The sequence below is a fragment of the Tiliqua scincoides genome, chromosome 5 (assembly GCF_035046505.1).
Source record: "Tiliqua scincoides isolate rTilSci1 chromosome 5, rTilSci1.hap2, whole genome shotgun sequence".
In the NCBI taxonomy this organism is placed as follows: Eukaryota; Metazoa; Chordata; class Lepidosauria; order Squamata; family Scincidae; genus Tiliqua; species Tiliqua scincoides.
This window is the reverse complement of record NC_089825.1, coordinates 78,689,029-78,965,940: the sequence shown is the minus strand read 5'-3', so window position 1 is coordinate 78,965,940 and position 276,912 is coordinate 78,689,029. Positions and strand designations below refer to the sequence as shown.

Genomic DNA, 276,912 nt, shown 5'->3' with positions numbered 1-276,912 from the left:
GATGCTGCAAAGTTTGCAGAAAAGATGCATCTTGGCCACCACCTACAGGCAGTCAGGGAGGAGCATGTCAAATCTCCCTGGGAGAGGATGTTCTAAAGCTGTGATGCTACCACCAAAAAGTCCCTCCTCTCCTAACCACCAAATGAAATCCGGCCGGCAGAGGCAGCACCACAAGCAGGGTGCCTAAGGTCCGTACTTTTCAGCTCTAGCAGACTCCTATGAAGAACTGAGAAGAAAAGAGAAAGATTGAGATAAACAGTCACTTTCTAGGAGGGTCAGTGTGTTAATTTGTTGCAGCAAAAACAAGGGCTTTGTAGCACCTTGGAAAAGAACAAATTTATTTCAGCATAGACTTTTGTGGACTATGGTCCTTTTGATTCATCAGAAGGAATCATTGAGCTAGAGAGAGAGAGAGAGAGAGAGAGAGGGAAACAGACAAATATATAGAGACCAGCAGATATAATATGTTTAAAAAGAAGAAACATTGCAGGTTTAATCCCATGAAAAGACTGAAGACTACTGATATAAGTGATGACAAAAGGAATATAGAAAGTCTAATTGTTTTCAAAAAATATTGTCCACAATGCATATTGTCTTAATCGCCATCTAATTGCTACAAGGGCCAGAGGCAGCTTTTAAACAAAACGTTGGAGCTCAAACTTTTCCAGGAGCCATCCTTTCTATTTGAGTATCCCTGCCCCTTAGTTGGAAGTGTGATTCTGGCACCAAACGTATTCAGCAGTTGAAATCTCACGTGTATGCCCCTTTTATCATACAACCAGAACGTGCTGTTTTGCCCGTTAGATGACGGTCAACACAGGTTTGCCACTTGATGTAATACTGGGGGCGTGCTATCGTCCTCCAGACCAGAAATCGGATGGGGACCTTGAAATGAGGAAACAGATCAGGGAGGTGACAAGGAGGGACAGGGTTGTAATCATGGGGGACTTCAATTATCCTCATATTGACTGGGTCAATTTGTGTTCTGGTCACGATAAGGAAACCGGATTTCTTGACGTGCTAAATGACTGTGGCTTAGATCAGCTAGTCACGGAGCCCACCAGAGGACAGGTGACTCTGGATTTAATATTGTGCGGTACGCAGGACCTGGTTAGAGATGTAAACGTTACTGAGCCATTGGGGAACAGTGATCATGCTGCGATCCGTTTTGACGTGCACGTTGGGGGAAGAATACCAGGCAAATCTCTAACAAAAACCCTTGACTTCTGACGAGCGGACTTCCCTCAAATGAGGAGGCTGGTTAGAAGGAGGTTGAAAGGGAGGGTAAAAAGAGTCCAATCTCTCCAGAGTGCATGGAGGCTGCTTAAAACAACAGTAATAGAGGCCCAGCAGAGGTGTATACCGCAAAGAAAGAAGGGTTCCACTAAATCCAGGAGGGTGCCCGCATGGCTAACCAGCCAAGTTAGAGAGGCTGTGAAGGGCAAGGAAGCTTCCTTCCGTAAATGGAAGTCTTGCCCTAATGAGGAGAATAAAAAGGAACATAAACTGTGGCAAAAGAAATGTAAGAAGGTGATATGGGAGGCCAAGAGAGACTATGAGGAATGCATGGCCAGCAACATTAAGGGGAATAATAAAAGCTTCTTCAAATATGTTAGAAGCAGGAAACCCGCCAGAGAAGCGGTTGGCCCTCTGGATGGTGAGGGAGGGTAAGGGGAGATAAAAGGAGACTTAGAGATGGCAGAGAAATTAAATGAGTTCTTTGCATCTGTCTTCACGGCAGAAGACCTCGGGCAGATACCGCTGCCCGAACGGCCCCTCCTGACCGAGGAGTTAAGTCAGATAGAGGTTAAAAGAGAAGATGTTTCAGACCTCATCGATAAATTAAAGATCAATAAGTCACCGGGCCCTGATGGCATCCACCCAAGGGTTATTAAGGAATTGAAGAATGAAGTTGCAGATCTCTTGACTAAGGTATGCAACTTGTCCCTCAAAACAGCCACGGTGCCAGAAGATTGGAGGATAGCAAATGTCACGCCTATTTTTAAAAAGGGAAAGAGGGGGGACCCGGGAAACTATAGGCCGGTCAGCCTAACATCCATACCGGGTAAGATGGTGGAATGCCTCATCAAAGATAGGATCTCAAAACACATAGACGAACAGGTCTTGCTGAGGGAGAGTCAGCATGGCTTCTGTAAGGGTAAGTCTTGCCTCACGAACCTTATAGAATTCTTTGAAAAGGTCAACAGGCATGGGGATGCGGGAGAACCCGTGGACATTATATATCTGGACATTCAGAAGGCGTTTGACACGGTCCCTCACCAAAGGCTACTGAAAAAACTCCACAATCAGGGAATTAGAGGACAGGTCCTCTCGTGGATTGAGAACTGGTTGGAAGCCAGGAAGCAGAGAGTGGGTGTCAATGGGCAATTTTCACAATGGAGAGAGGTGAAAAGCGGTGTGCCCCAAGGATCTGTCCTGGGACCGGTGCTTTTCAACCTCTTCATAAATGACCTGGAGACAGGGTTGAGCAGTGAAGTGGCTAAGTTTGCAGACGACACCAAACTTTTCCGAGTGGTGAAGACCAGAAGTGATTGTGCGGAGCTCCAGAAGGATCTCTCCAGACTGGCAGAATGGGCAGCAAAATGGCAGATGCGCTTCAATGTCAGTAAGTGTAAAGTCCTGCACATTGGGGCAAAAAATCAAAACTTTAGATATAGGCTGATGGGTTCTGAGCTGTCTGTGACAGATCAGGAGAGAGATCTTGGGGTGGTGGTGGACAGGTCGATGAAAGTGTCGACCCAATGTGCGGCGGCAGTGAAGAAGGCCAATTCTATGCTTGGGATCATTAGGAAGGGTATTGAGAACAAAATGGCTAGTATTATAATGCCGTTGTACAAATCTATGGTAAGGCCACACCTGGAGTATTGTGTCCAGTTCTGGTCGTCGCATCTCAAAAAAGACATAGTGGAAATGGAAAAGGTGCAAAAGAGAGCGACTAAGATGATTACGGGACTGGGGCACCTTCCTTATGAGGAAAGGCTACGGCGTTTGGGCCTCTTCAGCCTAGAAAAGAGACGCTTGAGGGGGGACATGATTGAGACATACAAAATTATGCAGGGAATGGACAGAGTGGATAGGGAGATGCTCTTTACACTCTCACATAATACCAGAACCAGGGGACATCCACTAAAATTGAGTGTTGGGTGGGTTAGGACAGACAAAAGAAAATATTTCTTTACTCAGCGTGTGGTCGGTCTGTGGAACTCCTTGCCACAGGATGTGGTGCTGGCGTCTAGCCTAGACGCCTTTAAAAGGGGATTGGACAAGTTTCTGGAGGAAAAATCCATTATGGGGTACAAGCCATGATGTGTATGCGCAACCTCCTGATTTTAGCAATGGGTTAAGTCAGAATGCCAGATGTAGGGGAGAGCACTAGGATGAGGTCTCTTGTTATCTGGTGTGCTCCCTGGGGGGCATTTGGTGGGCCGCTGTGAGATACAGGAAGCTGGACTAGATGGGCCTATGGCCTGATCCAGTGGGGCTGTTCTTATGTTCTTATGTTCTTATGATGGCTGCAGAGAAAAGGCCTAACCAATCCCAGCTCTCTGCATGTACCACTCTTTGCACACAGCCAGAAATGTTCACAGGCTGCATGCCACACATTATCGTTTTATTGTCTTTCTGTAGAGCAGGGGTGCCCAAACCCCAGACCTGGGGCCACATGCGGCCCTCAAGGCCTCTCAATGTGGCCCTCAGGGATACCCCAGTCTCCAATGAGACTCTGGCCCTCCAGAGATTTGTTGGAACCCACACTGGCCCAACGCAACTGCTCTCAGCGTGAGGGCGACTGTTTGACCTCTCATGTGAGCTGTGTGATGAGGGCTTCCTCCACTGCTTGCTGTTTCACGTCTGTGATGCAGTAGCAGCAGCAGCAAAGGAAAGGTCAGTCTTGCTTTGTGCAAGGCCTTTTATAGGCCTTGAGCTATTGCAAGACCTTCATTCATTCATTCATATAAGTTCATCTTTAATATATTCATTTATGTATACTTATGTAAATTTATTCAAATTTTATTTTATGTATACTTATGTAAATTTACTCAAATTTTAAATGTAAATTAATTCTTTTTTTCCCTCCCCCCCCCCCCCGACAAAGTGTCAGAGAGATGATGTGGCCAAAAACTTTGGACACCCCTGCTATAGATGTTCAGGACAAGGTAGCTGCAGGTTCTGTTTTCAGATGTGCTTCTTCTCTAGATCAGAGCAAAAGGGTCATTGTAGAAGGAGGTAGGCATGGGAGAAGGTTTTGGGTTCTGTATTTTGCAGATCACATCATTAACCTTTCAGAATAAAACACACACTGGAAAGATGAATCCTTGTGGCACACTAATATATTTGTTCAGAATTTGTTGTTGTCCAAGTGTCACAAAACTCTTTGTTATTTAAGCTGCAGATAGTGGCACCTACTGACCAAAGGCAGCATTACACCTCTTAAGGTTCAGACAGCTTGAGCAAGTAAGAGCCTTTCAAACTACAGCTTCCTTCCAAATCCTTGCTGGTGGCAAGGCAAGGCAAATTCTCCTGTTATGTAGTGAATACTATACACACAGGGCTGCCTCCTCATTTTTTCCATACCTCTGGTATCTCAGCTGAATGCCTTTTCCTTTGAGCAGAAGTTTTCAATACAAGGATCTACAGGGTAAAATGATTCTAAGCAATTGCAGAGTGCCTTTCCCTTCCAACAGAGACTTTAAAAAAGGTAGCTTTCAACATGTGTAATGGGATCCTCCCCCTCCCTTTAAAGACATCTTCTAATAAGCAGGGAAATTAAACACACGCTGGATAACCACCTGTCAGTGGGTTGGACTAGATGACCTCCAAGTTCCCTTCCAGCTCTTAACGTTCTATGAACTCACACACTTTTTCTAGTCTTACATCCTTCTGTTCTGGCAGCTGGCCAGGAGGGCGAAATTCTGGACAGACTAGAAAGAATTTTTAGCAGAATCATAACCCAGAAAGGATCACATGAAAGGAACAAAGGAGTAAAAAAAAAATGAGGTTAGTGGGGATGCTCAAAATCCTATTAAGAGTCATTTTCTCCCATGCAAGTTTTGAAACAAATTATCAGACAGAACATGGATGACCAAACGTAATCCAAATAGCAAAAGTGTTCTTGGTCATGAGGATCTAGGGATAGGAATATGGGATTGTAGTCCCCCTGGATGCCCAGGTAGCAGCTGTGACCAGGAGGCATTCCTCATAGTTCATGTTAGTGGCACTTGAAGAAAGCAGACCTGGCCAGGGACACATGAGACTGCATTCAAGCTATATTAGGCTGCTTCTGAAAAAGTGTTTGGAAACTGCCACTGGAACAGCTGATGCATCAGCCGATGCTGTGATTGGAGCTAGATTTGGGGAGCATGAAACATTTTGCTCTTGTCCCAACTCCAATATACAGGGTGTCTACAAACAAACAAACAAACAAAACCATACACACATTTTAACGTGCCCCAATTTATACATACTTCATTGTAGAAAACCTGCAACATTGGAATATCTAAAGGAAGAAATTAAAAGACATGTGCAGAACCAACCCGGTACAAACATTGGCAGTTGTTTGCAGATCCATTAGTCAATTATGTCAATGGTGTACAGATGTCAACAGGGAACATTTTGAGCACTCGGACTAATTAATTTACTTACTTACTTACTTACTTACTGGGTCAAGCAACTACTTCCGTCTACACCATATTATTTATTTATTTTTCACATTTTCATACCCCCCCTCCTCCAAGGAGCTCAGGGTGGTGTGGATGATTCTTTTTTTCCTTTTGTTTTCACAACAGCCCTGTGAGGTAGGTGAGGCTGAGAGAGTGATTGGCCCAACGTCACCCAGGAAGCTTTATGGCTCAGCGGGGACTTGAACATCTTCCATGTCTAAGTCCAACACCACAAACACTGCTACACCATCCTGGCTCTCATAAGCAGTATATGGGTGAAGTATAGCACAAAAATTTGGCACGATAAAGTTTGTGTACATTTTCCTGCGATGCCTTGTATAAAGAACATGCAATCTGAGGAAGAATCCAGTATTGCTTAAAAGTCTGCTTCTGATATTGGGAAATAGGTACTGTACATATTACAGTTCTTAAGTCTCTGCTACCACCTGGTGGCAGGAATAAATAATTGCTACCCACTCCATCCCCCACTGGGGGGGCAAAAACATTGCTGGGTCATTGCTGTACATTGAAGTGTACAGTTCACTCAATGATACCCATTTAATGCAGGCCATTTGCAGTTCTTTGTTTTACAAACCTCCTTGATGAACTGTCTTGATTGAACAGGCTAACTAGTGTATTGCAGGCTTGCTGCCTCACCACCCCTGTCTTTTTTGGGATTTTTACTCCAGTTTTCTTCCTTTTAGAAAAACGAACTGTGTAGACATCCACCTGCTCACATCTATTCATTGAATATAATTTTTTTAAGTTAGCTTTCTTTCCCTCATGACTTGGTCATCCTTCACAAAGCTGTTTTCTCAAGCAAAACACCTCTGCAAAAATCAGGGCTACTAAATAAATAAATGACTGGTCCAGTGTCACCCAGGAAGCTTCATGGCTGAGCAGGGATTTGAACCTGGGTCTTCCAGGTATAAGTCCAACTTCACAATCACTACACTATCGTGGTGTAGCACAACAAATTTGGCACGATAATAAAAAATAATAAAGTATTATTAACCCCATATTACAGATGGAGAAGACTGAGGTTGAGAGGGCAGTGGGTTACATAAGGCTCCCTAGTGAGAATACATGGCAGAGGCAAGATTTGAACCAGGGAGGTCTTGATTCACAGCTCAGTCTATATAAGGATGTCTGTAGGGTTGATCACCAAATTATGTCTAAAGCAGTGTTTCTCACACATTTAGCTCCGGGACCCACTTTTTAGAATGAGAATCTGTCAGGACCCACCAGAAGTGATGTCATCATGGCCTGAAATGACATCATCAAGCAGGAAAATTTTTAACAATTCTAGGCTGTTATCCTACCCACACTTACCCAGGAGTAAGTTCCATTTACTATTATTGTTAAAAGAATATACATAGTAGCTTGTTAAAAGTACAGGTCTGTAACATTTCCCCAAATGCAGTCATATACCATGGGAGCATCAAGTCAAAAAGCATCAATTTTACAATATTAAAAGTAAAATATTGAAATGAATGGGGACCCACCTGAAATTGGCTCGCAACCCACCTAATGGGTCCTGACCCACAGTTTGAGAAACACTGGTCTAAAGAATTAATATAAAAAACTGGTAGGGATCCATTAATTTTGAATTCCCAAACTCTAGGCAGACATACCAGAATCCACATTGCTTTTTGAAGGAATCATTCTACATACATCCAAGATGTGATTTCCTGCTTTCAGTTCCAAGGCAATCAGCATAATGTATTAGTCATTGCAATAGTCTGCATGAAAAATTACTGTTTATGAATTCTCAGGAATTTTTTTTTAAACGATCAGGAGATAACATAGGTGAGTGATATACTTAACTGTGGAAACTCAAACTAATAACTATTTCTGTTGTTTTATACTTAACTGTGGAAACTCAAACTAATAACTATTTCTGTTGTTTTAAGACGACAAAACTAGGAAATTCCACAATGCAGTACAACTGTGAATAAAATACACATCAGTAAGAAATGTTTGTTTCCAGTGAATTAGATAGTTTTACAGCCTCAGGCTGCAATCCTAAACACACTTTCCTGGGAGTAAGTCTCATTGAACACAGTGCGGCTTACTTGTGAGCAGACATGCATAGGATTGCGATGTAAGTCTTACAGAACACAATTGGCTTACTTCTGAGTAAAGTAAATAACACTGTCTTCAAACATATGAAGCACCGTTTTCTACACGAGTTAAAACAGACAGGGTTTGTAACTGAAGCAATAAATTGCTAGTGTCATAGCAACATGGCAACGTAAATAGGATCAGACGGAAACTGAAAGAGCAGGCAGATTTCCTTCAGAAATCCAATGCTGTAGGCCAGGAAAAATCTGGCAGCGCTCCAGGGGGCTTCACACCTCCCTGAGTGTGGGTGCGTACTTGCATATGTGTGTATGTGGGGGGGGGGGACCACCTCCTACACATGGGCATGAGAAGGTCAAGAAGGTTCCACAAATTCCAAAGCATTATATTTGACATTACATTTCATATGACACTGGTGGATTTCCAGAGGATGCTGGCCATTATTTTCTTTCTGTTTTCTTCATGAAAGCTAGAGCAGTGTCATCACCCTTGGGCATTTGGTGGGCCACTGTGAGATACAGGACTAGATGAGCCTATGGCCTGATCCAGTGGGGATGTTCTTATATTCAACAGGCAAGACCTCGGTGCATGTTTTTTTTTGTGTGTGTTTTTTTTAAAGGTCAAGGATTTGCGACTTTGGCTGCACACTCAGTACCTGTATCTCTTTTATGTGCATTTCAGTGTATTCTAGTAGTCACTTTGAGAGACAGGACATGTTGCAAGGGAAACAGGGAGCTCTGTGCTTCCTTCACAAACACCAACGCCGGAGGCAGAGGGCAACTGCAGCAGGGAAATCGATAGTGTTTAATAACCAGTGGTCGAATTATGGGGGAAAGGGATGAGAGGGGCCTTAATGAGACCCACAAGTCCTACCCCCCAACTCCCCTTCTGAAAAAGATAGTAACTGGGGAGACCATTATACTAGGTAGGGGGGCTGCCTGGGCCCCTTGACTCCCCTGTAATTCAAGTACTAGCCTAAGAAAGGCCAGTGCTTGAATTAGAGGGGAATCAAGGGGTCCAAGCAGCCCCCCAACCTAGTATGTTATCTCTGTGGCATACACATTCATTCTTTTCAGAAGCCCCTACCCCAGGGCTTACTTTTGGTCTGGTAGTCGGGTTGAGGTGGAGAAAAGCTTTGTCCACCTCAACCCGACTCCAAGACCTGGGGTAGGGGCTGCTGGAAAGAACAGATGGGCTTTAGCCTTTAACCGTCCCCCACTTTCTTCCACAGCTGGGCCAGAAGGCAGCCTAACAGGAGGGGATGAGCAAACAAGAGACCTAAGGTCAATATTTCGGGCTGCTCTTTTGGCGCCCTTTTGAAGGTTTTGTGACTTGATTTTGCAACCAGGTTTGCGCCACCGTGGGAACAAGAATGAGCTCCTCCTGCTTCCTACTGCTGGTGCCCGGCTCAGGGAGGACTCTTTCTTTCACACAGTGGAAACCTTGCCTCCCAGGGCAGGTGGCAGGCAACTGGCCCAGGAAAGACTACATGTCCCAGCATACCATGCTCTCCCCTCAGTCACTGTGGCCACATACTGCACAAGGAATTAAAAGCTACCACAAGGTGGCGTGCCAGCACCTCGATTCCCTTGGGCTGGGGAGAAAAAGTCATAGGTGGTCTGTGTTGGCAAGATTCAAAATATCGCCAAGTCAACACTGTGGGCTGCTACTGCCGCTCCCTAGTGCTAAATTCCTAGAAAAAGAAAATAGGTTGGCACTCAAGTGCATCTGGAGACACATCTGGATTTGAATGCGCCTGCCTTTGCCTCTGTGATTAGGAAAGAAATTCACTTTGTACTTTTTCAGGGGCACTTTGTTCCATCTGTTCTCCATCCAATCCAGGTTCGGCATTGGCACTGGAAACAGAGGTTGGGTTTGAGGCCTGGCACAGATTAAGTCCTGCCTGCTGCTACCCCCTCCTGTGGCCCAGCACCCTCACCTTTAAGTGATCACACTTGGGGTGTATGCAATTCGTCAAGAGACATATTTGCTGGCACCATGAGTGAGGAGAGTGTGTACAGACAAACACGTGTTCATTCACCTGTAGGTGGACCAGCACCCAGATGGCTGATCGAAACACATCACAGCAGAAACTGGCCCCATCCATTCAGAGGTCATGGCTCCCAATCCACATGGGACCCCAAGGAGGAGCAGCCTTCGTTCCTCTTTCTTTGCAGCCAAGTCACCAAACTGTTTTCCTTCCCCCAGTCCATGGCTTTTCCTCCCCCCAGTCCATGGCAACCCAGCCTTTGGGTTGTTTTCATCAGCTCTGAAAAAGAGCCATCGTGGGTGGTATAATCATGAACAGAGTGTTCTCCTTCAGCCAGGAAGGTATTGGTCAAGTTTCCACTCAGCCACAGAGTTTAGTGGGTGGCTTTGGGCAAGCTGTGCTCTCTCTACCTTAACTATTTTACAAGGTTATTGTGACCTCCCTACCATGACCTCCAACCTCCTTGGAAAAGTGTACACCTATGAAGTTACTCTGAGCAAGTGTAGCTTCGCTGAAGGATCCATATCCTACCAGTGTTAGGATGTAGGGATTTTTGGCAATTGTCCCTGCTCTGTAAGGTCTCACGGGCCACAGGTCTATTGACTTTTTTTTTTTACTGTGTGCCAGACTAGGGTGGCTGCTTACTAGGGTGGCTGTGTCCCAATATCCCTTTTTAAAGAAATGGCAGTGCTTTTAATTTTCACCTATGCAAAAGTGAGAAGAATGGATTTCAGCTTGACAAACACCCAGTAAAGAGTGACAGGAAGAAGTGGAAACCTGAATAACTGGAGGACCCAGGTTGGAAGAGGCCCTGTTAGCCAAATATCTCTATGCTCTGGAATTCCACAGAAATGGGTGACTTTTTCACAGAAGCAACAAAGCCATCTATAGAAATCACAAGGCCATCATGACAGCCAGGATGGTGTAGCAGTTTGGGAGCTGGGCTTAGACATGGAAGATCCAAGTTCAAATCCCCATTCAGCCATGAACTTTCCTGGGTGAAATTGGGCCAGTCATTATCTCTCAGCCTCACATACCTTACAGGGTTGTTGTGAGAACAAACAAGGTGTCATGACCCCAAATGGGGTTGTGAAGCCTCAGTTGTGGGGTCATGGCAACTTACGGGAATGGAAAAAGTTGAAGACCACTGGCCTAGGGCACCACCAGGTAAAGGGGGAGGCATCTGGTATATCCCTTCAGGGACCAGGAGATTGTGTCCCAGTCCTGCTCAGGTTCTTAGCAATTGTGCTAAAATGGCTTTCACTACTGCCAGGCTTTATTATAACTTTTTCTGCTCTCTCTAACATTGTGCTTCTCAACCAGTGGTACAAGTAGCACTGGTGGTACTTGAGGTGGGTATCTGGTAGTACTCAGAGGACCCCCCCCCCCGGCCACTACCACCTAGCAGTGAGGCCAGTAACACAACATGACGAACAGTGGTAACAAGCTCAGCTCAGCATGCAGAGCTCCAGCATGTACTTTCTGAATGCTCAGAAAAGCCCTCCCCTCTGCCATGAGCCTCTTACCAGTGTTTGTTGAGTCATATCTGGTCTCCCAATCTGGAAGGAACTGGCAATGACATCATCGTCAGTTACTTCAGTTGGTACTTCCAATAGGTGAACCATGTGAAGTAGTATGGCAGGGACACACGTTGAGAAAGGCTGCTCTAGCAAGAATGTTTGTCTACAGCAGGGGCGTCCAGACTTTTTGGCAGGAGGGCCACATCATCTCTCTGACAATGTGCTGAGGGCCGGGGGGGGGGGATTAATTTACATTTAAAATTTGAATAAATTTACATAAATAAATATATTAGACATTGAACATATGAATGAAAGAAGGTCTTGCAATAGCACTAGGGCTATAAAAGGCCTTGCACAAAGCAAGGCTGGCCTTTCCTTTGCTGCCACTGCTGCATCACAGACATGAAACAGCAAGCAGTGGAGGGAACCCTCATCCCACAGCTCATGCCAGAGGTCAAACAGCTGTCCTCATGCTGAGAGCAGTTGTGTTGGGCCAGGCCAGGCTCCAGAAAGTCTCTGGAGCGCCAAAGTCTCATTGGAGACTGGGGGCTCCCCACGGGCCAGATTGGGAGTCTCCGAGGGCCGCAAGTGGCCCCCGGGCCGGAGTTTGGGCACCCCTGGCCTACAGTGAACATTATGCCCTGGGAGGGCATAATGGGGGCAGGGGGTGGGCAGATAGGTCCCAGGAGGGGGTGAGATTGATGGTACATCCTTAGTCTCATACTTGATTTATTTATTGGGGTCATGTCACAAAAAGGTTGACTGCTCTAGGTCACCAACCAGTAAGACTGGGAGAATGTTCCCACCGGGCAATCAGACAACACCATTATCTCAGCAAATACCTCTTTCCGGCTTAGATAACAAGGAGACACCTGCAGGAAAAATGGGAGTGGTGTATAGCACCTCTCCAGCCAACAAATTTTTCCTTGCAAATACCCTCCTCCCATTCCCTCTGCAGGGCTTGCTTCAGGTTTTGGAGTCCAGCTGTTTATTTAAAACAGCCTGAGAAGATGGCTGCAGTTGCTTTTCTCCTAGGTTTAGTTCTGCTCTAAGATTGTCATCTTTTGTACCATCCTTTGCTCCTGTGCCTTTAAACCACACTTTCATCTGTAGGTGATTATGTTTATCTCCATGCCATAAAAAGCTTCACCTGCTTGCTTCTGCAATTCAGGGAGCTGTTAGGGCAGGAGAGCAAGCCAAGCCAGTTTTTCTGGTGAGTTGGCAATCCTGCCTCCACGTGCACAAAGCCCATCCATAGAGATGGCATCTGTACAGGGCCCCATGTGATTACAGAAAATGTCCCCTGTTCACCCAACTGGGAGGGGACCCAGATACACATGAGGTCAGGTTGGGGCTAGAAATATCTGAACTGGCCCTGTGTGTCGGGGCTTAACTAGTTACAGGATCAGAATTCAATGAGTGAATTTCACAATGCCTTTTTCTTTGGTTAAAAGCAGCTGTGGAGTCCCCTCCTTTAGGATTCTGACATGGGGAGAGGTTTTAGACTTAAATGGCTCCCCAGTGCTGGTGCAAAATTGCTGATAGTCCCAAGATAAAGCCATACACTGCCCCCCATAGCATCACTGCCCGTCCCTTGATGGCATACCACTATCACTGGAAACTGAGCGTTTGGGGGTCACTGGTGGGTCTGGGCCCTCAGCCAGAGCCTCTGATGCCATTCAGCCCCCTATTAGTTGGGGAATGGAAAAGACATGCTCCCAGTAACCTGCATCTCCACCCCATGGGCTCCCAGCAGAGAGCCCATTAAGCCTGGGAAGTGGTAGGAGGGGAAGCAGTCAGCCATCCCTATCAGCACTTTGGGCCTTATCCAAACTCCCCCCCCCCCACCCCTGCATTTAATTTTAAAGACAGAAAAAGATGTCTGGAAATCTCATCCCAGATCTCCCACCTCACCTCTAGTCTAGCTTTCAAGGCTTCTGTCCAAAACCTTAGGAGAAAACAAGGCTGGCAATAAGAACTTGAAAGTGTTACTCTTGTTCTGAATCTCATCAAGTTCCTCCTTACCCCCACAACTATCCCTGGGAGACCACAGCAAATACTCAACCCCGTTTCCCGACTTCCACCAGAGTTTGAAGAGCATGTGACCTCCAGGAACAGCCTGGACCTGGTGAGACCTTGAGTGATTGCACTGGAGGGAAAAGGAGGGGCTGTTCATTAAGAGAGATTCCCCTCCTTGCCCAGATGTGTCATGGTAGAGAAGCAAGCAAGCAAGCTTGGCAATTTGCCTCATTTGAACCAGGCGTGTTTCTGCCCCAGAACCTGTCCGATGGGACACTTCAGTCGATCCACATGGATGTTTTCTGCTAAGCAAAGCCACTTTCCAAAGCTTTCAAGTAAGAGAGGCCTGAGTTTCAACCCAGTGTGGAAATCACACCCTTTTGCTTGCATTGACTGGCCCTGGGCAAACTGTCTTCTCTTTATCTGAATCATCCCCTGTAAAATGGGAAAGGGGGGTGGCCTACCTTCTAGGGTTGTTGTAGTGTTTTCCATCTCACAGCACTCTGACAAGGTGCTAAAATGGTCAAGGCACACCATCGGTTTCTGATAATTGACAAGGCACATTGTATTGCTGGTGACAGGGACTCACATCCCCCAACGGTCCCACTGCTGAATGACCCTCCCCCAAACTCCTGCAGACAGGGCTGGTCTTAGGAGCTGTAGGACCCAATGGAAAACATTTTTTGAGGGGCCCCAGGTTGTAGATTCTACAATTTTATAACAATTAATTAACATATAATTTAAGTACAGAACAACAAATCAAAATATAAACAGTACTATATAAACAAACACTACTGACTTTTTTAAGAATTCAGAAGAAAATTAAAATCATTGCTATTCTCTGTAAAACCTGCAATGCGGTGTTAGGTGTCTGTTGCAATGTGGTGTTGGTGTTGTGGGTATTTGAAAAGACTAGAGCAGATTATCCTAGCATGGGGTCTTCTTAGGCGCAGGGCCCAATTGGTCCAATTAACTTAAAGCCAGCCCTGTCCATGGCATAGTGAGTGAAAATCACTGTCCTAAGTGTTCTGTCCTCAATTGCCTCCAAATCTCCTGCTCTCTTGAACAAGCCTGCCCATTTTCCCTTGCTGCCCCATGTGCCTAGAACGTCCTCTCTGAACACCTAAGTGGGACCACCTCTCTCCCTCCCCCTGCCCTTTCAAATCCCTTCTCAAAACTCCCCTAACCCCATGGTGCCACAACCAAAACAATAGCAAAGTACTGTACATGCAAACTGCATTTGCTCACACCCAGTCCTTGTGACGTTGGCCTTTTCTTATCCTCCACTCTCTGCAAAATTCTTTTTTTTTTAATAAGGTGAAGAGATGCTTTTATATTTCAAAACATTCAGTTATAGAAGTAAGAAAACTTCTACAAATTTAAAATTGACAGCATCTTTGCCATTACGCTGATAAAAATGGCAGTGTTACGATAATTTTGTACCCACATCACTATTGCAGGCACACAACATACTGACATAAAATGTGCATATGGAGTTCTTTCTTCCACAAAAATCCATATCAGAGCCTGCATGACACTATGCATTAAATACTTTTTGAACTCATACAATTTTGCAGCAGTAGGAAGGAGGCGGTGGCTGAGCAAACAAACATTTCTCAACATTGACTAGTCCAGGATGTAACCAATTGCGATTCATTTTTACCTCTCTCATTAAAGCTCTAATTTCACATAGTGTTTAAGAAGCCCGACACAGCAATAGTTACAATACAGGATTTAATAAGTCAACATTTACACACTGACACTGCATTATGCGCTAAACAATGAGGGGCAACGTGATCAATGAAGAATGAGAACGTCTTCCCAAGGAGACATCATCTGTTAATATATACAGTGCCAGAAGCAACAACTAACCCCCTATTGTCCAAGAATGGCCATTTTTACATAGTCTTTAATTTATGCACTCGGAGAGATAATGGAATCTCTCTTTTACATCTAAAAGTGGTCCTTTTGGCACAACTTAGTCCAAAAAAGTTCCCATCAGTCTCTTCATTATTCTTGTCACTGCTTTGCCTTTTTCACTATGGTGCCAACTGCAGAAATTACTGTTGTTTTAGAGCCGCTTGCACTGGTGGTAACTGTGACAACGGCGGGTAGCGTCGCAGTGGTAGTGAGAATGGTGGGTTGAGCTATTGTTGTCACAGGAATGGCAGAATCCCACTTGCTTTTCCTCTTCTGTGCATCTCCACCTGCAGTGCTGGCTGTTGTAGTTGTTGTAGATGGAGCATTTGTAGTCCCCTTCTTAGTTCCTGTCACAAACTCAATCTTAGTTCGCTCCTTTTTGGCCTTTTCCAGCTTGTCCATTTCAATTTTCTGTGCTTTTGCTAGTGCCTCATAATACGAGTCCTCAGACCATCCATGAGGGTCAAACATGTCCTTGGGGTAATTTGTGCCAAGTTCATCAATTGCACAAAACTGGATCAGCTTCTCATAGATACTGGGATTGCGGAACTCTTTCTTCCTTTGGATGATAAAGTTCATGTCCATTCCTTCTTTTATCTTTCTCTCATACAGCTTTTGTATCTTGTCCTGTAAGTGGTTGGAACATCTACCTGGTGGTTCTGGAGGAATTTTTATCTCATCAGGTGACATGTTTCTTACTCGCTCAGAGAAGGAAGCAACTAGTTCCTGAGGATCTCTCTTCTCCAGCTCTGAAAAGTGCTTTAGGTCATCAGCCTCGGGTTTTTCAGCCTCTGAATCGTCGTCTTCCGACTGTCTGCTGTCTTCATCACCTTCTTCATCATAGCCATCCTCTTCTCCCTCCACCTTACTGAAATCATCTTCTCCGTAGCCCTCTGATACCAAGCCACCTTTTTCTTCCGCGCCCGCTCCTCGCTCGCTGCCCGCCCCGCCGGCCTCGCTGCCGGACTCGGACTCTGGCTCGGAGTCTTCGGCATAAACCGCCAAGGAGGACAGGACGCTCTTCTTCGCCGCCGCCATTGTCCCACTTCCCACAACCGCAGCCCGCTTCCGGCGCGGGGGAGCGACGCGTGCCGACGAGGGCCCAGCGGTCGCCATAGCGACCACTCTTCCTTTTCCCCCCCACCCACTCGGAAGCCCGCACGGGACTGAGGCTGAAGAGGGGGAGGGGCGAAGAGAGACCAAGGGAGCGGCTGAAGAAACAGAAAGCCCACTCTCTGCAAAATTCTTAGTGCAGCTCTTCATCAAGTCAAATCTGAGAAAATCTATTCTAGCCAGATCCCTTTAACATTTTTGACATTAAGCAGTACACAAAGTATTAGACACCAGTGGGAAACTAAAGGCCGCCAAGTATAAAATATAGTTACAAAAGGAAGTAAAATTCAGTTGGAAAGAGGCGTTTGGGCCTCTTCAGCATAGAAAAGAGACGCTTGAGGGGGGACATGATTGAGACATACAAAATTATGCAGGGGATGGACAGAGTGGATAGGGAGATGCTCTTTACACTCTCACATAATACCAGAACCAGGGGACATCCACTAAAATTGAGTGTTGGGCGGGTTAGGACAGACAAAAGAAAATATTTCTTTACTCAGCGCGTGGTCGGTCTGTGGAACTCCTTGCCACAGGATGTGGTGCTGGCATCTAGCCTAGACGCCTTTAAAAGGGGATTGGACGAGTTTCTGGAGGAAAAATCCATTATGGGGTACAAGCCATGATGTGTATGCGCAACCTCCTGATTTTAGGAATGGGTTAAGTCAGAATGCCAGATGTAGGGGAGAGCACCAGGACGAGGTCTCTTGTTATCTGGTGTGCTCCCTGGGGCATTTGGTGGGCCGCTGTGAGATACAGGAAGCTGGACTAGATGGGCCTATGGCCTGATCCAGTGGGGCTGTTCTTATGTTCTTATGTTCTTATTCATGCGTTATTGGTTACCCAAGGAACCACTGTGTACACTGCTTGATGACCTTAGAGACGCAGTCATAAGAACATAAGAACAGCCCCACTGGATCAGGCCATAGGCCCATCTAGTCCAGCTTCCTGTATATCACAGCGGCCCACCAAATGCCACCACTGTGCACACCAGATAACAAGAAGTGCATTTTCATGTGACATGGAATGTATCCACAGCACCAATTCTGGCAACCAGGTTTGCTGAACATGAATGAGCAGCTGCCTAAAACATGGAATATGGCTGCTGTGACAAAAACAGCTGAGGCCGCAATCCTATACACACTTCCCTGGGAGTAGGCTCCTCCTTTAATACTCCTTTACTTACTTCTGAGTAATAGAAGCACAAAGAATTGTGCCATATGTCAGATTGTGTGATGTCAACAGTTGGAAATGCCTGAAAAGAACTGGGTCTTTTGTGGCATATATGACTGCCCATTTCAATTTGAATATTCAAGGCTGGGAATTCCCCCTCCCCATCTTAATGATGACTTAAGAATATTAACTTGAAGGGGGGTGGAGAACGTACCACAAGGATAGTAGCTCAAGCATCCTAAGGCCTGATCAGCAATGAGTTGGGGGAGAACCATTTTGAAAAGTGAGCAAGGGTGCTGGGTCAGCATACCAACCCTTCTCTCGCCTAACATGGCTTGCTGATGACTTCTATGGTCACACTGTCCTCACTTCTTTTGTCTCCAGTGTGGCAATCGGGGAGGTGACGGATTGTACCATGTAACAGACCAGAATTGGCCCACGAAGCTCAAGTTGCTGCTACTATAAAGCCACACAACCCAATATGTCAACCAAGAAGGGCTTAACTAAATACAGACCAGATATCTTGCCTGGGCCAGTACAATGTATGAGACATCACCACATTGGAAACATAGATGACCTTACACTGATTCTGGCAATGGTAGTTCTCCCAGTTGTGCAACATCACAGGAGAGGATTCCGGGTCTGGGTGATGGCTGGAGTGCACAGGAATGCCCCCGTCTGATTTGTTGATCTGCCATGGGAGTGTGTGAAGCAACTTGCAATTCCCTTATTAATAAGAAAAGCACCCGATGATGCCCCATTTGAATGACAATACTTATTATTAATGTTCTGGTGGATACACATGATTTTCTTTTTGTGTGTGTGTGACGCACCGTGGGCTTAAAGCTGTACACAGGGAAACATCAGTTCTCCCCAGTGACAACAATTACAGGTCATGCCTCGTTATCCACTGGGGGTCTGTTCAGGAACCCTCAATGGATTAAAAAAAAATCAGTGGATACCAAATCAGTGGGAAAATAGCTTTAAAGACCCACTTCCAGGTTTTTTCCTCCTCTATTGTCACCCCAGAATGCATTGATATAGACCAGTGGTTCTCACACATTTAGCACCAGGACCCACTTTTCAGAATGAGAATCTGTTAGAATCCACCTAAAATGATGTCATGACCAGAAGTGACATCATCAAGCAGGAAAATTTTTCACAATCCTAGGCTGCAATCCCACCCACACTTACCCAGGAGTAAGTCCCATTTTTTATCATTGTTAAAAGAATATACATAGTAGCTTGTTAAAAGTACACGGTCTGTAACATTTCCCCAAATGCAGTCACATACCATGGTAGCATTAAGTCAAATATATTAAAAATAAAATATTGAAATGAATAGTGACCCACCTGAAATAGACTCGCGACCCACCTAGTGGGTCCTGACCCATAGTTTGAGAAACACTGGTATAGACACTATATCGCATTCAGCCACTAGATGGAGTGAATAATGGAATCCAATGGAATGAAATTATAATTATTTAACAGTACGAAAGTGAGAAATTGGATTTGAGGGCTTTTCCCCTTGTTACAAGGCATTTATAGGTGAACTCTGGAATCAGTGGTGAGTTAAATCAGTGGCTACCAAATCAGTGGATAATGAGGTGCTTCCTGTAGTCAGTGACTATACGGAACAGCTAGCTAAGGTCTCAAATCCTGGCACATTTCCTACTAGGGCCTACCTGCTCCCACATTAAAGGAGTAGAGAGCATGGTATTCTTCTGGCATCATGAAATCTGATATTTGAACATCCATTATGAGGGCCTGCTGAACTATCACCAAAATGGGAAGTGTCTTGCATTCCCTGCGGGATTGAGTGCAAATCCCCATTCAAACACAAGAATCACAGCGAGGGTTTGGGCGTGTCTCTTGTTCAGCCTCAGTTTTCCCCATAAATAAAATGGGGGGGATGCACAATCTGATCAGGGACAACTTGAGTGTGAGAGACTTAATTTGCAACCACTTTTGTAGCCTCTGTTTCTGCCCTCACAACAAAGAATCAGCATCCCGTTGGTATAAAAAGTGAGACAGGCTGCGAATCTGAGCAAAGCCTTTACCACAGTGGCTTCTCACACTTTGGTATCAATTATGTTCTGTGTCACTCACTATGGCCTGTCCTAGCAAATATTCCAGATGTCCTGTAAAACCTTTTTTAAACATGCAATTGTTAGGTTGTGATATGATTCGGTGTTAAACTTCTCATTATCATACATTTCAAGTGGCTATTGTTTGGGGGCATGTGCACACCCAATTTTTTTTTTTTTTAAGACACATTATAAGTTAAGAAGGAGCGAGGCAAGGGAGAAGTTGTGAGGCTGTTGCTTATCATGAAGCACACACGAAGATCACGGTCAATAGTGAAATTTAGTGGTAGCGTGGAAGTGTCATTGTATGGTGTAAGCTTTAGAACCGCCTTTGTTTAAAAAACAAAATCCCAGACTATATTCTCCGAATGCTGTTAAGGAAGACTGGAGCAGTACTTAGGGCCCAATCTTATCCAACTTTCCAGCACAGGATGCAGCGCATGCCCTGTTGGTACAGCTGCAGCAGTGCTGGAAAGCTAGATAGGATTGGTTCCTTCATTTATTAAAAGAAAAATTGCTGGGGCTTAGACCTGTAACAGAGCCATCAACCTTGTTTCTTAATTCTAAATGGGGGGAGGACAGACTCAGTGGTGAGGTGAAGGCAGTCTGTAAATGCTTAGAGGTACTTTTCTTTATTAGATAATTCTTCCACTGAATCTGGGGATGCGGGCAACAAAGGAAGAGGGTGGCTGTATGCTGGCACAGGGTTGAAAAGGGGAAGGAATGGGGCTACACAAACAAGACCATTATATTCTTTTCTACTACCACTGATCCCTGTGAGTGAAGACATGGAGACTTTTGTCTCCAACATAGCTAGCTTCTGCATGCTTGCTAGATACTGTACAGCCAATCAGCTTGCAAAAATCTGCCTGCAAATGGATTGCAATTGCTGGATTTGGACACAAAAAATGCAAGAATTAAGGGAGGCCATGGTTCTAGGTGGAGCTGATGGCATCTGCTTCTAGCAACACATAGCTGATCAAATCATGTGAAAACCGGCTAGTGTATTCATAGGTTTTGCATCCACCATGTTCATTAAAATGGTATGTAAACATCTTGACTTAGAACAACAAAAACGAAAGGACGGTCCTCCAGATTGTGATTCATTTCCAGTTCTTTCCTCAGAGCTAAACAGTCTCTCGCAAGGCTGTGTCTCTTGCCCTCTTGAAACGGGGGCAGGCATCCCACAAGCAGTGTTGCAGGCCCTCCCCTTCCGGTTTCATCAATGTTTCCATTGTGTGAACTCCCCATATTCCCCCACACTGGCAGAATCTCAAGCCACTAAGATTGGCAGCGAGTTGCAACTTGGCACACCCACAGCCAGGGCTGAGTCCAGCAGGAGAGTCCCTTGACAATCATCACAACTGACAACACAGGGCTTTTCCAGATATTATTTGTATTGCCAAAAGAAAAAGGAAAAATGCAGCCATGGTTAATTTGTTTCAGGGATCCCAAACCGGACCTCTTTTTTTATTTTGGCAAGGTGGCACTTTTGTGGCAAAGGTCTTGGCCCTGCAGCTCGGCTGCAAAATTTCCTAAAGAAAAGTGCCCCACTCTTCCAACAACAGAGCAGTTACCAAATTAAAAACAACAGACAAAAAGACATAAAAATGCAACAGATCAGCAAGAACAATAGCCAAGACCTGAGCAAATACCTCTGCCAAAAACACATCTAAGGACGCAGCAAGCACCCCAAGGAAAAGTATTCCAGGATTAAGGGGTCACGAATGAAAAGGCCCTGTCCTGGCTTCTCATCCATCTTAGGGTGGGGGAATCCAAAGGCAGCCTGATTTGTGCAGGAAAAAGTAATTTAATGCAGCCAAATCTCAAGCTAGTTAAGATTTTAAAGGTTAAAATCAACACTTTGAATCAAGACTGGAAAAAGAGCCTGTGCTGTTAAGACGGTGAGGTGTGTCCTGGGCACCCCACCCCTGTTAGTAATCTAACCGCTGCATTCTGTCCAAGTTCCAAGCTGTTTTCCAGGCTAGCATCCCATTCCACTGCCTTCCATGAGGGCTGCGTGGAGTGTGGCTACGTACATGTCAGTACACTGGAGAGTGCCTGTGCCATTACTAAATGACTCAGGTTGCCACCTTTTTCCCCCTAATCCTGCTCCAGTGCCTTTAAAGAGCAAGATCATGCCCAAACATTTAGCAAGTGAATTTTTTTTTTCCTATCACCTTCTCCATGCCACAAAACACTTCATTTGCTCAATTTTCTGCAGGGCAAACTGCTGTTAAAGGCACAGGAGGCTTAATCTAAAACAAAACAAAGGAAGCATTACATAAAACAGCTCAGATCATTGGTCCATGGGGCCCAACAGTGGGGGGGGGGTCGTGGGATCTTAGATGGGGATCCTTTTCGCTCTGGCTGGTGGCAACCAGGTGGGTGGGTGAGGGGCTTTCTTAGCCTTGTTGCCTGCGTTCCTTTAGCTGGGGTTGGAATTGGGCCTGAGGTTATTAGCTAGGATCTTACGACCTGAACTACTTACCTTCATTTTGTGTATTAATGCCTTTATTATATTATGTGGATATAATATATATTACCATGATCCTTGAAAGCTGAGCCCCTCCTCCAGTCCATTCTGTCTCACTCATGGGGAGTGGGGGGCATCTTCTCTCAAAGCATCTTTTCAAAGAAAAGAGGAAAGTGGGGAGGGGAAACCTATAGATATACCAAGTATATCTATAGGCTTCCCCTCCCCATATTTTTCTTTCTCTCCCCACTATATACAACCACCTTCCCTCCTCCCCAGCAGGCCTCCTCTGTACCTTCTGCAGAGAAGAAGAAACCCCATCAGTACCCCCCACCAGTGCCCCCCCCACCATGCAGTCAAGGTGACAGCTAACCTGTTGAATTTCTGCCTGCCATAGCAGCTGGCAAAGGTGGAGCTGTGCTGGGTGGGAACACACACTAAGGTAGCAGATTTGTGTGTTGCAAGAAGATGCAGGCATCTAATGGCTGTAAAGCCCAAACCCAGCTTGCAAAGGTGAAAAGCCCCCAACCCCAAAGCTCCACACCTCCCCCCACTCCACTCCCAACATGGCAGACAGATCTTGCTTTCTCTCTGCACCCTGTTCCCAACATGCAGCTTAGGCATGAGCTCAATGCGAGGCAATGCATGCTGGGATATGTAGTTTTCCCATCTCATTCAGCAGTCTGCCCATGACACACACAGGCTCAAGGGAGGCAATTGCGCGTGCGCGCCCACAGTGTCCTCTTGTGTATGCCTGCAGAGGAGCAAGTGCTATTGACTTCAGTAGGATTTTGCTCCTACTGACTTGTGCTTGCAGTATTGTGGCTTGAAGGTGACAACTGTGGCTTCAAGGTCTCCAAAGGAAGCTCCAGTCTCTGTATAGAGGTTTTGCCTGTGGACCTTGCAGAATGGAAAAGGCAACAGAGTGGAAGGGAACTCAGGCTTGAGTTGATGCAAGGCTCTGCCATATTAGGGGGACCAGACACAAAGGGGACAGAGTGCCTATGCCTGTAACCATTGTATAGAAGGGGGAATTTGGGCAGCTCAACACGAAAGGGTTTAAAAAGTGGCACTGGCAAAAATGCCCTCTTCTATACAATGGTTAAAGGCAGTGATTCCCAAACTGTGAGCCATGGCTGCCTTGCGAGCTGTGAACCAGCCAGGGTAGCCATGGAAAACCCACAACCCTATACAATGTATAGGATTGTAGCCCTAATGGGAAGCCTCAGCCAGTGGCCCAGTAGGTCAAGGGGGAGCCACCAGTTGAAAAACTTTTGGAACCACTGGGTTAAAGGTATAGCTACACTGTTCCCCTTTGGTAACCCCATATAATAACCCCAGACCTGACCAAAGCATTGTTTGAAGTGCTAAATGTTTTGTGGATTATTAGCTCATCTTCACATTCTCAGAAAATTTTAAAGGCCCTTACACCTTGTTGTTATCAGGATTGGTTTTTTAAATGATGATGATGATGATGATACCTGTGTTTATGTTGATGATGATGATGATACCTGTGTTTATAGCAAAAGTTTTAGAGACCTTTCACATATTTGCACAGTGTGAATACCTTCCCTTTGAGTTGCTCTTCTATCGATAAGGTACAATACCACACTTGCCCACTCACACAAAGCATAACATTTTGCACCTCCGAAAGCGTTAGGGCCTCATGCTGATGTGGTGGTAAACTTGTGTCTGGGCTGTACAGTGGCAGGCAAAGGCTCATATAACTGAATACATTAAGACCCCAAGATGTGTACTGGTTTCATTCTGGAGTCTGTCTAGAAATTGGAATGTATGTAGGTCAAAACAGCTAGTTCTTGCTGGACCAGCACTAGCATGCCACGACAAAAGCACGAACACAGCCATGCATAACTTGGCCGCCCGTAACTCAGCTGCCCATAACTTGAGGACCCAGTGTTCTTCTCCATACCAAATCTTTTCTGCATGTAAGCAACTAGCTATGAAGGAGCAGGTTCTACTCTAGCCTGATCCCTGGCATGCTAGTTTTCTGTGTGCAGGGAATTCTTTGTATGGGGTTGCAGTCTACAGTTTGTGCTCCACATCTGCAGCAGCATAATGCTGATCCCCTAGTGAGCTGTGGGCCTTTTGCACAAATTGTTATTGTTTTGGCACTTGCCATGTGGAGTGCAGTTGTGTGCCAATTACAAATACTGTACCTATTGCATATTCTATGTTGCCACTGTTAAGGATGCACAATGCAATCTGCTCCCCCGTCCATTTTTCCTAATCTGAAATTATTGTTTGATGGCTATGTAGTTCCCTACTACGCAACCTTCACAATGGAGCATGCAACCAATATTATTCTGAAAGTTGTGAAAGAGCAAGTAGGGCAGCAAAAGAGTTGGAAATGTTTGATCTTGTAGGAGAGTCAAAGCTAAGTGGGGTAGACTTGTTCAGATCCTCAGAAATGACCTCAGTGAGCCCCCTTGTAAGCAGCTCTGAGCTTCTGAAAAGGAAGCGTGGGATGGGATACAAGGACAGAGATAAGCAGCAGTTCATTGAGCTGCCATTTTGCTGGCCTGTTACTCATTCCAGATTTGCTTTGTTAAAAGCTCCTGTTATTTATTTATAACTATTCATTCAATTGCAGCCTTCTCCATGACAAACCTCTTCACCCTGACAATCATTCATCTTCATTTTATTCCTGACTACATTGAACAGGAGTTGGACTAAATGACCTCCAATGCACCTTCAAACTCTAATATTCAAGCCACTTATAAAAACCTTCAAACATGATTTACACTTAAAAATACAAAGGGGACGCAAAACAAAGCAAGCTACTGTAACTAGACCAGTGTTTCTCAATATTTGCCCCTGCTGTACTACTTCACATCATCCACCTATTGGAAGTACCACTGGAAGTAACTGGTGATGTCATCATTGCCAGTTAGTTCCAGAGTGGGAGGCTAGATGCAATACAACAAACATTGGAAAAAGGCTCAGGAGAGGAGGAATTTTCTGAGCGCACAAAAAGTGCATGCTGAATCTCTGCGTCCCGAGCTGAGCCTCCTACCACTGCTTGTTGCATTGTGTTGCAAGTCTCACTGCCAGGCAGCTGGTATCTGGAGGTCCTGCAAAAATGAGTACCACTGGTTGAGAAACACTGAACTAGATCATAGTGCAGCAACAGGCATAAGAGCATACAACTTATCAGATAAATCATGTCACCCAGTGGCATAGCATGGGTGGGGCAGGGAGGTTTAATTGCCCCAGGTACAACACTTAGGGGAGTGTCAAGAGACCTCCCAGATGTGACCGGAAGTATCTTCCAATCACATCTGGGAGGTGTTCTGAAGTTCGGGGTGGCCGTGCACAGCCTTCCCAAGCCTCAGAAGGCCACCTGGAGGCCTCAGAAAGGCATTTCTGGTTTTCGGTGAAAATCACAAGTGCCTTTCTAAGGCCTCTCTGAAAAGTACTTCCAGTTTTTGCTGAAAACCAGAAGTGCCTTTCTTAGTTTGGGGGTAGAGTATGGGGGGATATTAAAAAAAAATTGGCCCCTGGTGCCTGACATTGCCACCCAAATTAGATAGCTGATAGAGTAAGAGGGTGATAATTTTTCTGGAAACTGAAAGTGTGAGGGCCAAGCAGAACTCCATTAGGATGGCGCTCCAGCATCTTGGTGCCAGTACTGAAAACAACCTGTCATATTTCACAGTAGCAAGGCATAGAGCAAAGCCTCCAATGATTAACCCATAGGCCAGCTCATATGGGAGAAGGTAGTCCTTAAGATACCCTGGTCCCAAATAGTGTAGGGCTTTAAGTGAGTGTCTAGAACAGGAGTGCCCAAACCCCGACCCTGGGGCCACTTGCCTGTGAGGACTCCCAATGTGGCCCTCAGGGACACCCCAGTCTCTAGCGAGCCTCTGGCCCTCCAGAGATTTGCTGAAGCCCACACTGGCCCAACACAACTGCTCTCAGCGTGAGGGCGACTGTTTGACCTCTTGTATGAGCTGTGGGGTGAGAGCTCCCTCCACTGCTTGCTGTTTCACATCTGTGATGCAGTAGCAGCAGCAAAGGAAAGACCAGCCTTGCTTTGTGCAAGGCCTTTTATAGGTCTCGAGCTATTGCAAGACCTTCATTCATTCATATAAGTTCATCTTTAATATATTCATTTATGTAAACTTATGTAAATTTATTCAAATTTGAAATGTAAATTAATTCTTTTTTTCCCTGGCCCCCCCCCCCCCGACATAGTGTCAGAGAGATGATGTGGCCCTCCTGCCAGAAACTTTGGACACCCCCTGGTCTAGAACATTGGATGGAGCTCATATAGGCACACACACTCAAGAGCACTGGGTTGATTCCACAGGGAGCCCAACTCACCCAGAGTCACACATCTGGAGGAGGCTCATGGAAAACAGGAGTCTCCACTACCAGCTGCCTTGAAGAGGAATGGTAAATGTCTTGACTGGTGCCTCACTCAGACATTCAGCCAGGATTAGTTCTCAGACCCTTTAACCAACAGGCAAGGCTGCCCCCACATGCTCCCCAACTGAAGCTGTCACCTTAGGCAGCAGATTGGTGTGGGCACCCTTCTCTGTCCTCCTACTTGCCTCCACTGCTTCCTTTCCTCCTTCCACTTCCTGGATTGGAAAAGGAAGAAGGGGACAGAGAGAAAGACGAAATGGAGAGGGGAGGTGAGTGCTGAGCCAGAACACTGCAGAATGGGAGGAGCAGAGGCTGGCAAATCATCTAGTGAGGAGGGCAGCATTTGGCCTGCTGCCTTAGTTGTCAGGAGGTCCTGGACCAGCCCTGGTCAGAGGTCCTGTTGGCTTTGCAGCTAGGAACCCCAGCTGGGTTGCCCTGGGAATAGTGCTCTTGAACGTTCGGTTCTGATCAAGAGATAAGCAATAAAGGTTGCAATCCTACAGATGCATACTGTACCTGGGAGTGGTAAACCTCACTGAACACAGTGGGACTTCTGAATAGATATGCCTAAGATAGTATTGTAAGGCTGCAATCCCATACCTGCTTACCTGGCAGTAAGCCTCATAGACTCCAATAAGATTTATTGCTGAACAGGAATAGACATGCAGAGGACTGCACTGTAAGCCAATCTATGTGGCAGGCTTTTGTAACTCTTGGATTTGGAGTCAGTGTTACACTAGATAGGGTGGTTGCCAGGGTGGTCGCCCTAGAGCAGAGGTGGGCAAACTCTTTGGTCCTGGGGCCACATGGGGGTGTGGAAAATATATGGAGGGCTACAGTACATATTTCTTCCAATGACTACCATCCCTTGGATCACTGCTCTGTAAATACATATTTTGCATTTAATTCTGTTTGTTGAATACATAACATTCGCTGCCCACCAGTGTGGGTATTTTGCTTATTTCCAGCATTTCTGAATTAAAGAAATTCTGGCAAGAAAAACTAGGATATATATCTCTCTCTCTCTCGTTTACAACCAGGTTCATTCAGACCTGCGCTGCGCTCGGAGAGAACACAAGCTAGTCCATGCTCAGTTCCAGCATGATCAGTTGTTCAGAAGATCCAGCCCCCAGGCCTTCCTTTTTGCCCATCTCTGCCCTCAAACTTTAAAGTCCCAGTAATGAATAACATCCTGCACCATGCACAGAGGGAGCTGAAGCTTGGACATTGGACTTTGTGCAAGCAACTAATTAACCGGCAGGCCACCGTCCATAACATCAACCACTGCTTATAACTGAGGTTGACACTTCTCTCAGGCCATCCAGCAAGGATTTAAACTTTCAGATAGATGACTCTAATGCAGCAGTTTCCAGCCTTTTTCATCTCATGGCACACTGACAAGGTGCTAAAATTGTCAAGGCATACCATCAGTTTTTGAACAATTGACAAGGCACAACACGTTGCTGGTGGGGGACTCAAACCTCCCCAAAAGACTCATAAATGACTCCCTCCCATCTTCTTCTACAGATGAGGCTGCCTGTTGCATCTCTGCATGAGTTACTGCTCAGTCTTGTTTGCTTCCTGTCAATCTGTGCCAGGGTGGTTTATTCTGCTGTGTGATTGGAGCAGTTCCTTCCAGTCCAAAAGTACATCAGGAGAAACTACTTGTGCTGAAGACACATGTGATGGCTCTTTTCAGAGGGATCGTTTTTACTCTAGCAAGCAAATAAACTTTTGGAGTGTAAAGCAGAAGGTGATTCACAACTTGAGTGTATCAGAAGATACATGTGCTGACGGTTCCAGAAGTTTGGAAAACACTAAAGGTGCATGAGCACTGTCTGCAAGCGTAGCTGCCTTGGGTGCCCTTCGGGGAGAATGGCTGAATATAAATCTAAAAAATAAATAAAATAAATTATGTTATAAAAGTCACACAGCAGATGCAAGGAAAATGTCAAGCCTCCAGTTAGAAACTGAAAGAGTTAGCAGGCCTTTCCTTCCCTGAGTCAGACAATGGAATCAAAAAGGCTCTGCTTTCAGATACTATTGCCCAACCACTGATCAGAAGTAACCAAGGGGGGGGGAAAGGCAAAGTACTCAAGCAAACTGAAGGGCCTCTTCTTCTTCAGGACCAGGCTACATGTGACAAGAGAGATCCATGAGAAGCTTTCCAGGCAGGGCTGGCCCAAGGTCTCCTGTCACCTAAGGAGTGTGCCCCCCCCATCCAGTGATGTACCAGCCTCTGCTCTTCCCACTCTCCCATGCTGTAGTTCAGCACACCCCTCCCCTCCGCATTTTTCTTTCCTCTCTTGTCTCCCTGTTTCTTTTTCAATCCAGAGACTGGAAAGGAGGAGCAGTGGAGACAAGCAGGCGGACAGAGATGGGTGCCTCCACCAGTCTGCTGCCTGATGCAACCTCTTCGGTTGCATGTGTGTGTGTGCGCATGTTAATTTGACACAGAAAGCGATGCTGAGAGAGCAGGGTTTTTTTTAGACTTCTCCATGTCATTTCCCTGGTTGAAATTGCCCCACTGAAGCCCTGCTGGGAAGAAAAGCCAGGCACATACATGTTCCTATGTTTTTATTTCTTTGTGGAGCGAATAGAAATATCAGGGTTGAGGAGGAATTTTGGTGGAGGAAGGGGGGGGAGTTTAACCCCTTCTCCCCTGAGTCACTTCCCTAGTTAAATTAGCAGCTCATTGTGGTTGCTTTGAAGTAAGACTAAAGAAAAAAAAAAAGGCATCAGGAGATTCCACCACAGATCTCTCTGGCATCACACTTCCTTTGGCCTTTGCACTTCAAGGGTGCAGCCTATTTGGCCTCAATGAGAGCATCAGCAAGGAAAGCAGATGAAAAGCAAAACCAGAAGTGGCAATCCTGAAACTCGAGATGCTTCTCAGGTAGGAACTAAAGTGCTGCAGCTCCACCAGCCCGCCGGGAATGCAATCCGTCAGGAACAGGCCACGTCTGCTGTGTTAAAAGGTGCAAGGAGTCAAGAGCCGAGAGTTGACATCTGAGCGCACAAGCTAGTTGCATGGCTCGCTTTTGATTTCTTCACTGGAGCGCTGTGAACCTTCAAGCAGTCAAATTCCCAGAAATATTTGCAAAGCCAGGGAGGGGGAAATGAAGCACACCTGTTTCCATTCCTTTCGGAGGAGGGTGGTGAATACCAGAAAAATGCTAGTGCGCATAGAGCTTCTATGAGACATAAGGCTGGGAATGGCACCTTTGAGATGGGCTCCTTAAAGGAATTTGTGCCACGTGAAAAAGGTGGGTATGAAGCAAAAACTAGGGGCTGCACCCTTTACTGGAGTTGACACAAGCCTCTTAGAAAACTAACCACACCATCTTTAGAGTTCTGCAACAGAGGCTAGGTCATTTCAGGACTCCCCGGGATAGATAGTTCCTAGGAAGAGTAGTCCAAAAACTGGCTGTTCTACACTCCCAACCAGTGGACCAAGCATCACTGATTGATGTGAACTCTCTTACTACATGCCTAGCCTCCTAACCACAAGGAAGTGCTACTGTATGGCACAAGCATAGCTCCCTTGGAAAAGATTTTCACTGGACACTTTCATTTCAAGAGCATTTCAAAGAGCATAGCCCAGGTATAAAGCAGAGCTGGCCAAACTGTGTTTCACAAGCCACATGGGGAGGTAGAGAGAGAAGGTGTCATAAGAACATAAGAACAGCCCCACTGGATCAGGCCATAGACCCATCTAGTCCAGCTTCCTGTATCTCACAGCGGCCCACCAAATGCCCCAGGGAGCACACCAGATAACAAGAGACCTCATCCTGGTGCCCTCCCTTAAATCTGGCATTCTGACATAACCCATCTCTAAAATCAGGAGGTTGCGCATATGCATCATGGCTTGTACCCCATAATGGATTTTTCCTCCAGAAACTTGTCCAATCCCCTTTTAAAGGCGTCTAGGCTAGACGCCATCACCACATCCTGTGGCAAGGAGTTCCACAGACCGACCACACGCTGAGTAAAGAAATATTTTCTTTTGTCTGTCCTAACCCGCCCAACACTCAATTTTAGTGGATGTCCCCTGGTCCTGGTATTATGTGAGAGTGTAAAGAGCATCTCTCTATCCACTCTGTCCATCCCCTACATAATTTTGTATGTCTCAATCATGTCCCCCCTCAGGTGTCTCTTTTCTAGGCTGAAGAGGCCCAAACGCCGTAGCCTTTCCTCATAAGGAAGGTGCCCCAGCCCCGAAATCATCTTAGTCGCTTTCTTTTGCACCTTTTCCATTTCCACTATGTCTTTTTTGAGATGCGACGACCAGAACTGGACACAATACTCCAGGTGTGGCCTTACCATAGATTTGTACAACGGCATTATAATACTAGCCGTTTTGTTCTCAATACCCTTCCTAATGATCCCAAGCATAGAATTGGCCTTCTTCACTGCCGCCGCACATTGGGTCGACACTTTCATCGACCTGTCCACCACCACCCCAAGATCTCTCTCCTGATCTGTCACAGACAGCTCAGAACCCATCAGCCTATATCTAAAGTTTTGATTTTTTGCCCCAATGTGCATGACTTTACACTTACTGACATTCAAGCGCATCTGCCATTTTGCTGCCCATTCTGCCAGTCTGGAGAGATCCTTCTGGAGCTCCTCACAATCACTTCTGGTCTTTACCACTCGGAAAAGTTTGGTGTCGTCTGCAAACTTAGCCACTTCACTGCTCAACCCTGTCTCCAGGTCATTTATGAAGAGGTTGAAAAGCACCAGTCCCAGGACAGATCCTTGGGGCACACCGCTTTTCACCTCTCTCCATTGTGAAAATTGCCCATTGACACCCACTCTCTGCTTCCTGGCCTCCAACCAGTTCTCAATCCACGAGAGGACCTGTCCTCTAATTCCCTGACTGTGGAGTTTTTTCAGTAGCCTTTGGTGAGGGACCGTGTCAAATGCCTTCTGAAAGTCCAGATATATAATGTCCACGGGTTCTCCCGCATCCACATGCCTGTTGACCTTTTCAAAGAATTCTATAAGGTTTGTGAGGCAAGACTTACCCTTACAGAAGCCAAGCTGACTCTCCCTCAGCAAGGCCTGTTCGTCTATGTGTTTTGAGATTCTATCTTTGATGAGGCATTCCACCATCTTACCCGGTATGGATGTTAGGCTGACCGGCCTATAGTTTCCCGGGTCCCCCCTCTTTCCCTTTTTAAAAATAGGCGTGACATTTGCTATCCTCCAATCTTCTGGCACCATGGCTGTTTTGAGGGACAAGTTGCATACCTTAGTCAAGAGATCTGCAACTTCATTCTTCAATTCCTTAATAACTCTTGGGTGGATGCCATCAGGGCCTGGTGACTTATTGATCTTTAATCTATCAATGAGGTCTGAAACATCTTCTCTTTTAACCTCTATCTGACTTAACTCCTCGGTTAGGAGGGGCCGTTCGGGCAGCGGTATCTGCCCGAGGTCTTCTGCCGTGAAGACAGATGCAAAGAACTCATTTAATTTCTCTGCCATCTCTAAGTCTCCTTTTATCTCCCCTTTCCCTCCCTCACCATCCAGAGGGCCAACCGCTGACCGCGTGTCAGGGAAGAGAGAAGACAGATAAAGCATAGTAGAGCCTAGTGGGTAGCATCTAGAATGCAGCCTCCTGGTTTCCAGTACCCACTCCCTTTACTGGGAAAATGGGTAGTGAGTAGCTGTCACCACCCAATGAAAAAGCCCCTCTCCCAGTTGAGCAGGGAATCCCAAAAGCCTGGGGATTTCCTTTTGAAAACCCCACAGTAAATGTAAGATGCAAGAGAGTATGGGTATCTTGTTGACTTGTGTGCTCCCTGAGGCATCTGGCAGGCAACTGTGAGAGACAGGACTAAATTGGCCTTTGGCCTGATCCAGCAGGGCTCTTCTTATGTTCTGAAATAGTAGTTAAACGGAGTGTGAGGCCCACCTCTCCTGAATAAAGGGGTACCAGGCAAAATAAAAAGAGTACAAATAGAAGGGGTTTATTTAAAAGCTTTGGAATTACTGTTAACAATAACAACAGATTTACCAATTAAACTGAACTTGCAAGGTGGGAGCGGTGGGGCAGGTACTAAGATGAGATCCTGTCCCTCTTTAACAAGAGGCAGTTCATATAGCTGAAGCTGGAGGGCCCCCTTTCAACACACACTTCCAAATCATCAAGAAGGCAGGGGAGTTGATGGAGCTGATGGGCTGGAAAGCCCGAGCAGTGGCAGTGATGGGATGGAGAGCCAGAGAAAGTGGAGCCACCAGATGGAGTGTTGCAGCGGGAAGTCCTGCACTTCTGGCTTTAAAGAAATTGCACGGGAAGCCAAGGTTAAGGAGGCAGATGATCAGCTTCTCGCATGGGCAAATGGAAAGCAGGGCATTGCGGCTGGAGAGAATTAGCATCTGACTCAGGTGAAGCACACCCCAAATCTGCTGCTTCCTCAGACCCAATGCAGTCTGCCACCAGCGCAGTTTGCTTTGTCTCACTTCATGGTTGGTGCTCTCCAACTTGCAGGGCCTCTCCCACCAGCATCAGGGTCTCTCCCACCACACACCAGGAGGTGTGTGGGGTGCTAAGCCTGGTGGATTCAGGGGCTGCCATTTGTTATGTGCAGAGCAGCTTTGTGTCCATCTGTCAGCTCTTGCCTGGGGATGTGGTCAAAGCACTGCCTGATTCCAAGTGTGATCTCGTACCTTCCCTAAAGGTGGAGTTGCATTTCAAGTTTAAGGCCTAGGCAGGAAATTGGGCAGTGGAGATGCACTCCAAAACCCATTATCCTTGGGGAACATATGCACCTTTTTGGGCCAGCAAAGGCTGGGGAGGGCACTCAGAAGCCTGGGGCACAGGCTCAAGCAGGGAACATGTGCTTGAGCAAGTTGCAGGCCGAGAGGCACCACTCACAGCAGGAAGGGGAGAGCAGTGCTTTGTTTCTCTTCCACCCTTTCTGGCAGGAAAGGCGTCCACCCAGCTGAAGAAGAGGCGTCGGCTGGAGGCAGGAGGTGCCAGCCAAGGAAGAGGGGACTTCTCACCCAAGGACCTGGAGAAAGGGAAACAGCTTGTTCACCAGTTACAATGCTCTAGAAGCTGCACCCCCTTTTTGGGTGATGTCTTCTCTGGGAAAGCACTTTTCCTTTCTTCCTGCCCCTCTACCCATATTCATGGACACATGGTATGGAGTAACTGAATGATACTGGAGGGCAGCACATGGCCAAGGGGGGAGATGTCTGGGGCTCCATGGTTCCCTCCTTCTAGAATGTCCAACTATAATTTCTGCAATACAACTCCCCATCCTCACCACCAGAGGACTGAAGGGAATGCCAGCTCACTGCTAGTTGTCCCTTCAGAGGCCTGGACACTGATGCTGTGCTTAGAACCACCTTACCTACATGTTCCAAGATGCCTTTAGGGGCCATGTGCTAGCTCACATTACAGCCTGTTTTGAATTTGCACTTGTGATAGCAGCGCCCAAGTGATACACTCACAAAACGAAACACACTTTTTCTGTGCAACAGGCTCAGTCCATGTGTCAGTTCTGTTTTGAAACTGCACATGGCCTATTGGCTCCCAACTGCAACCAAATCCCTGAGTATGTGTATTGTGTTTTGAATGCTCTTGAATCTGTTTTGAATATTTTTTTTCTAGTACTTTCTCAATAACATCATTTACCTACCTAAGTGTATTGCTTCTCTAGATGAAAGCTTGCAGAAGAAAGCCAGGATGGTGTAGTGGTTCTGATGTTGGACTTAGACCTGAAAGATCCAAATTCAAATCCCCACTCAGCCAAGAAGCTTCCTGGGTGACCTTGGGCTAGTCACTCTCTCTCAGCCTCACCCACCTCACAGGGCTGTGGTGAGGAAACCAGGCGAGAAGGAACCATGTTGCCTTGAGCTCCTTAGACAAAGGGCAGTATAAAAATGTGAAAAATAAATAACTTTGCATTATTGCTTTAGCCGCCCTCAACACCAATCTAGCAGGGCAATGTGGTGAAAACTCCTGAAGGGAGTTCAGCTGTGTCATTCAAAGCCAGCGGTCACATTTGCCCTATCATGGTGTTTATTGTTCAAGTGTCATCCTGTCCCTCAGCTAACCTGTAGACAAATAACTCAGCTTTTGGGTTAGTTCAGGGGACCAGAGGAAGCCCATCTGATTCCCAAAAGTAGAGAATTCGGAAGCCCTGGTGGCATCCCTCCTGAACCCTTTCCCACAAGTGAAACCTGTACACCCACAGGTTAGAAAAAGTGGATCACACATTCCTCTGAGCCCAGCTGCATCATCGGCTGCTTTGGGTGCTTCTTTGGGGCTCAACCTTTTACCTTGCTGCAAGTGTTGGTACTAAGATCTAGGACGGCATCAGTAGGGTAGAGATCCTGCTTGGTCAGTTACATGAAGGTTTTTACATGTTTTCCACCTACTGTTTAGCATTCTTGCCAATCTTTGTTGCACTACACCATTTATTATTTTGCTAGGTTGATCAGTGTCTTTTTTTTATCCTTTGTTTTTCCCCTTCATCATTTTTTAAAGCCTTTTAATAAACTTTCTACTTTTGCTGGTTACCTGTCTGGTCTCTTTAGCTGTTGCCCTCACCACAATCATGTACTACCACTGGTTGGTTTTAAGAGGGCCCCACTGGATCTTGAGGTTGTCTTCTCCCAAAAGGGAGGCTTTCCCCAAGGTGGCCTCCTTTGACAACCTAGTTGTAGTTCATTCAGTTTCCCCAGTAAAGAAAGGGAGCAGAGTGCCAGTCACTACCCACTAGGTGCTCTGCTCTTCACCTTCCCATACACACACCCTAACTTGGCACAATTGAGGCTACCATTTATGGCTGTTAACCCAGAGACAGACAGACGACCTTTATTAGGCATAGAACCTGGCAGCTGCCTGAACAACTTACACAGTTGGTTGCATTCAAACAGGTCATCATAACAGAAATAAATGTAAATTCAGATTAAAATTTCCCTCCGTTTTACGTTTAGTTAAAATGTCATATAAAAAGTCTGCCATTGGTTTTACCATTTTCTCATTTGTAAGTAATATCTGTAATTTCAATTCATCACGGTTAAACCAGAGTTAAGGTATAAAAATGCAAGTGTACTTCCAACTATTGCCGTCCACAGGAGGGGCAATAGTTTGCAGCAAAATGGCACTTTTCTGCTTGGTGATGAATGAAAAATCTCCTGCTCAAGGGACCGGAGAATTGTGCATCAGGAAACTTTCACTGCTTTGCAAGAGGGAGACTCTGATTCTTTGAGCAAGTGCAGCTGAGTTCGCCAAAATAATACAAATGGCATTCATTATGCAGATTTAGAGCATTTTGGATTTCTGATGTTTCTATAGTTGCCCACAGAGCCTGTGAAGTTTTCTCAGTCTCCTTGTCAGGAAACACTGCTATGATTTTCCATGTCAGGCTGTTACTAAGGCACAGAAGTAGAGTCAGGAAGTTGGCAACCTTAGCTTTGAGGGTTGCCAACCCATAAGGTTGACTATTAAGAGCTTAATTATTGTGTTGAAGTGGGTGACTGTTTTGTTATGGGAGTAGACATGACTGTTAGGAATTGGGTATGGAGGTAGGAGTATGCGTATGGGAGGAGGGTTTCAACATATCCGTATGAGCAGTGATTTTCAAACTTTTTCATCTCATGGCACACTGACATGGCACTAAAATTGTCAATGCATACTATCCATTTTTTGACAAGGCACACTGCACTGCTGGTGGGGGGCTCGCACCCCCCAATGGCCCTACTAATAAATTACCCTCCCCCAAATTTCTTTGGCACAGCTGCAGCCCATTCATGGCACACCAATGTGCCATGGAACATTGGTTGAAAATTGCTGCATTAGTGTATGACCATGTAATCTTTTAACCTATGTATTGTGTATGTGCAGGGAAGGAAGTAGAATTTAAGCTGGGGCTAAGCTCCCTAGCCCTCAGCTTTGTTTTATTATATATGATTTTTAATTAAATGTTGCGAAGTTAGCTTGAACTTTCATTTGGAGAACAGGATATGAATCTGAAAATAAATGAATCAGGCTGCATGGGCAGCTAGCACACCCTTCCTCCAAGGACTTCAGATGGGTATTTATGAGTCCCACCCACCACTTTACCATCCCAAGAAACCTGTGAGGTGATTAGGCCCAGAGAAAATTTCTGGCCCAAGATCACCATGCCTGAGAGATGATTTGAACTCAGGCCAACCTGGCTTGACTTGAGAACAAGTATGGGGGGGGGAGAATTACTTTGTTTTCTTTGGGCAAGGAAGCTATGCTGTGGGAAGCAGGGTTAAAAGTGGAGATGGTAGCTAATTTTTAAAAATTTGACTAGATATGACAGTGCAGGAGGGAGAACCATGTAAGTCTTGTTTTTAAATAAAAAAGAGATGGTAGGGAAAGAGCTCTGCCACTTATTTGATATGTTGCGAGTGTGTCACACAGGTATCCATGAAGGTTGAACAGCCTTATAACAATAGCCCTGGATGCACTCCCTCTGGGTAGGTCAGTGATTTCCAATCATTTTCACCTCAGGGCACACTGACATGGTCAAGGCACACCATCAGTGTTTCGACAAGGCGCACTGCACTGCTGGTAAGGGGCTCCAATCCCCAAATGGCCTATCAATAAATCACCCTCCCCCAAATGCCCACAGCACAACTGCTGACCATTCGTGGCACACCAATGTGCCATGGCACAGTGGTTGAAAATGGCTGGGTAGATGTATAACATTTCTGCCAAAATTTTTCTGCTTTTAGTGCACAGAAACCACACTATCCCTACCTGAAGAATAATATGAAGATGCAAGCACAGAGCAGGCACAGACTGCAAAATGATTGCACAAGCATGCACAAAGTGCAAAATGATTGCATTTTACTGTATGCAAACACACACACACACACACACACACACACACACACACACACACACACACACACAGTGAGTTGCTAGAGCAGCTTTGAGGGTCAAACTGAGAAAAACAGATATAAAACTGAGAAATTAACAAGTTGTATTTGAGCTTGCCTTTCCCAAGAATAACCACTTTTGACCTACAATCAACACTTTGTCTCCACCCTCTCAGCGGTGCTTTTTTTTTTTTGAATCCTTCCTTTCCGTTATAAAAAGGCGCATACACGAAAGGGAGTGGAAGGCCAGTTCCCACATGCCTGGACAAGACTGGATCTCTTCTTATCTGCCGACACAAGGCTGAAGGTGTGAACTAAGCCACTCCAATGCTAAGCAATGGCTGAGTTCTCCATGTGGTGGGTGACTCATTGATACATGCATGGCTGGCATCATGTGACACTGCTTTCAGGGAGTAACAGAACATGCTTTCCAGAAGGAGGGCTCAGAGGAGACTTTGTGCTGAACGTTCCAGCTCATATTCAACTAGAGCAGCTGCTCTCAAACTTTCCAATCTCTGGAGCCCTTTACAATCCTAAAAGGAGCCTCAGGGAGCCCCACCTGTGCATGGGCAGAATCTTAGGGAGCACCAGTACACGTGTGGTGCAGCACTGAGCCCAATGCTGAATACTGGCAAAGAGCCACAAACAGAAGAGGCAGCCGAGTTCTGCTTCACCCAGGCATTGCCCAGCTTGGCACCCTTATCACAGCGCTGATGTGCAGGAAGAGAGCCAATAGCTTTAAGATGGCTGGAATTTGTTTTGGACCCAGCCCCTTCCATGGGAATGCCACCTCCTAAAATGAGCTGACTTCTTCAAGGTGTTTGAGGACTGTTACTTTACTCAGACATAAGCCCCTTGTGCATACTGTTCCTAGTGGTTATGCAGAAACCACATAAGTCAGTCATAATTCTATTGCCATTTATTTTGTTTGTATGTTTTGTGGTTATTGTTGTGTATATATATATATATATACACACACACACACACACACACACACACACACACGTGTGTGTGTGTGTGTGTGTGTGTGTGTGTGTGTGTGTGTGTGTGTGTGTGTGTGTGTGTGTGTGTGTGTGTGTGTGTGTGTGTGTGTGTGTGTGTGTTGACTGTTTTATGCCAATAAAGCTTCTCCTCCATAAGCCCATTGTGTTCAGCCAGGCTTATAGCCTACCTTATAGCTAGGCTATAGCTAGGCTTATGCTGGCTTACCACTGGTGCACACCATCACAAATGTGCCATAAAGTATGTTTGCAAGGGTTAGCAGCAGCTGAGCACCAGAGCTGGCTCATCTTGAGGCCATGCTGGGCCAGCACCTGTGGGAGAGCAGCAGGCTGCTGTCTGGCAGTCACTCAGACTACCGGGCAGTGGAGTGGTGAGTGGGTGGGGAGGGAGTGGGGCAGGAGGAGCTGGGCTCCACCAGATCATGAGCCCCAATTTGGGTCACGTGGGCCAACATGGGACTTGCCAATTCTGTGGCAGCTCAAGAGCCGCCACAGAATTGAGTAACCCCATTGTGGGACTACTTCCCTTACGTAGGGGAAGGGGACTTTCATCCCCTTCCCCTGTAGAGCTGCCACAGGCTGCCCAGTTGCGCTCAGGATGCCACAGTAGCCATTTTGGCACCACAGCAGCCCCGTACTCCAGTCAGCTCAAGATTGGGCTACTTCTCACCAGAAATTAACACCTCTACTTATTAGGCCTTTGTAATAAAGCAGACTGAAACAACCTATTTTCTCTACTGCTGGCATCTTGATGTAGTCTTTCGATAACCCAAATTGTAAGTGACACCTGCACACCCTATATTGAAACACCAATGTCACTACTTGTCTTGAAAGAAAGATGCCCATCAATAGGGAAGAGCCCATCCACCCCACTGGTGTCTGAAGAGCTCTGCCCCATCTTACAAGATATTTCTACACATTTATATGATTTATACGTGCTATTGTTATTGACCCACTGCCCATCTCAGGCTGCGATAAGCCCAGAGCTGGTTCGCATTGCATAGGATGGGAGTGGTAGCATTCTGGATTGTACCACTTCATTTTGCCAACTGGGGAGCAAACATACTCCCTACATATAGTAAACTACCATATTAGAGTGAGAACACTCTGATCAGCCTCTTCCTTTCTCCCCCCACCCACCCCATGCTGATTTACTACATGCAAGGAGATTTTAAAACAGAACAGTTAACTTTTGCTTAAAAAAAAAAATAGCCCACCTTACCACAGAGAATACTCAAGGCAACTTACATCACTACATAACAGAATACATGCACAAACCCCCAAACCAACAGTGGTCCGGATAGCAAGAGATCATAGCATCATGAACCAACAGCTATCTTCCTTTAGCACCCAAGTGGTAACAGATAGGCAACAAATATTTCTGCAGCATGTACAGAACAAATCACATGCCAGTGGGCAAAAATAGGGTGGTAGAAACATAATCACTGCAGGTGCATTGCAGGGCCCCGTGCAGTGATCTCAGTGAATGGGCAGGTCCATGTAGGAGAAGACAGTCCTTCAGATGCAAGTGATTCAGAGCTTCATAGGTCAAATACAGTACTGTAGTTTGAATTGCACTGAGAAAAGCTGGAAACCAATGCAGATCTCCCAAGACCAGCAAAATGTGTGCAATATTACAGCTCACTGATAATTATAACTTGGCCAACATATCCAAAAAGGTGGGGTGTCAGAGGTCACCCCACCTTTAATGCAGTACAATAGTGTTCTTAAACTGCGGGTAACAACCCCACTGGACTTCATTTGGGGGAGGGTTGCTACAGGCTTTCAAAGTCTGTGCCATTTGGCTCCATCAAATAATGGAACTGCCTTCTCAAAACTGAGTTCTTGATATAATCCTGCAGTCTCTTCTCACTTTTTTGCCCTGCAGCTGGCCCTGCTCAGGCTGCTACCTCACAGGGTTGTTGTGAAGATCCAAGAGGAAATGGGGCAGGCAGGGCGAGCAGATCAGATCCCTGGAGGGGGACAGGAATGAGGTGGTTCCCTGTCTCAATTTATTTTTGAGGGTCTTGGCACAAAAAAGGTTGAAAACCAGTACAGTAATCTAATGTGGACATGATCCATATATGGATTAATGGTGGCAAGGTCATCCTTTTTCAAAAGGAACATAGCCAATTCACCAACTTTGATGAAAGGCATTTTTGTGCTACAGGGAATTCACACTGAAGATCAGAAGAAGCTTTCTGACATCCAGTGCTACCAACTAGAAATCTTCCACCATGTTTTTGCATGAATCTACAGCTCTGTTCTCTTCCACCTTCCTTTAAGATTTATGGAAACGGGATTAAGGGATAAGCTCCCCCACTCTACATCTATTTGCTTATTAAGAAATAAATCAAATTGCTTCAAATCACTCTACTTTCCATTTCAACAGATTAGAATTTTTTTTCAAACAGGCATATGTAAAGAGTTTGCCTGGGCTCCCTTGAATTCACATAATCGAGGCTTCAGGGAAACAGGTTCAAGATTGCCCTCCCTCCATTTCAAATGATGGCTTATTGGATTTTTTAAAGGGTTTGGTATGCTACTTCAGACTCCTCTGCATTCATACAAACCTCCCAAAGTGGTCAAAGACGGTCAAGTGAGATACCAGTTGACTGCTGAAGCGAGACCAGCTCCTGTTCCATTTCTTCTTTCGGGAATTCTTCAGAGTGGCACTCCATCCTGTAGGCTCACTGTTACCAAGGTGAAAGTCTCTTTTTCATGAAGCCCTTTAGGCTACAGGTTGCTGACAACATGGTCTCCAGCCAAGCTGATTTCCGATTCTCATGCTTGTAGCTGAACTTGTTTTTACTGCATTTTCTGATTTTATTGTGTAATCTACCTAGCTTTGCAAGTAAGTGCTCAAAAAGTCACTGAATTATTTTTCCACACATATCTATTAGTGCTGTGTGGCACTGAAGACCTACGAGAGAAGGGAGATCCTACTCTTCTTCCCCCCTCCCCATTTACAAAAACTTCCCTGCCTGGTTGTCTGGAAGCAATTGCTGCCTACCGTAGGCGAGCAGACAAATTTAGGCTTGTAAATAAGCACTTTTCACATTGGCATCCCTACTGGCCTCCAGGGAATTCATGGTGGCTTCTAGGGGGTTGGTCCATTTCATCACTCTTATAACTGTGTGGGGTAGGTTAACTGGCCCCAAGCCACTCACTGAGCCTCACTGTACTTGTCCATGACACCACACTCATTCTTGCTTTATGAACCACAGGGGAGGGGGTTTATGGTCCAAATAACCACCAACATCCCAACAAGTTCACTATGTTTTAGAAGTATGCAACTGTTACACCAAGTGCTCAGAAAGCATTAAGTCCTTCAATATAAGAGGACCATACAAGGAATTTAAGAGCAGCATACCACATACGCCTAAATCAAATTGCTCAAGTTGCATTGGGCACTTCTAATTAAACTGCATGATCAAAGCCAAATCTCTCCTCCCTGAACTTAGTAAGGAAATGCCACTTTGTGAGTTTGAGCTACACAAGATGAAGTTAACGAATGTTGAAGAGTTCTGTGTAACTCATGGACTTGCAGAGCTGACAGTAACTTATACAGTATATTTTTGCTTATATACTCTCTCACTAAATATCACCTTTTGCTGAAGGGCATAGACAATAAAAGCAAGATGCTCTCAAGGATCCTGTATAAACAGTTCTTGCCATGTGCCAGCAGGAAACACCCGATACTGCTATACTGGCTTCCACTTAACCTAGAAGCAAGCAAGATTTAGGATTACACAGCACTCTTCAACATCTCCAACTGAAAAGGACACACGTGCATCCTCCACCAGCCCAGATTGATAGAACAAAAATGTTGTCATTTCCAACACTTTTGGCTCCTGTTAGCAATTAATGGGAATAAGGAATTCAGGAATGCATATAGGTCCTTGTGCCTGAATGAGGTATGGAATTACCCCTGCCCAAGCCCCCTTGAAATAGAGCACACAAATGGGCATTCAAGCCACACCACAACCACCTCATCAAGCAGCCCCAGAATTCTGGGCACCCTATGAGCAAGAGAGGGACAAACACCACCCTCTCCCCAAAAAATATCTTCAGGATTTACAGGAAAAAGTTCAGACAGCTCTCTTGCATCGGCTTCTCAACTGCAACTCCCCACTTTTACATTACCGGTATTTTCTTTCTCCAAGACAGGGAACGCCACCTGTCTCCAAGACCCATCGCCACCAAGCCACTTCTGGCCCACCTGCTGCAAGATGATTTTGTCTTGAAGGACTGTGCATTCTGGGCAGCCCCAGTATGGAGACGTTCTTCCCTCTTCTTGTGAGAACCACCTTTACTCTGGAAGCCAGTACAGGCAGGCTGTGGGTGCAGCTGCTGGAGAGCCCCTTCCCATTATCAGCCTGCCCCTTGTCCTCCAAGAACAGACTCCCAGGCACCTCTCTCACCAAAGCAGCCTGCTACAAATGGCCCTTTGTTCACCTCTGCCTGCAATTGCTCTTCCCACGAATAGAGAAGTGGGTAAGTATGCTCCCAGAGTCTCCTCACAAGGCCTTAGTCTGCGTCAAGAGAGAAGCACCTGCAGCCAGGAGACAGGTGCTGCTGGTGAAGAAAGTGAGGCATGTGGCAGCAATGTCAAATGAGCACTGAGCAAGCAAACCGTAGGATGCTTCCATTGCCACCACCATCTGCAATGGCAGCTGGAAGGGGGAATCCTCCCTCCCTAGGTTTGCACAGGTGAATGCGGGATTGGCTACACAGTCTCCTTTTCCCAAGGCCAGCATAAGCATCAATCCCAGAGAAAAATGCATCTGGTGCAACTCTTAATTTGTACATATCCACAGTACAAATTGCCACGGTTTCCTCTATAAGATCCTGGAGAAATCCATGTTCACAAGCTATTAAAAATTCTGAATGATCTCTGGGCCTTCCCATTTCCAAAACAATGCTTATCAGGATTTCACTGGGGGGGGGGGAAGAAGGGAACTGATTTTAAGGGTATTTTCAGTCTGTAGTGCAGAAGCTTAGCCTATGGTAACCCCCAAGTGTGCAGACCGGATCCAGCACCCAAAAACAGCATTCCACCGTTTACGGGGCTTACTGTTCTACAGGGCAGCCTCATATCTTTGTCTCCAATGGGCGACTGCTACTGCTGCCCATTGCCTCTGCAGGCTCTGCACCCCGATTTCTGGGCAGATGTGGCTGCCTGGCACAAGAATCATCTGGGAGATCAGAGACAAAAATGAGGTTGCTCCACAGAACAATAAACTCCATTTGTGCTGGCGGCAGGTTTTCTGTAGTTAGTGGTCCATGGTTGGAGACCACTGGTCTATGGGAACAAGGTAGCTTCCTGAGTGACCTTGGGCCAATCACTGTCTCTCAACCTAATCTACCTCACAGGGTTGTTGTGAGGACTAAAGGAGGGGAGGAACTATGTACACCACCCTAATCTCCTTGGAGGAAGGGCGATATAAAAATGTGAAAAATATCAAAGACACTTGTCTCATTTGTTTAAATGTCACCAGGTCCAAACTGTGGTTAAGGTGTACCTTGTGGACCTGTACGCTCCTTCCCTTGCTCCCACATGGATTTCCTGCTTCCTTTCATTTTCAGAGCTAACCACAATACGCTTAGGCTACATCAGCATTTTCACTATGCACTCTGCAACCCTGCTTCTGCCCACTGTTGTAACCTACAGTCTGCAGCTAACCATGGTTAGCAAACTAGCCCTGTCATGGTTGGCTCCAGAATGAAGGTGTGGAGAATTTGTGTTAAAGAAGAATGGGGGGGGGGGAGATGTTGGCAAATCCACATGGATCTCCCAGTTTTCTGACAGAAGTATGTGTGCACCAAACCTCAGCTTGTGTCTTTGATAGCTGGGCAACAGAGCTTAAAAGAAAACAAAGCCTTACAAAAAATGTAGACAGAGAGAACAAACAAAATTATTCATAATGTGCTATTTCTAGACAGATTAGGACATTCTACCCAAAATCTTCTTAATTTGAGTGGAGAACCTGTTCTTGCAAAATTAACACAAAACTCAGAGAACAAAAGAATTCCAGCACCTACTCTGGAGATGTTGCTGTTGATACACAGTTCGCACACAAACAGCAAAAGTGAAAGGGGATCTGCGGCACAAACCCATTTACAAAGCAAGGATCACCAAACTGAAAGGGACTTGCTCCCAAGCACATGCACACAGGATTACAGCCACAGCATCATTTATTCCCCACATACACACCTCTCTAGCAGCATTATTATGAGCAGCACACAGCACATGAGAGAAGTGGGTGTCCTGTTAAAACAGAGGCCAATGCCCATCCATTCAGTTAAATGGCATCTAAATGGCTCAAGTAAGCAAGCCAAGCTACAAACACATATCAACTGAGTAGTCATTGTCCCTACCCCAAAGACCACTTGGCCACCCCAAAGGCCACTGGCAAGACTGGCTGGGGGGGAATACTTTTCAGTTGTTGCAGTGTACAGCAAAGGGCTCCTGTCAAAACTGCCTCCACCCAGTTTGTGATCACAAAAGATAGAAGGCATCTTTCCATTTCAGGACCTGGATTCTTCATCTCTCCTCCCTTCATAAAAGACTATTTATGTTTCGCTCCCACTCTGCTAAAGAGAGAGAAAGAAATTGTATGCAATTTCCTCAAGATCATATCATATCCTGTCACATGACCATTAATAAAATTGCAGAATGTTAGCTATACTGTATTTATGTAAACAGCATTCATATTAAACATTTTGCAGTAGATAAAAACATTGGTGTTAGAAATTCAAAGTTACACTCGCCTTTCCTCTCATATGTTAACGGGGTGAAGTAGTGTTCTACCCCGCAGGGTTGTTAGACAAAACACAGTAAGAGAACATAATCTGTTTTGAAAACACATGCTAAGAACAATGATTGTTAAGGCGCAAAAAAAAATTAAGGTTGGTATAATATTAAACCAATAGCTTCTTCTATGAGGAAGTTGACAAAATGGCTCAAAAGTGTCTGTTCTGATGTTTTTCAGTGAAAATCTAACTCATTAGACACCCAAAAGCCACCTGGAAAAATTATTCACAATATTCTCCAGGAGAAAATATTTTGAATTATTTTTCTAGAAATCACACCAGAATAATTCCACTGACATGTCCTTGTATTTATTAGAACTCTTAGTGTGAATCTTTAGTATCATCTTTTCAGAATGCGACTTTTACAACTTTTAGTCCCTTGCCTGGCTGCCCCCCTGCCCACCCCATCCCTGGGTAGTCTCTCCTTTAGAAGGAACACAAAACGCAAGTCTTGACAAGTCAGATGTACTTAAAAAAATACCTCCCACAAATGCTAAATATTCTATTCTGTTTTAAAAAGGAAAGAAAAGAAGAAAAGCAGCACCCCACAGAAAGTTCCCTTGATTACACATTAAAAAACACACACAATGTTATAGCTATATCTTCAAAAACAATACGAGGTTTTGAATTTATTCTGATTAAGTCACGAAAAGGTCCATTGCCTTTATATATATATATATATATATTATATATACACACTCGCACACACCCCCACCCACAATATGGATATAGCCTCTTGCATTCTCATCTTGGGAAGGAGGTTCATCTCATCCCACTGAAGTCCTCAAAACAATCCCCCTCCCAGCTTCACTCTCCCAACTTGCAAAGAGGTTTCTCTTCTTGTCTGTTGAGTTCCTTCTCTTGCAAGAGTTTCTGGTTCTCAGCTCTCAACCTGTCCAGTTCCTGCTCTAACTGCCTTACCCTGGGGTCCTCCACTGAGTCCCCTGCAAATTTCTTGTTCTCCACCCGGAGTCTGTTGTTCTCTTCCTCCATCCTGGAAAGACACTTCTCCAGCTCCAGGTACTCAGTGATCAACTCCTGCTTGCTCATGTTTTGCAGGCTCTCCACGTGATACCTCTCGTAGGTCTCCGAGAAGTCCTTCTGAAGAAACTCGCTGCCATCTCCCCCCATGCCATCGCTACCGCCATCCTCGTCTTCCATGAAGTCTTCTTCGCTGGTGTCGTCTGACTTGGGGGCCGACCTCTTGGGATAGAGGCCCGTTTTCAAGTCTGGCTCCTCTTGGTCATGGTCCTCCATCAGGAACTGCGTAGTGTTGTATGGTGCAACCGGCTGCCCTTTGGCAAACATCTCAGCCCGCAGCCTGGAAGCACGCTGGCTCTGCTTCTCATCAAACTTCTTCTTCTCTTCCCAGGTGAGCTTGTAGTAAGGCTTCCAGTGCCTCTTCTTCTTGGACGGACGTCTCCTATGCTTCTTCTTGCCCAGCTGCCTTTCCTCCTCTTCCCCAGTCTGGGGCCTGCAATATTCTGGACGCTGTGGGTTCTCCTGTGGTCCCATCTGCTCTCCACTGCCTGCACTGTGAAGGTCTGGAGCTGCACCATAGTTCTGCCCCTCAGCCTTGCCCACAGCTCCTTCTGGGGCACCCAAACCTTGGACTCCCCCAACAGGCCACGGAGGAGTTGCACATTCCTCACCTGGACAGGCACCTTCTCCATATCCTGGGCTGCCACCCCGCTGCTGGTTGGCCTCTCTCCTCTGCCATCTACTGTCCACTTCTTCCCTTTGGAGCAGCTCCTGGTTGGTGGGTGGAGACACCACAAGAGGTCCTCCTCCACTGCCGTCTCCACCACCTGCATGCCTGTAGGGGGAGATGGGAGAAGTTTTGCCATTCGGTTGCTGCTGATTGGCAGAGAGGGCAGGGTCGGCCATTGCTGGTTTGTTTAGCAATTTCCTCTGCAAGCCTGGATCTTCTGTGTTGCTATTCAAGTCCAAGGGGTGGGTTCCCTCTTCTTAAGAGGGGGGCAAAGGTCTTGCGAACCTGCAATGCCTTTAACCCCAGAAGTCCTGCAGGTGCTGCCAGCGTTCAACCTTGCAGTTTGCAGAAATCCAGCAGCTTTGGGTACTGCTCTTCACTCTGGGTCCCCCACAGTCCTCTCCGCACAAGTCCTTCCAAGCTTCTGTTCCTTTTCCCGTCACCTTTGGGTGCCCGAGAGCCCAGACACCACTAAACACAACTACAGCAACAGGAACTCAACAGCTGTCTTCCCCCGCCAAGAGACTCCAAAGTTGCACCAACCCTTGCAAGTGCAGAGCAGGAGCTGAAAAAAAATCAGAAGTTTCCAGTCTCAACTTTTCCTCCTCCTCGTCACACCAGCTGCTGCAGCTGCCTGGAGAGTCTGCACAGCTGGAAATTCAAAGTGGGGGTGTGGATAAAAAAATCCAGCTGTTTAGACATAGGTGCAAGTCAAGGCAACAGAGTCCATGTTCTTCCCCCCCCCCCCAAAAAAAGTTGCAAATAATTAAAAATAAATTGACAGGTTAAAAATAATCCAAGAGATGGAAAGACCACAAAGGGTTAAGTTGCAGGCACCCTCTGCAGTGCAGGCCACAAGGGGTTAAACTCACAGTCCAGGCACCTAGGGGTTAAAGTGGCTCCAGTCCAGACACCAAAGGGTTAAGGGCTGCCCCAGCAGTGGCTCCTTCCCGCTGTCCAGGTCCAGTAGTCACACCAGGAGGGAAAGTCTCCTCCAGCTCAGGCTCCAAAGGGTTAAAAAAAACTCCCGCGATCCGGCACCTAAAGGGTTAACAGCGCTCCTCCGCCCGGGCAGCAGCGGGTTAATATCCACGCACGCCCAACGTTCGAGCGCCCACCCCCTAGCGGAGCTGGGGCCGCCCCTCCCGCAACCTCCTTTCTCCCTCACCCAAGCGCCGCCAGTTCTCAACTGCTGCTCCCTGCCCGCAGCCTCGTCTTTTATAAACGAGCCAACCCCTACTCCTCAGTGCGCAGGCGCCCCTCAGCCCTCTTGTCCCGAGGCATGTCGGGATTTGTGGTTTCCCTCCCCGATCGATTACCCGGCTTGCGCTCAACGCGGCGACTACAATGACCAGAATCGCGGCAGGGCCACGCGCTTCGGCTAATCAAAGCTCGAGGGGGGCGGGACGAAAAACGAAGCGCTCGCTGATAGGGCTCTAAAACAACTAAATTATGAATGGCTGCGGGGAGTGCCTTTCATTCGTGGCTCAACCAATGAGAGGACGGAAGCAGAAGGCGGTTGCGAAGGTGGGAACTTGGACCGTACCATCAGTTCCCGCGGGGGTTGAAATCTCTCGTGGACGCCGCACGGTTGAAAGGTGTCCTCACACATCACATAAAAAGACCATTGTCGTTCCCTGCGCGCACGTTATCTCTCGTAATGGGGGTGACGGCGAGTATCTCAGTGTTCCTCCCCGTGAGAAAAAATGGTAGCGCCCAAAAAGTAGTCCCTGGGCGCCTCTGAGGATTCACAGGCTTTCGAAACGATTCCCTCGTTTGTCGTCCCGGAGTTTCAACAGCAGTTGGAACAGTGAGGCGGAGAAGGGCTGTCATCCGGTGTCGAAAAGGATTTGGGTGAGAGAGGCGGGTGGGTGGCGGAAGGATATAGTACAGTGTGTCTAAATGTGTTGCTGCATCTATGACGGTGACTGATCCGCGTGGAGGGAGTTGTAAACAAACCGAGGGAAGAAAGTAGTTCCGCCTTAAAGGGACAGCGCCTGCTTTCCCCTCTAGCTGAAGTGGTATGTAATAGAAGGCCTGGGGAAGGGCACTGCGGACTAGTGGTTAGAGACAGAACGCTTCGACTCTTCTGCTGCCTCCTCTGGGAAAGATGCATTTGGGCTACAAGGATGGAAGCAGAAGGCGTGGATTAGCCCTGGTCTTCTCTGCACGGAGGCACTGGAGATGCAATGGCAGCAGAGGGTCAAGCCTCCTTGGATGACCAGGAGGCCCCTCCCCCAACGCCAGCACATTTCCTTCAATGGTGAAGTAAATGCACTTTGCACACGCTCAGAGGCCCACTCGTATTCAGATTTGAATGGGGGGTTTGTTTTTAAACAGAAGATGACTAGGAGGCCCCTCCCCCAATTCCAGATGCTTAAAGAACACTTCAGTAGTGAAGTTAATGCACTTTGCACATGCTCAGAGGCCCACTCATATTCAGATTTGTATGGGGGGTTGTTGGTTTTTAAACAGAAGATGACCAGGAGGCCCCTTCCCCCAATTCCAAATGCTTAAAGAACATTTTCTTCATCTTCACTCAATGGTGAAGCAAATGCACTTTGGACATGCTCCAAGGCCCACTCTTATTCCAATTTTGGGGGGCATCGTTTGTTTTTAAACACAAGACCTTTTTTTTTTAACCCTGCAGTGGAAACAGCAAAGGGAGGCCAGACAGGACCCTTTTTGTATGCACATCAGCTGCTCAATATCCCTTCCCAGTATCCTGGCTTGTGAAGCCAAATAAAGAGAGGAGCTGTGCCAATGTCTGTCTTGCTGCTCACATTGCAGGACAGGTGCGATAAGAGCCCTTTGCTTGTCTCCCAATTTCTCTCCCACCCTTCCTGGGACTGAAGTGTCTCACAGGAAAATGTCATCCGGTGTATCATCCTTAGTATCACTACCTAGTGCACCGTCTACAATTAACTGCTAGTTTCACTAATATGATCAATGACTGTGTCTCTCTTTATTTTTGCCCTCTGCGTGCCTTGCAAGGGGCCCGTGTGCTTCCATTAATTTTGGAGACAGCCCCAAGTAATAACTAGATTTTGGTTTTGCTCAGAATGGGGTTGAGGAAAACACTATTGTTTCTTTGTCCCAGAAGCCCAGAGTGCATCCTGAAATCAGTGTTTAGCACCTGGTGAGGTTCATCTAATTGAGGCTGCAGCATTCCTACTGTACTTCCTTTTAGGGCTGTTAAATGGAATACTTTGGGGATCCTACAACATGCTCAACTTCCCCCATTTTGGGGGGGATGACGAGGACTCAAAAGCTTGCTGCTCACAACTTCTTGCGTTTTGGTGAGTCCTAATAAAGATTTTATCTCACCAACCTGTGGCTTTTGGATCCTTGGGATCATAGGTTGGCTGTGCTTGGGGGACATGTGCAAACGCTTTGGAGGCTGAAACTGACCACTGAATAGGATTTATTTATTAGGGTTCGATTTAGGTTGCAATCCTGTGCATCTCTGTTCAAGGAGTAAGCCCAGCTAAATTCAGTGAGCGTCACTCCCATGTAAATGTGATTAGGATTGCTGCCCTACAGCACAATCCTATGCATATTTTCTTAGACATAAGACTCATTGAGTTCAATGCGGCTAATTCCCATGGATATATAGGACTGAAGCCTTAGTTTTTTTGTCCTTGAATTTTTTAACTTCATTGCACAGTTTTGAAGCAAGTTCTACCCTTGTGTGTAGTCTACATACTGATATCGTAAGCTTAGACTGATTCCTTACTCTGCTGTGCATCATTTTTTTCTGCTGTGAAATTGTCTCCTTGAGAGAGATGTAAAAGATGTGAAAAATGTTTAATAAAATATGGGGCATTAATGAAATATTGCATAGATCACAAAAGTAGCAATGCATTGCTAAAAGAGCCCTGATGTAGTCAAGGTTTTGTTTCAAGCTAGAATCATTTTAAAAACACCTTTCACATGCCAACATCAATTACTTGTTTCTTTGCAAACAAAGGAAAAGCACTGTTGAAAAGCGTGATACAAATAATACTAATATTAGTAATAAAGTTCTATGAGTATGTTCTGGATATCACATTAAAAATCAATTTTAAACAATGGGGGACTGAAGCAGAAAGAAAGTTACTGGGGCAATTGAATATTTCCTGCTTAGCTTTCTGGCAAACCATGCCAGCATGTTGTAACACCTTGGACCAGTGATTTTCAACCTTTTTTTGTCTCATGGCACACTGACAAGGTACTAAAATTGTCAAGGCACATCATCCGTTTTTTGACAATTGACAAGGCACGCCATGCTGTTGGTGGGGGGCTCACATCCCCATTGGCCCTATTAACAAATCACCTTTCGCCAAACTCTCGCGGCACACCGGCAGACCATTCGTGGCACATCAGTGTGCCATGGCACAGTGGTTGAAATTGACTGCCTTAGACATAAACAGCCCAGGAGGTTAGGTTCAGCAGGATTTATTTTACAGCCCAATTCTAAACTGCACTGGCACTGTCAGGTTGTGTGGCTTGCGCTGCACCTAATGCAGCTTAGGAGCCAGCTGGAGGTGTTCGTGGGGTAAGGGAATATATTTCCCCTTACCCCCTGTTGAGCCCCAGCCTTCTCTATGGGGCTTCTCAGATCCATAGCTGCTATATAGCTGGTGCAAATCCAGGAAGTCCGGTGCAACACTGGGTGGGCTGGGAGGGGTCACCTGTCCTGGCCCAATCTGCCCCATTCCACCCTCCCCCTGCCCCAAAACATCCCCTTTCCCACCTCCCAAACACCCTCCAGCCTCCCTCTCCATGCCTCACATCAGCCGGCAGGAACTTACCTGTGCTTGCCACTGCAGGGTTCGCATCTGGTGCTGCTGGACCAGGGTGGGCCCTTGCATAGCCCAGCCAGCTCCCAAATGTGCCTTTCGGAACAGCTGCAACACTGAGCTTGCATGGGGACAGCAGCAACAGCTCAACTGAAGAATTGGATTGTGCTGTTAATGTACTAGTAAAAGAGCTGAAGTTTTGTGCCTCTTCACTCTAAGTTCAATTTTTCCAGGCTTAGTTTAATTGCTTACAGAAAAGCTGAGGTCTAACACAGTGCTGTTCTTTTAGTGTGGTTGCTACAGTTCTTGCAAAAGCTTACCTTGACTGCCAAAAAACTCTTGCTTATGCATCCTCAGTGAAGCTTATCAGAAGAAAGGAGAAAAAAGGCAATCACATTCCAGAGGTGATCAGCCTGTGAAAGCAGTGCATTTTAGTGTCCATGTTACTGATGAGAAAACGGTAACTTGCCCAAGGCTATCGGATAATGGCACCACAGCAGAAGCAGGTCAGATTCCATCTCTGTGTTACAGGGCCACACATATCTTCCACACACCCAACACAGCAATCCATCAGGCTCTGTGAGTCATTCCAAAGTGAATCTAAACAGGGGGGGGGGGGGGGGAGCTACTGCATCATGTGGCATAGTGTGAAATTAAATAAAGAAACCCATTTTTGAGCAAGATTTTGTGGGTCAGAACACATCGTTTAACATGTCTTCTCTGGAAGAGGCAACTCTGATTCTGGGCCCTGAGAGTTAGATTTAAATCTGGGAGACTTGAATTCAAGTCTTACCACTGCCACAGACAATAAAGCAGCCTCACTTCTCTTCCTGTATAATAGAATAACGTGGGAATAATAAATACCCCTCCTGTGGACATTGTGAGAATGCAATTGCCCCACAAAAGCTAAGCAATCATCTTCCGTATCATGTGTTGAGAATTTTTTTTTCTTTCAAATGTTTGTTTCGGATGTGAAACAACAGCAAAATCACAACTCAGTTTTTTGTTTTTTTTTTCAGGGCTGGCTCTCGCTCCCAGGCAATCCCTCTGGGTCTCATGTTTTCCAGAGTATTGGTATCTCTGACAGCAGAACAGAGAGTCTTTTCCTAATAGGCCTCTCATTCTGGCTTGCTGAAGTTTGGCTGGCCTCCTGTTTGGACAGGCTGTTCCCCCTTCACAGCAGGAAAGAATGCCAACCAGACAGCTGAACTCCACTAGAGAACCGTCCTTGTAAGCGTCCCCCTGGCAAAGCTGCCAGGTTTTTTTTTTCTTTGCTGCCAGATCTTTTGTTTGTGGTAGAGAATCTGGGGTCTTCTCCATGCTGTGACCTTACAAAGCCTCTGGCCCCCTTTCTTTTTCCAAGGTACTCGTTTTGGCATTGCATGAAGCCATCCCTGTCAAAGGCTCTTCAGTTTAGCACAGATGCAAGGTGAACCAGGTGACCCGCTTAGGGCAAAGGGGCTCAGTGTAGATCAGGATCCACGCAATGCTGGCATGGCCACTGTGACTCATTGCCGTGTATTTGGGGCCTCCCCACAACCTTTGGCTGAAACTGTGACTTCAGCTACGTTGCCCAGAAAAAAAAAACAAAAAACACCAGCCTTGGCCTGCTTGTTCCTGACAGAAGAAAAGCTGATGTGCAGAAATCAGCTGGTGAGACTTTTCACAGCGTGAAGCAGATAAATGAGCTGCCAATGTGCTGCACATTGAGCTGCTTGCAAAGGCACAGCTACTGTGGCTGTTAGAAAAAGGTGGCAACCCTCATTTCGGCTGGATTCGTTCATTCTGACCCAGTGGCAGCAAAGCGTGCATAAGTGGATTTCAGTGTATAGCTGCTCAGCAAGAAGATGCAAAATTCCACCCATTGCTCCACTCTTTGGATCCCAAAGCAGCAGTCTGGTTCTGGATAGCTGGAAGGGCAATGCTGGAAGCATCCACTCTGGGTGTGGTGCCCTGGAGGAGGGCGCCATGTGGAATGAATTGTCATCAACTCTAGATCTCAGTGTGACCGGCTGTAGGTCTCAACCTACAAGGTTTCCCACCTCTCTATCCACTTCCTATTCCTGGGTTCTCTCAGTATCTATCAGGGCTGAGGAGCACAGCACTAGGCTGTGTGGACAGATGGTATTTTTTTTATTATTACTTTTAAAAACTCGCTCTTGAGCCAAATAAAGCACAGCAGCATGCGTGGTTCTTTCTCTCTCTCCAGTCTTGTGGCTTAAGCTAGGCCAGCATTTCTCAAAGGAGCCCTGGGGCTCCTTGGGTCCCTTGCACCATAAGTGGCTGTCGTCTGCCCCAAGCCCAGTTTGCTCTTCTGTCCTTCCCTCTTCCCTTGCTCATGGCGTTCCTCATTCCTCTCCTGTTCTGGCTCTTTGGCCAGTATTTGGTGATGGGCTTGGTGCTGTGCCACTCCACCCATGAGCCGGAGCTTTGGAACTCCCCAAGACTCTGAGCATGCTCTAGTGAGGCTCCCTGAGACTCCTTTTAGGAAGTGTGAAGGGCTCTGGAGACTGAAAAGTTTGAGAACTGCTGAGCTAGACTGAGAGAGAATGACAGGTAAGGTCGGTGACAGAGTGGGGATTTGAACCCAAGTCTTTTAGTGGTGTAAGTCCAGAACTCTAACCATGACAGCACACTGTCTCTACGTAGCCAGTCATCCATTATTAATGACTCCCTCTGAATTCTATGGGACAAAATACACCAGGAGAAACTTGGGACAAAACTGAGAAACTAAAACTTGTCACTTGCTCATAACACTGGGGTAATTAGGGGCAGGTTTAGACTCAGGAGGGGAAGGTAGTGGGAGAACTGGAAGCATAAATGGTTTGGAGGGGAGAAATTGGGGGTGGGGAAGCAGGAGGGATGGATTCAGTAGCAGTGGCACACACAGGATTCTATTGCCTCAATTTTTAACCTCCCAGCCCTTTTTTTCTCCTAAGCCATATGCCATCAAAAGAGCATGTCTCTTATATGTCTGAGGATGTCTGAGGAGGTGGCATATGTCTGAGGAGACCCGCAAGCAGCTCTATGGATTACATAGAGATAAGGAAAAATAATCTTTACTTACTGTACTTTTGTACTTTTTGTAGCTGCGTGGCCTGCCATGCGATCAATCCGAGAAGTCACCAGCCAGATCCAGGATCTGCAGCTGAGAGCCCACCCGTTTGACTCCATAGTACTTCCAGCTTTTTGCTATGCCACAGAAACATGGGCCGATAACAAGACCATAGTTACTGCCATGGGATGGAGCACCAGAATCACACACTGCATCCCATACCATGTCAGAAGAACCCCCGGCTGACCAGCTGTTCGCTGGTCAGATACCTTTTCCAGGTCATTTAAACAACAGGGACTGCCGCACTGGACAACAGTCGCACTAGACCAAAAAACGTGGAGCGAGTGTGGGCCACATTGGAAAGATTGCCAATGAGGACGGATCATCAATGTATGTACTGTACTTCGCATTTACCCTTGGGTCACCCCCCACCATTGGATGCAGCGTGCATCTTTTAAGCATGACTACATCAGTGCTGGTGGCAGGGTATAGGATTGGTGCCCCAGTTATCTTGAAGTGCTGAGTTTATTTCTTGAAGATTATTCGCATCTGCCATGAATGAGAGAGTCAGCTGTAGTCTTTCCCCAAGCCAAAAGGTCAGGAATTTTTGTGTGTGTGGAAAGGGAAAAAAGGGGTGGCAAAGAATGCTTCTCTCTACAGGTGCAGCGTTGCTAACTTGCCCAAGCCTTGTGGCAAGACTGTCCGGCCTGAGAAGTCCCTGCTTCTGCTTCCTTGGGGCCTGGATTGTGTCAGGGATGTGTAATGTGGGTGTGGCAGGTGAAGCAGAACCACCCCATCATAGTCCATGGAGAACTACCACAACCGCCCTGCCCACATACACCTGAGGAGGCTCTCCTTACACCTGAGAAAGCTGTTGAAAGGAGAGCCTCATAAGAACAGCCCCACTCGATCAGGCCATAGGCCCATCTAGTCCTGCTTCCTGTATCTCATGCCTCCTCAGGTGTAAGGACAGGCTCCTTGAGTGTAAGCAGGCAGGGCAGCTGTGGTGCTTTTCCATGGACTACAGTGGGGTGGTTCTGCCTCACCAGCCACACCTGCACCACACATCCCTGGATTGTGTGGCTTGTCTTGTGGAGAATTGGTGGGTGAGGAGCCTTCCCGATTGGGAGGCTCTGAGAGTCAGGTTGGTGTAATGATTTAAAAGTTAGACCTGGATGATCCAGGTTCAAATCCCTGCTCAGCCATGAAGCTTCCTGGGTGACTATCTCTCAGCCTCACTTACCTACCTCATAGGGTTGTTGTGAGGCCAAAAAGAGGGAACTATGTATACCGCCCCGAGCTCCTTGGGGGAAGGGTGGTGTAGAAATATGAAAAATAAATTTGTTGAGAGGGAGAGACAGGCAAAACCCATCAGTTTTACACCGGAATTACTCTTTTCCCCACAGCTTGGAAGAACTAAAGAGCCTGTATGTGTTTGTTTTAAATGTAAAATACTGTATGTACATTGCCTAGAAATTAAAAAAAATACATTTAAAATATGTAAATAAAATATACATACTACCACACTTCTCTACTGAGACATGTCAGCCAGTCAATCAGTGGGAAGGCTGTTCATACTATTTGTTCATTACTCCCATGGGCCTGGTTGGCCCACAACAAATTCCCTTTACGCAAGCATTCCAAAATTGTCCTGCAGTGGAGGGGACGTAGCATGAAACAGATGCAACCAGCAATGGCTAAGCCACCTTTCATCATTTGGTTAATCAACTATTAAGCGTGGGCTGATTCTGACACAGGAGTACAAACTGCACTTGGTGAGGGCTGAGCATTAATGATACCTTTCTTCGAGGGGAAATGTTCCTTTTGTAGGGTCGAGAGGGCTGTTACGTAGCTTTGTTTTCTCTGTTATAAATAAAAGTTTAAAATATAGAAGGCAAGCAAGGGCAGGTTGAGGGGGGCAAGTGGAGAGGGAGGCTACAGATGTCAACAGCTGAGAAAGCAGCATTATTAACAACCATGTTATTTCAAAAATTTCATGTAAATTAGGTTCCTGTATTCTGCACAAGTGTGCTATTTCAAAAATATATAAATCAAACCGGTGTAAAGCAAGAGGTGCCTGTATGTTAAAGATGGCCCTTTCCCTTCCAATCATGACTTGTCATTTTTCTTTATGAGCGAGTTAAGAGTTATCACACTTCAACACCTCAGCGTTTTAAAAATGTACTCTTTCCCATTTGTACCCCATTTTTCAGTCTGTGAACCACAAGGCAAGCATGTGTTGGAGCTTTGGCAACATGCACACGTATTGCTGATTTATTATGTTGCTTCAAAGACACAGTGAATCAACAAAGGTACGGGGCATAATCAACAGCGGAGCTACCTGTGAGCTTCCTGGTGGCATCTGGCTGGCCACCGCTGGAGAAAAGGGTACCAGAATCGTTGGACTCGCTCCAATAAGGCAGCTGGTATGCTTTATGTGGAAGCCACACCTATTCTTCTCAAAGTACACAAGCAGGCAACAATAATTCAGTGTGGAGAGAAGGGTTCCTACATCCATGCGCACTGAGACTCACTCCTCTGTCTTGCTTGTGTGACATGCGAAGAACTGCATAACATGGGAGATGCACCACTCTCTCTCTCTCTCTTGCAGCAGCAGTGGATTCTGGGAGCCTGAAAGTGGCAACCTTGTACATGTTGTATGATGGCATCTGTTCAGTGGCACTATATGATGACCACTTTCAGCCCACACAGGTGACAAGCTTTGCCAAAGAGCTCCATTTCTGGATTACACCCAGTTGTGACAAGAGACAGAGGGCATGCAGGAGGTGGGGACCTCTGTTTGTCAGCTTCATGGCCATCAGGCCTTTTGGAATAATCAGGCACAATAAACCGGTACTGCAGTTCCTTTATTGTTGTCAAACTCTTTCTGCCGGCTTGAATGGTGTTGATACCCTGAGACTCCAAAAGTAAAAGGAACCACCTTCAACTCCAATATTCAACCCCCTTCTTGGGAAGTGAAGGAGTTGTAGTCAGAAAACTGGCCACTTCTTGGATTAGCCAAGGAGAGTCTTGCCTCCCCACCTCCCCGTTCACAGTTTTTGCAAAGCTAAGTGCTCTATTGTGCAATGTGTGTCATTGTGTGTGTGCAATGTGCCAGGGCAAACCCTGTCCTCTGAAGCCTCAATCTGTCTGTACATCATCATTAATGCTGAGCAAGCCCTCCTACTCCCACCCTCTGCACTCACTTCCCACCCATCCCCTCTATTTGGTATAACTTTGATTAGAAATCTTGCTTCCCCAGCCAAGGATTGCAGTGTAGCTGTTAAAGATCAATGCGTGCTGTCCTGGGCAAGTAGCAGCACTGGCAGGAGTCCAGAGTTAAACCATCTGATTGTTTTTTTTCAGCCATTTCCAGGAGGTTTTTTTCTGATGCAGTTAAGAAGAAACTCGACAGGTAACAGTTCACCTCTTCCGGCTCTGAAAGCGCCAAAGGAGCCACTGGACAACAAAAGGCCAAGCCATCAAGAACAAGAAGGTGCGAGGAGAAAGTTGTACGGGCCAACCTGGCAGTGCCTGTGAAGCAAGAAAGGATGGCAGGAGAGATTGGAAGGGAGAAAAAGCATTAGCGGAAGAACAGCACCCCCTGCTGGTTGCTCGCAGTTCCACACCAAAGAGATTTGGGTTTCTGCAACTGGCACACAGGATTCCAGTTTAAGATTTAGATAAGGATGCAAGCTGGAATTGACTGTTACGTGCAGCGAATCAACCGACACTTTACTCATTGAGCAACAATTCCCAGCCACTCAGGGAACTGCTTCCTAGTGACAGACAAGTTTTTTATGTATGCTTGGAAGCAGGCTTTCTTTTATCTTTTGCTTCTGAGGCTGAGCCCTAGCATTCAAAATAGCATCCAGGGCCTCAAACGAAATGGAGTCAATCTAAGCCCACCTCAATATTAGCGGCCAGTATCCCCCCCCCCCACTTTACATGCTTGGTTATCAATGAGCATTTAGAATATTGGCCACAATGGGTCACCATACCTTCCCGTCATGCAATGCTGTTGGCCGACAGGGATTCGAGATGGATGCGTCACCCTGAAAGACACAAAAAGCCATAGTGTCATCTATCATTTCTCATACCTTCAATCAACTTTCATACTATATATGCTGGACCCCTGTGCACTATTCACCCTGTGTTCTGTTTTGTCACTGATTCAATGGTCTTTCGCTAGCACCAAAGCAGCCTTAAAAAAATTGAATCCTTGACTGTTTTCCACAAAGTTTTATAACACCTTCTATACACCTGTAGCCTTGCCTACCCTTTTCAACATTATTATCGCTTTTTCTAAATTTAAAATAAAAATATGTTGGTGTATCCTCCTGTTTACCAGTACGCACCAATCCTATCCAACTTCCCAGTGCTGATGCAGCTGCAATGCAGCCCTGAGGTAAGGGAACAAACATTCCCTTATCTTGAGGAGGCCTCTGCGACTGCTCCCTCCACCGCAGGATGCAGCACATGCCCCACTGACATGGCTGCATCAGTGCTGGAAAGTTGGATAGGACTGGGCCCTAAGAGACCTCTTTTTTAAATCTTTATATCCAATTTTGCAAAGTTCCAACTAATTTGTATGCAGTTGCTTATAAACATTTTTTCTTTCTCCCCCCCCCCCCCCACTTATTTCAGCTAACTGTCCTTCCGGAGCAGACTGAAAACAGTGGCCTCAGGCAGCAGGAGGATGGGTGCCCTTTGATGCTACTTGCCTCCACTGCTCCTCCTTCTCTCATTTCCAGGATTGGTAAAAGAAGAGGGGAGTGGAGCAGAAGAGGATGTGTGGAGGACACTGGAAGGCTAGAGTGTTGATGCTCAAACGCTCCCCCCTTCCTCTATACTTCTTCCATTCTTCCTTTTCCAAACCAAGAAGTGAGAGGAACAGAGTCTGACACATCACCTAGCAAGGGGGAGTAGTATTTGGCACATTGCCTTGGATGTGGGAAGGTCCTGGGCCAGCCCTCGAACCCCCGCCCCCAATTCAGCAATAATGAAATTGTACACCTCTGGTTACAAATTGAGTAGTATAATGAAAGCAACAGTGTGATGAGATTAACAAAATCACATCCCAAAAGAGATGAAAATAAATGGACATATGAAAACTTTGTTCCCACGCATTGAAAAATGTATATCTTCCATTGTTCTTATCTCTATGGGATTTTTATACCACCTTTCTCAAGATGTTTTTATTCGCAGGGGCAGGCTCTTATAATCATTGTTCTGAGGACAATTAATAGAATGGCCGGTTCTCAGATTTTATCTGTCTTTTGTCAGCTGACTCCACCACATTCCACACACTTCACAATCCTCTGTGAGCTCTGTCAGCGACTACCAGTCTCCCATCCAAAGCCAATTCAAGGCTGATCCTACTTAGCATCTTCAGGCAGAACAATAGCTCCAGACCAGGGGTGTCCAAAGTTTTTGGCAGGAGGGCCACATCATTGTTTCGGGGGGCCAGGGGGAAAAAAAGAATGAATTTGCATTTCAAATTTGAATAAATTTACATAAATGAATGTATTTGAGATGGAACTTGTATGAATGAGTGAAGGTCTTGCAATAGCTCAAGGACTATAAAAGGCCTTCCACAAAGCAAGGCTGGCCTTTCGTTCGCTGCCACTGCTGCATCACAGCAAGCAGTGGAGGGAGCCCTTGTCCCATAGCTCACACGAGAGGTCGAACATTGTGTCGGGCCAGCACAGGCTCCAGGAAGTCTCCAGAGGGCCAGAGGCTCATTGGAGACTGGGGGCTCCCTGAGGGCCGGATTGGGAGTCCGAGGGCCGCAAGTGGCCCCGGGGCCGGGGTTTGGGCACCCCTGCGCCAGACCATACCTCCTGCTCACACAACTATGGTGCTAAAATGATGTTATCAGATACAGAAGGAACAATGGTACTCAGGTTCATTGAGTCCCCTATCTGCAAAACCCTATCTGGTTAACTAATTCCATGAGATAAAAAAGGGAATGACATTAAATTTGCCCTCATCCCTTGAAACTTTGAGCTGGTGAAAACGTTTCTCCATGAACAAAAGACCCCAGATTTTGCAGAACCAACTCTGCCCTCCAGAGATGGCTGCCAATGACAAAAACATTAGCAATTTTTGGCAAATCTTCAGTGCTCACGTTCCCAGTATGAATGCAAGAGCACTAGTAGAAGACCAATGGAGTTTTGTTTTGTAATATCTCTGATTGGCTTTTGATGTGCATCCTAGTACCCTGTCAAGTGAGACAATCCATCACGTGTATGTTGTAATACAGAATACTCCTTTTTTCCCTAGGTTGCCTGGTGAGCTTCTTCAGTTGAAAGTGATCAACAAATAAATGAAATAAGTAACTTCCTTTCTGCCCCCTGCTTCAGAATGAGTAACATGCCTGCAGGGCTGCCAATGATTCCAGGTAACTGAGTCTCTCCATCACTTTCTTCATGTCCTCCTGCAAGGCTCGGATGGTGTTTGCCATCTGCAGGTCCACTTTTTGCCACTTCAAAGCACCCGCCGGGCTCTCCTCGATGACTTCAGGGCTGCTGCTAAAGCCCCTCTCACTTGGGGCCATCTGCAGGTCTGTGTTGCGACAAGAAGACAGATCAAACATGGCCTGCAGCAGGAAATACTTAGGGATATTACTAACAAGCAGAGATGTGAACAGGGAACAGTGTTCAAATATAACCCTGGAGGTGGCAGTCAGATTTCTGAAAAGGGAATTCCCAGGACTTAAATCTGCAACTGAAGTCAAACTGACCCCAACATAATTTAGGGGTCATAACTGGCTCTCTTATTGGCAGCCCCTTCCTCTGATCCCAAGCCTCCTCAGAGGCTGCAAGAGTCCCTTGAATTTCAGGAATTTCCAGCACATCAGAACTAGTCAAGAGCAAGTTTTAATTTCTAAAATGAGAGGAGGGGTGTTTAAGACCAGTCTGCATATTCCATCTTCTGATACAAAAGCCCTTGTCCCCAGTCCCTGATGTTTGGAGGATGCCATAGGTGATCCTACTTTCCATGCAGGATATTGAAGGTTCAGTCCCTGCTACTTCCAGCTAAAGCAGTGGTTCCCAACCTTTAAGAGCCTGCAGACCATTGCCTCAAAAATTGGCATCATTATGGACTACATTCAACCCCCAACCCCTACCCCGCACACAAAAAATACAATTAAATTTGTAATAATTAGAGATTTATTATTTGAGAAGATTTGTCAGTTGCTGCTTTGTTACCGACTATGGGCAGTCTGTTCTCAGTCTTCTCTGGTGGTCCGTGGTGAAGCGTCTCCTGAGCGAATGCTTCCCCACAGATTACCTGAGAGGATTTCAAACAGACTGCCCACAGCTTTGGTTGACACTTCAGTGCCAGCTGCAGCTGTGGGTGGTCTGTTCTCTTTCCTCTCTGGTGGTCTGTGGGGGAGTGCTCACTCGGCAAGATGCCTGAAGTGATAGAAGGCAATCTTTTTTTCTCTGAGACCTCATGGACCACTTCTCAGGGTCTCAGGGATGATCTGTGGTCCATGGACTACGGCTTGGGAACCAGTGTGCTATAGCATCTCTGCCTCGAGAACTAGAGGAGCTACTTAGGGCAGATCATCAGACTGATCATCTGTTCCATCCATTTCAGTCAGCAACTGCATATGCTAATTTTTACAAAGATGTCCCACTGTGGTCAGAAGGTGTTCCAATTTCCCTGCACAGGTGTGCGTCGCTTAATGATGAGGATGCGTTCCCGCACCCTTGTCATCAAGTGACACAGACCATTAACATAAGAACATAAGAACAGCCCCACTGGATCAGGCCATAGGCCCATCTAGTCCAGCTTCCTGTATCTCACAGCGGCCCACCAAATGCCCCAGGGAGCACACCAGATAACAAGAGACCATTAAACAACGTTGCCTCTGAAGCTGAGAGGAGTCATGCTCCCCTCACCTCTGGAGGCCTTTCTGAGCCCTCAGAGGCAGTGTGCATCTGCGCGCTGTCTCTGCGAGGCAGAGGCTGTCCTCTGCGAGGACTCTTTGGCTGAAAAATTGCAACTTCCAGTTTCCTCAGGAAAGTGGAAGCAACATTTTTTTTGCCTTATAAGACATTCTGACACCCGGGGAAGCCCCTGAAGGAAACTGGAAGGAAACCAAGGAAACTGGAAGTTTCCCCGAGCAAATAGTAGTTGCTATTTTTCAACTGAAAAACCCATTCTGAGCCTTGCAGAGGCAGTGCATGAACGCACACAGCCTCTTCGGGGCTCAGAAAGTTCTCTGGAGGTGAGGGGAGCACAGCTCCCCTCAGCTCCGGAGGCTTGGCGGGGGCAGTGATCGGCAACAGGCGTCATGTATACAACCCATTGCTGGTCGGAATGTTGCTAAGGGCGCAATCCTAACCCCTTATGTCAGTGCTTTCCAGCACTGACTTAAGGGCAAAGCAGCTCAGGGGAAGGGAACAAACATTCCCTTACTTTGAGGAGGGCTCCCTGAGTGCCCCACAACTACAGGATGCAGCACATGTTCCATTGGCACCGCTATGCCAGTGCTGGAAAGTAGTGATATAAGGGGTTAGGACTGTGTACTAAATGATGTTCACCTGTATTCTCTTGAGGGTTTCTAACAGCACAATTCTATGTGTTCCTACTGTGAAATAAGTCCTGCTGTGTCCTATAGGGCTTGCTCCCAGGAAAATGTGCATAGGATTGCAGGTTTAGCTCCTTCTTCCTTAGAGACATCAGGAATTGCTCCACTAGGGACAAGACAATGGGTGGTATAAGAATTGTACCCATCCCCAGTTTCTCTGACACCCAAGATCTGAATGCTCCCCGTGGTTTCAAATTCAGCTTGAAGTGTGGAGTATAAAGGGCCAAGTTAAGTGGCATGAAGTCCCACTGGAAAAATCAGGCCAAGGATGAATAAGGAGCATAGCAGGAGAAGGACAAAACAGAGGAATTGCAAAATGGAGAGAAGGAAGAGATGTGACTGGGCCATGCTGACAGCCCTGTCTTCATAGCTTTGTTGCTCATCAATCTCCCTCAAGGCCAATAAGTCCAAATTGATCAAAAGAATACTCTTAACACAAGAGGGTGATCCTGTGTTGAGGACAGTGAAGGGAGGGGTTGGAAAACTCAAGAGGCCTGTCTGTTATCAGGCCAGCCTGATTGTGGTGTGGGGCTGAAGGCCGTGTTGCCCGTCGCAGACAATGGCATTCTGCAATGCAAATTTTGGATAAATGTGGCCTTATAAAGCTGCCTCCAAGTCCATTTCATCTGCGAGGAAGTTAGCAGAGGAACAATGAAATGGACTCTCAGTGCCCTCGCGGTTGCTAAAATACTTTTATTAAAGTATTGGAAGGATAAGAAACCTCCTGTCATAACTCAGTGGTTTGAGGACCTGTCAATATTATCAGCTTTTGAACAAATAGCTTATAGATGACAAATGAACATATTTGTGGAGATTTGGAAGCCATTTCTAAATATATATGCATAATTTATTTAGTGCAGTGCTTCCCAAACTTTTTAGCACTACAACCCAATTTTTCGAACAACCATCTATCGCAACCCACATGTTGTGGCTGGCACAAGGCCCAAGATTCACCACCAGCTGCCGCTATTGTCACCATCTGAACCTTTGCTTGGCTGTCTTTGGCCAGCTTTGGGCCTCGTCACGTCATGTTTTTGTAGCTCATCAGCAAGAGCGGCAGCTAATGGGGAGTCCTGAACCTCGCGATGGCTGAAGCAATGAGAACACAACACGACGAGGCCCAGAGTGGGCTGAAGACAGCCGTGGTGGTGGTGGTGGTGGTGGTGGTGGTGAGGGCAGCAGCCAGTGGTGAGTCCCAGGCCTTCGTGACCCACCAAAAACTGGTTCTAGAAAATTTTTGGATCAGAGGCAGTTCTCCTGCCCCAATCCATTTTAGACTTGGCATGGTAATCCCTTTCAGTACCAGAATGAACAAAATGAACTCTGTTTTGCCAATATCCCCAGTTTGCTCTAGGAGGGATGGAAATGAAAATTGTTTCACAGGACAATATTACGTTATTTCTCTGTACCCTTAAGGTGGAAGTAGAGGTGCCCCATACCTGTCCTTTCCCTGTCACCTTTTTCCACTGTACATCTCTTCCCTCCAGAAGGTTATGTTTCTGTTGCAAGGGACAATGGGACAACCCAGATTTTCTAGCAGATCTGTTTTTGGTTTTCTGTATAGTATATATGCCAGCAAACTTGGCTACATGGTCACACTCAGTTATTTCAGAATCAAACTGAATTAATTACACGCAGACTTGTTTCTACCTGCCAATGAAATATGCCCTATCCATGCCAACACTATGTGCCTGCTCTAGGACCTGCTCTAGACCTATCTCTCTTCATGCTGGGCCCTGTTTCCTGAGGCAAACAGCACATGACTTTGAAGCTCGTCCTTACCTTTCTCTCCCGTTTCAAAACTGTGAGGACTGGTCAGGGAGGAGTTTTGCTTAGCTGATGACCTCCTGGCCTGTTGGGGGGGGGGGGGGAAGGAGAAAATAGAAAAGGAGTAAGAACGTACCTAGACTACAAACTTATTCCAGTTTCATAAGACAGTAAGGCAGTGGTTTTGAAACTGTGCACTGCAGTGCCTGAGGGAGCTGTTCCCGGCATCCTCTTCTTCCTGGCTCTCCTGGGCGCTGCCATCTTGGACTGTGCAAGATCTCTTGCGATCAAAGATGGCAGCACCTGGAATAGCCAGGTAGAAGAGGCCACTGCAAAAGAAGGGCACTGTGACCACAGTAAGTTAGGGAACTGCTGCAATCAGTGTTATGGCTCCCCCAGCAACTCCTGGGAACTGTAGTTCGACAAAGCACCAATTATTCTCTGTCAGAGAACTGTCTCGCCCAGTAGCATAGCTAAGGGGGAGGGTACAGAACTAAGTTTTGCTGGGCACATCAACGTGCCATGTAAGCTGCCCCTCCCCCTTGCCAGAGCCATTCCACTTTGTTCTTGCCACTGGGAATGGCTTTGATGGTGAGATGGAGAGGCAGCTTACACAGCATGTTGGGACGCCCTGCAAAACTTGATGCTGTGCCCCCTGCAGCTATGCTACTGGTCTAGCCCTACCTTCTCAGGGCTGCCTGAGCAGAGGGAATGACATTCTGTATGAAGATGCGGCTTGAGATATTGCAAAGGTTGTACTCCTGATACAGATATCATGGCATAATTACAGGGATGTTCTAACTCAAGTTGTGGAGGCAAGAGAGGCCCCATAGGGAGGATTGTTGCTCCTCCCTGATACAGCAGGTCAGTAAGGTGTTTAAACACCTTTAAAGCAATCTGTTTACAGCAAAAGCAAAACTATGAGGCAACAGATTAGAGCATACCAAAAAAGTTGGGAGAGGTGAACTAACAACTCGACTTTTTAGTGAGGACGCTCTCAGGTACCTCGTAACCAAGTAGTAACTGGGTCCCTTATTGAAGTAAGAGCTTTCAAGACTAGGCCTAAGATGCTCTAAAGAGAACTGCTTTTGTTGCCTCCACTCCACTCCATGTGTTTGTCACCTGATCAGGCTCCATTTGTTCCAGGCTATCACAGAACACCTCACTCTCTGAGTCACTGGCCGTGTGCTTATTTTTGACAACTTCATCTTCATGGCTTGGCTCTGCAACAGGAAAAGTTGTGGCTCAGAAACGGAGAACAATGGAAGTACAGACAGCATTCTCTCTCTCTCTCTCTCTCTCTCTCTCTCTCTCTCTCTGTGTGTGTGTGTGTGTGTGTGTAAGTGAGAGCTGTCAATTATCTGAAAAATCCATATGTGGGAGATTTTAAGCTCCCTCCCCTTGCATCAAGAGTCTCCACCCCCTGATTTCAGTACTTGATCTATGATAAAGATTAAAAGTCAAGAAAACAAGCCATATGTACATTTTTATATGTGTTAATTCAGATCATATTTCAAAATGCGTGCTAAAAGCAAAAAAATAAGGGTGCCTCATTTTGCTGGAATGCTGCACTCTAGATTTCAATCTATTTGACCTCTAGCTGGCTCTGAACATTTTCATCTGAACATTAGGCATTCTGAACATTCTGAGCATTAGGCATCTTTGACAGGGACAGCATGGAAGATCTCAGCTAAGCAGCAACTGAGATTTCACAGTACTTTATCTGATTTGCAAAAAAGCAGAAGCACAAGCTTTGATTCTGCTGCTCAGGTTATACACCGCTCATTGAGGTCCAAGAACCGAGCTGTGTTTCAGTCCTTGCATAAGCAAAGCTGTATTGCAAAGTTACCTGCCATTATCTGTTCGGCTCGATCATTGAGCAATCCCAGCAAAAAGTACAACTGTTTAGCAAACCGGTGAAACTTGCCAGAATAAAGACACACACATGCTGGATGTTGGGTTTTAGGAAGGGAGGGAGTCTCTTTCACTTTTCAACCCTGATCAGGCACTTGCTGCTCAGAATGGGAATGTCAGCAGACTGAGCAAAATACTGCATTTGGGAAGACTTCTGCAGTGAGGAAAAATCCTGTTCTCCACCCTGACACTGAGTGGCCTCGCCCTTGCTGACAGGGGTTCTACAAGGTTATGCAATTGTGTCTCTGTGTGCAGAGACACGCGCTTCAGACCCACCACAAAGTCATTACACAAGCAAACCTTCCCTTTATACACTCCCTGCCACTCAGAATTACTGGCATTTTGATAGTACAACATTCATATCTAAAAAGCTTGCCTGTTCGCTTGTGCTCTCCAGATGGTGGATTTCCAGCAAGTCCACTCAAAGGGCCATTGCAGAGGGAGGCTGGCATGGAGTCCGACTGAACTACAAAGAGCAGGAAAAGTATTTCAAAACTGCCTGTAAGAGTCTTGGGGGAGGGTTGGTTCCCCCCTACTAATATGCATGCCCATTCATAAGCTTGGACGCAGCCTTTGCTTATATAACGTAGACATGAGAGCATCACACCCTAAAGTTCAGGGGCTACAAGGCAAATAACAGCACCCAAACTGGACATGGGTATTTTCTAATCCTAGGAATTCCAAGACAATCTCACAATTTTTGGAAGACAATCACCGCAAAGTTGGGTAGTTACTGTAGAGATGTACCAAAATGGCTCTTCAACCCTTCTTCCAGCATGATAGAGAAATTTTGGTTGGGCTCTCTCTGCTTATTGCGTACTTTAGCTGCTCACTCCTATTTGCATGTGATCTTGGAGCTTGGAAGAGAACTTTCCCAAGACACAGTTAAGCTTCAGCACTTTGGAGTTGGTTGCAAAGCATCAGAGGAAAACCAGAGGTTTAAAAGTCTTTCTGCATGTTTCCCAAGGGCTGTCACATGGAAAAGGGACAAATGTGTCACATGGAAAAGGGACAAATAACCCCTGCTAATTGGGTAAGAGGCACTTTTTCAAGTGGGTGCTCCTTTTTTTAGCAGGGGGAGAGTAACTGGCCCACCTCACCCCAGCACTGTCTGTTCTAGTGGCTGTCTGCTGGTATTCCTTTGCATCTTTTTAGATTGTAAGCCCTTTTGGGACAGGGAGCCATTTAGTTATTTGATTTTTCTCTGTAAACCGCTTTGTGAACTTTTAGTTGAAAAGCGGTATATAAATACTGTTAATAATGTTAATAAAAATGTGTTCTTAACTGTTTCTGAAAGTAGAACTAGATCCAACGGGTACAAACTGCAAGAGAAGAGATTCTGACTGGATATCAGAAGAAAATGGGGGTGGTGAAGATCTCCTTCACTGGAGATCTTCAAGCAGAGGCTCAACAAGATGCTGTTGCTCTAGGAGGATTTCCTGCTACAGGCAGGGGGGTTGGACTAGAAGGCAGGGGGCTGGACTGGAAGGTCCCTTCCAACTCTATGATTCTGATTCTCTGACACACCCCCAGTGCCCCCCTGAATTAATGTTTGAGACATCACACACTTTTTACAGCCTTAAAAAAATTACATTTTCTAGAGCACATAAAAGTAAGAACTGCTTGACCTCAGTCAAGCCCATCCATTGAGTTTCAGAATGATTCACTGTTTGGGGTACATCTGCCCCTGGACTGGAAATAATAATAATAATAATAATAATAATAATAATAATAATAATAATAAACTTTATTTTTATCCCACCCTTCTCCCAAAAGGGACCCAGGGCGGCTTACAACATATTAAAAAACAACAACAAACAGATTAAAACATAATTTAACAGATAAAAACATATTAAAAACACATTAAGAGAAACCATAAAAACAGTAATCAGATAAAAGTCAGAATAAAAAGAGCATAAAACAGCAGTTCAAAGAGGAGTCACGCCTGTAAAAAACTAAAAGATGTATAAAGGATGTTAAAAAGGCCATAGAGTCAGAAGGCTTGTGTAAACAACAAGGTCTTCAGGCCTCGCCGAAAGATCTCGAAGGAGGGAGCCATTCTCAAGTCAAGGGGAAGGGAGTTCCATAACATTGGTGCCACTACTGAGAAGGCCCTATTTCTTGCCACTGCCCCACATACCTCCTTAGGCGGCGGCACATGAAAAAAGGCCTTCTCTGATGACCTGAGAGGACGAGCCGGATTGTACGGGAGTAGGCGATCTCTAAGATAGCCTGGCCCAGAGCAGTATAAGGCTTTAAAGGTCAAGACCAGCACCTTGAATTGGGCCCGGAAACGAATGGGCAGCCAATGTAGCCCCCGGAGAAGCGGATTGACAGAGTCAAACCACCTAGCTCCAGTGACCACACGGGCCACCGCATTCTGCACTAATTGCAGTTTCCGAACCGTCTTCAGGGGCAGCCCCACATAAAGCGCGTTACAATAATTTAACCTCGATGTCACCGTAGCATGGATCACCGTGGCCAGGTCTGCACGATCCAAGTACGGCCGCAGCTGGCGCACCAGCTGAAGCTGCGCGAAGGCCCCCCTGGCCACAGCCGCCACCTGGGAGTCCAGGAGCAGCTGCGAGTCCAGGTGGACCCCCAAGCTGCGGACCTGCTCCTTCAGAGGGAGTGCAACCCCATTCAGCGCAAGCCGATAGTCCAACACCTGCATCGAGGATTTCCGAACCAGGAGAGCCTCTGTCTTATCCGGAAATTGCCTCTGTCTCTGCATGAGAAGTGGTTAAACAATTCAGTGACTTTGACCACCCCCCCCCCAGCAGAAGCAAATTTGAAGGACAGAAGGCCCAAGCAGTGACTCATTCAGAGGCAGAGCCTCTTCGTAGGTGAGCACTGGGAGCATCTCAGTGAGCACTTTAAAAAGCTCTGATTCTTTAACAGTGACCGACGGTTTGGGAATTAGGCTGCAATCCTATACATAATCTGTTGAGCAGTGTGGAACTTACCATACTTTTGAGAAACACACATAGGATTGTAGCCTGTCCTTTGAGCCACTTCCAAGTGTTTGCCTGGCTGCTTTCCAAGGCAGGCCAGGCCGTTCTTTGCAACCATGTCTCACTAACAAGAGGCAACTGTAACCAAGACCATGTGCATGAGAGAGGAAAGCCCCATACCACCCTTGCACTCCCATGGGGTGTGTACACACAGGCATACCATGCAGTTTCTAAGGGTCTTATCAAGGGTATGGCATTGACTAATGTGGGGGGGGGGCAGGGGAATGCAATTACACATAGAGCTGCCACCACCTCCCCCAGCCACTATCTTATCTTCTCTCTTTAACCAATAGTTTTGGACTTTGCAGCAGATGATCACGATCAATTTTCCACATGAAAAAAAACTGAAGTCCAGGAAAAACTAGATCAACTTCCATTGGAAGCTTGTTGACCAAGCTGCAGTGGGGGTTTTCAGATGTTTGCTGCTGCTCCTAAATAGTGAAATCTACCACCAAATGCTGTGCTAGGCTCTGTACACAAAGCCCAAACAGACATAGGCAGCTTTGCTATGAGATAAGATGAGGAAACTGCCCCAGATCTGTGGGAGATCTGTGGTGTGATTAAGGGCAGCAGAGAGACCAGATGCATAGGGCAAACTTCACTGGGAAGTAAGTGCTTCTGCACAAGTGTTGCTGAAATGAATCATCATCAAGTATCATCTGTTTGTTGGCATCCTTCAGTCTCGGAAGACTATGGTGTCGCGCTCTGAATGGTTCCAGAACAGAGTGTCCTCTCCAGTTCGCGAAGCCTGGGTAAAGTAGGTATTGAGGATAGGCTGTTACCTATGCAGCAAATCCCCCTTCTCCACGTCGCTGAAATGGTCCAATGGAAAGGCAGAAGCCAATGCAGTTGGTTCTCAAATCAAGTATCATCAAATCTTTATTATAGTCACAGATCAGCTGAAATGAATGGGAACTGTGCAAGAGCAAGCTAATCATTTCTATCTCCAACAGTGCCATGCAGCACAACCAGAGGAATGTTTACTCAGAAGTAAGTCCCATTTTGTTCAGTGGAGCTTACTCCCAGGTAAGCGCACTTAGGATTGCAGCCTCAGCTCCCCAAAGAGTTTTCTTGTTTCATACTTTACAGGGTCAAGCCACCTGTTAAATTTTCAGTGCATACTTTGAGCGTTGCATGCTTGGTTTTTCAATGAAAGGGCATGTGTGGGGAGCCTCCCCCCATTCCAGTTGGAACTGTAGTACAGAACAGTGAAATGCGAACACTTTCCCCTCCATGATCCCAATCCCCACTCACCCTGCATGCTGTTTATCCCATAACACAAGGCAATGAGAGTGGGAAGATCGGGATCACATATTTTTTGGGCAAGGTACTCTGAACACCAAGATTTTGAAACAAAATGAAAAAGAAAGGGGGGGGGGGCTTCTGCTTTTCATTTCACTCTATTCAGCCTGCAATCCAAACCTCCTCCACTCTCCAAGTCCCATGTTTTCCCCTTCTCCCGGAGTGGCCGATGGGGAAGTTATTCAGAGAAGCAAACCCACCATCCCTGAACTGCAGATTTCTTTCTTGCTCCTGACTCTCCCTGCTAAAGTATGGGGGAGGGGGAGGCAAAGAACAGCCTACTTTGCCAAAACCCCAAACAAGTCCAAGCAGGTCAGACGACTCCACTCCAAGTCAATCAATGCAAATTGCCATGCGTGCCATTTCAGGGAGGGACATGTAACCTTAATTTTGGGTGCTGCTTTCCCTAGAACGATGCTGTTGTGGGGATGAGCTGAAAGCTGGGCCCCTCTTTCCTAGAGGACAGATGCTCCATACTCATAACCATAACAATAAATGTGTCTGACATTAGCAAGCACCATCAGTTTCCAAGAAAGAGGTACTGTACGGTCAACTCTTGCTATCAGTTAGGAGTTGTTTCTGGAAACCCGCTAGGGAAAGTGAATCTGCAGATAGGGAGTCATTAATCCTATGGAATCAATAGGGTTAGGGGGAAGGTTAGCTTACCTGCCAGCAGTAGAGACCCTCAGAAATGCAGCAGAGACCCTCAGACATATGAGTATAGAGCAGGGGTGCCCAAACCCCGGCCTGGGGGCCACTTGCGGCCCTCAGAGACTCCCAATTAGGCCCTCAGGGAGCCCTCAGTCTGCAATGAGCCTCTGGCCCTCCAGAGACTTGCTGGAGCCTGTGCTGGCCCGACACAACTGTTCTCAGCAAGTGGACGACCGTTTGACCTCTCACCTGAGCTGTGGGACGAGGGCCCTCTCCACTACTTGCTGTTTCATGTCTGTGATGCAGCAGTGGCAGCGAAGGAAAGGCTGGCCTTGCTTTGTGCAAGGCTTTTTATAGGCTTTGAGCTACTGCAAGACCTTCATTCAGTCATATAAGTTCCATCTCTAATATATTCATTTATGTAAATTTATTCAAATTCTAAATGGTAAATTAATTCTTTTTTTCCCCTGGCCCCCGACAGTGTCAGAGAGATGATGTGGCCCTCCTGCCAAAATGTTTGAACACCCCTGGTCTAGAGTCATATATGAGTCAGATATACGAGTCTAGAGTCAGTCTAGTAAAGAGGCCTGAGGGGGGGACATGATTGAGACATACAAAATCATGCAGGGGGTGGACAGAGTAGATAGAGAGACGCTCTTTTCCCTCTCCAGAACATAAACACCAGAACCAAGGGACATCCACGAAAGCTGAGGGGGGAGTTAGGACAGACAGAAGAAAATATTTCTTTACCCAGCATGTAATTAGTTTGTGGAACTTTTTGCCACAGGAAGTGATGGCATCTTGCCTGGATGCCTTTAAGAGGGGATTGGACAAATTTCTGGAGGAAATCACAGGTTGCAAGTCATAGTAGCTATGTGCAAGCTCTTGGTTTTAGAAGCAGGCTGCCTCTGATTGCCAGATGCAGGGGAGGGCACTGGGACGCAGATTGTGTCTGTGGTCTTGTGTGCTCCCTGGGGCATTTGGTGGGCCACTGTGAGATATAGGAAGCTGGACTAGATGGGCCTTTGGCCTGATCCAGCAGGGCTCTTCTAATGTTCTTATAGTGGAGGCCTTCAAAATGGTGCCCGTGACTAGTGCTGAGAGCTTTAAAAGCTATTTGCAGGCTACATTTTAGATACCTCAGATTACCACGGATTGCTTCAGAATGGCCATGGATGGCATGGAGACTGTGGATAGCCAAGAACATCCCACAAATGGAGCAAGGTAAGTGGCAATCCTGCTTCTGCACCAATAAGCAAATCCATGGGTAGCGAGGAGTGACTGTATTTTATCAGCTAGATTAGATGGAAGCTTCCACTCAAGCTTGCAGAGAGAAGATTTGAAAACCACTGATCCAAATTTGAGGCTGCAGATCTCCATGGCAAAAAAATGGTGCGCCATTACAACAGCCAGAGAAATTGTCCTGAACATCACCCTGCCGAACCCGCACCCCCAGACTATGATTGCAAATGGCCATACCTGATTTCTTTTTGAAGAAGTACTCGGGAGGCCTGGGCATATCGTGAATCGTCTCGTAGAGGGGCTCGAAGTAGGCAAACATGTCTTCCGACGACTTGTTCATTGGCACGGTGTCGATGACCTGCCAGAAAGTTCTAGAAGGGATGCTAGGTGGTACAAGGCCATTCACCGGTTCCCAGTGAATGGTCTGAGAGCATCTGATGCCACAGCATTGTTGAAGATAAGATCTCAGCCTGATCTGCTCCCGAAAGGGAGATCAGAGTCCTATGCAAGCCATCCTCATCTTTTTAAAGATAGCAGAGCAGCAGGATACAGGTAAACTAACTAATAACATTGCTAGCTGCAGCATAAGTATCAATCTTTTCCCGTCTCATAACTGAATCTATGAAAGATTGCAATTTAGGCCTCTTTTTTCTCCTCCTTGCAATATAGAAAATATTTGCAGAATTACTGATAATTTTCAGCAAGGTTACCCGTAAAGTGGGAAAGGAGGCAAAAGTATAGTAAAACTTGACTGGAGGTCATGAAGGAAGTTCCATCTCATAAGTAGTGGCAATGTTGATCTACAAGGCCTAAAATTCAGAGTATTTTTTGTTAAAGTGTTCTTCAAAACTCAAATTTCAGAAACAAAATCTTGTGCTGAATCTCAAAATAGCTGAGGAATTTTCAACCAATCCCTAACTGTGCTTCTGTTTTACTCAGAGCCTGCTGGATTCCTTCAGATGCGAGTATCCTCATCTGAGGGCACAATCCTAACCAGGTCTACTCAAAAGTAAGTCCTATTTTGTTCAATGGGGAAAGCGTGGTTAGGATTGCAGCCTGAGAGTCAGGATTCCAGCCCCAACCCATGAACTGTTCAAGCCCAACCTGCCTTCCCTGCCATTGCTTTCTCCTGCATTCTCTGCCATGCATTCCTCAGCAGGTCTCAGGGCTGTGCTGCAGCCTACCCACTTCACTGTAGTGTAATGACTTTCCAAGAGAGCCTCATAAGCCAAGCCTGAGTGAGAGCGCATTTCCTACCTTCTGGGCTGCCTTCTTCATCTCTGCGATGTAAGCGGCCATAGCTTCCTCTTTGGTCATCTTTCCCAAGCGATTCCACGCATCCCTGCCAAGTCCAAACAGCTCTCTCTTAGATTAGCTTAATTTTTGAAAAAGAGAGAAGACGGGGCTCAAACCGCCTAGAAGTCATGCCCTTTGTACCGGAAGCAGTTTTCAAATGTGAGCTGCGGTTATCCCTTGACGCGCCGCCGGCCCAACCATGCAGTGAGCAGAAGTAGGTTGAATCAGCAGCAGATTGTAAGGGGACCAAGGGGGTAGTGGATGTGGTCTGCCACCTCCAACTGCCTCCCTCCAGCCCATGGGTGCACATGGACCTGCACCAGCTATTTGGTTATCGCAGATCCGAATAGACTCCCCCCATCCACACCATGGAAGCTTATCTCTGGGTAAGGGAACATTATTCCCTTACCTAGAGGAGACCCCCACCCCCACGATAGGATGTGGTGGTTGCCATTTTGTCGCAGCTGCAATGACGGGGGTGGTGGTGTTAGCGAGTAGGTTTGAGCTATCAAGTTCTAGCTTAGAACGGGCTCAAACTAAGTCTCATGGAAGGCAATGTTTCACGTGGAACTAAGATAAGTTAGTTTTTCTTACCATTTATACCTTCCAATGGGGTCCCAAAACCCTGGCCTGGGAATCTGGCATTGCCCCACTGTTGCTTGCTTGTAATAACCGTAGAAGCGCAGCATTTCTTCGTAGGATGGACGGTAGGCACCTGGGAGAAAGAGGAGAAGTGGTGAGTACTGCATATGGGACAAATATTGAAAATTCCAAGTTGCTTGCCAAACAAGTTGTATGATGGCCAGGCAAGCAAGTGCTTGATCTGTTTCCTGGTAGAGCTTTAGAGACAATAAATATTTCAGCTGATTAGACTGAGAAGGAAGATACTGACCCATAACACTGTTTACTCCAATAAATCCAATTGGGCAGTGTTTCTCAAAGTGGATCGGGACCCACTAAGTGGGTCGTGAGCCAATTTCAAGTGGGTCCCCATTCATTTCAATATTTTATTTTTAGTATATTAGACTTGATGCTCCCACTTGACTGCATTTGCGGAAATGTTACAGACCTGCACTTTTAACAAGTTACTATGTATAATCTTTTAGCAATGATAGTAAATGGATACACTCCTGGTAAGCGTGGGTAGAATTGCAGCCTAGGATTGTTAAAAATTTTCCTGCTTGATGATGTAACTTCCGGTCATGACATCATTTCCAGTGGGTCCTGACAGATTCTCATTCTAAAGAGTGGGTCCCGATGCTAAATGTGTGAGAACCACTGCCATAGGGAGAATGTTAGAATGTTCAAGAATGAGTGCCCAATGTAGTGGCTTTCACCCTATAGCTTTAAAAAAGAAAAGAAAGCCTGGTAAGGCACAAGAAATAGTCTTGACTGCTACAGTACATCCAGTCATACCTTTGTTGGTGATATCACGTCCATCCCTGAATTTAGTTGCATTCCACAAATCTGTGAGGAAACCACACAAGCTTAAAATTAAGTACACCACATTCAAATATTTGAGAATTAACGGGTTTTTTCTTTTTGTTTTAAAACACTTTAAAAAAAAAGTTTAATGGCTGTGTGGCTAAGCCTGGGGCATGTGTTTGATGTCAGCTGTGGATGTCCTCAACTTGAAGATACTACCAAACTGACTCTCACCATTCCTGGGCAGGCCTTGGATGACACGGACAGCTGCTTCAAACTGCTTCTGATAATCTGGCTCCTCCGCTGTCACCCCCATCTATAGCAGGATCTGGAAGGGAAGCAGAAGTGCCATCTAATAGTGTGGGTTCTGGCAGCAAAGTGGTGCAGAGATTGAATTCAGGTTCTTGAGAGGAAATATGGAAGGACTGCAAAGAGAGGAAACCCAAACAATTCTCCCAAAGTTCAACATTTAGCCTTCCTGTATAGTATTTTCCAGGTACAGATAACACCTCCTTTTAGACAGTCCGCTCTTTTGACGCATTTCAATTATAGCTGGAAATCAGACATTTGAAGCATGCTCCACTCTTTCAACCTGTTTTTGTCATGTTTGCAAAAAATCACCATCATTCATATATATATTCATGGTCCACATATGCAAGAATAAAAATATTTAAAGGTTAGCTTTTGTTCATTGTACTGTACTTTTGTATATATAGTGTGTTATTTAGGCTTTCACACACATTCGCAAGTGATATTTACACTTTTCGGCAGCTGTTTTGCATTTGCAAGCTGAAAAAGACTGGTTCCGTTTATTTATGATTTCCAGCTTTCAATAGTGCTCTGGTCCCTAACCCGTAAAATAAGCAGTGGATGTCTGTAATGAAGAACCTTGTCCTAAGGACATGCTTGCCCCTTTATGTTATCTTCCTTGTTTTTATTCAGAACATACAGGTTAACACCTACATAGCAAAACTGGTTCATAGTGTATTTACTGGTTTATCCCAACAAAATCTTGTGAAATCAGTCTTCAGGTTCTTATTTTACAGGTGGGGATTAAGGGAATGAGGTTGAGAGTCACACCTGTCCCTACAGTCCTACACTGGTTTCCTGAATGCTCCTTGGTTCCACCCAAGCTGCTGGTACTTACTTTCAAAGCTCTCCATACCTGTCTGTTCTCATATTCTGCTACAATCCTGCCTGTGACCTTTGCTTCTCCAACTCCACCACCATCCTCAGCCACCAGAAGAACTCCTGCTTCCTCAGACAACTTTGCTCTTCCTCCTTTGGTGTCTGTTATGCCTGGAACTTCCTTCTGGATCACCTGCATGATACCTCCTCCCTTACTTCCTTCAGATCCCTCCTCAAGATCCACCTTTTCCTACTGCAACTAAGTCAGAATATATGTACATAAAATGACATATTCTTCCCCCATTTACCCTGGCACCACTTCCCTTCCTGTCCTCTTTTTGTGGTTTTTTTTGTTACTGTGAGCCCCTTGGGGCAGGGAACTGTCCTCTTTTCCATTGTAAAGCATCATGCATATTGATGATGTCACAATATGAATAAAGAGAGTTGCTCTGATGCCAAATTCCCTGAGTTCCTTGGTGGTAAGGAGATAACCAAATGTAAACAAACAAAAGTAAGGAACCAAATCACTCTCTCATGAAGGAGTATTTCTCAGTCCCGCTTTTCACCCCTTCATCCTTAGTGAAAGGTGAAGGGTTTGAATGGCCACCACTGCAATCCCGATTACCCCGAAGTCCATGACTCTATTGCATTCTCACTACCCTTCTGTCAACCAGGTTCACCTGCCTTCAGTCATGCTGAAATGGCACTTTCTACACCCCTGAAATGCATACCATTCTGGGGAGACCTGGTTTCTACCCCCAGTTGATGCTCCTTGTCCATCTGTTGTCTCACACAGTGTGTGATTCTGTTGTCTCATCTCTAGTGTTTTATAATAATCCTTGTTGTCCTCTGTCTATAAGAAGCCTCTGCCCCCACTTTGCCCAATACCCTTTGTTTCCCACACTCTGCCCCAGTGCCAGCCTTGGTGCCCTTCTTTGCCCTCCTCAACCAACTTAGAGCTACTACCAGCCTATTCCCTAATCTCCTGTTCTTTGCTGCCCCACTGCATGAAGTGCAAAGAATCTTTCCTTCTACTCCTTCCCCATGCCACTTTACCCCTACTATCACCCACCCTTCTGCCAGCCTGGTAACAAACCAGCCCTCCACTGCTACCATTTAATGAGATCCCCCTCCCCTGTCTTTGCACAGGGTCCTCCACCATGTTTAGGTGTCTCCTTGCCCTTGCCCCAGTCTTGTTTCTCCATCTCCCTGCCCATGGGCTCTTAAGCTTGGGCCAGTCTTTTCTCTTTTCTCACCTCTTTGCCTCCTCGATGACCGTGTGGGTGCCAGAGAGGTTCCCTTCTCTACTGCCACCTTGTCGCCCTGGGATCTTTACAAAGGTCCGTTTGGGTATTCTTGCCTCCTGTGCCGGAGTCCAGAGGTCACTCCTTTCTGGAAATAAGAGTGCTGGAGAAGAATCTAAGCCCGATGGATCTACTGTCCCAAAGTCCACCTACACCACTTACTCCACCTTCCTTGCACAAGAGATCTCTTCCATTCCTTGCTTGCACACAGACCACTTCCCATGCACTCTTCACTCTTGCACAGGGGCTCCACTCACTCTGCTCTTTGCCCGGGCACCGGCTCAGCCAACCTCTTGTTTATTTTTGCTGCCAGCAGCTGCTTCACTTTTGACCTTCCAAAACCAGCCCACGTTTGCCCGGGAGGGAAGCGCGTCTCAGCCAATGGACGCGCCGCTTCAAGTTTCACGCCTCTTTCCTGGCCAATCGGCAACAGCGACCCCACACTGTATGCAAATAAGAGCCTTTATTTTTTTTCACCCTTTCTTTGAACTAACACAGTGTACAGAATCAGGCTTGTACGCCAGCGCCACCTACAGAACAAGGAATTAAATGCACCCGGGTAACCATTGTGTAATTGCGCCACCTTCGGGTTGAAAGCCGACATGGCCTGCAGCGCCTTCATTGATGATGTCATCCTTCATATTTCTAGGCTCCTGAAACAATTTGGAATGAGTTGTGCAGTACTGTAATTAATTTGTGATGGGACTCAGAGTATGTTTCTTTCAATCCCTTCAGTGCTTGCCTCACGAACCTTATAGAATTCTTTGAAAAGGTCAACAGGCATGTGGATGCGGGAGAACCCGTGGACATTATATATCTGGACTTTCAGAAGGCGTTTGACACGGTCCCTCACCAAAGGCTACTGAAAAAACTCCACAATCAGGGAATTAGAGGACAGGTCCTCTCGTGGATTGAGAACTGGTTGGAGGCCAGGAAGCAGAGAGTGGGTGTCAATGTGCAATTTTCACAATGGAGAGAGGTGAAAAGCGGTGTGCCCCAAGGATCTGTCCTGGGACCGGTGCTTTTCAACCTCTTCATAAATGACCTGGAGACAGGGTTGAGCAGTGAAGTGGCTAAGTTTGCAGACGACACCAAACTTTTCCGAGTGGTGAAGACCAGAAGTGATTGTGAGGAGCTCCAGAAGGATCTCTCCAGACTGGCAGAATGGGCAGCAAAATGGCAGATGCGCTTCAATGTCAGTAAGTGTAAAGTCATGCACATTGGGGCAAAAAATCAAAACTTTAGATATAGGCTGATGGGTTCTGAGCTGTCTGTGACAGATCAGGAGAGAGATCTTGGAGTGGTGGTGGACAGGTCGATGAAAGTGTCGACCCAATGTGCGGCGGCAGTGAAGAAGGCCAATTCTATGCTTGGGATCATTAGGAAGGGTATTGAGAACAAAACGGCTAGTATTATAATGCCGTTGTACAAATCTATGGTAAGGCCACACCTGGAGTATTTTGTCCAGTTCTGGTTGCCGCATCTCAAAAAAGACATAGCGGAAATGGAAAAGGTGCAAAAGAGAGCAACTAAGATGATTACGGGGCTGAGGCACCTTCCTTATGAGGAAAGGCTACGGCGTTTGGGCCTCTTCAGCCTAGAAAAGAGACGCTTGAGGGGGGACATGATTGAGACATACAAAATTATGCAGGGAATGGACAGAGTGGATAGGGAGATGCTGTTTACACTCTCACATAATACCAGAACCAGGGGACATCCACTAAAATTGAGTGTTGGGCAGGTTAGGACAGACAAAAGAAAATATTTCTTTACTCAGCGTGTGGTCGGTCTGTGGAACTCCTTGCCACAGGATGTGGTGCTGGCGTCTAGCCTAGACGCCTTTAAAAGGGGATTGGACAAGTTTCTGGAGGAAAAATCCATTATGGGGTACAAACCATGATGTGTATGCGCAACCTCCTGATTTTAGAAATGGGTTAAGTCAGAATGCCAGATGTAGGGGAGGGCACCAGGATGAGGTCTCTTGTTATGTGGTGTGCTCCCTGGGGCATTTGGTGGGCCGCTGTGAGATACAGGAAGCTGGACTAGATGGGCCTATGGCCTGATCCAGTGGGGCTGTTCTTATGTTCTTATGTTCACTGCAACCAGCTGCAAACTCACGTAGAGAAGCATTCCTGGTGCCTACAGAGGGATGGAGGTGACATCATTAAGCAGGGAGTGACATCACTAAGCAGATGATGACCAGAAATAAGCACTTTGTTCTCACATAGAAATTCATTAGCTGCAAATGAGAGAAGAGAAAATGTGCACATCTTGGTGAAATTGTCAAGCTGTGAGAGATGATCATTATCATGCTGGGAAATCATTATCATGCTCATTATCATGCTGGGAAAACCCAAGTATAACAGGAGCCAGATAAATGGCTTCCAGGGGCCACATCTGGCCAGTGGGCCTTATGTTTGACACCCCTGAACTATTCATTTTCCATCTTGGTAAGGGTGTGGGTAGAATTGCATGCTTGACTCTTGAGATTTGAAGGCAATTTTCAAATTAGAAACAACAACTCTGCAATACAGTACAAATATAGAAAATCTGAAATGGGTTGTCATTTCTAGCACCAGGAAAGGGAGCAGGAAGGGCATGTAATGATTGTCATTCTGTGACAAACATCTTTTCTTGTTGCTGCTCCTAAAAGAAACTGATGAGCTTTTTCCCCTTAAGACTGATAACACAGGCCTACGAAATTGAGGGTCAGAAAAGTTTTTCCCAGACTTTATGGTGGTTTGATATGAATTTGGGGTGCTGATTCCAAAAATGGCATCCTTTTTGCCCTATCATGTCTAGTTTTGGAGATATAGTATAGCCTCATTAGTGAATGGTTCAAGCAGCTTCCTCATGAGGAAGCCATGGTGTAAGCTTCCTCATGAGGAAGCTGCTTGAATCATTCACCAAAGAGGCTATGCTGTGTCTCCAAACCTGACGTGATAGGGCAAAACGGATGCCATTTTTGGAATCAGCACCCCAAATATACCCAGGAATTGGTGGAACGTTTAAGGAAGCAAAATGTGTTTTGGCCTGTGTAATAAGCAACACAAAGTTATGTCTCAGTATAGACATCTGAATTACTAAATTTTAATCCATTTTTGATAATCAGTTGATAAAATAGAGCTGATCAATAGATCAGAGGATGAGGTTGTGGTTAGGTAGCAGATCCTGAGAAGGACTAATATGTGTTTTTATGTGTTCCATAAAAAAACAAGCAGGGATGTGCAGAAGTCACTGAGCCCAAGTTGCAAGTGACCTCACCTCGTGATGCAACTCATGCGTCATAGTGCGCAGACGTCATGGCTCAAGAAAAAGATTTGGGACTTTTGAGTCCTGAGAGTCCTGAGTCATAGTCATTTCAAGAAATGAGTCAAGTTGTGAGTCAAGGACTTCCCTGAGCAAAACTTCACAGAAAAAAGGGAGGTGGTGTGTGTGTGCATGTGAGTTGTCATTTAACACCCCCCTGATGTTCCCATCCCAACTACACTCCATTCAGCTATGTGCAAAGAACTGTCTCCCCCCCCCCCTCATTTTGCCTGCCTTCTTTCACCCCTCCCTGGTTTGTACAGGAAAAAAAAATCAGCCGTTTGTTCCTATCATAAGAATCCCCTTCTCCCATCCTTTGGGTGCCTCCTTCTCTCCCCCTTCCGTCACCAAGAAAAAATATTAAACCATGCATTCTTGTATATCTTGAAGAGCCCCTCTCCAGTGGTGTCACTAGAGGAATGCAGGAGGTGTGGGCCGCACAGGGTGACATGCACAGAGGGGGATGGCACCACTATTGGCCAAAATTTTTAAAATCTTGGTGCTTTTGAATAATACCATCATGTTATATATTATCAATGCATAATATATCGATGTGTAATTTTATGCAGAATGCAATGAAATAAACTGCATTGAAATATCTCTATTCTATCAAATGTTATAGCCAAAAAAAACAGTGGGGCAGGCAATGGTGCATCACCACGCCCACTGCCCAGGGCATTGCTCCACCTAATGCATGGGAGGAGGTTCATCATCAGGATGACATGCTAGCTACCTGCACCCGGCAATGCAAACCCTAGCGATGCCACTGCTCCTTCCCCCATGTTCTGGCTGCCCCTGCCTTCTGTTCCCCCATAGACTCATGTAGCCCCCCCAAAACCTTTAAGCTTTCCTCCTCCCCTCAATCCCTTCAGCCTCCACCTCCTGGAACCTACCTTCCCACCACATCTGCTGCTGTCATTCAGAATGCCTGCCTTCCATTTGCCCACAAGCTCTTTCAGCGCATTGTGGAAGCGGTGAAGAAAAAAAAGGTAAGCAAGAATGCACACACACTAAAGAGATAGGGACTTGAGTCATTTTGAGTCCAGACTCTTTTTTCGAGTCACTGGCCCCGAATGAGAGTTGAGTCAAGGTCAGTGACGTCAACTCGAGTCATCAAAAACAGTCGCTTAGCATGTCTCAAGTTGAGTCAACCCAAGTCGAGTGCCCATCTCTGAAAATGAGACACTGTCAGGTTTTCCTACTCCCAGAGCATTTAGATTTTGGAAATAGTAGCTAATCCAGTGAATGAAATATACTAGCCATGTTCCATTACACCTGATGCAACGCTCTGTTTTTTGAAAGATGTTGAACCCAACCCTAAAGGTATTTAGGAACGTTTATTATGTTGGAGCAGAGCCTAGGAGAGGGGGGTAATTTGCACCCAGGCGCAGGGCCAGAAAAAGGGCACAGGAGCCAAAGATGGGGTCCCAGAAATTTCCTGGGATCTTATATTTTCCAGTCTCACCCAGACTGATGTGGGAGGCACTACTGTGGGCACATGGTGGTGCTTACTGCTACAAGTCATGCATACCAGACCCAGGAATTCATACGTTCCTTAACAGTGTCACATCTGGGAGGAAACCGACTTACTACAGTAGCTCTTTGGCTTCTGGATCTCCTTACCATGAAGGAGTGTAGAAGAGCTCAGGGACTCACTGCGGGACTACAGCTGTTGCAGAAGCAAATTTTGGTATTCACAGGACACTTCCCATTCTAGTGTGAGCCTAAATATCATGATGCTAATTTGCTGTATGATTTTCTATACTTAAAAGATTTTAGAGAGACTTAGGGCACAATCTTAATCAGGTCTACTCAGAAGTAAGTCCTATTTTGTTCAATGGGGCTTACTCTCAGGAAAGTGTGGTTAGGATTGCAGCCTTACGAGTGTGTTTGGTTATTATTGTACCTAGCTGCCAATGCCAGACAGGCAGGAATACCTGAGTTCTGCATTGGGAAGTCAAGTAGACCTGGGCTCAAAGACTATTCCAGCTGTTACCACTTTCCTCCTGTCTGTTTTGCTCCCATTCTGCCCACCCCATTGCCACCCCCACTCTGTCTCACCCCTCCCTCTTTGGGAAGGGCCCAAAAGAAATTTTTGTACCCCCTGATAAAATTCCTCTGAGAGACCCTGTGTTGGAGAGTGGATACAGTGACACCTGTGGGACATGGGGAGGGGCTACCCTGAGGACTAAGAAGTTACATGTCCCAGACCTTTACTTTGTTCCTCTTGTCATGTCTCTACCTGGTTTCCTCTCTCTCTCTCTCTCTCTCTCTCTCCCAAGCATGCAGACCTCTCTCCACAAGCTCTGACTAACCACCAGGAGTTCACCATCCCATGAGGTCTCACACACCTATGCAAAGGGAATAGGTTAGAACCTGTGTGGCCAAGAAAGATGTGCATGCTTGTGAACTGTGAGTCAAGTTTTTTTGTCCTCTGAAATCCTTTTTTTCTTCCTCTGCATCAAGGGTGTCAAACTCATTTCATACAGAGGGTGGAATAGCATTCATGATTCCAGCTGAGGGCCGAAAGTGATGTCATTAGGCAGGAAGTGATGGCCAAAAATAAGCACTTTTTCTCAGTTGGGAACTCATTCGCTGCAAATGACAGAAGAGAAAATATACAAATCTTGGTCATATTTCAAGATATGGGAGAGCTCAATTTTAAAGTGGGCTGCCCTTTCAGCAGTAACAACTCAGCATGGCTCAGCAGCTGAGCGCCTGAGAGCCTGATAAAAAGCTTCTGTGGGCCACATCCTGCTCCTGGGCCTTATGTTTGACACCCCTACTCTGCATAATATCTTCTACTTTATAACTCTGATTCATATAAATGTCTAGGCCCTCTTTTCCCCATCACTGTATACCTCCTGAGACTTTGCATAATCTCTGCAACATAATTTGCATAATCTTTGCCTAATCTCTGTTGCATAATCTCTGCAACAACCAAGAACAAATGGTTAAGAAAATAAGGTTGATTGTTGCATTATCTGCATGTTTAAAAACCAAGCACTAAGTTTCAGAAAGTGTGCTGCTTGAAAATCAATAACACAAGCCTGCAAAAAAAAACACAACAAAACCCCTTTTTTTTAGTTGCCAAGGATGTCTGAAAGTATTTAGGATATTTTGGGGGTGCTGAATTGAAAAATGACATCGGTTTTACTGGATTGGCTGGAATTTGGGGAGTACAGCATAGCCACCTTATATGCTGATTCAAGCAGCTTCCTCTTGATACACAGGGTGCACCTTGTATCTGCAGAGCACATATCCAACCAGAGCACATATCCACATATCTAATTAGGTTTCAGTTAATCCTAATCAAGACAACTACTAATTTGCTTTGTTAAACTCCTTGAAATTTTGATAGATAAGACTTTTTAAAAGTTGTGGTTATCCAAAATTCATGATACTAGGTAAACTTTAGTAATAAAGTATATTTGCAATGACACCACCATCCCTTGGTTACAACATACAGTGAGCATTGAAGATGCCTCATTTGGACCCCTAGATGGTGCTGTTCTTCTGTATTGGCAAAATCTTTCTGCTAAAAACATGTGAATTAAATTCTTAGGCTGGGCTGACTAGGGCAGTGGTTCTCAAACTTTTAGCAACGGGACCCACTTTTTAGAATGAGAATCTGTCAGGACCCATTGGAACTGATGTCATGACTGAAGGTGACATCATCAAGCAGGAAGAGTTTCAACAATCTTAGGCTGCAATCCTACCCACACTTACCTAGGAGGAAGTCCCATTTACTATCATTGTTAAAAGCATACACATAGTAGCCTGTTAAAAGTACAGATGTGTAACATCTCCCCAAATACAGTCACCTACCTTGGTAGCATCAAGTCTAATACATTAAAAATAAAATATTGAAATGAATGGGGACCCACCTGAAATTATCTCGTGACCCACCTAGTGAGTTTCGACCCACATTTTGAGAAACACTGGACTAGGACTTGAATGCACAGCCTCTTTCAGAAGGCCCAACTCAACCCTGGAGTATATTAATAGCAAAGAAGTTGAGTTCCCCCATAAGCACGTGCAAAATGCATTGTATCCCAACTGCAGAGGCACTGGCAACCTTTGGGGCATTGATTTCCTCTACTTCCACAAATGAGTTGCAAGATAGGTTTCAAGATTGCAGGGAAGGCATCAAATTGCAGAGACAAAGGAAGAAAGGACATGGATATACTATTGTTAAAAGTGTCGCACTGGTAGCTGGGAGGAGAAGACAATACTAGCAGGAGGAGAGTACACCAATCCTGCCCTGCTAGGTCCTCTCCCCTCATAATGACCAGATTTTGAAATTTCACCAGATATTGTTAAAATATTTCGAGTCTTTTTCTTTGTGACCTATGAGGCGTCTTAACTTGCAATAACAGTGAATCAAAAGTTGTTCACAAAATGGTTTACACAGCAAAATAGAAAAATAATTTTTCCATTCTTCCGGGGGTCCCCACACTTTTGACAGGCAGTAAAGATCTGGCTTTTAGGGTAAGACAGGGCTACCCTGATGTTGGCTGCTGCTGGATTGTGCGTGGTTTTAGGAATTGTACTTTGCTTGTTTTGTAGATGTTGATTTTATGCCACCCTTATTGCTTTTCATGTGGTTTTAAAATAGATAAAAATTGGTCTAAGCTGTCTTAAGGGCCATATGGACCAAAAGCGTGGAACACCGTCCAGCTGTCATAAATTGGGAGATAGGATTGGGGAATAATGCTGCACTTTCCTGAGAGTAAGTCCCATTGAATTCATACACTTAAGTCTGACAATGCATAGGATTGTGCTGTGAATGCAGAAATGCCTAGTTTAAGAGAAACTTTAATTGGTGGTGTTACTTTCAGAAACAAGAGCATTAACAAGGCTTTCAGTGCAGGTCAAATACCTAGCAGTGGTTGTGTTAAGGGTCAAAACAGACATGCCATTAAAAATGAATTCTTTCTTTCTTTCTTTCTTTCTTTCTTTCTTTCTTTCTTTCTTTCTTTCTTTCTTTCTTTCTTTCTTTCTTTCTTTCTTTCTTTCTTTCTTTCTTTCTTTCTTTCTTTCTTTCTTTCTTTCTTTCTTTCTTTCTTTCTTTCTTTCTTTCTTTCTTTCTTTCTTTCTTTCTTTCTTTCTTTCTTTCTTTCTTTCTTTCTTTCTTTCTTTCTTTCTTTCTTTCTTTCACAAGCCCCATACTGCCCTCAGTATCAGGTTCCCTGCAATCATGGATCACTATTACCTATCCATTACATTGCTCTTTAACTACATGAAGACCTCTACTTAAATACAGGTTTGATTCCAGGAGTCTGTACTTAAGTCGAAACATCCAGTTCTGGCTGGCCCAGCTCTTGCCTGTGGGCAAAACTATGACTCTTGGGTGTCATCATAATCACAGCCCAGCAAGCAATTACAACACAGAAGGCTGCTGTCATAAGAAGTTTCCTTTGTTCTTACTTTTAGTCACACAGATCATAATTAAATCATAAGATTTAGACCCCTCTTTATTTAATTTTGTCCCCTCTTTATTTAATTTATTCATTAACAACCTTGCCCCTTTTTTGTTAGAGACTGATTCCCACTGCCCAAGTCTCAATCAACACCCTATTTTCCTTTTACTTTACGCTGATGACATGGCGTTACTCTTGCGAATGCAAGTCGGGCTAAGGCGCTTGATTTCTAGGTGCATCCAATATTTCTCAGACAATGCTCTACAGCTAAATTACTCGAAATCTAAAATTTTAGTCTTTGAAAGGCGATGGAAACAGCCCTCTTGGGTCTTTAACAGCAAGGCTATTCAACAGGTCAAAACCTTCAAATATTTGGGTTTGACCTTTCATCATACTCTGTCCTGGGTTCGGCAGCACAGAGCTGCCCTCAAATCTGCTAGACTATCTTTACAGGGCATTTTATGCTTTTTCTACACAAGGGGAAATTCCTACATTTCTGCAGCCCTGCGTATTTTTAAAGCCAAAGTCGTGGCCCAATTATTCTATGGGATACCAATTTGGATTGCTGTTTTTAATAAGGAAATAGAAAGAGTACTTTCAATTTTTCTTTATAAGATTTTTGGTTTACCCCATTGTATCCCGTACACCGCACTCTGTTTAGAAGCAGGACAACAAAGACTTGAATGTACAGCTTGGCGTAGATTCATTAGTTTTTGGTTAAGTATTTGGTTAAGTAAGATGAGGTGGAATAGCTAACTGATTCAGGATTTGCTTTCTGATTCTTGGACTTACTCTGGCTATATTTGCCTTTTTAGTAAGCTACAATTGATTGGTGTACTGGAGGACTTGGTGGGTAATGACTGATGTGGGCCAGAAAGATCATAATCTCTAGATTGAAAGATATTGAATACCAGGGACTCCTTGCTGAGGCAAAGAAAACCCATTCACCTTTGCATTTTCAGATTTTTCCCTCTTCTGGCCAGTGTTCTAGATTTTAATATATTTTAGATAATCCTTTACCTCGTCGTGCTTTTACGCTCGCCAGATGTAATGTGTTCCCTTCCCGGGAACTGGATCTGAAATTTAACAAAACTACGCAACAGCAATTGACATGTTCTTGTGAGTTGGGATCCAGGGAGTCTCTGATCCACACAGTGCTCCACTGCCTGCTTTACAAGGAGTCTAGATCTATGTATTTGGACTCGTTTTTTGTCAATCACTCCGACTGTCATGACGAACTGAAATTACAGATATTACTTACAAATGAGAAAATGGTAGAACCCATGGCGGATTTTTTATATGAGATTTTAACTAAAAGTAAAATGGAGGGAAATTTTATCTGAATCTATACTTATTTCTGTTCTGATGACCTGCTGGAATGCAACCTTTTGTGTAAGTTGCTTAGGCAACTGCTAAGTTTTATGCCTAATAAAGGTCATCTGTCTGTCTGTCATAAGATTTAGACTGTAAGGTTTTCTCTTATTTGCCTTTTAAAGAGAGGAGATGGCAGCTATAGGAAGCCTTCATCAAATTCAGCTTTAACCCTCCCCTCCCTCCTTTCCTAACTCAGTGTGATAAAAGATGGCTGTTGTTTTATATTCTGTTGTTCAAGTCATCTCCATTCAGAGCCCACTTTTTCTGTGATAGTATTAGCTCTCCCTTTGTCCAATCAGCCTTGACCAGGTTGACCGCTTTCTTTGCCCTCTCCTACCCCCAGGAATTCCCAGATTTTCAATGTTATTCAGTGTAATTAAGCTATTGTTTTTCCCACTGGCCACAGCAAGGAGCTGCTATTTTCAAAATTATTGAGCTGCTCAGGTTGTCTCCAAACATCTTTCCTGGCTCAATGACAACCTTTTTGAGAGGCAAGGGGGGGATGGACACAAAAGTAAACACAGTCTTCATGTGCAGCTGCGCCACAGATTCATATCAGGACATGAGGATACCGACCATTTTGTTTTCTGTCCCTTTCCTCATAACGCTTTCTGGGAGGTTCCCTTTTCCATAGCAGTTGTGCACTGAGTTGATGTTGTTTTCTCTGAGTTGTCCCCATGCCCTCAAAATCTCTCTCCTAGAGAGACACCACCCACTCAGACCCATCAGTGAATAAATGAAGGTACAATCTTTTTGCTCTACCAAGCATCACTTCATACATTGAACCTTCCCCCCCCAACCTTGTTACTCATTCACCCAGTTTGGAGAGAACATTCTGGAGTTCATGACTGTTCAATTTTTCACCAAGCTGATGAATTTAATGTCACCTGCATACTTGGCTACACCACTGGCGGACCTAGAGGGGGGCAAATGGGGCAAATGCCCCAAGCACCAACCCTCCAGGGGCGCCTCTCAGACACTCGCCCTGGCCCTGGCCCCTGCCCCCACCCCACGGAAGAGTACCCAGGAGCGCTGCGGAGAAGCAGCTTGCTGTCTCTCCATCAGCACCTCGGTGCCGACTGAGCCACCCCCCCTTCATAGGAGGATAGGAGACAGGCGCCCTAGAGAGGCACTGACGCTCTAGGGTGCCCATCTCATCTCCTCCTATAAAGGAGGGGGGGTGGCCCAGTCAGCACTGAAACGCTGCCTGAGAGGCAGCTTCCTACTGCCTCCCAGGAGTGCTTCTGGGCACCCCCGCTCCGCCTCTGAGGGTGTCCCTCAGAGGCAGAGCAGAAGTGGCGCATACCTCCTCCAATTTAGGAGGAGACGTGTGCCGCTTCCTGGGCTCCAGAGGAGCCTTCCGCACCAATTGTGAGTGGCACGGAGGTCTCCTTTGGAGCAGTCTGGGGCTGCTGGAAACCCGCCTCTCTGGGGCGCTGCTTCCAGCAGCCCCAGAGCACTCCAGTGGAGACCTCCAGTGGAGTCCACCACTCCAATGGACAGATCTCTGCGGCATCCCTCAGAGGCGGAGCGGAAGAGGTTGTACGCCTCCTCCGATTTCTCGGAGGTCTCCTTTGGAATGGTATGGGGCTGCTGGAAGCCCATCTGTCTGGGGTGCTGCTTCCAGCAGCCCCAGACCACTCCAGAGGAGACATCTGCATGGAACCCTCCACCGGGGCGCCCCTCCTCTGCCTCTGAAGGTGTCCCTCAGAGGTGGAGGGGAAGTGGCATGCACCCTCTCTGTTTGGAGGAGACGCATGCCGCTTCCCAGGCCCCCACAGAGCCTTCCATGCCGCTTGCAAGCGATGCAGAAGGCTCCATGGGGGCCTCGGCTGCCTCCTCCATTCCCCCTTATTTTCAAAGGGGGAACGGAGGAGGCAGCTGCATGGAAGTAATTGCGGTGACAATGACATCACTGCAATTACTTCCGGGTCAGGTGCAGGGGGTGGAGAAAAACTGGGGGTTGCCCCGGGCGCGGGGACCCCAAGGAACACCTCTGTGTGTACCAGTTATTTAGCTGGTGCAAGTCTGAGAAGCCCCGTGTAGGATATGGTGGAGGCGTCCTCCACTGATTCTGCCCCTCTCTTGGGCCTGTCTGACACCTGTTCTGCTTTTCCCCCACCCAGAAACACTCCCTTTCCACCTTCAGTCCACCCTTCCTTTGCTCTGGTGCCACTCAGCACAGCACTTACCTCTGCTGGTGGCTGCAGGTGAGGAGACTGCACCGGCACTGCTTACACGAAAGTTGTTGCAAATGTGCTTTATGACACTCTTTTGTATATGCTGTAACTGACAGCAAAATCCTGTACTTTGCTATTGCCAGCACAATCTTTTGTGCGCTGGCAATAGTGAAGAACAAGAATTTGCTGTCAGTTACAGCCAATCCTATGTTCTCATTGCATTGGCAGAAGAAGTGTTCTACCAGTGTTACCTGCTCTGTTTATCTTAAAACATTTTTATCTCACTTTTCTTGCCTTGAAGGCAATGCATCCTTCTGAAATTAAAGGTTGATCTCATTGCAGTTTGTGGACAACTTCTCTTCTTTCCAATGAACTCCATGATTAACTGTTTTAAAGAACACACCCCATCCTTTTTCTGCACTAGAAGAGGTTCCTGGGAAGATAAATGGATGCGGAAACATATTCTGCCCCAACCTGCAGATTTCCAAAACAATGGCTACTAATGTAGCTTCTTTAACCCTTTTAACACTTTGTAAGGTTTGAATTTAGAGTTAGAGAAAGAAAGCCATAACATAAAAGTAATTGGAAATCACAGGACTGTATGTTCTTGTACATTATCACCAACTTCATCATTAAAACAAACATACATGCAACAGGAACCAATTATCAACAAATTTCTTGTTTCTTCTTGTTTCTCTCTCTCATTTCTCTCCCTTCTTTCAGCCACCTATATCCAACTGGTCAATTTGCTTCTTAGTAGTTTATTACAGAAAGTACAAAGTCTGAAAAACAGCAATTTATAATGATAAGTGCTCTGTGAGTAGAATTAGCAAGCTAGCCCAATATCCTGAGCAATAATCATAAGCGGCCTGAAACATGAGCATATGTGCACATGTCAGTGTATATGTGGGTGAACACCCTCAACACCTGTTCTGGGCCAGCCCAACCATAGAGGCAAACAAGGCAAAGACCTGGGGCATCAACAGGACTGGCCCTTCCATGAGACCAAATGAAGCAGCTGCATTGGGCAGCAGATTGGTGGGGGTGCCTGCCTCTGTCACCTCCTTGCTTCCATGCTTCCTTCTCCTTCCAGTCCCTGGATTGGAAAAAGGAAGAGGGGGACAGAGAGAGAGGAAATGTGATGGGGAGGAGAGTGTGGAGTTGGAACAGTGGAGAGTAGGAGAAGCAGATCATTGGTACATCATTGGGTGGGGGGCAGCATGTGGTTTGCTGCTCTGTTTTCAGGAGGTCTTGGGCCCCCGGTACCAAGGTCCTAGAGTAGCCATTTTCAACCAGTGTGCCTCGGCACCTTGGTGTGCTGCCAATGGTCCCCAGGTGTGCCACGGGAATTTGGGAGAGGGTCATTTATCACAAGGACCACTGGGGGATGTGAGGCCCCCATTGACAGCACAGTGTGCCTTGTCAGTTCTCAAAAAACAGATGGTGTGCCTTTTTAGTGCCTTGCCAGCCTTCTGTGAGATGAAAAGGCTGAAAATCAATCAATGCCCTAGAGGCATCTGCTTGCCCTAAGCAGAAGAACCTTCCACTTTTTGAGGAGGTACAGAGAGGCACCTTAGCAGCTCTGGACAGGGTGACATCCCCTTCCTCCCAGGGGATGCTGTCAAGAGTCTTGGGATTTCCGTTTTAAAGGAAGTTTTCCCCTGGGCAGTGTACAGTAGTCCCCTGGTTAGCTACTGATTCTTTCATGTTGGGCTGCTCTCAGATGTGTTAAGACTGAAATGGGGGAGAGGGGGAGTGACAGATCTTGGGCTGGCCCTTCTGACCATGACCAGGGCACTTGGCATGGTCTCTGAAGCACCACGTGTCCCATGAAGCCTGTGGGTGGGGGCAAGAGAAGAAGGCAGGTTCCTTCCGGGGTTTGTGAGCCTCCTTGCCGATGAACCTGGAAGAGACACACACACACCCAGGCCCAGACCCATCCCTCCCTCCCTCCTTCCTTGCAGGCGGGGGAGAGAGGGCGAGAAAGGGTTAAGCCCCTTTGCCTGCGTCGCTGAAATGTGAGAGCCTCTCTGCTGCTGCTTCTCCAATCTGTGCAACGCCCAGCTGCGCGCAGGAGACCGAATCCGCCCCCGGAGGCATCGCACAGGGCGGGCTGCGCACTTCTTGCCCCCCAGAGTGGACTAGCGGTGCAGGCAAAGGACTTCTTGGGGGCGAGATCGGGCACGATCCGTGGGAAGCTGGACCATGATCTGTGGCAAAAGGAAGAAGTCCCGCTTGGAGAACCAGCAGCAGCAACAGCAAGTTTTCGTCCAGCCTTGCAGCGGAGTTGCCAAGCTCTCGGGGCACCGCGCCTTCAAGAAGCTGGGTGAGTGGCTGGCTGGCTGGCGGGCAGGGAGAGGGCGAGCCTCCTCCGAGCTCTTCCCCTGAACCACCCCGGGCATCTCCACCTTGGCACTCTTCCCTTCCAAGTGCGTGTGATCCGCTCCAGAACTTTTTGTTGGCTGTGAGTCCGCAGGCAGCTCCAGCAAGGGTTCAGTCCCGGGGCTCCAGCCTGCTCCTGAGCATGTGTAGAGTGCATCACCCCCTCCCCGTTCCTTCAATGGCGAGATTCGCCCACAGTTCAGAGAAAGTGGCAGCGCCAGGAAAAGTTTGCTGAATGGGGGGAGGGGCAGAGGAGTCAAAATGAATGGGGGGAGGGCATTTGATCACTTGTTCAGATTTCGGAAAGAAAAAGCTCTATCGTTCCTATTGATGTCCCCCATCCTAAACAGAAATGGAAGTGACCCCACCACTGCTCTCTGTAGCTTTTGATGCCTTTTATATGCATTGATTGATGATCGTGAAGAAAAGCACTTTGAGCATGTGAAAAGTGCTGATCCTTCAACATAGGTAGCAATATGGGGACGAGCCACTTGTTGGGGGGGGGCGCTTGCCCCCCTCTCCCCCCTTTTTGGTACCACCTATAGGGCATAATAGATGGTGGGGGGCAGAAGGGTTTCTCCAGAGCAGAGCTGTGGTGTTTGCAGACAAACCTGAACTCATCACCTTTATTATTAGAAACTAACCCCCTCCCCCCAGTTTTAGGCTGAAGGCTGGGTCTGTGATCTGGAGGAAGGGGATGCCATTCAAGGGGCTCTGCAGGGCTTAACTGGCATCACAGCTCAGCCCTGGGAGACAGCCTTGTTTGCCATGCCAGTTTTTGCCCTTAAGACATGGGAGGTAATTAATAGCTAAGTGCCTTATTACTAACATCAGTGCCATTTGTAGTTCTGCTCAGATCATAGCTGAATAATGATTACCAAAACAGTGTTTGTTTCCTGGCCTTTAAGCATCATTCAGTTGATTGTGTTATCTAAAACGAAGTCAACAGTGTCATATAAAAATGAATGATATGAGGTTTCCGTGATTCAGCTCTTGGTTGTTTGATTGGCTAGGATTTATTACGCTAGTGGAAAAATTGATTATGGCTACAGTCTTGTGTACACTTACTTGTAACTAAGTACTATAGAACACAGTGTGACTTAAAGCCCAATCCTATACCTGTCTACTTGGAAGTAAGTCTCATTATAGTCAATGGAACTTTCTCCCAGGAAAGTGTGGATAGTATTGCAGCCTTAGGAGTAAACACAAATGTGGGATTGTGTTGGTGCACTAAACAGGACAAATGAAGGCGATGGAACTTGGCATTCCTCTTTGACTTCTGCAGAACGAATTATACAGCACAGAGTTGAGCTGGGCTTAGACACAACAGTTCCAATTTGGGAAACAACCTGTGGTTGGGAACAAGTTTTGGCAGGCAGGTCTGTGGTTATTGACTGGTATGGATTAGCAGAGGCATAGCTGTCAGCTTTTCAGGTTTCGAACAATGTTTACCTTTCTTTGTGAAACAGTTTCTTTATGAGTTGGGCAGGGCATGGCACAGTGTTTGCTGAACAGTGCTTGGAGTTTGAAATAGAATAATTCAAATTATATTTAACATAATATAGTTGAATTACTATATTTGAGTTACATTCAGGGGTGTAATTGAGTGGGGGCAAGTTGGAGGATTGGGGTTCTGGGGCTTTTCTTACAGCTTGAGCAGTGATGTCATCAGCAGGAGTGCTTGGGTGCTGCCTTTGAAACTGTTTTCAAAGCCAGGAAGAACAATCAGGCTTAGAAAGAGGCAAGCTGAGAAATTTGCCTAGGGTTATGTTAATGTATAGCAGCAACTGTTACCCTGCACATGCCCGATCTTGTCTGATTGCGGAAGCTAAGTAGGGTCAGGTCTGGTTAGTACTTAGATGGGAGACCACTTGGGAATACCGGGTGCTTTAGGCTTATACCATAGTCTTTTGAGACTGAAGGTTGCCGCCCAGCCTAGTCAATTGTCTTTGTCAAGGGCTACCTGAGATTATTAATGTCCCCCATTAAAAAAAATATTTGATTTATTAATAGGAGTTATCCGAGTGTTTCTCAAACTGTGGGTGGGTCGCCGGCCAATTTCAGGTGGGTCCGCATTCATTTCAGCGTTTTATTTTTTAAGATATTGGACTAGATGCTACCATGGTATGTGATTGCATTTAGGGAAATGTAACAGATCTATATCTTTAACACCTTTAACATTTATATCTTTAATACTTCGACTGATCTAAGTCGACCAACCTTTTAATCAAATAATCAATTATTTTATTACAGCTAAATAATTTAATTTATTTTTTTAAATTTAACCCCTTTTTGCCCCATCCACCAGTGTACACATTTGGTTCCTGTTGCGTATATGCAACATTGAGCATATACTCTCCTCCTTGAAAATGCTCAAGGCAATGTACCATAACCCCATCTTTACTGAATTAATAATCAAAATAAATGTGTGTATTGTTTGGGTAAAAAGGGGAGGGTGGCTTTTTGAGGCTGTTGAAAGAAATGTGAGATAATTTACAGTACAAGAAACAAAAGCTACCACTCCATATGGGGGCTACCACTTGCCTCCATATCATAGAAATGGGTTATAGATCAAACCCAGGATCTGAAGTTTTAGGTAAGCATGGCAGCTCTTTTGAAAGACCAAATTTCCAAATGAATGCAAATTCCAAACCCATTTCTGCTCTTAACAGATTTTAAAAATACTAGGATATGTTTTGTCTTACTGCAACCCTTTTTGTACCATATCACCCCCACTAATTCCTGTAATCTTGATTAACCACAATAGCATCTGTTTATGTAGTCTTAAGACTACACCATCCATCATTCAGAGTAACTGCGAGGAAAACATGCATGCTCAAAAATATTCATGGTCAAGCAATGGATGATTCTACAGAAATGGCGATGGGAACAGACCTGACTGGACAGGTTTCCCACAGAAAGAGGTTTGATAATATGATTTCTTCTTGCAAAACATGCAATCCCCAACAGTACTGCTTTTTTTGATAGGAGAAAAATATCCTCCCAAAATAGCAGGTGGCCTTCCACTGATGGTGTCTGGTCTATAATTAATCATGTGCATTGGTCTTTTCAGTGTGCACAGTCAACATAGGGTCTGATGCAGGAGATTACAGTTGAGCAGTGGGAAAATCAGGTTCATTCCACTGTTTGGCTATGAGACATGGGGTAGCTGCAGGCAAGTCATATTCTTGCAGCTTTGCCGACCACACAGGCTTTGTGGAGGGTGAAAGAGGTTGCATACTTATAAACCTAACGTATAAGAAGTGTAAAAGTCTTGCAGCTGTGGGAACAACCCTCACTTGGCTCAAGATGGAGTACAGGTAGTTGTGTGTATTTGTGATTTATACTGTCATGTGCCAGACACCAGTAATTTTTTTTCCCCAGAGTTGTCGGTTTGTGGCATGGACACACTCATTCTACTTTCACTTGTGGTAATAAGATGTTTGCCTTGCTTTAAAGAACTGTACAGTACATTCAGTTTGACCAAGGTTGAGTATGGGACAAAATAAATGTGTCTGTATTCCATTGCTGGAAATGAGACCAATTTCAAACCACTTTCAGTTCCATTATCATCTGAAGACGATCGTCTCCAGACCCCTGTCATGTCTCAGAGTGGCCAGGGAAGTGGTTTTTCTCAGCTTTGATAGCTAGAGATGGCTGAAGGCAAGATGGATGCTGGCTGGTACATCTAAGATCATTGCGCCTGGGAAGGTTCGAGGGATAGTTTTTGACTCCAAAGTGTGACTTCCTGTCTGCTTGGTGGGATATGTGGAGCTTGGCTTTCTATCAGGGATTGCCCTGTAAAGGGTGTCGGACTCAAATGGATTGTGGCATTGCGTCGGTCACCCAGCAGTAGAGTGGGGCCATGTCCATAGATGTTGCAAATGTCCATTTTATCTGCATTCAGCATGAAATCAGCTGTTCTAGACATTGTGGTATGCTAACATTGGAACAAGGAGAGATTTATTAATGCAGCCCTGGTGATTGACCTAATCCCAAACATAGAATGAGTACGGTGAGTAAGGCTGCCATCCTGTACACACTTATCTGGGAGTAAGTTCCATTGAATTCAGTGGGACTTAGTTGTGATGAGTAGATATGCCTAGGTACATGCTGTAAATGTTATTACAGTCAATTCTCATTGGAAACTGGAAAACTCCATGCTTACAGAAACTGCGGTTATGGAATCATTGATCCTACGCGGAAAGTAGGGTCAGGTTCCTATGGACCCTCTACACCAGGGGTGTCCAAACATTTTGGCAGGAGGGCCACATCATCTCTCTGACACTGTGTCACGGGCCGGGAAAGAATTAATTTACCATTTAATATTTGAATAAATTTACATAAATGAATATATTAGAGACGGCACTTATATGAATGAATGAAGGTCTTGGACTAGCTCAAGGCCTATAAAAGGCCTTGCACAAAGCAAGGTCAGCCTTTCCTTCACTACCACTGCTGCATCACAGATATGAATCAGCAAGTAGTGGAGGGAGCCCTCTTCCCACAGCTCAGAGGAGTTCAACCTCTCAACAGTTGTCCTCATGCTGAGAGCAGTTGTTTTGGGCCAGCACAGGCTCCAGCAAGTCTCTGGAGGGCCAGAGGCTCATTGGAGACTGGGGGCTCACTGAGGGCCTGATTGGGGGCTTCTGAGGGCAAGTGGCCCCTGGGCCGGGGTTTGGGCACCCCTGCTCTACACTGTATGATCTTTATGAACCTGAATCTTACCTTGAACTCTGTGGGTTGGGTGATAGTGAGGCTAGTTCAACAAGTTTGTAGTTTCATTAGTACAATGCTTTACTGCCATTGTTGATACACCATAAATCAGTTAGCACTTCATGTAGCACTTAGCACTTAACTGTGACCTGTTAAGCTGGCAGGGAGAACCCCTGAGAACATGTGGAGACTTGTTAAGCCGCGAGAACAACAGAAGTTGGGAGAACTGCCTGAGGCCTCTCAGACTTCTTTGGGCAACTGCGAATGGGCACGAAAAGACTTCATATGTGACAACATAGGTTACACTTTTATTGCTGCGGATAAGCAAATCCACAGGAATGGAGTCCACAGATAATGAGGACCGACTGTATGTATAAACACATTTGCCTTGCTGTCTCCTAGAGGCCCCAGAACAAGCAGTCCCATCTGCCAGTTATTCAAACAGGGGCTGAAACTCACATGTGGCTGTAACTGTGGCATATCATAGCAGCTATTATTGAGTCAATGTGACTTGAAGAGTGCCACATGTGTGGCACTGTCTCTATTTTTAATTAATTCTTTTAAAAAGAAAGAAAGATGATGGGGGTGGGGAATGGACACAGACTGGCCAGATAGGAAGTCTGGACTTCTGTATCTCTGCACAGGCACAAGACAGAATTTTTGCTAGGTGCAACCTGTCATACTGAAATAAGAAACAGGCACCTTCCATAATTCCTGCTCCTTCGTAAATGCTGCAGTTCGTGGCAGGGTTGGCTGAAGCTGTTGGGCTGCCTGAGGCAGCTCATAGCTCTGCCTCTGCCTCCTAGACCTGGCTTCTTCTTTTGTACAGACTCTTCAATCAGAGCTGGGAAATTGCTCCCAGAGTGCTCTACCTTTACTCTTTTGTTTAAAGGAGGAAAGAGTGAAGAAGATCCTTCTCTCACTGTGCTCTTTTACAGTGCCTGGTGGAGGAAGGTGAGGGAGCCAGATCACTGCACCCCAAGTATTGGAATGCAGCAATCTCACTCCTTCTTCAACACGGGCAAAGCAGAGAATACAGGGCACAATGGGAGTGCACCCGGCATTTCTTGTTTTGATTAGAGAGCAACGCAGAGGAAGCGACTGGTAAAGATTCTAGCTTTTCTATCCATGGTGGCAGAGTGCGGGGAGGTGGCAGGTGTCTGTTCACTGCCCTTCTGCTTGGGCCCCAATCTGCCACCTAATGCGAATGGGCTCATTCGCATCATGGATGGGCTGGCCCTTGGTATAGAAGTGCTATGTTCCTTTACAATCTGGAATGAGAAGAACAAAGGCAGACACAGAAGATAAACAATTACAATGGGATCCCCTTATTGCCAGTTGGGATTAAAAGTAAGTCCCTGGTGTGAAAAGGTGAAACACTGGTGTGTTCGCCGATATCTCCAGACGGTAGAAAAACATCCCCAGGCAGGTGTGTTTTGGCAGTCCCAGATACCCAAAGTGTATTGCCAGCAGGACAAGCCTGAACCTGCCAGTTTTATTCTTCTGCTCCCTGGAGATCACACTGTTAGTAGCCAAACCCTCCTAGAAAAGTGCAGCCAAGTGTGTTGTGGGGATCTTGATGCTTGAGGCTTTCTACTAGATTAGATTATGAATAAATAGATTTTGAATAAATTAAGGCAAGTCTGACCCTGGAGATAACATCACACAGTGAGTCCAATCTAGCATGTTGGGATCAGTCTACACATCTAGCAGAATGAGGTTGAAGAACCCTGGGGTGGTAGAATGGATGGACGAACCTTAGATGGCAGGTAGGTGCTGCTGTTTTTGAATGCCGTTCTGCTTCAAAGATTCCCTGCAGGTAGAAAACTAGCATACCAGGTTGCAGAGTGATCTCAAAACTCTTCTCTCTCATGTGTTGGTTTTCTAGTTGCAGGAAGCTTTCTGTTGAGGGCTGAGGCATTCAGAAAACGACATCCCCCACCATAAGTTGTACAGTTCTTTTCCTGTCACTTTGTATCTATGGCCATAATTCTATACATACATATACATAATTCAATACATATACATAGGCCCTCTTGAAATCAGTGACGCTTACTTCCTCTTCCTCGATGTAACTAAGCTACTATGTATCATTGAAACAATTGCCTATGTTTCCCCTGTTTACCACTGCCTCCATCCCCTTCCTTCCATCTGTGGTATCAATTTCTAGATTGTAAGCTCCTCAGGGCAGGGTTCTGTCTTTTTGTTCTGTGTAAAACTCCATTCACATTGGTCGTGTACATATATGCACAGTGCATACATTGGGTCCTCGGTATCTGCAGGAGATCTGTTCCAGGATCCCCCGCAGAAAGCAATGTCAGCTGATAAATCCATGGAAGGGTCTCAAAGGACCTCCCAGACACAACTGAAAATGCCTTTGGTCACATTCAGTAGGCCTTCTGTGGCATGGGGAGGCCTCCAGACATGACTGGAAGTCTCTGGTGCAAACCAGAAGGAACGCTGGAGACTTCTGGTCATGTCCAGCAGCTTTCTGAAACTGAAATTGATGGATGCCAAGCCTTTGGGTAAGGAGGACCCACTGTAGCGTATAGCAGACATGCACAAGATTAGTCTGGAATTGCCCCACTGCTGTCTGTGGGATTTAACATGGTAGCAACCAAGCCCCATTCTTTGTTTGTTTGTTTGTTTGTTTGTTTGCCTGCCACATGCAGAGGGTTCAAAGCAAGTAACCATATGTTGATCAATGGAGCACAGTTTTCAACTGTCTTTTTCTGGATTGTGCTCTCCTGTGTTTTGTTTCTTTTCAGTAACTGAAATAGTATAATTGCCAGCTCTTCCACCCAAGGCCATAGTTAGCATCATCACCCAGTGCTTACACCAGTCTCCATCAACTATGAGCATTAAATTCACCTTCTCCTGGCTGGGACCATCAGTTATACCCCCTTGGAAGTCTCTCCAGGGACCAGTCCACTTGGTCCTGGTGCAATTTCATTATTAAGCAATATGAAAGAGTTGGTGCCTCGGTCTTGCTGTTTGGCTCTTCTTGTACACAGTGGTGTATCAAGGCAGGAGGGCAGTCTGCTGTGGGTGTCAAATATGCCACTGAACAGTCAATAGGCCTGGCCTGCCCCAGGGATCTCAAGGTAGACGCCAGGTCTACCCTTCATCTCAAGTGGCTGGTAGTCCTGGCCTCTACTAGGGGATCTCAAGGTCAGGTCTACCCGTGGCTTTCAGCAGACCACCCCAGGTGCCAAGTACTGTAGGCACACCACTGCTCATTCCTTTTTCCTTTTGTATAGCATCTGTTAAGCTGTGAGCTGTGACTATAAAGTGTCAACTAGCTCTTGTGCCAGTCTCTAAGATACAGATTGGACCCCTTCCAAATAAGGGGCAAGTAGTGGAAAGTGTTGTTGTTGGAAAGGCATTTCTTGCACTCGACACACGGTACTATCTCTGTTTGCTTATGATAAGGTTTTGTCCTGCTTATAGATACTAAGCTCGCTTTCCACCAATAAAAGGGGTCCCTATAAAAACTGTGTGTACTGTAGATTCTAGGTATGTAGGTTTGATATTGGAAGAGAAGAATCAGGAAATGAACACGCCGAAAAGGGCCTGAAAAACCATCCGTGAATAATGTGTGGATGCAAGCTTGCGCATGTGCATTCAAATAGCTTATGCTGCAAAATTCCTTGAGAATTGCTGGCAAAAACAGCCCCTTGCCCTGGCACGAAAGGGGAGAGTACTTGATGGAACAAAACAGTGTCCGATTTCCTGCATCTGTAGGAGGTATGTGTGATCTAGGGCTGATTCTCCTTGAAAATACCTGTTTCAGTTTTGCTGCAGTTAGGATGCTTCCTAGTCTAGTGACTAAGGGGAGAAATATAATATTGAGAGCCAGGATGTGGTGTGGGAGTTGGATTTAGACCTGGAAGACTCGGGTTCAAATCCCCGCTCAGCCATGAAACTTCCTGGATGGCCTTGGGCCAGTTACTATTCCTCAGCCTCACCTACCTCACAGCGTTGTTGTGAGGACAGAAGGAGAGAAGGAACTATGTACATCACCCTGTTGTACTTGGAGGAAGGACGGTATAGAAATGTAAAAAATAATAACAATATCAGGAAGGAACTGCTTAACTTTTCACCTTTTGCCAGTTTTTCTCTGCAAAAGCTTCCTTGTGTTAGCATTATAAGAGAAACATGGGTTTGGGAACTCTGAATTTGTCTTGTGTAACACTAGAATTTTCTGAAAACCAGCTTAAACCTGTTCTATAGGCATCTATAAGGAAATCTGAAGGAAAGGGCAAGCTGTTTGTCAGCTGATGAGGGCCCTAGAGGCAGGTGAGGATGTGTATTTAAGGACTAAGGTCAGATCTTTCTCAGACCACATGCATGAAACTTGGCATGACTTCTGTTCTCAGGATGCAACTGGGGCAGGAATGTAGCCTGTGGATTTCAGCACAGGGTGTGAGGCAAAGCTCAAAATTCTTCTCCTGCTGGACAGGGCTGTTTGGCAAAAGGTTTGTTGCTGTTTTCAGGCCAGAGGGAGAAGTGGAGTTTTGTTTTTGAGAGCTGATGGGAAGCTCTCTGTTCAAAAGGGGCACAGGTCAAATGCTGGCATTTGACTTTATGGGCTTGGTAGGTATTTTCAAGAACAGATAGGGTTTGTCAGAACCCTGTTTAAAAACAGTTCTTTTTTTATGTGCTTTGGATTGTTGTTTTCTGAGATCCACCCAACAGTCAGCAATAAAAAGTGTGCCCCCCCCAATATGTTTGGTGAGGATCCAAGTTCAAGTCCCTGCTCAGCCATGAAGCTTCCAGGGTGACCTTGGGCTAGTCACTTTCTCTCAGCCTCACCTATCTCACAGGGCTGTTGAGAGGTCAAAAGGAGGGAATCTCCTTGGAGGAAGGTTGGTATAAAAATGTGAAAAATAAATAACACCCCCTAGCCTGATTTCTAGCTTATAAGAGGTCTTCTTGAAGAGTGTGGTGAGTTGTAGGAGAGCCATGAGCTGCATTAGGGATCCCTAAAGAGCCTGATACGGGTTTTCTGTTTGACGCTTCAGCTTACAGCAGTGCTATTCAAACTGGGGCGTCGCGACACCCCAGCCTGAAGGCCCTGGTCTCTGCCCCCTTAGGGGCGGGGGCAGCCTAGAGGCGGGGGGAAGGCAGTGGCGCGATCCCCAGGATCACACCGCTCAGGGGGCTGCAGGGGCTAGGGTGCACTTACCCAAGCCTCCTGCAGCCTCCCTGGGGTGCGGGGAGCCCGGCGCGACTTCTGGCAGGGCTCCCCGCAGCAGGGAAAGTGGATGCGGAGCGATCGCGCGGGAGCCCTGCCAGAAGTCGCGCCGGGCTCCCCGCAACCCAGGGAGGCTGCAGGAGGCTTGGGTAAGTGCACCCAAGCCCCTGCAGCCCCTTGAGCAGTGCGATCCTGGGGATGGCGCCGCTGCCTTCCCCCCGCCCCCGCTGCCTCCTCTGCCCGCCCCTGCAAAGACTTACTGGCTCTCAAACTTTCCCAGAGAGTTTGAGAACCACTGGTCTACAGTCACAAGCCAGATTTCAAGTCTTATAGGCTAAAAGAGAAAGCAATCACAGTTATTGGCCAGCTGACTGAAAAGGCTCTCCTGACTCAGAGCTGGTGTAGTACAGTAGTTAAAAGACTGAGGGCTAAATGACACTGTATATTCAACATGTCATTAATTGGATCGAAAGTGATCCTTTTTTTTTTTTGTATAAATAAATACAGCTGTAGGGGGCTTGGGACTGCAGTGTGCAGTGGGAAGAGAGTTAAAACCTGTCCCTCTCCACTGTTTTCCTAACTCTCCCTAAATGGTTATAGCCACAAACAGCTGTTACAGATATCTGCTTCTTGTGCAGGGGGGAAATTTAAACCCCCTCTATACAATGCTGTATGCTTCTGATCTACTTTCTGTGTTAAGCCTGTCAGTTAATACTGAATGTAACAAATCACTATAATTTGACTCTTAACTATGAACCAAGAAGTCCTTCGTTCAAATCTTGCCTTTGTCATGAATCCACTAGGGCTGAAATCCTATACAGTACAAATTTTCATGGGAGGAAGTCCCACTTGTCATGAATATGTACAGTTTAGGCCTAGGAGCATGTAAAGCCTGAACCAGTTACCCAGTAACAGAGAAGTGGCTTGCAGTCCTAGCTGCAAGGAATTTACAACTCAATGGAAGGTGATGTGTAGCACCTAAACAGACAGAGAGGCGCCCATGGATCTCCAGTGGGGAGGGGAAAGACTAGCATCCAGCCTCACTTCGGGAAGATTCTGGCCCCAAGGGTCTCTGATTGGACAGTTTAAATGAGTACGGGGTCACCCCATCCTGTTAGCAAGAGAAGGATAAGAACAAAGGCCAAAGGGGTGTCTTGGTCTTTTTGTCTTTGTCTTTTGGCATGGGTGCAACACCCTGCAGGCAGAGAGCCTGCCAGGGCCATGTGGCCTCATAGGTAACTGGGAGGAAAGATCTACAAAAGAAGCTTACCCAGGTGAGAGTTAGGGAATAATAGAGATAGCCAGTTAGCTTTGTTATTTTAATGCTGATATGTTTCCTAGAAGTTTTATGCCTCTAGCATTTGCTGCCTTTTGTAACTTTATGTAACCCTATGTACTTAATAAAGTAAAAATCCTTTTACTAAGTTGTTTCATTGTCTGTTGGGGACAAAGGTTCAGAATCCTGCCTAGCTGTTCAGCAAGCTACCAAATCCTCATTGAGGACTAGTAACTTGAGGACTGAGGCTTTAAGTAAAGAGAGTGCTCAGTGCCTGCAAGGGATAGAATTAAGCCTAGAGGGACTCAGTGTCCCTGGACTGAGACACTGGCACATACAGGGTGGTGGCAGTATTGCCGAACAGGGGTCCTTGAGGGCTCTAGGGTTCAAGAACCAAGAACTCTGAGCACCCCAAAACCCTGGGAGTTTACGACACCACTGAACTCAATAGGACTTATTTCTGAGTAGATACACGTTGGATTGTGCTGTAGGTGACTTTAGGCATGCTGTTCTTGATCTGCCTCACTCTTCTCCATCTGCAATGTGGGGATAACAAAACTGACCTACTTTTAGGATGTTCCTGTCTTGTCACAGCAAGGTAATGTATATCAGTGGTTCCCAAACTGTGGGTCTGTTCCCACTGTTGGGTTGCGACCTGATTTTTGGTGGGTTGCCAAAGGATTATGGAATAGATCTGAGATAATAGATCTGACCTAAAAATAGGGAGATACATCTAAAAATGTCTAAAAGATACATTATCTTGCTGTGACAAGACAGGAACATCCTAAAAGTAGGTCAGTTTTGTTATCCACAATAGGGATAATAGATCCCTATTGCAAGCATGTGTACAAGCTACAGTACTGATTTTAAAAAAAGATTTAAAAAAAATGGGTCCTGGTGCTAAAAAGTGTGGGAAGCACTGATGCATGTGAAGTGCTTTGAGCATGGAAAAGTTCTCTGTAAATTCTCATTCTTATTAATAATGATTTTGTTCATTATTACCTTAGGTCATCTTCAAATGACAGATTTTTTTTTTGTCCACAGTCCCTGTGATTTTACAGCAGATTGAAAGGGCTTAAACTTCTGCTCAGATAGCTCAGAACACTGGAGAGCTTAATCTTCCACTCATGAAAAGGTCAGCATTGCAAATCCTATATAAGGAGTCGCATTAAAGGGCCCAATCCTATCCAACTTTCTAGTACTAATGCAGCCACAATGCAGCCCCGAGGTAAGGAAGCAAACATTCCCCTACCTTGAGGAAGCCTCCATGACTGCCCTCCCACCACAGGATGCAGCACATGCCCCATTGGCATGGCTGCATCAGTGCTAGAAAGTTGGATAGGGTTGGCTCGAAGTTTCAGAACAAGCCAGAAGTGAGAAAGAACCAGCAACTTCTGCTTCCTCTTCCGCCCTTTAAGAGAAGTCTGGGAAGAAGCCATGCAGTTTGGGAGTGAGGGAGTACAAGGCAGTTACATGGCCTGCTTCCCAGACATCTCTTAAAGGGTGGAAGTGGAAGCAGAAGTTGCTGGTTCTTTCTCACTCCTGACTTGTTCTGAAACTTTGATGTGACTTCTTTTATAGCACTGGGATTCATCCTTTTTGGTGCCACAACCCAGACAGATAAAGTATGTGACTGGGGACTTACCAATAATCTTACCCCCCTCCCAAGACCCAATCCACCCACCCCATTTCACCCTACCTCTTGTGTCTTCACAAAAACCCTGTGAGCAGGGCCAGCCTTCGGAGCTGTGGGGCAAGACAGCGAGAAGAGGCTGTGCAGGATTATATCAAGAATTCAGTTTTGATAAGGCAATACCATTATTGGATTGGATCCAAGCCCTCTGTTGCACAGGCTTTGAAAGGTTGCCGTGACCGCCCAAAGGAGGCTTCGCGACTCCATTGGGGTTACAACTCACAGGTTGCAGAATAGTATTCTATAGGATTTGCAATGCTGCCGTTGTCATGAGCAGAATATTAAGTTCTCCTGAGTTCCTCGCTCCTAACCACCTCACTAGAATCCTTTCCGGTGTGGCGTTCAGGAATGAGGCCTTGCCTTCTTCCTCCATCCATCATACTCAGGCTGATGACAGTTGGCTGCTACAGGTGCAGGTCTTGCAGTCCGTCTGTGCCAACATTCCAGGGTTGCAAAACATTCCAATGCTAAGAGACGGTTCCCTTTCTCATTAACCTCAGGAGGCCCAAAGCCCAGCAACAGGGAACTTCCAGAACCTGCCTGCCTGATTGTTGACTCTGTACAAGGGAAATAGAAAAGTCATCTGTGAGCTCTGTGCATCAAAATCACGTTGAGTTATAGGAATGGAAATTTGTGATCCTGCCTCCTCAGCTAAAACTCAATATATCAAACTGTATGCTGAGACACACTAGTGTGCGGTGAGGGATTAACTCGGGGTTGGCCCATTCATGAAGCTGATGATGTGGCTTTTGTCAATAGGTGGGTGGCAGGAGGAGAAGCAGGGTGGCCCTTGCCCTGAGTCGGCCACCACCTCTTCCAGCTCATCATGGATATAAATAAATTAATTGCATGTAAAAGGTGGTTTGATCACAGATACCACAGACTTCTACCTGTTGCTTTTAACAGTACCCCAAGCTGCAAAACCAAACTTTCACCCACCTATGGGCGAGTATGGTGGACTCACAGGCACCCTTAAATTTATCCATGGACCGCTCAACCAGATCTACCACCTGATGCCACCCTGATCTGCATGCTGCCTCTCCCCTAAAGTATGGGAAATGAGAGGTGTTTTGTATTGGTGCTAGAAAGGCACTCTGCATATGCATAGACGCACTCTTGTTTATTTTTTTCACATTTGTATTCTACCTTTTCTCCAGTTGCCAGTGTGGCTTACAACTCATTTTAACCTCATGTCAGTCCTATGAGGTAGGTTGAGGCAAGTTTTATGCTGAGAGACAGCAGCTTTTATGTTGAGAGACTATCCAGTGAGGTTCAAGACTTGGTAGGGATTTGAACACAAGTCTCTATGGTTCACATTCAACACCAATTTTCAGTTGGAAGGTTGAGACCCAGAAGAGAGTCATGTTCCCATCAATGGCAGGTGATGACATCATTTTGTGTTGTGCTGTCATCATCATGTTTGTTTATACATTTATATATTTATACTTTTTTTTTTTAGAGAGAAAGAAGAAAGAGGGAGGAGAAAAATACAGAGACAAGTGGAGAGTGGGAAAAAGATGGGGTCATGAATGAAAAGTGGTTGGACTATTACAGGTTGGGGTTAAAGGTGGGACTTGAAAGACTAGAGGCAACTGTATCACATATATGCCAGACAGATGCAGGGAAAAACACATTGGCATTGCATCCGGGGATATAAGAAGAATATATATGACAAGGCATATAAACAAAGATGCAAGCAGTATCAATGAAAGAGGATGAAATATGAGTGGAATGTCTTGCAGAACTCATTCCATTTCTGGGCTCAAGGGCTCGAAGAGTTACGTAAGGATAGCAATTCAAATATAGACAGTGAAGGACCTCTTATGCAACAGGCACTGAGCTGTGAGCAATGCAGAATTAGCAGAGGTTCCTTCAAATTCAGAGGCAGCTGTGACGTTTTTACTTGTCAGGATCACTGTAGCCTTGGTGAACTGGCTTGGTGACGCTTCTCGGAGGCTGTGCCTCTCATTGTTCTCTTGAAGCAGGAAACAGAAAGAAGGTTGGATTGAACCTATGACCTACGGGTGGGGTTCTGTGCAACAACTGAGGGATCTTCCCTCTTGTTCTAGAAGGGCTTCTGTGTGGTTAACAAATGATGTGACAGGCAGACATTCAGCAGGTGTGATTGTCCAACCACAGCAGATGTAGTTGTCCACCCAGAGGTTCTCAAAGTATGCACTGTGGCTCCCCAGGGTCCCATGGCACACTCATGGGGTGTTGAACAGTCTTTTCCTCTTGCTGCCAGGCTGACATAGTGAAATCTTGCGCCTTTCATCCGAGATTTTGTTCAATGTCAGCCTGGCGAGCCAGGAAGAAGAGATGGCACAGCACCACGTAGTACCCCTGTGAGTGTGAAGGGCTCCACGGATCTGGTGAATTTGGGAACCACTGCTCAAAACCAACACTAGTGCACCTCTATAAAAACTGCTGGTTGCATTTCTGCCTGTCGTGCAGTAGTGAAAGACATAGGAGCACTGTCAAAAGAGAAGGGTGGTGACTTCAGTGTCCCGCTCCTAGCCAGTTCAAAGGTATCTGATGCAATACTTCTTTTCTAGAAAAAGATATGCTGGGATTCAGCTGTGTCTGAAAACGCCACCCCTGTGGTGAGAGAACCCTTCCTTGATGTTTACCAAACCACTGAGTTCCTACAGAGAATCTCCATGCCTTCCAGCCCTGGCATACTTGTTTTCTGCATATGGGGATATTTTTGTTTTCATGGAGGATCATTTGTCCACGAAAGCCTCCACCTGCATTCCAAAGTTGTGTAGTTCCGACCCGACTGTATCCGTTCAGAGGGATGTATCCATTCAGATGATTATCTGAGTGCCCCTCTTAAGCAAGAAGGGAAAGAGCATAACTGACACATAACAGGGGACTCTGGATTTAATATTGTGCGGTACTCAGGACCTGGTTAGAGATGTCAATGTTACGGAGCCATTTGGGAACAGTGATCATGCTGCGATCCGTTTCGACATGCACGTTGGGGGAAGAATACCGGGCAAATCTCTCACAAAAACCCTTGACTTCCGATGAGCAGACTTCCCTCAAATGAGGAGTCTGGTCAGAAAGAGGTTGAAAGGGAAGGTAAAAAGAGTCCAATCTCTCCAGAGTGCATGGAGGCTGCTTAAAACAACAGTAGTAGAGGCCCAACTCTAATAGAGTTAGAGAGGCTGTAAAGGGCAAGGAAGCTTCCTTCCGTAAATGGAAGTCTTGCCCTAATGAGGAGAAGGAACATAAACTGTGGCAAAAGAAATGTAAGAAGGTGATACGGGAGGCCAAGTGAGACTATGAGGAATGCATGGCCAGCAATATTAAGGGGAATAGTAAAAGCTTCTTCAAATATGTTGGAAGCAGGAAACCTGCCAGAGAAGCGGTTGGCCCTCTAGATGGTGAGGGAGGGAAAGGGGAGATAAAAGGAGACTTAGAGATGGCAGAGAAATTAAATGAGTTCTTTGCATCTGTCTTCACGGCAGAAGACCTCGGGCAGATACCGCTGCCCGAACGGCCCCTCCTGACCAATGAATTAAGTCAGATAGAGGTTAAAAGAGAGGATGCTTCAGACCTCATTGATAAATTAAAGATCAGTAAGTCACTGGGCCCTGATGGCATCCACCCAAGAGTTATTAAGGAATTGAAGAATGAAGTTGCAGATCTCTTGACTAAAATATGCAACTTCTCCCTCAAAACGGCCACGGTGCCAGAAGATTGGAGGATAGCAAATGTCACACCTATTTTTAAAAAGGGAAAGAGGGGGGACCCGGGAAACTATAGGTCGGTCAGCCTAACATCTATACCGGGTAAGATGGTGGAATGCCTCATCAAAGATAGAATCTCAAAACACATAGACGAACAGGCCTTGCTGAGGGAGAATCAGCATGGCTTCTGTAAGGGTAAGTCTTGCCTCACGAGCCTTATAGAATTATTTGAAAAGGTCAACAGGCATGTGGATGCGGGAGAACCTGTAGACATTATATATCTGGACTTTCAGAAGGCGTTCGACACGGTCCCTCACCAAAATTCCACAGTCAGGGAATTAGAGGACAGGTCCTCTCATGGATTGAGAACTGGTTGAAAACCAGGAAGCAGAGAGTGGGTGTCAATGGGCAGTTTTCACAATGGAGAGAGGTGAAAAGCGGTGTGCCCCAAGGATCTGTCTTGGGACCGGTGCTTTTCAACTTCTTCATAAATGACCTGGAGACAGGGTTGAGCAGTGAGGTGGCAAAGTTTGCAGATGACACCAAATGTTTCCGAGTGGTGAAGACCAGAAGTGATTGTGAGGAGCTCCAGAAGGATCTCTCCAGACCGGCAGAATGGGCAACAAAATGGCAGATGCGCTTGAATGTCAGTAAGTGTAAAGTCATGCACATTGGGGCAAAAAATCAAAACTTTAGATATAGGCTGATGGGTTCTGAGCTGTCTGTGACAGATCAGGAGAGAGATCTTGGAGTGGTGGTGGACAGGTCGATGAAAGTGTCGTCCCAATGTGCGGCGGCAGTTAAGAAGGCCAATTCTATGCTTGGGATCATTAGGAAAGGTATTGAGAACAAAACGGCTAATATTATAATGCTGTTGTACAAATCGATGGTAAGGCCACACCTGGAGTATTGTGTCCAGTTCTGGTCGCCGCATCTCAAAAAAGACATAGTGGAAATGGAAAAGGTGCAAAAGAGAGCAACTAAGATGATTACGGGGCTGGGGCACCTTCCTTATGAGGAAAGGTTACAGCGTTTGGGCCTCTTCAGCCTAGAGAAGAGGCGCCTGAGGGGGGACATGATTGAGACATACAAAATTATGCAGGGAATGGACAGAGCGGATAGAGAGATGCTCTTTACACTCTCACATAACACCAGAACCAGGGGACATCCACTCAAATTGAATGTTGGGAGAGTTAGAACGGACAAAAGAAAATATTTCTTTACTCAGCGTGTGGTTGGTCTGTGGAACTCCTTGCCACAGGATGTGGTGATGGCGTCTGGCCTGGACGCCTTTAAAAGGGGATTGGACAAGTTTCTGGAGGAAAAATCCATTATGGGTTACAAGCCATGATGTGCATGTGCAACCTCCTGATTTTAGAAATGGGCTATGTCAGAAGGCCAGATGCAAGGGAGGGCACCAGAATGAGGTCTCTTGTTATCTGGTGTGATCCCTGGGGCATTTGGTGGGCTGCTGTGAGATACAGGAAGCTGGACTAGATGGGCCTATGGCCTGATCCAGTGGGGCTGTTCTTATGTTCTTATAACTCCCACCCCCCCCATACCTAATCACATGGCTGGAGTTTTAAAATAGTATTTAATTAGCAAGTTGACAGGCTGTTAATCTGAACCAGCCCCACGCAAATATAACACTGAGACCAGTCTGCATGGAGGAAAAGGATGCTCCTTCTGTCCTCCCCCTTGTATTGAAGAGGGCCAGTTGGAGCTGAGCGATGGACTGGATGTGGGTGAACACGTTGAGGCTTGATCCAGGCAAAACAGTTGCTGACTAGGAGGGAAGCTGAACTGGATGTGGGTACACTGTCTTTTCCACATGAGGTGTTGCTCCTCTTGAAGGATCAGGTTTGCAGTCTGAGAGTGCTCCTGGATCCAACTTTGTTCCTGGGTGGTAGCAGCCATGGACAGGAGTACCTTTGCACAGCCTCAGCTGGTGTGCCACTGACTGCCCTCCTTCCTGGGGAAAGCAGATCTGGCCATTGTAACATATGCTTTAGGGCCCAATCCTATCAGCTTTTCAGCGCTGATGCAGCAGTGCCAATGGGGCATGTGCTGCATCGTGCAGCGGGGGGAAGAGTCATGGAGGCCTCCTTAAAGTAAAGGAATGGGGGCTGCATTGAGGCTGCATTGGCACTGTAAAGTTGAATAGGTTTGGGCCTTAGCTGCGCTGAAATTACATGACAGGCAGCACAATCCTAACTTGTACAGGAACTGGGAGGATGGCATGCCTGCCCTGTATCCAGCGTGAGTTTGTGGTTGAAAGTGACTCAGCCTGGGTCAAGGGGAATCGCTGGGACGAACTGCTACAGCCCCAGTGGGTCTTCTTGGATCTGTGCCACCTAAAGAGGTGACCTCACCTCCTGCTCTCCTGTCACCAATTCACCTGCCCGTCCCTGCCGCCCACCCTCCCCATCCCAAAACGCCTCCTCCCCACTTCCCCATGCCCCCCCCCCAGACCCCTGCACCGGCTGAGCTCAGCCAGCGTGAACCTACCTCCTTCCGTCAGCGAGGAGGCTGGATGTAGCTTCTGCGGGCCAGCGCACGCCCTTGCGCCGGCCCAGCTGACACTCAAGGTTTATGGCATGTATGCGACCCTCTCAAGCTGGCAATGTTCTACTCACCATGCTGTCCTCATGACGCATTGACATGGACAATTCCATGCTGGAGGGTCAGCTACAGATCGAGGTGCTGGCTGTGAGTGCTTCTCTTGCTGCCCAAGTGTGGGGCCCCTCCAGGTGTAAGGCCCAATTTGGCCGAATTGGTCACATTGCCCCAAGGTCAGCCCTGTCTGGGGTATAATTAAGTGTAATTCCATCATTGACTGCGAGTCAAATGTGACAGTCACTTATTATTTGGGGCAACTAAACTCGCCAGTTCTCATGGAAGTGATTTATTCTCTCCTTTGATTTAGTGATTCTCTCCTGTGATAAAGTGATTTATTCAGTACCTGTCCCTCTCCATCTCCCCCAGTTAAATGCTGGAGGGAGTGCAGTGATGATTAGAAGTGCACAGTTTGTGGTCCCATTAAGTGTTTCTGTGAAATCCATGGCTGACCCTTTTAGTGGTTTCTGCATATCCTCCTGACCTTTTAAAACTCAGCTGGCTGTAAACAAAAAATTTTTGAAGCACAAATGGCCAAGCTGCGTGGTGGCTGGCAGATGCAGAATGAGGGGGAAGGATAGAAATTGGAAAGATAACCTCAAAACCATTGCAAAGCTGTCCAGATTACAGCGCTGGGTCAAAGCCAAACCAATTTATTTTTTTTTAAATACTGATGATGTGGTTGTTTCTTGTTAAAGGATCAGTTAAAATCCCTAGCTGATGGTCAAAGAGAAGGAATAACAAAAAAAGGGATATTGGCTGTTCTTTTTCAGAGCAGCTGGAAAAACAATAGCACAGGGAATGAGCCTTTGTTGTGTTCAGCATGCAACTGTGATGATTAAGGTAACACAACTGTGGTTATTTACTTGCAGAGTTGGGGGTGGGGGAGAACTTCATAAGCTTAGTTTTTTTTTCTTTTGCACCAATGACACTCCCATCTCCCCTTCTCCACCCTGTCACATTCCAGCACCCCAAGGTTAAGCACCTCTAAGGGTTGCACCACTCCTGCCTTCTCTATCCATCTTGGCTTGCTTATTTTATTTTATTTTTTTAAATTTCCTTGGAACATACAATAGTAACTTCTGTGCACCAGTGAGAGGCCTCCTGGGTCAAGAGGTATTTCTCCCCACCCCCAAATTTGAAATGGCTGTGCCTCAAGTGCAGAAAATAATATTGATTGCAGCCTTCTGTGACTCACCTCCCTTTCCTGGTGTAGTCGGAAAACTCCCAGTGTGAACCAAAGCCTTGCGGAGGGCCTGGCTTGCAGAGGACAAGGAAAAAGTGAGCCTTTTGGCCAGCTGCTATCTATTCTGTGTTTGGAATTTTATTGTTTTGCCTTTTTTCTGATTTGGGTTGTGGGAGTGGAGAGATTTAGGGATTTTCCATTGGCTTCCTCCCCCCCACCTTTTCCCCCTCTGAATTGCCTCTGCTTTCTCCAGGGATTCTATGATGATCAAGTTTTAACCTTGACCTTAGTCGAGAACAAGGACTGAGCAGGGGTATACACTCTGAATGTGCTCAGAAGAATGCTTGCCATTGTGATGGGCAGTGGGGTGCATGGAGGGAAGGAAGGAGGTGATGCACAGCCTTCCTGCCTCCTTTTCCTTTTGCCCAAATCACTGTGGGTGGATGTGCGATATCCACAAATGGCAGTCGTGGCTTCAGGGAAAGGCTTTGCAAATACAGGCATACCCTAGTATTTGCAGATTTGGTATCTCTGGTTCTGCAGACACCAGGGATGCTCTTTAAAAAGGTTTAGAAAGTGAAGGAGAAGGTGGTATCTGCAGGGGTGAGGTCCAGAATGGAATCACCACTGACATCAGGGCATGCCTGTGGTCAGACCCCAGCATTGCTCCTTATCTGCAGAACTGTAGAGGGGAACCGGAGAGAAGGCGGTTCACCCTGTTTTTTTGCCCCTTAGTGCTTCAAGTGTCTTCTTCAAGCCTCTGGGGTTGCCTCTTAGTTTGACAAGGCAAGTCAGCTCTAGAGAGTTGCTTAGAGAGCCTCTGGCATCCATTGGTCATTCTTCATTGTGGCAAGACGCAGAAATTCCATGGTGCCATTTGCATCTTTAAAAGCCGCACATTCCCAGGCAGGGCTTTTCCTGCCTTGAACTCCATAAGCTTCTTTCCTCCCACAGTGGTTCCTTCAGTACAATTGAACTGACACTGTTTATTCAGAGCAGCACCAAATTTGGTTCTCCTTCAGTACGGAGAATACACATTGCCTGTAAAAGAAACAGGAGAACGGCTGAGTTGTATTCCGCTTCAATCTGCTGTTGACCACCCAGACAGGCAGCGCCTCCTCTGAGCAACATTTTTCCCCCCTCAAGGAGGACTGTTGCACAACACTGACACTTAATCCTTGTCCAGAAAATCAAATTACAGGCTGCTCCCAAAAAAAGCTGAAGCCACAAGGAGAAACAGCCGGATAAATATAACCACAATTTCTGAAGGAACACATCACTGAGAGAGCTAGCTTATGTTGAGCATACTGCCACAAATCCCGTAGGTATATTGCCCTCTCTCAGAAGAATGTGACTTGGCTGCCTTGCTTGAGCCACCTAAATGCATGCATCTGTACAAATGTTGCAAACATGAAACAATGAACAAATTTTATTCATATCTTTTATCTGTCGCAGCTTATTATCATATTATGCTGCCTTGGGTGCCCTTTGGGTAGAAAGGCGGAATACAAATCAAATAAATAAATAAATAAATAAATAAAATAAATTGTGATCTCCGAACTATCTAATGCCAATTTTTAAATATATCAAAATATAAAAATTCAAAGTCTTGCACCATCTTAAAAACAAACACATTTATTGAAGTATAAACTTCCATGGATTGCATCCCATGGAACCTTATACATCTATTATACATTATTAGCCTTTAAGGTGCCACAAGATATTCTGTTGCTTTTGCTGCAACAGACTAATACCACTACTTCACTAGACATTGTTACAAATGAATGTATTTTCCTAATAATTATTTTGGTAGGTTAATTTCATCATTCTTGCCCTGATTTTGGATAACTCAGATCTCCGTATACTTCTGGTCATTGTTTTCATTTTTCTTCCAGCTGTACACTCAGATTGCCACTTTGTGATTTAAAAAAAAATTCTGGCACCTAGGACAGAGCACCTCTGAGCATGCACGGAATGCCTTTCTCATCTGACAATACGCCTTGAAATAAAAAACCCACATAACTCCTGCTCTTCCTTGATTGCAAGTAATAGTAATAAGTATCATTCTGCTGGACAGACGGTAGAGCAGGATTTTCAGCCCCGTTTTTTGTTGAGGAGTACCTGTACCTATTATAGCATAGCTTAGCATAGCATACGCATTTCTTTTCTGCCATCAAAGCATTGAAACTGAGCAAGGAGTAAATGAGCTGGGACTTGGAAGGGGCAGGCAGTAACCGGATAAGAAATATAAAGCAGAGTTCAACACAATTGCTGAGACAGCCACTGAGCTTAACAGCAAATAACAGACACTGATGGCGATAATCCTTCTAGCTCCAGCTTCCTGCCCTTTTGTGGATGACATAGCTGGGGAACAATTGAGGATCTTATTCATTGGCTTTTCTCCTCAAGCTACTCATATATTATGGTGCATGTCTGCAGTTAATTGATCACATCAGTTCTAGCAGAAAATACCATTTCTTTCCTTGCATTTTTCACTTTCCCCCTCTGTCTTGCTCCCCCCCATAGGAAAGGCTGCACCAAATCACAGTGCAAAAATAATAGTGAATGACTAAGGGCCCAATCCTATCCAATTTTCCAGTGCCGGTGCAGCCGTGCTAATGGGGCATGCACTGCATCCTGTGGTGGGCAGTCACAGAGGCCTCCTCAAGGTAGGGGAACATTTGTTCCCTTACCTTGGGGCTACATTATGGCAGCACTGGTGCTGGAAAGTTGGATAGGATTGGGGCCTAAACCAGCAATTTATTGGTGTGCTGTGAATGGTCCACAGGTGTGCCGTGGGAGTTTGGGGACAATTGCTTATTAGTAGGGACATGAGAGATGTGAGTACCCAGTTGGCAGTGTGGTGTGCCTTGTCCATTGTCAAAAACTGATGGTGTGCCTTGACGATTTTAGCACCTTCTCAGAGTGCCATGAGATGAAAACGGCTGAAAAACAGTGGACTAAACAAAACAAAACATCAAACGCCTGGATTCTACCAGTGCTTCAAAACTTCCACTAGCATCTTCTGGTAAACAGAAAGTCCCTGACTTACATCTTGGTTCCAGAAGTTGGAACCAACAAAAGTCGCAACAGCGCTATCACCAGGCTTGAATATACAAGGTTGGATCGACTGCAATTGTGTGAAAGTGCCAATTCGCTTCTGTAAGTCCAGACATCCATAAGTTGGATGTCTGTAACTCGGGACTATCTGTACTTGTATAAGGTTCAGTGATGCTCATCTAGAATTAAGGGCCTGATCAGGCCTGCTCATTTTCTGACTTAAACCAAAATGAATTGAAGCAAGATTACTGGTGCCTGATTTTAAAAGAGGTGGCAGAGCAGCATTTAAACTGATCACTGTGGGAAAGTTGATGGGACTAGGGCAGCGCTGAATTTGGGCCAAAGCATTCCTAGCAGGTGAAAGTGTAATGTTCTAGAATAGATTGGTGTTTCTTGAAGTGTGCTCTTAGGAGCTGTGGGGCTTCCTGAGATCCCTTCAGCGGCTGCCATCTGCTTGGTGCTGAGCATGCACTGGCACTCTGGGGCTCCCCAAGACTCCCTACATGCACCAGTGAGATACATGCACCTCCTTGAGATTCAGTTTAGCAGTGTAAAGTGTTCTGGAGACTGAAAAATTTGAGAACCGCTGATCTAGAAAATCATTCAGAAGGGGATAGAGTGCAATTTTGAAATGAGGATAAAGTAGGATGGGTTAGCTTACTCAAACAGAGTAAAACACTGCAGGGGGAAAAGCATATGCCGACAACATTTGGAAGAGGACACAATATATAAGTGTTTATTTGCACAGGCCAGAAGACTTGAGCCAAGATGGAGGAACTGGAGAGCTTGGTTGCATGGTAAACATAGATATTGTGAGAGAACAGAAATCTGGTGGAATGGAGAGAACCAGTGAAAGTACAATACAAATTCCAGAATACAAACAATAAAGGACAGCGAGGGGCACTACTCAAATATGTGCTGGTAGGATGCAACAAACTAGAAAGCTTAGGGAGTCCAGACTCTTCCACAGAATCATTTTGGGTGGTAATACCAGGCCCAGATATTATTTTAGTAATGAGAATATGCTATTGCCCTCCCAGTCAAAATGTTGGGAGTAATCTTGACTTGGAGAAAGAAATTAGGGAAGCATCCAAAGGAGAGAGGGTTGTAGTAATGGGTGACTCAAACTGTTCTCACATAGACTAGGTAAATTTATGTTCGGACTATGGCAGAGAATGACCATTTCTAGATGTACTAAAGCTGCAATCCTATAGACCATGGCTGGGCAAACTTTCAACTTTGGCGATCCTGGACCTTTAACAATTGTATAGAAGAGGGAATTTCAGCAGGTGTAATTTGTCATCTCACAGATGAGATGACAATAGACCAGACCTGCTATTGACCGGAAGTTCCCAACTTTGTGCCAGCACAAACCATCCACTTCCAAGTCCTCCATGCTTATGTTCTCTGTTGCACTGGAAAGCATTACTAGGAGCCACTGGAGGTCACTTCTGGGTTACGCTGGACCTGCAACCCATTCAGTTGGCTTCAGTGGGCCCAGAATGCCTTGCAGAAGTTGTGGAAGGAAACTGGAAGTACCTTCTGGTCACTTCCGCAAGGCATTCTGGGACAAGTGGAGGCCAATGGAGTGGGTTGCGGTTCCAGTGCAACCCAGAAACAGCCTCCAGTGGCTCCCAGTAATTCTTTCCAGCTCAGGATTGGGCTGTTAATGACTGTTCTGGGCAAAGTGACAACAAGCATAATTAAAAATAAAATTTTTAAGCGTATAGAGATGAATGAGCTGTGCAGAAAGAGAAGCAGCGTGGTTTCTGCAAAGGTGAATCCTGCCTTTTATTGTTCTTTGAGAGTATTGTCAGGCATGTAGAACTGAAAGCTGGCTTTAAGAGAACAAATCTCTTAGGAGGACATCTCTCAGTGGCTAGTCATTATGATGTCTATACGTATGCTAGTCTAGATTCAGTGGTCACATGCTTTTGAATACTAGTTGCAAGGAAGCAATACCAGGAAAAGGGTATGTCCTGATCTTCTGTTTATGTTCTATCCAGAGACATCTGGCTGATTTTCGTAGGAAACAGTATGCTGAATTGATGGGACTTTGGGCCTGATCCAGCAGGGCTTTCTTATGCTAGAAATCCCTGCTTAGCTATGAAGCTTCCTGGGTAACCTTGGACCAGTCACTCTCAGCTTCACCTACTTCACAGGGTTGTTGTGAGGACAAAAGGAGGGAATCATGCACACTATCCTGAGCTCCTTGGAAGAAGGGCAGTATAAAAATGTGAATAAATGTTCTTCTGACACACCAAGCCGAATGTTGCTCTCCATCTCCAGCTGGGGCTCCATAAGCTTCCTGTTGCTGCTTGCCTATGATTAGGCAAGAGAAGGTGCCAGTTACCTGGCAGGTCACAAAACATGGCTGATGGGCTGAATTTGGTTTGGTGGGCCATAAGTTGTGCAGTTCTGGAGATGAGAATGGGATTCCCTTAGGGCAGTGGTTCTCACACAGGTGGGTCGTGACCCACCAGTTCATGTAACACTTCCCCCATCCCTTTAAGGGGCGGGGGAGGGGAGGGAGGCAGCCATGCGATCCCCAGGATGGTGTCGCGAAGGGGGGGCGAGGGGGGGTGCTTGTGCTTCACTTTGCATGATGCTGGGCTGCAGCAGGCTGCAGGAGGTGCAGGCAACCCTGCACAGTGCTCCCTGACGCTTGGAACCTGTAAAAGAAGCGGGTGCAAAGCAGTTCTGTTTTGCAGGAGGTGCTTTGCACCCACTTTTTTTGCAGGTTCCAAGCATCAGGGAGTGCTGTGAAGGGCTGCCTGCACCTCCTGCAGCCTGCTGCAGCCCAGCGTCATGCAAAATGAGGCACAAGCACCCCCCTCGCCCCCCTTCGCGACGCGATCCTGGGGATCGTGTTGCTGCCCTAGTGCCTCCCACACAAGAACTTACTGAGGGAGTAAAGCTCCCTCAAAGTTTGAGAACCACTGCCTTAGGGGGAAGAATCTCTCCAACCTTCACAACCTGATGGACTCGCGCTATTGCCAAAGTGAATATTGAATTGTGGGTGACTTTCAAAATACAACCCGAAGCAAGGAGTGGGGGTGGATGGGGAAGAATTCTGCAAACCTCATTAATAAGTTACGTGACTGGACCATCTTATCCCAGCAGATAGTGGCTAGTTGTGATTACTTGGGAAGAACGCATTGCACATGTTCAGAGGCACTCTTGTTCATGCTGATGTTTTGCATGTTCCAGGGTATTCAAAATGAATTTCTAGAACTGAGTTGTGGCTTAAATTAAAGCAGTGGTGATCAGAAGGTGACTCTGCTCTTTTCTTCCAAGCTGTGCCCAAATACCGTGCTGTTTTTACCTGCTACCTATCTGTTTGTTTTTTTCTCCCTGCAGGTCTCACAGATGATGAAGATATTAAGATGATGCTGAAGGGGTCCCTCTTCTGGAAAATCAAGGGCCCTCGGCAGCAGAAGCAAAGGCTGTATCGGCTTCAGGAGGATGGGATGACGATCTGGTTTGAAACCCGCTTTAAAAGGGCTCACTCTAAACATGTCTGTAAGTCTCCCATGAGCGTTTGTGTGTCTCTAACCCTTGCTGAGCATGTTCAGTTCCAGTCTAGAATCTCTTTATGACATATAGAACTGGACTGCCCCCCTGTTGAAACCCCTAGAACAGTGTTTCTGAATGTGTGCCCCTGGGAGCCGTGGGGCTCCTTGAGACCCCATAAGTGCAGCATTTTTCAAACTGAGGGTTAGGACCCACTAGTTGTAAGCCAGTTTCTAGTGGGTCATGTAGCATCGAGTTCAGATGCCATTGAAAATACAGAGCTGAAAATGCAAGATACAGAGCTGCTGTTCAGGGTGGGCTCCTGGCGGGAAAAAGGCCTGGTGCTTTGCCCTGAATAGGTGTGAAGATGGGAAGCTGGAAAAGGGGGAAGGGCTGTGTGGTTGGAGAAGGATCCAAATCTACGTTCCGCATTGACTTCTGACCTGGACTGTTTGAATTTTGAGCTATGCAAAATAACAGTACAAGCGCACTGAGTAATGGCACCTTTGGCTGATTGCGGCTTAGGTTTGAAATTTAAATTGATGATGCCACTTCTGACCATGACATCACTTTCAGGTTAATGACATCACTTCTGGTAGGTCCTGACATTCTAAAAAGTGGGTGGTTCCAAGCTAAAATGTTTGAGAACCAGTGCTTTAGGGGCTCCACTGGCACATCGGAAGTGGCTGCCATCTGTTCATTGCTGTGACACTTAGCACATGGGCCAGAGCTTTGGGGCTTCCCCAAACTCCACACACACAGCAGCAGAGCTCCCCGAGTGTCTGTTTGGGAGTGTAAAGGGCTCCTGAGACCAAAAGTTTAACTGCTACCTTACAAATGGTACTCTTACTTCAAGACCTGTTTGCTTTCCTTTCTTATCTTAGAAGACCCAAGATTAAAGTGCCTAAAGGGTAAAACTGAAGTAGTGCACAGGGAAAGACAAAATGACTCATAAACTTGGCTGGGGTTAGAATGCTCAAGTGGAAGAAAGGACAAGTTGCATAAGTTTTTGTGGTTTCTTACCATTTTTCTTTTGGTGTTTATTCAGGGTCAGGAAGCAAAGAATATTTCTCTCCACCTGACACTGATAAGCCAAATATTTTTTTTAAAGAAGGGGGGGGGGGAGAATGTTCAAATCCCATTTAGAAGTCACGCTGGGTGGTTCTCCCTCTAAACTCACCCCATGAGCACCAGAAGGTGGCTCAGTGATGGGATCAGACATTAGCCTGCCTGGAGTTGTACCTAATTCAGGTTTCCTCAACTCAGGACCATGAAAGCCCCTAAGTGAACACATTTTAGCAAGATAGAAGAAATGTGGCTGCAGTTCTGATCACTTGTGACTGTTTGGACAGCTGCTGCTTTGCCATTTCACAATACTTGTCCCCCGCATGCTGGAACAACATATGAGACTTTGTCTCGCCTAGGATTAAAGTGATTAAATACATAACGGGCATTAGATCATCCTCCGCAAGCTTTTATTGCACGCATCTTCCACCTGCCCGCTATTTGGGCTTCAAATTCCAGTTTGTTCAGTCTCACTCAGACATGAAATCTGTATTCAGATACAAAAGAATGGAGCTCAAAAGCTCAGGATTTTGTGCTGCTTTCGCAAGAGGGTCATTGTTTCCACCCAGGGGCAGGCTATGACAAGAAACAGTAGTTTCAAAAACAGGGAGGTAGAATCCTATACAATCTCATTGTAATTTTTGAGATTCTGTGCAGGGTACAAGAGGACAGCATCCATACCATCCTGAACTAAACACCTCTGGGTCTGGTATTTCCTCTCTTTTCTTTTCACTTTGTTTCCATAGAATCATACAATGTTAGAATTGGAAGGTGCCTTAGAGGTCATCAAATCCAACCCACTCCTCAGGGCTGCCATCTGCTACAGCATCCCTGACATGTGGCCATCCAGCCTGTACCTGAAATCCTCCAATGAGAGAAAATCTATAACTATATAAGGCATGTTCAGTAGTTTTCCAAGTTATTTTGTGCAACAGTCATGTCCCTTATTGTCCCAACAATCATGTCCCAACAATCATGTCCCGAGCTAAACAAACGCATCGGTAAAGCAGCTACCACGTTTTCCAGACTCACAAAGAGAGTCTGGTCCAATAAGAAGCTGACGGAACATACCAAGGTCCAGATCTACAGAGCTTGCGTCCTGAGTACACTTCTGTACTGCAGCGAGTCATGGACTCTCTGCTCACAACAGGAGAGGAAACAGAACGCTTTCCACGTGCGCTGCCTCCGACGCATCCTCGGCATCACCTGGCAGGACAAAGTTCCTAACAACACAGTCCTGGAACGTGCTGGAATCCCTAGCATGTCTGCACTGCTGAAACAGAGATGCCTGCGTTGGCTCGGTCATGTTGTGAGAATGGATGATGGCCGGATCCCAAAGGATCTCCTCTATGGAGAACTCGTGCAAGGAAAGCGCCCTACAGGTAGACCACAGCTGCGATACAAGGACATCTGCAAGAGGGATCTGAAGGCCTTAGGAGTGGACCTTAACAAGTGGGAAACCCTGGCCTCTGAGCGGCCCGCTTGGAGGCAGGCTGTGCAGCATGGCCTTTCCCAATTTGAAGAGACACTTGGCCAACAATCTGAGGCTAAGAGGCAAAGAAGGAAGGCCCATAGCCAGGGAGACAGACCAGGGACAGACTGCACTTGCTCCCAGTGTGGAAGGGATTGTCACTCCCAAATTGGCCTTTTTAGCCACACTAGCCGCTGTTCCAGAACCACCATTCAGAGCGCGATACCATAGTCTTTCGAGACTGAAGGTTGCCAACAAGTACATGTTCCTTAAATTTCAGCATGGGACAAGAAAAGAAAAAACAGAAAAATTAACCACAGGATTCAAAGAAAGATTGGAAGAGAGTGATTGTAGGAAATGCCACCAAAATACCACCACACAGACAGCAGCTTAATAATGTAAACATATGACATCATTTCATGGATAAGGTTTAAGCCAGCGGTTCCCAAACTTGACATGGTCACAGCACCCTTCTTTCATGGCAGCCTCTTCCCAGTTCTCCTGGGCACTGCCATCTTGGATTGCATTTCTGGAGGAAAAATCCATTATGGGGTACAAGCCATGATGTGTATGCGCAACTTCCTGATTTTAGAAATGGGTTATGTCAGAATGCCAGATGCAAGGGAGGGCACCAGGATGAGGTCTCTTGTTATCTGGTGTGCTCCCTGGGGCATTTGGTGGGCCGCTGTGAGATACAGGAAGCTGGACTAGATGGGCCTATGGCCTGATCCAGTGGGGCTGTTCTTATGTTCTTATGTTCTTATGCATACATACACATGCAGTTTTATGCACAAGCCCTTAAAATGGAGGTTTGCAAATTCCTTTTTCAAGCCTCGCTCTGAAACTGGTGGCTAGATGTCACATTCCACTTCTGCAAAGTCTGTGCCTATCCCTATTGACTCTGCAGGAAAAAAAAAATCCCCAGGAAAACAAACCAACACTTTCCCCTGAACCACAGGCTAGTTGAATTGGATGAACCTTGACTAATTGCGAGTTTATGTTGGTTCAAGATATGCCCTGTTTCAGACAATTCTGATGAAGAGCAGGAAGTTCAAAATCATTCCTTGACCATGAATTCACTCAAGGTGGCTGTAGTCAAGCCACTCTTCCTCAGCTTTACTCCAAGGGTTGGAAGATGGAGACGATAACCTACTTTGCAAGGTTGATGTAAGGATTTCTGAGATAATATATGTGAGCCTTGGTATCAATGCAAGGTCATATTATGAATGTCTTGATATAGTCATATTATGAATGTCTTCAGGCTCCCATGCCATGCAACTGTTTAAAGGCACAGAATCTCCATCTATACCAGGGGTGCCCAAACCCCAGCCTGGGAGCCACATCAGGCCCTCGGGGGCTCCCAATAAGGCCCTCGGGGAGCCCCTAATCAGACCCTTGGGGAGTCTCCAATCAGCCTCTGGCCCTCCAGAGACTTGCTGGAGCCTGTGCTGGCCCGACGTAACTGTTCTCAGCAAGGGGACAACTGTTTGACCTCTCATCTGAGCTAGTCAAATGAGGGACGAGTCAAATGAGTCAAGTGGGATGAGGGCTCCCTCCACTACTTGCTGTTTCACGTTTGTGATGCAGCAGTGGCAGCGAAGGAAAGGCTGGCCTTGCTTTGTGCAAGGCTTTTTATAGGCCTTGAGCTACTGCAAGACCTTCATTCAGTCATATAATTTCCATCTCTAATATATTCATTTATGTAAATATATTCAGATTTTAATTGTAAATTAATTCTTTTTTCCCCGGCCCCCAACACAGTGTCAGAGAGATGATGTGGCCCTCCTGCCAAAATGTTTGTACACCCCTGATCTATACAAAAACTTGACAACCTTATTTGCATAGACAAGATGGGGAGCAGAGTAAAGGCTAAGAATTTGGATTGGTCGCCAAGCACAACTGAAGGTGATTTAGGATTATTGCTACCTATTACAGTTCTGATGCTACTTTTTTACTTGTCACATCAGGAGACACTCATAAAGAGTGTCTTACAATAGATGCAGTTCTTGGAATACCATATTTGATCTTAAAATGCCTGGGTGTGCATATAATGGGTGTATATCCAGAACAACTCCTCAATGATAGAATGATTTTTGTATAATAGAGTATCCATCAGTTTTGCTAGTATTTATTTCAATTTTCTGCTCTGAAGTGAGGGCAATTAGGAGCTTGGTTTGCAAGATGTGCTGAAAATTAAGCAACTTTGTGAAGATCAGTGTAAAGGATATTTTTCCATTATTTGGCTTTACAGAAGTTCTTAAAAAAAAAAAAAAGTCAGGTGCCTGCCCTCAAGGAGATCACAATCTAAAATTAGCAGTCCGGAAGACAACAGAGAGAAGGATAGCATAGGGGGGAGGTGAGCAAATGCAGCATACAAACTTAAGCTTGGTCATAGTTGGGAATCGGGATTAAGGACTTTCACTAAAAGCCTTGCAGGAAGGATGGTGAGGGGGCTGGACACCAAGTCCTATGGGCATGTTTAGTAGGGGGAAGAAATGGTTAAGTGGTGACAGGATTACTATCTACAACTATCTGAAGGGTTGGCATGTAGAAGGTGGGCTACATCATCTCGCTGACGTTGTGTTGGGGGCTGGCAAAAATTAATTTACATTTCAAATTTGAATAAAATTACATAAATTTACACAAATGAATATATTATAGATGAAAATTATATGAATGAATGAAGGGCTTACAATAGCTCAAGGCCTTTAAAAGGCCTTACACAAAACAAAGCCGACCTTTCCTTCACTGCCACTGCTGCATCACAGACGTGAAACAGCAAGTAGTGGAGGGAGCCTTCGGCCCGCAGCTCATATGCAAGAGTTCGAGCAGTCACCCTTGCGCTGAGAGCAGTTGCGTCGGACCAGCATGGGATCCAACAAGTCTCCAGAGAGCCAGAGGCTTATTGGAGACTGGGGGTTCCCTGTGGGCCTGATTGGGAGTTCCTGAGGGCCGCAAATGGCCCCAGGGCCGGCGTTTGGGCACCCCTGTTTTAGAGGGTAGGACCCTGGCAAGTGGGTTTAAATTACAAGGGAGTTTCTGTTTAAACATCAGGAATAACTTTGTGTTGGTAGGAACTGTTTGGCAGTGAAACTACCTGCTTTGGCAGGTCATAGATCCTCAGTAACTGGAGATCTTTAAGCTTTGGCGGCATAGCCATCTCTTGGGGGGGGGCCATAGGCGTGGACTGCCTGCATTGGCAGGGGCTTGATGATCTTGTAAGTCCCTTCCAATTCAATGATTCTAGGAAAAAAATGGTTTCGAGGAGGGATTTAAAGGCACCATGAGCTGTTGCATGCATAGGTGGTACAAAGGGAGAATGTGTTGAGTCAGATGTGTTGAGAATGTAGAAGCCAGGATGGTTTAGTGGTTCTGTTTTTGGCTTAGGCCTGGAAGATTCAGGCCCGTATCCCTACTAAGCCATGAGACTTCCTGGGTCACTATCTCACAGCCTCACCTAACCTCATAAGATTGTTGTGAGGACAAAAGGAGGGAAGCAACCATGCACACCTCCCTGAGCAACTTGGAGGAAGGGTGCTATAAAAATGTGAAAGATAAAAATAAATAAATATTGGAGAGCAAGAGACCTGCAAGTGCCTGAAAGCTGATACTAGTGACGTGTAGCCTAGGATTGATGTTTTCAATATATGAAATTCAACCACCTGCCCACCTCCCTGACCACATCTTTAATCCCTCCATGCTTTTGCCCACAATATTCCTCTTCCCTGAGCTTTGTTACTTCTCTGTTCCCTGCTCTCCACCCGCATACAGCTTCTCCTGAGTGAGATTCCTACCCCCCACCATCACATTCTTTCCTTCTCAGTCCCCCTACTGCCACTCTGGCATACTGGACCTCAGGCCTGCAGCTTTCATTGTTGCTCCATTTCCTTCCTTCTACCAGTAAGTAAGGGATCTTACAAAACCATTAAGGATTACTGAGATAATATACATAAAGTGCACTGAGCATATAAGAAAAGAACTGCATTAAATGCAGCCAGGGCCAACTCACGTCCTCTGACATTCTAGCCCTCTGCTCTCCTCTCTTTCATGCTTCTGCTCTGTCCCCCGCTTTTCCCATCCAGGGAATGGAAGGAGGAGAAGCAGTGGTGGCAGACAGAAATGGGCTCTCTATCAATCTGCTGCCTGAAGCAACTGCTTCAGTCAGCCTCATGGATGGGCCAGCCTGAATGCAACGCATCCTGACCCTTTGTGAAGTTTTTCCTCAGCTTCCCTTTCTCTTTGTTCCCTATCCACAGCTCCCTGCCTGTTCTGCTTTTGTTCCCCTCAAGCCACTATCAAGTTCTTTCTTTTAGCCTTCTGTCCACTCTTTTCCTGTCGCTCCCCTGAGTCTAATCTATCTTATCACTCTGCTACCGAGCTCTCACTATGACAGTCTAACAATGGCAGTCTAACATGTTTTCTTTGGGAAGTCCCTTTGCCTTTTGATCTTGACCACTCTTTCTTATGCCAGTCATGCGCTCCATCTGCGAAATCCCTGTGTTCCTCTTCTGTCTTTCAGTCTCCATCCTGCACATTGAAAGTGTACGTGAAGGTTGTCATTCTGAGGGGCTTCGGAAATTTGGTGGCTCTTTTCCCGAGGCCCAGTGCTTCACTATTGTCTTCAGGGGCAAGCGGAAAAACCTGGATCTCGCTGCTCGGTGTGTGGATGAGGCTCAGTGCTGGGTGAGGGGGCTCACCAAACTAATGGCCAGAGCTGAAGCTATGAGCCAGCGCGAAAAGCTGGAGCAATATCCTTTCTGTTGAATCTGCCAGGGACTTAGCAGTCAGGTTCCTCCTTAAGAGCCAAAGAGAAGGGCTTGGCTGATTCACTGGAAGCGATTGACCCCAAACAACAAGGTTTGAAACAGGATTTTGAAAGAAGGTTTCCAGAGTGAGATCAGCACTGTTTGAAATCCACAAGCTGATTGTGCATTGGAGCCTCACTGATGCGCAGCAGAGCAGTAGGATTTTGTACACCAGAGGGGATGAATTCTGACTTCACTCTCTGGGCTTGAAGCCCTTCTTCACCTGTGGTAAAAGTCACAACCTGAAAACCAGTGTAATCATTTTAATATTTGCATCCATCTGCATCATATTCCCAAATGCTTGTTGAGGCAAGGAGGACATACAGTACTTCAGATTGCCCTGCTCTGAGAATGGCTGGTACCTCTGGACATCACTCTGTTTGACCTACAATGCTAATGTAAACATTTCCCACTTACTTTGCTAGATAACATCTGCTTATGAGATGTTAGACAGCTCAGGATCAGCAAAGTTCATCTTTGTTTCACTTTGGAAATATTTGACAAAGAAATGGTTCCCAATTCTGCAACAATACTGCAGAAATTTAGTAACACATGATTCATTACAACGAATCATTCAATATCAGTATTCACTTGTTGTAAATATTCCCCAGTGCATACGGGTTTTTTTTGGGGGGTGGGGGGGTTTAAGTTCCCAGGGCTGGTGCCTCCTGGTGCTTTCGCTCTTTCCTTACATCACAGCCTACCTGGATCCATGACATTCTGCACCAGGCAGATAAGAACAAAGACAACAAGATGAGCTTCAAAGAAATAAAAAACATGTTGCGCATGATCAACATTGACATGAACGACATCTATGCTTACAGGCTCTTCAAGGTAATCCCCTGAAAAACACAATGTTCTGCTTTATGCTCCATGTTCTATCTTGCCTCCTATCTCAAGTCCTGCTTTGCTGTAGCTCCCATTAAACGCTTTGGCTCTCCTGCAAACTCGCTGATATATTGTGCTTTGCACCCCTTCGCAAAACAAAAACAAGATTTGAAGGCTCAGCAGTCCCTTCGGAGATGGCTTTTGCCCTGTTTCCCTGGCTGTCACTTTTTCTATAACAGCAGTAGAGTTACAGTGCGCTAGGCTTGCAGTCAAAGATTTGGTGTTTATTTCACATCAATACATGAACTTCAGTCTTTCTCCCCTCTAGCTATTCTCTTTTTCCAGTTTCCTTTCCTACAAAGCCTCCTCCTTCTGGCCTTTCTTTGCTTTCATTCTTCGGCACAACTCCATCCTCGAGTTCTTGCCTCCTATGGCCCCTTTCATTTTCTCATGGCCCTGCTACATCCTCCTTTCCTAGACCAGCCTTTTTCAGCCAGCGTGCCGTGACACACTGGTGTGCCGCGAATGGTCCACAGATGAGCTTGGGAGTTTGGGGAGGGTCGTTTATTAGTAGAGCCACTGGGGGATGTGAGCCCCCCACCAACAGCATGGTGCACCTTGTCAATTGTCAAAAAACAGATGGTGTGCCTTGACAATTTTAGCACTTTGTCAGTGTGCCACCAGACAAAGTTGAAAATCACTGTCCTAGACCCTTGTTTCTTTTAGCATTGGCTTGGAGCTCCAGAATAAGTCATGCAAAATCCATGCAGAATTGCTTAAAATGCATTATTTATTTTAATTGCAGAATTTCAGTTTCTGAAAACAAGCCTTACTAACTACATAACGTTTGCCACTTCCATACCAGAGCAATGCTTAAGCCTTCTCAGTTGCTACCAGTTCACCCTTTTGCATCTCTCTGTGGCTACGTAGTTATTTCTCCTCCTCTCCTTCATCAGGAATGTGACAGATCAAACAATGACCGCTTGGAAGAACATGAAATTGAGGAGTTCTGCACACGGCTGATGGCGCGGCCTGAGCTGGAGGAAATTTTCCACCGCTACTCTGGCGAGGATTGCGTGCTGTCAGCGGACGAACTGCGGGAATTCCTGCGTGACCAGGGTGAGGAAGCAAACTTGCAGAGAGCTCGTGACATCATCCAGATGTATGAGCTGAATGAGAAAGGTATGAACACTCTGCATGCACTTCAAAGTGTTGGTGGTGCATTTGCCAAATGGTTATGATGCCAGAAAGTATGAACAGATCAGGGAAGTGACAGAAGTCTCTCCTGGAATATTGCACATGAGGTGCAGCCTAAACGAAAACTGTCACAGGTTACATAAAGACCATTATTGCTGTGGAGCAATGAGGGCAACCCCCCCTTACATCTAGACTAGATCTGATCCAGTCTTGATAGCTTGGTGACTGTGAAACATAAGAGGAGTCACTGCAGTCTAACCTGTTTGCTAGTTGTTCCTAATTGCATCTTCTTCCACTAGACCAGAAATTGACTAGACCAGGTTGCACATATTGATCTAGTCAATTTCATAAGGGAAGCTTTTTGTCCTTTCAGCTACTAACATGGGAAAGGAAAACTTCAAAAACCATTTCAAAAGTTCTTCCCATTTGGGAGGGTAAGGGGGCATGTAGGGGCATTGTGGGCTCTCTTCATTGACTCTGTGACAGTCACGCCAGGAATATTCACATTATTACAGCCATGCTGATTACACTTCTGAAGCTGTTTTCAGTTTTTCCAGGACCTATATTGGAACCCTACAATATTTTTCTGTATTTCAATTTTGTGGCCTTGGTGGGTGAGTCACAGGTTTATTGAGGGCAATGACAAGTGTACACCATTGCATTCAAGACTCTGGAATGTCATTTGTCATTCAGAAACCTGAAGTTTCACCGTACATTCTGAAGAATGGATGGTGGCTGTTGAAACATGGCATTTCCTTCTGTCTTCTCTCCATAACAAAACATGCTTCTTGTTTCCCTACCCCATTCCCCAATGAGAGACAGCAATCAATGAAATGGAGCCAAGATGGAGAAACAGGAAGTGCAGTGACATCACAATGTTTGCTTGCGTTGCACATTTTGGAGAAAAGGGGTGGAAGGAGATGGGGCTGTGACTTGCAGTGGCTCTCTTGTGCCTGATTCCTAACATCCTTGTTCCTGGAGCAGGATAAGGAGCTCTCTTATGAAATGTGCACATCAGGTGCTCTTGATGGATGTAAGCTAGCCAGCTGCAACGGAAGGCTAGCAACCCCTTAACAAACAATTCTCCATCCCACAGCCAGGCAGCACAACCTCATGATGCTGGATGGCTTCATGATGTACCTGCTGTCTTCAGCTGGGAGCATCCTCAGCCAGGCCCACACTGAGGTCTACCAGGACATGAGCCAACCATTGTGCCACTACTTCATCTCCTCCTCCCATAACACCTACCTGACTGACAACCAGATTGGTGGGACCAGTAGCACCGAGGCATATATCCGGTAAGAAGGCTTTGAGCCTAGCAAAGGATAGCTGTAACCAAAGTTTCTCCCACAGAACATGCCAGCAGGGAAAGAATGGAGTAAATAAAGCTCTGAGATTACTGTTGCAAAAAGGAGCAGGTGATGAATCCAGCAAATTTGGAGATGCGCTGGGTGAATGGACAGCAGCCTGCTGGGACCTTGTGACCAGGGCATGCAGAGAGGAAGTCTGGAAGAGAGCAGGGCCTAGGAGAGGGGGTAAAGGGGGTAATTTGTACCTAGTCCCAGGGTCAAAAGGGGGGCCCTGGAGTCAAAGAAGGAGACCCAGAAATTTCCTGGAATCTTACATTTTTCTATCTACTCAGACTTGTTGCCTGCACAGGATACTGGGGACACTACCACGACTGGGGGTGCTGGGGACACTACTGATGCCACATAGATTGGTAGACCTGGGCTCTAAAGATGTTTCCAGCTGTCTCTACCCTCCCCCCGTTTCGCTCCTCCCTGCCCCTATTCTGCTTGCCTGTCACCACCCTCTCCCGCTCTGTTTCACCCTTCACCCTTTGCAAGAGGCCCAAAAGAAACTTTGTGCCCCCTGATAAAATTCCTCTCAGAGGCCCTGGAAGAGAGGGCAACTGGCTGGTGGGGCTGCTTTCTGAGTGCACCAGGGTGAAGGAGGCTGCATGTCAAGACAGAATGGCTGAAAAGGTGCAGTCAAATTGGTACTGGGGGGAGGTGGGAGAACACAATGTAATTGCCAAAGGAAAATGTATTTCAAGCCATGCCTTCTGTGCGTGGCACAGGCTGGTTGCATTTTACCCCCCCCCCCCACCACCTCACTTTCTCTTTGGCAGGGCATTGATGAAAGGGTGCAGATGTGTGGAGCTTGACTGCTGGGAGGGGTCCAATGGAGAACCCATCATCTACCATGGCCACACCCTTACCACCAAGATCCTCTTCCGGGATGTCATTGAATGCATCCGGGACTATGCCTTCAAGGTAGGCTGAGCTACATCTGCAAGAGGGATCTGAAGGCCTTAGGAGTGGACCTCAACAGGTGGGAAACCCTGGCCTCTGAGCAGCCTGCTTGGAGGCAGGCTGTGCAGCATGGCCTTTCCCAGTTTGAAGAGACACTTGGCCAACAGTCTGAGGCTAAGAGGCAAAGAAGGAAGGCCCACAGCCAGAGAGACAGACCAGGGACAGACTGCACTTGCTCCCAGTGTGGAAGGGATTGTTACTCCCGAATTGGCCTTTTCAGCCACACTAGACGCTGTTCCAGAACCACCTTTCAGAGCGCGATACCATAGTCTTTCGAGACTGAAGGTTGCCAACAAAAAAAGGAAGCAGCTATGCTCTATCTTTGTGGCACAGACATGTTCTTGTTAACATTTGCATGTGAATTCATAAATCAGTCTGAAGCAAAGTGCATCCTTCCTTTGTTTTTCTTACGATGCATGTGTGTGTCATAGCTGTCACCATCTTAGAAATTGCATAACCTCTCTTGTGAGTCAGTGAGAGAGGAATGTCTCTTTCTCAGATGTCACCTGCCACCTGAAGCTTTTGTAAGAACATAACTAACATTTTACAAAAACCTGCATATTGCCAATTCAGGAAGTAGGAAAGCTGCATTTTAAAGCCAAATGTACCTTATCAGCTTAAGTTTCATGCTTGCATGACAGACACAGACACAGGAAATGCAATCACAGGAAATGCAATCACTGATGACATGACAGACACAGGAAATGCAATCACTGATTTAATAGCTTCACCTGCTGATTTTTGTATTGTACACAGAACCTCTGTCCATATAAAAAGCTGGCAGTTACGTATCGCTCATATACAGAAAATCCCCCAAATGTATATTGACCAAAAACCCATCCCTTGAGAGAAGTCCTTGGAGGCATGTTCTTGACCCTGTTTTTTTGTTCTCAGCATTCCTCTTACCCTGTGATACTCTCGCTGGAGAACCACTGTGGGGTCGAACAGCAATCCACAATGGCCCGCCACATGAAGACAATTTTGGGGGACATGCTGTTGACCGAACCACTGGATGGAGATGTGCCCAAACACCTCCCATCACCTGAGGTAATATAATTTGGGTTGTGTTTTTTTTCCTTGCTGGCAAACATCTGCTCCAGGGCCAGCCATGTGCTAGGTCCTGTACATTATAAATACAGATGACAAGTTCAGGCTGAGGAAGCAGTGAAAGACTGAAAGAAGAGATCTGAAGGAGAGGAGAAGATAAGATCTCTTATGACTAAAATCTTGCTTTAACAAAACAAAAACAAATCAACATCCCTTTTGCACCCAACACCAAATTTCTACTTCTGCAGTGCTGAAGGACCAAAACCTGATCCTGAAGGTCCATGAACCTGATGAGAATGCTTCTTGCTTCCATAACTGCTCCAGAATCTTGCACTCTTCATGTGTGAAAGAAGTATTTCACGGCAGGGCTGTCTGGCATCTGAGTCAGACTTACACCTCATCAACATCTTCCTTGAATTCTGCAGAAGCATTCTTGGTCTGCTACCCCACCGTTTCCCAAACCCCTTATAGCTGTGGTCCCCTTGGTTTCCTGAAATAACACTGCGGGCACACTTCACTTTTTCTGAGTGTGGATCGCATGCTTCTGCGTGAGTCACTCTTCTGCCTCTTGAGTGGAAGGAAGGAAGCCCAGAGCAGCAACGCACGCAGTGATTGTGAAAGAGTGTTGATCGTTGTACTGTGCAGTGGTATAGTCTAGCTACAGTGGGACCAAGCTCTGTTTGGTCCATTCAGATCCAGCTGGAGCACTGATCCCTGCACTTTCTTTGATCAGCTGCCACTGTGGAAGAGGAATGGCCTGGAAGGGCCAGATTGGTAGACAGAGCCTTAGAGCAGCAAGCAGAGAGTCACCTGTGTGATTGTGCATTGTAACTGTGTACCAGAAGCAGGCTGTGAGGGTGAAGTAGTGGCAGGCAGAGGCTCAGGGCTCCAAGGCTTTCCAAGTCCAGCTACTCTTGCTGTGGCACTACCAATGGAGAGATTCCTGTTGTGCCCTGATCAATCCTGTATACATTTTCCTGGGATTACTTTCCACTGGATTCAATGAGAGTTACTTCTGAGTAGACATGCATTGTGCTGTTAGGTGAGGAACAAACATGAAACCACCTGCAGCTGTTTTGATTTTGCCTGGTAGCTCCTTTCCCAGCAAGTAAGGCTGTTGTGGATCAAGGGCACCCCGCTCCTTGTGCAAAAGCTGTGCCTCCTCTCTGGCCCTCTGAGCTCCATCAAAAATTGGGATGGGGGTTAAATCAGAGAACTAATAGCCTCTATGACAGTGTTGTCTGCAGAGGACAGGGTCATTTCTGGGGTTGTAAGGGGAGGGGACTTGAGCTCTCTTTCTTGATTAGATTAATTTTACTTTTGGCCTCTCTGGCTGGGATTCTGGAGGTTTTGGACCTGTCATCATTGACATCCTTCAGTCTCGGAAGACTATCACACTCTGAATAGTGGTTCTGGAACAGCATCTAGTGTGGCTGAAAAGGCCAATTTGGGAGTGATAATCCCTTCCACACTGGGAATAAATGTAGTCTGTCCCTGGTGTCCCTGGCTATGGGCCTTCCTTCTTTGCCTCTTTGCCTCAGTCTGTTGGGCAAGTGTCTCTTCAAACTGGGAGAGGCCATGCTGCACAGCCTGCCTCCAAGCAGGCCGCTCAGAGGCCAAGGTTTCCCACCTGTTGAGGTCCATTCCTAAGGCCTTCAGATCCCTCTTGCAGATGTCCTTGTATCGCAGCTGTGGTCTACCTGTAGGGCGCTTTCCTTGCACGAGTTCTCCATAGAGGAAATCCTTTGGGATCTGGCCATCATCCATTCTCATGACATGACCAAACCAACGTAGGCGTCTCTGTTTCAGCAGTGCATACATGCTAGGGATTCCAGCTCATTCCAGGACTGTGTTGTTTGGAACTTTGTCCTGCCAGGTGATACTGAGGATGCATCGGAGGCAGCATATGTGGAAAGTGTTCAGTTTCCTCTCCTGTTGTGAGCAAAGAGTCCATGACTCGCTGCAGTACAGAAGTGTACTCAGGACGCAAGCTCTGTAGACCTGGATCTTGGTATGTTCCGTCAGCTTCTTGTTGGACCAGACTCTCTTTGTGAGTCTGGAAAATGTGGTAGTTGCTTTACCGATGCATTTGTTTAGCTACCGAGAAGCTATCAAGAGAAAGGGTGTTGGAGATCGTTGAGCCAAGGTACACAAAGTCATAGACAACCTCCAGTTCATGAGCAGATATTGTATAGCAGGGAGGTGAGTCCACATCCTGAACCATGACTTGTGTTTTCTTCAGGCTGATTGTCAGTCCAAAGTCTTGGCAGGCCTTGCTAAAACGATCCATGAGCTGTTGGAGATCTTTGGCAGAGTGGGCGGTGACAGCTGCATTGTTGGCAAAGAGGAAGTCATGCACACATTTCAGCTGGACTTTGCTCTCAGTCTGGAGAGGTTGAAGAGCTTTCCGTCTGATCTGGTCCGGAGATAGATGCCTTCTGTTGCAGTTCCAAAGGCCTGCTTCAGCAGGACAGTGAAGAAAATCCCAAACAAGGTCGGCGCAGGAACACAGCCCTGCTTCACTCTGCTTCAGATGTCAAAGGGGTCTGATGTGGAGCCATCAAAGACAACAGTGCCCTTCATGTCCTTGTGGAAAGACCTGATGATGCTGAGGAGCCTGTAGGGACCTACAGGCTCCTGGACCTGTAGGGTTGTGTGAATAGTGAAGAGGGCTTCAGCGCCCAAGGACAGCCAGGATTTGATGACAGAGAGAAAAAAGGAGCAGAGGTGTGGTGAGATGTGCACATCCGCATCCCAGAACAATGGGTGTGCCTTAGTCTCTGTGTCTTAACATGATCACATTCCTGAGGATTTAAAGAGTCTCAGAACCTATTTGGAGATGAATAAAATGGCATTAGGTCTTAGTAACGGGAAATAATATTGACTATAGCAGTGAAAAAGGCACAGATCTTTCCAATAATTTGTGCTGTGAATACAACTCAGCTACTTCTTTAGTGAAATGAATGATGTGTCGCATAGCCTGGATCCATGGAGGGTGGGCACTGGATGGCACCAAGCAGTGGCCTTGGTCACTTCTGCAGCCAGCACAACACTCCCAGTTTGGCAAGGGAGGCAGCATCTGCTGACACTGCTTTGGGCAGAGAAATCTCCCAAAGGTTTGCCAGCTAAAAGGGCTGTGCATCAAGACCCGCCTTACCCTTCCTGTAGGAGTGCAAGGGATAAGTACTTGCTCAGCAGCACTGACTGAGATGGTTGTGCTGGCAGAACACCTGGAGTGATGGCACTGCACCAGCATCTTGTTCCTACATTAGTGCAAAGTTGTATTTCTTTACTTATCTTCATTTTTTTTTTTGCTGTATAGTCTTAGTATGGCTATAGGGTGTATGGCTACCCCTGTGTCACCAAGACTCTTGCATTTCAAAATGTGCCCCTATACCACTGGTCCTGTGCATCTCTGCAGGAGTGATTTGATCCAATTACACCCAATGCCCAGACACAACAGAATTCTTTGCCTTTCTCAGAGGATGATTGGAAAGAAGGGGGAATACGAAAGAACAAAACTGGATTATGTAGGGACACAGCTTTCCCTAAGGATGAGTACTACAGGAATGTTTAATTCTTCAATTTATTTCCCTAGCACTTTAGCATGGAACTCAATTAGGGAACCACTGAGATCAAGCAAGCCTCTGTATGCATTTTAGCTATGGCATGAAACTCCCTATAAGTCCTTTTTTCAATTCAAGTGCAACTTTAGGTGCTTTATAAATAATAATAGTCCAAGTCCAGTCCAATCCAATAATAGTCCAGTCCAGTCCAATAATAGTCCAGTCCAGGTGTTAGGTGCTTTATAAATAATAATAGTCCAGTCCCAGTCCAGTCCAGTAATAGTCCAGTCCAGTCCAATAATATATTAGAGAACCAGGGTGGTGTAGTGGTTCGGGAGTTGGACTTAGCCCTGGAAGATCTAGGTTCAAATCTCAGCTCAGTGCCCAATTCGATCCAATTTTTCAGTGCCGGTGCAGCTGTGCTAATGGGGCATGCGCTGCATCTTGTGGTGGAGAGGCATTCAGAGGCCTCCTCATGGTATGAGAACATTTATTCCCTTACCTCGGGCCTGCATTGCAGTTGCAAGAGTGTTGGAAAGTTGGATAGGATTGGGCCCTTAGTCACAAAACCTCCTGGGTGACACTGGGCCAATCACTATCTCTCAGCCTGGACAACATCACAGGGCTGTTATGAGCACAAAAGGAGGGAAAGAACCATGTATACTACCCTGAATTCCTTGGAGAAAGGGTGGTATAAGAATGTGAAAAATAAATAGAAAAAAATAAAAGAAATTAGGCGGGAAGGAAGACTTTCCGTAAATATCTGGTTATCAATGCACTCTTGCACAGAAAAGAGGGAGTTCATGACCTCCAAAGTCTTAAAATAAAAATAAAACTCAACCAAAGGTTCACAAATTACTGTGGGCCCAATCCTATCCAATTTTCCAGTGCTTGTGTAGCCATGTCAGTGGGGTGTGCACTGTATCCTGTGGTGGGGAGGCAGACCTCCTGGGACAGAGGTCTCCTCAAGGTAGGGAAACATTCATTCCCTTACCTCGTGGCTGCATTGCAACTGCACCGGTGCTGGAAAGTTGGACAGGATTGGGCCCTGTGTCAGAAGGCAGAGAGAAGCATTGCTGGTGTCTGCCACTTGTTAAAAAGAGCAAATATGGTTTCGTGAATACTCCCAAATGTACAACAAGAGAACACACAATCCTGATTTTTAAAAAAGTGGCAATAAATCTGAAAAGTTCACAAAATGGTTCTGGCATCAGGAGCCTTTGGAGTTGTATTGAGTGATCATGTCACAGACAGTGTCCAATAGGTGCTTGGCAGGCTTGAACAACTGCATTCCCACATGACAAGTGGAACTGCAGTGAATGCTCATTTGCAGAGGTTGGAGAAAGAATTGCATTTTTCCAAGTACCAAACATTACTGATCTGATTGGTGAGAAAAATACTGTATAAGGATTTCTCTACAGAAGAGCAATGACGAACATGCAAGGACTGTGCTCAACAAATGAGACACATGAATGTGGATTATACAATAAACTGAACTTGAGGAGACAGCCTGGTAGTGGTTGTGGCAGCCCCAGGATTTTGAGGGCCTTGGAGCAACACACCCTCTTTGTGTCCCCTTAACCTGGAAGGGGAGGGATATAAACTGAGAATTCCTTCTCATTGATTTGGCTTTCTTGGGTGCTTTATGCAAAGTGGGAGTGGCAGTGTGGCTTAGAAGTCATGATGACTGTATGCAATCTCCAGGTTGTAGAGGTGGCCTATCTTTTAATGTCAGATGTAAGGCAGTGGCAACCAGATATAAGTGTACTCCCTGAAGTTTCTTGTGTGCCACTTTGAGATACAGGCTGCAATCCTATGCTCACTTACCTGGGAGTAAGTCCTTTTGAAGCCGGTGGCACTTCTGAGTAGACGTGCATAGGATTGGGTTCACAGGAAGTTGGACTAAATGAGCCCTTGGCCTGATCCAGCAGGGTTCTTCCGTGTTGTGATGAGTTGTGGTGGGTTTTTTGCTAGTCTTGGTGTCCTGGCAGATAATTACCCTCACTGGAGACAGCTCTGGAACCCTTGTTTGGGGTTCTTTAAAACTCCCCATCAGAGATTAAAACTGCTTGTTTTCTCTTTCCCAAACCCTACAGCAGTTAAAGTGGAAGATCTTGGTGAAGGGAAAGAAGCTGCCAGAGGGCAAGAGTGACCCTGAAAGAGTGAGCTACATCTCCAATCCTGAGGAGGAAATGGAAGAAGAAGACGACGAGAAGGTGAGGGCGCAACAGAAATTAGATTTCAGTGCCTGAGAGGATGACCTAGCAGATCCTGGTAATCTTTGCGTTTCTCCTGCATTTCATGAAAGAAATAGCTTTTTATTCTGGAGCTGCTAGGTGACATTGGTTCTGACAAAATGGGGATAGTTGGCAACCCTCTTGGGACATATCAACAGCACAGATTTAAATTGCTTCATTCCCTATATCCAGGGAACCATGGAAAGTATAGCTGTGGGGGGGGGGCTAGGGAGTGTTAGCAGAGTATTCTTAGCACCTTCACGAAGGGTGCCAAATTCCCATGATTCTTTGCAGGCAAGCCATGACAATTAAACCAGTATAAAATGGATGTAAGTTTGTGTGGTTCTCAAAGGGAAAACTTCCTTTCTCTCTCTCTCTTTTCCCCACCCTTTCCAGTTCCCACATTCTCTCCAAGAGATCAAGCCATTACAGGTAAGAGCATCTTCCTTCTTGGGAAAGGTTTCGACAGGGGGAAGAAGAACATAGTGGGAATTTGGGTGAATTATTTTTTCTTGCTCACCTGCAAGCATGTTAAGCCAAATGTGCAATGGTTTCTGTTCCTTTGGGTATCATTCAGGAACCCATTCTGTCCCATTTCCTTTAAAATATGTCTAGATCACCGATTTTCAATTCTCAGCTGTTTTCCTGCTCATTGCACATTGATCTCTATGGTCTTCACCACTTATGATGTCACTTCTGGCTTTGGGGAGACTTTTCTTGGTTCTGTGGCTCTGTTTCTAGGGTACATCCATTGAAAATAGCTGCTCTCAGTGGCAGCTTCGATAATGATGGATTGGGCCCTTTGGAAAGCAACCAGATGCTCAAGAAATATCCCAGAGAGAGGGAGATGCCTTTTGCCTTAGGGCATGTCCCTTTATACACTAGGAAGCTGCATGAACTCCACAGCCTCTCAGCCACTGTGGTGATTTCAGTGAGTGCTGCTGAGAAAGGATCTGAAAGGCAGTAGGTTTTGGATCCACGGATTTCAGCAGTAAGACCTGGGTCCTCACTCTCTATGCTGTCATAGCTACTTGTTGGAGAAATGAGCTGCCAGCCTGTTGGCATTGGGCTGTACTGCCAACACTGCTGGTGGTCTGAAGTGCAGTATTGTAACCTTCTGCATCCTGCAGGCTTAGACTATGGACCAGAGGCATGGAAATGGCATTAATCCCTGAAATGCATGGATGTCACACAATCTTTGGAGACTGTGTGGCCTCATCCTGTTAATAATGCACAGAGGGGAATAGTTCACAGGCGTTTTTATGAGTGCTACGCCCATCCACAGACATCTGTGGTAGTCATTTTTATTACAGCAATGGCCTGCAAGTGAAAGAGCCATCTGCCTTTCAGGTTAAAAAGGTTTCTCTCCCTGATCGTTCTTGTTAATCACCTCAAATGACCAGGCAAGTAGTTATTTAAAAACTGGAAGCAATTTGCCTGCGAATCTGGGTGGAGACCATTATTAGCTCAGTGTGCATGGTTCCTTCCCTCCTCGCTGTAGGCAAAAGATGTTGCACAGATCTCGCAGGAGCTCTCGGATGTGGTCATCTACTGCTCATCCATCCCATTCCGAAGCTTGTCTCATGCCCAGCGCTATCAGAAGCCCACGGAGATGTCATCGTTCAGTGAGCGGAAAGCCAGGAAGCTGATCAAGGAATCAGGTAAGGATGGGGTTGGTGGGTGCGTTTTGGGGGCCAATGCATTCCTGAAGCAGCAATGCCCTAAATTGTGAGGAACTAAAGATAGTTCTAAGTTAGACACATGTGGGGTGTAAACAAATGAATGAACATCGGGCAAGTTTCTGGAAGTAGTCTTAACCAGGAAAATAATTCCACAAGGTGATATTTCCTTATCTTTTTGTGCACTCTCCCCCAAACTCCTACAGCACACCTGCAGACCATTCGCAGCACACCAATGTGTCACAGCACACTGGTTGAAAATCACTGAACTAAACTGAAGCAGCTGAAAGTTAGAGAGCAAGTCTGTTGACCAAGCTAGATCACTGAGAAGCAAGGGCCAAAGCTTCAGTGGAAGTTCTTGGGGTGGCCATGAGCTTGAAGCACCCAAAGAGAAAAATAACCTTGGATATAAGTGGGGGAGACAGGACTCAAGAGAGCAGAACATCATTTCTGCTGATATCACATCATGATTAGGAGCACAAACATATATTTTGTCATTTTATAGACTGCAGAACTTTTATTGCCCAGTTGCCCAACAGTAGGGTATGCTAGTCTCATTCTAGGGAGAGCTGGGGAGAGGATTAGGGAAATGGTGCTCAGAATGTGTACATCTGGGAGGAGGCTGAGAGAATCTGGAGCTTGCTAACATTGCAGACCCAGCATTGCTTATCTGGCAGAATGCAAGTATACCAGTGAAATCAGTAACACAGCTAGCTCATTGAGCACCCCAACTGAAAGTGTACCCCATCTGGGCATGAAGTGACGCAGATCTTGCTAATGCATCTGGTGCATGATAGTTATAAGAACAGCCCCACTGGATCAGGCCATAGGCCCATCTAGTCTAGCTTCTTGTATCTCACAGCGGCCCACCAAATGCCCCAGGGAGATAACAAGAGACCTCATCCTGGTGCCCTCCCTTGCATCTGGCCTTCTGACATAGCCCAGTTCTAAAATCAGGAGGTTGAGCATACACATCATGGCTTGTACCCTGTGATGGATTTTTCCTCCAGAAACTTGTCCAATCCCCTTTTAAAGGTGTCCAGGCCAGATGCCGTCACCACATCCTGTGGCAAGGAGTTCCACAGACCAGCATCAAATGCCATCAGCTGCCTCTTTCCCTCCTTCTCAGTTCAAGCCTGCCAGTTTCCTCTCTCTTACAGGAAACAGTTTTATCCGATACAACACCCGGTACCTCAGCCGCATCTACCCCCTGGGCCTCAAGATGAACTCCTCCAACTACAACCCTCAGGAGATGTGGAATGTTGGCTGCCAACTTGGTAAGGAAGAAGGCAAAGAGCCGCATTCTCCCAGGGACTGTACCCACCACTTTTGGAAAATTCAGAAACAGGAGATTCGCAGCCCAAGCCTATTCTGCCTCCCCCCCACTACTCTACACACTGCCAGAGTGCCTTTTATGGCTGCTCTATGACAGTTACTGCCAATGGAACATGTGTTCTGCTGCTTGCTGACCCAGATAGGATTGGGCCACCGGTTACGCCTCACAGACTTGGGGATCGCCAATTCTTGTCTTCTCTACTTTACACACGATCAAGAAAGCATGGCCTGGAGGCAAAAAAGTAGTGCTTCCAGAGGAGGACAGCCGAAAGCATCTCAGGCTTTGCCTGAATGATGGCCTGTTCAGACTTCAGGGCAGAGTCAGGAGCTGAATCGTCAGAACAAACGAGGTGAACCAGCTCAGCCCCCTTCTACTTTCATCCTTTGCCATTTATTTCTTCGGACCCTTCTAGATTTGCTTGTAGGACTGATAATAGAATGGCAACACCACAGAATTTAAGTTTAGGAACAATCTCTGTTTGGTTCTGTGTAACCTCGCCTCTTTCTGTGCTCCCCTTCCAGTGGCACTGAATTTCCAAACACCAGGGGCAGAGATGGACCTGAACGACGGGCGCTTCTCAGTGAATGGCCGATGCGGCTATGTGCTGAAGCCTGCCTTCCTGCGTAGCAGCCAGAGTACCTTTGACCCTGAGGCACCCCGCCGTGGGGCTGGCCAGCGCCCAGTTGCCCTCACCATCAAGGTACAGTGGAATGCCAAATGTGTTTGTGCCCAACAGTGCATGCATTTTTCTGCTTGTGAAAGTATGCATCGAGATGCATGTGTTGGCACAGTACACACAGGGAGATCCTTGAGACAACACAAACCTCTGTTATATGGACAAGGAATGAGTCCATCCCTAGTAATTATCAGATCCCCCTGTACCATTTTCTAAGTGTAGAATTAGCTAGGGGGCTGAATGGATACTGTCTTCCCCCCACCCCCTATACTATTAGTAGGTGGGGGGGGGGAATTTGACTGGGAGAACAGTGCAGGGGGAAAGGACTGCAGCTCTGATCCAACTCCCCTGCCCCCCGGCTGCTTTTGAGGCAAGAAATCCAGTCACATCTCTCCAACTTATCATCCTATTTGGCCCTGCAGACATATATATCTCACTATAACACACATCAACTTTTATGCAACCTTGTGCTTCATAAGCCATAAAATACGTAACACCTCTCTTTTGTTCCATGAGTAGGAAAATGTAGAACAGCACTTGCTTGCCCACAGCAAGCTTCCAACAGTGTGTACGGATCCAGTGACTCCCCAAGCACTTTACTTAGATTCTGGATTCCTTCCAGCAGCTAGTTTTCGCTGACTTAAAATCAGTTGTAGCTTATGTCTGCATAAGGTTGCGTCAACAACAGGTCAATGTTATATAGTAAAATGACAGGCTGATAACCTCAAATCTGTATCCAGCATGCACAAACAAGAATGATTATTAACTTTATCTAGTGAACTCTTATGGTAAATGCCTGATGGCTCATTCATGCACGCAAATAATTGCATGAAGGACACGCATGGGTGAAATGATTCAGACTGAGCTGGGACTGTTGCTGAGCGTTCTGGTTCGGATGGGCTTTTCATGGTCATAGTTTGGACTATGAATATACATTGGAGTCACATCTTACACACGTTCAACTTAATGCAAATTCAACTTGCGTGCTTGGCAAACAGCTTAAATCCTGCAGGCACCTGCCATTCCCACTCAATGAATGTATGCCTTGAGGTGAGCATGAATTGGGGGATGTGAATCTGCCATTCCCTCAGTCAGTCTCCATTCCCATGTTCCTCTCATAGTGTGGTTCTAGTTTTCAATGGTACAATATATATTTTTCGTCTAACATAGCCGCTAAACACATGCGATGTAAGGGATTTTCAGCTATACACCATCTTTGCCTTATGTGCTGACCTTAAGACCTATCCCCAGTGTAAGATGCAACTGTGCTATACTGTGATTCTGCAGAGGCTCAGAATCATGGTAGTGAATAGAATGCTGAACATGGTAGTGAGTATAGAATTCAGCTTCTTGAAATCCTTTGTTTTCATTTTAAAAGCTTATTAGATTTTAGCCCTTCTGACTTGTCAGTGTGTGAGCAATGCCTGTCAAAATGCCAGAAAGTGACTGATTAAGAATGTTAATGTTTGGGGGTGGGGCTTTGGTTTCCTTTTCCTTCTCTTGACTAACAATGCCAGACTCAATACATTATGCAGCACAAACAGGATATCGCAAATGTGTCCAATTGTAGAATGTACACATGTCAAATGACTGTTTTTTCTTTAGCTGGAACTTGAATGGCCTGGTTGCAGAATTTTGATTTTCTCTTAGCATGGAATACACATAGCTTTAGCTGGTGATGTTTAAGGGCCCAATCCTGCCCAACTTTCCAGCACCAATGCAGCTGCAAGGCACTTCCCTTACCTTGAGGAGGCCTCCCTGACCACAAGATGCAGAGCATGCCCCATTGGCATGGCTGCATTGGTGCTCGAAAGATGGATAGGGACTCAGCGTAGGGACTTATGCCAAATTCAGAATTAAGAGAATATTTATTTTACGTCTTGTTGGTGTTTAAAAATTGCAGAATGAAATGAAACCAAGCATTTTTCTTATCAAGGGAGTTGGAGTTCATATATTTTAAATTCTCTTTGCCCCCTGCCCCACTGTAGGTGCTCACAGCTCAGCAGCTGCCTAAACTGAACAAAGAGAAGAGTTCTTCCATTGTGGATCCCTTTGTGCGCATTGAGATCCACGGAGTTCCCACAGATTGCTGCAAAAAGCAAACAGAGTACCGGTTAAACAATGGTAAGGAAAGACTTAGAGATGGAGGAAATCATTGGCGGCCATAACACAAAACTATAATGCAGTAGTTCTCAAACTTTTAGCACTGGGACCCACTTTTTAGAATGAGAATCTGTCAGGACCCACCAGAAGTGAAAAGCAGGAAAATTTTTTAACAATCTTAGGCTGCAATCCTACCCACACTTTCCCAGGAGTAAGTCCCATTTACTATCGTTGTTAAAAGCATATACCTAGTAGCCTGTTAAAAGTGTAGAACTGTTACATTTTCCCAAATGCAAACACATACCAGCGTCTAGTCTAAAGCATTAAAATCAAAATTTTGAAATGAATGGGAACCCACCTAAAATTGGCTTGCGACCCACCTAGTGGGTTCCGACCCACAGTTTGAGAAACACTGCTATAATGCATGTGCCTGTACCAGATCCCAGGGTCAATTGCTGATACCTCTGAATAAAAAGAGGACTGGTCTAGGAGGACCAATGGTCTGACTTGGCAGAATCGGCCACTTCTGTCCAAAAGTGGCTGCAGGGTAGGCTCAGGGACTGATACCACAGAATCTGAGAAAAGCAGGTATCACTCTTGTATCAAAGGAAGGATTGTTTTGGAGACTTGCAAAATTATATGCACAGTATGGTGTAGTTTTATCACACAAGTGCAGAATGTAGACTTTGAATGCAGAATTCTGTTTCCCGAGGACCCGTGTTTTCAATTTTTTTTTAAACACATTTTTCACTCCTGTGGTTGATATTTTTTTCTAGAATTCTGTTTCTGGGCAGCAAGAGGAGCCTCACCACAGAGTTGCTCTCTGAAATGTCTGTTTCTTGGGTTTGACTCCTGCAGGATTCAATCCATGTTGGGATGAGACACTGACATTCCAGATTCGGGTTCCCGAGCTAGCGCTGGTGCGCTTTGTAGTGGAGGATTATGACACAACTTCATGTAATGACTTCGTGGGACAGTTCACTCTGCCACTGCCCAGCCTAAAGGAAGGTGGGTGTCTTTCTTCCAGATTCAGGAGGAGGGTAGCTTAGTAGCAGTCACCCCTTTAGCTGAGTGAATCTACAGTTTCTAGTATTTGCAAGGCCCAATTTTTAGTATTTTTTGTGAGCGTGTAGGTTGATTTGATTCTAGTTTTGACTTTCTGGGCTTATGTCAAATATCAGGGAAAGGACTAGGCAGGTCATGTGGTTCGCATATATTTCCGACTGCAAAATAATCCAGCACCACCTATTCACTAGAACACATATATAACCCAGACATCTTGCAATGTGCCCCAGTCAGAAAGCAGGAATGCTGTAGGAAGGTGTCTACACAACAAGTAGTCCTCGCTGCCAAGTTCCATGTGAATTTTACAGGTCTTCAGCCACCTCTGGGGTAGTGTAGGCCCAAAAGTAGGGTTGAGCAGGTTTGTGATTAATACTAGTCCAGAAAGTATTTTGATAGATGTGCTGGTTAGTGGATTACAGGGAAACCTCCCTCCCACTTCTCACTATCTGATTAGATTTTCCTCTGCCTTGTTCTCTCCAGGCTATCGCCACATCCATCTACTCTCTAAGGATGGTGCATCCTTGTCCCCTGCCACGCTATTTGTGCATGTGAAATGCAAAAAGATGTGAAAGTGGGGCAACAAGAACTAAAGTCTTCTTCAGGTAGAAGAATGGCCAAGCAGCTGTGCTAATTCTGAACACCACCTGCTGTTGAACCAGATGTGTGCATCTGATCCACACCAGAAGCATCATGTTCTAGCCTATGGCTGGGCTGAAATCATAACATGAAGTCAACCCTTACTTGAAGGTCCAAACTCCATTTGGACCAGGGAATTGAAGAATTGTCATGCTGTTGTTATCCAGCTGCAGAGTGACTCTTGGAACACTTCTTCCAAACATGGTTTTAGATCAGGAGAGGGTGTCAACTCATCCCCTTCCCTCAGAATAGTTTGGGAAGGGAGCACATGATGGGCTCACACTGATCTTACAAGAAGCAGCTGGCAGAAGGATTTATTAAGCCATCTTGCACAGTCCTTGTGTATGTCCACAAAGTGCAAACAGGTAGTTTGGGAGTGACCTTGAGAAGGAACCAAGAATGGTGAGTCTGTGAGCAAGTGCAGTCATTCTGGTAGGAAGCTGAAATACAGAAGATGTGGCCCATAAATCAAGCAATTGAGGAACCTTAGCTAGTAAACCTGAGAGAAATTGGCTTCAGGTTTGGCTGGCATCACTGTTACCCTGGTGGAGTGCTGTGATGGGATGCTAGGTTTGTTGTGTGAGAAAATAGCATCCCTGCTGTTTTGAAAAGCAGACAACCTACCTTCCTCAGCAGGCTTGCATCTTAAGAAACCAGTTTATAGATTGCTACCTTGACAATCAGCAGCTACAATGCTTAAGCTACCAGCTTGTAGATTTAAATCAGAAGCCAGTGAGAACCAAGCATATAATATGAAATGCCTCTAGTTCCATGAAGTTTTTCTGACAATTGAGGGGCCTTGAATTTTTTTTTTTTAATGTGGCTTCCAAAGGAATATGCCCCAAATCAGAATCTCCTTGACTGAATCACCCTAGGGCTCCTTTTATGGGGAGCAACAGTGACAAATTCCATCTCTGTCTTATGGGTACAGATGGGCTTATTAGAAATGGGGCCTCACGCAACTGAAAAGAAAAACCCATCAAAGCCAGAGTAGGAAGGCAATAACCAAGTACAGGCCTTTCAAAGTGGTGCTGTATATATTATGATTTCTTCTGAGCGAGCATTAATGATTGTCAGAATGATATAGCTATGCTACACATGCTGATGGGGAGGGCAATAGTAGTATTCACCCAGAGGCAAAAAATGCTCCTGTGCCCCCTTTTTGATAGCAATATAGTCTCAGAAAGCAAGTTCCATGAATCAAATGAGGACTAGCAGTCTGCTACTGGTGCTATAGGGACCTGCCTTGAATGTGGACTGTGCTAAACTCTTTCTCTTATGAATGAAACGGGGCTACTTTCCCTCTAGCTTTTACTCTTGGGCAGGTGTTATTACAGCCACGTAAAATGCCTAACCATTCAGCATTTTTGTTTGGGCATTTGTTTAGATATGCACTGACTGGCGGGTGGTTGCAACTTTGCTAGTTCTGGCCTATAGCTAGTTAAGGAAGCGCCCCGCGGCACTCCTCTTCTGGTGACTCAATGGAGTTTTTTTTGGGGGGGGGGGCTTTAAGCACTTACCACAACTGGGGGGTTGGGCAGGAGGGAAAAGCAATAGAAATGAAGTTGTGCCTGAGGCTTTGGCCAAGGCCCAACAGCCATGTAAACTGACTATGTAGCTATGATGAAAAGCAACACTAAGAATGATTTGTGTCCAAGAGGGCTTTTTTAAACAAGAGAGACTTGTGAATAATACAGCATGGAAAACAGGAAACCCCATTTTTAATTTATAGTCATTTTTCAAAATGTGGGGATTGTTGGGTGTGCACTTTGTTTTCCAGCAAAATGAGGAAGGTCTGAGAAGTCTGGCAGTCACCCTTTTGCTTTGTCACAAAGGGCCAACCACCCAGCCTCTTGGCTCCACACTACTAGCGCCAACAGGGGTGCAGTATGGCCAAGTGTGCATGAAAAAAAAAAAATCCACACCACATCCTTACAGCTGAGAACGTGGGTGGCAAGAAACCTTTGTGATGAAGACTTGAAAAATACCAGCAACTGTTTCAATGCCTCTTGTGAAAATGGCTTTGGAGCAGCCTCCAGAAGGATCTCAAAAGAGGCGATGTCTCTTGCTGCATTCAATTTTGGCTTGAAAGTAGTCAGAAGTGGCTAGCAAGCCTCTTAAGCATGCTAGAAGCACAATTCAAAATGAATGACAAACTACACAGAAAATGGTGCCTAAATCAAACATATATAAGGGGCTGGAGAAATGCTGTGGCTAGAGCAGCACCATTCTGTCCCCCCCATACAGAATCATTACAATGGAAGTGGCTATTTTTCCTCGCCCCAAGCTCGCAGGAAAGATTTCTAGTGTGGTGAGCGTGCTAGAAAGTGAAAAACGAACATGACCCTAGCATGCTGAAAGAGGGAAAAAAACAGCTTTCTAGCACTGGAAGCTGAAAAATGAACACCGCCTCTTACAACTCATCCTTTTTGACTGGTTACAAGAAGGCCTCAGAGAAAGGCAAGGCAGTAGTTATTGCTCATATGACCCCACTTTTTGTGCTGCTGCTGGCCCTGAGGAGAAAAGAAAGCCCGTGACATTTCCTTTTTGGCCTCTTCTCCTCCACCTGATCTTACACATAGCTTTCCAGGTGACACCAATTTCCTGTTCCACATTCAAACTCATGAATATAGCTTTCCTTCTGTGCAGGCTGCAGTCACTGTTCCTACAAAGGACTCGTCTCAGTTGTAGTACTGGCAGTCTCGTTTTCTCCTGCCTCCCAGGTACTGAGAAGATACCACCACACTCCTCACCTCACACCACAGGGGCTGATGTAACAGAGTAGCTGAGACTTTGTTACTAAGCAGGAAGGCCGCACTTCCACTGTCACCTGTGCCATGAACTCAGCAGGTGGCAGCTGCAATATGGGGACACTACTACTTATTTACCTTTACAAAGATTGTAAAGATTATGTGGTTCCCAAACTTTTTCAACTGGCAGCTCCTTTGACCTACTGGGCCATTGGCCATGGCTCCCCATTAGGGCTATAATCCTATACATTGTATAGGATGGTGGGTTATTCACAGGGCTTCCGCTGCTCTCCTGGCTGGTTTCCATGGCTTCCCGGGGACCCATGGCTCATAGTTTGGAAACCATTCAAGAAAATCCATGTGAAGCATTCTGAACACTCAAAAGAGCTATATAAATGCCAAGTACTATTATTACAGCCCTACTGCTGTGTAGGTAACATAGGAAGCTGCTTTATACTGAATGAGATCAGAGGTCCATCTTGTTCATATTGTCCACGCCAACCAGTAGGGTTTTACAATGGTTCAGCCTTTGATTTGGGCCCATCCTCTCCTTCACTTTTACTCAGTATGGTCCCAGGCTAGTAATATTACTGCTACTGGCTGGGGAGAAACCACACAAACTCCATGAAGATAGTCAAATATGGCAAGAGGACATATCTCTGTGCTGCTGCATCCCTGTGCGGCTTCCCACAACAGACCTGTGCAGAGTAAATATGAGACATGCAGAAAAAAGTTATAAGACTTCTCTGCAGCTTTTTTGATGCCAGTCAAGACGGATTTGAAGAACAGCCACAAAAGTGGGAACGCCTAACTGGAGAAACACTACAATTATCCAGATTATTTAAAAGATGGAAGATATTATGGCCTGCGTGTGACCACAGGCGGAAATGTCAAGCCAACATCATTGCCAGTAGTACAAAATGTGACACGGAGTCCTCACTGTGCCAGTTTTTCTACTGCTGCAAGGAGCAGCCAATAAAATGGAACAGGAGCAGGGAATATTGCAAAGCAGTGATGTGTCATGGAATTTTAATATTAAACACTATCAGGCAAGAGGAGGAAGAGATGCAAGGCTTTTTTTTTAAATGGGAACCACACATATGTTGTATTTAGGGGAAGGATACAATGGTCCTTTGCAGGAATAGGGAAATTAACCCTCTTATCAAAAAGTATCTCCCAGAAACCTCAGGAAGAACAGAGGCTTTAGGAATGGATTACACAGAAAGCAAAGTAAATTTAGGTAGGACAAAAAGAAATGCTTTCTTGGGGAGTTTTAAGGACCAAAGTTCCATAGGAAATTGCCTCCTACTGAGCCAGACCATAGGTCCATCTAGCTCAAAATTGATGACACTAAATGGCAGTGGCTCACCACTGTTTTAGGCAGATATTTTTCTCTGTCCATCTGGAGACTGAGCCTGGGACCTTATGAACGCAAAGCAAGTGCTCTACAACTGAGCTGTAAAGAAGTGATTAAAGGAACATCTTATCTGATTTAGAAGGTCTGACCCATGTGATGGTGTCCTACCCCAAGAATGGTGTATGTTGTATGAATGTGTTCAGCACTAGATAAAGTCTTTCCACCTCGGTTTCCTGTTAAACTTTTGAGCAGCATCACAACCAGACTGTGACCTAGAAAGTTTACTACACCAGCCTCTGCCCATTTCGTAATGATTACAAGAGATCGTGCTATGATTTCCTTATCTTTACCCCACCCTCTTTCGTTGCACTGTAGGGAAAGAAAGCCAAGAACTAGAATCACCCTCTAGAATCTGGTACTGCAACTTCTGTATATTAAAGCAATTAAAGATAATAGCTGTAATACAAATATTTTAACAAACTCCTAGTGTCACAGAAATATTGATTTTATTAAAGTTCCATGGAATAAGTGTAACTGGCATGTTAAACAAAAAGTAGAACTGCAACCTACTCCCTCTTCAAAGGTGAAATCAAGCAGCCAGGGGGGAGTCTGATTTTCATATGGTAATCTTCATTTCAGAATATGGATTCTGGGTTGCAAAACACAATTTGGAAATATAGGTTTAGTTCAGTTTCTGGGGTAGATTTTTGATTTTGGTGCGTGTGTGTATGAATATAACATGTTGATAACAATTTTGGCTCTAAAAATTGGTTTTCAAAACACCATGTTTTGCTTTAAACTTCAAGAGTTCCTGCTCTCAAAATGCTTTCTTTTCCAACATCCTGAGGTATAATACTTTGAGCCCCTTTTCTGTTTATGAAGAAGGGAGATGTGACACTAAGTGTGTAGTCTGATTAAAAAGTACCAAAAGTACTGTGAACATTTTGAGGGAAAAACAGAGTACCCCCTTTTCAAATCAAAATTGGAAGCAACCTCACACCTTCTAGCTTACTTTTAGAGCTAGCAAAGGACTCAGAATTTTCATTCCAGGTTGTGGAAAAGATGACCCCACTGTGAAACCCCTCCATCTGGAAACAGAATTGTCAGCTAAGGCAAGAGAATTCACTTTGTAAACATCTGGTAAAGGTATGCACATAGGCTCCTGGCGCTTTGGCAAGTGCTGGCTTGAGGTACTCAGTTCAACAAAAAAAAAAAAAAAAAAAAAAAAAGATGACTGCCCTGTTGCAAAATGTTGACAAGTAGTAACTTTCAATTGCCTGGGCATCAGGAAACCCTTCCAACAGAAACATCTGACAAGTCAATGTAGTTGGTACACAGGCCATCTTAGAACCTTCCTAGCGAATGGCAAACTCAGTACCTGTCCTCTTTTGACTAAGATCAAGGTCACCACTGCTAGTGGATTGAAATAAAAATCAGGCTCACTGGGAACACCCAATCAAACCTCATCTACCTACTCATGTGACCATTGTTTTGAGGGAGGAAAGCTTATCTTCCTTCCCATGAATGACCAATCAACATTGATTCTCCAGTTTCCCCAGGGAGGGGCGTTCCCATGGTTGAATACCCTTCTGCCACAATGAGAATTACCCATCCTCAGTGAAGCATATCCCTTGCGTGAGTCACTGATTCAGCAGTGACCCTTGAATGGGAGCACAGCAGACCCCAAACAGCAACTTATACGTGCATATTACAGACAGCCTTCTCTGCTAGTGGGTCAATATTCCATAACAGAAATGGAAAGATCCAATCACACCTGATGCAGAGTTGCAGCAGAATTATCTGTCCTGCAGCAGTGGCCAACTGTAAGAAGATATCATGGACAACCTCCTCTGTATATGGGTACTTCCTTTAATTAATTGCATTTCCCAAAGCTGTATTAGGGGAACTTCAGCTGGAGACTAAACGTATATGCATAAACAAAAGCAATGGGTCTGATGCAGTCCCCATTCTCATGGAACTGAAAGTTTCGACCTGCAGTGTAGGGCATATGGAACTATGCACCCCAAACCACTGTACAGTTACGTGCGCCTGCATCTGGGTCATGTCTTATGTTTGGTTTGTCTTAATCAGAGGATAACCAAGGCTCCTGCCATTTGAGAAAATGCAAACATTTGCGCTCTCACCCTGCTTATATACTGGTCAAACACCACTTGCTATTTCTCCAGGTATCTTTTTCCTGACTTTGTGGAAACTTGTTTCATCATTTTCTGGGAATGCACTGGAAAACACTAGAATGTCTGTATAGCACTGAAACCAAAATATCTAGGAAATGGTGGAAAATGCATTAAATGGGCTGCAACCTGAAGGCATGCAGGAGGAAACAGCAAGCCCAAGTCAAAGATATAACCACCCCGATTAGACAGTTACTGTGCAAACTAGCCTGCAAGTGATTTGCCTATACTTTCTATTAACCCATCTGGCCACTTAGGACACAATTCAAACTGTGCCTGGGGCTGACACAAGTCCCTTGTGCTGGCCTGGGAGGGTTGCAAACATGCCTTGTGGCACGTATGCGCCTCCTTTTGAGGAGGCCGCGTCAGCGCGTCCAGATTCAGCCTCCATAGTGGCTTCCCTGCCGAGTCTTGCATCAGCCCAGCTGGGCCGACGCAAGAAGAAAAGATAGGTGTGGGGGAGGCGGGAGGGAGGCAATCCTGGGTGGGGGCAGAGTGGGCAGCGGGAGGCGGGGATGGGATCTGGCAGTTATGCCAGATCCCAACCCCCGTTCCTAGGAAAAACAGAGTGGCTTCAAGCTGCTCTGCTCTCCTCAGACTTGCGCCACCTCCAGAGGTCGTGCAAGTCCCATAGGGGCCAGCAGCCCTTACACAGGGGTCAGGGGAAAAGTTTCCCCTTGCCTCTGGTTAAGCCGCTTTTGGCCACTATCCTGCACTGGATACAGCACAAGCCTCCTGGCTTGCCTGTTCCAGCACAGAATAGGATTGAGCCCTTAGATTTATATGCTAATCATTTTTAAATCATTAGTGCCTTGAAAATGACCACCTAATTTCATAGGAAACCTCAGTACACAGCATAATGTGTGCAGTCTATGCTGAGGTCCAGTGCACTGCCCAACATCAGAGGTGGGGGGTGTTTTATGGCACTGCCAACTCCTTGATGTTCTCACCTGACGCTGAACAGATGTTTGCCCTAGCATGAGCACATTTTGGAAGCTGGGCAAGTCCTTATTTGTACAAGCAGTTAGACATGTTTCGTGTAAGCTTACTGTACTAATTCTTTGGTAATGTTCTGTTCACATATTAGTACTTGTATTGATCCCCCAAAGTTATGCCTACATCCCTCCCTAAGGAAGAGCCTTTCAACTACTATTTACACCTTTAAGACATAAGCACCTGATAGAATAATGTTTTATAAGCCCCTGTGCACATATGTTCATATTGTTTCATAGATTGCACACTTGAAAGCCACGGCGTCTCTAGGGTGGAAGAGCACTGTCAACAGTTTGGCCAAATCAAACATCTTGCCCGCCCACCCGGTGTCAAAGAGCAATAAGCACACAAGGGGGTGAAAAAAACAATGCAAAGGAATGTCACACATTTATCACATTTGAAGAATGCTATACAGACTGCAGTAGATATAGATATATGCACAAGGCTGAAAGTTTAGGACTTCACAGCAAACCTCAGAAACCCCATTGGAACAAAAGTGAACCTGAAATTCTGGACAATACGCTAAAAGGCCTATCAAAGTCTGTATGGGATCTGGACACCAGAGCCAGTAGCAGCACTTGTACAAAACAGGAAGGCAATAGACAGACGACTCCAAAGCTCCTGAAACTCTGCCCAAATAGGAATGTTACGTTTGTGGCTGTCACTTTGGCTTAGGTCTTGGGAAATGGACAAAATGAAGGGAAGTCTCGGGTAGTTCAAGGGGTGTTGTATCCAACCCGTAATTGGGTGTTATAGTAGATATTCTTTCAGAAAAGGTAGTGATGACTTTGCCATGCAGGATCAGAAGCAACTTGGACAAAACCAGCAGAGACTAAGGGGAGATCCTTTAAGAAACATTCAGCTTCAATTCCACCATAATTTCCACTGCCCACATTTGGCAAGTCCTGAGCTAACATGTGCAAGTAGGTTCGAAGCTGCAGGCCACAAGCATCACACAAGTACAGATAGTTTTCTGGCTAAAGGGTTAACATTTCTTCCACAAATTTTCTTTGGAATTTTTGAGCCCTTTCCCTCCTTTTAAATGAAAGTTGGATCAGTCTAACAACACACAACTGGGTTTGGAATGCCATTGGCAAAGTAAAGCATCTTACCTTGGTAAACATAACTAATATAATTCTGGTTTATCTGGACCAGGCTGAGGTGCCAAAGGTAGGTTATCTACAAACACTGTCCCTTTCAGAACCTGCTTCCCCTAATGGATGAACAACTAAGGATTAGTTTCCACTGCAGTGGAAAAACCCACCTGGATTGTACCACTTCAGATTGCAGGTGGAAATTCATACAGCTGAGTGTTCCTCCATACAAAAATATCACACAAAGGAGTAGATATAAGGAACATCAGGACTTCTTCCTGATGTACTAGTTGGCTGTGTGGAGGGATACTTTTTTTAAATAGAATGCTCGGTCATGCAAGTGGCAATCTGAATTGGTATAACCCAAACACAAGCTCATCGCTTCAGTGCAAACTAGGCTTCAACTACACATACAAACTGCAATCTCAGCTGTTAGAGCACTCGACTGAGAGCTGCAAAAGAAAGGGCTTCCTATCACACCTGACAGCGTTCAAGCTTCTAGACCCTAAAGTGTTATCACTTAAATGACAGGATGTTGATTGCTTCATCACTTTTTGAAGGCTGAGGCCTTATACACCCATTCTTGAAGTTGGGCAGCGTAACCGGGAGCTTCCAGAAGATCTATCGCCAAAGTTTGTAGACAAAGAATTTTTGCAGGGCTTATTTCCCCTACAGAAAACACTGTCCAGTGTTGGGAATCCTGGAACTACCTTTCCAAGTTCAGGGGCTACAGGCAAAGATTCATTCAACTTGTTACTTGAACCAGGTAGCACATGTATTGATTATAAAAGACAGTGGAAAGGGTGGGAGAGGAAGACAAAAATAAACTATACTCTTCAGTTAAACCAATTGCTTATTGATTGCTATGTTTGTACTGGGCAATTGGGGAAAAAAAACAAGCTAAATCGGGGTCACAGAGTAGAAGTCCCCCACTTGACCTTCCAACTTTAGAAACAAAGTTACAATTCTGCTAGCAGACACCATAATATGACAGGTTCTGTTTCCCATAATAAGATATCCACTAATGAAGCTTAGTTATAGATAGCCACTTTCATTCTAGCTTGCTTGGAATCTTCTCTTCTGAGTCTCAATAATTGCCAGTAACATTTCTTAACACATCCTCATCACTAGACTTCCACCAAGGGGAAGGGAACACAAAAATGTTTGTTTCAAGGTGAGGCAATGCAAGCTGACCATAAGAAGTACTATTAGGTGACTCAAGCAAAATGAAGCAACTGCAGCCCAGGGAAGTTCAAAAGAATAATATGGTGCAATAGAGCCTGTTGTTAGGAAACCCCAAAAGGAGGGAGGGGCGAGCTGTAGTTTCTGTGACACTGCAAGTCTCAGATAATTCCCCGCCCCCCCCCCCATCTCCTGGAAGGAACAGTGCAGAACTGCTCCCATAGATGAATGAAGGGCGGATATGAATTCTAAGAGCCAAAAGGTATGGGCTGATGGAGTTGGCAATTCGCATTGAAGCTACAGACTTATTAGCACACGTCCAGAATGGTGAGATGGGTTGACTACACACATCATTCCATTATGAAACAGGGGTTCAAGTCTTGGCACTGCTAGGAAGACAAGTACCCCAGCAGTTTCTAAAATAGCCCTTATAAAGAAACCAAGTGATCAGCCCTTTGCTCCATACGCAAGGCAGTTAACAGGACTTAAAACCTTACCAGCCCAAGCAACCAAATCCAGAAAGAAATGCCAGTGCAGCTCAAATACACTTTGAGGGGGCACCATAAAAGGGCCAAAAATGGCTGGTTGATGGAATTTGCCACACCAGTCACCAATGGTCCCACCCTGTTTGCAAAAAAATATCAGTCTGTCTTGGGCATGTAAATTAAAAAAACAAAACAAAAACAAAACCAATATTTCCAAGACAAAAAGCTAAATAGTGCCATGGTTCCAGCCCCAGTTTCTGGTTCAGGTGAATAACAAACATTGTTAAAATATATAATATATATATTATATATATATAATTTTTATTATTATTCACCCGTTAACTCCAATATATGCCAATTGTGAGCTAGCTTTCAGCAGTTACATTCCCTTGATCATGTCTGTATGAGGATGCAATTAATCTGGAGGGAGGGGAAGAAGAAGAGGCCAAGTACTGACACTGACATGTTGGTGCACTTAGAGACACACAATACAATCATCAGAAGTGTCAGTGAATGGTTCACGAGGCCAGTTGAGCGGGCGCCGGCTCCTCCGCAGGAAGGTCTCACTTCCATGGAAATCAGAACCATGAGAACTGGAAGTTCCACTCTGGCCTAACTCTTCTGTGGCTCTGCCTGCACTTCTTCAGAGATTACTGGTTACTGCAGCACCAGGCCAACCTATGGAGAGCACCCAAGATAAAAGGGTTATTTATCTTAATATTATGTCCCCTAAATTAGTTACAAAAGGCTAAGAACCTTGCCTCCTCACGTGACTGCACTAACGATCTGATTAATGAATGCTCATTCTACAGAAGTGGCAGTGTCCTCCAGCAGTTATAGTGGTGAGCACAGACCTGGCAATATTCAGATACCACATAATCAAGAAATGCACACACACACTCATTTCAACTTAGACATTTATCTGCCAGTGGGGTGGCTCTGAGGGCATATGAGAAACACTATAAAGAAAAGTACATAACCATCATATGAGTTGAACATTTGTGCAAACTTTAGACTTTTTTAAAAACAAACAATAGTAAGTCACTATTAAAGATCAGCTCACATTTCAAGCACTTGGGATGGCCTTGATTAATTTAAAGGGATCACAAAGCTTAAGGAATTCTAAGAAATCAGAGCAAATCCTCTCAACTGCAAAACTGAACACCCCTGCACACTGAATATTTGAAGCTTCAAATTCCACACCGCTGCATCCCTCCACATTTCAGGGACTGATTCTGCATAACTCCAGATCTGCGCTTCCCAAATTTTATTTTGTCATGGGCTAGGAAAGGAGGGACTTTTATGACATCAAAAGCAGTAAGTCTGTGAAAGGAGACATTAGGGGACAAAAAAGAAGTAATTGGGGGCCAGCAAGGTGCAGAAGATCAGTTCTAATCATGAGAACGACTGGGGTCAAACCCCAACTCAGCTATGAAGCACAGTGTTGGGAATGTCAGCACTCCTCAACTTAATGGGTAAGAATTGTAAAGTGCTTTATATGCCAAGAAGCAATACAGAACAAAAAATGAGCAACAGGGATGAAATCCTTATCACTGACTACCAGTAGTTCCATCCAGATCACACCCTACTTTTAACAAGTCAAGCAGAAAGTTCCTTCAGTGTTTTCACATTTCAGCTCCTTGCACACAAAGATGAGAAATCTGGCCCCCTCCAAATAAAATCCAGATTCATCAGAATTACATTGCAGTCGGCAGGTGCTCCACAAGAGACCATATTCAATGCTCAACTTCCATCATACATTTAGAAGACTTGTAGGTAATTGGATAATTCTGCTAGCCACAATCAGATGCTCTATAGCAGCCACTACCTACCTTCTCTGGCCCCATACTGGGACATTTCCAATTGTAGAGATAATACTGCAAGTTTCCATCTCCAATCCCAAATTTCAGCTTCTCTAGGAAGGTCTTGTTCTCCATGAGATCCAGTGCATTGAAAACGTCAAAGCCTTTCTGCACAAAGACAGACAACAGACAAATCTGGTTCTGCACAAATAGATATTCGCATACTGTGCTTGGTGTATTTCTTCTAAACACTCAGTCATTTGTCATTTCTGACACTTTAGGTTGTACTCAAGAATCAGGAAACTACTGTTAAAAACCAAAAAGCTCAGATTCTCAGGATAGAAGAAGTTGCAATTCTGCAATTGCTCTTCATGAACTCCTTTCTACAGCTGAGGCCACATATACGTTGGTGAGATCTCTAGTCTAGACATAGTGAGATTTCACTTCCTCAGCCTGTTTTTCTGAATGCTATACTAGAGGAAGTTGCAAGCCCAAGTGGTCAGAAGAGAGCAGCTCACCAACTTGGCCAGTATGAGAGCATCATTCATGAGGTCAAGGAGTGGCGTTCTGGAGTGGACGTTGTAAAATGAGTAGGCGGCCTTCAAGCTTTTGTGGGTGGGATGATTCATGATAGTAGAGGGTAGGGTGTAAAAACTCAGGATATCTGTCACATCTCCATCGGCGGCGTTCTGGAGAAAAAACAAGAGACACATCAAGGAAGGCTTTTGTCACTCTACAGCCCTGGGGAAAGCAGTTGCAACATGAGCAGCTTTCTTGCCTCTCCAATTGCAGTAGAAGTCTGGTTTATACAAAGCAAGGAACTGGGCAAGAATTAGTCCCCTGATGTGCTAGAGGATTTTAAATTTCTTTTGCAGAGTCATTTTTGGTTTTTTTACAACATTCAAAGAATGACACGGCCTCCTGCAGTCCAAATTCCTACCTGCATTTTACTACCACAGAATCTGATAGCTTCAGGTGTAGAGCAGGTAAAACACTTAAAATCTGAACTATAACAACAGCAATGCACAAGAGAAGTAGCAGTTATACAGTACTTTAGAGCTTTAACATACATACCTCAGGACTGTTTTTATATACAGAGACCAAGATCAGAAAAGTAAACATGCTGTGCTTTAAAAAAAAAATCCCAAGTTTATGCTAAAGTAACGAATTTGACAGCAAGGAAAACTTGCATTCTTCAGCTTGAATGCATACAAATTAAGCCCGCCAACCTGCCCATCCATCCATACATAACAATTTACTGTGCATGCATTGCTCAGTGGGATGGAGGAGCAGAGGGATGCAGAGAACCAAAGCTCCTTGTCTCCGACCTCTGCTCCAAAATGCAGGGAAGAGTGTGGAGGAAGAAGAAAGTATCTCACCTCCACCACATATGTATCAATGATGTTGGGCTGGGGCAGAAACCAGTGCTCCACCTCTTCTGGGGTCATCACAGGAGTTAAATGGAACTGCTTCAGGTAGTCTGATATTAGTTTGTGCACAGCAGGGATATCTTTGTGCTCCATTGGTCGCAGTCCTGGGGTCTTTGGAGTCTAAGAAAAGGGAGAGAAAGACAGTTTGCTTAGGGAAGCCATGGAACTTCCTCGTTGGACAGCCACCTGTCAGGGATGCTTTTGGTGTTAGCGATTCCAGTGATGAAGTTCAAGAAGAATAGTAGCTTTCAAATAAAATTTTCTGGAAATCTGGGGTTTTTCAGAAGTTACTTAGGGTTCCTCAATGAGAAGGTCAATCGTACTTGAGAAGCTCCCAAAAGACACCCTGCTTACCATTACAAAGCCTCAGTGATCCACATTTTTGTTTGTCACTCTTACCATGGTCTCTCTCTCTCAGACTTACATCCATCTTTGGAGCTATAGTAACTGAGCGGCAATTCCCAACCATCATGCTTGGGAGGAAGGCTATTTGGCTGGTGCTCAGTGTGCTTCATTAGCACAGGGTCAAAGTAACAAGCCCAAACACACTATTCAACTTTAGCTCAGAACTGACTTCATGCAGAAGTGGAGCATGAGATGTATATTCTAGGTTGCCCTGTCAGTTCACATGAGGAAACAGTGAGGCACATGAGGCCTAGTAGCTGCCCACAGGAACTGATCGTGCACAGGGCTCCCCCAACTCTACAAGAAGCCCAGGCAGCAAAAGGCAAAGCAGACCCACTACGACGGCTCCCCACATGAATTGCAAGTTCATCTCAGAATCCCCAGCACCACTACAGGACGTTCCATCTGTTTGAATGGGGATCTCTTTGCCAAGGCAGTACAATGATCTGAACCCAGCCTGCAAGCACCCAAAAATAGGTCCAAGACTCCTTACACAATGCACTGGGGTTCCTCAACAAACGTGGAAAGGGTTCCATGAAGGTAGAACATTTTTAAAACTACTGAATTAGGTTTGCAAGTACCATTAACACCATATCTTTCCTTGGGGTCAATTGTGCAACATCATCTGCGCAACGTTCTATGTCTATGTGTACCAAGGGTCTGGTTCCCCCTCTGCATTTAGACACTGTTAGCTTTACCCTTTGCACTGTTCTCTGGCTCCCCCTGCTGTGGCAAGCTGTATAATGCCATCGCTATACTGTAGCTTCTGCACACCTGCTCAGAAGAAGGGGCCCACATACAAGTGCCTTCTGCAGGGCACATTCTTCTCACTGGAAGTTGTTCCATTTGCTAATGCTTCAAATTAAATCAGAGTGAAAAACCCTGAAGGAATGCAGCTCGATGAGTAAACAATTTTGGTTGGGGCATATGTGAGACTTGGAATGAGGCTCTGAAGGAAAAATGCATTCTTTACAGACGTCTGATCTCTTCCAGCCACACTGTAACTTCCTGCTCCCGTTCTCTGCCCAGCAACTGAGTCAAAGGAGAAAAAAGCAGGGCCTGTGTGAACAACAATCTAAGGTGGTATGCTAGTGCAGTGTTATCCTGCTACACACTGACGCTTCTTCTTCTGAAAACCTCTACTGGACTTCTGGTTTGAGGCAAAATCTCCCACAGGACACATCAAGAGTCAGTGCATGCAGAGTGGCTGCCACAAGGGTACCACGTGACAACTGCCCCTGTGTGTTATCCAGTTATCAGCAGGATTGGTCACTTGGCAGATCAGGGGATTTCTTTCTGCTCCATCTTATTAAAAAAAATTGATGGACCACAGGATAAGTTACCCATCAATACAAGGAGTAGCTGCAAGCACAGGCATAGCTACCTTTTCAGCACTCCATATGGCAGCCATAATACATGTGCCAGTCCAGAGCAAACCTTGATTTACACAGAAATCTCTCTCTCTTAGCACAAGCCCCCAAACTCTTATGCCCTTCCTTGAAACTCTCTAGCTGGCTTCTAACAAGTATGATTTGTGATAACAAGCCTCACTTGTTATTGCAAGACTGACCCTGGAATTAAATGGCTTTTAGAATCAGTGAGTCAAGGTGGTGTCAAAGACCCCAAGTTAAACACCTTCCCAAGAATGAGACCACTCATCTTTCATTTCACCAGTCAACACCACAATCCACACTAAGATGGAGTGGGAGGTTCATACTCAGAGAGCAGGAGGAGTTCACCATTCAGTATTCACCATTCACACAAGTAATCCACACAGAACAGGGGAAAGCAAACAGTACCCTCACTCCCAGTTACTGAGCAATCTGACCTTGCAAAAGTTCCTAAAGTTTTTGTCAGTCTGAGTGCATGTAGAGCCCATACACTGAGCTAGTCCCTACGAAACTGAGAGGGAGATAGAATGATCTCTGTCTTGCCATTTAATCAGTATAGCTGGGGCCTCGTTATCTACAAGGGATCCGTTCTTGGACCCCCTGTGAATACTGAAAACTGCAGCTAATGAAATCTATGGTTTTCGCCCCTTTAAGCCCTCTGAAGGTGACCAGAGTTACACTACACTACAGTCAGTAACGGAGGGCTTTCTGAAGCCTGCAGAAGCCATGCGCATCTGCCTGTGGCCTCTGCGGGCTTCAGAATGGCCTTTTTGGCTGAACCTTTACTTCCGGTTTCCCTCAGGCTGGCCTCTGCAGGCTTCAGTGCAACAGTGGTCACCTCCGGAGGGCTCAGGGTGCGCCAAGTTTGGCTCAATGCGGATTTGGGGGACCCGGGTTGAGACAGATCCATGGAGTTACAGAGGCCCCATCTGTATTTTCCCAGCTTTTGATAGCTTAGGTTCAAGTTTTGTTCCCCCCCCCCCCCCGAATTAAAACTGGAGGGACACTGTATTCTTCAACCAAAAATGTTTATTTTTAGAGCACAGAAGAGCAAGAAATATCTATGCTCAGAGGAGAGCATCTTCTGTTTGTGTCACTATTCTGAATGGACTACTGGATTAGGAAGGATGCAAACCTAGAGCAGAGTTTCATTCCAAAACCAATAAATAGCTCCCTTTTGGGGGGGAGGGGGAGAGGGTAACTCTGATGCACTGCTGCACCCAGAGTCATTGAACAATACAATTACAATTGATACAGAGATGTGGCAGATTTCCCCATTTCCAGAAGAGGGGGACTGGAAGATGGCAACTTTCAGAGTGGTAACTCATCCAGAGATGCAGCAGACAACCTTTGCTATGGATGGATGCATTTGCCTCACAAGCATTTTCAATTATTGTAATTATAGTCATTCCCCCATATCTGTAGGTAATACACTCCTGCTGTTATCGTGGACACCCAAAATTGTGGATAGCAGCAAACCTATACTCAATGATGCTCCCCACAAGCCCTCCAAACTGCTTCCTCTTCACACCTTCTTGTTAGCATTAACAAGGAAGGGCAAAGAGGAAGTGGTTTGGAGGACTGCAAACGGGCAAAGAAAACAAAAAAAGAACAAGTGTGACAGGGTAGGGAATTTGTGGACTGCGGATACCAAGACCATGGATATGGGCGATGACTATTTCTCATGGTACGCTAGCATAGTGTGCTTCGTACAATCTGGGAATCATTGCTCCAAATGCAAAATAATCTCAAGTGCTATTGAAGAAGAGAAATGTGGTGATGGTGGGGTTAGGGGAAGCACAAAAATGAGTGTATGCTAAGATGGAATGGAAGAAGGTACCTTTCTAATCATGATAGATCACAGCAAAGCTACAGAATACAGCTCAAAACACACCGCCCCATAAATCAGATCTAACTTAGCATAGATCCCAAACACAGTTCTTTACTTTGTGCCTCGCAATCATGTATTTAAAACCACCGGAATTATGCAAGAGGCGGGGCAAACCCTTTCCAATTATAAAGAACAGTCTGGGCCTCCCCATTTCCCTTGACTTCTTGGAGACACTTGTGGTGAAAAGCTGGATAAGTTAGAATTTCTACTCGACTGCTCCTTGCATCCAAATCTCCACCCACTGCTCCTTTTGGATGGCTGCCCTACCCATCACGCACCTCTGGTAGCCGATAGAGCTTCATGGTGCGCTGCATTGTCATGTTCCTGCTCAAGTGGGAAAACTTGACTTCAATTAGCTTGCGTGGATTCAGGGATCGATGCCAGTACCTGTCAAGGAAAGGAGCCCTCCAGATTATTCATCCCATGTGTATCTCCTTCATCCACAGAGGGCCCTCGGTAACTTGAATCCTCTCAGCAAGATCTAACTCTGCGTTTAGATATCCAGGGCACAGTATATATTTTTCCTGGATTAAAGTGAGAGGTATACAGTAATTTACTCTTACATTCAAAAAGACATTTAAATTTCTTCAGTCAGTTTCCTGAATACCCTAGTAACAATGGGATTTCCTTCCTGTTCGCCTAGTCCAGTGGTTTTTCACCTTTTTCATCTCATGGCACACTGACAAGGTGCTAAAACTATTGAGGCACACCGTCGGTTTTTTAACAAGGCACACCACACTGCCAGTGGGGGGCTAACATCCCCCAATGGCCCTACTAATAAATGACCCTCCCCCAAACTCCCATGGCATACCTGCAGACCATTCAAGGCACCCCAATATGCCACGACACACTGATTGAAAATCACTGGTCTAGTCAGATTCAGATTTATTACCGTCGCAGACCAGCCCAAAATAAAATCAACACAATTATAACATGAGAAATATAACAAAGTGAGAATAAAATAATAGACAGTTGTTTAAAATCCAGTTACGTTTAAAATCTAGTCAGTCAAGGCCTGAAAATGCCATCCTGATTCCTGGACAACAGTGATGCTTCTGGGATTCCTCACACTTACCAACGATAGCATGGGCTGCACCCACCTCTCTACCAAAACTGGCAGACAAGACTACCTGATGCCCCTCCATTTAACGGTGCAGGCATGGAGAGGTGGATACATTCAAAATGGTGGATTAGTCAGTCTCTCAAGGCATACTGGCACCCTGCTGTGCAAACCTCACATTTGGAGCACCGCTGGTCTACCCTTTTGCAATCTTATTTGCTTCACTTTTGCTCCAACTCAGGGGTGGGCAAACATTTTGGCAGGGGGCCCACATCATCTCTCTGACACTGCATCAGGGGCCAAGAAAAAAATTTACATTTCAAATCTGAATAAATTGACATAAATGAATACATTAGAGACAGAACTTACGAGAACTCATATGAATGAATGAATTTTACTGAGCTTATTTATAATACACAAGAGAACTGTAATACAGGCATGTAGAACCACATGAGAACTATGAACTGTTTTGCCATACGCCTCTTGCACAGTGAAAACATACAAACCAAGCCAGAAACACATGGAGACATAAGTTGTTCAGAGACAGTGGGGGGAGGGAGGAGAAATAATGCCCAGGGAAAAGCAGAAAACACATGGAGACTATAAAAGGCCTTGGTCTAACTCAGCCCACAGTTCGTGTCTGGTGGTTGTGACTGGCAGTCATGGGCCAGAGGCTTATTGGAGATTGTGGGCTCCTTGCGGGCCAGATTGAGTGTCCCCTAGGGCCAAAAATGGCCCCCAGGCTGGGGTCTGCCCACCCCTGCTGCAACTCATGCTTCTTCATTCTACAAAACAGTAAACTAAGCGAGGTAACCAGACTGGCGAGGCAGCATCAAGCTTGACTTCTGCTTCCAAAAGCTACACCAGAAGGGAGTTTCATATGACTGCAAAGTTTGCTTTTGGAATTTAGGGGCTGGCTGGCTCAGTCGATAGTTCTCTCTTGTTCAGAGTTTCTCATCTCAGGTTTGGTGGCTTCCCTTCCACTTGGCTCTAGGACTTTCCTATGCGAAACACCAGTGCAATCAACATCGCACAAGGAGTTTCATAGTCAAGGATAAGCAAGGAAGACAACTTTTATGACATTAGGAAGTGAAACCACTGGAAGAATAAACAGAAAAGAAGCCTTGGGCAAAAACATAAAAATCCAGTTAGGATACTATTAATGCTTACCTGCAGGTCCCAACAGGTTTTGGCAGCACCACACCAGCAGTGTACACTGCCTGGAAAATTCCCTCCAAGTGGACCCTTCGGGTGATCTCCCTGATCAGAACAGGCGCCACCCGCTTGGAACGCAGTTTCTTGTGCACACAGAGGAAGTTTATCTCTACCATATTCTTTTCCCTTAAAGCAAAAAAACAACAATGAACAGCTTGTTGCCAGTCATGGAAAACAAACTCAAGAACAGTGGAAGAGACATGCAGCTGCCCAGGATTTTATTAAGTCTCATTTCTAGAGCAACAAATCTAATAAGAGCATTTTTTACAGAATCAATAAATAGACATTTCAGGTACAGGCTTGCAAAGTTTCGGTGGAAGACTTCCAACTTCTAACTAATTTCTAAACTGAAAGGTGCTGGGGCTCAAGCCAGCCTTGAAGTCCTGTCTACTTGTTTCTCATGGAAATTTGCAACAACAAATTACGAAGCACTCCATATATGCTCAGAGGCCCTCTGCTTATTTGAAAGATTAGAGTCAAATCTAGATGCTAGAATCAAAAGAACTGATAAATTCAATTAATTTGAACTTAGTTTGGTTCAAATTAAAACCCAACTCCAACCCACAAGAGACTTCATTAAACCATCACCCATGGTTGGGGGAGTTCCCTCTCCTCAAACAAGGGCAAAGACAGCAAAGTGCCTACATAACTTACGCTTCATATATACGGATAGTGGCAGGAATGGCGCTGATGAAGCCAACAAGCTTCTTGCTCGAGATGACCCTCACTCCACAGTGCCACTGGGGCAGCCAACCTGGAGGACGCAATGCCCTGGAGAGGAGAGCCAGTGTTAAGATGCTTTAATTCAAGAGACCTCACAACGCTGTTACTGAACCACAGATCACCTCACCAGCTAAACCATCCTAGGTCAAAATGCTGGAAAAGACTTCTTCTCAAGAGTTGCTATAGGTTGGGCAAATAGCAGTGAAATGGAAATGCATTTGGATTGTCCACATAAAGGCAGCTCTTTAAACAAACAGAAAACGGACACCACCATAAACACAAGAACAAACTTCTAGCACTTGATGGCTGTATAGCTACAGATCTCTAGTGGTCAGGGATGGAGCCTTGCATATACACAACACTGACAGAATAAGGTTGGCAAAATGTTCTTAATTTGTACGAGAATCGCAGGCAGAATTTGCGTGGCAAACTTGTGTCCTTAAAGCCCTCTTCAATAGCCATTTTGAGTCACTGGCTGGTTTAAACTTAACCTGTTTTTCGACACCCTGAGGTCCAGTTTATCCCATACATCACAGCAAGTATGTTGTGTGCAAACTATGAACAACCCCACAGCAGAAAGCAACAGAAGGAGTGCCGGCTGATACAGGTAGTTGGCATTTTCTCCTAACAATAACGTAGCTTCTCTTTCTACCTTCGTCTTCTGTTCCCTTAATTAAATCTGCCTGGTCCCAACACATATATACTAATGTCAACATGCCATGTAATCTGAGGTTATCAATTCAGCGTCTTGAGTAAAATGGATTTTTACCCATGGTTGGATTTTCAGAGGTATAAGCAAGACAGCATGAACCCTTTTGATGTTCATTTCAACAACTTGCCTGAACAATTTCTTCTTTGTTTTGCATAGTTTGCTGACATAAATTACCAAGCAGGAAATAGCACTCTGGCTGATAAATTAGCAGCCCAGAATTTATGCCTTCTCACATGCCTGATCATTCTCTTGTTAGTAGGTTTCAGAGAAGCAGATGGGAGAGAAAAACAGGTTTGCACAGAAGAAACTGGAAGTTCAACTGTCTTGCCTGAAGGTCTCTCCTCCAAAGTGTCTCCCCACCAACAGGTGCCTCCAATCTTGGGTTTGAACCACCATATCTACACACCGCTACTTGCCATGTACAACTATCAGAATAGATATGATCCCGAGTTAAGGAGATTCCAGTTCATGACATTGAGTTGGAACTCCAGATATATCAACTGAACTTGAAACAAAGCAGTCTCAATTCTGATGGGTTCTTCCGATCTTGTAATTAAGTCCATAAAATGACTTTTACTTGCCTGCTTATGAACAACTCAGGGAGGTGAGTTGGAACATACTATTGGTGGTGGCAGGGTTTTCTCTTCTAATCTCTTAGCACTGTGGATGCAGCAGTTTTGCTGATAATATTCTATTCTGTTCATCATTTTCCCTGTTTCATTGCTTTCCCTTCAGAATTCACCAGGAAATGTCCCTATATCACAATTTAGGGTTGTTTCTAGTTGTATTCTAAGGGGGGGGAGGGAACCAGTAGGAGCTGACTACCTGGACCATCATCAGCAAAGTCATCACTGCCCAGAGATGCAGTGTTAAAAAGTTCAAGAAAAAGGCTGGGCTGGCATGATTCACCCACAGAGAATTCCTGGTCAGGAGATGACCACTGAAAAGTCAAGGTTGGAGCATTCATCTCTAAATTGGACTTCTGCATAGCAGAGGAAAGGAAAATGGAGACAACCTCTGAGGGATTCAGAAAAATCCACAACTCACCATAGGAGGAACTCTGGTGAATAATCAAATCGGAACATGTTGTCATCGTCTTCCACATAATTCTCATTTAGGAGAGTGTACAGCTCTTTGAGCTAAAACAACCAAAATAAATGTAATCTGCTTTAGGAAACAAAGTTATATTTTAAGAGACAAGCATTATCCAACAGGACAGTGGTTGGAAGACTGGTCAGAGAACCCTTGTGAAGGAAAAACCCAGCACACTAAACCAGAATTAGACATGGCCTGGGAAGACTTGGGCTCATTATTCTCTAAGTTCCCCTCTGGTAAAACAAGAATAGGTACCCACAGGGTTTCTGTGAGGACTAATAAAATAAACCCTCTGAAGGTGTTTGCAAATTAGAGGTGGCATACAAATGGGCAGTAATTGAAGAGCATAATGACACCTTTGCTATAATGCAGTCAGTGCTTTTTAATATGAGAGAATAAGACAGCTACTTTAAATGAGACACCAGCAGCCAGTTGTTAAAAGGTAATAAGTTCATCTACCATTTACTCTTAAGGTGCTGGGAGGCTCTGTGTGTGGTTCAGCACAGAATATCTAGGTCTTGGGACCTACTGTAAAATTATAGTACAAAAAGTATAATGTGCACAGACTAGGTGAAGGCAAAGCACACTCTTCCAAAGGTATAAAGAGTATACAAGCTGACTCAAGACAAATGACCCAAGCTACACAGGACAGAGCAAAGCGAACACTTCCTTCATGCAACAAGCCAATGGCAAACTCTGCAAGAGAAAATGGTTTTTAGGAGGGATCAGGGTGACCAGATGTTATAACTGCAAAGGAGGATAAGGCACCCCAAAATGTAGGACATCCAAGAATAATGTAGGACATTATAAAATAAAAGCTAAAAACACTCGTATATTGATTTTATGTGGTTAATTCAAACGCTATATTACTTATTATTAAATTTAAAACTACTATATTATTTATAACAATTACAAGAAGGCTATGCACTGCCTGCAGGGGCCTTCTCACAAAAAAGGAGGACTTTAAAGTTCTTTTCCAGGACACGAGATTAAAAAAAAGAGGACATGTCCTGGGGAAAAAGGACATCTGGTCACCCTGGGAGAGACAGGAGAAGAACAGCACAGAGAGAACAAATGGTCAAAAAGAAGGTGCAAGCAGTTAACAAAAGTCATTAGTACAGGAGCTTGTGAGTGGACTAAAAAGAGAGAGAAAAGGGAGGATAAGATGGGACAATCCAGGAAAGTTCTGGAAAGCTTTTGATGCAAAGGAGTAAGACCCTGAAGCTAATGCAGAAAGCAACCATGAGACACAATTGCAGCAACCGGGTGGGGCAGGAGGGAAGAAGAAAAGGAAATGATTTCAAGGAAAACCTACTCAGATGGCTAAGTCTGCCTCATCCCTACTCACCACACCTCGATCCCCTAAGTCCAAGGCATCCCACATAAAGCCCTGAGGCAAGGTGTAGGGCTCCTGGCGGATATTGTCTTTGTCTGGCTCAACAGGACCATGCGTATTCACTACTTCTCCTGGGAGAGGGAGAAGAAAATAGTTAGAGCAGGCTGTCCCCACGTATGATGAACAACCCACAGGGCACTCCAGGATCTGCCTAGTTGGTTTTCAGGTTTGCATGCTGGTACTGCACTTGCTTCTTCAGAGCAAGTTCAGCCTTCTGTCCCCATACCTACAGTTCCATATGCTTCCATATGCTTCTATGAGGTCCAGTTCCCAGTGCTGTTGAGAGGGCCCATGTAGTACCCTTCCTGTTTTCCCACCCTAACCATAAGTCCTGTTTCTAGTCCTTGAATATTACCTCTACCCAACTGGCCCAATCTTTTTTAGTCACACAAATGACACAGTTTCTTTGGGTGAAGATGTTGGCTGCAGAAGTCTGGTACACCCTGCCTCTTATTACTCTATTAAAATATCTTTACCCTACAAGAGTTGCACAACTCCTCAAAAAATACGGGGAGGTCTTTCCAGCCTCAGTTAGCCCTATCAGATAGAAGAAGGGGGGGTGGGAGAGGGAAAGACACTCAATGTATGTACCTAATTTTGGAACTGGCTGTGTGTCCCAGAACTGGTAGCTACGTTTGGTGGCTTCCTCCATTGTCTTGGCAGGTCCTTGTCCTACTGAAAATAGTTCAATAGCCTTTTGAATCTCCTGCATTCTTTCTGCTGGCAATGAATTCACCTGCAAGTAAACCAAAGAGAAAATAAGTCAACAGACTGGAAGCCCTAATATTTTGCACTTTCCTGATTTACGGGAAAGTTTAAATATTCAAGGGGGGGGGGAATTCAGCGGTACGAAGTGGAACAATATCCTAGCCAAAAAACGTTAAACAAGCTCCCCCAATTCCACGTCTCCCCACTCTGAAAATAAAAAAGTTATAAATTTGAAGATGATGTTGTGGATCCAAAAGTTCCAGAAGGAGCTAATACTCCTTGTGACCAATAACTCCTTTCGCAACTCTAGGGAAGTCTGAGGGGGGGGGGCATCACAGCTGAAATCCATTCCCCTAGGAACAATGCCCTGTCTTCTCTAATTTAACTTGAGAGTACCTAGAAGACAGTACAGTTTGGGGAGACTACGTTTGAGCGATTTGTGTAATTTCCCCCCTTTTACCTTTGCAGACTGATCCTGGGTTGAATCAAGTTGATCCCCCTTGTCCTTCTTTCGTTTCTGTTTCTTTTTCTTCTTTTTACTCCCACTGTCATCTGCTGGGCTTAAGCCACTGAGGAAACAAAGAAGTATGATTGGTGGACTTTTAAGGGTTTACTCGGAAAACATTCAAGCCACTTCAGTGGGAGAGTAAGGAGACTCCAAAGGAACCACTGATCTGGTTCCTTGGCGCTGGAAACCCAAATTCTACCAAAGGTTTGCATGAATGGAATGAATATTCGTGCCTCACACAATTTATACAAGTATTGTTGACAGGGGAACGTGGTATTTGGAGTGCCAGTTTTGTGATAAAATAGAAAAGAAGCCATGTAATAATGAATATGTACAACATGACACTTGTCACTGCACTGCAAATATGGCAGATTTGCCTCACTTTGTCTCCACACACCTTATCATCTCCACTTTCTTCATTTAATGGAATTCCATGACAGGTGGGGCCTCAGTATCCATGAAGGATCCGCTCTCAGACCCCCTGCAGATACTGAAAATCACAGATAAGCGAATCTGCGATTCTTGGCTCCTCACGCCCTCTGAAGGGGTCCAGAGCTCTGGTCTCCTCCAGAGGGCTTTCTGAAGACTACAGAGGCCAAGTGCATTCGCCCGCGGCCTTTGGGGACTTCAGAATGGCCCAGAGAGGCAAAAAAATGCCACTTACAGTTTTCCTCAGAAAACCTGAAATGGCATTTTTATGTCTTTTAAGGCATTCTGAGACCTGGGGAAGCCCTCCAGGGGTTTTCCCAGGCTTCAGAATGCCTTAAAAGGCATAAAAAGTCACTTCTGGTTTCCTGAGGGACACTGGTAGTGGCATTTTTTTCACCTCTCCAGGCCATTCTGAAGTTTGCAAAGGCCGCGGGTGGATGCAAATGGCCTGTGCAGGCTTCAGGAAGCCCTCCGGAGAGGACCGGAGCATAGCTACCATCACCTTCAGAGGGGCAGGCTGAGCTAGATTCACGGATACACGATCCACAGATATGGAGGCCCCACCTGTAATTGAAGTCAGAAGTCAGACTTCTGACAAAAACCAGTTGATTACAAACAGTTGTACCCTAACCTAACTCTCCACACAGCAATGCAGAGGCACCAATGTGGTATTTGCTGCATCCCAAAGGGGAATGGTGGCCTTGTGCGGCCTCCTTGGGGTAAGGGAATATTTGTTCACGTTCCATGGGGTAAGCCCCCACTGCCCCCATGGATCAACTCAGACCTGTGCCAGCAATACTGCTGACACAAGTCTGCGTAAAACCACGAAGGCGGATCAGGCGTGGGAAGGGGGGTTAGCATTCAGAAGGTGACACTGCCACTAAACTCACCCCCTTCCCAGGCCTGATCCACCCTCCATCCTGCCCATCATCTCTCCATTTCACCCCATCCCTGCCACCCTCTTGCCCCCTATGCAGTCTTACCTATGGCAGGGGGCAACTTTGCTCCACCACAACATGGACCTGCCAGCTTGTGGCAGCCAGGCTGCACTCACCAGCATAGCACATTTGAAACAGCCAGAAACAACACACATTCCACGGGCATATCTGGGGGATAGGATTGGGCCAAAAGACTATGCAAGTAGTTAGCTCTTTACAGCCAGAATTACACCAAGTTAGGCAATAACACCACTTGGGCATTATGCTGATAATGCATACTGTTGCAATATTTTGGAATCCGACTTAATGTTATGGTTTTAGTATACGCAGAAAAACAACCCTGTTTAGCAGAAGAAATGGCACCCCACATAGGGGCACTATTATGTTTTCATATTGGAGATTTTAATACATTTGAAAAAGTACTGTACCCCAAATGGTTCCACTTTCCTGCAGTCAGTGCACTGCAATGGGATGTAATTATTGGCAGACAAATATCTTTATTGTCCATTATTTATTCAATTTTTACCCCATCCTTTTACCTGAAGGGCAGCCAAGGCAACTAACAATTAAAATACATAATAGATAAAATACGTAAACTACAAAATACAAACAAAACTTTAAACTATAAAACGGACATTAATAGCTAGCCTATGGCAAACAACAGCAATAAAAAAACCCAACAATTAAAACATTAAATAAATTACTAAAAAGCAGTCATCATACCCTCTAACAAGACCCCAAAGGCTTAATGGAATAAAAATGTCTTTAAATTACATGTCTTTGAACTGAACAACCATTAAAAACCTCCATGAAACCGTAGGGATAAAGGTTAAAAGCCATTTTTTGTGGTTTTCAAATTTCATCAGGGACCTTTTTCCATGCTGACTTGACTGCCAAGAAACCCCTGTGTATGTACAGGATTCTAGGATGTCTTCAAGGTCTGCTGCTGGCCTCATTGCTGCTCTGCACAAGCCAAGCATGCAAACTAGAACAAATTAGACATTCCTCCTTAATTGTGGACAAAGTGTTTGTTACCAGCTGACAAGCCCAAGTGGGCAATGGTCTAAGATAGGTTTCTCCACAATCTTCAATACTGCTTGGAGCTAAAGTCTTCAGGTGAGTAGTTTTTGACCATCAAAGAAAACTGTTTCATAACAGCCTTGGCTGACAAGGCTCCCATGCATGTTGGCTTAGGAAGCCCTTCGTGTTGTAGAGGACTCTGGGAATATGGGAATATTCTAAGGCACACACTCAGTTCATCTAGAGCAGGGGTGCCCAAACCCCGGCCCTGGGGCCACTTGCCACCCTCAAGGACTCCTAATCAGGTTCTCAGGGAGTCCCCAGTCTCCAATGAGCCTATGGCCCTCTGGAGACTTGCTGGAGCCTGCACTGGCCTGATGCAACTGCTCTCAGCATGCCAACTGTTCAACCTCTTGCTTGAGCAGTGGGATGAAGGCTCCCTCCACTGCTTGCTGTTTCACATCTGTGATGCAGCAAGCAGTAGCAGCAAAGGCAAGACTGACCTTGCTTTGTGCAAGGCCTTTTATAGGCCTTGAGCTATTGCAAGACCTTCATTCATTAATATAATTTCCATCTCTGATATATTCATTTATGTAAATTTATTCAAATTTGAAATGTGAAATTCTTTTTTTTCCCCTGGCCCCCAACACACTGTCAGAGAGATGATGTGGCCCTCCTGCCAAAAGGTTTGGACACCCCTGATCTAGAGCACTGGGAAGGCCTGCCGGGTCTCACTACTGACTGGCACAAAGACATACCCTTCTGACCGAACGTTGCAAGTAGTGAAGTGCAAAGCCTTAAAAAAAAAAACAGAATCCTGTCCGTCTTTAGTGATCTTCTAAGAGAAATCCCACCTATGTTTCCAAAGAATGCCAGTGTTCCCTGAACACGTAGTTTGAAATCCATTCTTAAATTCCCCCTAAAACAGACAATTCTATAACTAAAATGTTAAAAATATTTCCTATAAACTACTAAGGAAGAACCTCACAACTTCCCCGGGTAGCTTATTCTAAGCCTCAGCTGCTTTTCTAGTTAGAAAGTTCTTCCTAACGCTAAGTCTATAGCCACCTTTTTGTAGTGTGAAAACTACTGCCTCACTGCCAACGACTCTCTGCTCCCCACTACAAGCTGAGCCATGCTGCCTGAGATTTAGATGCTTGTAAATCCTACTTGGCAAAGCCATAGCTAATCAGGTACGATACTTACAACAAGTAATCCTTTCAGGAATCAGAGGGATAGCAGAGCAAGTCTGGGCAAGATACCAACAAAAGGTGGGGAGGGGAGGAGAGGAATCACATGTGAATCATACATTGTGGTGAAGCTGCACACAGAGAAAACCAGGCTATAATGCTAAGCTCTTGGACTCTGCAGTGCAGACAAGCCACATGCCACACAGGTCAATAACCGAGAACAAGGGTTTAGAAACTTTACATGCAACTGCCATTCATGACATACAGACCTTGCACTATGCACACTCACATGCTAACACTGTCACATTCTCAGAAACTATAAGCCCACCAATTTCTAGTGCAGAGGGACAACATGTGCCCAAAGGGAAGTCCAAATGCTAGTCTTGTTTTGGGAGAGTTTTGTCAAAGAAAGAACTCCATTGGAGACAATGCGCACAGGAGATATTTTGCACTAAACAGGAACACACACACTCAAAAGGTCAACTGGATTGAACGATTTTTGTCTAGGAACTACCATTTGAATTTTAAATGGCTATTTTCTATGTAATACATACTAACTCTATTCATTTCTGCCCAACCCACAGGTGTACATATTTGATCCTGTTGCAGATATGCAATGTTGGGCAGAAATGACTCAAGGAAGTTCAAAGAGAGGATTACAATTTATTAACATGCACTCATTGAGAAAAAGAGGTGGGAGGCCGGTGATGACAGGCAGAGAAGAAAGAGAGGTGAGGCAGGAGGCTGTGTAGTCAACAGCTCCTGCCCAAGACAAAGGCAAACCAGCCAAACCAGGGAGGAGGACCAGGGTGCCTTAACCCCCTTCCCTGAAGCAAGTCTGAGGCCTCTCGCCGGGGCATGCCCGCCTCAAATCCCGACAGCAATGGTTTTCAAACTCTCCTGGAGAGTTTGAGCCATTATAAGTGCTTGCGGGGGCGGTGGGGGCAGCAGGGCGATCCCCAGGATCGCTGCAGGGGCTTGGGTGCACTTACCCCAGCCTCCTGGGGATGCGGGGAGCCTGGTGCGACCTTTGGCAGGACTCCCTGCAGCAGTGAAAGCGGAGTGATCGTGCATCACTTCCGCTTTAGCCTCCTCTCTGCCTCCAGGCTGCCCCGGATAGGGCAGAGGCCATGGCCCACAGGCTGGGGCGTCGTGATGCCTCAGTTTGAAAAGCCCTGCCCAACAGAAAGAATCACGCAGGTCACTAGTAAATGAGACCCATGGAAATAATGTCTTTCAATTCCAAATAGCAAAGGATTCTGTACACATGACCATTTTATGGTATCATGATCACTACAGCATTGGTACAGAAAGGCTAAGAGCCTGAACTATACATGTCCCTGGTATGAATCTTGCCTCTGCCTCAAATTCACTAGGTGGACTTAGGCAAGTCTCTTAATTTGCCGCAGTCTTGCTCCTCCCTCTGCCATAATATGGGGATAATGAGATTGACCTACCTTACTGATACAGTAATACCTTTCAAAACACTGTTTTCTTTAACACTGATTCAACATGGTACTTGACTTCCTGGAGTGGATCCCCTATGTTATGAGAAGTATTACTGCATTGTTGTTAGGTTTTCAACAAGACTATACAAGTGAAGCCATCCGAATACTACCAAAATACTATCTATATATTACCAGAAACTTCCTTAATTCCATTCCATCTTCAGAGTATAGCATACTTTCTTTTCAAGTATTTCACATCTCCAAGTAATTCACACAGTTCCACAGCCTACTCCCTATGACCTCTTTCCTTGAGGGAGATGATTAGCTTGTAGATTAATTTCATCAGACAAAAAAATTTCAAAATAGAATGATATGGAAAATGAATCAAGGTGAGAGGTGAGTCAGAACTATTAAACCAGGGTAATCTCATGCAGCACACTTCCAGCGTGGGGCAATTGAGCTGGAAAATCAGGCTGGGATTGTTTCTAGAACTAATGGTCATATGCCTACAAGTCAGTATCATTTTTCCCCCCCTGAAAAAAGATATTGGGATATCAGATACCTGAGATTTCTCCAGTCATGCTTTACTATAATATTTCTGAATAATCAACAACAGGGGAGTTTACCGGATTGTGAGTAACACCCTACTACTTCATGACCACCCAATAAAAGATCTCCCGAAGCGTAGTATATAACCTCCCCAGAGTGCTGGTTTGCAACTGTTTTTGCCACTGTATTGGGTCAAAGCCATCTACCCCCAAAAGGGCCCACCACGAAGTCCTGTGGCTATTTTTGCTAATTCCACTAAATTCTTCCCTCACTTCTGGGCAGACAACTGTATGAGGAAGGGCACTTTGGTCCACGGGCTGCCAGCGGCTGATGCCTACTCTAGGAGAAAATTAACAGCTTGCTATATTATTAATTAATTAATTAATTAATTAATTAATTATTATTATTAACTTTATTTTTACCCCAACTTTCTCCTTGGAGGGACTACAACAAAGGTTAAAACAAATTAAAAAACATAATTTAAAAACAGATAAAAGCATATTAACAACACATCATAAAAACAGTAGTCAGATAAAAAAGTAGTCAGGTAAAAGAATATAGAGCAGCAAATTATAAAAGCATAGGCCTGTAACCAGGTGCTAAAAAGGTATTAAAAGATGTTAAAAAGATGTTTAAAAGGCCAGGAACTCAGAAGGCGAGTCTTCAGCCCTCGCCGAAAAGTTTCAAGAGAGGGAGCAGTTCTTAAGTCAAGGGGAAGGGAATTCCATAGCGTTGGTGCCACTACTGAGTCTATCCAAAGTTACAAAGTACTATACTATACAAGATATACATTGTATATATACTGTGCAGAGAAAGAATATAAGTGAGTGACAGAAGTCAATATGAAGTCAGTTTGACTGGATTGGAAGACTACAATTGGAAGACTGGAAATCTACTTATAAACCAGTAACACCCAATGTGGTTAAAAAAAGGTACACAGAAGAAAGAAAAACCCAAACACGAAGGTAAGAAGCCTCTGGAAAGATGAACCAAGCAATGCGACTGTCATCCCCATGAGAATTCATTCTTCTCCCCCATTAGCCACTTGCTTATTCCACAGTAAACTTTTGTTGGGTTTTTTTTAAATTTTAAAATCCTAAGCAAATGCAACAGCAATGAAGTAGAACAGTGTTTCTCAAACTGTGGGTTGGGATCCACTAGGTGGGTTGTGAGCAAATTTCAGGTGGGTCCCCATTCATTTCAATATTTTATCTTTAATAATATATTAGACTTGATTCCACCAAGGTATGTGACTGCATCTGGGGAAATGTTACAGACCTGTACTTTTAACAGGCAACTATGTATATGCTTTTAACAATGATAGTCGATGGGGCTTACTCCTGGGTAAGTGTGGGTAGGATTGCAGCCTAGGATTGTTAAAAATGTTCCTGCTTAGATACTTTATTTACGATCATCCAACCAGCTAATCACAGACAACAAAACAAAATACACAAAATTAAGACCAACACCCCTTTACACATATATAAAATCATAAAATCAGAGATTTACACCCTCAATTTTCTTTCTTACCAACTGTGCAGCATAACAGAAATGGGCAACCCTGAATGATATATCAGAGTGTACGTCAGATAGCAGAAAAGCAAGCTGCTCCTCCACCTGCAATCCTGTTTCAGTACTGAAAATCGGGGAAATAAATTTAGATCTCAATTCATCAAAATATGGACATTGCAAAACAATGCGGGCAGTTGTCTCCACCACATTATGAGGGCAGGGGAACAGTCTCTCTGAATAGAGACGCCTTGCATAATGTCCCAAAAGGACTGCTGATAAAAGCACATTACACCTGGCTTTAGTAAAAGCAACCCTAATTCCTGCTTGATTATATCACTTCCAGTCGTGACATCACTCTTGATGGGTCCTGATAGATTCTCATTCTAAAAAATGGGTCCCAGTGCTCAAAGTTTGAGAACCACTGAAGTAGAAAGCCCACGTAAGCAATTTTGGCACTTGTCAAAGCGGATGAGGAAGAACAAAACATTGGATTAGATAAAAAAAGAGCTGACCCAAATTAGAATGTGAAAAGACTTTTCTTTCCAACTATATATACATAGAAATCAACATTTTTTGCCTCTTCCCCATTTCCCTTGGATAACCAGGGATGGCCAGAAGCACAAGTCTCACACTGGGCGGAGTGTCCCAATATCTTTTAACAAATCAAAAAATACAAATTAGTTTTTTTTTAAATAAATTTTTATTTCCCCTAGTATTACATGGGCAGTGAGCGGGAGTGCTGCAGAACAAATGCTTCAAAACAATTCTGACGAATAACCCAAGCTGTACCCTGGAAGGGAAAGTACATATTGACATATCAGCAAGACTGATGTCAGAAAGGCAAAATTTCCAGGGGTCTGGGAGCGAGGCTTCAGCACTTGCACAGCAAATTGATCCTTGCCAATATTTTATTCTTTAAAATACAGGCCTCCAATTTTGTCAATTCACCTTTTCTGCTCCTAGGCCCATAAAACTGCCAGAACTCCTTTTGCCTGCCTCCTCCCTTTCTACAGGGTCCTTCCTGTTCTTGGAGCATGCGTGACGTTTCATTCATAGCCAGACTTTCAGTTTCCCTTACAAATGCTGCACTTCGTTCTTATTTTATTGCCCAAGTCTTTTGAATTTTTGGGAGCATTCCCTGACATAATGCAACACTGCTTTAGGAGCCACTTATTGAAAGAGTTTGACAAATTTGACAAGTAATTCATGACAGAAGCTCACAGACAGACACCTGCATACCTCTCCCATCACGTAACTATTCAAAGCATAGAAGCTTTATGTTGGTGAGTCCTGATTTAAAGAGTATTGCAAACTGTTATAACAAAGAATAGTTTGGAGGCAGAGGAAGATTTATATTTTTTCCCAAGCAAATGTGTTTGGCATGTACATCCTCACTAGGATCTGGGCATGCAACTGTTAAAGGCATAACATTACGAAAGGGAAAGCATGGTTATTCTCCTTGTGTGTGATGAAGGAACCAATGTCATTTCTGAGACATGTGAAATCTTGAAGGAACTCAGATGATGAAATTGACAGGCCAATTCTACAGAGAGAGATGCTTTTGAGTACTTGATGACAGCAGAAGCCCTATTTAGAGCAGAGCTTTTCTCGTGGTTGCCACTATCCCCCTAGCATGAATCATTAACAACTTTGATAGACAGAAACTGCACAGGTATGGTTTCTTCACATCATTGCAGGGGAAGAAATGTATTAACTGCCCTTCCGTTAAGTTCTCATTCTCAATTCATTATCAATTTTGCACCATTCATGTTATGGCTGCCTTGCCTCTGGCTCCTTAGGCTTATTCCCTTAGGTCTGCAGTTTTCAAACTTTCTGGGAGTTTGAAATCCACAGTAAGTCTTTGCAAGGGCGGGGGGGAGGTAGCAGGGGCAGGAGGCAGCGGCACGATCCCCAGGATCGTGTTGCTCAGGGGGCTGCAGGGACTGGGCACTCACCAGTCCCTGCAGCAGCCATCCCTGTGTGCAGAGCGCCCTGCGCGAGCGCCTATAGGGCACCCCAGGTCAGGGAAAGGGAGAGTGGAGCGATCTGCTCTGCCTCCACAAAAGTGGACCTGCGGAGCCCTGCAGGTGTTCGCGAAGGGCTCCCCACACACAGGGACGGCTGCTGCAGGAACTGGAGGGTGCACCCCAGTCCCTGCAGCCCGGTCAGAATGGAAAGTGTTGTGATTGTGCTCCTCTTCTGGTTTTGCGGAGCGGGGCACAATCGCTCCACACTTTTCCTGACCTGGGGAGCCCTGCCGAAGGTTGAGCAGGGCTCCCCACACCCCTGGGAGGCTGCAGGAGGCTTGGGCAAGTGCACCCAAGCCCTTGCAGCCCCCCCCAGCAGTGCGATCCTGTGGATCGCACCGCTGCCTTCTCCGTCTCCTGGCTGCTCCTGCCCCTTAAGGGGGCAGAGGCCAGGACCCACAGGCTGGGACATTGCGACGCCCCAATTTGAATACCACTGCCTTAGGTTCCCAACCTGTTGGGACTTCTTTTCAGTCCTTCGCTCCTAGACCAGTGGTTCCCAACCTGGGGCAAGTGTACCCCCAGGTACTTGACAGGCCCTTTAGGGGTACTGAACTTGAATAATGGCAAAAAAGGCAGGCCTGTATTAGAATGCCTTGTGGGGTTGGCAAAGCAGGAAGGAAGGCAGCTAGCAGGCTGCAAAAATCCCACCAACTGCTAGTTTCTGGTCATCATTTGTGTATTATTACACATGGATCAGTAGTTGAAAACATACAAATTTGAAATAACAGCAACCATATCAATTACAAACATTTTGATAATATGAGGGGTACAATTTATGGAAATGGCCAAGGGATACGCAAGTGAAAAAACCATTGGGAACCAGGGGCCTAGACCCACAACACTTCTTCTGCCCCAAGGGGTCATGTGATATTTTAATTCCTATTACACTTGACAGCCTCCCTTAGTCTCAGAGAAACGTGGGCTACAAACATTTTAGCAGCTATGCTGATCAACTTTCTACCAGTGGTTCTCAGACTTTTAGCACCAGGACGTGCTTTTTAGAATGAGAATCGGTCAGGACCCACCAGAAGTGATGTCATGACTGGAAGTGATATCATCAGGCAGGAACATTTTTAACAACCCTAGGCTGCAATCCTACCTACACTGACCCAGGAGCAAGTCCCATTGACTATCATTGTTCAAAGCATATACATAGTAGCGTGTTATAAGTACAGCTCTGTCACATTTCCCCAAATGCAGTCACATACCAGGGTAACATCAAGTCCAAGATATTTAAAATACTGAAATGAATGGGGACCCACCTGAAATTGGTTTGCGACCCACAGTTTGAGAAACACTGTTGTACGCTGCACCAACTCAGCAAATTAATGTCATATATCACAAGCTCCAGTGCCTTAGACATCCTTTGTTTTATTCCTTTTTTTAAAACAAACTTGACTTTTCTGTACTACTTTCCTCCAGTCAGGTGTAAAGCCAAATGGGCGTCACAAGGACCCCTCCCCTCCCAGCTGGCTGGAGCCCTCAGGAGCCCAGGGGCGCTGCCCACGTAGGGAACCAGGCCAGGACAACTGCTGAGCCCTCCTCCCAGCCATGCCACTGGAGACGGGGGGGGGGAAAAGCACCGCTTGACTGAGAGGGCGGCCCACCACTCAGAACACGGCAGCCAGCCCGCTCAGCCAATCAGGCGGCAGGCACAGGGAAGGGTCGGGGCGAAGTGCACTTTCCTCTCTCATTGCCCCTTGGAAGGAGAGGCTCCTCGCGCGGTTGACGGGAGGAGGCCCACACCGGCCAGGCTCGGCTCAGCCCAGCCCAGCTCACCCGCGGTTACAGCTGTGCTCGTCCTCGTTCTCGCAGTCGCTGCAGTGCTCGTGGTCGTTCTCCTCCCCCGACGGCCGCCTCACTGCTGTCTCACTGTCGTCCGCCATCTTGGCCGAGGAAAGCCTCGCCGGCTGCCACGCCTGCGCGAGGCCCGAAGCCAGGCCGCGATTGGACGGCGGGCCGCGCGGCGCTCTGGGGCGCGTAGTTTGTGGCTGGCCCTCGACAAAGCGCGAGAGGAGCCATGGCACCCGTGAGCCTTTGGGGGAGAGGAGAGGCGGCGCCCGGCGGTCAGAGGCATGCTGGGAGTTGGAGTTTCCAGGCTCTCACTCTCTGATGGGAGAGCAGTGTGCGACCCTGGAAGCTTCCTGGGTGTTGCTCAGTCCCAGCAAAGATGCTGCCACTCTTGGCTTTGCAGTGCACTTCTCTATATGTTTACTCTGAAGTTACTCACAGTGTAACTTACTCAATAGGCCTTACTCCTAAGCCCAAGAGTAGGTTCCATTATACTCAATGGGACTGCTGAGCAGACGTGTATAGGATTGGGCTGTCACTCTCCTAACTCTTTTCAGAGGAAAAAGGCTAGAAGGCATTGATTCCTGTGACCTTAACATTGCTCTCAAGTGTGTTCAAGTAACACAAGGGTTCATTCTTTATGTGACCAAGGGTGCAATCCTAACCCACTTTCCAGCACCAACATAAGGGCAGTGCAGCTCCAACATAAGGGAACAAACATTCCCTTACTCTGAGGAAGCCTCTGTGAGTGCCACCCAAATACAGGATGCAGCTCACGTCCCATTGGCACCACTATGCCAGCGTTGGAAACTTGGTTAGGGTTTGGGCCCAAGGGACTTACCAGAGCAGTGTTTCTCAACCAGCGTTATGGGTACTACCAGTGATACTTGAGTGGGTTTCTGGTGGTACTCACAGCACCCCTGGACACCTGCCCCCCAGCAGTGCAACCAGGAATGTGACACAACAGAGAGTAGTAGGAGGCTAGGCTGCCGCTTTTCTGTGCTCAAAAAAGACCTCCCATCCACCCTGAGCCTCTTACTGGTGTTTGTTGCTGTTGCATCGGGCCTCCCAACTCAGAAGTAACTGGTGATGATGTCATCGCCAGTTACTTCCAGGATAGGTCTCTGCCCCAAGGGGCTTACAATCTAAAAATAGACACAAGGAAGAGGACTGAGGAAGGGAAGGGGAGTAATGGCAGGATAATCGGGGGATGCTATTATTTCATGTGCACATAGACTTACAGGGCAATCCTGTGTATATCTGCACAAAAGTGAGTTGCTTAATGTTCAATGGAATTTACTACCAGGAAAGTGTATGCTGTATGTAGGATTCTATCTTTATCTCCAGTAGGGTAAGGAGTCTATAAATTGTACTAAAGGTGGGTTTTGGGGAGGGTCAGGTGTAACGATTTGAGTGCTGAACTTGAGCTGGAGAGGTCAAGTTTAGATCTATTCTCAGCCATTAAATTCATATGTTGCAGACAATTCTCATAAATGAAATGCTGTTCTATGTATTTTCTGCATTTGTGGGAAAGTTAATTTTTTGTTGAGGATTGAATAAATTCTGTAACCTTTTATACTTACATAGATTATAGATAGATTTTTTAAAGTGTTCCTCAGTTCTGACCTAGAAACTCTGCTTTTGTAATTCTGGAATAGTTGAAAATATTAGAATCCCAGTTTCCTGGAGTTCTTTTGTAGTGATAGAAATGCATTCCTCACACACTAGAGGCCCTTCACTCTTCCTTTTTCACCAGCAGTAAGGATGACTTCAGGCACAAAAATGTTTCCAGCATTGAGCTCTAGTACAGTGTTTCTCAACTTTTGTCCTCCACTGTACATGGTCCACCTATTCAAAGTATCACCGGAAGGGGCAACAATGGAAGGGGCAAGAATGTTGGGTACTGACACAGAGATAGTCTCTTTCACACCCACCCCAACCTTTGTTGCTGCTGGGACATGAAAACGAGCTTCTCCAGCAGAACTTTTATCCATACCAGTGTTTCTCAAGGTATGTCCTCTGCCGTACCACTCCACATGTCTACCTGGTTGGGAACCAGTGATGTACAAAGTATGCGCTTTACAAGATAGGAACGAACCGATCGCTTCTTTCAAGCGATCCAGTCCCAAACTCCTTCAAGTGATCAAGCAATACTAGTGATGCCTCCTTATAGGCAGTTCAGTTTTGATTTAGATGAATATTTCTATATTATAACAACAACAAAAATAAAAAAGCAATTCACAGAACAAAAGAAAATGGTTCCCTGTCCCCTAAGAGCTTACAATCTAGAAGAGAGACCAGGGAGATATTAGCAAATAGCCACAGGATAAATAAATAAAATAAATGTTTATTTGTCTTTAATTAAAAAGATTTATATTCTGGGCTAGGATGACCACAAGGTTTCCATTTAAAAGGCTGGCAAAGAAGGGGTGTTTAAAAGGAGCCTGACACCAGGAAGTATATTCCACCCTCTTCCCTGCCCCTTCATTCCCCCCCCATTCTTGCCCTTCCCACTCAGGCAGCCCTTCCCCTTGTTGTGGCTTCACTGCCTGGCAGCAAAGCCCCACAAGAGAGGCGGAGATTGGATGGCTTTTCCACCGTGACTTCCTTCCTCCAATAGAAGGTCACAAAACTGAGTCACGCGTGAAGCCGGAGAAAGAGGCAGGCAACATCAGGTCAGTGTTTCAAAGGCAGACCAGGTGGCTGAGCTGCGGGGTTCGGGACTTCCTCCTCTATTGAGGGGGCTGGAAGGGCGCTAGGCTATTGTACAGGAGGAGTTTGCTTCGGTTCCAGGGCTTAGTTCTGGTGAGGCGTCTTCTGAGCATGTGCAGAGTTTCCCATCCCCAGATTCCCCATCCAGCAGCAGCAGCAGCAGCTTGCAATCAGTTCTGCTCATCTCTAGGGTTCGAGGGAAGGGGATCCAGGTTAGAGTAACAGGCTGGAGCTTCAGCACTTCTCTTCTTAGGAATGGAAGAGAGAGGCATGCCCCCTCCACCACACTTGTAGCCACATTAATTTGACCTAATTCATAGCTATGGTAATTTAAAGTTATGATCATCATAGATAACTGAATAAGGCAGGGAGGGACAGTGGATGGGGAGGCAGGTGAGGCACAGACTCCCCACCGGAGTCCTTTGAAAAGTGCCGCTGCCGTGTTAGGCGCCCAAGCAACCACCACCCGTGCGCTCTAAGCTCCCTCCCTCCTTGCTCTGCCTGTGGGTGGTGAGTGCTTGGGTGCCTCACATGGTGGCGGTGCTTTTCAAAGGACTCCGGTGGGGAGGCTCTGCCTCCCCTGCCTCGCCACTCACCGCACGTCCCTGGAACAAGGGGTGTGCACTGTGGTAACAAATAAGGCAAATGTGATTGTTTCAGCATCAGAAGGCCAAATGTGTCTGTTTTCTCTGTGGGGAAATGTGTCTGCTTGCCTCTGTGGGGCAAGTAACTGTTGGGGGGTGGGAGGGTGGGCACGTGAGTCAGATTTATGAGTATGGAAGGAATTTATGTACAGGAAGATAAGTTACATACACACTCCTGCCCCAGTACTGCAGGATTTCCCCCAAAGTGCTGTTTCCTGTGACAGAGAATCTCTTGCTATTTATCCATGAAATATCATACAAGCTATTTTACAAGATCAAAATTTGAAGCTTCTGTGAGCCTAGGAATGATTTTGTGTTTAGGATAGATTTGTGCATTATTTTTTATTGACCCACACCATCTCACTTCCGGAATTTCAGAATCTCACCCTCGAGGAAGAGGGCTTGTCATTTGCCACTTTAATAGATCAATTAGGGTTGTCAACTGTCAGGTATTCTGTCTATTAGACTTGTTTGCCTCCAGCTCAGTATCAAGTATTTTGCTGAGTCAACCAGAGAATTTAATTTTCTTTTTTATTGACTGTGCACCCTAATCTGCCAAATTGGTCTTGTTGGTGCTTTGCTGGTTCAAATGTTACTGCAAGTTCCACCCTGGAGACCGGTGAGGCTGTATTATTGAAAGGAGCTATTAGTCAATGGAAGACATTATGTGTCATTAACAGAAGGGCTCAGATTCAATCCCTATATTGCTAGTTAAAAGGATTTCAAGTAGCAGGCATGAAAAAAGAGTTTCTGCCCCACACAAGGCAGTCACTTCTGGGTTCTCCTGATGGACGGGGCACTAACTGCTGTGGCTTTGCTATGGCTGTGTAGGTGGGAGTCTCCACTGGAAAAGGAACAGTGCCCACAAAGCCATCAGTGCTTGTCTTCTGGGGAGAATCCAGACGTGACTGGGCAGTCATGTTGTTGTGAAAATCCCCCTTTTTGATTTCAGCTGTGATTTTCTCTATACCTGGTTATGCCATTATGGACTATAATATCATGCAAGCTAAACCGTTCTAGCATACAGGCCACATTTCCAGGACTTTGGTCAATCCACAAGCTCATTGTTAGTTTACACAACCCCCCCCCCCATAGCCACACATTCTGGGAGGAATTCTTGTGTCTTAATCAAATCAGTGTTTAAGCCTCTCCTACAATTCTGTTTGCAAGGTTGAACTGCCTTCCATTAACTCCCAGAATTTTGGTGCTGAAACTCTGTTTCTGATTCACTGTTTTGTACCTACATCCTGTATTTTTTCCACACTGTCTTTGTTAAGTTCCCCTTTCAGTCATTGATACCATTGAAGCCAGTCATTGATACCCTGATTGAATTTTACTGATAACTGATACCTACTCCTGATCCCCATTCAAACTTCAGGGATACTTGTACATATGAAAGAAGTACTCCAAGCACACAGCATTTTGTTAAGCAACCAGCAAACAAGCTACCTTCCAGCTCAGCATGTAGGCACTGTCTCCCAACCCTTATAAGAGGTCTTCCTCTCTCACTTTCTCCAAGGCCCCACACACTTGTGTTGTGTCAGAGTGTCCTCTCCCCAGGACTCTCCCCCCCCCAACTGATCTACAGGACAGTAACTATCTTGCGACTGGAACTCTTTCACTTCTCCCCCCCCTCCCTTTTTCTGCCCATCTTTAGCTAGCAGCTGGGGTTGGCATAGCAGGGACCCCTAAAATCCTTCCCTACAATTGCCTTCCTCTTCTGTTTTCTTCGGATGCACCAAATACACTTCACATGCAACCACCATGAAAGCTAGGTATATTGTATTCAATTATTAGAACCAAGAAACATACCTTTATCATTTCTCCTTGTACATTATTTTTACCTTTGTCCATTTGTAATAAAGCCATAATCTTTTATTGAAAGTTATCTTTCTCTCAGTCCCCTCTTTAAGCAAAAGGGAATTTCTCTGCATTACACCGTCTTGTTATCCAGCCTAAGGTTCTGATGTTCCAATAAGGGCAGCGTAATAATCCCCTAAACAAAAACAGCCCTTTTGGTAACAATTCCCCCCCCCCAGCGTTGCACTCAGGGCATATGCCCCTCGGGCTCCGCCCAAGTTACACCTCTGCAAGTGGGCCAGGTAGAAACCTTAGCTAGTTTCAAGAAAGAAGTCAGGGCTGCTGTCCTGGGGGAAGGTGTGTTGCAAGGTGCCTCAGTGGACACATGGAATGCAACTGAGGAAAGGAGCTGCAGCCCAGTGGGCACTGAAGTAGCAGCGTTTTGGTTGTGCTTGGGAACAGGAGTGGGGAAGAGGGGAGAAAGATTGGAAAGGAAGAGAGCTGGCAGATGCCTGTCCTGGATGCTGGTTAGCATGGTGGTCTTTGCACCAGGACTAAGTGGTAAATGAATGAATGAAGGGACAAACAATTAAAATTAAGTGTCTGTGACCCAGCTTTTTTCTAGCCTTAATTCCCATAGGGATTCATAGAGGCTGTTGTGGAGTGAACTCATCAGGGATCTTTCTTTTGTGCCTTCATGGCCCTTGATCTCTCATCCCCAACTCAGGGTGGATGCTCCTGTTGTTTTGCAAGCTGCCATTGCCCAGTGTTCTTTAACTTGCTTTGGAGACCAGGGTCTCATTTTCTTGATTAATCTTGGCCAGGGAATTAATGAGAAAAGCTAAGGGCGTGTAACCCATTTGTATTGCTAACAACTTGATTTACTCCAGATCTGGAAGCTCCCAGGATGTGGCTTTGTTCATAGGTTCAAATATGCTGTGCAAGCAAGATGTAGCCAATTGTGGAATTCCCCCCCCCCCCAAAAGGCCAGATTTCTCCAAAGCCGGCCAACTGAGTGTAGGGGTACATGTGTGCTTGAGTGTTACTGCTCTGATGAACCAAAGTTTTCGTGTTCCTTGAGAACTATGGGAGCTGAGGCCTCTTGCCATCAGCCGAGTTCAGTTGCCATGTAACTGACCTGGGTCAAGCTCCCCTGGTTTGCACCCAGTGCCACGTACATGCACCAGTAAAAAGAACATGTCAGGCAACAGTATGTGAAGCAGAATACAGGCCCAAACAGGATGACAGGCGTGCTAGGGAAAGTGGTCAAGAGACAGGCTAGATTATGGTAGTGACTGTCTGTCTGTGACTGCAAGGGAATTTGGTCAGTTGTGGCTTTTGCTGCCACTGCGACATTGTGATCTGGCAATGCACCCAGAAGGCCCAAAAAGCAATTGTTTGGGGAGGTCTGGATTTTGCAAAATAACCAACCAGTTCATTGGCTGCTGGATTCCAGTTTCTTGTAATAATATAGAGTAACTCAAAAACAAAAAAAATCACCTTTTTCTTTATACTGTATTTTTTCTATATCTGAATGTAAGGGAGTGGGGTGTGAAAATGGAGAAATTTCCAAGCCCCTTTTTGAAACAGTGAAGTTTGGTTCAAATTTTGAATGTGTGTTGTAGCTTCATTTCTCTTCCTCTGTTTTTCCTCCTGCAGGGCAGGATGTTTTTGGTGGGACTCTCAGGTGGTATCGCATCAGGCAAGAGCACAGTGGTGGCTGTGCTGCAGGAACTGGGCTGTGCTGTTATCGATGCTGATGTTATAGCCCGGCAAGGTGAGTTTTCTGCAGCCAGCCTGTCCCTTTTTGCGGCAGAGGTGTGTGTAGAAGGTGGAAGACTGCAGTTCACCAGTGGATCACTAACCCTTTCCTGGTGATACCTGGTGCCTACTTGTTGTCATTCTCAGAAAGAAACTGGACTACTTTGGTCTGATCCAGCAAGCCATTCTTCTGCTCTTAAGCAAGAACACAGACTTGGTAACTGTTTCCCTGATAGACTGGAGAACCTCTGCAAAGAATGTGGCCTAGCTGAGGCCTTCCAACTTGCAATATGCTTTGTTTATGGCCCTTGACTGCAAGGTGGGGGTCTTCATGTTAATATTTTTTCTCTTTCCTCAGTGGTCCAGCCCCATTTCCCAGCGTACCAGCAAGTAGTGCGTTGCTTTGGGCCCGAAATTCTCTTGGAGAGCGGCGAGATCAATCGTGAAGCTCTCGGAAGCATAATCTTCTCCCAGCCGGACAAACGAAAACTGTTAAATTCCATCACTCACCCTGCAATTGTGAAGGAGATGCTAAAACAGATCTTGAAATACTTTGTGCTGGGTAAGCAGCTTCTGGGGGTGGCGGCAAAGATTTCCACTGCAGAATTTTCGGGGCACCACTAGATGCAGACAAAAGCGACACCATTTCCCTTTACTATGCATTTTTTTCCTTTGCTAGCAGAAGAGGAAAGGCTGGGAAAGGCATCTTTGCCTGCTTCCTTTGTGCCATGTTGTTTGTGATCATCCATTTGTTGCTCTATGTCCTGAGAATTCTCCCTCTTTTATACTTGCCCTTTGCGTTTTTACTCCCTTAACGTGGCTTTAAAGAGCACGTACAAAAGAATCTTCGGGAAGCATTGTGCATAATGTCACACCTTCTGAAATGCCAATCTGTCCCTGCCCCCCCCCCCAAGCCTCTGCTGTTCCAGGCGCTCCTATAAAAGCTCTTTTTAAACTTGATAAGTTGAAATAATAGTTTGACAGCTGGGATTTCTGCAGTGTCTTTCCTTTTCTTCCCATTCGTTCTTCTGATAACTGTAACAAATACAGCTGTCAAACCCGTCTAATCAAGGGCCTGATAATATCGCTGGCTGCTTTGGAGGCCTTGGGGCAAAAAAGAAGAATGTCCTTACTGGAACGAGTTGGAGCTTATCGGGGGCAGACAGGATAAGGAACAGTCCTCCAGCGTCTAAGGCAAGTGTAAGCACCCCCGGAATAGGTGATGAGAGAGGAAGGCATGTAGAGGGAAAATGAAAAATGAGTGGGTATCTTCAGAGCTGTGTAACTCCAAAATCAACAGGATGTTTTTCACTAAGGAAGACATTTATGTAAATGAACCTTATTTGGATTAACTCAGCTCCGATGATCCAAATTAATATGACAGCACCATCAGTGTATATGGTGCTTGACAGCATTTCCTGAAATAAAAATAGACAGGTCCCTGCCCTTGGGAAGCTTACAATCTAAATTAGGCAATGGGAAGAGAGAGAGAGAGAGAGACAAAGGATTGTGAATGTAAGCAAATGCTGTTAGGGCTATTTAAACTGGGTAACAGCTGGAAAGAGGACTAAGCTGTTATGCCTGAGGTGTTCAAAAAGGGAGTTTTATATGTTAAGGGCAGCAAGGGAGAATGGGCAGAGAAGTGTTTAGAGGGCAAGAGATTTTCAGGCAGCTGGGGTCTGGGCAGATTAGGTCTGGGGAGGAACCCAGACAGGGATATAATGAGCCAAAAGATCAGGAAGGACAAGGTGGAATGTTTTGGTAACAATTTCAGTTTTATTAATTGTTGATTTGGAATTTTATTCCATTTCTGTTATGAAGACACTAAGTGGGTTTAAATGTATTTAAAGACTGGTAATTTCAGCAACGTTATGTGTTGCCCTGACTTCTGATGGGGAAACAGTATTCCAGGCAGGCAGAGGTTTTTCAGTGTGTTGCTCAGGGAGAAAGAAAAGTTAGTCTTCCTGTGCTTCAGGTCATTTTTGCCTTTCTTTATTCCTCATGCTCAAGGGCTGAGTCTAGTTTCAAAAACAGGTTCTAGAGCTGAATCTAGGCACAAACTAATTCCTTTTTAACCCAGGAGTCAAATATGAAGAGTAACATACCAAGATGTATACAAATTAAGGGCACAATCCTAACCAGGTCCACTCAGAAGTAAGTCCTGTTTTGTTCAGTGGGTCTTACTCTCAGGAAAGTGTGGTTAGAATTGCAGCCTAAAACCTGCAAAGTCAAATATTCATATATTCTGACACAGGTTTGAAAGGGGCTTTAATCAAATGTTCAGTGAGTGCCACTGTCACCACACCATAATGCGGAACCTTCCCTTTGGGGCTTATGTGTCTCTCTTTGACTTGGAAAGCATAAGTCCAGGGTCTTTTTGTTTATATGGATTCTAGCCCAAATTCACTACTTCAGAATCAGGTTGAATAGAATTATGCTATTTATTTATTTGCATACCTTTCCAACACTCTAGGCCAGTGGTTCTCAAAATTTTTAGCACTGGAACCTACTTCTTAAAATGACACTCTATTGGAACCCACCTAGCTTTATGATACCTTTTTTAAAAAGGTGATCTAGAAAGAATTAATATTTTTGCTTATTTATTTGCAAAAAAACCATTTCTTGTAATGAGGCAGCCCTAATAAATAGCCTCAAGGCTTCAGGGGCTTGGAAATGTGACCCAGCTTTAACCTGCCCCCACTACCTGTCATTTACAGACTTGGGGAAAAAAAAAACACCTAAAAAAAGACACTCAGACATTTAGCTCCCACTATTTACACAAGCTTGCAAACTGCAGAAGCTCAGCTCTTTGCAGGGCAATTAGGCAGTTCTTTTGGAAACTGTAGGTGCTCCGTTCTTTGCTGGGCAGTTAGCAGCTATCTTATTTTTGAATAACCTGCTAACTGGGTAAGAGGCACTTTTAAGTGGGTGCTCCTCTTTAATTTAGGAAGGGGAGAGTAACTGGCCCTCCTCACCCCAGGAGTGTCTTTTCTAATGGCTGTCTGCTGGTGTTCTTTTGCATCTTTATAGATTGTGAGCCCTTTTGGGACAGGGAGCCATTAGTTATTTGATTTTCTCTATAAACCACTTTGTGAACTTTTTGTTGAAAAGCAGGTATAAATACTGTTAATAATAATAATATTAATTAGTTAATAGTTAATAATAATAATAATTAGTTATCTCATCTTTCCATCACCTGTGTTTTCATTGGAGGCTCTACCGGACCCACCAGAAAGTGCATTATGACCCACCAAGTGGGACCCGACCCACAGTTTGAGAAAAGCTGCTATAGGCAATACAGTAGAATTAAAAATAATGTTGTTTGCAGTTTCTGATTTTTAAAAAATTCACTTTATTTTTCTAGGCTACCGTTACGTGATCCTGGATATCCCCCTTCTCTTTGAAACAAACTCTTTGAACAAATTCATGAAACATACAGTTCTTGTGTACTGGTGAGGATATTTTATTTATTTGATTTATACAGGTGCAACCTATTTATCCACAGATTTGTCTCAAATTTGTCACAATGGGGTGGGGAGAACTGAAAGTCACACACCCCTTTGCCTCCTTTGCCCTGCGCTGGCGTCTTGATCCATTTCAAGGCAGCCCAAAACACTGCAAAAAGGCTCCAGCTGCCACAGGCAGGGAAATAGTCCTGGAGCCATGGAAGAGATTCCCCTTGCAAAGGAACAGTAACACTCCTGGAGCCCCTGAGCCAGTAAAGAGGCAGAGCCCAAAAACCTCTGTAGGTAGAACATGTGCAACAAGGTGGGGCTCTCTCTCTCTCACTCACACACACACAGGGGCAGGTTTGGTAGTAACAGAGGGGATTGCTTTAAAAAACCCAGGGAGTGTTTGCCCAATCCTCCCCCTTCAGACTGAGATGGTGTAGGCCAGGGGTCGGCAACCTTAAACATGCAAAGAGCCATTTGGACCCATTTTCCGGAAAAAAGGAAACCTTGGGAGCCACAAAACCCTTTTGACATCTAAAATGAAGATAACACTGCATATATAGTTTGCGCTCCCCTCTTATAGGTCCCAGTTATATAATACACTCCCCTCTTAGAGGTCCCACTAAAAATCAGGTCCAGACCCACAGTTGGAGAACAACAGTTTTAGAGTGTGCACAGGTGAACTGCTTGTGAAGGATACTGTCATTCTTTACTGTCATTTACTTCTGTACTTCTGTAAATGCCTTTCCACACAATACTACCTCTGAACAAGACCACTTAGTACTACTTAACACTGTTCACAAAAGTGCTCCTGAACAAATAAGCTAAGAGTTCAAAACTGCATAAAATAAAAGGCATACTAACAGTGATTACTTCCCAACCATGAAATATGCTTTGGTGCTACATATACAGTATGTTACACATACAGTATACAAACATATACAGAATACCATCTGGTGCAGGGGTCTCCAAACCCCTTTCAAGTTTCCAAGTGAAGGAAATGGAGCAGTGAGAGTGTGAGTGAGCGATGGGGGGATGCTGAGTGGGGAGTTTGAAGGCAGTAATCCTGTGCACACTTTCTTGGGAGCAACCACAATAGGACGTGCTCTGAGCTTGGGAGGAGACAGAGCAGATGCACTCGCTTGCTTCTGCCTTGGCTCCCTGGGGTCAGGGCTGCTTGTGGGAAGGGGGGGGTCATCAGGGTGTTCAATGGGACTTACTTCTGAGGAGACACGCACAGGCTCGGGCTGCGGCTCTGGCAGGAGGGAACGTGCGGCGGCAGGGGCGGGGGCTCGCCCTCAGCTGAGGAGCTGCTCCACCAGCCGTTCGCGCCCTCTCCAATGGGGCGCAGCCGCAGCCCGTATGCTTGGGCTGGTGAGCGGCGTGTGTCGCGGGAGGGGTGAGCCCCTCCCCCGGGATGGGTTGGCCCCGCACAGAGCCACAGCCGAAGGCTCAAAGAGCCGCTTGCGGCTCCAGAATGGCAGGTTGCCGACCCCAGGTGTAGGCTGTCCTTGCTCCAGCCTACGGAAACAAAACAGCCCAGCAAGCAAGTCTTCCCAGCAACCAAAGCATGAGATTTAGGCTACAATCCAATCCACACTTTCCTGGGAGTAAGCCCCATTGACTAGAATAGGACTTACTTCTGAGTAGAAATGCATAGGACTGGACTCTTAAAAGCTCAGCATCCCACCTGTGAAAGACAGCTGGCAATGGGAAGGGCTTAGTATGGAGAGAAGGAGGGGGAGGCGATTGAAAACAGCTGCCTTAGTTTCCTTCCAGCCCCAGGTGTCAGGCTGCAGCATATTTGCGTAACTCTTTGAAATTTAGCACAATACTTTTTTTGTAATTGCGTAATTGTAATTTTGTGCATAAATAGGCTCCACCTGTACTCCCCTTTCTCCCCAAAGGGCACCCAAGGCGGCTAACAATCAATAGTCTCAAAGGCTTAAAGTCTCAAAGGCTTTCTTAAATAAAAAAAATCTTCAGACATTTCTGGGAACTATGTAATAAGGGCCGGTGTGGTGCTAAAAAAATGTTGGACAAGGACTGAGCTCTGGAAGTAATGACTTGTGCTTACATACTTGCACACACAAAAAATAACAAAATCCCTGTTGGCAGGGGACAAAGCATGGTTTGTGTATTGTAAGGAGCTTTTGTTAGATGAGATGACTGAGACAGAATGTATACGTGTGTGTACATACACATGCATATCCTTATGGAATTTCTCCCACCAGTATTTACCCACCATAGCTGCAGATCCACTGCAGGAGGACAGACATTTTTCCCTACCTCAGTAGGAATCCCAAATGCAACTTCTTATACCTTTCTATAAATGGAATCCTTCAGTTATATGGGAGAAAGTAAAGGTAAGGGACTCCACTGGGGAGGGGCTAAAGCTGCCCCTAGCAATTTCTTGGTGGGGATAGACAGGAGGGAAGGGGTAGATTTTGACCCTTTTCCCACCAAGGAAATTGCTGATTGCAACCAGTTCCCTTCTTCTCACGGAGGTCTGCAGAAGCCATTGAGAACTGAATTCACAGCTACCTGCACAGCCTTATATATTCATTACTATAGGGCCACTGTGGCTTCTGCTTCTTAGTCATGCGTGTGTGTTTGTGGGAGTGAGAAAATATTGGGAACTGGTTAGTTGATGTGGAAAAATATTATCACCAAGAACTTAAAAATCAATAAATCTTTTTCTTGGACTGGGTTCCTTTTCCTTTCTTCCATCAGTGACCCTCAAGCCCAGCTGTCCCGCCTGATGCAGAGGAATGGACTGACTCAGATAGAGGCAGAGGCACGCATCACTGCCCAGATGCCCATCAGCCAGAAGATCAAACTGGCCACCCACATCATCGATAACTCAGGGGATGTTGCAACCACACGGAGGCAGGTCCTGAAATTGCACGCATCACTGGAGGACTCCTTAGACTTCCTTTTGGTGCGCCTCTTGGCAGTCACAGCAATGGCTGGGGTTGGTGGCCTTGCTTATGTTCTACTGCGGCGACTCATCTTTTAATTTCTTTTCTTTTTGTAACATGGGGCCAAACCTTTACAAGGTGGACTCTTCTGCTTTCGGAAGGCGCAACAGAGTTCCACATCCATTAACTTAGTGTATCTCAATGCTGCTTCCCCAACTTGCCGTTATGCTGTCCTTGGAGGTACCACTGGAAGTAACTGGCAATGATGTCATTGCCAGTTACTTCTGGGCTAGGAGACTATGATGGGAGTCTCCAAGGTCAGTAAGAGGCTCAGGGTGGGCATGGGATAGCTTTTGTTTGCACTCAAAAATTGCACACTAGAGCTCTGCCACCAGCTCTAGCTTCCTATCATGGTTGGAATCTCCCGCTGCAATCTCACTGCTGGGCAGTGGGTGCTATGTGTACCACCCAGCATACCACTGGTGGTATATGTACTACTGGTTGAGAACCACTTCTTTAACTAGTTTTGTTGTCTGAATGCAGATGAATCTCCCACCCTAGCCAAAAACTGGACCACAGGAGTTTAGCTAAAGTCCATGCATATTTCTTTCAGTGAAAAGTTCAGTAGGTGAATGGAGGCTTTAATCCCTCCAATGGTTCTTGGCTGCCTTTCTGCATGGTCTCTTGCAAATGATCAGCCACTGTAGAGGAGGGGATGTTCAGAAGATGGGTAGACCTGGTTTACTAAGGCTAGTGGATCTGCTGTGTTAAGGATTGTGGGTGGGATGTAGCTGATATGTCAGACAGTTCTCACATTCATTGTTGACATGGTGACAAACCACAACAAAAAGATGTTTCCTGTTTGGTTTCTTTTTTTTAGCATACCATGTCCTTGCCTCCCCCCAAGATGATAAGATCTGGTATCTTGGAGTGCTTTACTTTTGTTTTCATGAGTCTCCAAGAATGTGGTCAGTATCTCACCATGAGGTGGTGAAGGGTGGTGAGAGTCAAGTGCACTCAGACAAATGCTCACAATGGCAAAATAAGGAAATATCACCTCTTGAAGGTGGGGGGGGGGAACAGTGACAACTGTAGTTGGAAGTCTGCACAAAGATGCTATGTTGTTACATTTCATTTTAATGTCTCATTACGGATACATGTATTCCAAGCATTTATTCGACAGTGTTAGAATATAGTCTTTCTAGCTCTGACCTGGAAACTGTAGATTCTGTCTGCATATGTGGTTTGTATCCTAGCCAGCAGAAAGGAGTTTACTGCATTCCTCAAATTTTTGGTTCCAGATACAGCCGTGGTTTTCAACTTTAGGTACAAGATTTTCCCCCTCCAGGTGACCCTTTCCACAACAATTTTTCCACTGATTTTTCTCTCATGGATCTGTCAGTTAACCCTTGTTTTTGTGCATTCCTGTGGTTCTGCCCCAGCCCATCAGACCTCATGGTAGCTCCATAGGAATATGGAGGGAACTGTAGAAGTCAACAAACATCTAGCATGGCTCTGCATTCTTCCCAATTTCTGCTCTTCCCTTGCAAGTAATCAACCTCACCCTACTCTGAGCACAGATGCTCCTCTCTTATCAGAATGCAGGATGTGCAGAGACCATTGCTCCTGGAAGTTGTTAACCATAGGTCATCTTTGTATCCACAAATGATGAATATCACCCACTTGGATTTGCTTCTGAAAAAGCAGAAAATCAGTACAAAAATCAGTGTGGAAAGATCCTGTAGACAACAGTGTGAAATATCCCTGGAAGAGCCCTGTGACAGTGAGCACAAGATGTCATGAAAGTGCTTCAGGTTAGCAAAAAGGATATGAAGAGAGACATTCTTGTCCATAAAAGAAAGGGGGTAGCACATAAATGCCATGTTGTTGTTTTAATTGTTGTTTAACCAGCAATAACTGCTATGGAAGGATGGCATTAAAGTTAAAATAAATAAAATTTGAAAAACAATAAATACCAGCTACTTGCAGCTAATGTTTTCACTAGTAACTTCCAATACACACAATCCTAGGCTAATCCCCATCACAATGAGTGCTGTCTTGCCCATCTCTTTCTCTCACCTCCTTGGTCCTGGTACATAAAGTAGCAGAGCGTCCCATAGTAGCTGTGTGCTTCTGTCCTCTACACACTGAGAAGGATGTGGAAGCTTGGTTTTCCTTAATAGCACCTGCTCACTTGGAGGCCTCATTTGCACAGCTTCCCTATCTTCTGTGTGGGCAGGCATCACTAGGGAAGAATGTCCAGCCTGCATATGCTTGGCGGGGAAGGTGGAGGAAGGAGGACAGTGGTGGTGAACTGTCACCGCCTTGTGGCCCAAAGCTGATTCCGTTTCCTCCTGTCCCCCCCCCCTTCCTCTCACTCCTCTCACTGATGCATGGGCTGTTTGCATTGAGGTTTTACCACCCATGCACACAACACAAGATTGTGCAAGACAACTGCGTTCTCCTTGCAACATAAGAAATGTGGCATTTTCAAAGTGTGTATGTGTGTTTCTCTCTCTCACATGCACACACACAGAACTCATAATGGGTAGCAAATAACAATGTACTAAGAAAAGAAACTGCTAAGAACAGTTTGCAGAAGCATACTGGTGTTGGTGTGTTCTTTTTCCACACATGATGAAGTAGCAGGTCCAGGTTGCTACTTGACAGGGAGTCCCAGCTAAGTATGGCTACCTAATGAGTATACAATGCATCTGTTTGCAATCACCAATATGTCCCCACTTGTTCCTACTTGGCATCTTTTTAAGTGTATGCTTAAAGCACCTATATTATGTGTGCTTTTGTCAGTGAAGACTCTGACCTGAGCTCAGTTGATGTGGTGGCATCTTGCCACATCTTGGTGGCACCACATCTTGGTGTGGTGGCATCATGTGGTGGTAACTTGCTCATGGAACCAAACAACTTGTAGTCCAGTTTCAGTGACAGAAGAGAAGATTATCAGTTTGGTTGACAGTAGTAGTGTATCAAGGGTGGGGTTCAGGGTTCTGCCTGGGTGCATGCCATAGGGGGGTGCCAGTGTGTCTGTCCCTTTGAGTGCTGGCTAGACCTGCTGGCCTCTGGGGAATTTTTAGGTGGAGGCTGGGTCTACCTGTTGCTTTGAATTCCAGGTAGACCTGGCCATCCCTGGGGGATCTTAAGACAGAGGCCAGTTCTACCCAAGGCTTCAAACAGCCAAGGGTGGGGTAATGGGAGCAGTCTGCCCTATGTACTAGTGGCGCTAGGTACACCACTGGCTCAGAGGCAAGAATGATGAAGAGGAGGGTGCAGGGCAGATAGACTGAGCAAGAGGAACCTGAAGGACAAATAGGTGGAAAATGAGGCTTAAGGGGCTGTAGACTCTTGATAGGAAAGAGGTACGGTTGGTTTGAAGGAGGATTTGGACTGTGAGCTGGGGGTATAACTCTTAGGACTAGCTAGACCTTGACATAGCTGTAGCACTTTTACTGCTGCCACAGCATTGTGACCTGTAATCCCTAAGGGGGCAACAAGGATCAAAAAATAATCTGGTGGGACCACTAAGTTTTCTGTATTGATTTGAACTCACCAACCAATTCTTTGGCTTCAGGCTGTCAGAACTGACTCTGAAGTAACCAGTTTGAACATATGGAGCAGGCACTACCTCGCTTTTCCAGCAGAGGGCAGTGCTAGCCCAGTCTTAACCTTCACTCTAGCTGGCAGGGTAAGCCACTCAGAAGTGAAATTGGCAATGTATGCCTGTGCAGGTCTGCACTGCCAATATATAGAACCTGGGCTCTTTGCAGACTTTACACAATATATATCTTATCCAATTGTCTTTTCAATTAAACGTTATAAAGGCAGAGAAGTCCTATATCCATCACTCTGGCTGGGTTCTGTCTGCTGGAGATGTGAGCAGAATTGAGAAGTAGCAGTCGCTGGACGGAGGATTTGGTGGGCAGGGGGTGGGTTAAATAATTTGACACTAATTTGTTTTGCTACATCTCTCTCTCAGCTTATATCTTGCCTTTGCCATCAGCACACTGACCCAGCTGGATGGTGAGGCCTTGGGACTGCTGCTGCCATCATCGGATCACAGCTGTTTTCATTAGCAGCCAAACTGGATCAATCACTATCTAAAAGTGTGAGAAGCTGGAAGGTGGAAAAGTATTGAGGAAGGCAAGGAATAAGGAGATAGGCTGGAGTGAAGGAAAGAAACTACTATGGAGGAAAGAAGTTGTATGGGGTAAATGGTGCTTAAGAGAGCACCTTCCTCCTTCCTTCTTAGGCTGTGCTCTCAGTTGCTGGAAAAACTAGCAGGCAGTGGTGTCACTAGGGGTGTGTGGATTGCACCAGGTGACACCCTTCCTGGGAGTGACCCTAAAGGAAAGGAGCTGGAAATTTCCTAGCTGGGTCAACCAGGAGGCCAGGTCTACCACGTGGGTAGACCTGATGCATGGTAGATCTGGGCTCCGGAGCCAGATGAGTAGACTTGGCCCCCAGGGACAAAAAGGCCAACTGCCGGTGCTCTGCATTAGAAAGTCCAGTAGACTGGGGATCTGCAGAATTTTCCAGCCATCACCACCCTCCCCCTGCCCTGATTCACCCCTCCTCGTCCCCATTCCACCTACCCCTGTCACCACCCTCCTCCTGCCCTACACTGGATGACACCACTGCTGGCAGGGCTTGAGCTTGGGGGATGTCAGGCAGGGATTCCACCTATGTCCCCCTACTCCAGGCACTGTTCACTAGATGAAATGGCCCAGTGACCTGCAGAGTCAGCCAGCAGGAAGCCTTAACAGCAGGAAGCAGAGCTCATCACGTGGTGAGGCCTGGACCAAAGCTTCCAGGTCAGGTTGGTTACCTGGCCTGAGTAACGAAAGGCCTCTGAATGTGTAAATGGAATTTTCTTTAAAATATGGCAACATTTCCGGCAAACAGAAGGCAGATAGCAGCCCAGTTTTGCCAGGCTCAGAATGGGTATACTTTCCATATTGGTATGCACATGTTCCCATTGCATTGGCATTTGGGAAGCATATAAAGCTTCCACGAGGCCAGTTGAAACAGTCACATTGGGCTGCAGATTGGTGGAAGGTGCTCATTTCTGTCCACCTACTTGCCTCCAATGCTCCTCCTTTTACTGCTTGAATTGGAAAAGGAAGAGGGGACAGAAGGGAAGAGGAAATGTTGGAGAGTGTGCGGAGCAGAGGCTGGCACAGCATTGGATTTGGTGGCAGCATTTGGCATGCCTCCTCAGGTATCAGGAGGTCTTCGGCTGGCCCTGGAAGCACATACAGAGAAATCAAGGGAGAACTGTATAAGGTCTACTGTGCTTGCCCCCACAAATTTTCATAGTTGTGTGAATGTGTGTGAGAACAGGTCCTGTACGTGTAGAACCTGTGCATGTCTCAACTCCCTTTGCATGATTATAGCCCTGCATGTTACAGGGTCCCAGTCAGATTGCTGGAATTGTATGTACATGAGTACCAGCTGTGTGCATGTAGGTTTCAATTTGCCACAGTGAGCATGTAAATATTGAGTGCTGGATGTGATCCCACTTCCTCTTCCCCCATTTCCAATATACACACTTCCTGAATGCCCAAAAATGCCTGCCATGCTTTCAGAATGTATTTAGAGTAAAAGTTATTTTCCAGTCCATGTTGTTGGCATCTTTCAGTCTCGGAAGACTATGGTATCGCGCTCTGAATAGCGGTTCTGGAACAGAGTGTCCTCTCCAGTGCGCAAAGCCTGAGTAAAGTGGATATGGAGGATATACTGTTACCCATGCAGCAAATCCCCCCTCTCCACGTCGCTGGAATGGTCCAATGGAAAGGCAGAAGCCAATATGGTTGGTGCTAGCGGCGTCGCAGGAGTTGCCAGAATGTGACTGTGTTCAGCCATGAACTGCTGTACACACTTGCACAGAATGATGAGGTATACTTAGTTGATGACCTGCTGTGAAGATTATACAGTTATTTTTGGTGCCTTTTGAGATACAGTCATATTTGTCTGGCTGAATTGGACCATCCAGTCCAACATAATGTTTCCAACTTTGGCTGCTGACATGCGGAGCAGGAGGGCAGCAGCTGTTCCCTGTTGTTTGTCCCAAACATCTGGCACGTGCAGGCAGTGTACCTCTGGACATGGAAGCTCTATGCAGGTATCTTAGCCCAGAGTCATCAGTAGATGTATTCTCCTCCATGAATTTGACCAATCCCCTACTAAAGCCATCGCTGTTCACATGTAGATGTATCTGAACATGTAGATACAGCAGGGGTGTCCAAACCTTTTGGCAGGAGGGCCACATTAGCTCTCTGACACTGTATAAGGGGCTGTGAATTAATTAACATTTGAAATTTGAATAAATTTGCATAAATTTACATAAATGACTATATTAGTGTTGGAACATATGAATGAATGAAGGTCTTGCAATAACTCAAGGTGTATAAAAGGTCTTGCACTAAGCAAGGCCGGCCTTTCCTTCGCTGCCACTGCTGCATCACAGACGTGAAACAGCAAGCAGTGGAGGGAGCCCTCGTCCCACAGCTCAGGTGAGAGGTTGAACAGTCGACCCTCATGCTGAGAGTAGTCGCATCAGGCCAGCACAGGCTCCAGCAAGTCTTCTGTGGGCCAGAGGCTCATGGGAGACTTCCTGTGGGTCAGATTTGGGGTCCCTAAGGGCCACAAATGGCCCCTGGGCCAGGTTCTGGGCACCCCTGAGATACAGCAACAGAAAGTAAATCTATTCTGAAATGGATTAGCTGGATGTAAAGCCAGCTTTAAAGTCATCACCACATCTTGTGGCAACAAATTCCATAAGTCAATTATGCATTGTACTTTCTTTTATCTGTCCAGAACCTGTTGCTCCTAAATTTCATTTGCTGACCTTGAGTTTTAGTAGTATGAGAGAGAGAGAGACCAAAAAAAATTACCTCTATCTTTTCTTTCCACAGTATTTATAATTTCACAAAGCTCTATCATGTTTCCCCCTTGGCCACTTTTTTAATTAAAAAGCTCCAAATGCTTTAACCTTTCCTTATAGGGAGGTAGCCATAGATCTTCAACAGATGGGTTGTGATACACCCTTAGGTGAGTCGCAGCAATGCTGCCTCCATGACTTGGTTTGGGGTGCAAGCGGGCACACTTCGAATCGTAAGCAAGGCTAAGGGTCCTGGATTAGGAAAATCCTGCTGGAGGCTTTGGCTTCAGAGAGGTTGCTTTGGCCAAGCTCCCAACTGTCAGTGGACCTCCTCCCATTCACCCACCTGCCTTGCCTCATTCTTTTCTCCCTTTAAAAATTAGGTGCAGGCTGCTGCGGTTGCACTCTCTGCCCCTCCTTTCCTTCCAATTGGTTTCCAAAGACAGAAAGGGGCAGCATCACACAACAGCAGTGTCTACTGATTGGCTACCACCAGTCAGGAAAAGAAGAGGGACCAAGACTGTTCCTCATGGGTCCCATGGTGCAGGTTCAGGTCTGAGCTGGGACTTCCTAGCGTAGATGTGAAAGCAAAGAACTTCACTGTAACCCAGATCAAGTTAGATCACCTTGCCCTCCACTGCCCCATGCTCACATTTGAAAGGGGGGGAAAAGAAAAGAAAAGAAAAAAGCAAGGTATAATTCAGGCCCCAAACCACTTTGCACATGCAGCTGTTGAGGGGCAGCGTTTACAGTGCTGAATTCAGATCCCGATTGCTGGGGAGGCAATATCAGCTCCCTGGAAATGTAGGTCCCCCAAGGCTCTATGCTGTCACTGCTGTTTTGTTTTTTTTAAAACATCTATATGAAGCTGTAGAGAGATCAATTTAGCTTCAGAGTTGAGTGTCATCAATATGCTGACGCTTCTCAGCCCTGTCTATCTTTAACGAAGCATTCAGGAACTGTTGTCTCTGCCCTGAACCAGTGTTTGGAGGCAGAGGTCAAATGGATGTGGGAGAAGAGGTTAAACCTGAATCCAGACAAGACAGAGGGGATACTGGTAAGGAACGGTTGTGGTCTGGGGAGCCTACCTGTGATTGATGGGATCTCTGTAACCATATCCAATCAGGTTAAAGACCCTGGAGGTACTCCTAGACCCTGTGCTACACTTTGAAAAGCAGGTCGAAGTTGTTGCTAGGAATGTTTTTCTTCCCACTTTTGGCTACTGCAGTGCTTTCCTCTTATAGAGAAGCAAAAGATTGCCACACTGATTCAAGCTTTGTAACATCCAGGCTTGATTACTGTAATGCACTCAAGGTGGGGCTGCCCTTGAAGATGTCATTGTGTGTATATGCATTACTGTGATTAATTTTATTATATTGGTTTGACTAAACTAAGGAAAATTCAAGAATTTCAGCTGGGCAAATAATTTGCTATCTCTCAGCAAAACTTGCAGGACTACAGTGCAGTTCATTGAGTATGAGGCTATATCCTAATGTTCCCTGAGCCCTGCGGCAAGAAGCCTATTCTTATCGTCCCTTATGTTTGTTTTTCAGTGATCCTTAATTGCAAATGCGATATAAGGAAATGAGACAAAGGAATGAAAACCCACTTCTCAGCAAATTGTTAATGACACATAGAGGGTGGGAAGGCTTAACAAAATCAAGGACACACTAGTTGGAGGTGGGGAGAAGGCTGTGCACACATGCACACCCTATGCTACCTCCATAATAAATAGAACTTCATAGAAGCATAGCAGTCAGAAAAGCTGGCCTTTGATAAGGGTTGGTGACCATGGGAGTCACCTAAACAGCAGCTGAAACTATAAAAATATAGGACAACAGATTGAAAATATCCAGCAGATCTCTCCCATTATCCATCTCAAATCTCCCCCTTAACCCCAGAATAGTCAAAATAGACCTGAATTAGCAATCAGCATCTATAACAAGCATCCATGCCAAGCCAGTCAGTGTCTCATCTTCAGCACCACTTTGACACCTTCCACTGCTCATAACTGGTAGCTAGTCAGCCTGTCAGGCCACACATGCAATGTTCAGTCCTTTGAAGCATTGGAACAGCCAGGGCCAGCCCACCAATGAGGCCAACTGGTCACCAACGGGCAGCAGTAGAGGCACCCACCTCTGCCTGCCCATTCATGTCCACTGTTGTACTCCTTTCTGGATTGGAAAAGGAAGAGGGGAGCAGGGCAGGACTGTGGAAGAGAGGAGAGTGGCAGGCTAGAGTGCCAGAGACTTTCTAATCCGTTGCTCTCTCCTCCACACTTCCACTTTGCCCCCTTCTTTCTTTCCAATCCAGGGACCTAGAGGAGCAAAGACTGGCCCATTTCCAGAAAAGGGGGAAGGCAGCATTTGGCATGCTGCCTCAGGCATCAGGAGGGCTTGAGCTGGCCCTGGGATCAGCAAAGCACCCAGGACAGGAGAGGCACCTGCCTGGTGGTGCATATTAAAGATCATTATTGATAAACATGGCCATTTTCAGGGTCACAATTGAATTCCCTGATTAACTAGTGCCTGCTTGTGATTTCTGTAAGCACAGACTTAGGCATATCTGGGGTCGCACTGCAGCATGAGAGTTGTAGTATTTTAGAATGTGGCAATACTGGATGTTTATGCAGTGCTCCTGGTTGCACTTCAGCATGAGCATTGGGATGTTTACAAAATCCCAGCCACTCTTAACCCAGGTGGACAGGTTTGTCAGTCCAAAGGCAGAGGCAGGCTATCTCTAGGCATAATATCTAGGTAAATATTTTTCCAGCTTTTGACATAGTCTCAGCATGAAAAGGCTATTACAAGGTTGGATTGGCAGCAGGTGTTTTCCAAAAATTGAGCAGATACCAGATTGCTTTTCTGGGGAGTGATGGATGCTCTGCTCTCCCCTTTTGCCCACTTTTCCTTTGTTTTGGACACTCCCTAGAAGCTCCTATCCAGGGTCAGTGACCTAGAAGGCTACTGGCAAGTAACCTTTGTCCTTTGCTTGAAACGTCATTATCCTCCAGCCATGTCTAGGTGTGGATTCACCCTGTCTGCAGAAACGGTTCCACCTAGAGATAGCCTGCATCTGCTATTGGGCAGCCAAACCTGTTTGTATAGGTTAAGAAGTGGGATTCAGAAGCCAGGTGGGTCCCAGACCTCCAATCAGGTAACCTGATGACATCATCAAACTATTTTTTTTTTTTTTAAATCTCAAGCACACAGTGAGCTGGGCACGTTCTGGCCAGTTCTGCCATGGATACCTAATGCTGAGTAAACATGCATCATTAAGTGTATGGAACCAGGCTTCCTTGGAGTAATGCAAGTTGCCAATACTAGGGACGATTTCTAGCTAGAAGCTATCAGGGAATTAATTTATTTTGCTTTGTCTACCAACATTACTTGAAGCCACCCTGCCAACGTCCCCAGGTTTAACATAGGGATGTGCTGGGGGAGAGGAAGTTTTTCTGTGGGCATTGTTCTTGAGCAGCACCCCAACTCCACCTGTTGGGAATTACTAGTTACTGCATTGTTTTTGCTGAGCTTTCCAGTCAAGCTCAGGCATTGTCCATCAGCCTGTGTGTACTTTCTTACTTCCCCATATTAATGCCATTTTTATTCAGACTTTTAAGGAATTAGTTACATTTGGACCCTTTGTCTACCTGGTCCATGTTCCTGGGTAAATTCAGTGGATTGGCTCATCTCTTTGCCCTGCAGATGCTACTGTGGGTTCAATTACTAGTAAGAACCCCTGAGGTTCATTGTTCTCCAGGGATGGGTGTTTTTCCCAGACAGCCCCACCCTGTTTGGTGTCTGTAGCCTGGGATGGTGACAGTGGATACAAACTAATAAAGTTTTTCCCTCTTCAGCTGCTGATCCAGTAAAGAGAAAGCAGAAAGGAGTGAGTACATGCTAGCCATTTAGTACTATTCCCCTTGATCAGCCTACCTTCTTCTCCCAGGGCCCTCTTCATGGGGTATGAAAACTTCTTGGATGATCTGGGTGGCTGATATGACAAAAGCATAATGGGTTCTGATAGCAACTCCTCCCACTCCTCAATGCCCAAGGGGGATTCCTTTCTAATTAAATAGCATGATATGGCTGGGGGATTGAAAAAAGAGCTTTTCCCCATTAGCAAACCCTTATGTAGCAGGGTGACATTAAGTACAATCAACTGATCAATGCTTGAAGTTATCTCATCATTACTGGCATTATTTATAATTAGACAATGACTCTGCCTCCATCAATTATGGACGAGACTTACTCTCTGGGTTAACAGTGCCCCTTCCATAGTATTGATACCAGGATTGATGGAGAGCCTGAAAGGCAGTGCTGTTTGTGCGAGAGTGTGTATGTCTGCATCTGTGTATGTGTGTTTTATCTGAATGTACTCCCCAAGGTCAAACAGCTGAGGAGAAGATATATTTGGATTCAACTGCATACAGGGCAACTTTTGAAAATCCCCAAATCCTTTGAAAATCCTAATTTTGAATTCTCTGTCTCCACAATGTTGCACTTCAGGAAAAATATAGTCAAGAAAACTGTATAAGGGATGGGAGTGCATACGGCAACATATTCCTTTAGATCATTTTCCTGGATATACAGTTCAGAAGCTTCTAATCATGCTGTAAAGAGTGGAATACTGTTTGAAATATTTATTTTTCTACTGTCTATGATTGTCTACTCTCTCTGTTCCATTTTGCTTAGTTTGCTGGCAAATGGAACCACAGTCTCCCTTTGCACCAACTTTAGTGACCTGTCCAACAGCTTAGGTTTAGCAATGAGAAGCAGTTCATTGTTTTCAGCTTGTAGGCTTTCACTCTGAATAGTCTCACTTCCCAGATTTCTTTCACTTAGATAGCATGGGGCAGACACTGTGTAAAGAGTGTGGGCTTCATTCAGTAGCTCAGATTGTGCAAAGCTTATTTTAAGTAGCCCAGAAGGATTTTTTCTTGCATGATGTTTTGTCCTGGTTTACCAAGCTCAGCTCTTGGGACAATTTATCTTAATTGTCAACAACACTGAGAATGGTGTTAGGAGATCAGAAAGATGACTTTATTTCTTGAGATACTGTATTTTTCCCAGTCTTTTGGGTACTGGGGATGGGGAATATACGTACGTGCGTGCGTGCGTGTGCGTGTGTGTGTGTGTGTGTGTGTGTGTGTGTGAGAGAGAGAGAGAGAGAGAGAGAGAGAGATTGAACTCCACCTGTCTTTCTCTTTTTACCTGAGTTGGTTTGTGATTTGGACCATTGCCACAGAAGTGCTGCCAAATGTTTTTGGTCCCTAAGTTATTCTACTGGTGATAATCACAGAACAGAATGCAAGAAATTATCTACCTTAGAACATCAACCAACCATAGGGGAATTTTTCTTTTCTGGAGATTGCACATCATATGCGCTATATGGCAATGGTATGTTGACATGGGATTCCAATCCATATCATTTTGTGCCCAAGGATGCTATTTGCCAACCCTAAAAGGGACAGGAGATCTGTTCATGGATCTCTCACCACTTAGTCTGGCCACATGAGAGCCCTTGGAGAGCATTTGATTTGGGTAAGACTGAGTAAGGCCAAATTAGGTTTGATAATTTACATGCTGGGGAACATTTCTGCACAAGTGTTAGCAATGTCTCTTGTGGCACTCTGAAGTCCCCTTTAGTCTAAGTCAGGGGTGCTCATACTTTTTTGGCTCGAGAGCTACTTTGAAACCCAGCAAGGCCCGGAGATCTACCAGAGTTTTTTTTTACAATGTTCGCACCATCATAACATATAACATTTATGTGTACAATGTATGTTGGTGTACCTTGAGCCCCACTGAGTATAACAGGACTTACTCCTGAGTAGACATGCCTAGGATTAGGCTGTGAGGCTGCAATCCTAGCCACACTTACCTGGGAGTAAGCCTCATTGAGTACAATGGGCCTTACTCCCGGCGTTTCCTCCCAGAGGCACCTGAAGGGGGGGTCGGCACTCCACGATCTACTCATTTTGCCTCGTGATCTACCGGTAGATCGCGATCCACCTATTGAGCACCCCTGGTCTAAGTGTTCTGTACTTTCTTGGTTAGATTCCTGTTTCTTCAAAAACAAACCTTACACAATGGATTGCAATGGCTGGAAATTTTGTACATTACAATGGGCAAAATGGTTTTGGGCTAACCCATTTTCTCCATTATGCAAACTGAACACATTTGCTTGACTTGGCTGATTGCGTTCCCTCCCCGCCTTTGAAAGGGCACCCTAGATTCCCATGAGGAATTGATCACAGTGCGATTTGAGGCAGCTGCTTTATATTACCTCCTACTACAGCTGCTTAACCTTTCCGAAGCTGCTGCTTGAACATAGGCTGAACTTGGTCTTCCGTGATTTTGCTGTGGGCTCATTAGGGGGACTGATAGGGTGTGGCACAGAGTGGGTGGGAATTTCTAGGTCAAGGGGTCGAACGTTGACTCCTTTTGTGTTGTTCAATGATGGCTGTTCCTTTGCTGGAGCAAAGGTGATGTGAATACCGTGGCAACTGGCTGAAACCTTTCTCAATCGATCGGCTGTGTCTGGATCTAAGGATACAAGTGGCGGCGTTGGCGACGGTCCCTAGTCTCCCCTTGCAGCTTCTCTCCTCCTTAATTGAAGTTTGTTTGAGCACATCCTGAGATCACAAGCCAAATATTTAGTTGCTGCAAATTGGCACTCTGGATCAATTACTAGCTGACTTGACAAGTGTCACTTTCTCCCCCTCGCTTTCTGCATCGCTTTGGACTCAGGAATCAGCATCTCACTCCCAGGCCCCTAAAGCATGTGGTTTCCTCCCTCCACCAGTCCTGATCTGATGTTCCCTTTGCAAGCACGTTTTTCATCAGGCCCAGCAATCTATCACCCAAGCTAGGCTGAGATTTTCAATGAAGAAAAGTTCTTCTTTGCTAATTCCTTCTGTGCAGGGCCATGTCTGCCAGGAACTTTTCCCCTCTCCCTGGGCTTTCAAAGTTGGAGAAAAATAGGCCGTGTGTTTGTGCATTTATCAGTGCAATGAGTCCGTGACTGCAATGTAACAGGCCTGGAGTATTCTATTTGAAATAAGGGAACATTTACAGAAAAAAAGGTTTCCTGCTTTGGTCATCTTGGAATTACTGTACTTTGATTGTTCTTACTGCAAGCATATCCCTCCCCCCCCCCCCATATTTGACAACTGAATCTACATCTTGGAACTGTACACATTACAAGCACTCTCCCTTCCTCATTTCCTGTCTTTTAAAATTTTGCCTCCCAACTTGGCCTTTTGTTCTAGTCAGCGTCATCTTTAGTACGAGTAGCGATTCACAGTCCCTCTTGGAGAGTGGAGCTTCGCAAAACAGCTCCTCTGCCGTGAAAATGAGACCTGGAAACCTGAGCTAAGTGGGAGTCTTCACACACCCTCGGCTACACTGTGAGCTAATTTGAGATAAGCTTTGCTCAACCTGAGTTGCCAGATCACTGATCTTTGAGCAAGATCAATAATTTACAACAGGGCAAAAACTAAGGGAGATAGAACCAAGGTACTGGCGGTGGCTTCATGTTAATCTTTAAATAAATTTAAGATCGCATTTTCATATTACTGGGGGCCAACTTGAGTTGAAGAAAACAGGACCAAACTTTTTTTTTTTTAATTCAATTTTAAAATTTTAAATAAATACTGTTGCTGAATAAGCTACAGCAGTGATGGTCAACATAAAGTATTGTAAATATGAAATTGAAAATATACACCACTCTAGTGCATATGCATGCACTTCAGTACATATGCATCTCCCACCTCTCTTCCATTATTAGGTCCAGAAGTCCTCCTTCTCTGGTCCAGGAGTGGAGTGCCACTGCTTGGACTTTGCAGCTGCAATCCTAACCACACTTTCCTGAGCCCCATTGAACAAAACTGGACTTCTTCTGAGTAGACCTGGTTAGGATTGTGCCCTGCCTGTCGAAAATAGTACAAATCTAAGGTCTTGCAAAGCAGACCTCATTAACGGATATTATAAGCAATGAATTTTTTATTCAGATAAATTCCCCTCAGACTTGTTTCAGCCTTTTTGAACCTGGACCTTGTTTCAGACTTCTCTCATTTGCTAGCGAAGGATTTAATTTATTTCAAAAACAAAAAGAAATATGCTAGTCCTTATGTGATATAAGGCATCTCTCTTCACCGGGTCTTCCCTGGGCATCAATACCTCCCTTTTCGAAAGGTTGTGGGGGCCATCATTGACACTTTCATGAGGAAAGATCAAATAATAAGCACAAATCTCGCGGCCAGTGAGCAGTCATTTTTGTTCCCCCATGGAAGCTGGGAGTGAGGGGTGGGACATGACAGGAGGTCGTTTTAGGCAGTAGGTGCAATTATTTTGTGAACTGAAGTGCGATGCAGAAGATTGAAGCAAATCTCTGCTGCAAATCGATAACAGAGAAATCTAGGACAGCATCTTTGGGCCCTGCAGTGCAAGGGAGCAACATTGCTCTGCAAAATATCCCTCTGCCCTTGTATATCTGTGTTGTGGTGGAAGGGTAAAGTGTGAAGGAATCCTTTCCTCCTGCTTTGTCCTTTTTTTACTGTTGCTGGGCAACGGGAGCCTAACAGAGGTCTCATAATGGATCCAAGATGGCTGACCCTTTTAACACGTTGAGGTCAAGAGTCAGGTGCTGCTGGGCCCTGCATGCCGATGCTAAATGCTTTGGTGACGAGTCCACCTCTTGAACCCTTTTGGGGAAGAGAGGTGGAGAAAGATACAACTTCATCTGCCTTGTGCTTAGTACCCTGTTATTGTGCCTCCTCCTCCATGACTTCCGGGTTCTCTGGAGAAGGAGAAAGTGCTGGCAGTGGGCACTTTGCGAACTGGCTGCCATCCCGTTCCTTCTCTTGAAGGGGGCGCCCCTTCAAGTAGGAGCCCCCACAGGAGAAGGAACAGGGGCAGTAGCCAGATTATGAAACGGCCACCACCAATACTTCTCCAAGCGAACCTGGAAGTGATGTCCTGACATCACGTGATGATGCAAGTCTTGATGTTGCAAGGCATCATGATGTCACTGCCCTGGGCACTGGGGCCATTAGATGCACCTCTTGTCCCCAGAATCTGATATTCACCCTGATTTCACCACAACTTCAGAGCCCTTGCAATCTGCTACTGATGCTACATCAGATGGCCGCAGTTGGCTGCAGTCCCAGTTGAAGTCCCTCATTTGCTTTTTGCCCAAGAAGGAATCTTCCCACTCATGTCAAAGGATGTGCAGCTCCAGAATGAAGTGCTCTGGGTGTGTGTGTGTAGGCAGAGGCATCCCTAGGGTGGGTGGCATCTGGTGTGGTGTTTACTTAGAGGAGCTTGGCGTTCCAGAAGTTTGGGGTGACGTAATGATGTAATTACATTTCCCCCAACATTGCTTTTAATTTGAAAAGTCCACCTCCAGACCACCTTAGGCGATCTTTGGCTGCCTCAGGCCCAGTTGCTTCATGTTCCCGCTGGCAAGCAATGAAAACACGAACATTGGCAAGAGGTGGCTGGGCCCAAAGCAGGCTTAAGATCACCTAATGGGGCCTTGGGCAGTGTGGTGCCATCTCCACCAACCAAGGGTGATACCTGGTGAGGCCAGCACCTCCTTGTACCCCTCCTTGTAATGCCAGTGTGTTGAGGTCAATCTGGCTGAGGACAACATAGAGGGGAAAAGGTTAAAATCCTCTCACAGCATAGGATCTATCCAGATCAGCTCCCCCCCACTTCTGTTTTCTAAAGAAAAGTTAAGCGCATCAGAACCAAGAATGCATTTAATATAATGTGTACTTTGGCCCTCACCCCTGCCTGAAAAGCTTTAAAGGCCATCGGAGCTGACATTTCAATATCATATTTGTTTTGCACTAGGGTGGAGGTGAGGCGCCGCACTGAGAAAGATATGGATTCAGTGCCATAATAATATTGCTGGCAAAACAAGCTGGAGACTTTCCTGTTCTCTCGCAGCCGCCCCCCCTTCAAATCAACATGCGCAACTTCAATATCTATGCTGACGGCACCTTTGTGTGTAAAGGATTATTGTTAACCTTGGTCTCAAAATATGTGCCCGCGTGTGGTTCTTCACCCACCCCTTGAGGGAAGGGAGGGATATTGGGAGGCTATAGTCTGCCTTTGATTGACACATGAGTAAACATCATAACAGCAGCAAGCAAGGGCATGGAGATGGGGAAGGGGTGCACGTGAGATGATGTTGCAAGAAGTTAAGGGTGTGTGTAAAGAACACATTTCAGCAGTGAGACCATGCATAGAAAAAGCCAGCATTTCTTGCCTCTACAGCAAAAGCCTCTTGATGCAAAATGGCGGCTTTGATTTCTATTTAGCATTGACAGCGATGTTTCCCAGACTCCTGATATCTGGGACATTAGATGCCATTTTTGGATTAAAACTGGAAGTGTGTATGTATGTATGTATGTGTGTATGTGTATGTGTACACAATCTATGTGTACACATATCTATCGAGTGCACCTGTATGATCAGCTTCTGGAACAATGGGGCAGCCAACTATAGATCAGCCCCTCACTTTGCACAACTCCTGCTGAGAGAGCAAACAAGCATGTCAGCTCTAACAGTGTACCTGGTTTGGCCTTATAGTAACGCAATTTTTCAGGGCACACTTCAGGGCACACATTAGTTTGCCCTGGCAGCTGGCACACAGTTTGGACATCACTGATTTACAGAATACAAAGCGCTGCACACCTGTGCTGCATGTGTCCCTGGGGGCATCTGGATGCTGTGACTCTTATAGCCTCATAAAACCTTTCAAGCACTGAACTGAATTATGGCTAAATGCTCCTTGAGAAAGCTGGGTATTGGGACTCTTGGACCACCACAGCCCATTAACTACAGGAAGCGTAATGAATTTCAGTGGAGTAGTTCATTGGGAGGGCAGAACTGAGAAGCTGCAGGATAGTCCTTGCATTTTTTGAAAGATATAAAGTGTGTCACCTGGATTGTAGAAAGGTTGCAGGAAATTGAATCATGATGAGGATCTCTCTAAAACAGGTTAAATAACAGTTAAAGCTACCCAGCAGCCACTTGGTTTTTCAAGGACCATGTTGACTGCTTGCAGTCAAAAGGGGCCCTGGCAAGAAATGACCCTGAGCATGACAAAGGAAATAAGAAGGATGTGCATGGAAGAAAAAGGGGAAGATGGAGGGTGGTTTCAGGAGTTGCACAGAAGCACCACTGTCGGCTTATTCAGTTGCAGTTGGCTGGTGACACTCTTTTGTCATGTCTGAAATGGGAACTCAAGCAGGGGAGATGTGCAAACTGTAGTTGCACAAATAGCCCTTCTTGGGTCTCCTGCATGAATTCCCCAATTCAGTGCCAGGGGCGCTGAGTCACAAATTCTCATTGATGTTGATTTCTAGCTTCATCACAGGATGTCAGTGGAGGGCCAGATCTGAAACTGAGTCAATTTAGGAGTGGGGTCTGAGGAAGCTTTCAAAGTATCTCAGCCGGTTTGCTGCGAGTTAGTTGTAGCCTTTGTCCCACCCCCTTGTTTGGCTGCCCCTTTGGCTACAGCAACAGTGGTGCTCTTCCTGGCAGTCATCTCCTCCATCATTACTGCCCACCCCAGTATGTCCCAGGAATTATGCTATGTCATGATGTAGCATCATTCTGAGGAGGCTTCTGGGAAGAAAAACGCAGCCACATTAGTGGCTGTCATTTTCCCCCCGCAGAAGCTCCCTTGAAATGACGCTACCTCCTGATATAGTGTCATTCTTAGGGGGAAAAAGTTATGGTGAATTCTGGGAGCTGGCTGCTTAAGATGAACTCAATAGTTGTAAGGAAGCAACACATCTTTTTCTTTATGTATAAAGGGATAAAGAAAGATCAGCTGCCACTGCACTGGCCTCAAACCTTTGACAAATTGTTCCTGCCCTTGAAATTTACTAAAATTCTCTCCCCCCCCCCCATTTAATCACATTGTTGTGATTGTTGTTGAGATCACTCCTAGTACAAAGCTACTAGTAACTGATACATTTAGGTGCAAAGAAGTGGTGTGAAAATGGTGACATGGTTCTGGTGTTGGACTTCAACCTGGAAGATCCAGGTTCAAATCCTCACTCAGTCACGAAGGAAGCTTCCTAGGTGACCATGGGCCAGTCACTCTCTCTCAGCCTCATCTACCTCACAGGGATGTTGTGAGGACAAAAGGAGGGGAGGAACCATGTTCACCACCCTCAGCTCCTTGGAGGAAGAGTGGTATAAAAAGCAAAAAATAATAAAGAAATAAAAATAGGTTTTCAATGCATGGATTGCAACCTGGAGTTGGGGCAGAGACGGCAGGGCCAGTATTAGCACAAATAATTCTTAGGGAAATATAATTTCCCAGTCACCTTTGCTGAGGTTGCCTATCATGGGGAGGACTGGGCCAAGCCAGCAGTAGTATTGCAGTACTCCATGTGAGGCATTGTGAGGCCGGGACGTGGTGCGCAGCAACAGCTGGCTGGAATGCTGAGGTTGCCGCTGCTGGCCTGCCAAGAATAAAAGAAATGCGCCTGTGTTGCAGCAACATAAAGAGGGGGGACCACCGGGGCTCACTTTGCTGAGAACAACGAAAAACTAGAGTCATAGAGTCAGCCATCAGAGGGAGTCAGGGAGCCAGCATAAACACGAAGGGAGAAGCTACAAGATTCACTGCTATGGGTGAGAAATATGGGCAGAGGAAACAGCTGGAATGGGGAGCTAGGAAGGCTACTAAGTACAGGTGTTTGAAAACGGTTTTATTTTTTCACAGATTTCATGATTTGAAAAAAAATGAAAAAGAGACAAAGCGGTGTTATGTGTTTTTATTCCAAGTTCTCATTTTTATTAATTTCAAACACTTGTACTAGGTAGGTGATATAGGTGATATAGCATCAGCAGATGCAGCTACAGTATTATTTCTAACTGGAAAAGTCATCTATTTTAATTTCTGGAAAATATCTTAAAACACCAAAATGTGGTGTTTTGTGTTTCGATTCAGATATTTTAAACGCAAAATGCGATGTTTTAAATGTGATGTTTTTATATATATTTTTTAAACAAAAACACACCTCCACTAATAAGCAATAAGAGATGAAAACTTTTTTGAGGGGGGGGAACCGTTATTCCGATTTCAAAATCTGTCTGTGGAAATCTGCACTGTCAAAAGTGCACTTGCGAAATTCAAAACGCGATCCTCAAAATCTGAGGCTGCTATCCTTTTAAAGTTCAGCTTTAATCTTCTAGTAGTCAGGGCAAATTTAAGCTTTTGGACCAAATGAAGTACTGTAGTTCCTTATTCTTGCACTGCTTCCTGGGAGACTTTCCAAGAGCTGATAGGCCAGACAAGAAAATGTTGAAGCAAACATAGGAGAGAAGTGCCTGGCCAAACAAAAACTTTGCAGATCTCTACTATCTAATTTACTCTTAAAGAGCCTCCTCAGTGTGCCAATATTGTTTCTGTTTCTCAGCTCCTGCTTCTTGTTCCAAAGACAGGAGTGAAGGGGGCTCTGTCTTGGGTGTTGACGCCTGTCACTCAGGCACCTACCATTTCCTCTAGGCCCCTGACAGCTGCATTAATCATACATAGAAGCTCTATGCATCATTAGTGCCGCAAGATGCTTTTATCCAAAACTAGCTCTTCATCACAGCTTACATCCAACCTACCTTAGCGACCATCTTCTCTGGTACATCCCTAACAATCTCTGCAATCCACCAAAGAGGCCCTTTGAACAACAGAATGTGAGCCATGTGCAGTCAGTAAGGGCATGATGAGAGACTTCCTGGTAGCTTCCCCCTAGCTAGGGAATTCCCTTCCCAAAGTGCACCATGAGACTGATCTCTTTGAGGTTTAGCATAACTTAAAAGAGGGGGAAATGCAATTTAGACGTTAAATATAAATGGAGATATTTTTAGCTGCTGTTTTCAAATTTTTATTTATGCTGCTGTGGTTTTTAATAAGCGATTTCATTAAGTATGTTTTCATGTGATTGTATTATGTCTGTTTGTGTTATATAGTAAACTGCCTTGGGCACCAGGTTTTGTTTTCCTGAGGAAAGGTGGTACCTGTATATAAATGTGTAAATAAATAAATATTCATTAGAAGAACATTAAATAGTGAGCATAATTAGGACTAATGATCTTCAGTGCCTGAACGCATTGTTGACACCCTGCCTTTTCCCATGCAAGCAAAGCAACAAAATAGATGACAAAATGACACTTCCTTGTCACTTACCCAACATTCTCTGCAGAGGAGGCCCCTTTTGCAAAAACAGAACATTTGGATGAAAATTCATGCTTCTTTGTGCTATCTTTCCATAGAACATAATGCAGTCAGTTCTTGTTATCCACTAGTGTTAGATTCTTGGAAAACCTAGTGGATACCAAATTAGCAAATACTGAATCATTGAGCCTATGCGGGAAAAGGGATTAGGTTCCAAGGGACCCTCATCACCATACATTCTATAAACTTTATGAATCTAAATCTTAACTTGAAGTCTATGGGGTTGGATGATAGTGAGGACTCATCTACAACACCTCATGCTTTCTCCTCCATGCCTTCTATCCCTCGACTTGTTGAAGGTTGCTGGCCCAAAAACAAGGCCTCAGAGTTCAGTAGTGGGGAGGGGGTTGCTTCACCTGCCAACCTCCTACACTGGGCATGCCCCAGCCCCAAAGTAGCCCTCAGGTAGCCTTCCAGAAACCTCTCATCATCAGCCTCTCATTTTCACCAGGGTTGTGCAGGTTCAGCTGGAGTCCCCAAGATGGTGCCCAAGATAGTGGGGCAAGTCTGGAAGCAGACACAAACGTATCCAACAATTCTCCACGGGCCAATACCAATGCCTGTTTGATGCCGCACCAGCTTGGTATTAGCGAATAACGAGAACAGAGTTGCAGATAACAAGAGATGGGTGGCAATTCTACCCCACACAGACAAGCGAATTCACAGATAGTGAATTTGCATATAAAGAAAACTGACTGTATTTGTATGAAGGCCCCAAATTCTGCTACCTCCTCATGTGCTGGAGAGTCAAGGTGGGCTGCAGCTTCCTCATGGGTTTACACGTCATCAAACAGAGATGAACACAGGCACCTTCCACATCTTCTTCTATATAGTGGCATGTTTCATGTGGAAAATTCTTAGTGATTGAAGAGCCCTCCATTTTCTGTGCTGTCCAAAGCAGCAATTTTCAAACACACTATGCAGGTGTGCCACAGGATTTAGGAGCACAGCGATTGAAAACTGCTGAAAAACTCTTCCAGGTTTAGTAGCTCTGTTTCTAGGGCAAGTATTTGTAGCACAAATGGTCTGTTCCTCTTCCTCTGCTGGCAGCGCGAGCGAAGAGCAGACAATTCATTACTACAGACAGTTGCCCTAGAAACAGAGCCACAGAACCAGAAGAGCCTCCTGGAAGCCGGAAATTACATCACACAAGGTGAAAGTCATAGGGCTCCCAATCCAGCCCGCTGAGAGCCCCCAGTCTCCAATGAGCTCTGGCCCTCCGGAGACTTGCTGGAGCCCGGAGGACTCTGGGAATATGGGAATATTCTAAGGCACACACTCAGTTCATCTAGAGCAGGGGTGCCCAAACCCCGGCCCTGGGACCACTTGCCACCCTCGAGGACTCCTAATCAGGTTCTCAGGGAGTCCCCAGTCTCCAATGAGCCTATGGCCCTCTGGAAACTTGCTGGAGCCTGCACTGACCCAACGCAACTGCTCTCAGTGTGACGGCCAACTGTTCAACCTCTCACGTGAGCTGTGGGACGAGGGCTCCCTCCACTGCTTGCTGTTTCACGTCTGTGATGTGACGCAGCACTGGCAGCAAAGGATAAACCAGCCTTGCTTTGTGCAAGGCCTTTTATAGGCCGTGAGCTACTGCTAGACCTTCATTCATTTATTAAGTTCCATCTCTAATGTATTCATTTATGTAAATTTATTCCAATTTGAAATGTAAATTAACTCTTTTTCCCCCGGCCCCCTGACACAGTGGCAGAGAGAGGATGTGGTCCTCCTGCCAAAAAGTTTCAACACCCCTGCTCTAGCTCAACCCTTAGCTATGAAACACACAGGGCCGTTTCTTTCCTCTTAGGGTCTGGACATTATGAGGGTGAATTGCAGTGCTCCCTTGTAAGCCAGGCTCTGCTACCTGGAGGAAGGGCAGGATACAAATCTTGTGATAAGTAGAATTACTCTTGAAAGTACTAGCTCCTCCTGTTGCAAATACTGAATAAACAGCTGAGGTCTCTGAAGCAGCACTTTGGAGTTGGAAAGAGCTGTGGCATTTGAGCAGATAAGCGAAGATTGCAGGGTGTTGTTCAGCAGGGGTGCAATCCCAGGCTTGGACTAGGAATGTGAATTGATCTTGTTGAGTCACAACGCTTTTGATGGGGGGTGGTGGGGGAACCTATTCCAGGGACTATGCTTTGCTGAAGTTCAGCAGCTGAACAACTTCAGGTCTGTTTTCAAGAAGTCCCGGCTCTCAATGCAGAAGGGACTTCATTCTCCATTTGGTTGCACCAGGCAGCCCTTGTTCTAGGCCTAATTTATGTACCACAATTAATTGACTTCATTGCTTTCCAATGACAGGAGGTGGGCACTTGGAGTGTCTCAATAAGCAGGAGTGATGAATGGGGTCAGGCTCATGCCTACGGCTTCTCAGGTTTTGGATCAACATCTCTGTTTCGCATGGGTGCGCCTCTTGCCACAATAAACTGCTCAACTCAATGAGAGGTCAGGATGAGGTTTGTAAATATTCCACAGCCAGATTATCTCGGTTCCCTTCTTGCCATCATTTCCCTATTGATCTCCGGTGGTGAGTGAGCACTTGAAACTCTGCCATGGGGATCCACATTCTCATCTTTAATTTGAGAAATGCCTGCTTTCTTGGGGGGGGGGGGGGAGGATCTGGAAAGACTGTGAAAGAGAAGGCAATGTTTTACATCCAGGGCAGATCATTCTCTGCCAGGCCCTTTTAAAAACTGGTACAGGCCCAGGGTCTGAATGCTCATTTGAGTCCCTGCTTCATTCTCACTGCACCCTTGATCAATACAATTTTTTCTCCTTGGTTGGAGTGAAATCTCTGTCCGTGTTGATACAACCATTTCCATGCATAAGAGTCAGGACAGTTATCTCCTTGCCCCCCCCCCAGGACTGTTCTATGCTTGTCCACAATAGAAAAGTGGAATTGAACAACAACAAAGGGCTATCAAAAACCATGACCACAACCCCCTCTCTCAATTCTTCCACAGACCGCAATATAAAACCAACCATTAATATATAATAAAATGTTAACTTTAAACCATCAACTAGTAAAAACACTAAAAGCACCAAATTAAACTCAACCATAACATAGAAGAGCTAGCAAAAAATAGGCCTGGCCACAGCACCTGTTTAAATTACCCAAAAGCTTTTTGAAATAATACGTTCTTCACCTGACATCTAAAAACCAGCAGTGAGTAGGGCCTGATGAACCTCACTGGGGGGGAGTTCCAAAGAAAAGTAACTACCACTTCCAAAGCCCTGCTCACTAGTCTAATTTCCAACATAGTAGCACTCAGAGTGCAATCCTAAATGTGCCTTGGGCTGAAGCAAGTCCCTTGCGCTGGCCTGGGGGAAGGGTGGGCAGTGGGTGGGCCTGTGGGTAGGCGGTGGGAAAGTGGTGGGTGGGGCCAGGACCCGGAACTTGTGTGGATCCTGACCCCATTCCTGAGGCACGGTGTGTCTCCAAGCGGCTCATATCTGCGCCACCTCTTTAGGTGGTGCAGATCTGAGTAGAACCATTGGGGCTGCAGCAGCTCTCCCCAGGGTAAAGGGATTCCCCTTGCCCTGGGCTGAGCTGTTAGCAGCTCAAAGCTCACGCTAGATATGGGGCAGGACTGCTGGCCTCCCTGTTCCAGCGCAAGTTAGGATTGCACTTCTTGTATTGTAAATCAATCTAAGCACCAGGGCTAAGGTGGGAGAAAGACTCATATAGGAGAATTTTTTTCAGGAGAATTGGCTACATTTTTCTGCACCATAACTGTGAGGACCTCTGAGCTAGGGCTCAGTGCATTTGACGCAGCACAGACGTAACCACTGCACAACCCACCCTCATCTAAGGGATTCCAAAACAGGCAACATGATTTCAAGGCAAAGTTTGAAATCAAACACTGCTGTGCTCCTTCTCTCCTTTCCACAATCAAATCCTCTTTACGCCAGCTTGGCTGCCAGAACTATGCAAAGTACCATCGTCTTATCCACCAATGGGGGTAAGAACCAGTCGTTAGCTGTCAGAGGAGGAGTGATTTTCCATCAATCAAAAATCCTCCCATCTAATTAAGCATCAGTCCTTCCAATCCTTTGATTAAAGACAATCCTGGAAATAATTCTTTCCCCCTCCTTTAGCTCTGATGAAACTGTTAATTAGGGGTTTTCGGGGGGGAAGAGGGTAGTGAGAGCTGTCTTTTAAGAACAATGGATCAAAATCTGCCAGAATGGGTTAATTTCTCAAAAGAGAAAGTTGGAGTAGGGGGGCTGGGAAGCGTGAACTTCTCAAACTGTGACACTTGTAGCCCCCAAGAGTCCTCTCCTTAATCTCAGATGTGTGATACTGGGTGGGTGATGCTGGGTGGATGCTACATTATGCTCTCTACATAATGTAGAGAGGTAGAAATGTTTTGTACATTCTCTGAGGAACACCCTTTACTGTATGTCCTCAGGATGATCCCTGGCACTGTGGAAACAGGTGCTGGGGCTGACATTTAGCAACCCCCAGAAACTTGGTTTCTGGAAAGAGTTAATCACGTTTGCCCAAAAATAAGGGCTCTGTTGTATGGTTTTAGGAATGGTCATTTTACTCTTGCAATGCTTATGGTTTTCTTTGTGTTAAATATGTTGCTAGTTGCCTTCAGCGGCCATTGGATGGAAAGGGAAGATTAAAATATTTGAAATAAAATAAATAATAAAAATGCTTCGGGCTGGTGGGACATATCTGAAGCCCTGTGGTGCACCCTGGACATCATCAACATCATCATCATCATAATAGATCAGATCAGATCTCTAAATCCCAAAGGGGATTTTACAATAACAGAAAGGTTCTATCTTTCAAGAACCACACAACATTTCAGATGGATCTTTCATGGTCTGGTATCACTTCTGGCCCCAGTTGCCTCCCACACTGGCTGACAAGCAGCTCCTTCATCTCTCATTTGAAGGGCAGCCAAGACGCTTCTTTGCTCACACCAAAAAGCAGATGGAATAACTCAGCTCAGTTTTTCAGCTGCTTCAAGGTCTTGCCATTCACAGAGCTGCCGGTGGCCTCGAACTGGTGACCTTCAAATGTTATCTTCCGGCTAACGGAGGCTCTACCCTCTAGACCAGACCTCCTGCCCCATATGATATATGTACATATATGTATGATACATATCGTATCATATGATAACAGGAGCACACATGCACTCAAGTAAGAACTGCTGATATCCAGTGCACAAAACCTAGAGTGGTGATGGGGCTGATGGGGGAGCTAGTTCTCTCACATGGCCTTCTCATCCTGAAGCCTTCTGTTCCTGTCTCTGAAAGAGGTGGTACTTAAGAATGTGCCTTGTCTTGTCTGCAGATCCATTCCAGAACTTCTGTCTGCATTATGGAGTAGGGCACATGAAGCAGATCTAAGGAGGCCTGCTGATTTATATAACCTTGGGTAGTATGGTGCCTATATACGGTACTCATAGAAATTATGCTAGGTCAGAACACAGGCCCATCTAGCTCAGTTCAGCATTCTGACAGGAGTCAGACAGAAGTCACAGGACTGTTCATCCGCAGGGCAGGCAATGATGGTGATATTCATCATTTAATCAGGGAGCCACAACTTCCAACATGATTGCCACAACTTGGCAACATGGTTAGTCCCGTAAGGATAGGTGAGAGCCACCAAGAAACTTCCTGTATTCCCCCATGCATCTGATCCTTTTAACAAAAGTCATTCATGGCCACTGACTATAACAACATCCTGTAGCAGTGTTTGTGATGGGTTCCCACTCCCCTCTCTGCAACTGACAGCAACTGGTGAGCCAATTATAATCAGGGCCATAGTATGTAGGGGTGAAGGTTAGATCCCCTTCCCTTATGGCAGCGGCTCCCAAACTTTTTAAACTAGCAGCTGCCTTGACCTATTGAGCCATTGCCTATGGCTCCCCATTAGGGCTACAATTCTATACACCAGGGATTTTCAAACTGTGGGTCAGGACCCACTAGGTGAGTCACAAGCCAATTTCAGGTGGGTCCTCATTCATTTAAATATTTTATTTTTAATATATTAGACTTTATGCTACCATGATATGTGACAGCATTTGGGGAAATGTTACAGATCTGTCCTTTTAACCAGCTACTATGCAGATGCTTTTAACAATGACAGTAAATGGCACTTACTCCTGGTAAATGTGGGTAGGACAGCCACCTAGGACTGTTAAAAATTTTTCCTGCTTGATGATGTCACTTCCAGTCATGACATCACTTCCAGTGGGTCCTGACAGATTCTCATTCTAAAAAGTGGGTCCTGGTACTAAACGTTTGAAAACCACTGCATATATTATATAGGGTGGCAGGTTTTTCATGAGGATTCCACAATTCCCTGGGGAGACATGGCTCACAGTTTGGAAACCACTGCCTTACAGCATGGTCTTACCCATGCTGCCCCCTCCCTCCCTGTTGCATCTTGAAAATGATTGGGAGTTCCAATCACAGAACCCTGACATCACATGTAGTCTGGCCATCTGGCAAGCCTCTCTCTCTCTCTCTCTCTCTGCCCCCCCCATTCCAATAATACTATTGTTGTGCCTTACAGTCAGATGACTGCATTCATGTACACGAAGTGCTTTGTTCACAGAAAAAATACTATATAATTTCTGGACATTCTAATGTTGAAATGAAGAGCCCCACTGCCAAGTTCATGACTATATCTGCTGGACCACACTGCTGGCCTTCCCCATTGGGAGATTGTATATCCTGACCTCTAGTACTTAATGCAGCAAGTGAGAGGATTTATCAGGGCCCAGTACTTGGATCTGACCTGTCCATCCTCCATATGTGAATCAAAGGGCTAGCATCTAATTTGCACCCCGTGGCACTGGGACTGGAGGCTGTGGGCTCAGCCCTGAACCGACTCATTGATCGACTTCCTAGCATCTCCCTTTTGTAGCCCAGCATTCAGGCTCCAACTGCTGCCTCTCCCGTAGGGCAGTATGCTCATCCTTTTGGCCTCCCTGCCTGCCCATCGCCCGCTGGCATTACAAGCCTCTTGGAAGGTGGGAGAAAAGCTTTGCGAAGGGGCCCAGCTAAGTACCTCTGCCTTCCCGGCTAAGCCTCCATAACGTGATGCAGCTCACACAAGCGCCTGGTGATGGGCTGGAAAATGCGTATCGATCTGTTTGAGTTTGCAGACGGGGCTGATCAAGGAAGGTGTGTGTGTGTACAGTGTGCCTCATCCTCCCACACAACAGTCAGGGAGAGAGAGAGAGCAATCTACCTCCCCAGCTCTTCTGAGAGTCACTGTTGGAAAGTTAGTACTTCTTCAAAAGAAGTCTTAAATCCCAAGGTGGGACCTCAGTCAGGGACATCAGATGCGGTCTAAACCAGTATGTTTTCTGTGACCAATCTCTCGCAGTCTATGTGTGTCTGCCCAGAAGTAAGTCTCACTGAGTTCAATGGAACTTATTCCCAGTTAAGTGTGTATAGCAGTGGTTCCCAGACTGTGAGCTGTGGCTCCCTGGGAGCCATGGAAACCAGCAGAATCCTTGTCAAATACCCACCACCCTAGTACAATGTATAGGATTGTAGCCCTAATTGGGAGCCACAACCAATGGCCCAGTAGGTCAAGGGAGCCTCCAGTCAAAAAAGTTTGGGAGCCACTGGTGTATAAGATTGCAGCTTTAAAGAAATAAGACCATCAACTCACCTATTTCTTGACTATCACCCACATATTCTAACTTGCCTATGACTGTGTTACCACCTTTCTGGCAAGGCTACCGGACCCTTAGCAATGGCATAACAGGCATGAATATAACAGATTCTACTTTAACTGGCATGGGATTGGGGAAATGCTTTACCTGTTGAATTTCTGCCCACCGCACACTTGTGAAATTTGCAGAAGTCCTGCTAGGTGGCAAAATTAGCAGGTTTATTACACATAGCAATAAAAGCCCCATTCAAAATAAGGGAGACTTGGGGAAAACAAGCCACTACAATATCGGCAATGATGCAAAAGGGAAGGCTTAAAGAACTGGAAGCATGTATGAGATTTTTAAAGAATGCTATAACAGATGCCTCATTCCTGTTCTTCATTTATGGCATGTCCTGTGAATTATGGTGATCGATACGTATGCAGAGGCATACGTATCCAACCATGAGGCTAACTAAAGTGGGTGCCTCAGGCAGAAGATTGGTGGAGGCACCCATCTCTGTCTGCCTACTTGCCTTTATTACCCCTTTTTCCGGTCCCTGGATTGGAAGAGGGGGACAGAGAAGAAGAGGAACTGTGGAGGAAGGAGAGTGTTGAATCAAAATATTAGAGAGTGGGAGGAACAGAGGCTGGCACATCTTTGGATATGGGGAGCAGCATTTAGCATGTTGCCTAAGGTGCCAGGAGGTCTTGAGTCTTCTGATGCCAACTTTTTGAGTTGGGATCATAGGCAGTTTCTGTACATTACCTAGCCAGGCTGCTGATTTGAAACATTCCCTCTAGCTGTGCCTTAACAATGGTTCAATCTGCAGGGTTCGGCTGGTGAAAACAGGGAGGATCTCAGTGACAGAGCACATGTTTTGCATGCAGAAGGTCCCTGGTTCAATTCCTTCTATCATCAGTATGGCACAGAAAGCCCTAGAAAAATGCTGCCAGTCAATGTATTCAGTCCTTGAGTCTGACTCAGTAGGCAGCTTCACGTGCTCAATGAGGTGCTCTGAGATTGTTTGGTTGCCTGATTCTGTCAAGTAATACAGGGGATTTTGCCAAGAACAGATGTGTACATACATGATACGTCATGAAAACATGTCACCTGCTGATTGATCTCTGGAAACCAAGCTGATGTTAGAGGCACAAGAGCTGGTGGCTCACATTTTTTCCCCCCTGGCCAGCTTGAAACCCTAAGGGTCAAATTTGCTGTCAGGAGTCTGATTTTCAAATGTGTACAGGGGAGATGGGAGCTAAACCCTCCTCTGGCTTAGATCATAAGAACATTACAGCCCCCCTGAATCAGGCCCAGGGCCCATCTAGTCCAGCTTCCTGTATCTCATAGTGGCCCACCAAGTGCCTCAGGGAGCACACAAGACAACAAGAGACCCGGTGCCATTCCTCGCATGTTGCACATACACATCAGGCTTGTAACCTGTGATGGACTTTTCCTCCAGAAATTTGTCCAATCCATCCTGTGGCAAGGAGTTCCACAGGCTAACTACATGCTGAGTAAAGAAATATTTTCTTTAGTCTGTCCTAACTCTCCCAACACTCAATTTTAGTGGATGTCCCCTGGTTCCGGTGTTATGTGAGAGGGAAAAAGAGCATCTCTCTATCCACTCTGTCCATCCCCTGCATAATTTTGTATGTCTCAATCATGTTCCCCCTCAGGTGCCTTTTTTCTAGACTGAAGAGGCCCGAACGCTTTAGCCTTTCCTCATAAGGGAGGTGGCCCAGCCCAGTCATCATTTTAATTGCTCTTTTAATTGCGCCTTTTCCATTTCCACAATATTCTTCTTGAGATGTGGCAACCAGAACTGGATGCAATACTCCACATGTGGCCTTACCATCGATTTGTACAATGGCATTATATTAGCCATTTTATTCTCAATACCTTTTCTAATGATCCCAAGTATAGAATTTGCCTTCTTTGCTACCACCACACCTTGGGTCAACACTTTCATCGAGCTGTCCGCCAGCATCCCAAGATCCCTCATCTGATCCGTCACAGACAGCTCAGAACCCATTAGCCTATATGCAAAGTTTTGCACTCCATCACTTTCTCCTAGTTTGGCTCCGTTCTGGCATCAGGGGTGGATGGGGAAAACATGGAGTTTACTTAATTTTAGGTAATGGACTGTGGGAATGCAAGGCAGTGGGAAGGTTCTACCCTGTCCCCTTCTACACACCCCTTAAGTTTAGGTTCTTTCTTAGGACTTAGGCAGTTTGACCCTAGGGTGTAGGGTGTTTGTATGTTAATAGTGTTGCAAAGTAGCGATTTTGATTTGTTGTGTTGATTTTAAATGGTAAGCAGCCCCGGCTTTAATTAATTAACAGGCAGGATGGAAATGTGTTTCTATCTGTGCCCTGTACATGGAGGTGGTAGACAACCCTTGCTGGGCACAGTGACCACCCTACTTTCCAGGCATGTGATCCACTCCAGCAAGATAAGTGCCTGTCTTGAGAAAAAACTACACCCACAGAGTGAAGTTTCTGTATAATGTTTGTCCTGCTTCTGGCTGGATAATAGATCATCTTACTGTGATTATCTACATCACAAAATCAATCTCTGCCTGACTCCCAAGCCAATCTGTCATTCCTGACTGGCTGCGTCCATCCAGTCACCCGGCTTCCTTCCAATTTATCTCAAAGAGCAAATTAGTTCTCTTCTCTTTATTTGTGTTAGAAATGTCCAATTCGTGCAGATTTCTCCCTCTTCGCACCTGGCCCAGGAGAAGCTAAGAGGCCCATTTTGGAACACGAACCCTTTTCCGCAACAAATTTGTGGTTGCTCAGGATGGAGTGATCCCAGATGGCAATGGAATTATGGATTGGTGCTGATTGTTCAGAGATGGATGGACAAATAAGCAGACTGCTCGTGCTCTTGGCAGACAGAAAATTGGGTAGCTGCACACCTGCCTATAACTGAGCATCCAAATTGTGCTGTCACACTTTTTCTGGTGGGTGAGGTTGGTATGCCTTTAATGACTATGTGACAGGTAGAAAATCAACTGGTGTAGCTTACCCAATCACATTTTTTTCTGCCTGAGAAGGTTACCGCCCCTGCTAACTGGGCAAAGAGACACCTTTGAAAGTGGGGCCCTCTTATATTTAGCAGGGGGAAAGCAACTGTCCCTTTTCATCACAGCATGGCAACTTTAAAATTGGGAGCTCTTTGGGAACAGGGAACCATTTATTGACTTATTTCTACGTGAATTGTATTGTGAGCTATAGTACTCTGTTGAAAAGTGGTATATAAATATTCTTAAATATCTGGTAACAAAGCTACAGAAGCTTCATCAGAGAAAGCCTCAATATAAGCCCACAGACATATATTGAGTTCTGACTGAGATTCCACACATTAAACTTTGACTTGGAAGCATCAGGGATATGTAGGCCCATAAACTTGTTTTCAGCGCCAGCATGGTATGGAGTGCCTATGAGCATGTAAAGAGAGCCTTTTGTCACCACCAGCAGCCAGCTTCTCTATATCTGCAAGTACGGGCAAGCTTCCTACTCAGATGTAACTTCATGGCAGGTCTAAGCCTCAGCACCTCTCTTTCTAGACATTAAATACTACCTCCATTTCCTAACAACTGCCTATCATATGCCAGGCATATTCAGAGCACTATCTAATATCAGCAAAAGATCCATGCAAGCTTTATTGTCTAGCCACAAACCAGGGAAGAACAGGTATCTAATGTAGTTTTATCTTCCAATCCTGAAAGCTTCACAACTAATCAAATTTCAATGTTCTTGGAGTGGGAACTATTTCATTAATTATTACTAGTTATTTGATTTAAGTGAAGATCCCTACATGCTGTGGTGCAAAGATGATTTGCTTACAATTGCACTGCATCCTGGTTTTGTGGTCCTTAAGACTTGTCTAATCAGACATTTTTGTGCATGCACAGTGTACCTGTGGCAATTGGACAATGATTAGTTGTTAAAGGATTATTAAATGTCACAAGATTGTTTGTTTGCTTTGGAAAGATATTAGAGGTTTTCATGCCTGGGGTAATGGGATGATCCTTGAGGAATGTATTCTGCCTCACCTAAGAATTAGTCAGGGATGGGCACGGTCTTGAAACCCATGCTCTGAGAGAGACATTTTGGTGCTGGGAGTTTTCAACGTGGAGGTTTAGGGTGCTGTCGGTTTAGGCGCCTGGCAGCTGTGAAGATTCCCCAAGCATAGCCGACAACATCAGCTTGGGAAACTGAAATGTCTTGTCACCGCCACACAGTGGCATGGCAGCCGCTGCATCCAATTACTGTTAAAAGCCACTGAGAGTTCCAAGATGGGTGATCTGGACTGGCAGAGATTTTAAAAAGCTGCTGTGATGCATGAATATAGAGTGACTGTGGGTATCCAGCCAACACAAAAGCAGGCAATGTCGTAGGTGGAATTCAGCTTCAAGTCCTGTCTCTGCCAAGGATTCATTGCATGACCTTGGGCAAGTTGCTCTCTTGGTGCTGATTGGGGTCATCAGGTGCATAACAGTGACTTTGGAACAGCAAAGGCCTTAATCTGTGCCAGAGGTCAGCTCTGCAACTTGATTTGGGAGCTGGGACTCTGCCCTGGGTCACATGAAATTGTAACAGAGAAGACTGAGAACCCTTTAGCATCTTCAGGTATACTTCCTCCCCATTAAGTAATCGTAGCCTTTCTTTTGGTACCAAAAAACTGAAACCGATTCCCACATGTTCCCAAGCTGGAAGATGAGATTCCGCTACTATAGGTCTTATAGCCCCACACTTCTTCTGCCAAACATGCTAATACAGTATAACATCACCTCCTGTCATTTTTGTCCATGCCTCTTTCTGCAAAGAAATGCATATAAAATAATCCCTGAGCATGTACAAAGTGTTTTCCCCTCACCGCAAAGCAAATGTAGCCTGACTCTACAGACTTAGAATTAAGGAGTAGAACTTCCTTCCAGAGCATGTTATAGAACACTATTACCTCTCTGAACGCTATTACCTCTCTTTTAAAAAAATGAAACATGCTCCTACCTCTCTTGAGAAGCAGACTGGAACATAATCCCCACCAAAGTACTGGCATTTGGAAAGTGTGGAGCCCCTGGAAATATTCTTGTCCTACTATTAAACTTAAAACCAATGTGCTGTGCAGTACCTGACCTAGCGTTGCCAGTTGGCTGGTATTGTTGCTTTCAGGCCTGTTACCAGAAAGGTAAGGGCTACAGCCACTTTTTCCATCTTAACCGTTTCAAAAGACTGAATAGACTGAATAGATAGCTTTTGTACTAGACTCCATCCCAGGGCAAACCAGACACCATTGAGCTGCATCTGTGGAATCTCCAGAAACAATTATGTTTCGTTACTTCATATCCACCCAGACCTGCTGCTGCTCTGTCCAGATACCTGGCACCAAAAGTTTGGGTATCAAGTGTGGGTCCTCACCTGACCATTCCTGCTCACTTTCCCCATTGGTTTTTGATACCCTTTTGCTCAGCAGGCCCCATGTCCTGCCACATGTCAATTCTGTTTCTGACATCCTGCGATCTAGGCGGTGGACATGTGCACATCGCATGAATGTCTTTTGACTTGGGGGACCACTTGATGGCCTTTAAATGTTCCGATAAGAGGGGCTTGTCAGAGCCCCCACTGCAAGAAGGAAAGATTAAATTATCGAACAAATAACACTTGAGTCTTCTTCCTTCTTTGCCTCATTAATTTCCCAGGAACTATTAGCTGTCAGCGACCAGTGGACCTTACATTCAAATTACAAAGCCTGAATTGCTAATTTCTCATAATCCATCAGCATGCTGACTTTACCAGCTAATATTAGCAGTGCAAGTTTCCCTTCTCCCCCCTCCCCACCCCATGCAATGGAAGGGGAAGCACTGGCTTCTATGTCAAGCACAGAAATCAATCCAACATGAGATAAAAATCCCTCCTTAAAACCCGGAATTGGGCGCACACAAGGGTGTTTAACATGGATGTTGTAGGAAAGGAGACATGAGTTTCAGGAGGTTGAACCGGCTAAGCAATGAGTAACAGCATGCAACAGAGAGCACATAAGCTCATATGTGATACATCAGAGGGAAGCGATGTAGTTGACTTTTGCGTTCCACTCCAGCTGTGTTTAAATTAAAATGACTGTGGAGTACTTGGGCAGGAATGAAAAGAGCGTCACACATCTGCTTAACTAAACACTGGTTTCCAAAGATGCACTGAGACCAAAATATCCTTCCTTGTCAAGATACGCAGTGAGTAACAGTTACACAACACCGCTGCGTTGCAAGGGGAGGAAATCGAAAGTTGGTTGTGAAGTGAGAGCCATCCAGAAGCAGGAGAGCTGCACCAATTGTGAAGAGAAAAAAGAGAAACACAGAAGAAAGCACCCAAGAATACGAAGGGAATGTGGTTTCATTTTGAGAAAATTGCCTGTCTCCAGCTTTTTGCTCTTTCTCAAAGCTACTAAGATACAAAAATACATGCATTCACACATTTTGTTGGAGTAATGAGTCTCATTATCATGATAGCCAAAACATATTCAGTAATCTGAATGCATAACGCAATATAACATCAACATACTCATATTGTCTAGTAGAATTTGTAAAACCGGTGTCTTTACAAACAGCATTTGGGATAAAGAGATATATTTTTGGATTCTTCTTATCCTTTTTCCATTAGCCTTATAAAAAAAGTCATCCCATAGAACTTTTGGTAAGATATAACATTTCCATACCAGACTATTTCCTTTTAAAACAAGTTTTTTTTCTCTAAGACATCTCCATCCATTTTCCAGCAGCATCAGAAGACCTTGGTCATAACTATATCTGACCACTGTTTAAATACTGTTATATTACTGAGCTCTTAAAATAATTTTTAATTGTTTTACAATAACAAGTATACATAATTCACACTTCCCTTGGCAACATTTTCCAGAGATAACAGGGTAGTGAGACTAACCTACAAATCAGGAAGTCCCAGATTCAAATCTTACTTCTGACACAAACTTACTGGATGGCCTTAGTCAAGTCAGCCTCACTTTCCCCATCCCACTACCTGAAATGCAAAGAGACTAATTCTCCTCCTCCTCCTCCTCCTCCTCCTACTACTAGTACTACTGGCCTACCTCTCAAGAGTTGTTCTAAGGATTGTAAATATTGCTTTCAACACTCAAAAGTGCTAATATCAATGGTAAGTACCACTATACTTCTTGTTTTCTTTGTAACTCTGCAAACCTACTTCAAGTTCTCATTGACATCAATATAGGAGCAATCCTCAGAGAGAGGCCTATTGAGGTAGAATACCTTTTCCAGCCCAAATACCTCTTGGCTCCTCTATTTTGATGATGCACCAACAGCACACAGTCAGTCTGGACTATCAGCCAAAGTAGGTGTGACATCAGAATGCACCTCTGACAACTTGTTGGTGCTGGGATAGAACTAGGAGCAAAGCATGGAGGGAAGAGGGGGATAAGTCTTTTCCTCCATGACCCCAATCCAAATTGCCCCTCTCTCAGAACTGGCATTAGCTGTGGAGGGGATAACATGCAGGCACAAACTGGGTGCCTGTTTATTTTCCTTCGCTAATAGTGGTTCCATAATAGAGGCACAATTTGCCTCAGGGATTGTCTCAGAGATTGCCTCAGGGATTCAGCACAGGGGAAAGTGTTAACCACCCTCTCCTCTCCTGTTCCAAGCAGAGTCACTAGCATTCAGGGGTTCAAGGCAGTGGCATGAGCCTAGGCAGGGCATCTAGACCTTGGCCAGTTCTCCAAAACAGTGGCAGAAGTTCAGGCAGGCATATATCCAAACAGGGGGTCAGGACCTTGGAGAGCTCCAGGGGAACTGAGTAAGATTAGGCTGGCTTCTAACCTGGATCAGATGTTGTTCCAGCAGAGTTCTGGCATTTGCTGAAAGTTTATCTTGCAGTAGCAGCTAGTTTGGATGGTTGACTCTACCCCTTCCCAGGGAAGACTTCTGTAACTTAAAGGGCTCTTGTCTGCTTTTGTAGGCATTGCTCCCGTGGCATTGGGGGAACTGTGACAGTAACAGGACCCTCCAGGGCATCCTCTGAACCAAAGGGACAGAGGCATGTCTTTTTGCTTTGGAGAAAGTGTAGGGTTTGTGAAATTCAGTTAAATTCAGCCACACAGCCTGTTGCTAATGCTTTTGGGTCATTCACAGCTCCTTCTGTTTCAATTAAATGTGAACTCGCCCCACCAGAGGTAACCTGCCTTCTTACATTTCTTAATTACTTGCCTAGGAGATACTTTGTTTATAAACATCTGCAGACCTATTTTAAGAGTTAACCCAGATGTGGCTAAAAGCTCAGCCAAAGGACAGAGATTTTTAAGCAAAGTTGAAAGATAGGACTATGTTGAAGGAAATCAATGTAGCCACTTGGATACGATCACATTCACTCTATTGTCACAACAGGCATTTGACTATTCTTTTAAATTTTAAATCAGGAGAACAATTACACTTCATTTTTACTTCATGACCTCCACAGTTCTGGATAGCCACTAGATATCCAGTATCTGTATTTCCTCCAGCAGGGCAAATTATAGCTTTAGCAGGAAGCAATTTAAATTGAGACTACCCTGGGGGGGGGGGAGTTAACCACTTTTCCCTAGCATAGGGCGTGATCTGGATCTTCCCTATGCTGCTTTCACTACCCTCCATTCCAAATCCCATGGGAGAGCCTCTTTCTGTTATGTCCATTTTGGTTCTTAGTTTGTATGAGATGAAGAAGTCACGGAACTCTTGGAAGTCATGGAAGAAGTCATGCCTCACTCTTTGTTATATTGCCTTTTGCACAAAGCAATAAGATGTACATGGACTATAGTTACGGAAAGGATTCACTTCTGCATATATGAAGATATCAGCACACAGTAGACCTCATCTAATAACTTGACTATTACCAACAAGAGTCACTGGAAAAGCCCAGTGCATAATATTTAGATTGGTGAAAACACAAAAATGTAATTTATTTGCTAAATGTGTCTACTTTCTAATCCATTGGGCCTAAGACTATTCAGGCCCAAGGAGATCCATAGAAGACCAAACATTCAAGCAGGCCTTAGCTGCAAAATGTCCTCAGTCACTCACATGACCATTCTCATCTTAGAGAGACAGTACACACTTAGAGCCCAATCCTATCTTACCCCTGCCAATGCAGCCATGCCAAAAAGGCACATGCTATATCCAGTGTGGGGGGGATTATTTTCCCTTACACCTTCATAAGCCTCTCACTTGCCAATGAGTCTCCTCAAACCTGAACCAGCTCATTAGCTGGCACAAGTCCAAGAAGAAAGGAGCAGGGAGTTTCTAAAAGGATGGGATAGAATTTGGCGTATGCCATCGCCGCAGAATCCATCCCCTCTCAGTGCTTCCCTGCCCCATTCCTTACCCTCCCTGCCCATTCATCCGATCCCCGTCCACTCCCACCCCACCCCACCCCACTACTTACTTATCTGTTCTGGATGGTGGGTCAGGCAGTGGAGTTGTGGTACTGCTGTCTCTTACCAAATGCATTTTATGATAACGAAACTTGCCTCTACAAAAAATAACTAACAACAAAAAATAAATTTCTATTAGTAAATACTAATAGAACTATTGTTGAAAAAGTTGTCTCTTTTGCCTTCATGGTGGCAAGCTGTCCATGTGGAGGATTGTTAAATAAATGATCCTTTCTACTTGTAATTTATTTCTGCAATTTTATTTCATTTTTTTTAATGACACAAGGAGGACCGAGCAAATTAGAAATCTTAATTGTATCCTAATGTCAGTGTTAATTCCCAATGAACTTTGCCAGTGCGCAGCTTGATAGACTGTGTGCTTTATGGGGGCCTTAGAGATGATGTGCATTCATATATGTACAATCATGTCCATTAGTGTCAAGGCATCCCCAACTCCTTAGAGCAGTGTTTCTCAAACTGTGGGCTGGGACCCACTAGGTGGGTCGTGAGCCAATTTCTGGTGGGTCTCAATTCATTTCAATATTTTATTTTTAATACGTTAGACAGGTATGTGACTGCATTTGGGGAAATCTGTACTTTTAACAGGCTACTATGTATATGCTTTCAACAATGAGAGTCAATGGGGCTTAATCCTGGGTAAGTGCAAGTAGGATTCCATCCTAAGACTGTTAAAAATTTTCCTACTTGATGTTGTCTCTTCCAGTCATGACATCATTTCCAGTGGGTCCTGACAGATTCTCATTCTATACGTGGGTTTCGAGGCTAAAACCACTGCCTTAGAGAATTAATTTCTAGAGAACCAAGGGAGGAGGCTGAAACAGGAAGAAGAGCATCTCTGACACTAAATGTGTGACACACAAAATGTGTGGCACACATCATCAGCAAGACAAAACAGGGACTGTGATTTATTAGAGACAGGTACCAGAAAATAGGAACCATCCCAGTCAGTACAGGCTACTGGAGCATATGAGAAAAGTTCCTGAGTATTCTGTAAAAGAACTGAACTGGCACCTGGATTTTGAGGATTTCTGCATCCTTCTCTCAGTGTCTCCTTTTGAGTTGGATGGGGGGAAAATGAAGACATGGAGCATGAAAGTCACGCAGGCTGTCAATCTCCACCTGTTCGCTAGGCCTTGCAAGCAGTGCCCTCAGTTAAAGCAACCCCCTTCTCCCTGCCCTCACTGGGTAGCCAAACTCATTTTGAATTATTGACATTTTCCTCAGCACTGGTTGCCTTTTTTTTTCTTCATCCCACCAGCTGTTTCTTTTTGTTGTGGGAAGTCTCAGAACATGTTTCCCGCAGTTCTGCTTGACATCAGACCCTCAATGCGTGCGCTCACACACACACATATAAATAAACCAGGAGGCCAAGAGGCTGCAATACATGTACAACCTCCCCATCATGAAAAAGCAAAGTGCTGTTTGTTCTGGGGCTTTCCTGTGGCAATGGGTGGCTGGGTCTGTGAGTGACCCAGGAACATCCCCCAAGGAGAGACAGGGTTAATTTCTAGAACTGTGCAGGGGCTCAAACCCACCTTAAAGTTTTTGCTTCTGACTAGGAAATCCTCTACTTCAATTCCAGATGTGTCTGGGCTGGCTGTGGGCATTCATATGCCCTCTGCGCATGTTCAGAGGCACCCATCTTTGAGTTATCATTGTTTGTGTTGTTTACTGGATCTGCCGCTGTGCTTTTGCACCCCTGCAGAAATTTAACAACTACAGAGTTACCTAGCTGGAGATCAAGCAATGGAGGAGACATCACAAGCCAGGGTCCATGAGAGTAGGACAAAGGGGGTAATTAGTACCTGGGCCCAGGGTCAAAAGGGGGGACCAGGAGCCAAAGGAGGAGGCCCAGAAATTTTCCTGGGATCTTACATTTTCCTATCTCATCTGGACTCACAGATTGCGCTAAATGCTGGAGGCACTATCGAGGGCATGTGGAGGTGGCTGCCGCCGCAAGCCATACTCATTGGGCCCAGGAATGCATTAGCACAGTGTTGAATCTGGGAGGCAACTGGCTGGCTACAGTAGCTCTTTGGTTTGTGCATTCACTTACCATGAAGGAGTGTATAGGACCTCAGGGACACAGCTGCGGCCCTATAGCTGCTGCAGAAGTAAGTTTGGTATACACAGGACACTTCCCATTCAAGTGAAGACCTAAATACGATGATGCTAATCTTCTACAATGATTTGCTATATTTAAGATATTTTAGAGTGACTTAGGAGTGGATTTGGTTTTTTGTGTATGTATTTAGCTGCAGACGCTGCACAGGCAGGTCGACCTAGGCTCCACATCATGTAGCCTGATAGACCTGACCTCCAAAGACTATTCTGGCTGTTGCCACCTTCCCCTGCCCTGTTTCACTCCTCCCCGTTCTGCCTGCCCCATCACCACCCACCCCATTCTTTTCCCCCCTCCCTCTTTGGGAAGGGGCACCCCAAAACCTTTGTACCCCTGATAAAATTTATCTCAGAGGCCCTGGCTTCATATTTTTGTGTTGCACTGCTGTTTTTTTGTTTTTCCATTCTTTGTTCTTCAACATTAACATTGCCAGGGGGCTTACAGTGTGACACACTGAAAAACAATAACTGCAATAAAATAAACAAGAACAACACAGCACAGAATAAAACAGGATTATAGCACTCAGAACCAGCAGGCTAGACAATAACTGCTTTTAAAGCCTTGGGAAAATAAAATTACCTTGACTGGCCCCCTAAAAGACATCAACACCTTCCTAACAAGGGCATCCCTTGAATAGGCACCATGACCAACTAAGTTCTCTCTATGGTCAGTTGGCACTCGCCACTTCAGATGATGGGGCACATGAAGGAGGACCAACAAAGGTGGGCAAGGGGTGCCGTCTGGAGGTTGAGCTGTCACATTGCCTGAAAAGCTAAACCAGAGCACCTTGGGTCTCATCCTGGATGGGTGACTGGATGGGCAAGAGTGGAGGGATGTGGTCAACTGGCAAGAAATTGATAAAATCCTGAGAACTAGTCTGGGACATGAATTGCAGCTGCCTGTTGAAAGTGCAAGAGCCAGAGCCATGCATCCAAAATGACAATTGCACTATGAAACACTTGGAGAAATGGAAGGCTCCAGGAGTTCTCTCATAGAATAATACCTGCAAAAACCCCATTTGGGGAAAAAATGGGGTTTATGGTCAGCTTGCTTATGTGAGTCTATCAGAAAGATGGTATATAAATATAATACTGTAATTTAAAAAAATATTACTGCAGTCTTAAAGGCACAGGAGACTAACCAATCAGAAAAAAGCAGGAAACTATCTTATACTGAATTAGACCACTGGTCCATCTTGTGCAATGTTCTTTTCACTAACTGGTAGCAACTATTCAGTGTTTCATACAAGAGACTTTCCCTGCCAAGATGATGGGCATTTTACTGGCAAAGTATGTGCTTGGCCACTGAGCTGGGTCTCATCCCAAGCTGTCCTCTTCCTTGTGTCCCAGAACTGAGCCCCTGGCATTGAAAATAGGTTTGGGAGCTGAGCTTTGGTGGTAGAGATCTCAGACACAAGCTTTTCTAGAAGGTCTGAGACCCGTTGGTAGGGGCTGCTAACAGGACAGACTGACAAGTATAAACTAGTGTAGGAGTAGGCAAACCCGAGCCCGGGGGCCATTTGCGGTTCTTGGGGACCCCCAATCCAGCCCTCAGGGAGCCCCTAGTCTTCAATGAGCTTCTGGCCCATCAGAGACTGTTGGAGCCCGCACTGGCCTGTGACTGTCAGTTGCGACTGCCAGATGCAATCTACAGGCCAAGTTAGAGCAAAGCTTTTTATAATGTCCGTGTGTTTTCTGCTTTTCTCTGAGCATCATTTGAACGCCCCCCCAATTGCCTCTGAACCACTTATGTCTCCATGTGTTGCTGGCTTGTTCTGGCTTGATCTGTATGTTTTCACTGTGCAAGAGGTGTGTGACAAACTGTTGATAGTTCTCATGTGGTTCTACATGCCTGTATTATAGTTCACATGTGCAGTGGCATCGCTAGGATTTGCGTCACCCAGTGCAGGAGGCCTGCGCGTCACCCCATGCAGTGGGCGGGGCAACACCCCAGGTGGTGGGCGTGGTGGTGTACCATTGCCCCGCCCCACTGGTTTTTTGGCTGAATCTTTTGATAGAACACAGATATTTCAGTGTGGTTTATTTCATTGCATTCTGCATGAAATTATGCATCGATTGATGTATAACAAGATGGTATTATTCCTCCAAACTCTGATTTTAGTGATTTTGAAAACTTGTAGAGTCTTACACACACACACACACACACACACACCCTGTGTCAACTTACTAACACCTTGTTGCAGCAGTTCTCAAACTTTTAGCACCGGGACCCACTTTTTAGAATGACAATCTGTCCAGGACCCATTGGAAGTGATGTCATGGCCAGAAGTGACATCATCAAGCAAATTAAAATAAATAATTATAAATAATTAAATTAAAATAAAAGAAATAATTAAATAAGGGGGAGCAAGCCCTTTTCCACCAAGTGAATTTTCTCTGTAGTCTGCTTACAATAACACCCCCCCCAAAGAATCAGTGAGATTTCGAGCCCTCCCCAGTGCCCAGTTTAAAGTTCTTCTGTTTCAAGCATATCAAGATAAAGACCCACCTGGCTTTACAAGTGTAAAATAGAAAACTTTCCCCTTATCAGTTCAAACCTCTTTTTTTGGTCCTTTTTAATGGGGGGGGGGGGAGAGGCTGCCTTCTGGAGCATTTGTTGTGCTCCAGTTCCAATGGATGGGGACCATTCTACTGTCCTCACATTCCCCTTTGCCTGGCCTGATCACAAGCCAAGGCACGTCTGCCTACTCACGAGTAATCGTGGCCGCGTGGATTAGTTTCGCTTTTCATAGGGGTCAATACACTCGCAGCTGGGAGGAAGGGACCTCCTTCTTGGGTGTTTTTTTGGGGTTGCATTCATTGAATAGGGACCATTCTGGTGTCGTTGGATTCCTCTCAGCCTGCCCTTTCCAGTGGACTAAAGCAAGTACACCTACTCGCAAGTACACGCATGATATGGCTTGGTTTCATTTTCCATAGGGCTGTATGCATTTTTTTCTTTCCAGTTTTTTGGCCATAACATTTGAAGGAAAGAAGCTATTTCACTCTGGTTTTTTGCATTGCATTCTGCTGGAATGTCGGCATCCAACTGTATATGGTATGATGGGGTTGCTCCTAAAAACCACTATTTTAGCGCATCATCCCCCCAGTGCGCGTCACCCCCCCTTACGTGTCACCCGGTGCGGCCTGCACCCGCCTGGCGACACCACTGCTCATGTGTATTATAAATAAGCTCAGTAAAATTCATTCATTCATATAAGTTCCGTCTCTAATTTATTCATTTATGTAAATTTATTCAAATTTGAAATGTAAATTAATTCTTTTTTTCTAGTGTCAGAAGGATGATGTGGCCCTCCTGCCAAAATGTTTGCCCACCCCGATCTAGTGATTAGATAACTGTGCTAGCAACTAGAAGAGCCTTGATTCAAATCTTGCCAGTGCCCCAAGCTCACTAGGTGAATTGAGGCAATTTCCTTTATTTCAGTTTCCCATTTCCCCATGTGCTATGGGAAGTGGCTAATATTTATTTAGTTAGATATTTAAAATATTAGACTTTCTCCCATGCATTCAAGGTGCCCAAGGCAGCTAACAACATAATACTACAAAAAAGTACAAACAATTAAAAAAAATTAAAAGCATTAAAAACTACAATGTTACAATAACATTGTGGCACAAAATCAATGCCAATAATGATAACAAGAGGGCTTAAGCAACAACTGAAGAGAAAAGGCAAGGGGAAACAGGAAAACTTTAATCCTGCTGGAAGGTTAACGGGGGTGCCGCTTCTTCTAGCTCAAGTGGGAGAGAGTTCCAAAGCTTTGGTGCAACCACAGAGAAGCTCCTCCCCCTTGTTGCCACCAATCTAGCCTCAGCCTGTGGAAGCATTCATAGAAGGGTCCCCTCAGATGACCTCAAGGAGCTGGTTATCTCATATGGGAGGAGGCGGTCCTTCAGATACAGTCGTAAACTGTAAACAGCTTTAAAGGTCAAACCCGACATCTTGAATTGTGCCTGGAGACAAAATGCAGCCTGACAGAATCAAACCACCAGGCCCTCAGGACCACACAGGCTGTCATGTGCAAGATCATTACAGGATAGTAAGGATTACAAGAAGTGTACGTTTATGAAGAGCTTGAATGCCGCCGCAGAGCCAGGTATTATTGTTGGAGACATGAGACTACCTTTCTCAGCATGGCCACAGGACCTCCTCCCACCACTTGGCAGCTACTGGCAGCCTCTGACTTGTCAAGAAGCAACAAAGAAAACCTTTCTAGTCAGAGGGTGCAGGGCCGGCCCAGCCATGAGGCCAACGGAAGCAGCTGCTTCAGGGAGCAGACTGGATCCCATCTCTGTCCACCTACTTGACTTCACTGCTGCTGCTGCTTCCACTCCCTGGATTAGAGGAGGGCAGAAAGAGGAAATGTGGAGGGGAGGATATTGCTGAGCTAAAGCATTGGAGAATGGGAGGAGCAGAGGCTGGCATATAATCAGGTAAGGGGGGGCGGCTACATTTGGCCTGCTGCCTCAGGAGAGCTTGGACTGGCCCTGAGAGAGTGTTGCATTTAGGCACACTAAGCTCTGGCATCTCTCCCTGTGGAAACCGAGCACAGCCTGCAATTAAACGCCTTCTCACATAATATGCCTTTCTCCTTGATTGCTGCATTTCCCCCTCCCCACCAAATCCACGTGTTTGTTTAATATGCTCAGGAGTTTGCTAACTAGGATTAGAAAGGCCGTGGAGATTAAACTTCCCTTCTTTTCAAAGTCATCCAGATCACCCAATGATTGGCTTCTTCACGCTTGCAGACGGCTTCGCCTCACACAGCTGGCCAAATTATTTCCTTCCACACTGTACAATTTGCTGGCTTTTGGACATCATAGTTCTCATGGAATATATATCCATATATACTAAGTACCTTTTTATACCAGTGTAACTGTTAGGGCCTTCCTCAAAGAGACACAGGTCTACCGTTTGGTGTACTCATTGAGCGACTGATGGGCTACAGTTCTTGGGGTTCCCAGAGAAGAGACAACGACTGCTAAACTATTTCAAGTCTGGAATATACTCAGTACTGGCACTAACCTGCTAGAGGCCTTAAGACAAAGCCCTGCACTGATGCCACATTGAGAACAACAGCTACCACTGGTCAGCGGCAGACCTCCCCAACCCTGTGCCTGGGGCAAAGGTCCACGATGGTGCCCCCACACGAAAATCCACCCCCCTACTCAGCTGAGGCTCACAGAGCCTCACGCAACCTGAGCCCACATTCGGGAAGCCTCTCTGAAGTTCCCCAACTTCATAAACAGTTATAAACTGCTATATAAACAGTTATAAACTGCTATATATAGCAGTATATAAACTGCTATAAACAGTTTCCATTGGGAGCTTCAGAGAGTCTTTCTCATAATACAATCCACTGGGAATGTTTGAGCATCTAGTCCGAGAGAGACTCATCTGTGGGCCTATTTGGTGAAGGCTGACATCACAGATCCAGGCTGCTTGATATGTTGTTTAAATAACCAAGTAAGTACAACATAATATCAGGCCAGTTATGAGCAGTGTACATGAGTTTCACACGACTTTCCTAGTTCAAAATGCAATATATGAAAGAAGAGGGTGGGATAGAATCAGGGCTAGGAGTATTGCCACTTAAAGTTGGTCTCAGAATGAAGGGAGAGGTGACATTTTTAAAGCCCAGTTTGGAAGGCTAATAGTGCCACTGCCCCCATCCAAAACTCACTCACCCCTCCTCCAACTCCTTCAAGACCAGGCTCTTGAATCAAAGCAGGAAATGTGAAGTGCACTGGGAGCAATCCCAACATGCTTCACATTATCTGCTTTGGTTCAAGAACCAGAGGAAAGAGCCAGGGAAGTGGGCAGGATGGCTGGGATCTGATCCTTAGAGGAGGTGGAGGAAGGATCAAGGTGAGGGAGCCAGATTGCTGCACCCCAAGAATCAGAGTAACCGCAATCTCACTGTTTCCTCAGTGTGGGCTCTTGACATGAAGCAGGAAATGAGAAGTGCGCCAGGAGCACTCCCAGTGTGTCCCTGCATTGATTAAAGAGCCTCACAGAGGAAAGGGCTGGTAAGAAGGCCAGCTTGGTCTGCGATGGGGAAGTGGGGAAGGGGAGATGACAGGCATTTGTTTGCTGTCCCCTCCTATATTCCCTCTAATTTCTGAGGCAAGTGTGCAGAGCAGTACAGCAGCTGCTCACAGAGGGGGCCCGGGGGGGGGGAGTCCAGTGTACTCGGCAGTGACATCATCAACATTGCTAAGCTCCATAGCGCCAACAAGGCTATGCAACCACACAGCCAAGCAGCTGAGAGGGAACACTGGGCCCCCTCTACTCCTACCCCAATCCACTGCCCAATGGGAATGGGCTTCTTTGCTTCATGGACAGGCTGGCCAGCTTTTTGTTAAACAGGTTTGGCAGGTTTCTTGGAACAAACCCCTGCAAAACCTGTCCGACTAGAGAGGCAAACATGGGAAGATTGTACAGAGCAGCAGTGCTTCCCTCAGCTCTCTGAATAACTTGGATGTCTTTCGGTGCTCTCAAGGTCTGGTCTGTGAAAATCTTTCTCAGTTCCCCTCTAGTTTCTGCCTTTTCACTGGATGGTGCCCACACACATTCATGCCTATCTTCCTAGTCGTAAGAGCTTGAAAATTCCTTTAAACAAATAGACCAAAAACGGAGATTTACAGGAAAGTGGCTTCTACACACAAGCTCTTTCCTTTAAAATTGGTACCATTACTTCACTCAGTTATTATGGATAATCCCCAAAACATCATTACCAGCCCATTGCATGCTGTGTTTTCTGTGTCGTCCTTCTGTGTTTTAAAAATACCTTGTCTGTGGCATTTTTTTTTCTGACTTTGGGCACTGAGCAGATACAATAGTCCTTCAAGCAGTGGGTGATGTCCTGCCTTTCTGCATTGCTTATCTGGGACAGGTGTAATGTGGTGGTTGAGTGACTGAACTGCAAATGAGGACCACCACCCCCTTTGAATCCCACCTCTGCCATGAAGTCACCAGCAGCACAAGCCTAAACCTATTACTCCAAAGTAAGTCCCACTATGTTCAATGGGACTTACTCCTGGATAAGTGTGAATAAGATAGCAGTCTAGTAGCCCAACCCTATTAGGGTCTTATGCTGCTTGAACTAGTACACTGGGCAGCATAAGGTCCTTTACAGCTGTCACAAAGCATGACACACCATCCCTGCCATCCACATTCCCAGCGCCAGTAAGTCAGCTCAGTTACAAATGTCCCCGTAGCTGGAGGAGAACTTCGTGACCTGAAACTACCCTGTGGGATCCAGCATGCGCCCCGTGTGCCAGCTTCATCACCTGGAGTTACGTAGAACTGGGCTGTAGGTGGCCTTAGTCAAGACACTCCTTTTCAGCCTCAGTCTTTCTCATCTGCAATATGGGTTAATCGCCTTATGTGGTTGTTGTAAGGACTATAGTAACACAATGCATGTGAAGTGCTTTGCACACTTAGAGAGTGCATTACAAAAATCTTGGCTGCAGAGCCAAGATGTCCTGAAACAGAGTTCCCTCCTTTGTAGCTAATATTTTCCTCCTCCTCTTCAAGATCACCTAATTTCTCTTTTGCAACGAAGTCCAGTTCAGCAAATACAATACAGTGTTTTTAATTCTTTCCATGACCACAATTTGCGGGGATGGTCACAAATGTAGAAGGCTTTTAAAAGCCTGTAAAAGGGCTCAATAACGGCACAGAGGAGAGATCTATGAGTGGCTATTAGATGTTGGGGGCAACTTGAAGAGGAATTTCTGTTCTGCCTTTGAACCCTTCTTATGGACCTCTCACTGGCTGTTACTAGAAATAGGATACTGGAAAGGTGAACGTTAGAACCAGGGGACATCCATTAAAACTGAGCATCAGGAAAGTTAGAACTGACAAAAGAGAATATTTCTTTACCCAGTTTGTAATTAATCTGTGGAACTCCTTGCCACAGGATATGGTGCTGATGTCTGGCCTACATGCCTTTAAAAGGGGATTGGACAGATTTCTGGAAGAAAAGTCCATCCCGGGTTACAAGCTGTGATGGGTATGTGCAACCTTCTGGTTTTAGAAGTAGGCTGCCTCAGAATGCCAGGTGTGGCTTCAGGATGTACTTATCTTGTTGTCTTTTATGCTCCCTAGGCATTTGGTGAGCCACTGTGAGATACAGGAAGCTGGACTAGATGGGACTTTGGCCTGATCCAGCGGGGCTCTTATGAAGTTTTGCTCTGACCAGCAGAGCTCTTCTTCCCTTCTTTTTACAGAATGGCTAGCCAGTGGTCCTACACTTCCTGCTTTGTGTGGAATAGCACATTTTGTAGGCACAACCAAGAGGCAGAAGACACTCTGTGTGGTGGTGTTTTTTCCCCCCTCTTGCCCCTTTTCGCAGCTTTTCCTGAGTTAATATGCCAGTGCCCTTCAGATGAAAAGGCATCGATCTGACCACAGCTATAACCCCTGGCTCCTCAACCTGCCTGGCCCAGCTTCCTGTGTAATTATGCAAAGCAAATAACTGCCACACCACTGCTCATTGATTTTGTAGGCGATGCTGTTTGCTTAACCTTTTGAGAGAAACTGCTGTTGCATTGCATCTTGGAGCCGCTGCTATCTCCTCCACCACCGCTCCCCCTCCCCACTGCGGGTCTCAGCACCATCTTCAAGATTCCCTGCCCCTTTCTTGGTCTGCAGAGAGCCTTGCCATAGATGGCCCACTGGTATGTGCCTTTGGTACTAGCTGGGAGTCTGCACAGAAGTAGATTCACCAGACCTTTCTGTGTGGCTTTGTGACCCAGAGATGAGGAGAGGGCCCTCATGCTAAAGAAGACTGAGACTGAGGCAGACCCCTGAGACTGGGGCAAAAAATCAAAACTTTAGATATAGGCTGATGGGTTCTGAGCTGTCTGTGACAGATCAGGAGAGAGATCTTGGGGTGGTGGTGGACAGGTCGATGAAAGTGTCGACCCAATGTGCGGCGGCAGTGAAGAAGGCCAATTCTATGCTTGGGATCATTAGGAAGGGTATTGAGAACAAAACGGCTAATATTATAATGCCGTTGTACAAATCGATGGTAAGGCCACACCTGGAGTATTGTGTCCAGTTCTGGTCGCCGCATCTCAAAAAAGACATAGTGGAAATGGAAAAGGTGCAAAAGAGAGCGACTAAGCTGATTACGGGGCTGGGGCACCTTCCTTATGAGGAAAGGCTACGGCGTTTGGGCCTCTTCAGCCTAGAAAAGAGACGCTTGAGGGGGGACATGATTGAGACATACAAAATTATGCAGGGGATGGACAGAGTGGATAGGGAGATGCTCTTTACACTCTCACATAATACCAGAACCAGGGGACATCCACTAAAATTGAGTGTTGGGCGGGTTAGGACAGACAAAAGAAAATATTTCTTTACTCAGCGCATGGTCAGTCTGTGGAACTCCTTGCCACAGGATGTGGTGCTGGCGTCTAGCCTAGACGCCTTTAAAAGGGGATTGGACGAGTTTCTGGAGGAAAAATCCATTATGGGGTACAAGCCATGATGTGTATGCGCAACCTCCTGATTTTAGGAATGGGTTAAGTCAGAATGCCAGATGTAGGGGAGAGCACCAGGACGAGGTCTCTTGTTATCTGGTGTGCTCCCTGGGGCATTTGGTGGGCCGCTGTGAGATACAGGAAGCTGGACTAGATGGGCCTATGGCCTGATCCAGTGGGGCTGTTCTTATGTTCTTATGTTCTTATGTATTTTTAAGCAAGGTGAAAGAGCTTTGAGAGGGAGATTTCACTTCTAATGGTAAATCCACGCATTTCTTTTGTCCCTCTGGTTCAAATGGTTTTGCAGGTCTTTGAAATAATACGAAAAAACCTACAAGACCTGATTGACGAGAAGCAAAAGTGGGATGAGAGTACAGAACGTGAGTTTTCAGACTGTCTTCGGCTTTCTGTTAAAAAACATTTTCTGTCTCCAACTAGACTGGTTCTGCTTTTTATGGTGCTCTGCAAAGGAGTGGACAGAACAGCTTAGACAACAGCAGTCCAATGCAAAGCAGCCTATTACTCACCAACACTTCAGCAATTCACACTGCCCTAGATTTGAAGTCCCTCTTTTTGCAGGGATTAACTTTTTTTGAAACAAGAGAGGAGGAAGAGATCGCATCAGAAAGAAGTCACATTCTCTGTTTCCTAGAACCATCTTGCCTTCGGTTCCTGCTGGGTGGAAGATAGTTGTTCATCCTAAGTGGTGAAATAAACCGTTCTCCAACTCTTAATGATCCAGACAGAATTCTTGCCTTACATTTTCCAAACTTCCAAGCCCTTGGGTAGAGCCAAGCAGAGTGAGAGAGCTGAAATAAAACATAGTTGGTCAGAGTTAGAGTGAGGATGGAAGCTGGTTGGCCAGCAGCAGAACTAGAGTGAAAAGTGATAGGTTACTCCTTAATCCCCATTTCTTACTAAGTGTAAGTCACATAAACCATTTCATGTTCTTCCCATTCATCTCTGCTTTCACTCCCCTACCCTTCCTCTTGTCTGCCTTGAGAATATCTAGACTGTAAACTCTTCAGGGCAAGGACCTGTCCTCTCAGTCATTGAAAAGCACCATGCATGTGGGCGATGCTGTAAAAGCACATTAATAATCATAACTATTTATTTTTCTCCCACTCTACTCCCAGAGGTTCCAATATATTTAAACTGATTACCACAACAATAATATGTGAAAAATGTTGAACCCCTCAGAGCACACAGGTAGCCTGTGGGTTCTCTACCCATGCATTTTGGGTAATCCACACAGGGCATCATGGTTACTCCTGCTGCTCTGGGAGTCCAATTGTCCAACTTGCAAGGTCTGAAATCCTCCTTGCCTGTGCCTTGATGATGGCTTTGTGATGCTCATTAGCTGCCACTCAAACACACCTGTTCTTCCCCTTCCTCCTCCACCACCACCACCCCTGTGCCCCCTGGCACCACCTCAGCCAGCTCTGCTTTTGTGGATTAAACTGAACTGACAAAGCAAGCTGGACAGAGCAGGTGTCTCATCCACCCACCAGTCACCACTCTAAAGAAATGCTCAAGGAATGAGGGCCCTGTAGTAATCTATACCCAGGTGTCAAATGGAGGCTTTTGTGTCAGCTCTGCACAGGAGGTTTGCCCAACCTTGGCATGGAGAAGAGGGAGCACAGGAAGCAAAACATTGCAAGTTTTGCTTATGTCTTCACCACAACTCAGGTCAAGACCAGATAAAAGCCATGCCCAAGGTGTAATGTGAGCAAAGCTCTGCACAGGACTTTGTGAAATGGGGTTATGAATATGTTTGACTTGTTCGCCCTTGTGAAATGGGGTTATGAATATGTTTGACTTGTTCGGGAATTGGAAATGCTGTCTCCTTGCATTTGCTAGTGGTCTTTTTTTTGCCCCTAAACTAGTAGTTCTCAAACCTGTTAGCACAGGAACTCACTTTTTAGAATGACAAACTGTTGGAACACACCAGAAGTGATGTCATTAACTTGGAAGTGATGTCATGGCCAGAAGTGACATCATCAAATTAGGCTTCAAACCTAAGCTGCAATCAGCCAAAGGTTCCATTACACAGCACACTTATACTGTTTTTTTTTTTTCATAACTCAGAATACAAACATTCCAGTTCAGAAGTCAAAGCAGAACAGACTTGGATCCTTCTCCAACCACACAAACCTCCCCCTTCCTACCTATTCAAGGCAAAGTACCATGCCTCTCTCTCACCTAGGAGTCCATCCTGCCCAGCAGCTCTGTACCCTGTATTTGTATTTTCAATGGTGGTTGAGCTAGGTGCTATGCAACCCACCTGAAATGGGCTTGCAACCCACCTAGTGGGTCCCGACCCACAGTTTGAGAAATGCTGCCCTAGACAATATTTGTTTCTATTCTCCAGGAAATGCATGTAAAATGGGAACTGGCTGTCACCAGTCTTGTATTCATTGACTGTGATGGTTATAGAACAGTGGTTCTCAGTGGTTTAAACACTGGGACCCACTTTTTAGACTGAGAATCTGTCAGGACCCACTGGAAGTGATGTCATGACCAGAAGTGACATCATCAAGCAGAAAGATTTTTAATAATCTTAGGCTGCAATCCTACCCACTCTTACTCAGTAGTAAGTCCCATTTACTATTATTAAATGCATACACATAGTAACCTGTTAAAAGTACAAATCTGCAACATTTCCCCAAATGCAGTCACATACCACAGTAGCATAGGTCTAATATATTAAAAATAAAATATTGAAATGAATGGGCACCCACCTGAAATTGGCTCACGACCCACCTAGTGGGTCCCGTCCCACAGTTTTAGAAACACTGTTACAGAATATTGACAAAGGGGAAGGATTAGTCATAGAATGTTGAAAATGAGACCAGCTGTGAAGGAAGTAGATGGTTTGGCTAAGGAAAAAAGAAAGATATTCAAGCATATGCTTTTTAAAAGGTGGGATGATTGTATAGCTGAAGAATGAGTAGCTGAGGGGGGGGCTAAAAGGGAAACAAGCAAGCAAGCAAGAGATAACAAAACCTGCAAAGGATTTCCTTCCCCTTCTCTGTCAGCAGTATTCAGAGGCTGAATAATATAATAATAATAATATACAGTATTTATATACCGCCTTTCTTGGTCTTTATTCAAGACTTTATTCAAGGCGGTTTACATAGGCAGGCTTATTAAATCCACGCAGGGATTTTTACAAATTGAAAGAAGGTTCTTTCTTTCAAGAACCACTACATTCAAGGTGTTACACTCCGATCTGATTTAACATTCTGGCCTCCATCCTCCCACGCTCCGAGCAGATGGAACAGCTCAGCTGCAGCTTGCCAGCTGCTTCAAGGTCGCACGGTGCCGGTGGCCTCGAACTGGCGACCTTGTGGATGTTAATCTTCAGGCAATGGAGGCTCTACCCTCTAGACCAGACCTCCTGCTCCTGAATGTGCTGAATTGTGTATGTCTTCAGGGAGGGGGACAATGAGAAGCCATGATGATGCCCCACTCTCTGGCCTACTGCCCTCACAAAGCCTCTGAGCAAGAAGACATTGTTTAATAAACATTATTTTAGATTGCTGATATATGTTTTGTATGTTAAGTGTCCACTTTGCATCCCTGTACAGGTTGCACCCACAGCAGGAGACCTCATTCTCAGCCTCTGGGGGCTAAGAGGGTACATCATAGCTGGGCCTGGGATCAAAAAGGGGACCGGGAGACAAAGGGAACCAAAAAAGGGGGCCCAGGAGCCAAATTCACATTTGAAGGGGGAAGGGAAGGGGCCCCAAAGAAACTTTGAATCCCCTTATAAAATTCCTCTCAGTGGCTCATTCCACCTCAGTTACCCTATTGATAATGTCATGTTTATTTTTTTTTTTTGGGGGGGGGGAGAATCATGCCTGTGAGTATGAGAGGAAATGTGCCCCCAATTGGCTAAGGGTCTCGGGGATGAAATGACATCATTTTGACAAATCTGTTGGTCCAAGTGTGTGGTCCAGCGACACTTTGCTGATGCTAAGTGTCTGAGTTTGGTCAATACCTGTACAGAGGTTGAATGTGCTGCCCAGGAGATGCCTGAGGACCCTGCCTGTTTCCCAGCACAGGCACTCTGCACAAGGAACTGTCGCACGCACAGGCTTTCCAAAGCACAGGGAAGAACACTATTATACCTCCAGTTCAATGAAAGACCGGCAGGATGGATTGTATAAAAGTAAAAAAACAGAGTTCAAGTTTGATCAGGAACACACTAGAAAAACCCATTTTTTACAGGATTTGAACCCAGGATATGGTTCCTGAACGAGAGCTAAGCTTCCCCAATGGACTCCGATAGCACAGATCAAAGCAAAAATAAGTGCAAGATTTGGGGGGGGGGGTTCAACTGTGAGTGGTCCTTCTGAAAACTCTGTGATTCCTTCCCAACTCCCTGTCCCCCCCCCCTCACAGAGCAGAAAATGCCTGGTTCAAATGTCAGAATCCCGCGTGGTATTGGACGACTTGGGATTTGCTAGCGATTGGTCAGACTGGGAGAGAGGCTGACTCATTTAGCCCACAGCCTCAGCAAGGAATATTTTTAGGAGCTCATTAAAAGAGAAAGGAGACTGAATAATAATAATAAAAGAGAGAGAGAGAGAGAGAGAGAGAGAGAGAGAGAGAGAGAGAGAGAGATATGCGGGCGAGAGAAAGGAAGGAAGCCAAAGCTTAGCTATTATTTTTCATTCCAGTGACAGCTCGTAGCAGTGCCACTGGGCCTGTCAGACAGAGAAACAGCATGTCTGAGACTAATATGGTCAAGCCCTTTGGTGCACACACGTGTGTGAGAGAGGGAAGGCATGCACACACACGTGTGAGTGACACAGTGCATGCACAAGTAACATTGTGGGGTCTTGAGAGACCAGAGGAAAAGTTGATGGCCCCAGTTAGGTATGTTCCTACCGAAAGCTTCGAACAGTTGGGATTTGTTAAGTTTAGGGAGAAAAGATGACTCAGATGGACACGAGCTGTTTGAAAATATAGTGAAGGATGATTCAATCTCTATATCTATCTGGCTTACTCAAAGCACAAAAAAGGTCAGGGATATCTAACGAAACTGACAAGAAGCAGATACAAGCAGGGTATGAGCTTAAAATGCAGGGGATGGTGCCACAGGTGGCATCCAGTGAAGTGCATGCTGGGAATCCATACCGAAGTGAGAGTCCACACCTGTGGCCAGGCAACCTCTGAGGTGGTGAGCGCCCGCTACCTCCACTGCTTCCCATCACCGCCTGGCAAGTCAGGGCTCTCCAAGACACCAGGTGACCGGGGGGGGGGGGGGGACAGTGTCAGCTGTGGACCATCTTTTTCTCCCCCAGCGCCATTTTACAAGTCACATTTCCAGAGAGCCTGGATGGTGTAGTGGTTCAGGAATTAGACTTAGAAGAGCCAGGTTCAAATCCCTTCTCAGCCATGAAGCTTCATGGGTGAACTTGGGCCAGTCATTCTCTCTCAGCTTCACCTATCTCACAGGGGTGTTGTGAGGACAAAAGGAGGGAACCATGTACACCACCCTGAGCTTCTTGGAGGAAAGGCGGTATAAAAATATGAAAAATTGGGTTTTTTGAAAAATTTACATAATATTCCAGGTGGTGCCTAATACAGTCTAACAATCTGGTATAGTAGTTGTTATCATTATGAAACCTGCCTCAAAACTACATTCAAATCCTGCTCCAGAAGCAAATCCTCGGGTGGTGTGATCTGCATAAATTATGCAAATTAAGCAACTTTTGCCTAGAGATGCTTACTTTGTATAATATCACTTTGGAGCATAATTTATCTAGTTTCTGTTTGTCATAAAGGCAGGTCCCAGCTCAGATGTGGCATAGGAAGTGTAGGATGCAGTTTTAAGCACACAGTTCTGGTAGGTCTACTTCTGAGTAGACATGCATAGGATTGCACTGCTAATTCTTTGTTTTCTATAAAGTGGGGTGTATGTGTGTTTTATGATCACACGTCATCCTAACTGGAGATGGGGCATGATTTTCCCTGAGTGAGTAGGCTTAATCCACAGGACAGGGCAGAGAAGATCAAGAGTAAATCCCCTTTTATTTTGCTGGGGGGAGGTCCTTAGTGGCTCTACTAACTGTGTTTTCAAACTATAAGAAACAGAGGAGCCACACTTCAGGACTACATCTCTCCTTTGGATGTCATCTGTCTTTTGGGTGCCATGTGCACATTACATGTTGATATGCAATGCTGTGCAGAAGCATCTCTACTCCATCACTTTGATGTCCTTGTTGCAAAGCAGAGTCAAACTATAATGAATCTGACCATTATATGGAGAAAAGAATAATCCCTGAGTATACAGATGTTGGCCATCCCTGGGATCAATGCATTCTTTGTCACAATTCTATTTCTATGTAGTCACTAGGGGGGTGTGGGAGGTGCAAACCACACCAGGTGACTTGGGGTATGTGTGTGAGACATCACTACTGGCCAAAATTGTGAAAATCTTGGTATTTTTGAATAATACCATCATGTTATGTATCATTCAGTATGTACTTTAATGCAGAATGCAATGAAACAAACCATGCTGAAATAGCTGTATCCTATCAAAAGGTATAGCCAAATAACCAGAAACTGAAAACATGATTGCCTCATGTAAGAAAAAATGGATTTTCTTAACTTAAAACTGACTGGTGAGACTGCTTGTTCTGAGAGCCAATGAGGTGTTATTTTTTGTTGGTTACTGTTGGGTGACCTGCACTGTTATATATTAAAATAAGTAAATAAATAAAGTTAGTGGGGGGGGGGGTGATACTACTCCTAGTGATGCCTCTGCATTTAGGCTGTGAGTATGATATTACAATTTCTTCTGTGTGGTATGGTTTGGGATGAGGTCCATCATGGGGATGATGCAGTGAGTTCTTGCACAGGGTGACACAATCCCTAGTGACGCCTCTGGACCCCTGCAGAGAATAAGAAAAGTTTTACCTGGAAAGGGTGTAGTAGGAGCTGGGACTGCCCTCATTTATTGGGAAAACCCTGGATTTGGGGGCTGGGAGGGAAGTTTTCCCACTACAGCTATGTTTTGCCTGGACTCTCTAGCTTTGGGTGAAGGTCGTGAAAGGTTACCCACCTCCAGTTCATTCTCAATTTATCCAGTTAAAAGGGGCAAAGGAGAAGCGGGAAAGTGGGTACAGATTGTGACCTCTAGGTTCTTGCTTTCTGGACCTCTTGCCTTGCTCTCTGTCTTCCCATACGCAGCTGATAAAGGCACAAAAGCCTTTACTGGCAATCCTGAACAAGCTACACAGGAGACGTACTGATTATAAGTATTGTCAGACAGTGCGGAACAATAAACACTTGCACCCACTGTGGCAAGATGAAGCAGTAGTGTTTTAACAGCAGCTTTCAACCATTCCACACCAGGATCCAATTTCAAAGCCAACATGTAACAAGGCGTCCAATTTTCATATTTTTATCACCCAATTGGTCTCATCTATATCTAGTCTCTCTGTTCTCTAATATTCTTTCTGCCAGTCTTCTTAACACACTCTTTCTTTCTCTCTCCCTCTGTCTTTCACCTTCCCTTTCTAAAAGATAATAATAGTGCGCTCCCCACCAGTGGTTTGCATGTAATTGTGTGCAAAGTATAGGAACTGATGCTACTGCTGCCAGAGCTATGTCAATGCTGGCATGCACACTCCACATGCAGTAGAGTAATTCTTACAATTGTGGATGCAGCAGCATCACACATTAGAGCCTTTTGATAAATGAGCAATAGATTCCAAAATGGTTCTTAACGGGGTTTTAATTTTTTTTGTTTTTAAATATACATTTTGAGATATGTTCTGAATAAATGCAAAACTGGTTGGATTAATGTGGGTCAATTTGTAAGGACAAGGAGTGAATACTTGGAGATCGAATGGAAGGAGCCCCAAAAGCTCCTCATGGCTTTTTGGAATTGGGCAGAAAATTGAGCCCTGTGTCATGGATATATGTACAGCAATGTGTTGTTTAGGGCAGTGTGTCTCAACCAGTGGTACTCATACCACTAGTGGTACTTGAGGTGTTGTCTGGAGGTATACCTGGGACCCCCAGACCCCTGCCGCCTGGCAGTGAGGCCAGCAAAGCACTGCAAAAGGCAGCAAGAGGAGGCTCAGCTTGGTAGGTAGAACTCCAGTGTGAGCATTTCACACACTCGAAAAGCCCTCCAATCCACCCTTAGCCACTTACTGGTGTTTGTCGTGTTGTGTTTGGCCTACCGAACTGGAAGTAACTGGTGTGACATCATGCAAAGTGGTACAGTGGGGTAGAAATGGTAGTTCAGGGTCACTACAAATGGAGTGGGGAAAAGGAAAGTTATCACTTCAAATTTAAATGTATACATTGCTATCTGAGAACTGGAAGAGTTCAAAAATCTGAGTTTTGCATGTGAGATTTCTCAGTGGACTTTCAATTTGTGGTGTGAATTTCAGCTTTTAATGAGAGACCTTACATGTATGTGTGCTTGGGAGAGAGCATGACAGTTCTCACTGCAGCCCAATTAATTCTGATTAGCTCTACCACACCCCTTCACTCTTGGGAGGGCTACACAGAGCAGTTATCAAAGTCCCAAAGCAACCCAGAAGGCTTTTTCCAAAAATGAGATTTCCTTCCTAAAAACGATAAGTTCTATAACTGCGAGAGAAGTGGAACAGATGGGTCTTTTGAAATTCTTCTTTTTTTAAAAAAAGGCCTCGTTAAGATAAATTAAATAAGAATAATTGTCTGCCTGTTCTGAAACATTATTTTTGTCCGGGTTTGTGTCTTTATCTGCTACTACAGTAAGTAAAACTGCAGGTCATAAATGGCTAATTGATTTCTGTACGTGGATTAAATTTGAAGCACTTTACACGAGCAATGGGAGAAAAATAAGGAGGTCACGAAGGCTGTGCCGCGTTGCGAGAGAGACAAAGAAATTGATTTGAAAATCGATGCTTTGAGAAATGATTAAATGTTCTCGTTGCCAGAATGGACCTAAATGAGTCTCTGAGGTTCTTACCAAGATGAATTAATTAGAAGACTCTACAGATGCCGGTGGGATGTTGCATTCCCACTCCGATTTGTTCTTCTAACCTGCTGCATTGACAAGGAAGGAGGAGGCATATCGGAAGCCTTGGGGAAATGGTGGAGAAAGGAATATTCGATATGCTGCTGCAAGCATTTTGAATAAATGTGATGTTTTGCCCCCTTTCTGGGGAAACTGACATTCTACTTCTGACACCATTGTTGCCCCTTTTGCAAAACAGCTGGGGCTGAAGGAAGTTCATTTTCCCAACAGAGATGGGGAAAGAAAACGGCTAGTGGAGCCTGGGCAGTCATTTTCGAAGAGCAAGGGGGCTCCGCTTCCCCTTTGACGCTGTTGCAAGCACTAGCCCCAATTCAGCATTGGTTCCTTGACAGCTTCCCCAATATGTGGGAGGGAGGAGTCTCTCTCTGCCCTGGGAGTGCCTTGGGGTTGGGAAGTCTGTCTATTATTTCTGGCCTAATTGCATCTGCTTTTTCCCAGTTCCACACAAATCAATAGGTGAAGAGTGAAATTGACTAGACCAGATGATTTATTTATTTATTTTTCACATTTTTATACTGCCCTTCCTCCAAGTTGCTCAGGGCGATGTCCATAGTTCCTCCCCTCCTTTTGTTATCACAACAACCCTGTGAGGTAGGTGTAACTGAGAGAGAGTGACTGGCCAACAACACCCAGGAAGTTTCATGGATGAGTGGGAATTTGAACCTGGATCTTCCAGATCTAAGTTCACCTCCCAAATCACTACACCATCCTGGCTTACAAGCACTTTCTGATCTAGCTGCTTTCCCTCCGAAATTATGTTAGAGGCAGTGGGGAGAAAACATTCTTGAATGGTATGGCACTACTGAGAGGGAGAAAAAGATTTGCACTTTTTCATTTTTAAAAGATTACATGCACAAATATGTGCATTAATGCCCATCCTTCCCTATGAATATTTAGAAACACACTTGTCGAAAACAATTCCCAAAACATGTAAATGGGGCTGGGCTATTTTTTTAGTTGGATCTAGAGACTGAGGAATACAAACGTCCTTCCATTTAGCAAACCTGGAATGATCTTTTAAACCAGTGGTACCCAAACTGTGGGTCAAGACCCACCAGTGGGGTCATGATCTAATTTTTGGTAGGTCGCGAAACGGACAAGGTGATAGCGGACAAAAAAATGTATTGAGCCCTATGGAAAGGGAAATTGAGCAGCATGTGCATGTTTATTCATGAGTAGGTGAGCACACCTTGGTCCACTTTGAAGGGCAGGCTGAAGGGAACGCAACACCACCAGAATGGTCCCGATCCGATGGACACAGGCCCCAACACACTCTCAAGAAGGATGTCATGTGTCCCCCAGTTAAAAACATGTATTGAGCCTTATGGAAAGCGAAACTGAGCCACATGCAGGGCCTAGGAGAGGGGGGTAATTTGTACCAGGGCTCAGGGTCAAAAGGGGTCCCAGGAGCCAAAGGAGGGGGCCCAGAAATGTCCTGGGATCTGGGATTTTTCTATCTACTGAGGACACTACCATGACGGGAGATGCTGGGGATACTACTGATGCCACATGGGTGGGTAGACCTGGGCTCCAAAGACGTTTCCAGCTGTCTCTGCCCTACTCTTACCCTGCATTGCCCCTCTCTGCCCCTATTCTGCCTGCCTGTCACCTCCCTCCCCTGCTCTGTTTCACCCCTCCCCCTTTGCAAAGGGGCCCAAAAGAAACTTTGTACCCCCCCTGATAAAATTCTTCTCAGAGGTCCTGGCCACATGTGCATGCTTACTCATGAGTGGGCAACCATGCCTTAGCCCTTATCAAAGGCCAGGCAATGGGGAATGCAAGGCCACCAGAATGGTCCGAATCCAATGAATGTGGAGCTGAACAAATGCTCCAGAAGGAAGCCTCACCAAAGGATAAAAACAGAGGTTTGAGTGAAACTTTTTTAAAGTCTTGTAAAACTAGGTGGGTCCAGATAGAGTGTTGATTTAAAAAATGAGTCCTGGTGCTAAAAGGTTTGGGAACCACTGCTTTAAACTCTTCACTAAATGGAAAAAGAATGCATATGGATATTCACCAAAATGGTCACATCATCATTTGGTAAAAAGCACAGCTGAATTATCTTTAAAAAGGATGAAGAGTATTTATAACTGTGTGGTCTTGCCATATAAGGTGGAAGCATCCCTGTACCTGTGGGTAGGGGTTTGAATCCCTTAGCAGCTGAATAGCCTTTATAGAGGACTGTAGCTCAGAAGTACGACCCAGTTCAGTCCCTGGCACCGCCAGGCAGAGCTAGGCAAAAAGCCTCACCTGAAACCTTGAGAAGCAACTGTCAATCAGTTGATCAGCATTCAGATACACCTGATCAGAATTCAGTGGAAAAGGTAACATTATCCTTCCTTGGTTCTGGCAGGATGATACAGCCGGATGGCTCATCAAATCAACTATGGTGAACTTCCACTTCGTAAAGGGCTGTTGCCATTTGCCCATGGACAAACAGGAAATAGTTGGGCATGATGTAATCAGTAATGGGGGCTTTCTGCATCACCCACAGGCAGAGTTCTCATGTGATTGGGTTGCTTGCAGGAGGCAAGTGTAATGTGTATCCAGGCTTTCTATTCTGTGACTGCAGAAGGGGTGTCTGAGGGATCTCATGATTCCTTAAGCAGGGGAAAGATGATGAAGCAGCTTGTGAAAGGAACCCCAACTCCCTATTACACCACAATGCCCACCCAACTGAAGAATCAGCAGGAGATCATGATATAGCTTCCCAATGAAATACCTCCTTCCACCCTTGTTGTGAAGTACATTAAAAAAAATCACTAGCTGTGTGTCTGGTGGCAGTAAAAGAACCCACAAAAACTTCTGTTGTCTTCCTTTTATGGAAAGGATCACATTTATTTGCCAAATGTGATGCTGAGGCTGTCATTTCTAATAAGGTATTTGAAGGAAGATATATGAAGGGGCTGTGGGGGTTGGGGATACAGGGTGGGAGTGAGGGGGGAGTGAGGGAGGGAGTAGTGCTCATGGATATGAATCTGGGATCATCTAAGTTTAAAGGAGGCAAGCTAGGAAAGTGAGGAAATTGGACCCGTTGTCGCCCAGTCCTCCTCTAGGCACATACACTGTCTGGAACAGAGGCAGAGACGTATTGGAGACGATCAGGAGAGGCTGAAATGAGCCTTGTTTGTTGATGAAGGACATTCTTGTCCAGAGGAATGTGAACAGAGATGGTTCATCATTAGGGCCATCCAAGACATAAAACTGTCTGACCTAATGGTGCTTCTTCCGGTCCCATAAGGCCCCGTTCTTTCAAGCAGACTTCAGCGGACGCAGCTGCAAGGCATCCAGAGTCAATGCATCACAACAAGGACATTGTCCCAGGAAAAACATGTTGTTCTAAATTAAACCTTTTGGTTCCCCATGTTCACAGTGCTACAGAGACATTCAGCTCAGTGGCACTCGGTGGGCAAGTGGCTCTTGCGGAACCTCTTTTTCTTTCACACTTCCCTGAGGTTTTCAGGCTGGAGGATGAAATCATGATATGAACAAGAGAGTGTGGGTAAACTATTAGGAAAAGGACATCCCCCCCTCCCAAAGTACCAAGCAGCAAGAGTAAAGAGTAGGGATTCTGCAATATACCATGAGAGAGAACGGAAATGATGCATGCATTGAAAAACAGACAGTGCATCCCATAAGAATGCAAAAGGTTGGAACTGCTTGATTTTTGAGGAACGCTGATCAAATCGTTAAAAATCTTAGAATCTAAAAATGTTGAGAATCTGGAGAACCAGTCAAAGATTACATAGTTTAACTACCTTTGCAAACTTCATGTTCTCACACTCTCAAAGGAAGGCTTTGGACAGCCTGGTGAATTATTTGACTAAAATAAGGAGGGTCCTGGAGATTACCAAGTGGATTGTCACAGGCTCTTCCATTCCTAATGGAAGGAGTTCAGGAGGAGGCTGAACTCTTAACAGAGTTCTTGTCTTTTGTCCATATGGTCCCTATGGGCAGCTCACAATGGTCACTTAACACCATTTACACACATGCAAACAAAACCCAGACAAGAAGACTGCAAATGTTCAATAAAAATTCTCCAAAGTTAAGAGCCCTTTGCTTCAGTCTCAACTTGGTTCAAAGTGGCTGAAGTGCATTCTTGTGTTTAGGGAAGGGTCATCACTAGAATCCTGGGCGGACTGTCTCTCTAATCCCTGCTAATCTGCTTGTCATTATTCAGTGGTAAGGGAAATGCACTCTGTGCCTGTTTGCGAGCACTGTGTGCTCAGCTTACTTCACATGGGCCAGAGTTCAGTTCTGGAGCTGAAAACAGATACTGAGCCCTGGTGCAGATTAAATTCTGGGCTCTTGATTGGGCCAGTTCCTCATAATTCTTAGATTCACTCAGAATCATTCATTCCCAGATTTTTAGATTCACTCATATGTTATGGTCTGTTGTAGCCCCTGTGGGGCTTGATTTCTAGAATGAAAGGACTTGATCCTGCTTCAAAAGCCCACCTTCTTTGGTGCTGGAAGGCCTGCTGCCTAATCCTGGATTAAGGATGATATAACTCTGTACTTAACTCAGTGGTGAGGGAAAACAACCACCACCACCACCACCATCACCACAACAACAGTATTTATACTGCATCTACTCAGGGATGTTTTGATGCATTCGTGTATATTCCAGAGTCGATCTCCCCCACCTTGGGTAACGCCCCAGCCACCCCATGGAGCTTCTCAGACCTATACAGGCTATATAACTGGTGCAAATCCAGGAAGCCCCATTTAAGAACATAAGAACAGCCCTGCTGCATCAGGTCATAGGCCCATCTAGACCAGTTTCCTGTATCTCCCAGAGGTCCACCAAATGCCCTACGGCTGTCTGGCTTGGGAAGGGGGTTTGGATATGCCATGTGCTGCCACCGCCAATCCCACCCCCTCTCAGACCCAATCCTCCCTTTGTTCCTCCCTCCCCCACCCAAATATGCCCCCTTCCAACCTCCAAAATACCCTCCCACCACCCTCTTCCAGCACCCATGCTGTCCAATGCAACCTTATCTGGGCCAGCCAGTGCTGGGACAGGATGTGGCACCAGCAGGGTGGCACAGGCCATTGGGGCAGTGCTGCCAGCTCCCAACATGTTCATATGGCACATTTGTGACACTCTTAGCTAACCATGGAGTTAGGATTGCACTGTTTATTAATGAGAATTTCAGAGTTTTCAAAGTGCTTCACATGTGTTATGTCAGTAGTACATCATGCAATAGTCCTGTTAGGTGGGTCAGTATTATTATCCCCATGTTGGAAATGGGGGCTCTGAGGCTAAATAAATAGAGGTTTGCCAAAGGCCACTTAGTGAGCCTGTAACTGATGTGGGGTTTGAACCAGAAACTTCTCCTCTAGTGCTCCCAGCCCTCTGCACTAATCCAGCCCTCCCTGTTAGAGCCCTACCCTTCCTCTGCATTTTCTGGACTCATATTCCACTGTTGGGGGGGGGAGAACAAGAGGGTCCACAGAGCCAAGGCGCACAAAATGCCACTTGAAATGCACTGACGTCCTGACAATGTTGTCACTCCACTGAGAGCCCGCGAGGCTGCTTGTGTCTTCATTTCATTCTGGAGCTTCATCTCCCTCTGGGCACCTGTCATTCCTTATCGACGGCAACTGATATAGCAGACAATGGAATGGGCTGGACTTATTCATTGCAGACTACTGCTGGCGACCAGCCCAGGCCAGGCCAGGCAGGGCCAGGCCAGGCTGCCTCTTTCCTTTCCTTGATTCCTCTCCCAGATGGGTCCCTGTCTGCATAAAACCATTTGATGACATCCTTCCACCAAATACGCTTCCCTCCCTCTTGCATTGGCTGCCTACGGTGTACTGGTTCTTAGTTCTAGATTTAGATAGGTGTCAAAAGGGTTATTCTGTTCAGGGCAGCACGGTATGGAATGCTGCCTGATGCTGTCTCGGATCTGCCGCCTCTGTGCTGCAAAAAATAAAACAACTCCCAATGCCCTTACTGTCATCCTTACACACTGTCATCCAAATCAGAAGTGCAGAACTTCCAGTTTTCTCTACAGGGGCAGCTCAGAATGAAGGGGATCCTTTCTTCACACTGTCCCAGTAAATACAACTGGATGTCCTGCACTTCCACGTATGATGGCAACACACAAGGAGCAGGGTAAGAAGGGGAACAATCTCTGGAAAATGGATGTGGATCATTGCAGCTTGCATCTGTAGTGGCTTGGAGGGAGGTGGCAGCAACGGACTTTGGTGAAATCCGTTGCTCACAATCTGCCACTGATGCAACCCATATCAGGCGGTGTCATGGATGGGCCAGCCCTAATCTCGTTGCTTAATTCAGGGCAGGACACTAGCATTCAAAACAGGCTTAGGGGGGTCTACCTTTTCTCAGTTGCTTATCTACTGAGCTACCTGCAAAGTGACAGGCTTAGTAGCATAAGGGCCAACAAGATGCTATGAGGACATATGCAGCAACCTGTGTTTCCCCAGAAAGTTTAGTAAAATAAAGGCATGATATGATGTGATTGCCTTTAAGGTTTCGTCACCTAGTTGCAATTCTTTGGCCATTGCTTGCAGGGAGAAATGAAATTGCATAGGGCTGGCACCAGGGGTACCAGGGGCAGAGGTTAAGAGGGGCCCCCCTGTTGCTCTCGCTTGCTTGCTGCCTTCTTGGGTGTGCAAGTAGGTACAGGAAAGAGGAGTCACTGATGCCTGTTCACTCTCTGGCTCTGTTGGTGTGTGAGTGAATAATAGTGAGATGGGGATTGGTCCAAAATCTGGAGACATGTTTTCTTATGCAAAATGTTGCTGAGGAGATACATGGGGGATATGCAAGCTGACTTTGGACATGAATGAGCCATTAGCTTCAGTCCCTCCCCTGCAAGATAGGAATAGTAACACTGGTCTACCTTACAGGGCTGCCTCAGTAAAAATGCCCTGAACATTCTAAAAGGCCATATAAATGCTAAATATTATGAGCTGAATCTTGCTGTTGTTAAGTGACCCTTGAGAGTGGTCACTCACTCACTCACACACACATACATTTTATAAATGGGGAATGGAGCCTGTTATGTATGCAAGTTATGAAGGATCGAAATCCTGCATAACTGATTGGCCCAGACTTATGGTTGGCCAATCGGGTGAGGGATCGAAATCCTACCATCCAATTGGCCCTCTAGTTAATGTTTCAATTTCACCAATCATGGGGAGTCTGGGTGGAGCTAAAGGGTATAAAAACCAGGGGTGTTTGCCTTGTGTCAGATTCATTCAGATTCATTGCCAGGTCCTGTTCTAAAGATGGAATAAACGTATTGAGCTGTTATCTCTATGCCTTCCTTTATTTGCATGGACCCACTATATAACAGAGCCTATGCTCCAGGAGCTTTGCTCACAAAGTGTGTTGATTGTAGAGAGATGGCTTGAACCCAGTGCCATCACTAGGGTGTGCAGGGTATGTGAACTGCACCATGGGGAGGGTGATACCAAAGGAGAGGAACCAGAAATCCACCAAGTGGGTAAACCTGGACTCCACATTGGGAAGACTCTGACTGGGAGGCCAAGTCTATCCACCAGGTAGACCTGGGCTCCACAGTGGGGAAACCCAGTAGACCTGGGCTCCAAAAACTTTTCTGGCTATTGCTGCCCTCCCTCCACCTTGTTTCACTTCTGCCCTTTCCCACTTCTCCCCACCCCTATCACTGCCCTACCCCCTATATTGGGTGACACCAGCCTAATGATGCCACTGCACCAATCACCTGAACTCAATTATCTATCTCTGGAGGCCTCCAAATTGTACTGGCTTCTTCCTAGCTACTATAACCAGGATGCCTGTCATCAGCCATTTTTTCTGCTTTTTCTTGAAGTGCAAGTGAAACGAAGAAGAACTATAGGAGGCTATCTGGGAGTGCAGCTACAGCAAAGAGCTTGGTGCAGATGGCAGGAGAGATGTGGACTGGGGCAAACTTCTTGTACACTGTCATCTCTTCACTTGCACATTCCAGGTGTTGGGGAAAGACTCAAACAGTGGCAACAGCCCCACATTGGCAGCATGCCGTCGTCTCATGCCCAGTGACTCCCAGCGATCAGTTGCTGACATGATTAGGAGTGATGGCTGTCTGGCCAGGGTGCTACCCTCCCCCCAATCCCTACCCCCCTTCAGCTATTTTGTTCCACTTTCTTTTTCCACTCCTCCTGGGCTCCCCCAGTACACAAGGACAAATCGGCAGTGACAAGATCCAGAGTCTGGCTTGGGAGTGGGGAGGAAAGGCTGTCATGTGATTCAAGGAGCATGACAAACTGTGACTGTAGGGCACTTTTCTAGGAGAGGATCTCTTAGTGAGAATACAAGAGTGAGGTCTGTGCATGTGCTTAAAGAAAAAAAGAATAGTATCTAAAATAATGCCAGCCCGTGGACTTGACCAATACAATCAACATATGTTGTTTTTATTCCAATAATCTACAAACGCCTTCCAGGCTTTGTAATGCAATCTTTTTCCTTTGCAGTATCTCTTTCCTTGTACAAACATAGTGAGTCAGTTTTACCATCTCCATTGCATAAAAGGAAAGGTACTTATTAAGCATTTGTGGCTCTGGAAACTCCTCTGTCTGTATCTTTGAAAAGGCAAGAAGAGGCAGAGCCAGCCTTTCAAATGGTTACATGGGGCATTTGTGCAGATGCTCCAACACTACTATTTATTGCCATTTTGTTGTTTGAAGGTTGCTTAGTTTTCTGATCCATTTCAGTGACACTTGCTGAGGTGCTTCAGATGAGATACCCTAAGCTTTGTATGACTGAAGATGGTGAGATAAAGCAAAGTGCAATCTAAGGGCACTGTGAGTATTGCAGAACCTCAGCTGCTGATTCAAAGCAAAGTTTTGTGGGAGCTGAACTTGCCTGATGAAAGAAACAGTTTGCAGAATTAACATTGCAAAACCTGAGCTCCTTGATCAAACTAGAGCTAAGCTGGGCAGATCTTTTGGGTTCCACTGGTATTAGGTCGACAACGCTAGAATCTGCTTCAGATACCACAACCCATTTCAGAACCACAGAATGTGTCTGTTTCAGTGGCTTTTGGCCCAATCCTAGCTGACAGCAGAAGGTGTGTTCTGCTGCCAGCAACTTCCTTACAGCAGTCATAAAGAATACTCCAACATCACACAGAGTAGTGCACTGCAAGAGCTCCAGCAGGAAGGCTGGATCCATCCTATGACCACTGGTGGAGTGCTGTGAACCCACCAAGGCAGTTAGGACATCAGGGGTAGTGGAACAGGGTGGGAGGAGGGCAGAAGGGGGGCAGGAGGCAGGTGGAGTCTGGTGAGGAGGGAGGGTGGATTGGGTCTGGGAAGGACGTGGGTTTGGCGGCAGTGACTTCTGCATCCTAGCCCCCTTCCTGGACTGTATCCCATGGTACAGGTTCACACAGACCTGTGCCAGCAAATTCCCAGGAATGAATGTTCTCTTACCCAGAGAGACCTCCACAATTGTGCCCCCCCCCTTGCAGGATGCAGTGATAGCCATTTTGGAGTCTCTGCATCGGTGGAGGGGGGGGAAGAATAGAATTGGGCTGTTGGAGAGCATTGTAGGTTGCACAGCACATGCATGGGATCCTCCTGTGCATGTGTAGCACAACCTAAATGTTCTTCTCTGGGGTATGTCATCAATAAGTGTCACCTAGTTGTTGCCTGGCTTGCAATGCCAGAAGGGGACTGGTGGTTTCATAACCACAAAGCACTTACCTTCCCCCACCCAGGACAGAGCCAAATGGGTACAGCTTTGCAGAAAGAGCCAGTGTTTGTGGATGGGTGGGAATATCATGCCAGACCCCTCCCTAGGCTGCCTGTGTGCCTCTGGCTGACACTGAGAAAGGAAAGTTGACCTGATTGTGCCCAGTACTTTTCACAGCATGCTTGGCTTTCAGTCTGTTTTGCTGCAGTGGACTCAGCTGCCTCCTCCCAGCCGTCGCTTCAGGCCTCCATCCTTTCCCCATAGCCCTGGCTTGACGTTGTTCTTGCAGCCTGACCTTCCCTGAGCTTGAACGTTCATCCTCGCCTGGCTCAAAGAGTCAGCAGCCAAGCCGAACGGAGGCCAAAGTTGTATGGCACGCTGACGTTGCTGTCTAATGCAGCCTGTGATTAGATGAAGGAGAAAGGAGTAGGAACAGCCAGACTAAGAGTGACTTGTTGGCAACCTTGCCTGTTGTCAGGACCAGGGCCAGCCTTAGGGCACCCTAGGCAAGAGACCGTCATTAAGCACCCATAACCAACCAGGGGTGAAAAGGATGGGGTCATGCATACTAACAGCATACCCTGGAGCCCTCTGTGCAGATGAGTCATGCAAACAAACTACCAGCCAGATTTTTTTTTTTAAAAAGTTGCCACCTTCTAGCTCTTCACAGAAAACCTAAACATCGGTTTCACCCCATAAAGGTGTTGGCCAGGAATAATGTCCATTCCCATATCCTGGGACAAGCCTCTGCTACCTGATTTGGTTTCCTTGGAACTGTGCCAGCCACTTGCTGGTGCAGCCCATGTTGTGTAAGGGAGAGGGAAGGGGGGTGGGAATGTGTTTAGGATCTGAGACATCAGTGCTGCTGAAGTGTCTGAAAAGTTTTGTAAGCCACCCTAAAGGGCAGAATGATAGGTCAGCAATCTCCTCACCCCATGGGCTTAATAATGCTTTCTATTGTACAGCGCTTTTTGTGCATGCCTATTACCTTGTTGGAATCCTTACCAAAACACTGTAAGGCAAGTATTATTGTTCCCATATTACAGCTGGGGAACTGAGTTTGCCTAGAAGGTTCATGGCAGTGACTTGCAGACCAGAGAAGTTCTGATTTGATTCTCAGTACTCTGCACCAACTCAAGTGGCCTCACACTTCACTGAGCCTTGCACAGCAACATAGGCAATGTGCTCAGCTATATACCACAAGAGAGTACTAGACTGCAGATTAGAGTCCTGTCCCTTTAAAGTTTTGCACTCCTTTGGAAGGGGGCAGAGTCAAGTCAAGCTAGGAAGTAACAAAGGGCTCAGTGGTAGCTCTTTGAATGAGTAGGCAGCTCCCTGGGTGCTGTCCATGGTCCTGAAAGATCTGTCTCTGACAGCCTCTTTCCCCATTTCCAAAAGCCTCGGTTGGAGATTGAAGGCTACCTGTCTTTTAACTACCTGCCCTCTCCACCTGGCACGCAGTCAACAATAAAACTAATTTAAGAACAATGTTCTGAAAATACCTGCAGGAATAATCCTGGGGACATACCCTCAACTTTTCCACTGAAAAAAGAAGCCAAAAATTGTTCTCTTGTGACCTGCCAGTCTTGCATCATAACCATCGAGTGGGGGACAACTTGCACAATGCAAGGATCTTAGCAAGACAGTAAACTGTACCAATACGCAGGCACTGCCATCCTGTCCCACATGTCCACTCTGTCTCTCCCCACCCCCACTGCCACTCAACAATAGCCACTGCCTGATTAAGCTTGGCTAATTGTCAATCGATATTGGACTATCTTTGGTTCCCTGGTTGCTCTGCCAATTAAGCTTGTGTTTCTGCTAGGTACTGGTCTATAGGAAAAGATCTGCATGAAGTATACTTCCCTTCATTGTATATGTGTGTGACCATGGAGGTCTCTTCCATTTCCCCTGACTTGATGAGTGGGTCTTACTCATGCCTATAGTTTGGCAGTCATATTTAGATTTGGGGAGAAATTCACTCCCTAGAGTCTGATTAGTGCCCAGGATGGCAGCGATGTTCCTTTCTCTTGCAGACTGATTTGATTTGCTTGTTTGAATCAATGGAGAGATTGCTCCGTGGGCCTCTTTTCTGCCACACGCCTTATCTCTGCTTGTGGCCATCTGGGGCATGGGTGGTACAGGTTGATTGGTGAGGTGACAGAGACTGGTGGGGTAGCACTGAAGCAATGAAGTGTCCTTTCAATCTTAGCATCTAGGATTCCCAACATTTGAGTTCAGAAGTAATACTAGAAAGCAACCAGGGTAGAATATGACTGGTCAGCAGATGAACTAGAAGGACAGCAGCAGAGGGAATATCAGGGATCAGCTGATGCTGAAGTCCTATGCCCATCAGATAACCCACCTGGCTGAGTTTGAACCTTTAGTGATGGAGACAACAATCGCATCTAGTGCAGCATCAGGGGGTTCACAAGGGTGCCATGGGAAACTGCAGGGCTTTTCCCCAAGGTCTCCTAGCAATCTGGTGCCTGAAGTGAGAAGTTATGTTAGAACATGATTTGGTTGGCCTGGGATAAAGATTAGTTTTTCAGCATCTGGACTTCATTGACTTTCCAGTTCCCAATACAGGCATAGTTCCCTGACAGAACCCAATGTTACTTGTAGACTAATAAAATACCAGTTGGCAACTTTATCTAGGAATGAATGAAAGACAAGAGAGTCCTCCCTGTCCCTCCTAAGAATTCTCCAAAACAAAAAGACTCTTGTCAGTTGGCTCCCTGCCTCATCCATCTCTCATGCTTGTGATTGTTCACTACACAATCTTCAGGCATCAGAAATCTAATCCTTCCTTGTGCATCCAGAGAGAGGTTGCCCCAAGCCAGCCTACTGTGGAAAAATGAGCTGCAATCACTCCAGTGACTAAGCTTTTGTTAGCTGGAAGGCCTGTGGAACCACAGCCTATCAAGGAGAAACAGCTCTTGGAGGAGCCAGTCCTTAAAGTTCTTTGCCTGAGCCTTACTGGAGATGACTACTTCCTGCTCTTCCAAGTCTCCTCCTTCTGCTTGTCAATCATAATTTCTAGGCAGCTCAATCTGAAAAGCACCAGCCAAGCTATGATATTCAGAGGAGGATTTGACTTGACCAGAACCATGTTATTCTGCAAGGTGGGGGGGGGGGGGCATTTGCAGATTTGGTAGTCTTCAGTGCCACCACAAAATTGGGGAAAAGCCAAAGAGAGGCCACTTTGGAAACCTGCCTCCTTGCTCTGCTAAGGGGGTCCCCACATAAGCAAAAACAAAAAATAGTGAGGACTGAGCAGTCTGGGAAAGCAGACTGAGGAACTGAGATTCAAGCTGGCAATAAAAAAAGCCATGAAATGGGGTGTATTAAAAGGCTCGATAAGCAAGGCCAATGAAAGAAATTGGAAGGGAATGCAGATGACCAAAATACCACATGGCACAAATCCAAGGAAATCAGGGTTGTCCCAAAACAGAATTTGGCAAAGTGTTAGCACAGAACTTTATAAAAAAGATGAACAATAAAATCCCTGAATAGAAGTTGAAGATATTTCCCTGTCTTTTGCTACTCACATGGTCAAAAAGAAGGGGAAGGGATTCAGTTCCTGCACCTCAAGAGGAGTGGGTGAGCCTTTTGTTAATGTACAGCTGTGGTGCATCAGTGACAAGCTAAACAGAATGACTAAGGGCAGTTCTGTGCACGATCTTAAAACACCTTGATTGGTTGATGTCATGAGGGCATATGAGGGGAAACCACCTGGATGTTCTATCATACTCCATTTACCTAGCCAGGTTGGTTTTCCTGGAGGAGGAGGAGGAGGATTGGCCAACATCCCTTGTCTGTGGGAAGTTCAGATTTGAAGTCCAGATGTGAAGACTGTAAATCCATGTAATACTTGATTGGGATGCCATGTGGCCCTTCTATAATGGCTCTGGATTCAGCAAAGACAAGCCGCTGCAGAAGACGTTAAGTCGTGTTTATTTTCACATTTTTTAATAATGAAAATTATTCACTTCCTCCAGGGAGCTCAGGGTGGTGAACATAGCTACTGCCCTCCTTTTGTCCTTACAACAACCCTGTGAAGTAGGTGAGGCTGTGATTTGCCCAAGGTCACTCAGGAAGTGTCATGGCTGGGCGAGGATTTGAACCTGGATCTTCCAGATCTAACATTGGAACTACTACACCATTCTGGTTCTCAGGATGTTGAGGATGCTGGGGAATCACAGAAGTCTGGGGGGGGGGGTTAAAAAGTCCTCAAAGAAGGGCAAAATGAGAAGAACACAAGGATTTTTGGCACAGTTGGTGTAGACTGTTGCACATGTATGATTTCCCTCATTACAGGGCGGTAAGAAAAGGATACTAAATGTATTTCAGTGCACCATTATGCTTTCTGCTACTCTTGCAAAGCTAATGTCTCCTTCTCTCCCTTTTCTTTTGACCTCAGTTGCGTCAAATATTAAATTGGCTGTGCTTGATTATTTATATATATGTGCATCCCTTTTGATGCAGTGAATAGGGTGGGAGAGAGAGTCCAGAACAAATTATATTTTCCCATTTTGTGTCATTTTCTCTTACAAGAGATTAAAGAAAAGCGCATCTTACATTGTCCCCCAAATTGGCCCTAATAGGACACCATTGGTAAAGAAGAAGGCTCGGTTTTGTATTTTATTTAGTATTTTCCCCACCTTGGCACTGATTATTAGATATTTGGGAGGGGACAAATAGACAGAATAAAAAGCATGAATTCAGATCTGTGCCCATTTCAGCCACATATATGCGTATTCATGCGCACACAAAGCCAGCTTACTCACAAATGCTGTGAACCAGAGCAATTTAAGGGAAAGGGGAAAATGGAAAACAAGACTGGGGGAGGTTTCACATGCAAACATAATAAGCCCAGCATTCAATCACACGCTGCACTAAAGTCCACCTGCTCCATCCTTATGTGTCCCCTCAGCCTCAGCCTTGACTCAGGAACCTGGTGACACTGTGTACAAGAACCTCATGCCCAAGCATGAGCCAATTTGAGGCCCCAGTCCTACTGTGGCCTTGTGCTTCTGGGACTAGTGTTCTGCCAGCACAAGGTCCTTTATGGTAGCACGAAAGCCAGGCTGCCGTCATGTGCTTCCAGGCTACTGCTGTGAATGGCGAAAGGCACAGCATGTGTGGCAGTGACTCTGGGAGGTTCTGCAAGTGCTGGTAAATTGGTGGCAGGGTGGGGAGAGGTAGATTCAAGGGTGATCCATCACAGGGAGGGGAAGGGCAGAGGGAAGGTCAGATGGAGGGGATCTCGGCATCAAATGCACACACCAGATCCAATTCCCCATTTTTCAGCCTGACCCACCCCATTTCTCTCCGTGGACATATGCCAGCTTTATAGCTGGTGTGGATTTGAGGAGATCCATAGACTACCAGGAGGCCTGCACAGAGGTATTGTTACTTACTTCTGGCAGGCCTTCTGATCAGCCAGCACCACCACCACCACTGGATGCGGCGCACGCTCCATCGGTGTGGCTGCATCAGTGACAATGGTGGGGGATAGGACAGGGCAGACAGTCTTGGCCTCTAGTGACATATCTGGGGCACAGGACAGAGCTGGCAAGCTGGTTATGAATTGTGTTCAAAATGTGCTTCTCTCAGGGCCCATCCTCACAAACCTCAATGATGGAAGAGGTGGGAAGCACCATTAACCTGACACTAGGCACAGGCATTGCAAGCTGGTTTGCTGCAAGTTTTGTTTTGCCCCTTTTCATGATTAGCAGAAGGACACAATCCTAACCAACTTTCAAGCACAGAGCATTTGAATGTTCAAATAAGCATGTGCAGAGTACTTTCCCTCACTGTGAAGTAGCTAATCACTGCACAGAGTCCTCAGCCCATTTGGCTCCCCCTCCTGGCCGCATTGCTCCAGCCCTTTTTGGATGTGCACTTGCAGCCAAACTGTTCAGCAAACACACTTTTAAACTTTTAATTACTGGGGGAGGGCGAGAGAAAAACCGAAGCAGGAAAATCTCATCTTATCCTCTTCTCTCGAAAGTCAGGGCAAGCAGCAGCCACAGCAGCAAGATGGCTGGTAATTAAAGCACCTTTGCTTCTCGGTAAAAGTTTGAAGGTGTTATTTTCCAGTCCACCGAAGCACAGAAAATCCGGCTGGGGCAGACAGGGCCAATGCTTAGGAAAGGAAAGTCTTGAGGGCCAGGTAGGATCTCTTGGAATAAAGATATTTCCTTACTAATAAGGATCCCTTAGAAATGGTCAACTCCAATTTGCAAGGGAAAACTAACAGTGGGGGAAAAGGAATTGACCTGGATTCAGAAGCCCCCAAACTAGGTGGAGGAGGAAAGGAGAGGAAAGCAGCTTGATCTGAAACCTGTTGTAGATCCCAGGGCTCAACCTCTGAAGGAGAATATTCACATTGGAGTGAAACCAAGTGCTTTCTTATGGAAAGAACTTGCTTTGATGCGGTTGCAATGGCATAAGCAGTTTTACTGGATGCTTTCTGATTCTGTTTATATCTAAAATCATATTTTTTCATATTGGCATTTGGATATCGTTAATTGGCTTTCATTCAATTTAATGAAAGGTGGAATGCATTCAAAACTAATCCAATTCATCCGGCTCTCACCCTTGATGTGCCCCAAAGGGTGGTGCTGGATGCCCAAATCCTCACCAACTTTCCCGCACTGACATATTTGTATGCCAATGGGGCATGCAGTTGGGTGGCAGTCATGGAGGCCTCCTCAAGGTAAGGAAATGTTTGCTTCCTTACCTCAGAACTGCATCGCCCTTACCTTGGGGCTGGAAAGTTGGTTAGGATTGCGCCCTAGGTCTCCTATATCAGGGACGGCTTTTGCGCAATCCCTGCAATCTGCCTGATGAAGGCAAAGGGCATGCACAGAGTTCTCTTTTCCCTTACTGCTCTTGAGGCTATGCATTGGGAACTCTGCATGTAGTTGAGATGCAGATGCAAATAATGGAGAGGGTCCATTATTCAGTGGTAGAGCGAATCTGCATGAAGAAACCCCCCCCCCCAGCCCCTAGTTCTAACCCCAGGCATCTCCACTGAAAGGAGAAGGGCTGGGGGAATCACCAACTGCCCCACTTCACCCCAGCACAGCAGCTTTCCTAGTGGCTGTTCACTGGTGTTTCTTCCGCATCGTTTTTACCAAATGAGCCCTCTGAGGACAGGGAACCATTTGTCAATTTATTTTACTCTATAAATTGCTTTGCAAACTTGTTTGCTGTCACTGAAAAAAAGAATATAAATATCCTTAATAATGATGTCCATCCACATCCTATTTGGCTGTGAGGCATCTGATGTAGCTCTCCATTATTCCCACTAAATAAGCCCTTCTCATATATTATCCCACCCACTAGCCCAACATACAACCAATGGATGAGAGAGAAATGAGCAGCATGCCAGCTAACCATCTCCTTCATTGAGGCACATGCCCTGTGGCCATGTGCCTCTGAGTCAAGATTGCTTTGAGGAAGCCTCCCTGCATTCAGATCTCTGGGTAAGGGCCGATGGCCCCTATGGGTCTCCTCGGACTTGCGCCACCTCTTGTGGAGCTGCTTGGAGCCGCTCCATTCTCCCTGGGAATGAGGATTGGGATCCGGCATAACTGATGGATCCCAGCTCCACCTTCTGCTCCCCACCCACACGCCCCAAGGGCCACCCACCGCCTGCTCCCCTTGCACCCAGGAATGCTTTCTTCCCTCCCCCCTGCATATCTTTTGTCCTTGCATCGGCCTGGCCGGGCCGACACAAGAATCAAAGAGGAAGCTGGTGCAGTGACTTCTCCAAGTTTCCCCTTGCCTCTGGCTGAGCTGCCTATGGCCACAATCCTGTGCTGGATACAGCACAAGCCTCTTGGCTTGCCTGTTCCAGTGCAGTATAGGATTGTCCCCAAAGTTTCTCTCTCTATTTGGAGCTGCTTCTGAAGGGTTCTTGGAAAGTACAACTGGTCCAGAATATGATGGGTGATTACCAGAATGTGGCATTGATGAGGACAGCCAAAGAAAAGGCATAAAGGCCCACTTTGAAAAATGGCATTGGCTTCAATTTGGCTTCTGGGCTTCTTACAATGGCTGGCAATGCCCTTTCAAACCCTAAATGGTCTGGGTCTGAGATACCTTAAGGACTGCATTCTCCTATATCAGGAGTGTCCAAACTTTTTGGCAAATTGTTTCTCAGACGCTGTGTCAGAGGCTGGGGAAAAAAGAATTAATTTATATTTACAATTTGAATAAATTTACATAAATGAATATAAGAGATGGAACTTATATGAACGTCTCACGATAGCTCAAGGCCAGCCTTTCCATCACTGCTACACAGATGTGAAATAGGAAGCAGGAGAGAGAAAATCTAGCCCTCAGCTTGCGAGAGAGATTGAACTTTCGGCCCTTGCACTGAGAACAGTTGCGTTGGGCCAGTGCAGGCTCCAGCAAGTCTGCGGCAGGACTGGGGGCTCCCCACGGGCCAGATTGGGGGTTCCCGAGGACTGCAAATGGCCCCCAGGCTGGGGTTTGGGCACCCCTGTCCTATATGAACCTTCCCTATTTTAAGGCCCTCCTTAGAATTCTGGCTCTGTATTCTTCCTTTGCCACACAAACATATAAATAGGGTATACGGGACATTTCTTGATAGTGGCCCTGAGACATTGAAACTCTCTCTCCTGTGAGGTTTACATCACCCCTTTTCTGCAGTCATTTTAGGATCAGGCAAAGACAGCTGTCTCTGATCCTCTGTTGAATTTCATGGATTTCCTTGATATCTTTCCTCTCCCGTTTAGAGACTGGCCCTGTTATTTGTTTTCTGAACTGTTTTGTTGCTGTTGACTTTGCTTCCAATGTTCAGTTCTGTTTCATTGTTGAAGCTGATGTATTCCAAAGGACTTGAGGTCTGGGAGTTGCTATGTAGGTTCCTGGATCAAAATAGGCGGGTCACAAATATTGCAATGACCACCTAAGGGTGCAATCCTAACTCCTTATGTCAGTGCTTTCCAGTACTGACATAAGGGCAATCAGCTCTGCGGTAAGGGAACAAACCTTCCCTTACTTTGAGGAGCTTCCGTGAGTGACACCCAACTGCAGGATGCAGGACATGTTCCATTGGCACCGCTATGCCAGTGCTGGAAAGCACTGACATAAGGGGTTAGGATTGTGCCCTAAGAAAGAAAGAACTTCCTCACTGCTCTTGTGAAGTATGCTTGGTGAGCCTTGTGCGGTGTTCAGTAGTATGAGCTTCCTGCTTCCCTAATGCAATCTACAGTTTCCATGTTGGCAGCATGTTTATGGTAATCATTTTCTATTTTTTGTAATGTATTGCACCAAATTTGTGCACACCAACAACTGCATTCTCAATTTCCATTCCTAAACATAAAAATGAAGAAAAGGTGAAAAACTCAGGAAAGATAACTCTGTTAAGACATGGGTCAGCAGGTGTTTTCCCAAAGCATCATTTTGAGAAGCCAGGATGTTGGTCAACACATTATTTTTAACCCCCAGGGCTGGCCCATCCATGAGGCCAACTGAAGCAGTTACCTCAGGGAGCCAGGGGGTGCTCATCACCTACTTGCCTCCACTGCTTCTTCTCCTTTCACTCCTTGGGGACAGTGAGGAAGAGGAAATGTGGAGGGAATGAGGGTGCTGAGCTGGAACATTGGAGAGCAGGAGGTGCAAGAGCAGGCACATCCTTAAGTGAAGTGGGGTAGAATTTGACATGCCACTCCCGGTGTCAGGAGGACTTGGGCCAGCCCTGAGTGCTCCACAAAAAAGTGACCTACCAGCAAGTTATTTTACTACAGGCATTTTTTCTTCCACACCACACGGCAATAAGATAGGGGTAACATGCAAAGCAATCTTATACTGCGCTTGACCAGTTTGGTTAATCGATTCCACCTCACTGTTCTTGATACAGATCAGCAGCAGATCTTCATGGTTTCAAATGGGGGCCCTTCCCCATCCAACAGGGAGGTGGCCAGGGATTGAAGTTGTGATGTTCCACATGCAAAGCTGTGCTCTGTCACTGCGTTACAGCCTCCTCCCCAAAGCACCTCAACCTGGATTTGTGCCAGGGCAGGGGTCTCCCATGGCTGACCCTTCCAGATTGTTGAATAGGTAGATATGTGCAAAAATCAGTAAAGACTGTTGAAGAAAGGTCTCCAGCTGTGACTGAATATGCAAATGTATGTTAATTATGATACATCAGTCTGCAGATGTGGTGAAAGTGGAAGCCTATTGAACAGCCCAAACCTAACTAAATTCCCACACAGTGATGCAACAGCACTGACGTGGGCTGTGCTGCATCCACGGGGATTTTGGGCTGCTGGAGGTCTCCTTGGGGTAAGGGAACATTTGTCCCCTTGCTCTGGGGTAAGCCTCAGCAGCTGCAACAGGTCCGGTTGGACATGTGCCAGTAATATCAAGTCTGCGTTGATCCATGGAGATGGATCAGACCCAGGAAGGGGGTCGGGATTCAGCATGTGCCACTGCTGCTGAAACTGCCTCCCCTCTCCTGGGCCTAATCTACCTACTCCACCCATCTCCTCCCCATTCTGCCCTCCACCTCCCTGCCCTGTCCCATTCATCCCCCCTACACCAGCTTACCAGGTCTGGCAGGTCTTTACAGACCTTTTTCGGAAGCCAGTGGTGGTGGAACATGCATTGTACTGGTGCTTCCTTTTGGTAGGGATTGGGCCATAAGTGTGACCACAACCTTGATCATAGAAGCTTGTAAAATCTTTGAGGAGTGTAGAGGGGTAGGGGAAAAAAACAAGTCATTTCCAGTGAAAATAAAAAAGCACATAATCAACAGGCCTAAAGAAAAAGGTCTTTGCATGATACCGCTAGAACTCACGGGATATATTGATGGTCATTGGTATCAGTGGATTTTGATCCTCCTGGATCAAGCCCCATTCAAATGAACAGGAATTGGGCAAGGGCACTTCTGCATGTCCATTCATTTCAGATAGGTTTGAAGAGGATAACGCCCCAGTGCATTGCAGTTCTCATTGGTGGTTACTAGTGGTAGCCATAGCCAGAATATTAATCTTCCATCTTCCAGGACATCTCGTGTCCCTCCAGATGCTAGCGATCAACAAGGGGTTAGATTCTGCCTGTGTAGATCTTAATCCCTGCTTATGAATGTCTCTGAGGCACCTGGCTGGCCTTTGCAAGAATGCAGAGCACCGAGTTAAAAAGGGGCCTTCGCTCATGCCCAGCATGGCAGCAGCAGTTCACATGTGAGATTCCCTTTCATGGAGAATTACTAATGAAGAGGCATCTGCCTTCCAAACTGCAATTAAGGAAGACCTCCTGTGTAAAAGTGCAGGGCGGTGAACAGGGGATGTTGAACTAGGGTTGAAATCCAATGCAGACTTATTTGGGACTAAGTCCCATTCAAATCAGTGGGGCTGGCTTCCAAGGAAGTATGCATACCCTCCTCCAAAAAGCATTCTTATGGGACCTCTTTGAACTGTGGGATGCCAGCAAAACTGCTGATTGAGAAGTGTGTCCGTTTGTGCAAATCCAGACACTTTACGCAAGTACAACTAGAGCGTCCTGACCAAAAGAGGATGGGGGAAGGGGAGGGGGGTCAGTCAAAGGAGAAAGACAACTGGAAGGCTGTGTGTGTGTGTGTGTGCATAAAAGAAGAGAGAGTTAACTCCTGCATGACCAGCTTCAGTTTCTCCTTCCTCATCCTACCAAGCCATCTCTTCCTATCATTCAGGATATCATAGAGCTCTCCTCTCTAGCTGGCAAAGAAGGGATGCAAATTGGGAAGGAAAAAAAAAAGCTTGGGGGATGAGGAGTCGTTGGGTGCTGACAGACCAAGTCTAAGGAAAGAAACAAATGAAGGCAAGATATAAGAAATGATAGCTAGGCAGTCGCAGGAGACAGAAGAGGCTCATATTTCTTAAGATAGCAAAAATATGTTGGAGCCTTTTTTTTCCCCCACTCCCTCTCTCTCCTCCCCCCCCCCTTCAGGGTGGGCAATGCAGGGCACAGCTTATAGGAAAAAGGTATGAGGCAGCGGGAGATTTGCCTGCACACTGCCTGAGAATATACACACCACAAATAATTTCTTTAGCCACTCAAGCTAGGGTCCGCCCGGGGCACAAAAGATGACTGGCTATGACTCTGCTGCTCTCTTCTCCCTTTGAAAAGGTCTCTCACAGCAATAAGCATCTAACTCCCTATCAGAAGAATAGCAGGCTAATCTGGTTGCCATCAAGTAGTGCTCCTTCACTGTCATCTCCTCTCCCGCAAAGAATCATCTTGGTGAATCAGACCAGAGTCCATTTGTGCCAGCACTCTCTCTCTCTCCATCAAAGCTGGTTCCCCCTGAGAAGCCGAGAAGGAGGACATCACCTATTGACTGCCCCCAGCTTCTGGAATCATAAGCATTCGGCCTCTAAACTTGAGCTTCATTTTATTAGTTATTGTGGCTGACTGGTGTGTATCTGCCATCCGTTTTTGGAATCTTTTTTTTTTCCCCTCAAAGTTTTTTGCGCTGGCTGTCATCAAAACATCCAGTGGTGCTGAGTTCTCTAGGTTATTGCATTGTTGATCCTGAACCTGCTCAGCCAGAAGAAATCAATATCGAACAAAGAAAGAGAATCTTGTTTGTGCCTCATCGTCTTGAAAATGAACATTCTCTGCCTTCCTGGTCTGTTGGTTCACTCGCCACCCTTGGGTGTTCAGAGGTGGTGAAAAGAAAGGAAAGAAGCTAGAAAGGGAGACAAAGAAACCTGGATAGCAACAATTTTTCTACATTAAAATCTCAGGAAAATCCCTTTACTATGCAAAATTGGGCCCCCTGTCCTGGTAAAAGCCCCAAACATCCGTTTATCCAGAGCATGTCCATTTCATAGAGCTAAATTTGTGCCAGGGCTCAGTTCTGAAATTTGTTTAACATAAGAGCTGCGAAGTGGTCTCTGTCAGTTCGGGTTAAATGCATCTGAACATGTGCAAAGTGTCTTCTCTTGTGTCGCCCAGTAACAACAGTTAACAGCTTAGAAGGAAGAAGCAAGGGAGGATGACATGTAGTCCAGCCAGGCCAGCTGGAGCCCTGGCAGCACTTCTCAAAGTTTTAGAGATTAGGTAAACATATAAACCATGTATTCGGCAAAGACAGGCAAGCTGTGGGGTGGGCTAATCCTCATCTGTGCGTAACGGAGGTGGTCTAAAAAATATATACCCGGAGAAGCATTTGAAGGACGAGTCACTCCGAAATGCAGACTTCTGGTCTATAGTTTGCAAAGGATACATTTGTGTGGATCCAGCAGCCGCCTTCCACAAGGACCCATCAGAATCTGACCTGGATGAAGCCAACTACGCCAATTGAAAGGTAAGGACCCCCCCCCCCCCAATACCTTAGCCTCTTATTTCTGTTTAATTTCCAAAAACCACAAGTGGAAAGACAGGGATGGCATCCTACTCCTCAACAGAGAATTTGTGGATGCCAGCAAGCTGCTGAGGCTGGCAGAGGGGCACAGTCAAGCCTGTTCAGGTGTGCCCGCTACTCTCCCCCCCCCCCAAAGTGTTGCTCCCTTCCCTGGAGAGAGGGGGGGAGGGGGGGAGAATTCCGCCTCCTCCTGCCAGACACCAACTCTCCTCCCATTGCCCCCTTTGCCCCTCACCACCAGTGCCTCGCCCCTCTCCCTCCCAGACCCATCTTCTTGTGCTCTCTTGGACTCTCTTTTCCAGAAGGGGGTGGAGGAGGCTGGAGTGAGGAGGGGGAGAGGG

The 276,912-nt window shown here is 45.7% G+C and overlaps 5 protein-coding genes and 1 pseudogene across 8 annotated transcripts; 2 read left to right on the top strand and 4 right to left on the bottom strand.

Moving 5' to 3' along the window:
- Positions 1-15,009: 15,009 nt before the first annotated feature.
- Positions 15,010-16,281, bottom strand: LOC136652049 (SAP30-binding protein pseudogene; annotated as a pseudogene).
- Positions 16,282-44,387: 28,106 nt separating this feature from the next.
- HEXIM1 (HEXIM P-TEFb complex subunit 1) lies at positions 44,388-48,026 on the bottom strand. Its single transcript, XM_066628250.1, has one exon. The coding sequence runs from the start codon at positions 47,021-47,023 to the stop codon at positions 45,944-45,946; it is 1,080 nt and encodes a 359-aa protein (XP_066484347.1). The 5' UTR covers positions 47,024-48,026; the 3' UTR covers positions 44,388-45,943.
- A 9,503-nt stretch (positions 48,027-57,529) lies between these two features.
- Positions 57,530-78,654, bottom strand: ACBD4 (acyl-CoA binding domain containing 4). Its single transcript, XM_066628784.1, has 10 exons — positions 78,284-78,654; positions 76,134-76,227; positions 75,069-75,189; positions 74,436-74,520; positions 73,416-73,536; positions 66,178-66,278; positions 65,071-65,140; positions 61,063-61,250; positions 58,685-58,738; positions 57,530-58,217 (listed from the first exon to the last, which is right to left on the bottom strand). The coding sequence occupies exons 2-10, from the start codon at positions 76,213-76,215 to the stop codon at positions 58,107-58,109; spliced, it is 933 nt and encodes a 310-aa protein (XP_066484881.1). The 5' UTR covers positions 76,216-76,227; positions 78,284-78,654; the 3' UTR covers positions 57,530-58,106.
- A 13,865-nt stretch (positions 78,655-92,519) lies between these two features.
- PLCD3 (phospholipase C delta 3) lies at positions 92,520-148,711 on the top strand. 3 transcript variants are annotated; one of them, XM_066631304.1, is made up of 16 exons: positions 92,520-92,943; positions 119,799-119,960; positions 127,007-127,235; positions 127,997-128,126; positions 129,077-129,302; positions 130,414-130,615; positions 131,449-131,593; positions 132,527-132,679; positions 138,342-138,461; positions 138,879-138,914; positions 139,984-140,143; positions 141,322-141,438; positions 142,019-142,197; positions 144,162-144,297; positions 145,135-145,284; positions 145,822-148,711. In XM_066631304.1, exons 1-16 carry the CDS (start codon positions 92,823-92,825, stop codon positions 145,908-145,910), a joined length of 2,355 nt encoding a protein of 784 aa, XP_066487401.1. In that variant the 5' UTR covers positions 92,520-92,822; the 3' UTR covers positions 145,911-148,711. The 3 variants fall into 3 exon arrangements, with proteins under 3 accessions (XP_066487401.1, XP_066487400.1, XP_066487399.1); XM_066631303.1 differs by lacking the exon at positions 138,879-138,914 and having other exon boundaries at positions 129,077-129,239; XM_066631302.1 differs by lacking the exon at positions 138,879-138,914.
- A 1,860-nt stretch (positions 148,712-150,571) lies between these two features.
- NMT1 (N-myristoyltransferase 1) lies at positions 150,572-181,377 on the bottom strand. Its single transcript, XM_066631306.1, has 12 exons — positions 181,262-181,377; positions 170,319-170,427; positions 169,742-169,886; positions 169,103-169,221; positions 167,707-167,798; positions 165,879-165,995; positions 165,180-165,350; positions 163,228-163,336; positions 159,212-159,382; positions 158,351-158,521; positions 157,863-158,000; positions 150,572-156,708 (listed from the first exon to the last, which is right to left on the bottom strand). Exons 1-12 carry the CDS (start codon positions 181,366-181,368, stop codon positions 156,688-156,690), a joined length of 1,470 nt encoding a protein of 489 aa, XP_066487403.1. The 5' UTR covers positions 181,369-181,377; the 3' UTR covers positions 150,572-156,687.
- A 2,470-nt stretch (positions 181,378-183,847) lies between these two features.
- Positions 183,848-196,527, top strand: DCAKD (dephospho-CoA kinase domain containing). Of its 2 annotated transcripts, none has more exons than XM_066628593.1 (5): positions 183,848-183,948; positions 188,089-188,206; positions 188,549-188,752; positions 191,555-191,642; positions 194,376-196,527. In XM_066628593.1, the coding sequence occupies exons 2-5, from the start codon at positions 188,095-188,097 to the stop codon at positions 194,659-194,661; spliced, it is 690 nt and encodes a 229-aa protein (XP_066484690.1). In that variant the 5' UTR covers positions 183,848-183,948; positions 188,089-188,094; the 3' UTR covers positions 194,662-196,527. The 2 variants fall into 2 exon arrangements, with proteins under 2 accessions (XP_066484690.1, XP_066484688.1); XM_066628591.1 differs by lacking the exon at positions 183,848-183,948 and adding an exon at positions 183,976-184,078.
- Positions 196,528-276,912: the final 80,385 nt, after the last annotated feature.

Excerpts from the sequence above, each read along its gene's own strand:
- HEXIM1 (XM_066628250.1), bottom strand. The coding sequence starts at position 47,023 with ATGGCCGACCCTGCCCTCTCTGCCAATCAGCAGCAACCGAATGGCAAA.
- ACBD4 (XM_066628784.1), bottom strand. The coding sequence starts at position 76,215 with ATGGGGGTGACAGCGGAGGAGCCAGATTATCAGAAGCAGTTTGAAGCA. Across the intron at positions 75,190-76,133 it reads CCAAGGCCTGCCCAGGAATG|GTGCCTACCGTCCATCCTAC; the intron begins GTGAGAGTCAGT and ends TCTTTCTCCCAG. Across the intron at positions 66,279-73,415 it reads CTTCTTCAAAAAGAAATCAG|AGCCAAGCCATGAAGATGAA; the intron begins GTATGGCCATTT and ends TTCCTGTTGCAG.
- PLCD3 (XM_066631304.1), top strand. The coding sequence starts at position 92,823 with ATGATCTGTGGCAAAAGGAAGAAGTCCCGCTTGGAGAACCAGCAGCAG. Across the intron at positions 131,594-132,526 it reads TCCGGGACTATGCCTTCAAG|CATTCCTCTTACCCTGTGAT; the intron begins GTAGGCTGAGCT and ends TTTTGTTCTCAG. Across the intron at positions 145,285-145,821 it reads ACTGCCCAGCCTAAAGGAAG|GCTATCGCCACATCCATCTA; the intron begins GTGGGTGTCTTT and ends TGTTCTCTCCAG.
- NMT1 (XM_066631306.1), bottom strand. The coding sequence starts at position 181,368 with ATGGCGGACGACAGTGAGACAGCAGTGAGGCGGCCGTCGGGGGAGGAG. Across the intron at positions 167,799-169,102 it reads ACTTAGGGGATCGAGGTGTG|CTCAAAGAGCTGTACACTCT; the intron begins GTGAGTAGGGAT and ends TGGTTGTTTTAG. Across the intron at positions 158,001-158,350 it reads CTCTCATACTGGCCAAGTTG|AAAGGCTTTGACGTTTTCAA; the intron begins GTGAGCTGCTCT and ends GTCTTTGTGCAG.
- DCAKD (XM_066628593.1), top strand. The coding sequence starts at position 188,095 with ATGTTTTTGGTGGGACTCTCAGGTGGTATCGCATCAGGCAAGAGCACA. Across the intron at positions 188,207-188,548 it reads TGATGTTATAGCCCGGCAAG|TGGTCCAGCCCCATTTCCCA; the intron begins GTGAGTTTTCTG and ends CTCTTTCCTCAG. Across the intron at positions 188,753-191,554 it reads CTTGAAATACTTTGTGCTGG|GCTACCGTTACGTGATCCTG; the intron begins GTAAGCAGCTTC and ends TTATTTTTCTAG.